Here is a 288,358-nt window from a genome sequence, read left to right as displayed (position 1 = left end):
TATAAATTAGGTGACTAAGTCAAATTAAAAAATAATTATAGTTATAATTTTTATTAATTTTTGTTGTATAATTCACATAAATTTCACTCGGTCAAGTTACCAACGGTGTTGTTTTCTGTTTTAGTGGGTAATCTTTTAAAAATTGCTATAATAATTTTTTCCATATCATATATTTAAATATGAAAATTATATCATATTAACTTTAAATTTTATTTAGCTTTGAATGGAGTGGCCAACATGACACAAGGGGGGAATGGGACATAGTTGCCCCACTTGGAAAACATGTGAGGGGACGTGGCGCTAGCCCCCTGAGATGTGTAATGACGAGTATGCATGATCTAAGGACTGTGTTTGTTTGTTGTTTACAGATAATGGTAATGGATATTATTATGTGGATTATGAATGGAGAGTACATTCATTACCCTCCTGTGGAATTGAAGAATAGAATTATGGAGACCATTAGGTTATATCACAGGAAAAGGAGGGAGATGAATCGTCTGCGAGAAATTTGAAATTCATGGAGAAGGTTAGAACCCTACTAGCAGTAAAAAGTATATATTCTTGGGAGCTGGGAAGGATGGAGACCTCCATAGTGTTGGTGGATTTATTTTCATTGCCTTAGACTGTTCACAGATGTAGAATAGTGTTCTGGAAGAAGGGGACTATAAGGTTCACGTAAATTTGAAGTTGAAGATTTCTAGAACAAATTTTTCTCCTAAGTTTTAGGAGATGAACCAATTGGTGGGAAATTCTCCTGTACGCTTAGTTAATGGTCTTAGAATATTTCCTCCCCCATTTCGCAAGTTCGTTAGAATTATTCAAACGAGGGGATGTTTCATGGTCTTGGTATGGAGCAGTGAATCAAGTGGTTAGAGGTTGTGTGGAATCTACATTGTTCCCATGAATCGATTTGGGCACCTACAAGGTTGTTTCTCCTTCTTTGTTTATATTTCCTTTTTGTTTTATGTTGAGGGAAACTTTGACCCCCTGGAACTAGGTGGGCCTGGCATGGTGTATTTTGAACGTAAGTAGTGGTATGGGAATGATGGGAAATATTAGGGGTGATGAGTTTGACTTGTGTTGTCTCGTTTCATGAATGATTAGTGTATGTTTGTAAGAGTGGGGGGTACATTGTTTTTGGTCTTAATATCTTTCAATATTTTAATAGCAGAGGAATGGATTCTGCTCCAATATGTTGTAATTTAACTAAATTTTACAAGCTCAGTTTCTATTTGCATGCTATTGGATTAAATTTGACTGCATTGACCTTGGGTAGATGGGAGGTTAACTCTGTACAGGTTAAATCTTGTGGCCATATAACTAGTAAGAAAGAAAGGAAATAATCCCTTCTTTGGGGTGAGAAAAACAAGTTTTATGTTTTGATGATATGGCCTGGGATTTTGGGTAATTGTTCTAACTGTTTAGACAAAGTCTCAGGAGATGGGGGAGGTCTCAATTCTAGCCCATTTGGTTTAAAATGGATTTACGTGGAAGCCGAAACCCAAGTTACATGATTGATGTAATTTTTTGTTAGCGGACATGACTGTCATTTGGAAATCCCTCTCCCCTACAATGTCTTACCTTGTATAAGTGGCATAGGAAACTCTCATAACTGACTCACTATCATTGTGGGATACTTTTGTCTCTTAGGTTTGTCTTATTGGATGAGCACAGAGGTGCCATTTATTTAGGAGCAGTAAGCGAGCTGGAATCACAGAATCCCCCTGCTAAGTTGGCAGAGGGAGGTTGTAATATGATCTATGGAGCCTTATGTTATGAAACCAACTCACAAAATAGAAGAAGTGATAGATCAACGACTTCAAAATAAGCGTCTTTGAGGGGGAAACCTCCTTTTGTTGGAAATAATACTAAGAGGGGGGGTGAACCAGTATTATCAACTTACTAACTTTTTATTTTCATAATCAAATTTATATACGCTACTTCAGTGAATGGAACTCGTGTGTGCACACAATTGCTCTTAAGGAAACCAGCGTATGTCCAGTGAACTTATGATTTAGTTAATTCATCATATGTTGATCTTTAATCAATGCATCATTACTTAATTAACCATTTAAATAGTGACCATGTGCAGTAATAGCAGAATAAGAAATCACACATGAAAACCAAGATTTAAGGTGGAAACCCAATGCGGGAGAAAAAACACCTGCTGTTGTTGTCTTTGTATTCTTTTAATATAAGAAAAACCAATTTACAATCTTGTACTGGTGCAGACTCATACTAGTACACAAGCACCCACCTACAGAAGGCTACAATTTTCTCTCGTTCTCCAGCTTCTACTGGGAGGGAGTTACAACCCCCTAGCTCTTGTACTAGCCGATATGTTTACTAGTATGTAGGCATCGGCCTACATAAGGCTCCAACCTTCACTCCTTTTCCAGCTGCTACTGGAAGGGAGCTCCAACCCCCTAGCTCTTGTACTGGCCAATATGTTTACTAGTACGTAGGTGTTGACCTACAGAAGGCTATGACCTTCTCTCTTTCTCCAAGGACCATGTTTCATTAACTTTCAGACTAGATACTCCTGGTACACAACAACACGATATGAAGGCCACGTTTCATCCAATTTTCATATTGGACCTATCAGCAACATTGAAGCTCAAAATCAATCACCACTGCAATACAACTAATCATTGAAAACCCATCATCACTGAAGAAAATCACAATCAATCAATCTAAACATTCAGAACACTGTCACTAGAACACAGTCACCAGAACACATAGCAGAACCTAGAACTATGCATCAACAACCAGAACCAACTACAACTTCAGACATCATATATCATAATGTATACGCTACTTTGAAGTACTGAACCAGCGTGTATACACGCCTTCACCAAGGCAAACTAGCGTATAGATCTACAAATACTAACTTAAAACTTCACAGCTATTCCAGACTTCAGTCATACCCAGATCATAACATTTACAGAATAAAACATGTGTTAGCAATCAGATCTAGCCCAACCAATATCAAATCATTCAATGAAAAGTCATTTCAGGTCTCATGATCCTGATCCAACATTGAATTCAAGGTGCACAAAATATTTCAGATCATATCACAATCATAGCCCCTGCAACATAAAATATACTTCAGATAGAAGTATTCCTAAGAAACCCTTTCACTTGCACACTTGGCCCTTTGATCTTCTCCTCCTTATATAGTTTGATCCTTTTTCAATACTTTGGACCAAAACCTCGGACCAATACCTCGAACCAAAAACCTTGGACCAATACCTCAGACCAAAAACCTTGGACCAATACCTCGGACCAAAACCTTGGACCAATACCTCAGACAAAAACATTGATTTTCCATCCATACGCGCTTTTCTTTCTGTGAAAGTGCATGCATACGTATACGCTACTTTGGTTTTGTTAACTCGCATGTGTACGCTGCTTGGACAAAGTGAACAAGTGTATACTTCTTAAACCATTCTCTTTCTTCAATCTTTGGAGCCTAATCATTAATCCTTTGTTGTTAACCTGTTGCACCGTGAACTGTCACCTATGTGAGTTGCCATCAAGGATAACACCTGTATCATAATGTCAACAATCTCCCCCTTTGGACTTGATGGCAACCACAACTCCAATATGCTCTCCCCCTTTGACATCAAGGTCAAAGGGCGGACCAAGATATTCTCCCCCTTTGAGATACACTATGTTGTCTATGCTCCACCTGAGTACATGTAGAGTCTGCAGAGATATGTTTCAAAAGAATAACATGACTCTATAACTCAACTAAGTGAGTATGACCTCCCTAAGACCAATGACTCATACATACACCAATCACCCAACCAAGTGGGGATATACCAAGTGTTTATACATGACTGAAATAGAAATTATTACATCGTCCTTTCCATGCATAGTGGGGTTACAAATTAGGTCTTTACATGAACTTTACATCAAATGGTATACATGACATTTATAACAAGGACCAACGATCTAAACAAGACCATGATAGTCATTAGCAAATATCATACACCATATATGATATGTACCATAAGCATTTGTCAGCAACATCAACAACCTCTATATGTCCATCATCAAAAGAGTTATCTGAATCAAATAAACTATGTGAATCAAGCAGTATAAGTATCATCATGTATAATTCCAACAATGCATTATTAGAAGCATATTCTCCCCCTAAACCTATCCCGTCTGTTCACTGTCAAATCTAATCATTGCATTTGTCAGTAAGAATCATTAAGGCATCATCATCAACCAGTTATTCATCAAGTTATTAACAACTTATGAGGGCCAAAAGAACTTCTACATATCATCAACATAATATAATCATCATCAATCAGAACAGAGAAGATAATTGATAATTGACTGAACCATATCATACCTCTTTTCCTAAGTCTGGCCCACTACTTCTTCCTCAAAACACCATATACGTGACTATGCAGCGTCTAACTCACGCAAATGTGCGACTTATCTTCATAATAACTACGTATGAGAATTTTAATACTGAAGTTTTACACTTTTAGATCCCCCTGGGTTTGTTATGTCTGTATACTAAGCTATGCCATATCTTTCTGACAACAATTCCTTATTCTTCAATACCTTGGATTGTGATGATGTTTGCTCCTTTTGGTATATTGGCCAAAAATTTCTTCTGCATTCTTTTGCTATATGCCCAAACTTGTTACAAGCATAACATCTTATATGTTTCATATTCCCTCTATAGTAGTTAATGGCTTTTTGACCAAACATATTGTAAGAAAAACAATATCCCTTAAAGTACCTGGAAGTTGATGATCTTTCTATGTGACAGTCTTGAACCATTCTACTTCAGCATCTGGCTACAACATGTCCAAAATTATGACATATAAAACATTCAACCTAATTTTTCAAAGGAAAGAAGCGATTATCCCTTCCATAGTCAGGAAGAAGTGATTTTCTTTGAAGTCTTTTTTTCCTTAGTTGTTGATGGGGTTGACCTCTTATTTCCTTGTTGAGCATTTCATATTTTGTATTAAATTTCCTTACCTCATCTTGTGAGCTAGACTCACCTTCAACAGTTTCATGAAAACCAAGACCAGTCTTTATAAGAGGAGAATGTTGAACTTTGATAATTTCATCTAACATTTCCAATCCTTTAGCAAATCTAAGATTCAAAGTTTTTGTTTTCTCAAGTTCTTTTCTTAGACTTACTACTTCACATTCTAACACTTCATTGTGCTTTTCCTTTTCGGTGAGTTGATGTGTCATTGTGTCTATGATTGTATCCTTTTCTGCCAAACATATTTTGAGTTGAGCGATTTCTTTAAGGAAATATTTCTTTTCTAAGGTATCATTTTCATATGCCATGAGTAGTTTAATTTCTTGATCATCTTCATCACTATTAGACATGCCATCACTATCTTCATGAGTATAATAACTTTTATTACCTTCTGCATAACTCTTTCCTTTGTCATGAGGGAATTTAGCAGCATAATGACCAACTCTTCCACAAGAAAAACATTTGAAAGGAAGCTTACTTCTGAATATTCCGGAACCCCGCTGAAGTTTCTTCACAAATTTTACCTCTTCTTATTCTGATATATCTCCTGATTCTTTGAGATCTCCCTTTTCTTTTCCTTTTCTAAAAAAATTGAAAGCGGCTTCTCTGATGTCTGAAGGACATCCTTTCCTCATTTCAAAGGCAGTTAAAGTTTCATGAAGTTGAACAATAGTAACAGATTGTAGATCTTTCTTTTCTTCAATTGCAGATACTTTTGACTCAAATTTAGAAGACAAAGATCTCAAAATTTTCTTAACTATAGTAGCCTCCTTTATTTCTTTACCCAGATTTCTCATATGATTTACAATCTCATCTACTCGCAAGAAATAACTAGAAATACTTTCATCACTATGCATCTTGAGAGTTTCATACTGCATTCTAAGAGACTGGAGTTTAGCATGTTTTACCTGGGAGTCTCCTTCGTAGCTCTAAATGATTGTGTCCCATATTTCCTTGGATGTGTTGAACTGCATAATTCTGACGAATTCTGATTTAAATAGACTTCCCAATAAAGCTTTGATGGCTTTGGCATTGATTTCATATGATTTATTTTCTGCTGGATCCGTGGGGACTGCTACTGGATATTGGTATCCTTTTTATAGACTTCCCAATAAAGCTTTGATGGCTTTGGCATTGATTTCATATGATTTATTTTCTGCTGGATCCGTGGGGACTGCTATTGGATATTGGTATCCTTTTTCCACAATTGCACAAACATCAGCTCCAAGTGACTAAAGATAAGCTCTAGTTCATGTTTTCCAATATACCAAGTTGTTCCCATTGAAGATTGGTGGTATGATACAACCCACGCATTCATGATTGTTCATCTTTGAAAGATCTCCCTTCAAGCGATCAAGATTCTTATAAAGGACCTCCTCTGATACCAATTGTTGGAAATAATACTGAAAGGCGGGGTGAATCAGTATTATCAACTTACTAACTTTTAATTTTCATAATCAAATTTATATACGCTACTTCAGTGAATGGAACTCGCATGTGCACACAACTGTTCTTAAGGCAACCAGTGAATCCAGTGAACTTATGATTCAATTAATTCATCATATGTTGATCTTTAATCAGTGCATAAATACTTAATTAACCATTTAAATAGTGACCATGTGCAGTAATAACATAATAAGAAATCACACATAAGCAACACACATGAACACCAAGATTTAAGGTGGAAACCCAATGCGGGAGAAAAACCACTTCTTGTTGTCATTTTTGTCTTCTTTTAATATAAGAAAAACATATTTACAATATTGTACTCATGCAAACTCTACCAATATGCAAGCACCCACCTGCAGAAGGCTACAACCTTTTCTCATTCTACAGCTTCTAATGGAAGGGAGCTACAACCCCCTAGCCCTTGTACTAGTTGATATGTTTATTAGTACGTAGGTGTCGGCCTACAAAAGGCTCCAACATTCACTCATTTTCCAGATGCTACTAGAAGGGAGCTCCAACCACCTAGCTCTTGTACTGGCCAATATGTTTACCAGTATGTAGGCACCGACCTATAAAAGGCTACGACCTTCTCTCTTTCTCCAAGGACCACGTTTCATTAATTTTTAGACTGGATACTCCTGGTACACAACAACACGATATGAAGGCCACGTTTCATCCAATTTTCATACTAGACCCATCAGCAACATTGAAGATCAAAATCAACCACCAATGTAATACAACCAATCACTGAAAACCCATCATCACTGAAGAAAATCACAATCAATCAATTTGAACATTCAAAACACTTTCACTAGAACACAGTCACCAGAACACATAGCAAAACCTAGAACTCTGCATCAACAACCAAAACCAATTGCAACTTCAGACATCATATATCATAATGTATACGCTACTTTGAAGTATTAAACCAGCGCGTATATGCGCCTTCACCAAGGCGAACTAGCGTATAGATCTACAAATACTAACTTTAGACTTCACAGTTATTTCAGACTTCTATCATACCCAGATCATAACATTTACAGAATAAAACATGCGTGAGAAATCAGATCTAGCCCAACCAATATCATATCAATCATGACAATTCATTTCAGGTCTCATGATCCTGATCCAACATTGAATTCAAGGTGTACAAAATATTTTAGATCATATCACAATCATAACCCTTGCAACATAAAATATACTTCAGATAGAAGTATTCCTGAGAAACCCTTTCACTTGCACACTTGGCCCTTTGATTTTCTCCTCCTTATATAGTTTGATCCTTTGTCAATACCTCGGACTAAAACCTCAGACCAATATCTCGGACCAAAAACCTCGAACCAATACCTCGGACAAAAGACCTCAAACCAATACCTCGGACCAATACCTTGGACAAAAACCTTGATTTTCCATCCCATACGCGCTTTTCTTTCTATGAAAGTCTGTGCATATGTATACGCTACTTTTTTTATGTTAACCCGTGTGTCTACACTACTTGGACAAAGTGAACCGTAGGATACTTCTTAAACCATTCTCTTTCTTCAATCTCTGGAGTCTGATCTGTAATCCTTTGTTGTTAACTTGTTGCACTGTGAATTGTCACCTATGTGAGTTTCCATCAAGGACAACACCTGTATCATAATGCCAACACCTTTACATTACACAAATGTAAAATTCTTGGATGATAAAAATGACAAGACCTCCTTTCTATATATAGGAGTATAAGGGGTCACAATATAATTAGAGACAACATAACAATAATAATGTAAGGGCACAACAATAACAATAGTAGGCTTCTATGGGGCATAATAATAATAATATGGGGACTATATGAGCACAAAAATATAATAAGGGGGTTGCACTCATAAAAATAAGGGGCTACACTAGTAGTATAGGGACCTAACACCTTTTGTCCAAAATAGGACATTTTCGAAGGGATTTTAGGGGTTGGTTGCATCACTAAAAGTCATTTCCTCATATGTAGCAGAAACTTTGGGACCAATCTACTTTAGTCAAGATGCCATGTCACTGGGATAGAGTTCATAGAGGGGCTACTAACTATTAGGAGAGAGCTCAAAGGGGGAATATCTCAGGTACCAGTGGTTGTAGAACTTCGCAAGGCACTGTAGTGAGATTACTCCTAATCCTATTCAGAAAGAAATCACTAGAGATGAGAGTGAGGTCCCCTCACACAAGTCCTCCCTCTATAAAAATAGGAGTATTATTGGAATGGGCTGACCAAATCCCTCATATTGGGCACACCAGAAGAAGATTTAACCAATACATGTAAACAATTAATTTATACTAGCAGATGAAGTTTATTCTAGGGTGCACTCTAGTAGACAAACATGAATGTAGGGAAGATGCTCTTCACTCTTTGGAGTGCTTCCACAACCACATGAACACCATGGATCTCTGATTGGATCAAATATAACAACAACTTGGCTTACCAACAATGTAAACTTTGAAACAGGAACTAATACAATTACTCGTTTCATTGAGGTAGCAAAAAAGTCAACCGGTTTTGAAAAGTCGTGATGTAGAATACACCTTTTTTTTCGGAGCATATTTTTGACACTTTAAATTTTCTTATGTATCAAATATAAATATTTGTTTTTAAATGTAAGCGATTTTCATGATGCAACATCAACCTTTTTTTTAGAAGGCTTATTTTTTACACTTTAAATTTTCTAATGTATTAAGTGTGGATAATTTTTTAAATGTTACATTTTAGACACTTTAAATTTTTTTTATCTCCAATTGTTTTTTAAATCATGATTACTTAACAAATTTTCTGATTGTCTTATTTCTCTTTTTTTAAATGTTGATTACTTAAAAAACAAATATAAAAAAAAAAAAAGTAAAAAAAACATAAAAAATGTCAAAAAAAAAAATTGTAAACCATAAAAATTTGAAAAAAAAAAGCAAAACAAAAAACAAAATTTAAAAAAACTATAAAAAAAAAAGTAAATAAAAATACAAAAAATTTAAAAACGATTAAAAAAAAAAAAAAAATTAAAAACAAACTAAATTTAAAAAATAAACTAAAAAATTAACAAACAAACAAAAAAAACAAAAAATTAAAAACAAACAAAAAAAAACAAACAAACAAACATTACCATTATATATATATATATATATATATATATATATATATATATATATATATATATATATATATATAGCCCCAAGGGTTAGTTCAGTTGGTCAAAATCAGTGCCTCGCCATTGGGAGGTCACAGGGTCCATTCTCCCCGAAGCCCTTGGGGTTAGGCCTTGCTAGTGGGCCGCGGGGCTAGATTCCCTTCGGGGTCGATCAGCCCAGATTTTTCCATGGACGTAGCGCCACCCGTTGACCAGGGTGTCCGTGAACCACGAAATAATAATAAATAATAATAATAATAATAATAATAATGATATATATATATATATATATATATATATATATATATATATATATATATATATATATATATATATATATATATATATATATATATATATATATATATAGCCCCAAGAGTTAGCTCAGTTGGTCAAAATCAGTGCCTCGCCATTGGGAGGTCACAGGGTCCATTCTCCCCGAAGCCCTTGGGGTTAGGCCTTGCTAGTGGGCCGCGGGGATAGATTCCCTTCGGGGTCGATCTGCACAGATTTTTCCATGGACGTAGAGCCACCCGTTGACCAGGGTATCCGTGAACCACGAAATAATAATAATAATAATAATGATAATAATAATAAGATATATATATATATATATATATATATATATATATATATATATATATATATATGAACTTTTAAAAAAATAAACAAAATTGCGCCCCCACGGGCCATCGAGTGGCTAAAGGCCGATTCTGAGAATCAACCTTCAGCCACCCGACGGCCCGTGGGGGTGAATTTTTTTTTTTTTTTAAGTTTGGTTTTTTATTTATTTTTTAATGATAATGTTTGTTTTTTTTTTTTTTTTTTAATTTGAGCTTTTTTTAGGTTTATTATAATTTTTTATGTTTTTTTAAATGTTTTTAATTTAATTTTAGTAGATTTAAAAAAAAAAATTGTTTGTTTTTTAATTTTGTTTTTAGATTATTTAAAACATTTTTATTTTTTTTTGCTAATTTTCTAGTTTTTTTTTTTTAATCTAGTTTGTTTTTATTTTTTATTTTTATATTTTTAGTGTTTTGTTAATGGTTTTTTAAATTTTTTTTTTATTTACTTATAGTTTGTTCAAATTTTTATTTTTTTCCAAAAAATAATTTATCGTTTTATTTTTTTTACAATTTTTTTTTTGTTTTTTAAATATGTTTTTGTTACCATTTATTTCTTAATATTTTTTTAATTTTTTTTAGTTTTTTAATTCTTATCTTTTATAGGTTAATTTTGTTTTTCTTTTTTAGCATTTTTATGATTGATTTTTTTTTTTTTATTATTTATTTGTTTTTTTTTTGTCTTTTTATATATTTGATTTTTTTGTCTTTTTTTAATTTTATGTTTTGTTTTTAATATATATTTTTATTTGCGTTTTATTATTTTTTTTAACTTTTTTTTAGTTGTTTTTATTTTTAAATTTATGTTTTCATTATTCTTTTGAAATCATGTTTCTCATATTTGCATTCATATTTTATTACATTTGTATTTGATTTTATGTTGTTTGATATCAATATGTAATGTAATTCAGTCTATCTTTAAAATACTAATATCAATACTTTAACTAAATGGTTGCACATCGTGGATCATGTAAAAGTGTATCTTGACACAACTAAAAATATATACACTAAGCCACAAAGTTTGGCAAACAAACTCGATTAAATTTGAAGTTCACGGAATTTCATCATTGGGCAAATTTATTCAATGAGGTTTGCAAATATCAAGTTGAATATGAATAAGTCAAACATGGACATGAATAATTTCATGAAATTCGTGTAAAATTATATTGAAATTTATTTCAAGTTTTTTATTAAATCACAATAAATTCAAAGAGGTTCATAATAAAAAAAATAAAAATAAAACAATAAAACCATAAAATCTAAAACCTACTTTCTTTTAAAATGAAATTCCAAATTGTCGTCTTTGAATGTCAAACTTGACAACGAGAGAGAGACCAATATGGATTAAGTTAGCTTTGAGAGGATGTTGGGAGTCATGTTGTTAATTTATATATAACACAACTCTTTTTAATAATAATTTTCATTTATATTTTAATTGTGTGAGAGGCGCTCTCGAATACAATATGGAAAAGATGTTGTAATGGTACGTTATGTAAACATTTTAACTCGGTCAAATTACTAGCAATTTTGGAACTAATGGTTTTGATAACCCGTGTACACTAAAATAAAATTATAAATTATGTTATTAACAAATAGTTATAATTATAATTTTTATTAAATTTTGCTGTGTAGTTCAGGGAAATTTCACTCGGTCATGTTATCAACCGTGTTGTTTTGTGTTTTAGTGGGTAATATTTTAAAAATTGTTGTAATAATTTTTTCCATATCATATATTTAAATATGAAAATTATATCATATTAACTTTACATTTTATTTAGCTTTGAATGGAGTGGCCAACGTGACACAAGGGGGGAATGGGACATAGTTGCCCCACCTAGAAAACATGTGAGGGGATGTGGCGCTAGCCCCCAGGGAGGTGTAATGATGAGTATGCACAATCTAAGGACTGTGTTTTTGTGTGTTGTTTAAAGATAATGGTAATGGAGATTATTATGCAGACTATGAATGGAGAGTAGATTCATTACCCTCATGTGGAATTGAAGAATAGAATTATGGAGACCAGCAGGTTATATCACTGGAAAAGGAGGGAGATGGATCCATCTGCTGGAAATTCCAAATTCATGGAGAAGGTTACCACCCTTCTGCAGTAACAAGTCTAGATGCTTGGGAGCTGGGAAGGATGGAGACCTCCATGGTGTTGGTGGCTTCATGTTCATTGCCTTAGACTATGCATGGATGTAGAATAATGTTCCGGAAGAAGGGGACTATAAGCTTCAAGTAAATTTGAAGTTGAATATTTCTAGAACAAATTTTTCTCCTAAGTTTTAGGAGATGAACCAATTGGTGGGAAATTCTCCTATGCGCTTAGTTGATTTCCTTAGAATATTTCCTCCCCCATTTCACAAGTTCGTTAGAATTAGTCAAACGCGGAGATGTTTCATGGTCTTGGTATGGAGCAGTGAATCAAGTGGTTAGAGGTTGTGTGGAATCTACATTGTTACTATGAATCGAGTTGGGCACCTACAAGGTTGTTTCTCCTTCTTTGTTTATATTTCCTTTTTTTTATGTTGAGGGAAACTTTGACCCACTGGAAATAGGTGGGCCTGTCATGGCATATTTTGAAAGTAAGTAGTGGTATGGGAATGATGGGAAATATAAGGGGTGATGAGTTTGACTTGTGTTGTCTTGTTTCATGAATGTTTAGTGTATGTTTGTAAGAGTGGGGGGTACATTGTTTTTGGTCCTAATATCTTCCAATATTTTCATAGCAGAGGAATGGATTCTACTCTAATATGTTGTAATTTAATTCAATTTTACAAGCTCAGTTTCTATTTGCATGATATTGGATTAAATTTTACTGCATTGACCTTAGGTAGATGGGAGATTCACTCTGTACATGTTAAATCTTGTGGTCATATAACCAGTAAGAAAGAAAGGAAATAATCCCTTCTTTGGGGTGAGAAAAACAAGTTTTATGTTTTAATGATATGGTCTGGGATTTTGGGTAATTGTTCTAACTATTTAGACGAAGTCTCAGGACATGGGGGAGGTCTCAATTCTGGCCCATTTTATTTAATACGGCTTTAGGTGGAATTCGAAACCCAAGTTACACGACTGATACAGTTTTTTGTTAGCAGACCTGATTGTCATTTGGAAATTCCTCTCCCCTACAATGTCTTACCTTGTATAAGTGGCATAGGAAACTCTCATAACTGACTCACTATTATTGTGGGATACTTTTTTCTCCTAGGTTGCTCTTATTGGATGGGCACAAAGGTAGCATTATTATTCAGGAGCAGTAAGCGAAGAGATAGATCAACGACTTCAAAATAAGCCTCTTCGAGTGGGCAACCTCCTTTACATTACACAAATGAAAAATTCTTGGATGATACAAATGACAAGACCTCCTTTCTATATATAGGAGTCTAAGGGGTCACAATATAATTAGAGTCGACATAACAATAATAATGTAAGGGCACAACAATAACAATAGTAGGCTTCTATGGGGCATAATAATAACAATATGAGGACTACATGGGCACAACAATATAATAAGGGGGTTGCACTAATGACAATAAGGGGCTACACTAGTAGTATAGGGACCTAACACCTTTTGTCCAAAATAGGACATTATCGAAGGGATTTTAGGGTTTGGTTGCATCACTAAAAATGGGTTCTTCATACGTGGCAGAAACTTTGGGACCAATCTACTTTAGTCAAGATGCCACGTCATCGGGTTATAGCTCGTAGATGGGCTACTAACTATCAAGAGAGAGCCAAAAGGGGGAAATATCCCAAGTACCAATAGTTGCAGAACTTCACAAGGCACTGCAGTGAGATTACTCCTAATCCTATTCAGAAATAAATCACTAGAGATGAGAGTGAGATCCCATCGCACAAGTCCTCCCTCTATAAAACGGAGGTATTGTTGGAATGGGATGGCTAGATCCCTCATTTTGGGCACACCAGAAGAAGATTTAACCAATACATGTAAACAATTGATTTATACTAGCAGATGAAGTTTATTCTAGGGTGCACTCTAGTAGACAAACATGAGTGTAGGGAAGATGTTCTTCACTCTTTGGAGCACTTCCACAACCACATGAACACCATGGATATCTGATTGGATTGAATAGAACAACAACTTGTCTTACCAACAATGTAAACTTTGAAATGGGAACTCATACAATTATCTGTTTCGTTGAAATAGCAAAAAATGCAACCGATTTTGAAAAATGATGATGCAGAATACACTTTCTTTTTCAAAGCATATTTTTGATACTTTATATTTTCTTATGCATCAAATATAAATATTTTTTTTTAAATGTTAGTGATTTTCATGATGTAGCATCAACCATTTTCTTAGAAGGCTTATTTTTTACACTTGAAATTTTCTAATGTATTACGTGTTGATATTTTTTTTTAAATGTTACATTTTTTGACACTTCAAATTTTTTTATGTCCAATTGTTTTTTATATCATGATTACTTAACAAATTTTCTAGTTGTCTTATTTCTCTTTTTTTAAATGTTGATTACTTAAAGAAAAAAAAAAAGTACATAAATATATATATATAGACAACTAGAAAATTTGTTAAGTAATATATATATATATATATATATATATATATATATATATATATATATATATATATATATATATATATATATATATCTTGTAAACCATAAAAACTGAAAAAAATAAATAAATTAAAATAAATAAATAAATAAAACATAAACGAAAAAAAAATAAAATAATAATAATAATAATAATAATAATAAAAATATAATAATAATAATAATTATAATCATAATAATAATAATAATAACAAATTTTTAAAAAAACTATAAAAATAAGTAAATAAAAATAGAAAAAAAAAAATTAAAAACCATTAAAAAAAAATTAAACAAACTAAATCTAAAAAAAAAAAAACTAGAAAATTAACAAACAAAAAAACCAAAAGAATTAAAATGGTTAAAATAATTTAAAAACAAAATTAAAAAACAAACAAACAAAAATTAAAAAAATTACTAAAATTAAATTAAAACCATTTAAAAAACAAAAACAAAATAAATAAATAAATTATAATAAATTGTTAAAATTAAAAATAAAAACAACAAAACATTACCATTATATATATATATATATATATATATATATTTGAACTTGAAAAAAATTATTAAAAAAATGCGCCCCCACAGGTCGGCCCAAGGGAGCGAAATTTTTTTTTAGAGTTCAAATTTTTTTATTTTTTTAATTTGAGTTTTTTTTTAGGTTTTTTATAAAAAAAATTTATGCTTTTTTTAAATTTTTTAATTTAATTTTAGTAGTTTTTTAATTTTTTTTGTTTGTTTTTAATTTTGTTTAAAATTATTTAAAATGTTTTAATTTTTTTTTTTTTTTTTAATATTCTAGTTTTTCTTTTTTTTAAATCTAGTATGTTTTTAATTTTATTTTATTTTTTAGTTTTTTTTTGTTAATGATTTTTTAAATTTTTTTATTTTTATTTACTTAATTTTATAGTTTGTTTAATTTTTTTTATTTTTTCCAATTTTCTTTTATCGTTTATTTTTTTAACATCTTTTATGTTTTTTTAAATATGTTTTTGTTATTCTTTATTTCTTTATATTTTTTAATTTTATTTTTTTACTTTTTTAATTCTTATTTTTTATAGGTTAATTTTGTTTTTCTTTTTTAAGATTATTATCATTTATTTATTCTTTTTATGTTTGATTTTTTTTTTCTCTTTTTTATATATTTGATTTTTTTTGTCTTTTTTAATTTCATATTTTGTTTTATATATATATATATATATATATATATATATATATATACGTTTTGTTATTTTTTTTACCTTTTTTTTTTATTTTTTCCTTGTTTTAATTTTTAAATTTATGTTCTCATTATTCTTTTGAAACTTTAATGTTTTTCGAAGTAATGATAAAAACTTTTATACCATTATTTCAAAATGTTGAAAATTTATCCTATATATATATATATATATATATATATATCTTTCCGATTAATCACATCGTTGGGATTGGGTCGATGTTTTGAACCAACTAATGTGGTTCATCCTGAGGACAAGGTTCAAAACGCAGACCCAATCCCAACGATGTGATTAATTCAAAGGACTGATATATAAATTATGGATCACAAAAGTCTTAAATCTAACAATAATAATAATAATAATAATATACCCTAAAAAAACAAGTGTTATTCAAACATCAACACTTTTCATTTTGAGGGTTTTTTTTGCACAAAAAATTGGTTTTCACTGCCATTTTTAAATGTTAGTGATTTTCATGATGCACCATCAACCATTTTTTTAGAAGGCTTATTTTTGACACTTTAAATTTTCTAATGTATTAAATGTCAATATTTTTTTTTAAATGTTACACTTTTTGACACTTTAAAATTTTTTATGTCGAATTGTTTTTTAAATCATGATTACTTAACAAATTTTCTAGTTGTCCTAATTCTCTCTTTTTAAATGTTGATTACTCAAAAATATATTTAAAAAAAGATTAAAAAAAAACAGAAAACAAAAAAAAGTAAAAGAAATAAATAAATAAATATATCTTGTAAACCATAAAAAATTGAAAAAAAAAAAAACTATAAAAATAAGTAAATAAAAATAGAAAAAAAAAATTAAACAAATTAAATTTAAAAAAAAAAATCTAGAAAATTAACAAACAAAAAAACCAAAAGTATTAAATCATTTTTTTTATTTTTTAATTTGAGTTTTTTTTAGGTTTATTATAATCTTTTAATGTTTTTTTAAATGTTTTTAAATTAATTTTAGTAATTTTTTTTATTTGTTTTTTAATTTTGTTTATAAATTATTTAAAATATTTTAATTTTTTTGGTTTTTTTTTAATATTCTTATTTTTCTTTTTTTTTAATCTAGTATGTTTTTAATTTTTTATTTATTATTTTGGTTTTTTGTTAATATTTTTTAAATATTTGTATATAGTTTGTTTAATTTATTTTTTTTCCAATTTTTCTTTTATCGCAGATAATTTTATTTTTTTTACATCTTTTATGTTTTTTTTTAAATATATTTTTGTTATTCTTTATTTCTTTATATTTTTAAATTTTTTTTTAGTTTTTTAATTCTTATCTTTTATAGGTTAATTTTGTTTTTTCTTTTTTAACATTATTATCATTCATTTATTTTTTTATGTTTGATTTTTTTTTGTCTTTTTTATATTTGATTTTTTTGTCTTTTTTTAATTTTATGTTTTTTTTTAATATATATTTTTATTTACATTTTGTTAATTTTTTTTAACTTTTTTTTGTTTTTGTTTTGTTCATTGTTTTTATTTTTAAATTTATGTTTTCATTATTCTTTGGAAATTTTAATGTTTTTCAAAGTCATGATAAAAACTTTTACGCCAATATTTCAAATTGTTGAAAATTTATCCTCAAAAAAATAAAATTATATGCGACCCAATCCCAACGATGTTTATATATATATATATATATATATAGGTTCGAAACGTCGACCCAATCCCAACGATGTGATTAATCTGAAAGACTAACACTGATATATACATTATGGATCACGAAAGTCTTAGATCTAACAATAATAATAATAATATTAACAATAATTTACCCTAAAAAAACAAGTGTTATTCCAACATCAACACTTTTCGTTTTCAGGGTGTTTTTTGCACAAAAAATTGGTTTTCATTGCCATTTTTCAAACATGTTGAAAATTTACTCTAGAAAAAAAATTGTTATTCTAGCATCAACACTTTTCGTTTTTAGCACTGTTTTTCATGTTTTTTGGGCTAGAGTTCCCGTTTTGAGTTTATAGTTCCCGTTTCAAAGTGTACATTTTTTACCTCGCATGGGAAGCATTACTCAGGAGAACGAAAAAACACTTGTTCAAATTCTTGTTTCTAATTAAAAGCCTTCACCATAACTTCTCATGTATTTGATTTACATGTTTTCTTTTGTTACTCTTTTCAGCCAATTCATCTCAAGAGTGAACTCAGGATGTAAGGTGTTTTTTGTATCTTCTTTTTGTTCTTTGGCATCTCAATCCTCTCTTAGGAGGATGTTTTTTTGGTTATGGTCAGGACTCCCTAGCAAGAGATTGACATTAATTATTAATGTTATGATGTAATCTCCAGTTTTTCAGTTAATATAATATTCACCTTACAAAAAAAACTTTACATTTTATTTTTAGAAATTAAACCAGCCTAGCTCCATCTTAACTCTAGATATATCAAGCGTGAAGAGGGATCAAATCTCTCAAGGTGCAAATCTTTACTCAAGTTTTGCACTCAAAAAAAGAGGTTTGCAACTTGATAGATTTGACCCCTCTCAGTGCTTGATAGATCTGAGTGTAAGATGGACGTAAGTTGGTAATATTTTTCATTTCAATTTGTTTATCTTCATCTTTACAATTTTGATATGTTAGATTTTTATTTAAACCATACACAATTAAATTATATAAATTTATATATTTATAAATACAATATTTCAATAAAATGTAAAGGTTAAAATATAAAAGAAATATATGTAAATTAATATTCTAATCTTTAAGTCCCAGGAGGGCAACTCAATTGGTTAATTAGAGAAATGTGAAATTGTTGAAACTCGAAAAACTTGGGTTCAAATCCCCCCTGTTGTGACCTAGGCTACAGAGAGGAGGACATCTCATAACCCCCCAGAGGTTTACTGGTAATTACGTGTCAAGCGAATTTTAACATTCAGGTTTTTATAAAATTTTAAAGTCTTCGAGCTCAAACATGAACACAAACTATATATATATATATATATATATATATATATATATATATATAATGTTGATATTGAGATATTATATTAAATTATTTGATTTTCGCTCCACATGTTTTTTTTTGGTAACAGCCGACAACTATTTCATTTTTTATTTTGAATAAACAAGGTAGCATAGCTAGTGTTCCTTGCCACTTAGTTTAGCTAGTAATTTACTTTTTATTGTTGTGATGTAATTAGTTTTGGTTAAATGTAATTCGTCCAAAAATTGGTCAAAAGAATTATTTTTGTCATGTTGTTTCTTTTCCAAGATGTTATATAACAATTTCCCTTTTTCATTTAATGTGTCATCTACCGAACCAATTGGTTCAAGAAATTTCATGCTTCTCATTGGTGGTAGTGGGAAATTGTATCTAAAAAGTGAGCCTTTTGTCTATTCACAACTTTTTGTATGCTGGCGTTCATGTATTTTTGCAAGCTCTATAGCAAGATAGTTCATGATTGCATTATATTTGGCTAGGAAAAGATAATAAGCATTTCCTTTTGGATTATCTTATGCAAAGCTACATTAAATTTTAGTTTCAAAATATACGTTATAATTCGGACCTTTCTAATTTTGTTTTTCTCATCAAATCAGGATGATTAAGGAACATGGTTTTTTAAATATAGAAATAGAATTTGGAAAAAAAGAAGAAAAAAAGTCCTTACCAAACACATAAACTAAATTTAATTTAAACAAAAGTTAACCATCATCATTATCATCCTCATTAACATGATATATTATTACAAAGCAAACCCTGGGATGGTCAAGCAAACCCTACTCTCATCCAAGTTCAAAAACTTGAACCATGCAGTCAAATTTAGAAGGATAGGCATCTAGAAAAGCTAGAAAAAAATACCTCCAAGATGAGTGTTAAAGGAAAGCTGGAAAAATTACCTCTAAGATCAGTGTTAAAGGAGGAATTTCCTCTAATTTTGTAATAAAGGCCCTGGTTGCAGTGCAACAAGTGTTGACCTAGATTATGATTGATGTCAATATGGCAATATTCTGGATGAGTAAACAATGATGTGAAGCCAAGCAGAGTGGATCCATGAAGAAACAGGAGCAAGAATCCAAGGAGCAAAGCCATCAGGGAAGCCATCAGAAGAGGAACACATTAGAGGAGTATTACAGAATATCATAACAGAGAATATGAGAAGTCACAGGAGCTATCAAGAGAAGAATATCGGAAGATTTCAACGGAAACAGGTTATCGAAAGCCATCATGAAGCCAAAGCATAAGAGGAAGAGGTCATTGGAAGCAAAGAGGTCATTAGCTGTTGTGTGCAGGTAGAATTCGGCGAAACACAGAGAGGAGAAGAAGAGACAGAGGAATCATAATGGGTCTTTGAATCTGGTTGAAGAATCAGAGTGAAGCTCAGAGAGAATCAGCGATGTATGAATTCGCAGAAGGTAGGCTCAGAGAGAGTTGAGCAGCGGAAAAGTGAAAGGCCGAAACCCTGAAGAAAACCTGAAACCACAGGAAAAACATTGAAGAAATGAATCAAATTCAAAGTGAGGAGACAGATGAAGATTGAACGCACAGGAACCATTGGATCTTGGAGATCAATGGATGAGATTGTTTGTAATGAGCGGCCAGGATTAAGTCGCGTAGCATAAAGTCAAAGAAATGAATGACGGAGATTAATTTAAGTATTAGGGGATGAGGAAATCGGAGGATCCGTCACAGCCGTTGATGGTAGAAGGTCTACAGTCATCGGGTGCTAAATAGCTCGGGCGTTAGTCAAAGAGAAAGGTGGGTTTATAAGGGCTAATGGTTTATCGGGTTGAGAATAAGTGGTAACTGGTAATAGGAGGGAGTTACCCAATTCCATTAAGCAATTGACACGTTGCACGTCAGAGGAGAGAGGAAACCACTTTATCGGGCGGGTAATCCTCGTGCATGTAGCTCACCCGATATTGTTGTCGAGCGTTGGATCAAATGTGGTGTTGATCGACGGTGAAGGATCAACAGACGGTTTTTGGTTTGATCAGGTTAAGTTGGGACTGTTAGATCTGGAGAGAAGAGATCTATGGTGCAACAAGTTTCTAATGGATTGTGTTGATCAGACTGAGTGGTGATCGTCGGATCTAATACAGAAGATTGACGGTGCAGAACAAGGCGCAGATTAAAAAGTAAAAATTCAATGTGGGACCTCTATGTTGACAGAGGAAGCCATGGACAGGGAAGCCATGGACAGGGAAGCCGAAGAATCAAGCAAGCGTAGATGGACGAGTGAGCGTAGAGGAAGCTAAAGCGACTAGAGGAGGGAAGCCAAAAGATCGAGCAAGCGTTGAGGAAGCCGAAGGTCGAGTGAGCGTTGAGGAAACCCAAGCTCAAGCGAGCAAGGAGGAAGCCAAAGGTCAACATATCAGGCTTATATAACAGAGAAAAAAAAGTGGTCGTTGCTGGCGAACTGTAAGAAAAAAAGGAAGTCGAAGTTCTGGCAGAAGTGGAAGGAACAAGAGGATAGAAGTAAGTCATAGGTCCAACAAGGTTGGGAGCAGAGAATTACAACCAAACAGATCCAGACAGTTTACAGCAAAGGGTTGGAGCCTTGAGGTTTGTGCCTCGGAACTAAAAGGATTGGTGTCCTGGGAGTTGGTGCTCCTAAATTCAAGGTTGGTGCCTTGACAAGACAGAGTTGGTGCTCTGGAGGTTGGAGCCTCACAAAGAGTCCAAGTTGGTGCTTGGCAACTGATTGAAACCATATATATATATATATATATATATATATATATATATATATATATATATATATATATATATATATTGTACTTGATTTATTGCAAATATCACATTAATAAAAGCATCTATTCCTATTATCTATTTCTGTGTTCCAAATATAAATGTTTTTAACTGATAAAAATAATAATTGAAAAGAAATATTGATTCACCCCCCCTCTCAGTATTTCCAACAACAAGTTATAATTATAATTCATATTAACAATAATAACAAGAAAGAAGAAGTGAGGGGCTGATACCTTTCAAAGTTCATCATCCATCTTGTACTTGTGACTTCTTGGTGCTCGGCCTTCTCTTTATAGTCTTTTTCCTTCTTATATTTCTCTTCTCACTTCTTCTTAGAGTTACATTGGTATGTCCAAATTGTTTTCTCTTACATTTCTTGTATTGTTTTCAGAGATGTTTTAGCACTCCCACTGTGCACTTTGTCTAATATCTTATATTCAATGAATGGACATCCCATATGCAAGTTCCAAGTGCATTACAATTTACCTCATACTTTCATCCTCTAGATACTTCTGCTCACAAGTACAACAAGCGTCATGATCAAATTACCTTTTACCCAGTCATTAGGGAAGCACAAACTCAACACCACCCAACCAGTGACAATAGGAATCTCATCACTAGCTTCTTATTCGCCTTTGATATTAGGAGAGTTGCAGTATGAACATTCCTAGTTTAGGGATTTTTTTATGCTCATCATACATCTTGTACTTACAGCTTCTTAATGCTTGACCTTATCTCTTTACATCCCTTTTCCTTCCACTATTGCTCTTCCCACTTCTTAGAGTTACATTGGTATGCCCAACATGTTTCCTTTTACGTTTCCTGTATTGTTTTCAGAGTTGCTTTAGTACTCCCATTCTTCACTTTATCATATGAGTGGTCAATCTTACAAGAAATCACAGGGGTGACGATCACTTTTCCAAACCAACAGCATACCATAAAACTTCATAAAAATAAAATAATATTTTTTGAATCATGGATGTGGATCAATATATAACCTCTCATACATCAGTGAAATCTTCTTGACACATACTTTCTGAATGAATATGCTAAACCATGTTATAAATTACAATTAAGGTTTGTTCCATCTATACTATCCATTCGATGGTACATACATACAGCTTGCGCTTCCTCGCTTTCCATTATCCTTGCACACACCTCCTCCATTAGTGGAGTCAAAAATTAGTGAGGAAGGATGTGAAATCTTTAATGACCTAGACATTTGGGAGAACCACAACACTTGCAGAGATGAAAAATCTTTGTCTCTCTAAACAAAAGCCAAACTCCTCAATGCCACTGACAATACTTATGTAATTAAACTACAATGACAATTCTTATCCAAGGCCAAGAGATAATGAGACATGATGAGGCAACTGAAAAGAGGGTTTGGCTCTTCAAGCCATGATTTACTAGAATATCTTGTTCATTGATGCATATCAACGAATGTTGGACGCAAAACTTATCTAGGTCAAGCAAAGTTATATCTTTTACAGTCCCGCGGGATGGGTTTGGCCACTAGTGAAAATTGATATATAAATTAAATTATAACACTTTAATTTGCAAGATTCCACTTGTAACCATTAAACCAAGATGCCTTACCACAAAATAATCCAAATTTAGTAGCCTCATCCATAAAAATCACAACATGTGCTTAAAACACATATATATATATATATATATATATATATATATATATATATATATATATATATATACATATCTATATATATATATATATATACATATATATATATATATATATATATATATATATATATATATATATATATATATATATATATATATATACCCACCATCAGCGTAACTTTCACAAATATCGACATATATTTTTGCAATATTTTGGTCATTTTTTGGAGAGTAGATAATCCAAGCATAAATATTTTATGTTAGTTTGGCATTGTTCTAATTATTTTCTAGAGAGGAGATGCACTATGCACTCCCCATTGGCTATTAACACTGAAGGTACACTTGAATCCTATTAACTTGTCCTTGGTCCCTAGGGAATATTAGCATAGGTTCTTTATTTCAAATTTCAACTAGCAGACGAACTACTCAAACTAAAATGCTTACCTTCATGGTACCAACGGAGCCCTATGAATGAAATATCCTTGTATTCACAATGGAATTGTGTTGTGACAAGGAAGGAAAATCAACTTTTGAAGATGCAAAAGGTTCCATCCACGAATCGAAATTCTATGCAAATCCCACATCAATGTCGGAGGCTAAAAGAGTCTCCAACGAACCATCCTCCCTCCTTAAATTCCCCACCTTGTACTTGGAACACTAGACCCTTTTTATCATCATCACCCTGTATATCCAACTCACAGTTCCATGTGAACCTCCATTGATGGCATTGAAAGCAAGTACTAGCATCACCAAGGTTTTTTTACCAGCAATGTTAGCAATATGCTTCATTTCATTAAGGTCAATACCTCCCAATGAAATTAATATATGATCTTTCAATTAATAATGTACATAAGAATCATTAAATAAACACTATTAATTGGAAACGTACAAGAAACGCCATTAAATCCTTGTGAAACATCCTCCAGTTAAGGATATCTTTAAAGAAAATAACTCCCTCCAAAAATAATGGAACTACATAAAACTAATTTCAACTATAGCTTCAGAAATATTTCACATTTAATTTAGAAGATTAAAAATGCTAGAGGAAAAAGTAGTTGATAAAGAGGTATATTTTTAACATAAGCCCTTGGTTTACAAACTGCAAGATATATAGATAATATAGTATTTTATCCAAGCTAGTAAAATTCACAGACATCAAAATACTTAGGAAAATATTGTGCATGAACCTGATTTAAACAAAAAAATAAACAGTTTCAAAATATAATAGAAAAACAAAGTGGTGGACTTCTTTTGTTTGCACCAACCCCATTTATTTTGAGTTTCGTCCAGCTCCCATACCATCAAGTTATCGATTCCAGTCTGATCTATTGGTTCCTGCAAACATAAAAAAATTTACTTCCATTGAATAACAATACCAAGACAAAATCTAAAAATATGGCATAGCAACATAAAAGTGTCCTTCCATAGTTCCACAAACTCTGTCACAAATGGGAAGCCCGTGTATTAATTAATCAACTTCCTCTTATGTTTTGGTGTGTTGGAATGGTTTTCCCTATCACAATTATGACAAAAAGGACAATTTTTGGCTATTACAACTCAATGTCATGAGCTCGAAGTTTCATCCATCACATAGAAGGGTGCAAAGATGTCGTTTTGAGAGGGCATTGGCAGCATGGATCCACTCATCGCACGATAAACATAGAGAGGCAGCACTTTCTTTACAATACATTATTGATGTAATTTTGTCGTAAAAATCACACATTATCCCCATTTTTACCTCTGAACCTCAAATTCCCATGTCTCTAACCTTTATATACCATCCATAATCTGACACATTAAGAACATTCCAGGATATATGACTGAAAAATTATGTTTACCAATTAAAAAATAATCAATCTTTACCTTACTTGGACCAAAGCCAACCAAAAATGTATGAACATCCACCAAATATGAACCAAGAAACATCGACTACCACAAAACTGTGTCACTCTGGGACCGATTCAACAACAATAATGAATATAGAAGCTACTGAGAGTAGTAGAGATAGGGGAAGGATCTCGTCCCTATCATAATAAGCTTAACCCTCTTGCAACCTGCAAGAAAACAAACACTGTGTTGGATTAGGCAACCGAAGTAATGAAAAAAATATATATGGAAACAAACTTGAGGTGGAAATAAAAACCTGCATGAAAACCCTGTTATGCACCAGAGTAGGCTGAGTGGAACAAAAAATCCTTGATAGAAAGAAGCCACGTGTTTAGAAATGTTGAGGTAGAATTTGCACAACTGAAAAGCTAAAGGGGATGGGATTGAACCCTCACCCTCTTCCCTGCAGTAGAGCCTCTGTGGTACAAAATGACCCTAGTCCAAACACAAAATCCTCACAAAAAAATCTCATTCATTGAACCTAACAACCATGTGAAGATTATGTCTTGGCTCTTGGCAGGATTTCCATGTGGCTTTGATCACATGGACAAAGTACAGTTGTAATTGGAACAATGTAAACTTGGTATGTTGGGAATCAGATATTTATCATTAGTCATTTTTTTATTGTACAAATTCTCAGAGTTTTCAACCCAATCGGCGACCAAAATCATCATGGCACAGTAAGACTCAATGTTGATGAACGAACCACATTTTAAACAAATAAAATTAAAATATTTGAAAAAAATAAATAAATAAATTTATAATGTTTAACATTATAAATTGTTGTTTGATTTTTGTCAACTAGTCGATTAATTGATGGTTTAACCATGAATCAAATATGTTTATCCTCTCCCTGCGGCATGGATAATGAGAGTAGTTATTTTATAAAATATTTATAGTATAGTGTACATATATACAAGTAGTTCAATGAATCAATTAGCTTAAAGGTATTGTTTACCAATCTGTTATTCGGAATTAATTGACAAAAAGAAGTATTGAGGATGCATACTAACCTTAAAAAAATATCTTTTGGACCTACCCATAGAGGGAAACCAAGCCTTAATGTTTGAGGAACATAATAACAAAATATAAAAAGGGCCTACAATTAAGGATAACAATAGAGGTATCTAAATTTTTTATCAAATAATAAAAGTCAAGAAAGTAAACCATGCAAAACTAAAAGATTAAAAAGGGTGGTTGCAACTTGCTTCCTCTAAGGATTAACATAGTTCAATCGTGTGTTCCTTTGATGTTCCTAGAATATCTTGAACTTGAATCATGCCCACCATGTTTTTTCACCAAGAAAGAGACCAAAATGAGAAAAAGTTTATTCTTCTTCTTGGTCAACTCTACTTGGTCATGGAGGTCATTTCCAACCTTTTCTTGAGAAGAGGTTTCTTAGGCCACAAAATATTTATCTGTGCCAATAAAGCTCCATCACTTCATGGAAATTGGTTTGTCTTATGTGAGCCAAACCCGAGTCTATTAAAAAAAAATTAATTGTTGCCTTCATTTCCTATTTTGCAAACAAAGATAGAGAGTTTAACCTTTTATTCCACAACATATAACCATTTCCCCAAACTAGCCACTGTAGCCCAAAGATATGCAGAAGTCAATACCATTTTATCTGCTTCCACTATGGATTGACACATGAGAGCCTTTCCCTTAAGAATCAAGCGAAGGGCTGTGATTCCAAGGAGATAGAAAATAGATATATAATTCCTATAATGAAACTAAAAACACCAACACAAGTAGAAATACAGGAAAGCCAAAACATAGAAGGGAAATTTATCTTTTATTTTCCCCTTAAATCTGGTTTGATGTACATTATTATCCAATATTATCAAGGTGAGGGGTCGTGGAAGAAAGACTATTCCACACATGTTTCCAAATATATTTGGCATGTTTCATCATGATGCTCACCATGTTACCACCATTTCCCTTGTTGTGCCATGAATGCACTGGGATGACACCTTCTCTAACATCTATAAGGGTTGTAGTCTAGGTAACTTGTTTAAGCATGGACCCTTCAATACATTGCATGGAAGTCACTTCTGAGATTTCTTTGCAATGGCAGCGAGTAGTCGATGGTTGAGACCTCGCACCATTCCCAGGCCTCATAATGTCACCTCCAAGCACCCAACATTGGGGATATCTATGTTCAACATTAAATTAGTATTGATATTATTTTTAAATATCACATCTTAATTCCATGTTGAGTATGGAAATAATTACACATCTATCTCCTCCTAAATTATAAAGAATACCTCTCTACCTAATAAAAAACATAGTTCTCTCTCTCTCTCTCTCTCTCTCTCACACACACACACATACACATTGTCCCAGGGAGACATCTTAATTGGTGATCGAAGTAATGTGAGTCTGTGGGTAACTAAGAGATCCAAGATTCAAATCCCGCCAGTTGTGACCAAGTTTATAGAGAGGAGGATAGGTCATAGACCCCCAGAGGTTTTTTAGTATCCTCATGTCATGTGAGCTACCAAGTTCCTCTGGGTTACAAATACACACACACCCACACACACTAATTAAAAGTAAAAACATTTCTTATAATGTATTAATAACTAATAATTATTAATATTCTATAAGAAATTTTTTTACTTTCAATTAGTTTATATAGAGAAAGAGAGTTTATATTGAAGTATTAAATTAAAATATTTTATTTATAATTAATATTGAAATTTTTTATTTTATTTGTAAATTGATTGTATTGCCTGCAAAATTCAAGTTGCATATCTAATAACCAAAAGAAATATAATATTGGTCTTACTATGCCATGTTGGAAGCCAGAGCCAGAGATTGATACTAGGTAAAACTATGATACTACAAAATAGTAAACATGTAACAATAACAACTAAAAAAAGGAAACCATATATCCAAAATAGTTGCAACAAAAGCCACTACATGACATCCAAATTAGGAATTTGAAGAAGACACTATGGTTGGGTCTTTTATCATCGTATCATGAGGTTCATTAATCTTAAACTTGCAATGGATATGTTTTTCCATGTGGGATAATCAAGTGTCCAACTTGTCCAACCTATCCTGCATTTTTCCATTGGTTGCGTTGGAGGTCATTCAAGAAGGAAATTATGTAGTTTCTATCCTCATGTTTCTCCTGCAAGACTTGACCCAATAGTGCCTTGAGCCACCAATGGAGGGTGATTGACTACATGTACTGGTTACTTCTTCCCCTGGTACTTCTAGGGTTGGGAAGCCAATGAGCAACTTCTACTACCAATTCATAGTTTGAGTGTGCAAGGTGATATTTGGTGACATGAGTTTCCAGCTTCTAAATATCTTCATGAGTGCTATGAGGAGTCACAACATGAAAGTTTGTAGCCATCTCTTGTGCATGCACCTCATGGGAAGCTTCACTAAATGAACCTCTGACATAGCACATGTGTTTGTGGCATACTAAATAACACTCGTAATGTTGGGTGTGTGTTATATTCTTTCCACGATGAGCACCGCGCGATATATGTTGTGTCGAGTGCGGCAGGGGAGTCATAGGGGGGGCAGAAACCCCTCTTGTAGGGAGGCTTGCAGGGGGCAGTAGACCCTCTACATGGGGTCTAGGGCAGTGCCCTAGGGAAAAAAATTATGTGGACCTAATAATAGTTAGGAAGACCCAAGATGGGGGATAGACCCAAAGATGGTCAGCGGACCTACCCATGGGTTTGTGCATGGGTTTTGCACATGGCTTTCAGCATAATAGTTTTCTGCCCATGGTATTAGATCCAACAAAGGGAACTACGGTTATATTCTAATCCAGGGTTATGGATTGGGGTTTATGAATACTTTGGTATGTGTATATATATATATATATATATGTATTATAACATTGAAAGGAATATAATGAAAAATCAATTTGGTAGTCTTGGTTTTGGGATCCAAGGGAAAATCTCTATGTATATTTGTTTTATGTTCTTGCCATTGTTTATTTTTCTATTTTAAGAATTTGTTCGTAGGTAATTTTTGTACAAGGTTAAAACCTACATGTAATTTGACTACATATTGGAAAATACCTCTAAAAATCACTTTATTTAATTGCCTACCAATACAAACCCAATATACCTTCCCAATTTTAAAAATCCCTACTTTCACTAGATATTGTAAGTATCAATTTTTCATTAACATTTTTTATACCCCTTTATATTATTTCATTAACTTTGAGCTCTATTTTTTATACAAAACATATAAAAACCCTTGACCCCCTATTATATGCTCAATATAGTATGCCCTTTTTTCCTCAATATGTATCTCCCAATATGAACGCATGTGGTATGGTATTACTCCCCTAGTGAAGCCCCATGTGTTTCACCTCCACACGGGACCTTGTGAATTGACACCTACCCTTACTGTGTGCCACCCTCACATATGTTGACGAGGAATACTAGCTCTTGTGACCAGGAAGACAATATAAAAACAAGGAGACACCCACCCATTGTTCCATAGATTATAAAGAAACAAGCCCTTGTCTCCCATAAACAAATTTATTGACAACCATAGAGGCATTATTTCTTTTAAATCGAACATACAAAGAAACTATCTAGTTCCACACACAACCACCAGTATGAAATAAAACACCCCAAGAAAACAATCTACACTAGCCCAACTCACAGGCCCTCTATAAAGTAGAAATATGGCCTGGGCCTTAACAAGGTCTAGCTCCTAAAGACGTAGACAAAGAAAAACCACCAAAGGAATAACTAAAAACTTGCAGAATAAAATCACCACACCAAAGGGGGTGGCAGGAGTGTGAGGGATCATTTTTTGCCCTGGAAAAAAACAAAGATGTAGTTTTTTTAGGTGACTGCAGTTGCATCTAACAACCAGATGGAATACCTCACCCTGTGGAAAGGATTGGAATTGGCAATTGACCGGAAAATCAACACAATATCAATATTTTGAGACATTTTAATCACAATAAGGCAAGCAAAAAATGTTAAGAATGCATTGAGATCATACCACTCTCCAATCATCTAAAGAAAACCTTGTTATCTTGATAATTTGAAAAATTTGATTATTTTCATGCTTTATAGAATCTCAATGCCTAAGTATATTCTTTAGCAAATAAAGGCGCCACCTTGAGCCAAGATGTGTAAGAAATTGATTAGTGGACTTTAAATTCACATGTCATTCCATGATTAGGGACGACTGGGCATCTACATTATTTCATTGCCTTCGGTTTGAAGTAATTGGCTTTGTATTGGATGTGTCCCTTAAGGTGCATGATGATATTCATTTATATCATTGTAGAAGGAGTATGGCTAGTAAAACGAAGTGGGATGCAAATTTTCAAATGGAATTTGATGACAAGCTTGCCAAAATCAATAGTTTGATGGAAAAATTGTTTGATATGGTTGGGGGTGTGTTGCAGGCCTTGATGCAAAAGAGCATGACAGAGGAGAAAGTGAGGGCTTCCTTACAATTTCTTATGGAAACAAAGTTGGCAGTTCTCTTGAATAAATTGGAGGATCATCAAGTCGAAGTCCGCTCTGAGATTGTCATCATGTCTATGAATATTGGTTAACTAAGTCGTGGTGCCTCTAAACTCAATTCAGTCAATGGCATAATTGAAGATATTATATCAAAGGCTCTAGACAAACCTCGTATTGATTAAGGCATGTTTAGCTCACTATGAAATGTGGTTGCATTTTTGGACCATGTCATTTCTCCACTTTCTTTTAGTTTTCTATGTTATGTAAATATGGGTTATTTCTAGGGGTCTACTATAGAATCTATAGTAGGTTGGTTTTGAAGAAATGGGGAAATCTTATATCAGGCACAATGGATATAGCCTATGGGTTATAGGGAGCACTACCACCATGTCATATGTTAGAAAATGTAAGGGTTCTGGCCCCGTTTCAATATCTTTTCTATAATACAAATGTTATATGTTTATGTGAAAAAAATAAAAACCACCACACCATAATGCAAATAACTCTGGGTATAACCAAAAGCAGGTAATCCTGATTCACAAAGTCAATGAAGAAGTATTACTTAGTGATAGTAGGCCACATCAATTCAAACCACTCGAACTTGGGTGAAATACCTTGATGTTGTTGTTTTCAAACATCACCTACCCCCTAGGAATTCAATATTATGACCTATTTCAACCTTCTGAACTGTGGATTTAACATTTCCTTTACCTTTGGAGATGAATCCACCGCAAAAAAGCAAGGTAAAAGAATCCTTGTAAACTTCAGGAGAAATAGAGAGTGTAGTACACCATTTCACATCATGAAGCAATATATGCCCATTCCACGTAGAGAATCCCCCTACTAGCATCCCAACTATGAACAAACTCCACTGAGAGGAGGGAAGTATCCCCCTACAAAGTAAATAAAAAAGCAGTGCAATTAATCCCTGCTTATCCACTCACCCAAGCTCAATAAACTCTCTAAAACCAAAGATGTCATTAATTGAATTAGTATGGCCTCACACATTTGCATGCATGGGGTGGCAGGTCATGCCATCCCCACTTTATTGCCTTAGAGGTCGTTGGGGCGGCGGACACCCCAATCGTATTTGCTCGATGGTCCTCTTCCTCCACCCTATCGAGGAGATATTGAAATAATTTTTTATTATCAATATTATTTTTGAAATGTATATAAACCCCATATTATGGACAAAAGGAATTAATGATGTAAAACAATTGTATCAATACAATTAAGATGTCTTTTCTTTGTTTTTTTCCAATAATTATATTGACGTGAATATAAGCATTAGACTATACTTTCTATTTTTCCTCTATTTTAAAGTATGTCATGGCCTTCTATAGGATGTTAGGGTCATTTGAGAGAACACTAGTTAGAAAATAATTTTCGTTATATATTTCTATAAAAAAAAAAAAAAAAAAATGAGTAATCACTTATTGACTCTACGTAGTACTAACGTAATTTGGATAAAAGTATAGGTTTATCTAATTGTAAAAAAGAAATTGAAATAATAGAAATATTAAGAAGGTAACTGAAATACATTAATATAAATTTATTATTAAATCTATATTATTTTATTAAATGTATTTTTCTTTTCAATTTAAAAATACTTCACTACAAAAACTTTAATATCATTCTTCTCATCATATGATAAATTCATTGTTAAAATAAATCCATGATATATGTTTAGAACAAAATAAATTATACAACATCTATTTGTAAATTAAGGAAAATTTTATTCTTAATTACTTTATAAAATTTATTTTATTTAAAATTTAAATTTAAATATTGTATTTATATTAATATTAAAATATTTTAACAAAATTATTTTATTTAAATTATATATTTAAATATTCTATCTATAATTAATATTAAAAAAAAAAATATTGTTATTAATATTATATTTTAATGTGGCATATCAATTTTATGTTTTACATGAAAAAGGTTACCAATCTATTATATTAACACGGTAATTTATTATTATTGGATTTTTTAATTTACTTTTTATTAATAGTTTAACTTTTTATTAATTTTAATAAATTATTATAATAAATTTCAATTTATTATTAATTACATATTTTTTAATAAAAAAATAATGTTTTTAAATTTAAATTATAAATATTTTTATATAAAACAATTTATTTTAAGTCAATGGGTTATTTTGGGTGGTTAGTGGAATGGTTGTTATCTTTTGCACCTAAGTTTAGGTTCCTGATAGTGATATGATGAGCTATAATGCCTTGATAAATATTGTTGTAATGGTTTCATGCCTATGAATATTGTTACCTCACTCTAGCCATCTAAGAGTTGAGAGTGAGGTTGATTTCTTTTCTCTGGAAATAACCTAAGTGGGAAAAAACCCAAGCTCAAATCCCCACCACTGATATGATGAGCTATAATGCCTTGATAAATACTATTGTAATGGTTTTGTGCCTATGAATATTGTTGCATTGGTAACAACAACCTCACTCTAGCCCTCGAGGAGCTTACAGCAAGGTCGATTTCTTTTTTCAAGGAAAAAATTATAAAATAATATTTTTATTATTTTTATTATTCGATGTTTTTTCAAATACATATATGTTTTTAACATATACATTAATTTTTTTAATTATTTAATAATAATAATAATAATGATAATGATAACCCCACAACCCGTAGAGTAAACGATGACAGGGTGTTTTGTTAAGGTCTGTTAAGGCACTCCACGATGTAAAGGTCACTAGTTCCAAACTCCGTGGGCAAAAATATAGCCATGTTAAGGGTTGGTATGGTCCAAGCTCGATGTGATCCCCAAGTGATTTTGATAGCTTGACTACTTGGATGCTCCTAGATTGCAACTACTTATACCACAAATTAATCGTGACAATCATGTCAAGACTCACATAAACTAGCAAACAAATAGTAATAATAATATTATAATTTAGTTAGTTTTTATGAATTTTTAATTTGAGCAATATAAAATGTATTATGTAATAATTTTTTTATACTTATTATCAATTTATGTTTATAGACATTTACCATTTATTTAATTTATATAACTAAATAAATATATGTAAATAATATTCAATATTCTATAAATTTTATTAGTAAACTTATAATATAATTTTGCTAATACCCCGGATGCGGGTGGTTGTTAGCACTATAAGGCCCATGGCTTGTCAGCAGGGCAGGTGTCCGCCCGGACAAGCCACGTACACCCTAAGGACACGCCATAAACACTCGGGCATGCAGCATTCAAGGAGGGTCGTTAATACATGTTGCAGAGCCGTCCCCTCGACATTCATTGCCAGCTTTGAAACGCTAACCATGGCTCTTCAAAGCCTGACGCTCTCGGACATTCTCCCGCATTTCTCGCCTGCACCGGTTCTGATCTTGAAGGAAGTGGGGGAGGCTCAATGCTTCGGCTCACTGTCAGGCTCTGAGAGTGATTGCGACGATTCTGGTGCCATCGACCGGGGCAATTGGAAAGCTTCCCGGCATTTCAGTTGTGAACCGGGTCGTTTGGAGGTGTTGCATACCTTCCATCCGCAGTCATGTTGGGGAATTGGGAGTCTGGTGCAGGGGAATAATCTGTGTGTGCACGCCCGCCATCCGCTCTCCTTCAAAATGCAGCGTGAACGGCTTCGGGGTACCAGTCGGCGGGGCAGTTTCAGTGGAAGAGCCCCTTCTCCTTCCTCCTCCATTGAAGAGTCCTCTGAGCTTAGAAGACCAAGAGGAAGGCCTCCGGGCAGAAGAAGAGTTGCAGCCCCTCCAGAGAGAATTGAGTGCGGGCACACTGAGCATCCGATGGTTAGATATCGCCTCCCCTGCACTCTGGCCAATTCTACCTTCTTCGTCACAGTTTCGGTTGAGCATTGCCGAAATCCGTGGGGTGATGATGATGCTCCTCGTGCTAACCCTCCGCGGATTCCTGGGGTTGTCCCGACTGTGGAAATGGAATTTCCGGCCGTTGATATGTTGAGGCCTGTTCATGATCCTGGAGCTGGTCCAAGCGAGCCTGTGCAGCGCAATGAAGATGGTCCAAGCGAGACTGTGCAGCGCAATGTAGGTAAGGGAAAGGCTATTCTCCAGCCTCCCTGCTGCAAGATGGAGGATGAGCCACAGACTACGGATGAAGACTAGTTCGCGCTCCAGGTTTCTCTGCATGATTTTTCACTCTGTCAGCTCTCCTTGCGACCACATATATTTCTGTACTCAGTCTTTTTGTACTTCTGTTCATCTCTATGATGGTGTCGGTGTCTATGTGTTCCTTCTGTTATGGTGTCTATGTGTCCATCGTGTCCATGGTGTCCATGTGTTGATTATGTGTCTATGTTGTCTCAGTCCATGTGTCGGCTACATAAGCGCCACTCTGGTTCTTGCTTTTGTAACTCTGATATGAACAATCTGGTGTTTACAGTCGGTCCCAGGACCAGTTTTACAGGGCCGCGGCCCTGGTGTAATACTGAAAATGTAATTTGGCTCTCGCTGTAATATATTTTAGATCAGTCTTATTTAGAAAAAAAAAATATAATTTTGCTAATAAATATATATAAATAATATTAATACTCTATATAAATTTTATTAGTAAACCTCTTACAAAAAATTAATCAAGTTTCACCATTATTTTCTCAAACCCTTTTGTGTCATCTTTGGTTGGAAAATGCCTTATTCTCCAACCTTTTTTGTGTCATTTTTGGTTGAAATTTTCTTATAATGATTTATTATCTAAATGAGTGTAATATGTATAGATGATAGCCTGATGAAGGGATGATGATTTATTATCTAAATGGGTATAATATGTATAAATGATAGCCTTATGTATAGATGATGGCCTTATGAAAGGATGATGCTTTAATTTTAAAAATTAAGTGTGATATGTGTGCATAACAACCTTATGAAACCACTAATCTAAGTGTGGGATTATTTTTAAATTTTCAAATTTGGAAAATTCCTTATAATGATTTATTATCTAAATGGGTGTAATATGTGTAGATGATAGCCTTGTGAAATAATTCATGAATGTGGTATGATGTTTTAATTTTCAAACTTAAGTGCTCAAGAGATTATCTATAGTTAAATTATTTATAACTTATTAATGGATACAATCTTTTTGGTATAAACAGTTTATCTATTTGGGCGTGAATGTTCTTATTTGGGTGGTATTGGAAAACACGGTGCGGATTTGCGAAGGCAGAGCTAGGGTTCTGAACAGGGAGCTGGTAACAATGGAGGGGCCAAGAGGAGGGAGCTCCACTCCCTCCTACAGTCATGTAGTAGCGAAAAAAAACAAGGAGGTAGGTTCAAATCGATTCAAGAAACCAATGGGGGCTGAAACTGAGAAGACAAGAACCAAAAACCCGGAAAGCATCAAAACGCATGAACAGGGAGAGAATCACGAGGAAGTCAAACAGAGAAGAGAATAGGAGACAGTAGTCAAAGAAATGAACACAAGACTGCAATAGGACTCTGCAAACCCAGGTCAACCATTAAACACGGGTTATCTTAAATGATCCAGCGTTACAAGCACACAAGGATCACATGGCAGCTTACGCGGTCATATGCAAATTTATGGGAATATGGCCAACGGAGAAGGCATTGTACACATGGATAAGAAACCACTGGAAACCAAAGGGAGAAATAAACCTTCATCTTGGGTCATAGTGGTTTTCATGAACCTAGAGGATAAAGATAGAGTGTTTGAAGGAGGACCATATTTCTATGCTGCTGCAGGCCTCTACATGCGACCATGGGTGATGAATTTTGTCCCGGAGCGAGAAACATTCACATCGGTACCAATATGGATTAGACTCTACTCCTTACCTTTAGATTATTGGCTGCCTGAATCCTTAAAATCCATAGGTAATAAACTAGGTCATTTTTTAAAGATATCAGATGCGACTCTGCGAGGCAAATATACCTCCTTCGCCCGCATATGTGTAGAAATGGACCTATCGGGAGCACTTCCGAATGAAATTATTCTAGAAGTATATGATGAAGAATGGGTGCAGGTGGTGGACTATGAACATGTCCCATTCAGATGCCGTAAATGTCATGAACATGGGCACCTCTTCAGAGACTGCCCAATCAACAAACTGGAGGACAATATAAAAACCAACACAGGCAAAGATCTGGAAGGCTTTACCAAGGTGGGAGGCAAAGGAAAAGGAGGGGGAAAAAAGCACCAAAAGAAAACTAGCAAGGATAAGCAACAAAGTCATAACAGTTTCAAAATTTTAGAAGAAGAAGGTGGGAACAATGGAACGGGTAAGGCACCAGAGGATAATCCTACAGAAAAGGAAAAAGATGATAGCATGGAGGTCACACATGAGAACAACAAACTAAAGTAGGATATGCAGAGCACTATGGAACTTGGTAGGGACCATGAGATGACACCAAGTGAAATTGGCACGAAGGACCGAGAGCTATAGGAGATTCTTGAGAGGGAGAATCTTGATCTAGAAAAGTTCCTGGAGCAGGGATCCACCAAGGGTGTTGATTCTCTACCCCAAGAGGAGTTTGACAGAGTGCAATAGCTCTTCCTATGGATATCTCAAGCAAAGGCTGCTGGAGTCAAAAGAAACCATGACAGCCAGGAATATAGAGGGATAAAACCAATGCAAGTAACATCAGGACACTCGTTCAAGAACCCAGGCAGGAAAAGAGGAAGGAAGAGACAGAATGAGTTACTGACGGAGTGTGGGAAACTCATGCTTAACTCAGGTAAGATGAAAGATCTTACTAGTTACTCATTTACAAACCTTTCATAATGAAGCTCACAACCTGGAACATTAGGGGTCTAGGAAGTAAAAGAAAACAAAGAAATATTAGCAATAGAATAAAAGAAGAAAAACCAGATATGGTGTTTATACAGGAAACAAAATGTTCAATAGACAAAATCAGAGAGATACATAGAAAATGGCTTATTAAGTACGAGTATCTAGAAGTTAAAGCAAACAACAAAGCAGGAGGGATTCTCACTCTGTGGAATCCCTAGAAACTTGGAATCTTGGATGCTGAAGCATCCAGGAACTACCTTTCAATGGTTATCCAACCTTTGGGTGACAAGGAACTCTATATGATCACTAATGTCTATGGTCCTCAAAAACTTGAAGACAAACTCTGGCTTCTCAACTCATTGGAGAAGCTGAGAGAAAGACATCTTGCTATGCCCTGGATTCTAGGAGGGGACTTCAACATGATCCGATCTCTTACAGAGAAAAAAGGTGGGACCAAAACACTAGGCAGAGACTCCATTGCGTTCCAGAACTTCCTAAATGACATGAGGCTGATGGATAAAGAGACAATAAATGGCACCTTCACTTGGAATAATAAGAGGGGAGGGGCTTCTCAAGTTGCCTCTAAACTAAACAGATTCTTAATATCGAAGGACCTCTTTCTCAATGGCCTTAACTTGACTACTTTAATCCTTCCTTTTGGAGGCTCGGACCACTAGCCTATTCAGCTTGAAGCTTCTTTTATAGGCACTCTGAGGAACAAACCTTTCAAGTTTGAAAATGTCTGGCTCACTCACCCTGACTTCATCACTAATATTGGAAAGTGGTGGGTGGAAGACATGCCTGTTCAAGGCACGAAGATGTTCCTACTACAACAGAGACTGAAACACATCAAACTCAGGCTTAAAGAATGGAACAAAAATGAGTTTGGCAATATTTTCAAAGCCAAAAGAGAAGTGGAACAGAAACTATAGAAAATTAACCAAATCCTCATCATAGATGGCTTTACCGAGGAAAGGAAAATCCAAACTGACTCTCTTCAACAGGAATGGGACAACAAATGACAACAAGAAGAGATCTTCTGGAGACAAAAATTGAGAGTGCAATGGATTAGAGAAGGGGAAAGAAATACAAGGTTTTTCCACAAGTCAACCATGGATCACAGGGCACATAATAGGATTGTAAAACTCAGAGATCCTCAAGGGAAAGAGTGAAGTACCCACAAAGAAATGGAATCTGTTATGATACAACATTTCCAAAGCATAGTAGAGGAGCCTCTCTTAGACAGATCACAATTTATCAACAGCTTCACATAGTACATTCCTAAATTAGTAACCAGGGAAGACAATTACAATCTCAACAAGCCAGTGACTGAAGAGGAGGTCAATGAAGTCATCAAAGAGATTCAAAATGGGAAATCTCTAGGCCTAGATGGGTTCAATGTAAACTTCTAAAAAACATGTTGGGACATAGTCAAACAAGATATCCTTGATGTTGTGGAGGACTCGAGGAAATAAAAAATAGTTTTAAGGGCGCTCAATGCATCTTTCATAGTCTTAATTCCAAAGCAGGAAAAATCTATGACACCAAATAGATTCAGACCCATAGCCCTATGCAATGTGGTGTACAAAATTATTTCTAAAGTAATTGCAAACAGACTCAAACCCCTTCTTCCAACTCTTGTGTTTGAGGAGCAAACTGGTTATGTAGAGGGAAGGAAAATTCTCAATAACATCATTCAAGCTCATGAGGTGGTTCATTCTATCAAGAGCACTAGGCAAGCAGGTATGATAATACATCTTGACCTGGCGAAAGCTTATGATAAGCTAAGCTGGTCGTATATCAGAGATGTACTAAAAGTGTATGGCTTCGACCACAATTGTATAAGATGGGTGATGGCCCTTGTCACCACAACTAGTTTTTCAATCCTACTTAATGGCTCTCCATCCAAAAATTTCAGGCCTTCGAGAGGCCTCAGACAAGGAGATCCACCCTCCCCCTTCCTATTTATTCTCATGATGGAAGGATTAGGTAAAGTGATCATAGAAGCCAAAGCAGATGGAAGAATCCAGGGTCTCAAACTTACCCTGAATGGGGACACTTTGACTCACAAACAATTTGTGGATGACACCATGCTGTAGGGTACACCCATGGTCAAGGAACCTAAAGCCTTCAAACAAATCCTGAACTATTTTTCTATGGCTGCTGGGACAAAGGTAAGCCTCACAAAATCAAACATTTTCTTCTTCAATACTAACATTGCTATTCAGAGAAATCTCTCCAGAATTCTTGGCTCTCAAAGAGATCAACTATTGTCCAAATATTTGGGAATACCTCTAACCAACAAACCTCTGAGTAAGGAAGTTTGGAGCCAGTGACTAATAAAATGCAAGACAAAATTAGAAAATTGACTAGTAGATCTTTGAACTTAGCAGGACAGCTAGTGCTTATAAAGGTTGTCTTGCAAACCATACCCACCTTCATGTTTTCAGCTCTTCCTGCCCCAAAAGGAGTTTTTCAACACATCAGGAACATCCAAAGAGATTTTATTTGGGGCAAAGGAGAAGATAAAAGGAAATGGGCTCTGGTAGCTTGGGAAAAGATCTGCAAACCCAAGACCCATGGAGGTTTGGGACTTCATGACCCGGAAACCATAAGCAAAGTTTTGGGGGGGGAACTTTGGTGGAGATGGCTAAAGGAAACAAGAACCCCTGGGAAAAGCTCTGGAAACATAAGTATGCAAAGAACTGGCAAGATAGGGATCATATTCGAATGACAGGGATCATCAAGGGCTCCCACATTTGGAACAATGCTTAGGAGAATAGAGCTATTATTCAGAAGCACAATTTATGGGAGATCAGAGATGGAAACCTGGCCTGGTTTTGGGAGGATAATTGGCAGCAGGAGCCTAACTTCTGTAAGGAAATACTAGACATTTTCAAAAATGACACTGACAATAAAGGGTTTCTCAGGGTAAGTGACTTTTGGGATCATACAAGGAACAACGGAAAATGGAGGAAATGGAAAGACCTAGTATACAGTGAAGAAACCCCTTTGAAGGCCCAGGTTGAAGCTCTTGCAGTGATCCTGGAACAGAGAAATATTTTGACTTCAACTTCACCTGACCAACTAAGATGGGGAAGAAACAGCACAGGAAACTTCAACCTCAAACAAGCCAAAAGAATTGCCACTGGGTTTGAATTTCCTAACCCTGATATGATATGGAAGAACCTATGGAAGAAACCACACTGGATGAAAATCAAACTGTTCATATGGTTGGTACAGCATAAAAAAGTTTTGACTTGGGAAAATCTAAGAAAAAGAGGTTTAGCTGGTCCATCTAGACGCCAGTTATGTGGTCTACAAGAGGAAATGCTAGATCACGTGCTCAACCTCTACACTTTCACCTCTACCTTATGGAATTGGGTAGCCTAAATCTTTAGGCAAACAGACAGGGACAAAAATAGTATCATTGGAACTTTGATGAATTGGAGGAAAGACTTCTTAGATAATGAAACAGTCAACAAAGCCTAGACTCTAATACTAGGTTTTTTTATCTGGGATGTATGGAAAGAACGCAACAATAGGATTTTCAAGAACGGAACTAGCTCAACTCAGAGCATCATAGCTCAGATTTTAAGACAGCTCAAAGAAATTGTGAGCACCCTTCTGAATCAACTCCCCGAGAACCCTCCTCGAAACCAGGATGCTTAGATTCTTGTGCATTTGGGTCTCCAATCGAATGTCCCCCAGGGCATAAGCAAGATCGTAAGACATACAACAGAGGGGCAAGACTTCTGGCAACCACCCCCCCATGGATTTTTGAAATTTAATATAGATGGAGACTCTAAGGGAAACCCTAGGGTTGCTGGTTATGGAGGAGTCATAAGAGATGAGCAGGGAAACATAAAAGTAGTCTTTCATAGTCATTTGGGTAACGCCACAAATAACATGGCGGAACTCATGGCCTTAGAGAAATGCCTAGAAATCTTGATCGAACACAATTTAAACAATACCATCATAGAGGTAAACTCTGAACTGACAATTAATTCGGTCAAAAAGATAAGAAATGGCACAGCACCAAAAATAGTTTCAAACCACTAGCCGTTATTGCAGGTTTACCAATGCATACAATCCCATCTGAGAACCCTAAGGACACTCAGATTTGTTCATGTGCACAGAACTGCCAACAAATTAGTGGATCGTCTGGTGAATGAGGGTGTGCTCTGCACAAAAGATAACAGAAGCTAAGTTTGGGAGTTGATACCCTCAATAAATCTGCACGAGGATTGTCATAGACAGGCGATCGTAGATAGGGAGTATTTTCAATGGATGAAAGACAAGCAGCAAACGGACCAATGGATTCAGTAGGAAGCGAACCAAAGACAGGGAGGAAGCAAGGGGTAATCAATGAGCAGGTTGAAAGGCATATTACCATCGATGGCAGCGAGCGCCAGAATCTAACGGATTTCGGGCAGAAAGCTACACGATGGATACCCCATAAAACGAACCCAAAAATTTATAGAATGGTAGTTTAGGCCACCCATCGAGTCTGATTAGAATATTAGTGAATGTGTATGTGGCTAGCCCGAAATCGACTCTAAATCGTCGGATCGGTGAGAGCCAGATCGCATGGGAGTCAGGCCATGAAACTACTCAAGGGTTAATACTCAATTTGGACCCGAAATTTCATAGTAGGTTGTTTGAATTTCACATCGGGTCCGAAAAGATTTTAAGCAATGGGCTTGTTGGCTCACCCAAAATCTGTTTAAACCATCGGATCTCCGTAGGTTTTGTGGGCCTTTGGTTTATGTGAGCGCACATGTATGTGGGCCTTTGGTTTATGCGGGCCATTGGTTGATGTGGGCCCTTGTCACTAAGGGAAGTTCAAGGTTTAGCGAACCCGAAATAACCTTAGTTATTTTCATTTCTCTTTCAGGTTAGGAAGAAAGGCAGGTTTTCTAGTGCTTTGGTAATGTATGCATCTACCCTTTTGTGGTTTTTCTGAGTCAGGTTCGGGGTTGTGTCTAAGTCAAGTATGGGGCTTTTGGCTCCGTTCTGCAAAGTGTACATTATGTATTTTTTGTTTCTTGATTAATGGAAGGCTCTAATCTTATTGGATAAAAAAAAAGAATGTTCGTATTCGGGCATCTTGTTTGGGCTATTGGATTTATGCTCCTTATTTCCTGACATGGATATTAGCAAGAAATAATCGAAACTCTCGCATCGTCCCATGAACGCACACTTTTAGCTAATTGTTCAATGGGGAGGCAAGACATTAGCCCTTTCCATTTTTATTGCATGATAACCTTATGAAATAATTGATGTAAGTGTGGGATTAATTTTTAATTTTCAGATTTAATAGATTTGGGTATTGATTAAGATTATGATTGTTAGGGTCTAACCCTAACCTATTTTACTAATGTAATAAGCCCAAGGGGCCCCGTAAGATTTATGATTAGTTAGTGTAATAAATAAAGTTTGTAAGCATTGAAAATGGTCGATCAACATTATAAAAAAGGGGCCATGATTATTCATAACGGGCCATAGATAATAAATAAAGTGGTTAACCCGTATTAGGCAAGGGACCACGATTAGTTAGGGTTTTGGGTCTCATGAAACTATATATTGTCGTAGATAGTAAGGGAAGTATTATCTTGTGTTGTGTAATTGAGCTCTGCTCTACTAGAGGTTGCCCCCTTGAGAAGAGGAAAGTGAACATTATTGTTGCAAATCTTCATAAAATATTTCCATTTATTATCATCTCTTGTGTTATTTTTAGTGGTATCTCTGGCATATTTCGTACTTCTAATATTTTCTACAGGTCAAGCATATTACAAGTGGTATCGAAGCACTTTTCTAAGCCAATCGCACCACTAATTTTAGCAACAAAAAATTTAAGCTAGAGATGTGTTTCGACATCTTTAAACTATAGAGATTTGTCATTACGTGCATCAACCTACGGTTGGGGAGGCATACACGCAGGAACTACTAGAGGTGGCTACTCTATTGGACTCCCTTGTAACCCCTATTGGTACCCCTTTGAGTAATATCCAACAGACAACACCTACACAAAGATAAAATACCATGTACCTATGGTATATCAGAAGCCCCCCAAGGTTACCCTAAAACAAAACCCCAGATAAGTCATCGGTTATCTTGTTGCTATAGTATGCCATGAACGGCACTCGGGGTGATTACTTGCATATACCAAGGGTAGTCAGGTAGTACGGATAAGGGCATGGTCGGACCTCCTTAGTTAGTTCTCTGAAACATTGGGCCGAGTACTATTATTGGACCCCTAGCGTATATCACAATCTATAGCACTTGACACTCCTTTATTGCCATAGTTCCCTCATTTCCTACTAATTGGCTGCTAGATTTTGCAATTAGGGTTTTTGTCATTGCAGTGATTAGTTATGACAACCAATTCCCTATACATTTTGCAGTATTCAATAGTAACGTTGGTGTTTTTGTCGCTACAGTATTGATCATTTGGGACCACCAAATTCCTACACATTTTTCTGTATCAAGATCTTGGGATTTCAATCACCGCAGTATTGATCGGTTGGGAGTAAAACTCCTTTCAGACTTAAAAAATAAAAATAGAATATGGTGGTCCCAAAATTCCACTTGCAAGAGAACTATCCCACATGATTCAAGACACTGAGTTGATCTCAATGATACAATCCACTAATAAGCGCTTTTTTTCTTTTTGTGTGGTCCCAATTTTTTCTAAAGGGCCTCCAAGTGACCTACATCAATAAACTCATTGTCTCACACCCATCAAAACAGTATAAATTTTAAGTAACCAAAAAAAAGTTCTTGAGCCACTACATGGTTGGTACGAGGGCTCAAACTATGGATAGAAAAATGTGGAAGACCTAGAAACAAGCCTCACCACCAAACTTGACATCATAATTGCAACGACCCTGGGACCCATATAATGCTTCTTCAAGGCTAAAGACCACACTTCAGAGTGGAACCATGTTGGTTCCAACATGGAAGGAGAATCTAGCCACCATTGATATGAGGGGTATCATCATTTCTACAGGGGTCACCAATATTCTAACAATAATACACCCAAGATTCACATGCACAAATTTGATGGTTCTAACCCAGAAGTGTGGGTGTTACAAATGGATCAATATTTTCAACTCAAAAATATCTGAGATGATGAAACCAAACTACATGTGGGGTCCCTTTACTTGGACCAAGAATGTTGGAAATGGTGGCAATGGCATCAGAAATGCTACGCAAGAAATCCAACTTGTAATATGTTCTCTAAAGCCATTTGTGCCCATTTTGATAAGGACTCACATTTTTTGGGTCACCTTACAAAGCTGAAACAAATTGGTACAGTACGATACCACATCACAGCATTTGAACAATTGGCCATCCAGACTGAGGGCCTAGGGGACGCCTTCTTATGGAATTTTTCATCGATGGCCTCCAAGAAGCCATCCAGGCATGTTAGAATGCATCAACCAGTTACTTGGTTGGAAGTTTGCCACAAGGCTTTAGATGCAAAAATTGTTATTAATGCATAATCCAGTCCTCATTCATTCACATCAAAGGTATGTCCCACACCTTAAAATAGCCCCACCCAAACCCTGAAGGTGCAAAAGGTGTTTCCGACGGAAATGGTTGAAAGGAGAAGATAACAATTATGTTATTATTATGATGACAAATATTCTCTAGGACACAAATGCAAGGAACCAAAGTTCTTTTAGATAGATGCAACTAAAAATAACATAGATGATGAGGCCCAGACCGCTGAAGTATCTAGGGAAGACACAACAGAACCCCAAGATGTTACAACAGACACTAGAACAACACTTAATGGACCCATGATCTCACTCCATGCATTAGCAAGTATTACTTCTCCATGAACACTTAAAATCAAAGGATTTATTAGGCATCGGCCAGTAGTGGTGTTGATTGAGAATGATAGCATGCATAATTTTGTCCATAAACGGGTTGTTTAGGTAGTGCATTATTTTCTGAGGGTAGTATCCAAATTTCAAGTCCTTATAGCTAATGGGGGGATCATGAAATTCTAATGGCGTTGTGAGAACATAAAGCTCTAGATGGGGGACTATCACCTTAAAGCACACATGTTTTCAATTGAAATGGGAGGTTGTGACATATTCCTTGGGGCAGAATGGATTCAAACATTAGACCCCATCAGCATGGACTTCTAGGAACTATATATGAGTTTCAAACATAATGGACACACTCATATGCTTCAAGGGCTCTATGTGGGTGCTCCTACTATCATAAGAATGCATACAATGGAGAAGTTTTTAAAAAAGGAACATGAAGGGATAGTTGCTCAATTTAACGCAATCCAAGCCATTGAATCAAGCTCTGCCAACAATCATCAAGATATGCAAAAGGTGTTGAGTCGCCACCAATAGGTGTTTAACAAACCTAAGGTTCTACCCCTTTCTCGGGGTGAACATGATCATAGCATTCCATTGATTCCAGGTAGTCAGTTGCCAAATATTTTCCCTTATAGGTATCCATTCACACAAAAGAATGAAATTGAAAATATTATTAAGGAGTTGCTAGAGGTAGGTGTTATTTGTCCCAACACTAGCCCTTATTCGTCCCCAGTGGTCATGGTCTTAAATAAATATGGTGGGTGGCACATGTGTCCTGAATTTAGGGACCTCAACAAGATCATCATCAATGATAAGTTACCCATTCTAGTAGTAGATGATCTCCTTAATGAACTCCATGGTGCCAAATTTTTTACCAAGTTGGACCTTCGTACAGGATATCACCAAATCAGAATGAAAGTATTAGATAATCCTAAGAGAGCTTTAGAACCCACGAAGGTCTCTATGAAATTTTGGTTATTCCCTTTAGTCTTTATAATGCCCTGTCCACCTTTCAAAATCTCATGAATCGCCTTCTCAAACAATATATTAGAAAGTTTTTCCTAATATTTCTTGATGATATCCTCATCTATAGAAAATCATGGGAAATACATCTTCACCATGTTGACCAATTATTGCAACTTTTGAAGTATAATAAAGTATTTGTCAAATTGTCCAAGTGGTATTTTGGCATGGGATAGGTGGAGTACTTAGGACGTATTGTTGGCCATGAATTTGTACAGGTGGATCCAAAAAAAGTTTAGTTAATGCAATATTAGCCACAACCTCAGAGCTTTAAAAGCCTATGGATATTTTTGGGCCTCACAAGATACTATCGCAAATTTATCAGAAATTATGGATGCATTATGAGACCCCTAATGAATATTCTCAAGAAAAATGCATTCCTCTGGACTAAAGAAGCTCAACGGGCCTTCCTAGATCTCAAACAGACCATGTGTTCCCACAAGGGCTTCACTGGTGGAGCAATATCATACCACATGCATTCATATTAGGGGATATTTATTGAGGAAAAAATGACAAAATATATTGAGCATATAACAGGGGGTAAAGGGTTTTTATATTAGCAAGTATAAAAAATGGAGCTCAAATTTATTGAAAAAATATAAAGGGGTATAAAAAATGTTAATGAAAAAATGGATACCTATAATATCTAGTGAATGTAGGGATTTTTTAAATTAGGAAGGTGTCTTGTGTTCATATTGGTAGGGGGTTAAATAATGTGAATTTTAGAGTTATTTCCAATATGTATTCAAATTAAGGGTAATGTTTAGTATTCCATGAACACACATAATATGTCATAGGTTCATTGAGTAAATCCCCCTGTGTGTGTTCCACCCCATAGATGACCCTCCCAGATTTTACAAAACCCTTGGTGATCAAAATTGATGCCTCTGAGATTAGCATTGGAGCAATCTTAGCGCAAGAAGATCAACCAATAGCCTTCACAAGCCAGCAATTAAGTGGCAAGAATTTGAGGCAATCTACATATGAGAAGGAAATGATGGCCATCCTACATGTAGTTGACACTTGGTGACCATACTTGTTTGAATGACATTTCTAGATCCGAACTAACCATCATAGTCTAGAGCAGCACTTATCTTCTCTGCAAAAAACCAAATGGCTTACTAAAATGTTGGGATATGACAATGAGATAATCTATAAGAAGGCTCAATATAATGTTATGGTTGACTCTTTTTCACAACAATTTGAGGACAACACCTTATTATCCCTATCCTTGCCCATACTGTCTTAGATTGAGAAGGCGCACAAAGAATGGTTTTCCCATCCATCTCTTTCCCAACTCATCCAAAGGTTACAAGTGGATCCTAACCCCCCAGTGAGTGACACTTGGCAGAAATATATTCTTCAATATAAGGATCGTGTGGTTCTCTACCCTAACTCTACTCTCAAACCACACATCCTAGTGAAGTTTAATTCCTCACCCATTGTAGGACATTCAGGGTTTCAGAAAACTTATGCTCGTGCACACCATTCTTTCTTTTGGGAAGGGATGAAGTAGGACATCCTTACATTTGTAGTTGAATGTGATGTTTATCGGCGCAACAAAATGGAAACCTTACAACCATTGTCGATACATGCTTCTATATGGATGTATGTCTCCATGGAATTCATTACCGATCTCCCTAAATCAGGAAACAAGTCAAACATCATGGTGGTAGTGGATCAACTCTCCAAATACACCCATTTTTGTGCCTTACCGCACCCATTCACTCCATCTTTGGTGGTCCAATTCTTCATGGATCAAATTTTGAAATTGCATGGCATGCCTACTTCGATTGTGTTTGATCATGATCCCACCTTCACTAGCAATTTTTGTAAATATTTTTTCAAACTACATGGTACACAACTCAAAATTAGTTCATCATATCACCCCTAGACAAATGGTCGAACCAAAGTGGTAAACAAATTTTTGGAGACCTACCTGTGGTGTTTTTCTTTGGACAGACAACATCAATGGTTGCAATGATGACCTTTGGCCAGATGGTGGTATAATATTAATTATCATGAAGCAATCAAGATGACACTGTATGAGGTAGTGTATGGCCAACTCCCACCTTTGCCAACTTCTTATTTCCCAGGATCATTCAAAGTGAAAGTAGTTAATAAGTTGCTTCAAAATCGAGTAGGCATTCTCTCTCTTGAAGGATAATATCCATCAAGCACAAAACTGGATGAGTGACAAGATGACCAACATCACTCAAAAAGGTCTTTTCAAGAGGGTGACCATTTTTTTCTTCGACTCCAACACTATAAGAAAATGTCTCTTAAAGAAAAAGGCTTCCAAAAGTTATCTCCAAAATTTTATGGGTATTATCAAGTGATTCAGTATGGCTCCATCGCATAAAAATGGGCCCTACCAGCCACTTCCAAAATCCACCTCATCTTTCATGTATCTTGCCTTAAGAAAGTAGTCGAGCACAATTGCAAGGTCCAAACCATGCAACCTAAATTGGACGAGGAAGGTTCTATTTGGCTCCAACCAGAACGGATCCTAGATTCAAGAGAACAACATCTTCGCGACCGCATTATCAAGGAAGTCATCATCCAGTGGAAAGACACCTTACCAGAAGATGTGACATGGAAATCAACCACTATCCTCTAGAAATTTTTGCAGCTCCAGCCTTGAGGACAAGTTTGTTTCTGAAGGGGGAGTGCATGTTAGGGTCTGACTATAACCTATTTTATTAATCTAATAATCCTAAGGGACCCCATAATATTCATGATTAGTTAGTGTAATAAATAAAGCCCATAAGCATTGTAAGTGGTTGACCCACATTACAAAAAAGGGACCATAATTAGTTATAGTGGGCCATAGCTAATAAATAAAGTGGTTAACCTGAATTTGGCAAGGGACCACGAGTAATTAGGGTTTTGGTCTCATGAAGCTATATATTGTCGTAGATAGTAAGGGAAGTCTTGTCTTATGTTGTGTAATTGAGCTCTGCTCTACTAGAGCTTGCCCCCTCGAAGAGGCAAATGAACATTATTGTTGAAAAACTTAATAAAATATTTCCATTTCTTATCATCTCTTGCGTTATTTTCAATGGTATCTATAGCATATTTTGCACTTATAATATTTTATGCAAGTCAAACATATTACAATGATATAGTGTTATATTAAATATTATTCTAATTTTCAATATTTGTGTGTAATATGTGTGGATGACAACTTTATGAAAAAATTAATTTAAATGTTAAATGATGTTGTAATTTTCGAACTTAAGGAAATTGGGTATTGATTAAAATTATGTTGCAGTGTTATACTTAATGTTAATTTTGACGTGTTCATGGGGTCCTCGATAGACACAAATCGGTGTGTTTTTAAGGCACTCCTAAATGTTAATTCATTAGTTCAATTCTCCGCCTTATTCGGCTGTTATTCTTGGACATGACCATCATGTAGCCTCACTAATGCCAAACTTACAAAAAAAAATGTTAAGTTTGGTATACTTATATATATATATATATATATATATATATATATATATATATATATATATATATATATATATATATATATATATATATATATATATATATATAATTATAATTATAATTATAATTATAATTATAATTATAATTAATTGTTAAAAATTGCTGTAATTTTTTTTATATAATATCAAGATATAAATATTTTTAAGATTTATCAATTATTCAAAAATAATAAATGACAACAAAATTTAAAAATTATAATACGTTTTAATATGTGTGTGTGTGTGTGTGCGCGCGCGCGTGCATGTGTTTCTTCTAGCTATTTACCTTTTATATATTATTGACATATAAACTTTTTAATTTTTTTTAATGTTGTTAGGGTTTGTTTTGTTGCAAGGGAATGACAGCAGAGGGGAGGTCGTACGCAATGTTGATTGCTACACCTAGAGGTAGTTGTCAGAACACGAAGAGCAGCTAGTGGGTAGCTATCACCAAGTCTAGTTGCATTAGGAACAGTGATGATGGTAAATAGGGGTATAGGGAGCAAGGAAGATGGTGGTTGTTTTTATTTTACTATTTCATTTGCTCTATGTTGCTGATGGTAAGCGACTGAATGCACACGTAGAAGGAGAAAACACTTACCATTTCCTAGGGATAATCCAAATAGTAAACTAAGGGAGAAACCATGGTCAACCAATGGGACTCTGTTGATCTGGATCCTGAACCTGGAGACATTCTATCGGTGTGGGAATTGGAAGTCACGGAGTAGAATATAGAGAAATACATTACCCCCACTGGACTACCAGGTGAGAAGAGGCGAGGTTCGGGGGAGGGATGGAGACAAGGAAGAGATTTAAGGCTTCTAGAGGAAATCTTATGCATGTCAAAACATGAGATTTTGGGAACAGTGAGGAAGCCAGAGGGGAGTCAAGAACATTTATGTTCTTTGACAAGTTGCACAGTGGTAGAAGCAGGCAGGAACCAAGTAAGTAATTTGTCATCTAATTTCATCACAGAACAAGTTTTATTTTTGGGTGGGCTAGAAGATATAGTCATTAGCTATGGGATCAAGGGACAAGAGGGGTTGAAATCCTTTCTGGTGGAAGATTTGGGGCCAGCGAAATCCATAAAGGGGAAACGGTTGGAGATTACCACTACATGTAGGAGTCCTCTACATTTGCAAAGAGGAGAGGCTTTCCACCAAGAGGGAATTCCCTTCCTGGAATTTTTAGGGGAAACCGGACGAGTGGAGGTTTCGATTAGCTTTCAGAAGCTCTCATAGGTTGGGGTGGGGTCAAACTATGACAAACAAGGAGGATTTTTCGTTTCTTTCTTTTTGGTAGACCGGGAAGGGTATACTCAGGCAAAACGATATTGGGAAGCAGGGGAGATACCTCACCCTATGGGAGAGGAGGGTCAGACAAGGGAAGGATCGTTAACCGACAACCGAATCAACTAGGCGGAGGGGCATATAGAGCTGCTACCAGTATTAGATACCAATGTGGAGAAGAATTTACCATGGTTTGGGGAAGGGGGGAGGCATAGGAATACAGAGGAGAAGCGGAAGAAAAATAAGTTGATAAACAAAAAAGAGATTACCCCAAATCTAGTTCTAGGAGTTGATCAACAGATTGACAAAACAATGGAGGTGGAAAAATTTACATTGGTCGAGAGACAAAAAGGTAAAAAATATTCAACAAATTGCATTAAGGAATGGACTGATAAAATTAGAATGAGGCACTTGACCAATCCTTTGAGGTATCAACCCTAGCAAGGGGATGGTTCATGATTAAATTCACCAAGGGTGAAACCCTTCAATGGGTTTTGGAAAGGAATTGAAGCTTTTGGAAAAGTCCAATATTATTTAAAATATGGAATCCTTTATTTGATGCTCAAAGAGAGAAGGTGTAAGAGATTCCGGTATGGGTGAATATTTTTGGATTACCTCCACACTTCTGGATAGAGTTGGTCTTCAGAGCAATTGGGAATACTTTGGGACAGTTCTAGGAAGCTGACATGTCTTTCCTGCATACAAGGGATAAAGGATTAGTAAGAATCCTAGTAATTTTAAACCCAAGGTAAGGGGTGGAAGAGAAAATCCACCTCAAATATAAGGATTTAACCTATACTCAGATGATTTATTATGAACAGTTTCCTTTTCATTGTTACCAATGCCACAAATATGGTCATCTTGCTAGAGAATTCCCTCTAGGTTTCAGAAGAATAAGAAGGCAAAGAAGTGAGGTGGGAATGGCAGAAATACATTTGGAGGAGGAGAAGGGGAAGGAAAATCCAGAGGAGAAGGGGGATAGGAAGGAAGAGGACAAGATGCAGATGGAAGTCAATGAATCAGAGGATATGCAGATCAAGGAGAGACTTGTTCATGAGAAATATCTTTAGGGGGAGACAGCTCGGGTAGAGACAATGGAAGGTGAAGAAGTGGTTTCTGTGAATCATCTAGAGGGTACAGATCTGGAACCGATCCCTTCTTTTAATTTATCCTTTATGTCTATTCTCAATTCATTATCAAGGCCTGGTCCTTCCAGGCTGCTAAACTCGGAAAATATTCATGTTGATTCTGTAAATGAAGCCCTTGATAGCATTATCATTTATATCTCTGAGATTCAACTCAACCATACTCCAGTGTTGAGCCTTGAGACTCCTACTCTACCCTGTGTTCCTATAGAGAAGCCTCACTATAACCTCAGGCCTCGAGAAAAGAAAATTCTTCCATGGGAAGTCATTGGGGGGTTGGGGGTTCACCCAATTTCGGTTGGCCCTCAAAAATCCAGGGGAAGGAAGTCAAACATTTCAAAGGCTTAGTTAAGAGAAAATTCGATATTTCTAATAAGAAACAATTATCTCTTTTAGGGGTTCTTAGAGCAGTGAAAAACCCCTCCCTTGGTCTTAAATTATTATAATGTCTTTTAATTGTAAATGGTTTGCTAGTGCCACCATAAAACTAGCCTTAAAGGATTTAATAAAATCCTATGATCCTGATGTGATAATGTTGCAAGAAACCCTAGGATCTGGAGAGGATATTAGTAAGGATTTAAACAAATTATTGCCAGGTTAGACCTTTTAGTATTTGGATGCAAAAGGAAGCTCTGGGGGGTTGGCGACAGGAGTTAAAGAAGGAAGACTGAAGGTCCTAAACAATTAGGGACTAGATCAATATTTGGGAGTAGAAGTTTACTCGTTGGAGCTATGCACAAACCTATTAATTCTAAATATATATGGGCCCTGTTAGGACAGGGATCTTTTATGGGGTAACCTTTTTTCTAAATCTTTTCTGGAGAACCCGAACCTGTTATTAGGTGGGGACCTGAACTTCTCGTTGGGTCTCTCAGAAACCTGGGGACCTTCAACTCATGTTGACCCTCTGACTGACTTCTTCATCAACCAGATCAGTACCAGGAAGCTTGTAGACATCAATCTGATCAAGTCCAGGCCAACTTGGAGAAATAGAGGAATAGGGGAAGCTAGGGTGGAAAAGAGGATGGATCACTTCCTTCATAGATAAGAAGTGGTGGCTAGACTTTCAGTCTTTAGACATTGTGTGGGGGAAGGAGGAGACTCAAACCATCTCCCCATATTGCTAGAGATGAAAGGCCCAAATAAAAATCTTGGCACCTCGTTCAAGTTCAATCCATCATGGCTCAAAGATGAATCTTTCAATAACATGTTCAAAACCACTTGGAGGATAAGGGCTGAAGATCAAGGGAGGGACAAAGCTTATTTGTTCATGGAGAATCTAAAACATATGAAAAAGGAAACCATTGAATGGGCTAAAATCAAGAAATACAAAGAAGAAGTTGATCTAAAAAAGATAGGAGAGGATTTAGACTTGCTGGAGAGCCCGGAAGCAGATGGATATGAGTCAGTAGAGAAGAGGGATAGGATCAAGCAGGTAGAAACTAATCAAAGGAAAATTCTCACAAATAGGGAAGAGAAGTGGAGACTAAAATGAAAAGCTATTTGGTTGTTAGTCGGGGACGAAAATTCAAAATTCTTCCAGAGTTATTCCAAAGGCTAGATAAATATATACACTATCTGGGGTCTAAAATCAGAGGAAGGCATTCCGGCTAAGTCTTTTGAGGATTTGTCCCTCCTTGGAAGGAACCATTTCAAAAAACTCTTTAAAGCCCCAACTGAGGTGTCAATCGCTGAGGTGATTAGGATTGCTCAAAACTTCCCAAGGTATATAGAGGAGGAGGAGAATGATGTTATCATGGGGGCAGTGAAAAAAGGGGAGGTCGTAGGGATTTGAAGGTCAATGCAGAAGGATAAGAACTCGGGCCCGGATGGATGGACTGTGGAGTTTCTTCAACATTTTTTTGAGTCCATTGGGGATGAAATTACGGGGTGGTTGAGGAATCTTGGGTAAAAGGAACGATATATGAACCTTTCAATGTTGCCTTTTTGGCCTTAATTCCTAAGATAGAGGATCCTTAATCCTTTGAGGACTTTAGACCTATATCCCTATGTAATTATATCTACAAAATTATTGCAAAAGTAATAGCAGTCAGATTGAAACCTATTCTCTCAAGGAACATATCAAAAGAGAAATTCGGGTTTCTAGATGGTAGACAGATCCATGAAGAAGTGTGGGTAGCACAGGAGACCTTACATAGCCTCAAAAAGAGTCGAAGAAAAGGATCAATTGTTAAAATCGATCTCTCCAAAGCATACGATAGAATTAGATGGCTTTACATTAGAATGCTACTAACTCACTTGGGTTTTAATATTGGATTCATAAACTGGGTGATGGGATGTATGGAAAACATCAGCTTTTCAGTCTTAATCAATGGGGCGGCCACATATTTTTTTTATAGCTAGAGTGGCCTTCATCAAGGATTCCACGTCTCTCCTCTACTCTTTCTCCTAGCAACAGAGGGAGTCAGTCAAATGATCTTAGAAGCAAGGAGAAGAGGCGATATAAAAGGCATTGAAGTGGTTGCTAACCTTCATATATCTCACTTGTTTTTTGTCGATGACATATTTCTCTTTAGTGATGGAAGCAGGAGTGAAACCCGTCAGTTAAAAATAATCCTTAATCTATTTTTAAAAGCCACTAGAATTTGCATTAATATAAAAAAACATCTTTGATACTTGAAGGTTTCTCAAGGACAGAGATTAGAAGGATATCAAAGGACCTTCCCTATGAGGCAAAGAGGTTGTCGAATAGTTTCAAATATCTGGGGTTCCATTTAATTCCATATAATTACAGGATACATGATTGGTATTGGTTGGTGGTGAAAATTGAGAACAGTGTAAAACACTAGAGCTACAAATGGTTTTTGAGAGCGGGAAGGTTGGATGATTAAGTCAGTGCTCATGGCGATCCTAGTTTACTGGAATGCCTTAACATGGGTTCCCAAAGGAATTCTTGCGAGGGTAAGGAAAGTGTGTAGCAGATGCTTGTGGGTTGGTTCAAAAGAGGACTCAGTTCTCCCATGGGTAGCTTGGGAGAAAGTGGCAAGACCAAAGGAATGGGGGGGGTGGGTATAAAATACCTCTTAGATTTTGCCCCATCTTTAGCAGCAAAACTAGGATGGAGGCTTATATCGATGGAAAATATATGGACGTCGGTGGTCAAAAGGAAATATATTGATCTTATCCCAATGGATGAGTGGCTTAGAAAGTCGGATAAGAGATACCCCCAAGCCTCTATTATGTGCAAAGAAACACTAGATTCGATCAAGATCATTGAACAAGGGATCTCTTGGCATGTTGGGAATGGAGAGAAAATAAGGGTGGGACAAGATCCATGGGTGGGATGAAATTAAGGATATGCCTTATCTTAGGAGATCATTGACCATTTGAAATCGATAGGGGTTTATAACCTGTTCCAAAGAGAGAAGGTAGGTCAATCAAAAATCTGGCATCAAGCCTGGCTTACAGGTTGGGATCTGCATCTAGAGCCAAAATGGTTTGAGGAATGGCATAAATTTATCAAGGAACTTTAGAGATCGAATTTACACCTCAGAAATCATCTAGACAAGATGAGATAGGTTCATGCACCCACAAGAAAATACTCACCAAAGTATGGATACAACTATCTAATGTGAAAGAAAGGATGGGCAAGTCGAAGTGGTGGTATAGATCCATTTGGAAATTAAAATTCTCAGATAAAGCAAGACTATTCTTTTGGTGTATTCTAAGGAATAAAGTGCCAACGTGGGATAATATTCAGAAAAGAAATACGATGGGAACAGGCTGGTGCTCGTTGTGTAGGAAAGAAGAGGAATCAGTGCAACATTTGTTCCTAAAGTGTCCTTTCAAAAAAAGATTATGGGATGAAATTTTGAGGTTGATAGAGAAACCTATAAGTGTGGGAGAGAAATTATTAGAGAAGTGTGGCAAAAATGGTGGAATGATACATCCAGGAGGAAAATATGAAAAAATTTCCCTTAATAATATCATGGGGCACTTTGTTGGCCTGGAACAGGAGTATATTATAGGACCTGGAACCATCACATGAGCACATTGCAATTGAATGTGATCCAATTTATGAGAGCATCCCCTTACCAAATCCAAAAACAAAAAAGAGGGGGAATAGGGAGGAACAAATCAGGGGAGATATACCTTGGGCATATTTTCATGGTGCCTCTGATCATCAGAATATATGTGGGGCAGGAATAGTAATCCATACAAATGCAAAAAAAAAACTTAAAATCCTTGGTGGGCCTTGGAGCAGGAACCAACAATTATGTTGAACTCCAAACCTTAAAACTTTTACTATGCTGGCTTATACATCTGGGCTTGAGATCGGTTTAGATTTTCGGTGACTCTCAAAATGTTATCAAATGGTTTAATGGAGAACTCAGATGTCAAAACTATATGTTGAGTCCCTTCTTAGAAGAAGTGTTAAATTTGAAACAACATTTTAATTCTATTACTGTGTGCCATATTTATAGGGAACGCTAATTATCACAAACCTCCTATCTAAGGAGGGTTTACAACAAGTTGTGGACGTCGGGAGCATAAAAGAAACAGAACTAGATATGATCCGTGTGTCAGATTAGCCAGTGTTTTTCCTTTGAAGCTTATTTTCTAGTTTCTTTTTTTTTGTATATGGTCCTCCGTATGAAACTATACTCTGTTTTTTTTATCGAGATGTAAACAAGGAGTTTTAAAGAAAAAGTTAAAACCCTTGTGCTTTACTAGGCCTTTTTAAACTTTTGCAACATGACAGTAACTGATTTGTTTCCTATTTGGGTTGTTTTTCTCACATATGAGGAGGCTCGGGAAATTGAATCAGCGTTTTTTTTACATATAATAGGGTGGGAGAAATATTTTTATTTTGCTTACCAGCCCAGCTTTACACTCTATGTTTTGTGATGAACATACAGTATATCAAATGCTTCAATGCATATGCTATGTAACTTTTTATTGCCTTAATAGAAAGTTCGATTTTTTCTATGGAAAATTGAAATATAAAATTTTATTATAATTATTTATAAATGTATAAATTTATATACTTTAAATGTGCATGGTATAAATAAAAAATTAACATATATCTTCGAAAACAATAAATAAATAAATAAAAACTAAATATTACAAAATATATATATATATATATATATATATATATATATAACTTTTATATTTTATTAATATTGTATTTCTATTCCCCGGATGCGGGTGATTAAAGGCAGAGAGAATGACACGGGCCATCACGTGGCCGGGTGTCACGACCACACTCAAAGGTGGTACCACGCGTTAAGGAGGTTTAATGAAGTTAAGAGCGGAGATGAGACGGCATTAATGCCTGTCCTCTCGGCTCGAGGGAGGCAGATGGGCAGTAGAGCGATGGAGAAGTTTAAGCGGGGGAGGATGGCTGGTTTGAGGGAGTATGGTGAGTCTGGTGGAGAGTCCCTCCTTTGTGCAAGCCGCAAGGTGAATGCAGAGTCGAGGGGGGAAACGGAAGACTGTGAGATTGCTCCACATCGTTGGAAGGTGAACTGGAGTTATATGCTGAATGTCCTATTGCTAATTCTTGCTGTTCGAGAGGTGAATTTGCTCGGTCATTGGGTTCGTGTGGTGAATTTGCTCTGTCATTGGGCTCGAGGGGCGAATTCAGGAAATTGGGGAGGGTTCTGGAAGTGGGCTCTGGAAGCCTGTTCTTGGAGCTGGCCCTCAAGTCTAGTTCTTGACGCTAATTACTATCTGGTTCTTGGCGCTAATTCTTGGAGCTCAGGCGCGTTAAGGTATTGGACTCCTGAGGCCAGAGACCGAGAGTGGTGGTGGAATTCGCTCTGGCTACTGGGAGTTGCGTTAATCCTGGTGAATGTTCACAGCATTGACTTTGAAAGGCATTTAAGTATGCCGAGGGATAGGCCACGAATGGGTAGCCGGAGGGGAGGAATTCAAGGTCGAGCTCCGCCGAGAGAAGACCATCACTCCCCTTCTTCTTCAATAGAAGTCACCTCTCAGCCTTGTTGGTTTCAGGATAGCAATGACGAAGTTGGTGGGCAGAAGGAAAGCAGCCCAATTGAAGGAGATAGCCAGAGAGAGCTCCCCATGCTCAGGTATCGTCTCCCCTGTCCGCATGTCAACTCCTCTCTGATCGTGACAATTGCTGTGGAACCCGGCATTGAGCCTCAGCTGCATAGGCAGCATCCCAGTGGGGATGACTCCCCTGTTGCTTGCCTTCCCGTGGGTGAAGAAAGTGGATGGGCTCAGCCCGAGCTCGTTCCAGGGATGGGTTGGTCGGTTCCGTGCCACGCGGGTGGGCGGAAATTGGAACGCCCTGGCCTCAATCTGGACCCAGAAGCTGGCCCCTCGGTACGCGCAGTCACTCATCCGCCTGGTTCGAGTAAGGGCAAGCAGAAAATGGAAGACTCCGACCCCAATTTGGATCCTGTAGCTGGTCCCTTGGTGCGTGCAGCTAATCCCTTGCCCGGTCCGAGGGAACTTTCCCGAAAGGACAGGCCTCATAAGATCATTCAGCTCTCGGATTCGGAGAATACGCTCCACTTCGGATGCAGAATTGCAGAGGAGCTCCAGTCTACTGATGAAGAATGAATTTGTCATGGTAATTTCTGTTTTGTATGGGATTTTCAGGGGCAATTCAGTCATATTGTCCATATGTCGGCTTTTTAGTCCAAATGTCGCTTGTAAATGTCCAAGTGTCCAGTGTTTCTGTTCAGTGGTCTGTGTCTTTGTCCGTGTCAAATGTGTTTATGTGCATCAAATGTTCAGTCCAGCAATGGACAGTCTATCAGTGTTATGTAATAGAGTCAGCAGGGGTACAGCGAACCACCCAATTTTGAACACACTCAAGTTGGGTGCTGCAATATGGGCAAGGCCAGGGAGCCTGAGAAAATCCACTTAAACCTTGCCCTCTGTAATCTTTTTGTATATTTGTTTTGTAAAGATAATAGAAGTAGTCATATTCAGAAAAAAAAAAAAAATATTGTATTTCTATTATAACTATTTATAAATATATAGTATCAATAAAAATGTACATATATATATATATATATATATATTCAAAAACAAATGATGGCAAATAATATATATAGATATATATATAGACATATATATAGACATATATATATATATATATATATATATATATATATATATATATATATATATATATATATATATATATATATATATATATATATATATATATATATATTCAAAAACAAATAATGACAAATTTAAAGATTAAATTATATTTTTTATCAATCAAAACGCTTTCATTAATTCTACAAAAATTTACATCTTTCGGTCCAAAAACCCTCTACTCTTCTGGCTTCACTCCAGTTAGATTTGTTAGCCAAGAGAGTAGTGCAAAATTGTCACAGGTAAAACTATTTGTCACAAAAATGCCAGAGACAAGCTAATGAGATTTTCTAAAATTTTGACAGAAGAACACAACCAACAGTAACCACTTTACGGAGGGGGGTGTGGAGCTTGAGCTACTTCTGGGACCACAGGAGGTCCATGGCCTTCATGCTCATGATAATCAATATGGTCTAGCCTTTCCTCGATCTCATTAAGCTACTTGTCAGATATATATTGGCTACAACAGGACCGAAGCAAGTCATTCCAAGAACTCTCCTTGAGTATACTGGACATCATTAATATAGGCAATAGTTTCATTCTTATCATCATACCTTTGTTGGCGAATTATGTCGATACTCACATAAATTTCTTGCAATTGCGCTACCATAGAAGACAGTGTTGGAGGTTGTAGCACACAACCTCGTGAATGGGCTTCGGGGTGAGCCTCCTCCTCCACGATCGTTTCCTGTTCATTAACTCGCTTGTCCACACGTCCAACCCATTCACCAACCTAACCTCAAGGGCCAATGCCATGATGATCATGCTCACCCACATTTTTGTTGCATGACTCCTTGGAACTCTTCACACTAGAATCCTCTGCCCAGGGAAAGGCCCCACTCCCCTCAGCCTTTCTAGTTGACCTCACCCTGGAAAGGGACCATGACCACCCCACCACTACAACATGCATAGAATTTCGTAATGAGCCAGCTAGTGTGGTTCATAAACATTAAGCTAGACACTTTAATAATGCAATATAAAACTTAATACAATAAATATAGGAATATTAAATAAAGTAACATGAAGATTGACACTTTAATTTTTCTAGAAGCTTCTTCATCAATCATACTATATTGACTTCATATTATATTGATCTTGCATATATATATATAATTGTATCACTTTGTTATCACATGGTGTACTTGTCAAAACTAGTTTCCCCTAATTTGTGTCATCCTAACTTATTTTATTTGTTGTGGTGTAAATTTTGAATCATAAATAATAAAGTTGGTGTGAATGTTCAACTATAACTATTAAAAAAAATCCCTCCCTTTTGATTGATTTGTTTTAATTTTAGTCTCATTTAATTATTATTTTTGTTATAGGATATTGACTCATTAATCAGGTCTTGTCTCCTCTTTATATATATATATCACTTTGTTCCCTATCTTTGATTGACTTTGATTGTTTGTTGCTTATTGATGGCCACGTTTTTCATTCTTTCTTTTATATATATATATATATATATATATATATATATATATATATATATATATATATATATAATTATTATTATTTATTATTATTTTTTTTTTTAATAGTTATTATAAATTATAATATTATTATATTATTATTCTTAAACTAAAATTATAGGAATATTATTTGATCTTAATCATCATTATTAAAATATTATTTTTCACAAACTAGTCGATATATATATATATATATATATAATTTTACCCTCCCTTTTGATTGCTTTGTTTTAAGTTTAGTCTCCTTTAATTATTATTTTTGTTATAGGATATTGACTCATTAATCAGGGCTGACTCCTATTTATTTATTTATTTATTTATTTATTTATTTTTACTTTGTTCTTGTATTTGGTTGACTTGGATTCTTTGTTTCTTATTAATGTTTAATTTTGTTTTTCTTAATTATTACTATAAATTATAGTATTATTATTCTTAAACTAGTCGTTATAGGAATATTATTTGATCTTAATAATCATTATTAAAATATCAATTTTCATAAACTAGTTGTTATATGATCTTTTGGTCTCTACATCGCCCTATACTTAAGGATGTGCCATGATCTACATCTTCATTTGGTGATGAACCACAAGGGTTGGCAAAATTTTCTCCTATGTGATTTCTACCATTTTTATTATTTTTATTGTTACATATTTCTTAAATGTATATATATTTGACTTGTATATTAATTTTAATAATAATTTATTATTACTATTTTAATTTTAATTTGTTTAGTTTTTCTTATTTTTTAATTTTAATTTATATTACTTTTAATAATAGTAATTTATTATTAGTATTATTTTAATTTTAATTTTAGTGTTTAGCTTTTAAGATTTTTTAATTTTAACAAGGTAAGATGTATTATATAATAAGTATTTTGATGCTTATTTAATAAGGTATTTTGATGTTTATTATAAATTGATGTGTAATAAGTATATATAAACATGCTACATAGTAGCAAGTCCGTGCAGCCTAATTTAAATATAGCTAAATTAATGTAAAATACTACGAAAATTTGGCAAAATAGAAGCCTATATAAATACATGCAGAAACAGAAACTTGAAGAAAAATAAAATAAAACTGGAAAAAAAAAAAACAAACAAACAAACTTACAATCATGTGTTTAATACAATATAAAAGAAAATACCATGAATATAGAAAATCTTAAATAAAATAACATTAAGCTAGACACTTTAATAATGCAATATAAAACTTAATACTATAAACATAGGAAATATTAAATAAAGTAACATGAAGCTTGACACTTTAATTGTCCTAGAAGCTTCTTCATCAATCTTATTATATTGAATTAATATTATATAATTATCACTTTGTTATCAAAATTATTTTCCCCTAATTTGTGTCATCCTAACTTATTTTATTTGTTGCAGTGTAAATATTCAATCATAAATAATAAAGTCGATGTGAATGTTCAATTATAACTAGTAAAGTCATTTATAATTTTTAATAAAATCAACTTTTTGTATATAAGATTTTGTTTTATTAGACCACTTTGTCTTGTCATCAAAGTATAGTTGCCTCGAAGAATACATTTCTAAATGGTAGTTGTTTACTGAATGTGTTTGTATGTTAATGGATGGTTGAGATTTTTGTATCATACGATGACAATGGTGGGTTGATTATAAAATTGTGTTGTAAATATATTCATGATGCATTTGATGACATCATGGTACCATCCATGTTATTTGTATTTTTTAACATTTTTATTGTCAAAAAAAAATAGCACATTAAGATTTATTTCAAAAAGAATGTATTTTTTATTATTTTATTATAGACGGTACACTTTAAAAGTTTCAAATTGAATGTAGTTTTTATTATTTTATTATGGATGGTACACTTTAAAAGTACTTAGTGTTGTATTTTATATTTTAGTGAATTTACATAACAATAATAGTAAAAAAAAATAAAAATTTATAAATTTAGGTAAAATGTAAATTTAAAAACATTTAAAAAATACAATTTTCATCAAATTTTTGCTTCACAATGAATGTGAATTTGGAATTGGAATCTGAATTTAGAGAAGTGCTTGAGATATGAATTTGAAATTCAAGTCGTGCTTGGCCTGTGAATTTGAAATTCCATGTGTGTTTGAGGTGCTTTTGTTGGAAAATTATCATACTGATAGTGACGCTCATATGAGGTGCTTTTGTTCAAAAATTATCATACTGATACTGATTTTGACGATTATTTGATATTTGCACGTCATAGTTTGAGAGATTTTTGATGATTATTTGATATTTGCACGTCATAGTCAATGTGATTTTTAAATTCCAGTTTTGTTAGGTTTGGTTCACTTAGAAAATTATGTTGCTAATAATTACACCCAAGAAAAAATTGTGGAAATTTTCCAAGCAGAAAAAGACCGAGTGTATCGCATGTGAATGGAGTGCAAGAAATATACGCAAGCCCTAAAATCAGTTCTGTTGGAGATCTTGAATTCAAATATTTGTTGTTTCCATCAAGCCATTCATTGTACATTCTATGTATAAAACCATACACTTTTCATTTCGCGGGTTTTGAGATAATAGTGTCTACCATGTATTCATCATAAATGGAAAGATTCAATTAAAAATTAAATTACAGCACTACATCATATTTTCTTTTCTCTTTGTCCGACGTACGGTCACTTAAAAATGTGGGGATCCATGAATTGGAGGACATAATTCGACAACATAATTCGCCGAACCATGATCGATGATTGAAGTGCCTAAATTCATTTTGACGCATTTGTTAACTTCTGTCAATGTTTTTATGTGGCGGACTTTAAGTGGGGAGATATTTTTATAATTTTAACATCATTAAAGGTATTTTTATTAATTTTTATTGAGAGATTTTAGTTTTTATAAATAAATTAATAACCAAAATTTTAAAATATTTGATAGATGTGAAATTATTTACTCTAATAATAATAATAATAATAAAATTAACAACCACCTCCAAAAATAATAGTGAGCTATGTTTATACACACGGTTCATGTCCGTTAAATGACCATCCCCAATAATAATTAATGCTTAAATTAGGTAAAAATAAAAAATATATATAAAGAGTCAATTAATTTTCCTATAAATAGTTTTGTTTAAATAATAATGTTAATGTAACCCAAATTCATATATAGATATATAGAGCTCAACTCATTTTCCTATAAATAGTTTTGTTTAAATAATAATGTTAATGTAACCCAAATTTAGAGATAGTAGCGAGTCATGATTATTCACATTAAGAATCATTAACCAGAGATGACCATTTCACTTGGTTTACTCAAAAACTCATTTTATGAGAAAGATAAATATATTATTTTTACTACCTAGAAAAAATACAGAACTTTAACCCCAAGATAGGTGACAGGGGTGGTGGGATTGAGTGTAGCAGTGAAAATCTTCTTCCACCAAAATTAATGGCATACGGTAAGAGGTGGATAAGGATGACTGGTCATGTGGATAAAGCTTTCGCAATGGGTCATTTGAAAGATGCATGTAATATGTTTGGCTATCACGTTTTTCATATTTCTTTACTGTACATGGACTACTCTTCCATTTACAGATAGAATATAGAACCAAATTTGAGTGTGAAGATATTAAACTGTGAAGATAAATTAGTGGAGGTTATGGGATTATATTATAATTTTTTTCTGCTTTAGATTTTGATGTAGAAAAGATGGATGTGAAGACAATATTTTTTCATAGGGAGTTGGCAGAATAGATCTACATGAAGCAACCTGAAGGCTTTGCGGTGAGGGAAAGAAATAACTAGTATGCAGGTTAAAAATGTCTTTGTATGGGTTAAAACAGTCACCAAGGATGTGATATCAGAAATTTGATGCATATATGTGGGGACTTGTCTTCACCAGAAGAAAAATGGATCACGGTGTTTATTTTAAATTAATTGGTGAATGTGTTATTTATTTGGTCTTGTATGTGGATGATATGTTGTTGATTGGAAATAAAAAAGAAATTATCCAGGATTTGAACACATAATTGTCCTCCAAATTCGACATGAAGGATCTTGGTGCTGAAAACTATATTTTGGGCATGGAAATTAAATGATATTGGGCAAAGAGGAAGCTCTGGTTAAACTAGAGTAATTATGTTGAGACAATACTACAGAGGTTTAATATGCAGGATAGTAAACCAATGAAGGTTCCTATTCTTGTAGGTGAAGTTATATGTTGAACAGTGTCTCAAGACACAAGAAGAGGAAGAGGACATGTCTCGTGTTCCATACGCAAGTGTAGTCAGTAACCTGATGTATGAAATGGTATGTACTAGACCAAACATTGCACATGCAATGGGAGTATTGCACAGGTTTATGTAAAAACCAGAGAATGAGCATTGGACAACAATGAAGCAGGTTTTTAGGTATTTGTGTGGCACTAGTGATAATGGTCTATGCTACCAAGGAAGACTAGGATTGGATAGAGTTTTTAACATCCATGGATTTGTTGATGCAGACTACGCTGGAGACTTGGATCATAGAAGATCTACAAGTGGGTATGTATTTAACCTATTTGGAGGTGTAGTCATTTGGATGAGCAAGAGACAGTCCGTAGTGTCACTTTCAACTACAGAGGAAGAATACATGGTAGCCACTCTTGCAAGCAAGGAAATAGTTTGTTTGTAGAGATTGTGTTCAAGTATGGGGTTAGTACAACGAGCTATAAGGATAGATTGTGACAGCCAAAGTGCAATTTTCTTAGTAAAGAACCCTGCTTATCATTCAAAGACAAAGCACATTGATGTTCAGTATCACATTGTGAGTGATATGGTTGAGGACAAAAAGGTGTTATTGGTAAAGGTAGACACTTTGAAGAATGTTGCAGATGCTTTGACGAAGTTTCTGAGCACTGATAAGTTTTTTTGGTGTAGAGAAACAATGGGCATTGTAGGGCTGCACCAATGACTAAGCTATCTTGTGACCTCCTATGTGGAAAATGAAACAACAAGTGGGAGAATGTTGTGTGTTTGTTATATTCTTTGCATGAATAGTCGCACGCACAGGTGGGGGGGCAACAAACCCCCTGTTGATATACGGGGTCTGGGGCAACACCTCGATAAAAAAAAATTGGGCTCTATATTAGGTGGGCAGACCTACCTATGTTTTTTTGCATGGGTTTTGCACATGGTTTTAGGCATGATGGTTTTTTGCATATGGTATTTTGTAGATCCGGCCAAGGGAAATATGTTTATGTTATAACCCAGGGTTAATGGATTAGGGTTTATGAATGCTTTGACATATATATAAATGTATTGTAACATTGAAAGGAAAATAATGAAAAATCAATCTGGTAGTCCCGATTTTGGGATCTAAGGGAAATTTATGTGTATTTGTTTTATATTCTTGTCATTGTTTATTTTTCTGTTTTTAGAATTCGTATGCGGGTAATTTCTCTATAGGGTTAAAATCTACAACCACCTCACCCTCCTTAATAAAAATCAGGCTTTACCACAATCCACAACGGGTCACTGGGCCAAAACAATAAACATGTAATAACAACCTTTACCATGATCTCCACCAGATCACTAGGCCAAAACAAGCATGGATGCCACCAGATTTTTCCACCTACACCATGAAGAATTTTCCTGTCTCCTAGTCTCTAAGCTTTACCGCAATCCACACCGGATCATCAGGCCCTAACCGAGACTCCACTCTCTAAGCTTTACTTTATATCCCATCCCGGGGTTACTAGGCCTAATGGAGAGAACCCACCTCTAGGATTTATTATATATCACTCCATTCATCGATCAAGGATTCCTAGGCCCACCGAGGCAACACAAAATATGGCTTTACCACAACCCATAGTCTGGTTCAGGGGTTACTCGACCATGTGTTCTTTTATTCAGAGATCCACCTCACTTCACTTCAAATCCATTTGACAATTCAGCTCAACCAAAACATGAGAACCCCATCACACCATGATTATCTGGAAATGGCAAGGTTAGGCTGAAAGACATTATCACACCTGGAAAAACCCATGTCAATGACAAAAAGAGAACCAAGAGCACACATGCAACACCATGCATGCCAAATATAGCAAGGAAACCACACATGCAAATCAATACCTGCAAGAATCTTGTTGTAGCTACTTGATCTTTCTCTTCCTTGCTCGATCTCTACTTCCTCTTTGCCTCCTTTGCCTTTCTTGATCCAATGATTGACCAAGCCTGAGCAAAATCTTGCCAACTGATCCTCGGAACCCTTTTTGTCAATGAGGCCTCCATTTTTTTTTCAATTTTCATTATTTTCCTCCTCACATGCAACCTGTGACCTTTCACCTTCATTTTCTCCTAATTTCCATTATTTTCATAAATAAATGTGCCAAAAATTCCATTTTTCTTTCCAAAGCCTTTGCCATCGCCTTTGTCAATTTCCTTAGCCATAATAAACTTAATGAAGAACCACTAAGGTGTTTTTCCCACCATTCAACTTGGAATACGTGTCCCATGACCTCGGTCTTATTTTTTCCTTTATTAAATTTTACGTGGAATTTTGACCAGGGTTGTTACAAGAAAAATGTGCACCACCACATAGTACTTGCAAATATAAAAATGTGCACCACCAATTAACGACATTCTTCCTTAGAAGATAACCACCAAACTCAACCTGCCATGTCATATAATAGCAAAACACCATCTAGAGATAACCCCTAGACCAACATGCACGTGAGAAATGCGAGCTAAGGCCGACCCTTATCCACCATGAAAGAACATAGAGCCGCTAATTAATGCAACATAGAACCCTGCACACTCCCAATAAGACCCAGGATTGATATGAAATTGATGACCTGTGATGATAAAAAATCCTTTCCATAGAGTGCAAAACAAACTACAACTACACTGAGATTGACAAAAAGAAAAACTCAATGCCATAGTAGTCAATTGTGATATGAAGAATCGATAGTGTCATCAGGGCTAGTAACATCCATGGGGAGAGTCAGATCTATGGGTGGGTCTATTAAATCACTAGACAAACTAAAAAAGGAAGCTACCCTCCACATGACCCAAATGAGCAACAATGTTGTTGAGACTGAAGTGATGGTTCCTCAAAATATGCTTAATATTTTTTATACTAGAGAAACGTTATATTTATTAACCCACTTATCCTTAAAAATGAACTTAAGCATGGTATCCATCTATTGATGCAAAGAGAGGGAGTAAAGAAAAATGATTTTCTTCCCTTGAGAATGACCCCAATTGGGAAAAAATTTGAGTCCATTGCCATCAATTTCTGAATTGGAAGAATACCCACGTTCGATATTTTCCCACGCCTCTAAAACGAGCAATTCCCAATGAACCTCGAGGGGAAAAAAATTAAACCGTGTGGCCATAGAGTCCTAGTTGAACAATCATTCACGTTTTATACTAGTATTCCCTAAACCACCATGACGAGGAGCCATGCATTGGCGGGGATGCACAATTGAGGCAAAAATCTGACACAACACACAGTATGAAGCCAAACCCCAGAAAAAATAACTATCAAAAGGGAAGATAAGCGCCCCCTCGAGACCAAACCGTAATACCAAGAAGTCATCCCCCACCCGCCAAAGCAAAAGGGTCAAATTCAAGAAGATTATGCAGTTCGAGACAACAAAGAGACATAAAAACTTAAAAAAGGCCTGAAATGAGATCAAAACAACCAATTTACAATACCCAATCAGCGTAAAATTCCCAACTAGCAAAGTGCAAAGAGTGCAACCCAGTCAACCAACCACATATAAATTTGTTATACACCAGTAGCTCTAATGAACATAGAGGAATTCCCCAAGCCCTGAACAGAAAATGGTATTTAAAAAGCAAAAATAACCACTAGTAAATGAAACAAATGACCACCTCCACCAAGCTAGAACCAAACTGAAAAATACCCTGAATACCAACAACCTAAGACCAAGACAGGACAAGGGTAGGAAATACCTTGACAACCAGTGTCTCGAGAAGGAGACTGCGAGAAAACAACCACAAGCTCGAATTCCCACCCAAACTGAGAATTGTGGAGATATAATACGAAGAACTTTGGTTCAGAGAACTCACTTCGCCCATGAGTAGAAAAATCCATAAAGACAATAAACCAACGTCAACCACCAGAATACCATACCCATCTGAGAGACGACTCGCAACATTGGAAATTAAAGTGACAAAAGTGAAGAGGGGAGCCTCGCCTCCATTATGCTCGATGCTCGTACATGTTACAATTTATGAGACAGAAGGTGCATTTAAACTAATGAAACGTCAAATGAACACTCCAAACTTTCATGTCCAAATAACGCCACAAAACTCAAACCATGAGACAAATATGTGTCTGAGACACTATCCAAAACAACTAACTCCTGAGTCATGGACACACCCATATACTAAAAATAAATATATAAATACTACCCACTTTTCTAAAAATACTTAATTATCGGACTTTTAAATATAAAGCTCGAGTTTCTTTTCGGATAAACAGTTAATACAAGGTCATTGTAATAGATTATTTATTTTCGAGAATATAGATTAATTAATATATATATGTTTAATCTTTTTATCATGTTGATAAATATGTTTATTTTAAAATAAGATTTTTAGAATTTTAATTTAATTACTAAAAATTATTAGCATTTTTATAAAATATTTTTAGTAATATATATTTAGTAAAAGATGAGATTTATTTTCAAAATAGTTATGTCATTTTTCCCTTTTAATTAAAATTATCAATTAAAAAAAATGTCATATGAACAAGTGTCATATCAAATGAGTTATGGTTTTTTGGGAATTGTGAATGTTTTTTATGTATTTTTCATCATTTACAGTCTTCCTTTGCAAAAAATAGCTTAATCAAACTATCGTCTTTTGATTTGAAAGTGTCGCAAGTGTCATTTTTAGTCAAAGAAAAGAGTGTCGTAAAGTCTTCTTCTTTTAGATAGTCGATTACACTTTTGCCCTTGTATTTGATTTGAATCATCAATTCTTTGAAGTGTCGAAAGCAATTTTCAAGTCAAAATTGAAAGTGTCGTCTTAGTCTTCCTTTCGTTTTGAAAAGAAATGGCTGAAGTGTCGCTTTGAGGAAAGATAGTTTAGATCTATACTTAGTTTTCTTTTTGTCATTCACACATTAAGGAAACTGAAAAACAAATACATGCATGTGCATTTGCATTTAGACTGCATGCAGAAATTGATTTAGGAAAAGTGAATTTAGTGTGTGCTCTCTGCTCTATGTTGAAAAAATTTTACTTCTCTTTCCTTAGTAGCTAGGATTTTCATTGCTGAAAGAAAGTAAACGACTGTTTATCATCTTAGATTGCATATTTAGGAATTATATATCCACATCACGCGGTGAACCTTAAAGGAAAACTTCTTAAGAAAGATCAACAGTAAAATAAACCTCAATGAACATAAAAATTCTTTGGAACCTAACGCACAACATCTAGAAGTCTAGGCTAGAGACATATTCCGGTGTCGTAAAGCCTGGTAACTATCGTCTTCATCGTAGGTTGGGTGATTCCTCCTCTTTGATACAACAAGTGTCAGTACAGACTTGTGCTCCCACGTATTTTCGAGTATATATTGGGAGACCACAATAGGCTATATCCTTTATCCTTAGGAAGCCGTGTCTGCCACCCTATCGATCGCAATGCACTGAACACAGCATTCGGCAAGATTGACTGTCGTACGTAAAAAGTATTCTGCAGTTTTGCGATTGGTTTGGTAATCCCTATGTCTAGATTTCTAGAGTAGTCACTTTCATTCCTTTTCAGACTCCTTAAAATAAAAGGTCCATCTGAGCACTTGTCACTTCAGGCTCATTAAAAATCAAAGGCGACTAGAGTCATCTTTAGCTTTTTCTCGACTCTTAAAAATTGAAAAAGCAAGTTGTGTCAAAGCGTCATAAAATTTATTTTAATTGGAATAACATCATTGTTCCCTCATTGGTCTTAGGTTGAGAAAATGGAGTCCACCAATCAAGGATTTCCCCTTGGGGGGAATCCTAGTCCTTTCTCTTCTTGGGGAGATGTTGGTGCTCCACACATGGCTACATTGTCCCTTCCAGGACTCACAATTGGCCTTCCAGTATGGCTTTTCTCGACCTCTGTCATTAAAAACACCGTAATTCCTCAACAATCAAATTAGCAACCAAATGATACTGAAGTCGCTCCCCCACCTTCTACTTCGTTTATTTCTCCCTCTCCTTTTTCCTCTTCGCTTGGTGAAGCTAGTAACGTTAAAAGCCAAGTAACTGAGAAGAAGAAGAAAGGGAAGGAGAAGAATAAGAAGAAGCCAATGGCAAAAGGGGGCAACCATGCATCGTCTGGTGAAAATCCACACACTGCACCATCCAAACCTAAATCTCCATGTGTCATTTGCAAAGGAGACCACTATCATCGAGATTTTCCTTGTATCCCATGAATCTTAAGGAACTGGTCTCCCCGCTTGCACAACCCAGTGCCTTCAACCTCTGACGATCATGTTGACCGTTGTCCCTTCTTGGACGAAGCTAAAAGAGTCTTGGACAACTATCCTGCTTCACCGCAGCGACTTCCTCCTGGATACAAGAAAATCTTGCCAAGTCCATCGCTAGTTGAAAATCTGACTAACACGCCTCCGTTGTCGGTCGAAACATCTATCATTGAAGATAAACCTTCTGAGTCCACACCGGACCAAAGTCAACATGTCGAGATGGTAGTCAACCCAGTCTTGTCTTCAGAATGTCCATCTTCAGATGATACAGTCTCCAAAGAGAATGAGAACGACACCATTCAAATTATTTTTGTTAATACAGAATCCGATGAAGAAGGGGGCAATCTACCCGTTCCTTTACTGTAGGAACGAATTTCGTCAAAGATTCATCCAGCCATTTATTCGGTCCCTCCTCCAAGCAATCTAGTCATTTCCTTTGATTGGAATCTACTAGGGAGACCCCGCCTACCATCTAATGTACCATTCCAAATCATAGTACGAGCTTACAGAATGATCATGGCTAGTACTATCATAGATGAAGGGGCTTCCTTGAGTATCCTTTCCTCAACTACTTGGAAAGTGCTTGGTTCGCCATCGCTTCTGCTTGAGATTCGAAATCTGTCAGGCTTCAACAAAGGAACCAGTTGATCGTTAGGGATCCTTCCAAATTTTCCTATAACTTTGAGAAGGAAAACCTTTATCTGAACATGATGGTATTCCAAGGGCCATTAGATTACAATCTACTCCTTGGGCGTGACTACATTTATAGCATGGGAGTTATTGTTTCCTCACTCTTTCGAGTGATGTTTTTCCCGCATGAAGGCGGAATGGTCAAGTTCGTAGACCAGCTTTCATTCCCCAGTTCAAACACGGCTGCTAGTCAAATTCCATCCCTAACTGGTCTTTTTGCACAAGGAATGTCTCATCAACCTCCAGTCAATCCACCTGATGAGCGCGAGTGATTCGGTGAATGTGACTAAAACCAGGGGGCATGCGCCCTGGTCTACTTCGGCAGGAAAACCCCAGATATAAAGTAGGTTTCCGCGTAGGATATATGACTAGTCTGACACACCCGTCCATTTAGGAAAATGGGATTAGACTGGAAAAGGATTCCCTCGTCAAAGGTTATGTGATTGGAAGTGGATTCAGCCCTTTCACCTTTGTCTATTTCGATGGGCAAAGCCAAGGAAGTGTTTTGTCTACAAATGCGAATGAAACAACCTTGCTTTAATGCAAGAACTTCCATATGGTAACCTGGAAACTCTACTTTTCTTTATACCTGGGGGCATGCAAAACTTTTTCTTGCAAGTGAAAATCGACCTTTTATTTCCTTAGTTTGTAGGCTTATTTTCTTAGTTTGTAGGCTCTCAGCCTTTTAAACTCGTAGGTCGGTTGTTTCTAGCTTGCACACAAAAGGCTCCAGAGAAAAGTTGTACATGGGGAAATCTCCCTAAAAAATGAACCTACTAATGAGAGACATCCTTATTATACGACTAGCACGAGTAGGTTTACGTGAACTTCAAGCTCGTTAAAAATAAACCTAGCAATGAGCATATGTTCCCCCGGAGTTTAAGCTCATTAAAAAATGAACCCATCTTTTGGTAAATAACCCTTGTGATCGCATCGCTATCAGCTTTTGAGCCTTGGTCATGTTCTTACCATCACCTCCACTTTTTAGCTGATCATACACCTCCACTTGATTGTTTACCCTTTTGAGGAACAGCTGCGATAAGTGATTTTGTTAGCCAACTTCTTTACTCTGTCGTGATTGAAAAGTTCCAAACCTTACCTAGAACCAACTACTACCCAAAAATATCACTCCTTCCTCAAAGACGAGTCTCTTTTAAGCTCTTTTTAGACTCGTAAAATATAAAAAGATTGTCGAGCAATTGGCCTCTCCAGCTCATTAAAGTGATTGGAAGTGCCATCCCTCCTCTAGATTTTAATCTTTTTGGACCTGAGGGATCATTACACAAAAATATCAAGCGCTTGTCTTTTTCGGCTCATTAAAGTGATCAGAAAAGTCATCCCTTTCATATTATTTTATACTTTTTCAGACTTAAGGGATTATACTACGAAAAAGGATTACTGGATTTTCCTTTCCATCTCTTTTCAAACTCTCTAAAACTGAAAAGGACTGAGTTATCTTTGTCGTTAAACTCATTAAAAAAATAGCGACAAACTTGTCCATTACAGACAAGAGCGAGTTTCACTGTCGCTAGGCTCGCTAAAACATAGCGACAGGTTTGCCCGAAGGGAAAATTATAGAACAAGCATATGTTATCCTCCTCAAGCTTGAAAAAAATAAAGAAGTACTGGTCAACAATGACTGGGGAAAAAGGGAAGAAAACTTGAATAACTTCATTGGTAGCAGGTCACTCTTGAACATGACACTTTCACTCCATCACCATGATTGAGTCAGGTTGGGTTATTTCGTTCACCGGTCATATCACCATTGGTCCTCCGTACCATCCATTTTTGGGGTTAACGCTATCAATCCATTTCAGTGTCACCAATATGTTCAAGAGAAGTCGCTCAGAGAATTCACCAACCCAGCTAACATCTCATCCGGTGCAATACCTTCACGCTTCATTCTTTCATGACCGCCACCTTGAACCTTGTATCATCAGATCGTTTTCACCTCCACAAAATCATTTGCTCTATTTCGTGTCGTAGATGTGGGATTCATTAAGGCCCTTCTATGACGAGTCACTTCTCATCGACATCAGCTCATTATCCAAGAAGTTGACTTAGGAACAACCCTTTCAGTGCTTTGAAGCTTGCATGCCTCAATGGCAAGTTTCTCACTTCCGGTGACAAGTTTACATCAATGGCCTTTGACCGAAAGATTTTGCGTGGTGTTCAACATTGACTCATGTATTCACACGACGTGAATTTTACTGCAGTACCTTGAGGGTCATTATCATTATCAGTGACTCCTCTCACACCTGTTAACAGCTTACATCATTGGCTCGTAATCAGGTGATGTCTTTCCATGTTCAACACCAGAACATCTTTTCACATGGATCGACTTGTACGTCGGGCGAAGATTGAACAAGTTTGAAGACCCCGGATCTAGTTTCATCCATCCGGGCTTCAATATATTTAGGAAAATAAAGACATCGAATGTACATCGTAGCTGCACAAATAATCATCCAAGCCAAGGGATGATGGCTCTACTAGAATCATTAATCTGCCACACAGACGGTTGTCTGTCCTATGCACATGAAAATGAATTTATAAAGCTGAGCATGGGAATGCCCGCCTCAGCTAGATCATGAAAATATTATGAAGATAATGTATTGTATTGTATCTTATTACTGGTCACCTTCCAGTTCGAAAAACCTCGGATCCTCATGATAAAGAATTTCACACGACATCAGAAGATTTATGACCTCATGCTTTAGGGGGCAACTGTTATAGAAATATTTGGGCACTACAACCCCAATCACATATGTCCATAAACCAAGGGCTTCTAAACCCCTAAAAGTGTTGTTTCATACCCTAAAAGAACAAGGTCAGCTGATTACATCATTTCTCATAAGTTCTCCCTGAAAAACTACTCAGAATTGGTCAAAACTGGACCATACAAACTGCTCCATGCTAAGGGTGCGATGCATCTCACTTGCAGCACACAAAGGGTGCAATGCATACTAAAAAGCCCTTCTATAGGGTGCGATGAGTGAGAATAGACAAATGGCAAAGGCAGTTTGCTAAGTGGAAACCCAGGGAATCTTCCAGAAACTTCCCCTGTGACACTTGCCTCGCTGAATTCGCCCAGGGATGAGTAAGAGATCATGAAATATCCAAGTGGAACCAAGAACTATTAGTTAAATGACACTAATCAAAATCCTAGAGGCTAACTCACCCACCTACAAATATATATATATATGGATCCCTCATCCTAGAGATCCAAAGGCTGGAATTTTGTATTTTGTAAGGAAGTGTTGTTGGTTTCTCTGTGCAACATTGTATTGTTGGGTGATCTAGCTTTTCATGAGGTGAAGAGGGCTTTCATGCTGGGAGGATGGCGCTGGATCAGACAGCTTGGTTGTAATCCTCTCTTCTACTACTTATATTAATAAAGCTATTTGAGTTTTCCTCCATATGCTTATATATCTCTGAATCTTGTATTTGTGAATGCATTTGTATGGTTAATATATATCTGATCCTATATTGTTTATAGTTATAGATCTCTATGCTTTGATGGTATTTTGTTGCTTTGACTCTATAGGTGTTCTTTGACACAGGACAAGTGAGGAAGAAGTAGCGAAATCTCTATCAAGGGAGAGAGGAAACAAGCAAGGAGCCAAGCAAAAGACTGAGGTTGGTACTCTCTACTTCTCTCTCATCTATCTCCCATAAAGGAAAACACAAGTGACTTTAAATGGTTTGTTTCTAAGATAGATACCCGTCTTAGTGGAACTAGCAGCTCTTAATGGACACTAGTTTTCTCGATAACACAATGCCACAGACTAGATTATTGACCAGGGAAATCTATCAAAATGGGAATAAGGTGGACTGAAGCTTTCATCCCCTCTAGGTACCATCAGGCTTACTTGCTAACCACCAACCTAGGGACCTAGGTGTGTATCCATTTTCAGAGCTCTACGACACACGCCACCCTCCCTACTTTGGGACCTATACATCAAAGTATCGGCCAGATTTCCTCCCAGGCAATGCTTCACTCGCAAAGCGTCAACAAATCTCTTCCATTTCCTTATCATCAATACAATCATAAATGTCTACCTAACCTAGCAGGTTCCTCAGATACTCAAACGTCTTATTTGGAAGAGTCTTTGTTAGTATGTCTGCTATATGTTCATCTGTCGAGACATACTCCAACTCACGATCCCATCCTACACTAGGTTCCTTATAAAGTGGAACTTATTACTGATATGCCTCATTCTCGAATGAAACACAGGATATCCAAACACTGTGATACAACTTTGATTGTCACAATTAATCATAGTAGGACGTAAAGACTTCTTGAACAAATCTGCGAGAAGCTTCCTTAACCAAGCAACCTCCTTTCCTACTTCACATGCAGCCACATATTCTACCTTGGCACTACTCAATGCAAAAGGATCTTGCTTCCTACTCATCCATGAGATCATAGTAGCTCCCAAACTAAAACATCCTCTAGTAGTACTCCTTCCACCAGTCTCACTACCACCTCAATCAGAGCCTGTGAAGCTAGTTAGCTTGACTTCCTTACTATCATACTTTAGGCAATGATATATAGTTCCGCGAAGATAGCTTAGTATATGTTTAGAAGCTATCTAATGATTGTGATGAGGCTCCATCTTAAAATGACTAAGAATTTTTACTACAAAACATATATTTGACCTAGTCTTTACCAGATACATTAGGGAACCCACCAACTATCGATAGGAGGTAGGATCCACGAGACTAGAATCAGAGTCCCTCAACCTCTTGAGATTGGTGATCATAAGAGTAGTCATATGCTTGGAATCCATCATCCCAAATGTTTGCAACAACTTGATGATGTACTTTCCTTGCCAAAAATATATCTCCCCAGGTCTACGTTGTACTTCTAGACCTAGGTAATAGTGCATCAGCGCTAGATCATTCAATTCAAATTATGTTGCCAACTGTTATAGATATATTTGGGCACATCAACCCCAACTTACATGTCGATGATATTAGGGTCCATCAACCCCTAAAATAGTTATTTTATGCCCTAAAGGAACCTAGTCATCTGAATTCCTCATTCCCCAAAAGTTCCATCTCAAAAATCATCCAAAAAGTGCCTAAAATGAATCATTGTTGAAATCCCTATGTTAGGGTGCTATGCATAGTAGGTACCACACTGTCAAAGTGTTATGCATTGCATTTTGGCCCTCTAGAAGGTGCGATGGGTAGGTAGGACAAAATTCCAAGAGAGTTTGAGAGTTAGTTGCTCATGGAAACTTCTAGAAACTTCTCCTGTGCCACCTACCCCTCTAAGTTCGCCAAAGGATTACTAAAGGAATTAGGAAACCACCTCCAATTCCCCTCTTTCATGGAACCAATTCCTAAAAATAGAAGGGCATTCATCATCCCCATTGATGACTCAAACTCCTGCAATCATTTATTAAAGGACCTCTCATCCAAGAGATCAGGAGGCTAAATTATTCTGAGTTGTAAGGAAGTGATGCTAGTTTCAGTATTGAGGTGAGAGCATTGTATTATTGTTGGTATGTTCTTTTTTATTCATGAGGTGAAGAAGGCTTGAAGCTGGGAGGATGGCTCTAGATTAGAATTCTTATGGGTTGTAATTCTCCTTGTTATCAATAAGGTTCTTCAAGATTTTTCCCAATTGATTGTGTTAACAGTAAATGCATTCATTTGTTTATCATATTTCTGATTCTATCATGTTTATGCTATGATGGATCATTATGCTTTGACAGGTCTTTGTTTCTGTAGCTGTGCATGTACTCTCCAAGTGTGTTAAGTATGAGGAGGAGCTACAGGATCAGCCAAAGGAGAGGGAGATCAAGCGAGGATTCAAGCGAAAGTTACAGGTTGGTCTTTCATAATCTCCCTCTTATCTATTACTCATAGGAAAGATAGTGAATTTCTTTGACTATTGTTTCTAGGTTAGCTACCAAACCTAGAGGGCTAGCATTTCCTAGAAATACTAGTTTTCCCATAAACAAATTGGCGACCATACTAGGGAAAATGGGGAAAAATCTTGAAAACTTATGGTAGCAAGTCGCTCTCGAACATGACACTTTCACTTCATCTCCGTGATTGAGTTGGGTTGGGTTATTCCGTTTGCTGGTCATCATACCATTGGTCTATCACACCATCCATCTTTCTGAGTTAACACTACCAATTCATCTCAGTGTCGCTAATATGTTCAAGAGAAGTCATCCAGTTAAAGTCTCATCTGTTACAATACTACAAACCTTCATTTTCATGACCGCCATTCCTTAACGTTGTGTCATCAGTTCGTTTTCATCTCCAAAAATCATTTTCTCTGTTTCATGTTGTAGATGTGGGATACATCAAGGCCCTCCTACAACGAGTTGCTTCTTGTCGACATCAGCTCATTATCCAAGAAGTTGACTTAGAAACACCCTTTTAGTGCTTTGAAGCTTGCATACATCAATGGCAAGTTTCTCTCTTCCAGCGACAGGTTGACATCAATGGCCTTCGACCGAAAGATTTTGCATGGTGTTCGACATCGAATCCTCTATTCACACCACGTGAAATGTATTGTTGTACCTTGAGGATCATCTTCATTATTAGTGATCCCTCTCGCGTCTGTTAACAGCTTACATCATTGGCTAGTAATCAGACGATGTCTCTCCATGTTTGACCACAGAACATCTTTTCACATGGTTTGACTTGTACATTGAGTGAAGATTGAACAAGTTTGAAGACCCCGAATCTAGTTTCATCCATCCAGGCTGCGACATATTCGGGAATACAAAAGCATCAAATGTACACAGGCTTTACAAAGATGGTCATCCTAATCATGGATTACAAGTCTATATCTGCAGACGACTGTCTAATCTATGTACATGTAATGAAAGTTTATAAAGCTGAGCATAGGGATGCCTCCCTCAGCTAGTTCATGAAAAGTCATATTATCATGTATTGTATTGTAATTGATGCAGGTCACCTTCCATTTCAAAACCTTCGATCCTCATGATAAAGCATTTTACCCAACATGAACATTTACAAACTCATGCTTTAGGGGGCAACTATTATAGATATATTTGGGCACATCAACCCCAACTTACATGTCAATGATATTAGGGTCCATCAACCCCTAAAATAGTTGTTTTATGCCCTAAAGGAACCTAGTCATCTGAATGCCTCATTCCCCAAAAGTTCCATCTCAAAAATCATCCAGAAAGTGCCTAAAATGAATCATTGTTGAAAGCCCTGTGTTAGGGTGCTATGCATAGCAGGTACCACACTATCAAAGTGCTATGCATTGTAGTTTGGCCCTCTAGAAGGTGTGATGGGTGAGGTAGGACAAAATTCCAGGAGAGTTTGAGAGTTAGTTGCTCATGGAAACTTCTAGAAACTTCTCCTGTGCCACTTGCCCCTCTAAGTTCACCCAAGGATGACTAAAGGAATTAGGAAACCATCTCCAATTCCCCTCTTTCATGGAACCAATTCATAAAAATAGAAAGGCATTCATCATCCCCATTGATGACTCAACCTCCTGCAATCATCTATAGAAGGACCTCTCATCCAAGAGATCAGGAGGTTGAATTATTCTGAGTTGTAAGGAAGCGCTACTAGTTTCAGTATTGAGGTGAGAGCATTGTGTCATTTTTGGTATGTTCTTGTTGATTCATGAGGTGAAGAAGGCTTGAAGCTGGTAGGATGGTGTTGGATCGGACTTCTTATGGGTTGTAATTCTCCTTGTTATCAATAAATTTCTTCAATATTTTTCCCAATTGATTGTGTTAACAGTAAATGCATTCATTTGTTTATCATATTTATGATTCTATGATGTTTATGATGTGATGGATCATTATGCTTTGACAGGTCTTTGTTTCTGTAGCTGTGCAGGTACCTCCAAGCGTGTTAAGTATGAGGAGGAGTTACGGGATCGGCTAAGGGAGAGGGAGATCAAGCAAGGATTCAAGCGAAAGTTACAGGTTGGTCTTTCATAATCCCCTCTTATCTATTACTCATAGGAAAGATAGTGAATTGCTTTGACTGTTGTTTCTAGGTTAGCTACCAAACCTAGAAGGCTAGCATTTCCTATAAATACTAGTTTTCCTAGAAACACCAACATCTTCTTACATTCTTGAATTCTTCACTACACACCTATGATGAATAAATCATCCACATATGGAAGAATAATGATGGTCTCATCCTTCACAATCTTGATGTAGAGATTTGGATCAGCATAACTATTCATGAACCCAATTCTAAGTAGATATTCATCCATCCTTGCATACCATGCCATAGGTGCTTGCTTCAAACCATATAGGGCCTTCTAAATTTTTCAAACATGAGAGTCCCTTCTATTAACTTCAAAGCCTTTGGGTTGTTTGATGTACACTTCCTCATCAATGGTCCCATTCAAAAATTCGGTCTTCACATCCATTTGATGGATATTCCACCCCATTGTAGCTGCCAATGAAACCAACGATCTAATGGTAGTGTACCTTGTTGTATGTGAAACGGTTTCTTCATAATCAATACCTTCCTTTTGAGGGAAACCCCTTGTAACAAATATTTCTTTATACTTATCTATACTTCCATCAACTGCATGTTTGATCTTATAGATTCATATAGATGTGATAATTGATTTTTCACTAGGTCTAGAAATGATTTCCCAAACCCCATTCTAGAAGGATGGATTGATATTATTCCTGCATTTCTTTCTTCCAAACCTCTTGATGCATAGATTCCTTGAATGTAGATGGTTCAGCTTCAACCAATTTTGTCATATATGCAGCATAACCAGAATATCTCTTTGGTCTCTTTCTTTCCTTGAAGGTTCCTTTCACAGCTTCATGTCCTTTAGCATCTTCTAATGTAGCTTTCAACAAATTTTTCCTTTTCCTTGTGGTTGGGATGACGACCGATTGAATAGCATCACTTGGTCCTCCTTCTTAGATATTTGTAGTAGAGTTTTAATTAACTTCTTCTTCTTCAAATATGGGAACTTCTTCATCATCAGAATCAATAGGTATATCCTTTGATTTCTTGTATGCTTGATTTTCATCAAATATGACATCCTTGCTTACTTCAGTATATCTTCCTTCCTTGATGTATATTCTATATGCTTTTGAAGAGAGACTATAACCAACGAATATTCCCTTGTTACTTGTAGAGTCAAACTTCTTTCGCTTGTCTTTCGAAACATGGATATATGTTAGACTTCCCAAGATATAGAGGTGATCCACACTTGGATTCTTTCCTATGAATACTTCTTCGAGTGTTGTATTATCAAGACTCTTATGAGGACTTCTATTTTAAATGTATACGGTTTTCATCAGTGCTTCTCCCCATAAGAAATTTGGTAGATCTTGATCAAGGATCATACTTCGAATGCCTTCTTCAATTGACATATTCTTCCTTTCAACCAATCCATTTTGTTCGAGATAATAGGTAACGATGAGATCCCTTGTAATGCCTGCTTCCTTACAATATGCAATCAATTCCTTAGAAGTGTATTCCCCACCATTTTCAGACCTCAAAGTGTTTATCTTTGTTTCGGTTAGGGTTTCCACTTCAACCCTAAACTCCTTGAACTTATCAAATACTTCATCTTTTGTTTTGAGGAGGTAGAGTGATGTCTTTATAGAATGGTAATCAATAAATGACACATAGTAGAGATAACCTCCAAGTGATTTGTCAGACATGGGCCCACACACCTTGGAATGGATAAGGTCTAATGTCTCTTTAGACCTAGTTTCACTATTATGAAATGACTGTCTTGTATGTTTTCCCAAAGAGAATCCCTTGCACACACCTTCATGATCCAAATTCATATTAATAATACCATGAACCATTTGACTAAGAGTAGGGATGCCCTCATAATGTAGATGACCATACCTCCTATGCCATAGTTCAATGTTACTTATTTCCATATGAACCAAATATTGAGGAGGTGGTGTAATGACTCTATAAAGACTTCCTTCACAAACTCCAATAACCCTAGCTTTATCAATGCTAGAGTATTTTCCCCAAACTAATACTTTTCCATAAACAAAATCAATTCTTTCCCATTTATCTTCTAAGAAGGAAATAGAAATCAATTTTTTTTCAACCTGGAACGTATAGAATGTTGTTGAGATGCAGCTCTGATCCATTATCCAGCTTCAACGATATTGATCCTAGGCCTCTAACAGCATATCTTTTATTGTCACCCAATTCTAATGCATGAGAATATGGCTCCTTTAATAGTGTATGAAGTTGTTTACTTTCTCCTGCCATGTGTCTCGATGGTCCACTATCAATGATCCATTCATTGTCATCATTAAGAGAACCTGTAAGAGCAAGCAAGAATCCTCGATTTTTGATATCGTTGAATAAGTATAGATGACATTCTTGATCCTACTTCTAGCAGTGTTGATACCCATTCTTATGTAATTCATCAAAGAGGGAGAATCCATTCCAAAAAAGTGATCTTCGACTCTTCCTAACCTTAGCTCTAATACCATGTTGGAAAATCAAAGTAGTTATATTAGGGTTTGAGTCTCATTTCTTTATAATTACTTGTGAGTGTGTTGGCTTCTTTTACTTCTTTATTATCTTATCTTTCATCAAGAAATTACCATATTATGTGTGTATGAAGATCACAAAACAAGAGACACAAGATGTAGGCACTATGCCAATGCAAAACACCCCTCGAGGGGAAAACATAGTCAATATAATTCTTCCTTTCAATAGTATTCTTTGAGACACTTCACCCTATACAAAGATCACACCTTCCCTCCACACCAAGTCAGCCTCCCAGATATTCGACCCCTCTCTAGCAACTTTGACTAGGCAGCATCGTCTAGCATCATGCATTTTCCGGCAACAATGAAACTTGGAAGACATCGATCTCCCAATCTAGGGCACGAAACAGAGAGAGAGAGAGAGGCACCAAAAGTTTGATTTTATTCTTCTCCTTAGACTTCCCCAAACTCGCACTTCCTTTTTTCCCTAGCAACAGACTTTGCACTTCCCCATCTACTCTTGAGATATCGAACTAGCTTGAGATGTGATGCTCCAAATGACTTCGACTAGCTTGTATTTATAGGCTCCATGTGAAGTCGAATAAGTGTCCTTAAGCTGACTTGATCTCTTCTAGGTCAGCTTGGTGTGGAGGATACATATATCATATTTGACTCAATAATAAACCTTTTTACATGATTCAAAAGCCCAAGAAGGGTCTCTTTGAATATACAATGACTCTATAAACTCAATATTAATCCTAAGAGTCTACAATAGGAACTTTGACTAATATAATGATGACTAGAGCATGAAACCCATGCTTTAATAAGTCATTGTTACAATAATAAAAATTTGTTTCTTTATTCTTTTGAAAAGTACATTTCATGATGACTCAAATACATTAAAAGAAGACTGAACCTAGTTACAATTTCCAACATCTTCTACCTCAATTACATACAAATTCCCAGCCAGAACCCTGATCTGATTCACCTGTCCCATGGCTATGTGTCTCAAGAATTCCTTTCCTTTTTTGAAGATCGCATCGTAACCATGGTATTCCAACACTGCTACAGAGATGATATTTTCTTTTAGTCCTAGAACGAACATGACATCATTGAGTATAAGAGGGGAGCTCGACTCCCTCTGAAACATGATTGTACCAATCCCAGTCACGATGTACCTTCCATTATCTCCAAAATCAATGTGATCTAGAGATATTTCTCCTCAAATTCATTGAAAAACTCTTTATTCCCCATCATATGTAACGATGCACCATTGTCAAAGTACCACATGATCCCCATCACTATGTTGGCCATGCATGCAACGAGAGTAAATTGAAGATCGAACTGTGAAGACAAAGCATAACATTTTGTTGGTACTGTAGGATCCTTCTTGCGTGCTTTATTATATGGACACTTCATGGCATAGTGTCTGAATTCATGACAGCCAAAGCACTTCATTTTGGATAATTGTTTCTTCTTTCCCTCTTGGATGGAATTAGCCTCACCTTGGGACTTCTTCCCCTTAACCTTCATTACTTTGCTGAGAAACGCAAAGTCCTCTTCCTCTTATTTGGATTAGGTCCCATATCTAGTATTCCACCTTATTTCCTCTTGCACCAAGTCGAACCATAGGCACTCCTAATTTGGTAGATTCTCCCTCCCATTCTCTGAATATTGATAATTATGCCAGCTCTTAGGAAGGCCCAGAAGGGCTAGAGTTACGAAGTCTTCTTCAGGGACATTAACACCGACCCTTCCAAGTTCATCATGACACTCTGCAAACTTGCTCAAATACTGTGAAATTTTTTCATTCTTTTGCATCTTGATACTTCGAATTTTGTCCTTGAGTGCCAGCTTCCTATGGTCACTACTATTCTGGAACAAATCTATCAATGTTTTCCACATTGCATACGGTGTCTCTTTCCCATGGCTATTGAGACAATATGTTCTTGTACTCACTCCAATATGATTCTCCTCGACTACACACTTCTTCCATTCTTCTAGATCCCAAGCATCACTTGTTTCCAATGGTTTCGAGATATCATTATCAAATAATTCCTTCAACCCATTATCTTTGAACACTACCTCCATGCAGTTCTTCCAAGCAACATAATTCGAGCTTCTCTCAAGGGCATACTCGAGTTTAGGGATCTGTTCTACTTTCAAGGGAAGCATTTGACCAGATATTTCTTTTGCCTGAATGCAAGAATAATTTCCTACATTTATTCTAGGACATACATAATGTTTTTAAGTTTATCTTTTGCATACATGAACTTGAGAGATATTTAAAATATCTATGTCTCTATAATTATGTGATGACTATTATTTTGTAAAATTATTATGTAAAGCACTATATAAACAGTATATGAATATGTAAACAAAGTTGGTTTTTATTGGAAAAACACTTGTAGTCCAAATATATTTGAGCAATCCTTAATGTATTCACGGTTTTTAATGAGAAGTTAGTAGGAAATTCATGTGTTACTTCTCCCTATCGGTATTTCTCTATTATATAATTGTTTTATTCCATGTCTGGTAATGTTATTTTATGAGATTGGATTTCATTGATACTCCTCTCTTAAATTATCAGTAATTAATATGTGTTATTATAGCCATCTATAAGCTTTATTTTTCCTTCAGACATATTTCTTCTAAATCTCCCAAACAGTCAAAGAGCTTGTGACATTTCATGCTTTGTACAACCTACTCATTGGAGTTATGATATCATTTGTTTAATAGTTGGACTCCATGCCTAATGGTTTTGAAGATCACCCAATCAATTCATCCATAGACCTAAATATGGCCACCTGAACTCAATTGCACAAAACCTTCTACTACAGTGACCATAGAGTAGTTGAGTTTTATGGAGAAATCCTCTCCAAGTTGAAGGGTCGGCTTCAACCTAAAAGAGGTTCTAAAGTTACCTTGGGGTTTTTCCCTGTAGCCATGGCTTTCCCTGACTGGTAGTATTTTGGCATTGTTGTCACGAAATGAAAAGAATATTTTTCCCCTAATGATTTTATTGTGGAAGATCAGATCTCTGAGGGCAAACAGAGAATTATGTTCCAGTTTGGTTGCAATATGTTTGCTCTGGTGACTCCACACTATGATATGAATGGTTCTTATTGATGGAGTTCTAGCTCATACGGGTGTTCACACTCAGAGGAACCTGGAACCAGATACACCTCATATTTTTTCAAACCCAAAAAAATTGTTCAGGAAAAAGACTCCCAAGGAAACAAGTACAGTCGATTAAGAAAGATCTTTCTCTCTACCTATAAAACATGAAACTTTTGAAGACTTAGTGCTAGATATTCAATTTGAAAGTAACTTGCTCAGATCTAAGTTCAAGATTAATTTGTCATAAACTATTTTAGACCCAACAGGTCTTAAGACCTTTACCCCTAGGCCCTCTATCCTGGAACTATAACTTTTACCCCAAGATTTTGAGATTTGTGGTCACTTTCATAAATTGGAACAAAAATTCAAGGAACTTCAAGAAGTTTCTACTAAATCTCCGACTTATCCTTATTTCATTCCATCTTTGTTTACCCCAACTTCTCAGTTTTCATCTAGAGGTTTTCAAAATCCTATTCCATAAATTTCCATTCCAACAATATCAGAACATGTAACTTTTGTTGTCTTTACTATTGTTGTTAGTACAAGTTCACATCGTAGACCTATGGCTAGCCAATATGCCCCTTTGAATCTTCCATCACAATTACATGATCTCCCATAGAATTATGGACAATGTATTATTCATTTTCAAGGGATTGGATATTATATTTCTCAGTAGCATCTAGACAAACTCAACGATTTCATAGATCTAGAAGAAGTTGACCATGATGATGTAAAATTGAAGCTTTTTGCACAGAGTCTATCCGGTGAGGTAAAGAAATGGTTCAGATATTTTCCTGCAGCCAGTATTAATAACTTCCAGGAGTTTGAATAGTTGTTTCTCACCATATGGGAAGTGAATAAAAACCCATTGCAGATTTTAGCCAAGTATAAGGCACTCAAAAGAAACCGTGGAGAATTTGTACAATAATTCACTGTCATATTTAATAAGATTTATAATTATATTTTAGATGAAACCAAAGCTCCTCCTCCTTTAGCTTTGTTACATTATCCTGACTGCTTTGATGCTGGGTTGTCTTATCAACTCCGTTAAATAAACCCTACTACTTTGGAGAAAATGCAGAGTAATGCAATTGGAGTGGAGACCAATTTTTTGGTAAAGAAGGAAAAAATGAAGGTTGAAAGAAGAGTAGGTTTCAAAGAAGATTCATATTCATCACCTAACTTGAAATTTCATGTAATGCTGAAAATTATGGAGAAACTGGTGGATAATTTGACTCCTCCCTGAGGTGAGAAGAAACCTCAAGTCAGAAATCCGAATTTCAGGAGATCTCGGGCTACTCAAAATCATCCCAGAGAGCATAAAGCTCCTGAAGAACAACAACCCATTGTTTGGCCTCCTTTTCCAGAATCATTTGTGGATGAGGATACTAATGAAGAAAAAGGCCATTAGATTGGGTGCTTTGATGATGAGGAGACCCAATTTTTTGCCACCAAAGAAGAACATGACCTTTATGTTGGATGCTCAGAAGAAAAAGACAGTGATCATCTCTACGATTCAGTTGTTTATCAGCAGGGGTACAACAATGCAGTGGAATATTTTCAAAGAAAGTACAACCTCATAAACCATAATTTTCCTATTAAAGCTCTGCCACAAAAGACAACAGTTGAACAACAAGTTGAACCCAGAAAAGAGATATTGAAGAGGCCAGAGGATCCAAAGAAGGACAATCTGAAAGAAGCAAGAAAGGATACCAAAGATGCAAAAGAATTATATTCAGCTTTTAATTTGGAGTCTGAAATCAATAAGTTGAAAGTATCCATTCCTTTTGCTAAACTTTTAAGAAATGCGCAATATAGGAAAATAATTTCTACTATCATTAAAAATTCAGAGATTGATCAAGTCCACATAGTTTCACAAGATTCTTTGAACTTAGATGATGATGCTCTCAAATTTGTATTTGGCCCACAAGTCACAAGTGAAAAAGATGACGTGCCCCCATTTTATGTAATTCTAAATGTACATGATATGATTCTTCATAACGCAATGTTAGAATCCGTAGCCTCACATAAGCTCATGCCCAAATCAGTCATGGACCATCTAGGACTTCAAATTACTAGACCCTATAAAGATTTTTTTCTCCTTTGATTCCAAAAAAGTAAAATGCTTAGGGTTGACTAAGTATTTAGTTGTCACCTTAGGTCAGATTCCCGCTAAAAGTGTTTTGATGGATATAGTAGTAGCAGGCATTCCTACTAGATTTGGCATGTTGTTATCCCAACCTTGTTAAGGGATAAATTCCCCTAGGGTCTTGGGTTGATACCCTCGTAGATCAGAGGTTATTTACAGAAATAAACACACATTCCATACAGCCATGATGCTAATATAAAAAAACTATACGAAGAGGGGTGCACCTGGGGGTCCTTCATTTGAGAAGATCCAGTTAGGGTCCAAACCCTCTTGGAGTTCAACCTGCAAAACAAACAATTCCATAAAGTGCAGCAGTATATTGACCAAGCATCATAAAGAAATCATCTTCATAACATAAGGAAAGGTAGTCATTTATACAATTAGAAACAACCATTCACATATGACTTATAAAATTGATATCATAAACATGAAGAAGATTTATATCAGGAACAAGACAAGTGTTTCTTTTAATATAAATAACTAAAGTACAGAAAGGAATAATTTCACCTGAGTCTTCCTTTCGCAGGCTCCAAGCATAACCGTCCTCCGGATTCGTCCAGTCTCAAGCCTTCAACAAACTCCTTCCATGACTTACTCCAAGATATCTCAAGTAGTGGAAAGAAATCATAACACAAGGAAACAAGGGTTTCCTGTAAATGGGGGAAGTGTTGGAAGCACAAGGATCTTCAGACTTGGTCAGGGAAAATCTCAGCAGAGTGATCTTTCTCTCTCCTCTCTCCCCCCTTAGGCCTTCCCATTGAAGCCTTTTATACTTCTCCCAAAATAGTTTTTTAGTTGGGAATTCGTTGGGAACAGTTGGGCCACGAGCACTAATAGGTAATCAGCAGGTAAAACCCGCGATCTCCGCCCGAAATTAAGGATTTTTAATTTTTTTAAGTGTTTTAAGACATATACGTGGGTTGGGTATACACAGACCCGCATACACATGCATTTAGCTCAGGGAAATGTCGCGTATAGGGAGTAAAACATTGTTTTCTGAATATTTGGACCAGGTCTAGAAGGAGGGGTTGCCCTAGGCCATGAGTGCAGCATCACAAACATCAAGAGTGAGATTTGGAGATATAACAAAGCTTGCGCGGTAAGATCGGGAGGAACTTTACATATGGACATGACTTATGCTTCTATACCAATGTTTGGTGAAATGAAAAGGCTATACCGAGAAGTTCAAATGGCCTATATGGTGAACAGAAAAATTCATCCAGATAATCATCCAATATATTAAGTAGACACAGCGTTCAGATCACAAATCTTTTTCAATGATTGTTGTTTTCAATGAGAAACATGAGCAGCAAATGAAACTGATATTCAGTAAGAACAAGTTTAGATTTCTTCAGGGGAGGTCTGGAAATTATGATTTGATGGATCCACATGTGACAAGGGTTCGGGAGAAGATATGTTGATTTATCCACCAGATTGTATAAGTCAATTTCATTCTTTTAAACTTATGTTCGAGTGTACAAATAACATAGCAGAGTATGAAGCTCTCATTACTGAATTAAATCTATTACGAGAGAAAAAGGCATAGAAAGTTTACATTTTTGGAGATTTGGAGCTGGTTGTGAACCAAGTTAAATTTGTCTATCAAATTAGGCATCCAAGAATGAGAGCTTACAGAAATGAAGTTTGGGATTTGTTTTCTAACTTCTTTGTTGAACATGAAATCTCATTTATACCAAGAGAGAAAAATGGAATTGTAGATGCTCTAGCAAAGGCTGCTAGTACATTCAGAGCTCTGTTGTATTCAAATGAAAAATATGAGATAAATGTTAAACATTGGCCTTCAATTCCAAATAATACAAAGAATTGGCAGGTTTTTGTAGACGATGAGCAGATCAGAAGATTTCTGGAGAGAACAGATGAATTCCTCAACACTCTGATAGAAAGGCATGAAGATGAAATTGCATATGAAAATTTTGAAATAGAAATCTATTTGAATTTTGTAGTAGGAAAGGAAATCATTCAGCTTAGTAATAATTTGATTCATAGAGGCTTGGTACCTTTAGAAAGATTATTTGATTCTAATGATGTAGCATTGAAGCCAATAATTCTGCCAATTGAGGGGGAGATGGAGGATTACAATTTGGAAACTGAAAGTGACCCAAAAGTTTTCAAAGTTTCCAACAATTTGAAGAGAAGAAAACACACTATGCAGAATTATTGAAGGAATTCGTTGATATATTTTCCTGGAGGTATGAAGATTTGAAAATTTATGATCAATCCATTGTCCAACATACTATACCACTTAAGGAAAATGAGAAATTATTCAAACGAAAGTTAAGAAGGAAAAATCTTAAAATACTACCATTGATTTAGAAAGAAGTAAAGAGGTTGTTGGCTGCAAAAATTATCATTCCACTCAGATTTTCTAATTTAGTAGAAAACTTGGTGCCAGTAAGAAAGAAAAGTGGGGAAATTTTCTTGTGTGTGGATTTCACCAATTTAAATAAAGTCTTAATGAAGGATAATTATCCTTTACCGAAAATTTATCACATTCTCCAAAAGATGGTTGGTTCAGAAAGGATTTCCATGCTAGATGGGTTTTTAGGATACAATCAGATCCTGGTCGACCCAAAAGATTAGGAGAAGACTGCCTTCACCACAACATGAGGTACATTCATGTATTCTAAGATGCCATTCAGACTCATTAATGCAAGGGCCACTTTTCAACGCGCAATGGACATCAGCTTTGCTGACAAAAGAGATAAGTTTGTAGTGATTTATCTAGATGATATTAATTTTTTCTCAAAGTCTGAATTTTCCCATCTAAAACATCATAGAAAAAATTTTAGTAAGTGCAGGAAATTTGGAATTTCTCTTAATCCGAAGAAATCCTATTTTTCCATGAGAGAAGGCAAGTTGTTGGGAAATATAGTATCAAAGGACGGCATCAAGATAGACCCTAGCAGAGTGACATAAATCCAAAAGATTGAACAGCCAATAAGTAAAAAGGAAGTGCAATCTTTCTTAGGTAAAGTAAATTGTTTGTTGCGTTTTATTCTGAATTTTGTAGAAATCTTCAAAGTAATAACAAGAATGTTTAAGAAAGGGAGAAAAATTAATTGGATTGAACAAGAGATTAATTATTTTAATGATATCAAGAGACACTTAGGCCAAGAGCCTCTACTCATTAGTCCATATTTTTCAAAAGATTTCATAATTGTTTCTTTTTCTTCCAAACACACTATCTCTAGTGTGTTTCTTCAGAAGAATGATGTAGGACAAGAACAACCCATCTCTGTTTTCAGCAGGGCAGTGAGGGATGTTGAACTAAAGTACAATATTCTAAACAAACATGCACATGCATTGATCAAAGCACTAAATATTTTAGAGTGTTTATTTTGCATTCTCATGTAATCATGTATGTACTAGATGTTGCAATAAAGAGTATTTTAGTACAGCCAAGCAGTGATGGCAGAAGAGGGACATTGATTGCTAAAATGATGGAGTAAAACATGGAAATCAAACCTACCAAGACTATTAAATGATAAGGTCTAGCTAGACTATGACTGAATCAAATCTTGATGTTGTTGGTATAAATTCTATTTTTGAATTATCAGATCTTTCAAATGAAGAATCAGTGGTTGAAGCTAAAGATTTTATTAAACAATGTTTTTGGTATACTAATGTTGTTTACATTTTGAAAAAATTACAAGTACCACCAGGAATAGATAAGGGACGACTAGATTTTTGAGATTGAAATATGTTAAGTATTGTCTTTTGAATGGTTATCGATACTGGAAAGGTCCTCATGGTATTTTATCGAAATTCCTGTTAGAATGCGAAACTAAGAAAATGAATAAAGAGTTCCATGAAGGAGCATGTGGAGGGCATCATTATTGGAAGGCCACGGCTGATAAAATCTTAAGAGATAGTTTTTACTATCCTACTTTATTTTGTGATGTTAGAAAATAAGTATCATATTGTCACAAATGTCAGTTGTTTGAGAGTAAGTCAAAACTAATGGCTTTACCTTTGAAACCTATCTCTGAAGAGGCACCTTTCTAGTGATGGGGCCTCGAAGGTATAGGTGAAATTCATCTAGCATCATTAGCACAACATCAATGGATCTTGACAGGGACAAATTATTTTACAAAATGGATTGAGTCACTTCCACGCACGCAAGCTATTGATCTTTTAGTTATTAAATTCTTAGAAAATATTATTTCTAGGTTTGGTTGCCAAAAGAGGATAATTATTGATAATGCATAGTGTTTCAAATCTAAGAAGTTAGTAAAATTCTGTGAATACTAACCTATCATACTCAGCCATTCCACAACCTATTACCCTCAAGGTAATGGACTTGCAAAATCCTCCAATAAGAGTTTATTCAAAATTATTAACAAGTTTTTAGAAGATAACAAAAAGGCTTGGCACACAAAGCTTAAATTTTCCATATGGGCGGATAGAGTTAGCACTAAAAGTTCAATCAACACTTCTCCTTTCCAGTTGGTGTATGGTGTTGATGCATTGTTTCATGTTTCAATGGGAATGTATGTTATGAAATATTGGCAAGAGTTGGGAGAAGAACGAAATCAGCTACAGCTAGGATAAATCAACTAATTGAAGTAGAGGAAACCATAGAAAGGGTGTATGAAAAATCTCAGGAAATACAAGATCAAATAAAAAAGGTTTTTGATGGAGAAACCAAAGAGGATGACTTCAAATTCCAAGACTTGGTTCTAAAATGGGATGCTCACATTGAGGATAAAGGTAAACTTGGGAAGTTTGATAAAATTTGGAAATGGTCATATAGAATTGCAGCTTTCTGAGGAAAAAATAGTTTCATCTTAGAAGGTCCACATGGAGAATCTTTACCAGGAGTTCTAGTTAATGGACGTTTCCTGAAGCATTATATTTCTTAAACACATGATGATTTTCAAGTTTCATTGTACATATACATATATTTTGAAAAGTATTTTGCAGGTGTGGATGAATTTTATAAAGGAATTGAAGCCCGAAGTGAAGGCCCTAAGGTTATATTAATATTCATCAGAAAAATAAGAAGTCTTTTAGAAACAGTTGTATTTTCTAATTTCAAGTTCAGAGTCTGTAAATCATCTCTTAAAATGATGAAGTTCTATTTCTCAGTCAGTTTTACTTTTAGCCAAATTTTGTAATGGATGAGGCAATTGGTCTATGGAGGGTTCTTGTTTCCATCATTGATCGACAGCATCCCCGTGGAGCCAGTTGTTATCACAATAAAATTTTCTCATTTTCAAATCTTTTTTGGAAAATGTTGATAGTTGTAGTGTCAGTATTTCAAATTGTAATAAACAGGGAAGATTTCTTGAGCGGCAAGGTTGTCAACATTTTTTGGAAATATTAGTAACTAAGCAGAGAAGTTTGTGGTCATTTTCCAGGTAGTAGAAGGACTCAAAGCCTACATCGAACCCTCTCCATTGGAAATTTCCATGAACAAGTTTTCCAATGGTATGTGGAAGTCCAAAAATGGACTCCTAGATCAAAAGATATGGTCTGTTGAAGTTTAAGGGTTTGAAATCCTTTGAAAGGAAGGAATATCAGAGATCCAGGAAATATCGCATATCGGAGGTCCATGGAAAATCGACGATGAGGACATCGGAAGGTCCTGTATATCGGCGATCGCATATCCATGGCATATGGCATATCGTCAATCGGTGATCAGCGATAGGAGGTCCAGGGCATATCGCATATCGGAGAATCGGAAAATCAGAGTATGTGAAAACTTTAAAAAGTTGTGATATGCGAATTTGCGATATGAAAATATGTCCATAGTGTTAAAACTGTTAGGAAAGCGTCAATAGTGTTAAACCGTCAGGGAACACTGAAATGTATTAACAAAGAAATTCATCGCAAAACCAAAGAAGGACATGCTCTTTTCTCTCTCCTCTAGAGGGACACGTGGCAGAATATGATTGGTTCCGATAAATCTACGTGGAATCTGGCGTCGGCATGATGTGGTAGTACGGAAGGACATGTGGCAGGCAGTTTTTGCGTTTTGAGGGGTTCTAAGGGGGAAATTAGTGTGACATGTGTCACCACTCATGAGGTGCCATGTGGTAATGATCACGTCATATCGGAGGTTGAGGATATCAAATATTTGTAACACTTTCCACTTAAAAATGTTTCGATCAGAGGGGGCTTCAATAATGGGGCTGGTGTGCGGTCATTAAGACTAAAAGAACTAAGAGCTTAAAGCATTTAACAAAGGAAAATAACCCTTGGCAACAAACAAAAATCCTTAGCACCTCAAGGCTAGGCAATATGGTCACATCCCTCGGTCTTATAGCAAAGAAATGCGGGAAAGGGCTAAACAAAAGGGGCCAAGGGAACATCAGAAATCTATTTTCGTAACATTTTAAGAATAAAGTCACAATGAGTTGCAGCTCCAACATATTGGGCTCTGATAGTATAACACAGAAGTGTTAACAGATATATGGGTCAACAACTATTGAATCGCAGGAAAAGAGGGATGGTAGTTTGGAATGGACAATCAACATGCTTGTGTGAAAAAAACTACATCCACTCAAATTTTAAGATACAAGATTAGCATTAATAAAAAAATTTCCAGTTTTAAAGGCTAAAGATTTTCCAGCAGAATTGAAGAAGAGTGAAGGAGTATTTTTGATGAATTGTTGCGAAGGAACCTATTGTGATGTCCCCGAAAAATTGTAATTATTTATTTACTGTAGTAAAACAAAAATTGGATATTATTATTATTTAAATTTATACATTTAAGATTGTATAAGTTATGAATGAAACCAATAATGGAGTGTTAACAAATCTTGTAACTCTCACATGTCAAGAAGTTAGGATAGGTAGTTACCTAACCCTAACTACGTCCCTGAATATGAATTCTCCAAGAAGGGATCAAGAGGGTAATTTCTGGTACCTGAGATAATTGAGGAGAAAAGTAAAAAGAAAGGAAGGGAATGTTTCCATTCTAATATGTCAAACGGTTCAAGATCTAAGTCTGATGGTGACCAGATAGTTGTCGATGCCATGATTGATAAGTATTACAAGAGAGCATCTATCTTGTGAGCAAGAGCTCAGGGGGAGACTTTGGCCTGAAAGCAAGTCTCAAGGTTGGGAGGAAAATTGTCAACGAATAATTGATTCTAGTTCAGGGGAACAATGGTAAAAGAAATCTTCAGGATCCAGATAAGTATTAAACTCTGAAATATGAAATGCATTGTTAAGAATAGGACTCTATATTTCTGTAGGAATTGGTGGTTGGAATGTTACAGTAGGGTTATATTTAGAATTTTGTACTTAAACTAAATATTTTTCCAAACAACCAGAGAATGGATTTCTGTTGAAAGTAAGGAAAGGGGGCACTACTGTAGAAATTTAAGTCAGAATTTAGACATTTTTGCTTACTAATAACTGTTGAATGAAGTGGGTGTAATTATCATAGCAAAAGAATACAAGGGAAAACCGAAAAAGGGCTAGTAATTCATTAAGAATTAAACTTTAACAAGCATGAAACTCTCTAGGAATATGAACACTGAAGAAAAGAAACTTCTGCTGAAATAAATGAAATTTTCAGGAAAGAACATCGTCATGAGCTTAAACAGTTTCTTCTCATCAAAAGTAATAACCCCATAGGGATCAAAACTTCCATTGTCTAGATATGAGTAAAAGAGATAGAAATGACCACATACGAGTCTGTTGTATTACTAATTTTGCAAAACTCGAAATAAAACTACCATTCGAAAGTTGGTAAATTAACAACTAGCCACTTCGCAAGCCCATGTGAATATAACCACAGAAGAACCAAGTTACGATGCATAAATGGAAACAAGTTTCGAACAATAGAATACATATAATTCCATAAACACAATTGGGAAACAGAAAATTGCCACAAAATGCCAAAGTATCAACTCTAGTAAAGAAATGAAAACACATGAAGTTGAAATGTTAAATCTGGGTGAACCCCCAATTTCCTAACAGCATAACAGTAAACTATAAATGAACGGAACTATTCATCTAGATGGAGCATGCATAGCATATCATTGAAATCAACGCCTTAAACATTGAGAGCATCATGTAAGAATTCTCATTAAAATTAATCAAACAAAACCCTGAAGAGAGATAATGTATAGAGGCCATAGAATGGCGTATATTGCTATCAAATAATTACACAGGACTCAGAACCTCCAAACCATAAACCCATCCAACTAAGGAAATTATCAAAAAATACATCTTGAAATGTCTTAGAAAAACAGAACCCTTCATGGGTATGCAACCAGCACGTTACTTAACAAATATCGATAGTGTCAGATCTAAACCAAAGGAATAAATACTAGTGCCATGAAGGTCAAAACTCTATGCAGACTTCAAGCAAGAGCACTACGAACAGAACTCTTATAAATATCCGTAACAAGTGATGAAAGTATATGAACTCATAAATCAGAACTTAGCAAATCCGAATATACATTCATCTTACCCTGTAAGAGGAAGCGGCTTTGAGATGGAAAATGTGCTGACCAACCTTGCTTGGGGAGGTTTAGACTGGGAAGGTTCTTCGTGCCCTAGTCGCAACCCTTAGAAAACAATAGAAAATAGAAAACTATGTTAGAAAAATTCAAAGCCTGAAGCTAGTAAAAAAGAAGAACTGAAGCGAGAAGAGGGTTACATAAACCGGTAAATAGCTAGATACTTGTGTAAGGGAGCCATGTGAAAACCCTTCAGGGACTGTCAACAGCACCTTCTAAAGAAATATGCAAGAAGTTAGAAGCCGCGAAGGTCCATAAGCCATATGAGGGAGATGAGCCATTAATTAGCCGATACATGAGCGAACCAAAAGGGGACCCCAAAGTCGAAGCCGAGACAGAGCTTAGCTGCTGAACATAATGAGGAAGGCCACAATTACCGAGGAGTACATCGTTCACTAGAGACAAGGAAGAATCCTATGACCATCTGATGGGGTAGGCCAAGGAGAGCCGTTGATGGGGCACACCTTTCCGTGAAATGGCAGACAGCTAGAGATCAACCTGAAACCTTTGGTAGAAAGCTCCCGCCAACACTTGGATTGGGAATCCAAGATATGAGTTAGACTTAATTACAAAATAATTCGAAGCAAGTACATTATGAATTATAATAAATGTGATTGTAGTTAAACAGTAATAGGGTAAGGATGTAATAAATAATATCCTCCATGAAGTACAGTGGTATTATTAAATCAATGAATGAACGATTAAATAAAAATAAAAAAAAGATTTGTCATAATGTGAATTTATGTTGTGGTAAAATTTAAGTAATTTTATTTATGTTTTAGTTTGTTTTATGGAGACTTGTGACAAGTGGTATCAGAGAACTCAGGTTACAAATCTGAGGCCGCTGGAAATAAATGATTAACAGTGTTTTTGATTTACACATTGGAAGAAGGAAAAGCATCTAGCATGAGGAGGACTGGCAACACACCTCATAGATCCATGACAGGTTTAGGCCCTGCATCTTTTCAAGAAACCAACCATGAGGTATGGGTAAAATTGGGGAAATAACTACGCAACACCAACACTGCAATCCTGAAAATTGTGCAACAATTAAAGGATGAGATGGCCCGGTTGCGGGCAGATAAGGAAAGGTTGGTGCGGGAACAGGAGAAGATTATGAAGAGTTTGTCTAATAGACAAAATCAGCGACAGCTAATTCCCAGCCCAGAACAAGGGCAGATGACTGGTGAGCAAGAATTTTGAACAAAATATTTATGGAAGGAAGGAGGAAAAGAAGATCAAGAAGAAAAATCCGATAATGCATCAAAACACAAAACGCAGAAAATAAAAAGGATAGAACTGCAAGGAGAATTTCGGAAAATAAAACCGCCCTTCATTGATGGTGAGCAGGAAGAGGAAGTCGAAGCCTGGCTTATTAATATGAATAAGTACTTTCAGTTGTATGAATACGACCATAACTTAAAATATCTCTTGGCCATTTTCTAGTTGCAAGGAAAAGCCACCCTGTGGTGGGAAGAAGTAAAGATTGTGCATGGAGTGAGCGAGCAGAGCATAACGTGGGAAAATTTTCAAAGGTATTTTAAGGAAAGATATTTAACTAAATGATTTTATGATGAAAAGGCAAAAGAGTTTCACGATCTATGATTGGGACAGCTAACTATGGATGAGTTCATTACAAAATTCACATCCTTACTTTGATATGTTCCCTATATACGGGAGGAAAAGGCGAAGGTGCAGCGATTTATCAATAGTCTGTCATTGTTCATGAAGGAGCATCTTGAATTCGATAACCCAAAAACCATGGATGAGGTTATACAAAAAGCTCGGATATGCTATCAACAAAACAGACAAAAGGGAGATGTGGGGAAAAGATGGACTGATAAAAAGGGAATTAAGTTTCCTGTTGGCAGCAAGGGAAACAAAGCTATAATCAATAAAGGACCCCACAAAGGAAAAGTAAATAGAAATCTGAATAGAAACCAATCCAGATTTAGACTTCCCAATGAATCCAAAACCAATGAGCAGTCAGGCAGAACTGAAGTTGAAATAGCAGCAAGGCCCCCAGTACAGTGTTGGGGATGTGGAGGACCACATTACGTCAAAAATTGTCCCAACCGCAAGGGAACTTATCAGATTGCACAGATTCAGGAAGCATCAACCGTAGGAGAAGTGGCCAGAAGCATCCCAAAAATCAATGCTGCCCTTGAAGACCATCATGTGGAATACCAGCCAACCATGGTGGAATTCAAAGGTAAAATTCTTTACCAAACTATATCTATTTTAATTGACCCAGAAGCTACTTTGAGTTACGTTAGCCCTAAGATAGTATAATAGTGTTGTTTGCAAGTTGTTAAGTTTAAAAATCCATGGTTAGTATAGCTAGCCACAGAGGCAAAACCACGAGTGTTGGCCAAGGTCAGCAACTACCCCTTGAAAATAGCAGGTGAGTCCCTAGTGGCAAATCTGAATGTATTTCCCCTAGGGTCGTATGACATTCTAATAGGCATGGACTGGTTGGAAAAGCATTGGTCCCTCATAAACTGTAAAACCAAAGCTATTTGCTACATGGATGAGGAGGGAAAGAGGCAGGAAATTCAAGGCATATTAAGGCCTCTAAAATTAAGACCAGTAACTACCTCTCAGTTAGCAAAGTGTATCAGAAAAGGATGCCAAATCTATGTAATTTAGGTAGGATATGCCAACACAAAAGAAAAATATTCTTCCTTAGAAAGTATACCTGTAATACAAAATTTTTCGAACGTATTCCCTGAATAAATTTCGGGACTTCCTCCAAAAAGAGATATAGACTTCACCATTGAATTGGTACCGAGAGCTGTTCCAGTATCCCGAGCTCCTTATCGCATGAGTATACTAGAGTTGAAAGAATTAAAAATGCAGTTACAAGAACTGCTGGATAAAAAATACATCTGCCCAACTGTATCGCCCTGGGGAGCCCCAGTACTTTTTGTTAAAAAGAAGGATGGAACCCTGCATATGTGCATGGATTACTGCTAGCTAAATAAACTGGCCATTAAAAATAAATACCATTTACCTTAGGCGAGTTGTTTGATCAGGTGATGGGTGCAGTAGTATTTTCAAAGATTGAACTACGTTCAGGATACCATCAAATCATAATTAAGGAAGAAGAGATAGCTAAAACATCCTTTAGAACTCGTTATGGACATTACGTGTTCATTGTGTTGCCCTTCGGGCTAACTAATGCTCCCGCGACCTTCATGTGTCTCATGAACAGTATATTCCATTAGTATTTGGATAAGTTTGTGTTGATTTTTATTGATCGTGTACTAATTTATTCTCGGAATATAGAAGAACATAAAGAACATCTCATAATTGTTTTGAAACCCTCTAGGAACATCAACTGTATGTTAAGTACAACAAATGTGATTTCTTTAAAGAGCAGATTCAGTATCTAGGGCATATCATTACCAAGGATGGAATTGTTGTGGACCCAAAGAAGATAAAAACTATAATGGAGTGGCCAGTTCCAAAGGACGTGGCAGATATAAGATCATTCATGGGTCTAGTCGGATACTACAGGTGATTTGTTGAAGGATTTTCTAGGGTAGAATACCCCATTACCTCCCTACAAAAGAAAGGAAAAACCTTTAAGTGGGCTATAGAGTGCCAAAAGAGCTTTGACCAGCTTAAGAATTTATAAACCACCGCGCCTATCTTGAGCATCACAAACCCAAATAAGGACTATGTGGTTTGTACAGATGCCAGCAAGGAAGGAGTTGATGGCATCTTAATGCAAGAAGGCAAATTGATTGCCTATGAATCTAGCAAACTTAAGGAGCATGAGCAGAAATATTCAACCTATGACTTAGAGCTAACAACTATTATTCATGCATTAAATATGTGACGACATTATCTGATGGGCAAGAAAATTATCTTAATGACTGATCATCATAGCTTAACTAACTATTTTAAGTAGCCCACTTTAAATGCTAGGAAAGACCGTTGGGTAGACTTTTTAAGTGGTTTTGACTTTGAAATTAATCACTTTAAAGGTAAGGAGAAGCGGGTCACGGATGCTTTGAGTCAGAAGGTACATTGTATTTATGAAGTCTCTTTCAGTGAGGTGCGGACTACCTTCAATGAGCTGATCAAAGAGGTAGCCAAGCGTGATCCATAACATCAATTTTTATGGCAGCAATCTAAAGTTTCAAACAGCCACGAATAGCAACTGGGATACAAAATAAACCATGAAGGTGTGTTGATTTATAAAGGAAGAATGTATGTAACTAACCATAAAAAATATTAAAGGCTTGATTATGGATGAATATCATAAGATTCTGTATGCAGGCCACCCTAGATACCAGAAGCTAATTACCGCGCTTAGAAAAGAATATTTCTTGCCTAGTATGAAGAAGGAAGTAGCCAAATATTTGACTCGTTGTCTGGAACGTCAGCAAGTGAAAATGGAACATTGACATCCAGCCAGATTACTACATCCGCTACTAATTCCGGAATGGAAATGGGAGACCATTTCCATTTATTTTATTACAGGACTACCTAAGTCCAAAAAGAAAAATGATTCGATAATGGTGGTAGTGGATAAGTTGAGAAAATCTACTCATTTCATACTGGTGCAATCAACCTACAAGGTTGTACAGATTGCTAACATATTCATGCAAAATATTTTCAGATTACATGGATTACTGAAAGTCATAATTTATGATCGTGATGTAAAATTTACATTAGCTTTTTGGAAATCTTTATTTGAGGGATTAGGCACACAGCTGCATTTCAGCACTGCTTACCACCCTCAAACAGATGGGTAGACCAAGCGAGTAAATCATGTAGTGTAGGACATGTTGCGAACTTACATAATGCAGCAGTCATCCAAATGGGAGGATTACCTACATTTGGTAGAATTTGCTTATAACAACAGCTCTCATACGTCATTACAAATGAGCCCGTTTGAAGTTTTGTATGGGTACAAGTGCAAAAAACCTTTGAGATGGGGAGGCCTAGAGGATAAGTTGATGCTAGGACCCGAGATGTTAAAAGAAATGGAGGATATAGTCAAGAAGTTTCATTCCAATTTAAAGGCCGCTCAAGATCACAAAAGAACTTTGCTGATTGAAAAAGGAATTTCCGAGAATTTCAAATTGGAGATCACATCTATGTGCGGGTATGAGCCAAGAAGAGTACATTACAATGGAGCGGATGTGCTAATTTGGCACCCTGATTTTGTGGCCCTTTCCAGATCCTAGTGCGAATTGGGCCAGTAGCCTACTAGCTCGCCTTGCCTAGCCACATTTGTGTGCACAACGTTTTCCATGTTTCTGTGTTAAAAAAGATATGTTTATGATCCTAAGCATATAATCAATTGGAAATATATTCAGGTAAAATAATTTTAATAAATCTGTCAAAGCAAAGTACTAATGGAAAAAGGGACTGAGGAAAAAAAAATAAAAAAAAATAAAATAAAATTGTAGGTCGAACCGGAAGGCGGGTTCTCGGTCGTACCTCTGTTTATACTCAATCAGAGAGAAGTAATGTTGTGGAAACGAGTTATCACCTAGGTTAAAGTACAATGGTAGCACTTTGAGCTGGATGAGGCCACCCGGAAGGATGAGCAGGTTATGAGCGAGACTTTTGCATATCTGTTTGCAGCAGAAAAACATTGGGACGATGTTTAATCTTATGGGGGGGGAGATGTGATGTCCCCAAAAAATTGTAATTATTTACTGTGGTAAAACAAAAACCAGATATTATTATTATTTAAATTTATGCATTTGAGATTTTATAAGTTATGAATGAAACAAATAATGGAGTGTTAACAAATCTTGTAACTCTCACATGTCAAGAAGTTAGGATAGGTAGTTACCTAACCCTAACTACTTCCCTAAATATGAATTCTCCAAGAAGGGATCGAGAGGGTAATTTCTGGTACCTAAGATAACAAAGGAGAAAAGGAAAAAGAAAGGAAGGGAATGTTTTTGTGTTGATATGTCAGACGATTTAGGAGCTAAGTCTAGTGGTGACCAGATAGTTGTATATGTTGTGACTAATAAGTCTTACAAAAGAGCATCTATCTTATGAGCAAGAGCTCAGGGGGAGACTTTGGCCTGAAAGCAAGTCTCAAGGTTGGGAGGAAAATTGTCAATGAATAATTGATTCTAGTTCAGGGGAACCACGGTAAAAGAAATATTCAAAATCCAGATAAGTATTAAACTCTGAAAATGAAATGCACTGTTAAGAATAGGACTCTATATTTCTGTAGGAATTGGTGGTTGGAATTTTACCGTAGGGTTATATTTAGAATTTTGTACTTAAACTAAATATTATGTCAAACAACCAGATAATGGATTTCTGTTGAAAGTAAGGAAAGAGGGCACTACTGTAGAAAGTTAAGTCAGAATTTAGACATTTTTTTCTTACTAATAACTGCTGAATGAAGTGGGTGTAATTCTCCTAGAAAAATAATAGAAGGGAAAACTGAAAAAGGGCCAGTAATTCATTACGAATTAAACTTTAACAAGCATGAAACTCTCTGGGAATATGAACACTGAAGAAAAGAAACTTCTGCTGAAATAAATGAAACTTTCAAGAAAGAACATCGACATGAGCTTAAATAGTTTCTTCTCATCAAAAGTAATAACCTCGTAAGGATTAAAACTTCCATTGTATAGCTATGAGTAAAAGAGACAAAAGTGACCTCATACAAGTCTATTGTATTACCAATGTTGCAGAAGTCGAAATAAAACTACCATTTGGAAGTTAGTAAATTAACAAATAGCCGCTTCACAAGCCCATGCGAATATAACCACATAAGAACCAAGTTATGATGCATAAATGGAAACAAGTTTCGAATAATAGAATACATATACTTCCATAAACACAGTTGGGAAATGGAAAACTACCATGAAATGCCAAAGTATCAACTCTAGTAAAGAAACGAAAACACATGAAGTTGAAATGTTAAATCTGGGTAAACCCCCAATTTCCTAACAGCATTAGAGTAAACTATAAATGAACGGAACTATTCATCTAGATGGAGCATGCGTAGCATATCATTTAAATCAATGCCTTTAACACTGAGATCATCATGCAAGAATTCTCATTAAAATTAATCAAACAGGACCATGAAGAGGGATAATGTATAGAGGCCGCAGAACGATGTATATTGCTATCAAATAATTACACAAGACTCAGAACCTCCGAACCATAAACCCACCCGACCAAGGAAATTATCAAAAACTACATCTTAAATTGCCTTAGAAAAATATAACCCTTCATGGGTAGGCAACCAGCACGTTACTTAACAAATATCGAGAGTGTCGGATCCGAACCAAAGGAATAAATACTAGCTCCATAAAAGTCAAAACTCTGTGCAGACTTCAAGCAAGAGCATTATGAACAGAACTCTTAGAAATATCTATAACAGGCAATGAAAGCCTATGAACTCGTAAATCAGAACTCAGCAAATTCGAATATACATTCATCTTACCCGGTAAGAGGAAGCGGCTTTGAGATGGAAAATATGTTGACTGGCCTTGCTTGGGGAGGTTTAGACTGGGAAGGTTCTCCGTGCCCTCATCGCAACCCTCGGCAAAGAATAGAAAATAGAAAGCTCTGTTAGAAAAATTCAAAGCCTGAAGCTAGTAAAAAAAAAGAATTGAAGCAAGAAGAGGGTTACATAAACCGGTAAATAGCCAGATATGTGTCTAAGGGAGACATGTGAAAACCCTCAAGGGAGTATCAACACCTACTAAAGAACTATGTAACCAGTTAGAAGCCACGAAGGTCTAGAGGCCATATAAGGGAGATGAGCCATCAATGGGCTGAGACATGAGCGAACTAGAAGGGGACCCCAAAGTCGGAGCCGAGACAGAGATTAGCTAGTGAACAAAATGAGGAAGGTCGCAATTGTCGAGGAGTACATCATTCACCAGAGACAAGGTAGAAGCCTGTGACCATCCGATGGGGAGGCCAAGGAGAGCCATCGATGGGGCACACCTTTCCATGAAATGGCAGACAGCTAGAGAGCAACCCGAAACCTCCAGTAGAAAGCTCCCACCAACACTTGGATTGGGAATCCAAGACATGAGTTAGACTTAATTACGAATAATTCGAACCAAGTAGATTATGTATTATAATAAATGTGATTGCAGTTAAACAGTAATAGGGTAAGGATGCAATAAATAATATCCTCCACAAAGTACATTGGTATTATTACATTAATGAATAAACGATTAAATAAAAAAAAAAAAAAAAGATTTGTCATAATGTGAATTTATGCTGTGGTAAAATATAAGTAATTTTTTTTATGTTTTAGTTTGTTTTATGGAGATTTGTGACACTTGTTATGTTAGCATAAATGCTAAAACTATAGTTTAGGGATTAAAGGGAAGCAATTGACTAGATATTTCTTTCGCCTAATGTAAGCATATTTTCCTATAGTTATTCTAGGACATACAGAATATTTTTAAGTTTATCTTTTGCATACATGAACTTGAGAGATATTTAAAATATCTTTGTTTCTGTAATTATGTGATGACTATTATTTTGTAAAATTTTTATGTAAAGCACTATATCAACAGTTTATGAATATGTAAACAAGTTTGGATTTTATTAGAAAAACACTTGTAGTCCAAATATATTTGAGCAATATTGAATGTATTCACAGTGTTTAATGAGAAGTTAGTAGGAAATTCATGTGTTATTTCTACCTGTCATTATTTCTTTGTTATGTAATTGTTTTCTTCCATGTCTGAGAATATTAGTTTAAGGGATTAGATTTCATTGATGCTCCTCTCTTAAATTATCAGTGATTAATATGTGTTATTCTATCCATGTATAAGCTTTGTTTTTCCATTAGTCATATTTCTTCTAAATCTCCCAAATAGTCAAAGGACTTGTGACTTTTCATGATTTGTACAACCTGCTCATTGGAGTTGTGATCTAATTTGATTAATAGCTGTACTCCATGCCGAATGGTTTTGAGGATCACCCAACCAATTCATCCATAGATCTAAATATGGCCACTTGAACTCAATTGCACAAAACCTTCTACTACAGTGACCATAGGGTAGTTGAGTTTTACGGAGAGAACCCTCTTCGGGTTGAAGGGCCAACTTCAACCTAAAAGAGGTTTTGAGGTTACCTTGGGGTTTTTCCCTGCAACTAGGTTTTCCCTGAGTGATAACACAACTGATAAAACATTGCCTTGGAATCTCCATTTTAGTTGGGTAACTCGAATTCTCTTAATTCATGAGATAATCTAGGTTGGATAATTAATTATCTAGATTATCACTGAGTGCAACTAGAGTTACACTTACACAACTTGACCTTCCACTAGTTCCTCCTATAGTTAGAACTAGTTTAACTTACCATAACTCAATTTAACTGAATTAAATTGCTACAACTGAAATTAACTCAACCTAGGCTCCTAAAATTTAGGAATCATTGTCCAAAACGTAACATCATGCCCCTAACTCGAATTAATTGAGCTAGACTTCTATTTTTTAGGAATCAACTCAAGTAAACTGAACTTCAACTCATCAACTCAAATTGAGTGTTCCTGTTAAACACACATGGGCAACAAGAATAATCTGAAGGATAAAACATGAGAGTACGATTTTTATTAACAAGTGATATACATTTATAGTACATATTGTGACCATTGGGTTCCACATCCCAAGGTCTCTTGGAATCCTTTTGTCTATTCGGCTTCCACACTAACCCATTGAGGAGTAGGTGTCCAACATTCCCCCCCTTAATCCGAAGGGTTATGTATGAGTCTAAGAAGAGAGCTGTAATACAAAATGTGCAAAAATGCATGGTAGCACTAGGCTGAATGTGCTCTCTGAAATTTTGGTATAAAGGGCGGTGGTTTAAGGATGACCACCAACACTGGAACGCTTAGTGCAGTTCCCAGAAATCTTCCAAAACTGGCAAGAAGCTGAAGTCTTCTGCTAGAGGAAGTGCTCCTATTGTTTTGAAGAGGGAAATCTTCAACCATGAAAGGGAGGTCTCACCCCGCATAAAAGGGAGAACTTCAACCTGAAAAGGGAAGTCTCAACCTGTGATGGTTTAAGGATGACCAACAACTCTGGAATGCTTAATGCAATTCCTGGAACTCTTCCAAATCTGGCAAGAAGATGAAGTCTTCTGCTAGAGGAAGTGTCGTCAATTTCGTTTGTGGAATACTTCCGAAACTGGCAAGAAGCTGAAGTCTTCCGCTAGAGGAAGTGTCCCAGATTACCAACTGAAGGCATGCTCAGGGGCATATTTGTCTCTGGCTACAACTCTGAATCCGGTGTGACAGGTTGTGGCTCAGGCTCACTTGATGTGGCTTTGAAGCTTGTAGATGACCATCATTTCCCCCCTTGTCAGATACAAGGTGATATGATGGAGAAAACTCAACTGCAAGATTGTTCAATACTCTGGAACAAGTTCTGACATGTGTTTGGAATATCTTCTTGGCTGTTGATGCCCATTGCCAAGAATCGATCCATCCAAGATGAATCTTTGTTCTTGCAGGACATTTGTTTCTGAAGCATCTATTTTAAGAATGATTGGTTCATGACAGTGCTTACATGGATGAAGATCAAAACAGTGATCTTTCAAATGGCCAACTCGGTCACAGTGTTGGCATTTCACAATCTGTTGTTGTTGTTGCTGTTGTGGAAGAGGGGTAGAATCTGGAACAGCTGGAGGTGAACTGTCATGAAGGAATCCAGCACTCTGAAAATGAATGGGCTTTGAGTAGTCTGGAATATGAAAGGACAAGTCCTTGTCATATCCAAGACCAGTTCTGTGCTTGTTGTGGACAAGATATTCCCAAGGTCTGATGATGGGCTTGTGAAGTGCAAACTGAGTTTCTGCATCTGCATGTACAACTGCTACTTTATGGGAGTCTGTTTCAATCTTCTGAATAGAAATAGGTTCAGAATGATGACTCCTCTGTTTTAATTCTTCTTGATGTAGCTGAGTTTCGAGCTGCAAAAATTCTATCTTCGCTTGTGCATTTTGCAGACAAATTCTAATGTCAACTAGAGAGGATTTGTTGATTTTTACTGTGTCATTAGTAGTAGACGGTATCAGAATTTTCAAAAAATCTAATACTTCATAAGCTTTTCCCATTTTCTCCAGTTCAAGAGTGCCAAGAAAAATGCAAAATAATAACAACAATTTTAAGCACTTGAATTCTATAGAAAGAAATACGTAGACACTTCCAACACGGTCGATATAAAACAATCTTGTCCCCTTTGAAATAATTCCCTTTCTCAATTTAATGGCTTCATATTTTGAGTATTTGAAGGAAATTGAAAGCACTTCAAGTTAGCACACACTAGAATGTATACATGTGTTTGTCCTTTACCATATTGCGATGCTGAAAACAACAAGTAAAACACTCATAAATCTGAATTGTTGTTTCAAATAAATAGCAGACAAATTGGTGCATATAACACTGATATCACCCCAAAAATTAAAGCAAGGTTCTCATTAGAATCTGTTGAGAAAAAAAAAATTGTTTGTTTTTCAGCGCCTCAGTATCATCTACACCAAGTTAATAAACACGTCCCTTGACTCTGCGAAACTCAGCTCACAAGGGGTAAATGAACCAGCAGTAAGTCACACTTCCCACAGTCAACAAATAGTCTATAGCGGATCAAACCTCAATGATTATATATATGCATCCGCGGTCCTCAAAAAATCGCTAATGCACAGTCATGTCTATCCTTAATTCATCAATGGCACAAGCTTCCAATCCGGCTTCCCCAATGACCTTACTGCACATTATTGGCTTACCTCCTCATGGGGTAACTGATCCAGCAACAAGTATAAATCAATCTCTAGTTAAGGGTTCTCGTTAAGAGGTACCCTTAGTTTCACATGAATAGCCAGTGTTATGATCACAAGAGTCAAAGTACACCTCATGGATGCTTTTAGTTATGTGACTAAAAATAGTACATCTAATCTGATGGAAAAATCAGAGATATCAAAAGGAAGTTTGAAATTCTTATCAGAGGGAGGTAGCTCAAAAATGTCATCAGGGGCAGAGATTTCTCAAGTAGCAGAAGAAAATAGCTCTGAAAAATCACCTTTTCAAAAAGCTTCTAGAGCAGACGAAGGTATTTTGAATAAACAATTTAATGGAGCAACTAATCTAGCGACATATAATACACCTTTCCTGGCAAAAGACTTACAGGCAGCAAGTGCAATTCATGAAGTTGAAGCAACTTCTATGAAACATTCATCAAGGGAAGCAGGCATTTCACGTGCACCTGAAGCTGGCACATCAAGAACAGTCACATTGAAACAAGCTTTATGAGAGTTGACCCTTTCTCAGGCTTCAGAATTTGATACTGACTCGATAAGCTACATAGGAAACAAATGTAGCCACACCAGACACACCAAGTGGCATAGGCCACCAATCAACGTGCATATACCAAACAACCTTAAAAAATAATTTAACACACAAGATACACACAGTATGAAAAAGTTGTTCTTCTCATGTGAAATTCTGGAGCAGAGCTCCTGAATAGCAGCGTACGACTTTGGCAAAGCGGACTGGATAACGTCGAGGATAAAGCGTAGTTGAAGAGTGCCCTCACATGCCTTTTCAAGAATGAACTTCTTCACTCCCTCCGGAGTTCTGCAGCACTCAATAACTATTTGTCGGACATCAAAACTTCTATCCACGGGTTGTTGATCAATTCCCTTGTTTGCCAAATCATCTGCAACTAAATTCTCCTTGCGAGGCACATGCAGCACCTCAAAATCCTCAAACTTGCCAAGGAGCTGCCACACAGTGTTGTAATACCTCGCGAGCTTCTGGTTCGTCCTGTACCGCCCATTTACCTGTCTGTAAATGAGCTCACTATCTCCATACGGTTTAATGTTGGTGATACCATGGTCGAGAGCGTGTTGTAGTTCGGCAATGAGGGCCTTGTATTCGGCTACGTTATTCGTCAACTTGTAGCCTAGAAGATGGCAGGATCTCTCAATCACCTCGCCATTACTATCTATGAGCAGAAAGCCAATGCCTGCAATGTCAGGATTGCCTCTAAAGGCTCCATCGAAATGCAGTCCACAATTTTCACATTAAAACACACGCACAACACTATCGTTACTTTTTTTTATCATCAGGAAAAAACATATGTGAGTGTCGATAACTAGGAATAAGATTGAATGTACGACCACAAGACGACAGGTCTGACAAACTCAACAGAGTAAAAGTTTGGCAGATTTCTGTGCAGGACCTATTGCTTTTGAATGAATAAATTTCAATCAATTAGGGATCTGACAGAACATAAAATCCAGAATCATGGTATCAAAAGAAAAGTCGTTTAATATTCTCCAGCAACATTCATTTGTATGCTCTCTATGCATATATAATAGTAGGCATTGTCACTAAAATGGAAACCTTATAGTAAAGGAAATTATTCTGAGTGCTCCAAAATTAGGCCTGCGGAATTGCAATAAATCAATCAATGGTTGATGGTTTGACTAGTCCACAACGTTAGGAGTCTCATGTCGTTTAAATCCAGGGCTGTGCCAGGGATTGTTATTTGCACTAGATGCGAAGGAATTAAGTCTCAATTAAGGGGAGCATAAGGAACATTTCATTGAGTAACAGTACTGAACGCAGGAATTGTGGAGGCGTTTTGGCCTGAGTGATTGTATTGACACCAAAAATAACGTATGCAGATTTTTTTTTTTGCAGAGAAATATTTCAGTTACTCCTAAAGGGATAGATGCAGAGGTTAGATATGTCAGGCTGCAGAAATGCAAAATATGGGCAGAAAATCACCACTACAATATAGCTGACAGGATTCACTGTGAGGTAAATGTAATATTTCTGCAAGAAGGACAGTGCAAAACACAGAGATGACAACTAAAATAGTGCACAATAGCAGAGCACCAAGTTTGAAGAAGACCACTCAACTAATGGTGGGAGAAGGCCACACATCATGGCTATGATACCATGTTAAACACACATGGGCAACAAGAATAATCTGAAGGATAAAACATGAGAGTACGATTTTTATTAACAAGTGATATACATTTATAGTACATATTGTGACCGTTGGGTTCCACATCCCAAGGTCTCATGGACTCCTTTTTTCTATTCGGCTTCCACACTAACCCATTGAGGAGTAGGTGTCCAACAGTTCCTAACTGATTGACAAGAGCCATGTCACCTGAGTTAACTCCTCCAAGTTGTCTACTGATGTGGAATTTCAAATTTCCTCAATTTTATTAAGGAAAAAATCAAAATTGAGACTTTCTTGTTTCATTTTCAACACCCTCTCAACTACTCTACTCTTTTACGGAACAAATGCACTTCAAAAGAATGGAACCCCTTTTCCTCTTAGTGGCTTGGTTATAACACAACTCGATAGCATACTACTGGTTAGGTTTGACTCCCTCAACTCTTAACTAGAGTTACAATATGGAATATTCTAGAGTCTTATTCATCATTATGATGTGGATATCCCATTTTCCAATAATAACGGGAGCTAACATGGCATCCTCCCAAATTATGGTGGGGAAAACATGAAGCTAAAATTTCGATTGTCATAAATTTTACTTACGGACTCCGATTAAGGTGATTTTTGCATCAATGGAAATGTATATATGTCTATAATATGACAAAAATGAGAAGCACTAAAGTAGAAAATTTTTACCCCCAAAATATCATTTAGTTCCTCAAAATTCTCCCAGAAGGTTTCAAACCCCACTTTGACAAATTGGGTCCCACTGGTAAAAATGGTCTTGTGAGCTGGTTCCTCCACTTTTTCCAATATAGAAGCATAAATATGGATGAAAATTAATATAATGATCCAATTTAGATCACACCTCCAAGTTTTGGGATGATTTTGGTCCCCAAAAACCTTCTACTTAATGAGGTGAGGAAATTTTTCTTCCACCTTCTCTCAAATGTACCACTTAGACTTGCCTGCAAGTTGTTCTTTTAACCCAATATTCCAAAGGTCATGTTACCTATGTCTTATATTTATGGACCTGTTCTACAAAATTGTATCCTATTTCAACTCTGCCTAAGCATCTCATGCCAAATCCTCTACAAAAGGTAAGACTCGTTCATCTCCCTGATCTAGCATGGAAGGCTCATAAAGTTTTAGATTCTCTACACAACTGAGTAAATGTGCATTTAAGGGGGTATATTAAGTATATAGATGTTATATCCCACCCTTTCTAGTATCTCAAAGAAACCATACCAAAGAGCCTTGACTTTCTTACCAAGACCATATAGCCTCTCCTTGTTCAACTGTAACCATACTTTCTCTCCCACCTTGAACGAATTACTTGTTTTGTGTTGATCATACTTTTGCAATGTCCCATGTACCTATATATGGATTTCCATGATCTTATCCACAAATTTTTCATCCCTCAAGGAATCACTTGTAAGATTCTCCTTCATTCTTCCTTGTTGCCCATATGGAATATTCAAAGTTGAAGGTGCCAAATATTTAAGACAAGTTTAAAATGGGGAGTTACCATTAGAATTGTGGACTAGTTTGTTATAAAAGTGTTGTATATATACTATATTTCATCCTAGGTCTTCGAATACTTTTGATTGTAACCCCTCAAAAGTTGGACCAAAGTCTTGTTGACTACTTCTATCTACCCATCTATTTGAGGATGGAATTTTGTAGACCTCTTTAACTTTGAATCCATCTTCTCCAAAATTTTAGTCCATAATCCACTAATAAATATTGTTTCCATGTCTAAAATGGTCCTCCTCAATATCCCAAAGTGAACCTAGACCTGTCCAAAGAACATTTTTTTTCTTCTTACCCATTGATGGACTTTTGACAAGGCATCAGAACATGCATATTGATGAACCTTTCAACTACCATGAATAGGTATTCATGTCCCTTCTTTGTTGTTGGTAAACCTTCCACAAATTCCATGGAAATTCTCTCCCATGGATGAGCGGGTATAGGTAAGGGATGGTATAGACCTTGTTTTCTATTACTAGGCTTGCTTGTACAACAAAGCATGCATCCTCATATAAACCTAGCTATGTGTTCTCGCATCTTGAGCCAATACACATACCTCTATAAGTTGGCCACTGTCTTCCCTACAACAAAGTTCCCCACAACCTTGGAGGTGTGAGCCTCTATAATCAACTAGAATTGCTCATAATTAGGAACACATAGCTTATCCATCATGTAGATTAACATGTCTTGGAGATTCTAGTCAACAATTTTTTCTCCATTGTGCACATGACTCTGACTCTGAAACTCTGAAACACCTCCCTGAATTCCTCATCCTACAAATATGCCTATATATATTCATCATGGGTGAATGGCTCTATATGCATCATAGTTCCCAAATCTATAATATTCAATGTGGGTGGCCTTGAAAGCATGCTATCCAACTTATTTTTGTTTCCCTTCTTGTATTTGATAACTAAATTAAATTGATGTATAAACCACATCCACTTTCAATGCTTGGTCTGTTGTTGCTTACATTGGGCCTACAAGTATTGTAGTGGCTGGGAATTTGTATGGATTATTGTTTCCTTCCCCATTCAGATATTGCTTCCACTTATTCACAGCTTGCACTAGGGCATAGAGCTCCTTGTCAAAGGAAGGGTAGTTTAGAACTACCCCATGAAATAATTTATAATGATAGCATATATGCCTTCCTCCCTGCATCAATACCATTGCCATAGCATACCCACTCACATTTTCCTCCACTTCGAAGGGCTACTGCAAGTTCGATAATGATAGAATTGGTGCTTCATTGATCTTGTTCTTTAGCTCCTTAAAAGACTTATGTTGACCCGATCCCCACTGCAAGTTATTTCCACTGGTTGTTTTGGCGTGGAATGGTGTTGCTACCGTTGAAAATGAAGATGTGAATTTCCTCAAGTAATGTGTCACCCCAAAAAAAACTCCAAACCTCAGAAACAGTAATAGGCATCATCCATTTCATGATGGCCTCCATATTGGCAAGATCTATCTTCATCTCTCCTCCACCTATCACATTCCCCAAATACACCAAATATTGTTGTACAAACTCACACTTCTTGATATTTGCTAGCAGTTGTTGCTTCTTTAATGGCTCTAACAACTATGTAAAATGAGAGATGTTCTCCTCCCAAGTAGCATTGTATACTAGTATATCATCCAAATAGACAATAACAAATGAATCTATAAAGGGGCACAGTATATCATTCATGAACCTCATAAATGCAGTTGTTGCATTGCATAGACCAAATGGCATGACTAACCACTCATACAAACCTTGCTTTGTTTTGAAGGAAAGTTTCCGTGTAATTTTCCGTGTATCTTCTTCTCTAAATCGAACTTGGTGATAGCCAGACTTTAATTCCAACTTGATGAATTTTTTTCTTGCTGTAACTAATCCAGTAGATCATCTATCCCAGGTAGGGGTACCAGTTCTTAAGCATGAATTTTTTCAATTCCATGTGATTTATACACATTCACCAAGTTCCATCTTTCTTTGGCACAATGATGATGGGTGACCCACATGGTGATGTACTCGAACAAATGACACCTTGTTCCAGTAGTTTTTGTAACTATTTTTTCACCTCACTTGATTCTATAACATATTGTCTTTACAGCCCATTGTTTATCAATTGGGATTCTAACAATAGTTGGATCTCATGTTCCACTTCGCTCTTGGGTGTTAACCCTTTAGGCTCCCAAAAAACATCCTTATATGCATATAACAACTCTTCTAGTTGTTGTTTTTTTTCTTAGTACACCCCTCCAAGGATACCTTTTCTCTTATTGACTCTTCTACAGATTTATTCTCTCTTAAAACAATGCAACGAACTTCTTACTAGAACTGAACAATTTCTTGTCTTGGTTGGCACTTGCCAGCATAATTTTAAACTTCCCTTTGTGTGTATTGATGGTGAAAATTTTTCCATCCTTGATGAGCCAGTGTTGGTTGTCTCTCTGCATGAATATTTCATCTTGCATGTACATGTAGGGACTTTCAAACACCACTCAACATACATCAAGGGGAACTACATCTAGTTCTATTTCATCAATAAAATCAACATTGATAGCAAATCTAATTTTGCACTATTCTTTACCTTTATCTCAGCATCCTTATTTACCCATCCCAATGGATATGGGCTTCAATAATAACAAACTTCCAATCCCAATTTGTTCATTAGATCTACTACAATAATATTTTCCTACAATTCTAAGTCAAACAGAGCATCAATATTTGTCTTCTTTACTTGTATCTTGATGTGGAATATTTTGGTAATTTCTTTCTCTTCCTATTGCTAAAGGCTACTCAGATTCACCTCCTTCTACACTTATGTACATACGATCTTCTCATCCATGTACGAGTTGATTTAAAACTAGTTACTCAAATTTGTGTCCATGAGATTATTTCTTTTTTTTCTTTGATTTGAGCTATGGATGCAACTTCCAACACTTCTCCTTTGTATGGACGTCAATGTTACATTGGTTGTAGTGGTTGTTGTGATTCTTGCAATGGCGTGTTGTGGCTATCGTCTTTTTATCTTTCCCCCTTTCCTCTTCTTCTTCCCCTCCTTAGAAGCATCTTGTATCTCCCTCTGCTTTGATCCACTTGATTGCCCTTTCTTTAGGCCTATGTTGTCTAAGTTTTGTGCTTGTACACATGCCTCTTCTACCAATTTGGTCTTGAAAAACATCACTTGCTTCTCCAGATGGCTATGTAGACCACCTAGATACTTAAGGATTACATCTGGGTTCTTTGGGAATATATCTAGCATTATGGAAATCTTTCTAAATTGTGTGGTGTACTCTTGTACCATCTATCCATGTTTCTGCCAAAAGTAGTGACCAAATCCACTAGTCCTCTACATACCCAATATGGTAAAGTTTTTAATTTATGATGGTTTAATTCCTCCCAATTAGTCACTAGAGGATCTCCCTCCAACCTCAATGTCTCCTTATGGCTTTCCCACCAGGTCAGAGCTTGGCCCTCTACTTTCAACTGCACAAATGAAATATTTATTCTCCTCCTCTATATGATGAACACTAAAATAAAACTATAATTGCTACAACCAGTGCTTTAGCTTTAGAGCATCGATCTCATCTTAGTATGGCTTGAGATCAACCTTCGATTCCATTTTGAGTAGGAATTATGAATGGTTCACGACGCTCAAGCTAACTTGATCTATTTTGGGCCCTTTCCTCTGCTCATTCTCTATTTCTTCTCAATCTCCTGATATCCTCTCTTTTGGATCCTTTGTGTTAGAACCCCCATCTATTTTAAATAGACCAAGATTTTTTCTAAGGCTAACATGAGGAGATTCACATGACGGCTTATATGTGCAACTTGTGCTTCCAGCTGTGAAAACCTCTCCTCTATAGGATCAGGGTGGTTATTCACAAATTCGTTGGCCATGAATAAGGTTTTATGACTTTTGGTTTGGTTGATCTAGATTCCCAGTAAATCTCCACAATATACCCGAAGAAACTTTCTTTGATACCAATATGATCTGTAAATTGTTGTGGATATTCCATTGGACAGTCCATTACACAGATCTAAAAAATTATACTTACAAAAATAAAAAATAAAAAATTGAAATCTACACTACAAGGGTTTATTTCTCTTTAGATTTATGGATTTTTAGATTATTGTTTATTGTGTGTGCATGCAAATTATAGTTATGCAAAAAATAGAGAACGAAAAAATAAAAAATCACAAATCACAATTTGACACAATATATAAGATGGGAAATCCTCTCGAGAGGAAACCCAATTGGAAGGTGAGGTCGCTCTTCTCTCTTTCTCTAAATAGAAAATGGTTGTAAGTGAAAAGAAGTATGGTATTTGGCCTGTGGGCTACTACAATGCACAAATCCTCTCCATGTGCTCTCTCCCTATCCCTCTCAGCTACTATGCTTGTCTATGGAACAAATGAATTCAAATAGAATGGAACCCTTTTTCCTCTTAGTGGTCCAGTTATAACACAGCCTGAGAGCCTACTAGTGGTTAAGTTTGACTCCCTCAAATCTTAACCAAAGTTACAATATGGACTCTTCTAGATTCTTCTTCATCATGATCACATGGCTAGCCCATTTTCCATGAATAATGGGGGATGATGTAGCATCCTCCTTAATTATGGTGATGAAAACATGAAGTTCAACTTCTGAGTGGCATCATCTTTGCATACAGACTCTGATTGAGACAATTTTTTCACTATTGGAAAGGTCTTTATGTGTAGAAAATGAAAAAACAAAAGATGCAATGCCAAAGTGGCAAAGTTTTACCCCTAAGAAAATGTTATTTACTGCCTCAAAATGCTCCTAGAAGGTTTCAAACCCCAATTTTCGAAACTGGGTCCCACCAGTAAAAATGGTCTTGTGACATAATTCCTCCACTTTTTCCATTCTGAAACCATCAAGATGGATGACAAATAATATAATGATCCAATTCAAATTAGTTTATTTTTTTATACAAATAGTAATAACAATACTAAAATGTATATAGATAGATTTTTAAGAATTTGAAGTGATACATTTTTATTTATTATATTTTTATTTTATACATAATATTTCATTATTGAAAGTGAAGTTTGTACCTGTATCTCCATAGACATCATAACCTTAAGAAAGTAAGTGGTAAAATATATTTTTATTTCTGGTAGCATCGGATTTTCTCTAAGTCTCAAAATTTTCAGGGAGGCTTAAACACATGCATTCTCCAATACCCAGAAATCATTTTGGGAAATTTCACCTGGAGACGGTTTTATTAAAATAATTAATTATTTTTAATGGGTGCCTAAGTCTAAACTTAAGAAAATTAAAATAATTAAAGGGTATTAATCTAACTGTGGGTGAAACTTCTAGAAGAAGACAGAGATCGAGTCCAAATGATCTAAGCCATTTATTAGAATCTAATCTGGGTTGTTGGTTCTCAACTCAAGGATTATAAGAAGGACATCGATGGGCACTTGGAGAATATACAGAGTGGAGTTCAGAAGATCGAATTTCTGAAGCAAAGCAGTTGTCGGAGAGAAATTCGAAGTGAGCTTTTGTAGAAGAGGGAAGTTTTCTTGGACCGGAGAGTACAAGGCAGAGAGGGTAGAATGAAGTCTAGAGAGAGGCTGACATTGGCCCACGCAGAGCTGACACAATGGCAGCACAAATCCTAGACGGAGATCAAATTCCTGCTAAGGAAATCGAGTTTTAGAAGCCAAGAGCCGGGGTGTGAGACCGGGATGCTGGAAATCAAAGTTTGTGGACAGCAAAGGATCTGGAAGAGGAGCAGTGCAGTCCCAGCAAAGGTGACACAGAAACTATGTAGGGTTGATGCAAATCTGCGCAGAGGCCGATGCAGAAGTGATTCAGAGCCTCCTTCTAGGGAGATCAGGGTTTGATTTTTCCAATGACAGGGTGATATCATCTCACTATTTGTTTTGTCCAGTTTCTCTCTATATAAGATAGCTAGTTGTGCTTCCAACAAATTGTACTCAGATTTACTACTGCATAATAATAAAACCCTTAGAGTTGTTGCACCATTTTTCCCGCATTGGGTTTTTCTGGGGACATTTGTTCAAAAATAACTATGTCATTGTGTTGTATCGTTTTCCTGTTCAGTTTCTTGTTTTGGCATATTATTTTAAACAATGAATGTTGCAATTGTATTTACTTTGATATTTATCGTAGAACACAGTAAATAACTTATATGGATTAACAAGTAGGAGAAGTAACATCAGTTTATTGCAGTAGGGATTCCAGGTTTAGGAATTAGCAGTGCGGGTGAGAAAGAAGAACAGTGCCAGAGAACCAAGTGCTGAGCAGAAAATGAGATTGAAATAGCTGCAGGAGGTAGCAGTTCGAATCCCCATAGGGTTTTGCGTAGTCCAAGCCAGGAGGGATGAATTTTCAAGGTAGTCTCTCTCTGATTGAGTCGATAGAGAGGAAGAGATTCCATATCAAAAAAATTTCGTGGCAGAGGGAGCAGTGTTGAGCCTCAGCATGAGGAAGAGCTAGTGGGATGCAATTTTTTTGCAGGTCGTTTTGCTGGGAAGAAAGATGTCAGAAGAGAGAAGAGAAGCATAGTGAGGGAATTTTTCCTCAGAAGACTTTTCGCCAAGAATTTTGTTTTCTTATTGGTTGAGCAACAATAGTAAGAGAATATAGGAGCAGTTTGACATTTTTCGTGGCAGAGATGGCAACCAGTGGGCTGAGAGATCAGGTTAGGTTGGATGAGGTATCCAACTACGTCATCTAGAAGGAAAGAATGTCATTCCTTCTAGATGATAATTCTCTCAAGACCTATGTCGACAGCATGGTGGTTGTGCTTGCAGATCAAGATCCATTGAATAAGTACATAGTAGAAATGGTGAAGGCCAAGAGGATGATCCTAGATGGAGTAAAGTATCATGTGGTTTTTCACATCGCTAGCAGAGGGACTACTAACGAGATGTGGGATGCCTTGGCAATGCTATATCAAGGATCTTCCAAGCAGCAAAAGATGTACTTAGAGTAGAAATTGAGATCTACACAGATGCAGAAGGGGGAACGCATATATTCATTTCTCACAAAGCTTCAGGGGACCCAGGACGAGTTAGCAGTTGTGGGGTCTACACCTCAAGGGTCTGATTTGGTTAGACTAGCCCTCAATTCAGTCTCAGATGAGTGGCAAGTCTTTGTCCAGAGTACCCTGGGCAGGGCGACTTTTCCAAATTGGGATGAGATGTGGGCATCTCTTAAGCAAGAGGAGATGAGAAGAGACTTGTTCAAGTGTAAGCTTGACGGAAGAAGCAGCAGTGGGTCAAAGCCCAAGGAGGAGGAAGAGAATGCAGCCCTTGCATCCAAGGGGTAGCAGGAGCAATGGAGGCAGAAGAAGGATGTCTCGAAGATCAAATGTTTCAGGTGTGGTGAAATGGGTCACTACGCAACACAGTGTCCTCTTAGGAAGAAGGAAAAAGATGAGAAGCATGATCTGAAGGTTGCACCTAAGAATATCAAGGAGGAGGAGTTCACCATGACAAACGAGATACCTCTAGGAGGGATGTGGTTGATTTGGAGTTGTAGTTCGAAAGAGCTACAGATGGGCAGTATCCTTGAGGAGCCCACCTCTCAGATCAATTCCTTGCTATGGGAGCCTAGATCAGGTATAGCAGGATGGACCTGTGTCATTTGGTGCAAAGGTGTGTCAGAGAGACATTTGTATAGGCTAGTAGCACTAGAAACTTAGCAGCGCAGCGCAGAGTTGGAAATAGTGTAGATGGCACAGAGCAGGGGTCAGCAGCAGCACAGAGGCTTCATAGGGTCAGTGAAGAGACTAGTAGCAGTCAGACTCTAGCAATGAGATGCATCATACTGAACACTAGTTCAGTAATTTGGGATGATTTTCCGTTGTTGATGCAGTAGCAGTAGCAGTTGGAGAAAGTTGCAGTGTAGATGCAGTTGGCAGTGTCAGTGCCAGCAGTAGTACGGATGCAGAATTGAGCGAGAATTGCAGTATGGATGCAGTGTTGACAGTTGCAGGGTCGGAAACAGTATAGATGCATCATTTGCGTAGTAGTTGATGGACAGGATGTCAGACATCAGCAGCGCAGAAGGAGATGTTACTGAACAGAGTGATGCTTCAGTAGGATGCATTACTAGAGCACATTCCTCGCTAAGAGGGAGTGTTTATTTTTGGTAGCATCGAATGTGATCTGAGTATAAAAATTTGCAAGTAGGCTTAGACACGTGCATTATCCAATACCCAGAAATAGTTTTAGGAAATTCCACTCGGAGATAGTTTTATTAAAATAATTAATTATTTTTAATGGGTGCCTAAGTCTAAACTTAGGAAAATTAAAACACTTAAAGGGTATTAATCTAACTGTGGGTGAAACTTCTAGAAGAAGATGGAGTTCAATTCCAAATGATCTGATCCATTGATTAGAATCTAATCTGGGTTGTGGTTCTCAAATGGAGGATTATAAGAAGGACATCGATGGGCACTTGAGAATGTATAGAGTGGAGTTCAGAAGATCAAATATCTGAAGTAGAGTAGCTGTCGGAGAGAAATTCAAAGTGAGATTTTGCAGTGAGGGGAAGAGATAGTATTCGAAAGAGGGAAGTTTTCCTAGGTCGGAGAGTACAAGGCAGAGAGGGCAGAACGATTTCTAGATAGAGGTTGACGCTGGCCCACACAGATCTGACGTAGTGGCAGCATAGAGCCTAAAGGGAGACCGAATTCTTGCTGAGGAGATCGAGTTTCAGAAGCCGGGAGTCAGGGTGTGAGACCGGGAGGCTAGAAATCGAAGTTTCTGGGCAGCAGAGGATCCAGAAGAGGAGCAATGCAGTCCTCAGTAGAGGTGACACGGAAATTTCATAGGGTTGACTCGTATCTGTGCAAAGGATGATGTAGAAGGGACGCAGAGCCTCCTTCCAATGAGTTCAGGGTCTGATTTTTCCAGTGGCAGGGTGAGATCATCTCACTATTGGGTTTTTCTGCGGACAGTTGTCCAAAAATAATTGTTTCATTGTGTTGTATCTTTTTCCTATTTAGTTTGTTGTCTTGGCATATTATTTTAAATAGTGAATGTTGCGGTTTTATTTACTTTGATATTTACCATAGAACACAATAAATAACCTATATGGATTAACAAGTAGGAGAAGTAACATCAATTTGTTGCAGTAGGGATTTTGAGTTTAGAAATTTTCACAATATCTTCACCTATACAAATAAATTCCTTATATCATGATATTGCATTCTTTGAAATGAAATTGATACATGTGCATGCATACATATTTGAAGAACATAGGTGGAGCAAGCCCTCACCTCTAGGAAGTTAGGAAGAACTTTGCTTGACAAATTAAGTACTTTTAGAAACCAATTGTAGGGAGATACACCATTTCAAAATTTGAAAAGTTTAAAAATATTCACAAAATATTATTATAAATTTCTAGGTTTTTACATGCATTATAGTTTCAATAAATGAAATCAATTGTAGGTTATCACACAAACCTAAAATTGATCGCAAATATGATTATAAATTTCCATTTACTTAATGCAATATTATTGTTAGAAATTAACTATTTTTTTGTAACAAACATATATCCAACTTAACCTTGAATTTATTAAGCTTTATGTGATTTAAAATAATTATGTACAAAGTTCTTTGAACGTAAAATATTTGGGATTAGGACATATCTATACTTAATTTGTTGTCTCTTTTTATTTGAAATCAAAAGCCCCATTGTAATATTTTTTCATTTATTTTATTACCATCTCCACATATACCATAAAACAATTATTCAGGGTGACATGAATACTTAAAGTTTTCACAAACTAACTAAATACATTATTATTGAAATAAATTTGCTATTGTGTTTTCTCCAACTAGCATAGATCCATCTTAACCTGCGATATATTATGGACATTTTGATATATCTTGGTGAAAAATTCTCTAATATGGGGAATATGGTGCAACAATGCATAAGATACATTAAAAATGAAGTAACAACAGTACAAGTCAGTGCATTGTTGGGAAGCATTGGCTAACTATACATCAATGTTGTAGATTTGATTTTCTATTATATACATATTTATAGCTTTGTACAAGAGAGAAGATAGTGGTAAATTTTGAGAATCTCTATAAAGATTAACGAACCATAGTTTGCAACAAAATTATCAAAGGTCTTGTTAGTTAATCATTGGTGGTCAAATATGCTTAATTGTTGGTGGTTAAATATGTTCACTGGACATGCTAAGGACTCCTAGATTGGATGTGTTTCTCAAGGCTAATATCTTCTCAAGATGGGCACATGATGCAAGTTTAGACTCACATTCAAGGTAGGCATAACTTTTAAATAATGCACTTCTCATGGGGTGCCTTGGTAGAAGGTATCATTTCCTCCCTACTTAAGTGAGAATATCCCCACTATTTTTGCATGCCAAATGAAGTTGTGTAAAGATTCTTCATATATCAATGAAGTAAATGAAACTAATTGGCCTTCTCCACCCATGAGATATTGAGAGTATTGCATATAGAAAATATGTTTGATGCATTGATTCGGTTATGTATCTTGTGGAAATCATTAATAAAAATTTGGAATGGTGATGTGTAGGATGGGAGAGATAAATTTATTCTTCCAAATGAGATGCCTCTTATGGTTCACATTATGAAACATTGATGACATCATGAATGCCCAACTATGCTAGTAGTTCAAAATTGAAGGAACTTTATAAGAATATCACTAGAATTTTATAAGAAGATCAAGCTTGGAAGCCATAGCAAAATTAAAACTAAGAATAACTAATGGAGGAATGGATGGCATAGTTACAACTATCGTGGATGATACAAAGATAGGTGTCCCAATATTTGTTACAGTTTAACTAGGTGTGAAGGGCATAAATTGTGGTAAGGTTATTGGCTGCAAATTCATCGTCAGTTTTGGGATGGAACATTGTGGAATAGAAACATTGATAGTATGTCAATTTCTAGAGACTTTTCCAAAAGTTGTTGAGAAAGTGGGAGTCCTAGTCAAAATCACATGGAGAGGGGGAGGCCAAAATATGTCCAAAGATGTTGGAAAAATAAGCCAACATGAGAAGCATTAGTAGTTTTGGTGTAAGGGATTAAGATGGTCATCATGAAAACATGACAAATAACTACAAGGATGCAATGATTTTAATGGAGTGTGAGAAGAAGGCCACTAATAAAATTCATAGAAATGGATTCGCAAGGATGAAAAAGAAATAGGAGAGGTTGATAGATGTGGAGCTGGAAATTGGCAAGTAGCATGAAAATAAATTAATTCATCTACACATTTGTGCATGAATTTCCAATCAAAGCGATGATGTAAGTGGAGGGTTTTTTTTAGTGCCAAAATTCCAACCGTAGATGAGGAACAAGATTTCTCAAGGAGGATCAAACAATTTTGAGAATGGGGAACACAGTTAATTTGTAGAGTCAGCAATCACGAAGATGGTATTCTACAAGGCATGAAGCATTGAGTTGAAGAAAATATCAAAATGGTACAAGCTTCCAATTTCCATAAGTTGCATGACAATATTTAGAATATGAAAGATCAAGCTAGGAAGCCACTAAGAAAACAATCCATTTTATTCACACTTTGTTTCTTGTATTTAATGAGCAAATGAAAAAATTGGATATGTCAATCCCATTTGAGATGATGTTGTTCTTGTTATTTACGTTACAAGTTTAAGAAAATAAAATCATGATGATCAATATGTAAGATGGTTTCCTTACCTTCCCTGCAGAAATATTCTTAGAATGATGGCAAGAGAATATCCTCCCTATTTGAGAACTCCACCCAAGGAAAATTGAGATACATTGATTTCAATCTCAAAGAACTATTGCAAAATCCAAAAAGCTAAGAACCAATTCTACACATATTCTACCTTGATTTCCTCAAATATATGTTTACTTGTCGATGTCCAACTAAAATATTTCACATTAGAACATTGGTGCAGAGGATGAGAAATGCGAGAGAAGTGCCAAATGAATTCCCTGTAGACATTGAACCCATTAATGAAATTTTTAAGGATTTTCATGGAAGTGGTTGTGGGCCACTAAGTGAGGTTAGTTACTCATGACGAATTGACATGAAGCACACAATAATCAAGAAGAAACCCCAAGTATGAGATAGAAAATATCAAAAATAGATTTATTACACTTGACTTGTAACATAAGTGCGAAGAATTCCAACCATGATATGCACATGTTGAAGATATTCCTCGTGTCTCATTGACAATAATAATTTCATCAAGATAAATCACAATAAAGTTGCCCAAATGTGGGTAGAAAATAACATTGATAATATGCATGAATGTGGTTAGAACAATGGTGAGAGTAACTAGCATATCCAATTATTCAAAGTAGTGAAATTTAGTCTTGAACGCCATTTTCCATACATCAAATGGCTCCATACAAACTTGATGATACCCATAAGTCAGCTCCATTTTGGTGAAATACCTTGCACCCTTAAACTAGTCTAAGAGATCCTCATTATAGGGTGGAGGGTATCTATTTTTTAATGTAATTATGTTGAGAGCATGATAAATTGTGATAAGATATCATTTCTCTTTTCTTTCTTATGAATACTAAACACTAGTGAGACATAAGGAGAGGTACTTAACTAAATGTGACCTTCATGGATGCACTGTTGTAATCATTTTCCCATATCAACGTGTTGGACCAAGGAAATAGTATGGTGAATGGGAATGGTGGAGACAAGCTATGAGGTTCAATGAAAACATCCCCATAGGTATCCAAAATAGCTTGGAGGTTAGGTGGAGAAATCTTGTACGAATTATCTTCCTTTTTGGTAAATAATACAAACATTAAGGAAACATATGAGGGAAGTTTCCCAAAAAAAGATTGTCCCATAAAGAAGTCGAATTTGGTAGTAGAGGAGGTAGGGACATAGCAGAATAGACACCAATGACCTTATAGTTTGATGGTGTATATTATGTATTACATCATGAAAGGCAATGCATTCAATCTTTTGGGGACATCCAAAGATCATGTTGATCGCTGGAGACATTAAATTGTCATCCAAAGGTCATGTTGATCACTATAGACATTAAATTATCATTTTGTTTATAAAATCAAGCCCAAATAATTTGAAAGAGGAAATTTGAGAAAGTTCCTATTGTTGTTAGAAAGATAGTTGAAGGTTTGGTGTGAGCCTTAAACTTCATAAAAGAGTTTTAAGATCCATGTTTTTCCTTTGAAGAAAACATTTGGTCATATACGAATGTACCCTCAATATGCAATGTGGTATGAAAACAAAGGAAAAGCTCTCATTGAAAAGAGAATAGCTGGAGTGCTAAGAGATAGTTGTATCAAGAATAATAAAAAGATCATTTTTTGTGGCAGTTGCATTCTAGACCTATCCTGGAATTGGAATAAGGGGGTCATAGGTGCACCAAGAGTGCTTTTGTGTAATGATTGATGATTTCTTTTGAATGCTTGATGGTGAATATCATGTGTCTATTTTTGACACTTAAATCCACAATTGCAACTTATCAGTCCATCATAAATACATGGCCTAGAAAGGCCTAAAACTTGATCATTTAGTAAAGAAAAACGTCAAAGCATTGTGTAATTTCATATAACAAGAGGCTTAATTGTCAATCATTCATCTACACTTGAAGAAACATTGTCAAAAATTCAAAGGCAAAAGATATGGTGATAATAGCATAACTCTTATGGCCTTGAGGGCATGATAGTGATCCATTGAAGGAGAGATGATAAAAAAACTCCACGGTAGTGATCCGCGAGAGAATAGTGATGTTGTCTACACCAAAACAATTACAGATCTACATTCATTTGAGAGAATAAAAGTAAAAAATGTTCTTTGTTATCTTGATTTTTGTTGCAAGCAGTTCTTTCAAAGAGATTATTGAAATGTCATATCATATTAGAATAAGTAGATTCGGCTCTAAAATATGAGTTTTTGGACTATGATTTATGCTCTTGTTACTTAGGGATACTTTTTTTTGGATAGAATTTCTCCTAACCCTTGTTCATGGAGCTTCATTGTTAAAGTGGAAAATTCCAAACTTGTTGGGCCATATCCTCAATAAGCACTTCACATTACTTAATACTTCATTTCTCCATAAACTATGGAAATCCAAAACAATCTAATTCCTTGACACTACATTTCTATTTGCAAATAATGTATTCAAAGTAAATAAGGTCAAAGTGTGGAGTTGGGTTACACTTTTTGGCAAGGGAGGGTGTGTTTAGGTGAAAAAAAGAGTGCTCGATCAAGCTCCTTGAGCGCTAAAAAATAGCTCAATTGAGGGTTTAAAACAAACCCTTGATCAAGCCCTTATTTTCTATTAAAACACGCAGATGCAGTCTCGATCAAGCCCCTGGTTAACCATGTAAATCGCTCAATCAAGGGTTTAGGAAACCCTCGATCAAGATATTTGAATTTAAATTCAAGCGCTCGATCGAGTGTTTTAAGTGCTTGATCGAGCTTCTGAGGTCCTAAAAACCACAATTTTAGCACCCCTTCTGCAAATTTTTCTACAACGGCATTTTGTACCCTAGCGAACTTAGGGAGAAATTTGTCCTTAGGTGGCGGAGTTGACCATGTTATATTAATGAAGGAATCCTCTTTCCAATTGCATATGATTTTGACATTTTCAAATTTGTATGATATTTTTCATCTAATTTCTTTTAAACATAATGTTTGAAATTCTTTTGGACAGTTTTAAAGACGTTGAATAAAAAATCAATAACATAAAATATACACAATGCAAAAAATTCAAAAAACACCACTATCTTCGTTTATGAGTCTTCTTCGAAAAGGTACTCTTCATTTTTCAATTTATTTGAATAGTTGAAAAAAAAAACCTTACACGAACACATGTCTACAAAATGCAATTGAAATATTACTTCGCCAACTTTGAAAAATAATAAAAAAATATAATTTTGCATAAAAAATAAAAATAAAAATACTAATATGAAAAACTTAGTTCTCTCCGTGTATATCATGCTTGTGTGTGTGTGTGTGTGTTATTCTACGTGAACACATGCATACCCCTTAAGATGTGTGAAAATTTGCAAGGACAAGTATTGCATTTAATGGAAGATTGAGAGATTATACGACACTAAAAAAAATTTCAAAAAATATCATTATCACAACATAATTATCCACATATTGTCTTTTTACTCTGAATTAAAATTCACAATGCGTATATGAATTTTGAGGGCTTCAATTCAATAAAAGAGGAAAATTTTGAAATTTCATTGCCACATTTGGCCCAAAGTGTAACCCATCTTCATGCATTCACCCCATAATGCATGGGACTCTTTACCATCCAACCTTTCATTTGAAAGATAGGATACACTTGAGAAAACGCGGTACAAGCATTGACCTTTAGTTTGTTGATTTTTTGTTAGGCTCCTTCCAACTCTATAAAGAATTGTCTTGACTACCATTCAATTGCCTAATATCGTTGCCTTTCAATTCCCTAAAAAACCTCTTGCATATATCTATTGTATTTTCATCATTCAACATGTATTATATACCTATTGTATGGATCTATTTATTATAGATCTGTTACTACAAGTGTGATCTCTCCTCAATGCAAATTTACTTCAACAACTTCTTCCCAACAACTCATTACTATGTACCCATCACTCCTACTCAATGATTTGCAACATCAATCTTGCCTCAACCATTTGCACCCATCTAAATGAACCAATATTGAAATATGGGGTCTAAGAAGCTATAATGAAACAATCCTTCAACCAGAGATAGTAACACAAAAGTTGTTGATAAAATGGCAAAAAAGTCATCCAACAATCCCAAGCAACCTATAGATTGCTAATTTTATAGAAAGTATACATACTTGATCAAGATAACCATTACGAAGTTCCGAGAATCTTCCAACACACCTTACAATTGCATATTGAGATGGATCAAGAATCATTACATTAAAATATTGTAGATTGTCCTTAGACAGGGAAGAAATTATATTAGGTGATGGTTCACTAAGAAAGAGTTGACCTTCCTTTATGATTATGTGAGGCAAACCACTCTTCAACATAGTTGCACAACAAACAAACAAAGAGACCTACTTATACAAGTGGATTCACAAGCAATTAGATTGTGACCACTTTTTATTCCCAACGATCTAAAACAATAGAGCCAGAGAGACCCCTCTTCTACTAGAAAGTGTCCACTACATGGAGGTAACACAACTTTTTACTCGGCTCTCTTCTACTAGAAAGTGTCCATTAAGTGGAAGTAACGCAACCTTTTATTTGACTTACAATAAAACAAAAAACAAAATAACTAAAATTTTAAAGATAATAATAATAATAAGATTAGTTTCCATCGATTATGAAATTGACTTATTTTTCCCATCCATCCAAGATATTTCATGCATTTCACTTCATAATAATAAAATTCCAAATCCCTACCAAAAACACATAGTTTCACATATGCAAAGAGCATATTGTATTATTGTATTTTCAATTATAATAATAAATGGTTTTCATAAAGTTGGAAAAGTGGGTGTAGCTTAAAAAGGATTGTATAATGATGATTTATATATCACTAAACTCTATGGCATGGCAAGGGAACTATTTACTATAAAACACAAGGTATAAAATTAAAATTTGGATTATGTAATTGGTCAAACATTCATTTGTCAAGCTAAACTATTTTGCCAATAAAAGTGGAGGAATAGGTTGTAACAAAGCTTATAACATGTTTTGTTATGTGAGGGTGTAAAGATAATTGGTAGAAATTTGATAAGTCATGTAACAACTGTATTTATCAAATATCGTAGTTATTGGATAAAAATTAAAGATATCATAAGAAAATCAAATTTTTATTCTATTCTTTATCTTAGATTTATTCTAAAACCAGAATAAAGGATCTAAGATATTTGTACTTGTATGAAATTATGAATGATGTATGCTCATAATTTTGATAAGAAAAACAAATTTAGATTTATGTTAACTCATGTAACAAGAGAGCTATGGCGATCGGTGGCAATGGCGATAACCTAACCCTAGTTTCGACTCTAGTTCATTCCCTATTCCCCATGGCGGTTTTCAGACCGGGTTCATGGATCACGGGTCTCTGACCTGCGCGGGCCCTTCGTGCGTACAACTATCCCCGGATTCCTGGCTCCTGGTTTACCCTAGGGTTTTCTACCTTCCCGGCGAACATTCACGAGCTGGTTTACCCTTCCTACTTGCTGTCGGTTCCCTGGTCGGCAGTTTTGGGCTTCACTATATTGTCAAGACCCCATGCCAGATCAGGATATTTGGGCATATAATAACCGACCAACCATGGAACTCTAGGGCAGAGAACAAGCATCAGCGACAGTTGCCTCTAACCTACAACCCCACCCACTGCGCTCAGGGAAGAAGAATTATACGGATGTCAACCTGACGGACCTTCCGGTTCTTGAATGCCCGCCTCTCTCGTCGGCCACGCTCCATCTTCTGGGTTCCTACCTGCAGACTTCTCCATCTTTCGATTCACCTCTCCAGACCGCTGCTCAACTTACCCTGCCGTCACCTTCGCCTCCCATTCAACCCTCGAACCCATCATCCATTTCACTGACGCCGGCTAACCCCCAAGGCCCTCAACGCCCCTCCCATCCCACTTTTCACCCCGGATCTAGCAGTTTGAACCCCCGCTCCCCTATCCGCTCGGGATGCTTCAGCTCCCCGCTGCTACCTGCTCGTTCGGTTGGGTCTGCATAGCATAGTACTTCTGACCCGTGCCGCAAGCTCCTCAAGGATTTCTCCATAAGAAAGCGCTCAGAAAAACAGAAAAAAGGGAGGTGCCTTCGAGCCATTGACTCAGATATCAACCTAACTTTCGGAGAGGACGTTCAGATGGCGGATGCAATTGACATTGCCCGTAAGGTTCTGGTCGGCCGGGTTCGTGGTCGAACATATTCTGTGGAAAGATTAAAGCAATGGACGGAGGAGATTTGGGGATCCTTGCTAAAGGAATTACCAGCTATCAGAGTCCTAGCAAGGGGATGGTTTGCCTTACACTTTCACAGACCTGAATACACCCAATGGATTCTATCCCAATTCTGGCATATAGAATTGGCTCCTGTTCTGCTGAAGCACTGGGATCCACTGTTTGACCCGGAGCGAGAACAATTGGGCGCCAGGCCTATTTGGGTTCGACTACCAGGCTTGTCCATGCAATTCTAGACGCCTCAAGTTTTCAAGCGCATAGGAGATGCGCTGGGCACCTATCTTGAGCATGATAAATCCTATGAGAAAATTGGAATTATGACCATGGCTAGAATCCTTGTTCATCTCAACACCAGGGCTGGGCTGGAGGAGAAAATCACCCTGCATCACAGACACTTTTCGCGCAAGCAGCTGCTGGATTATGAAGGTTTTCCATTTCGATGTCGTAGATGTCACAAAGTCGGCCATCTGTACAAGGACTGCCCTCTTCTTTCTGGAGTGACCTCGGAAAATACTAAAGGTGCTAGACAATAGCCATCTGTGGAACAAAACAGAGGTGATATCAATCAGGGAGAAGGTGATCTGACACATAATGAGGCCCCTGCGAATGTGGAACTTGAAGGCACCAAGAAGACGAACAACAGAAGGAAGGCTTCATCGACTCCTGCACCACCTCGCACCCGGTCCAAGACAGCGGAGGCTGCATCATCTACCCCGGGTACTGAATCTCTCCCCATGACCTCTGCTATTTTATCAGAAGTTATGTTTTTTGTTATGCACTCCACATTGCAGTCATCACCTATTGAACTGGGCCCGTTTCCCTCTATTCTCTGCACCATTGCCCCCCCTCCCCCTACCTTCTCCACCACTCCCTCCTCTCATAGGATGGACACTGCCCTCCCCAACCCCTCTTCCTCCCCCACCGGCTCTGGATCGCACCCCTACCACCTTAGACCTCTGGTCCGAACCAAACTCCTGGGACTTGGTTCTTCCCCTGGCCGCTACTCTAACCATAAACCCAAAAGAAGTCGTCCATCTAAGATCAACTCGGCCATACAAAATGCAGTGGCAGATGTTGCCCAGGGGCGACAATGCACAATCGAACGGGCACTTAGAGCAATTGAGCCCTTGGCCACTGGTTCCCCATGATTTGGCTCTCTTTCAACTGTAGGGGATTAGCCAACCCCAAAAAGAGATTGGCTCTCAAGAGACTGATCCATGAATCCAGATGTGACATCCTATTTCTTTAGGAGACCCTTTGCACCTCGGATTCGGCTGTGAGAACCCTACAAGCCCTTCTACCAGGATGGATATTTCAGGGTATGGACGCATATGGTCGCTCTGGTGGTCTCGCCATTGGCATAAACCCTAGAAAGGTCAAGCTCTTATACTCTTGGGGTGGAAGAGGATTTATGGGTATGGACATCTTCATGGGAGAGATTGGTTTGCCTATTCGCATTATCAACATATATGGCCCAAATCAGAATCGCTTGGCCTTCTGGCAAAATTTTTTGGGAAGCAACCTCATCACTAGAGCCACCATATGGGCAGTGACTTTAATTTCTCCCTGGGAGTCGGGGAATCCTGGGGACACCATGCTCAGCTTGATCCCATCTTAGAACATATGAGCATGTTATTAGACTCTCACAGGCTTGTTGATTTTCCAATGAACAAGAAAGTCCCCACCTGGCACAACAGGAGAAGAGGGGAGGCAGCTTTGGGAAGGTGATTAGACAGATTCCTGGTGCATGAAGACCTGATACAAAAACTTCCCCTATACAGACAATGGGTTAGCTCGGGTGGCCTATCTGATCATCTTCCCATCCTCCTACAAGTCAGTGGTGCAATAAAAAAACCCCAATCCCCATTCAATTTTTTGCTAGATACTTACAAGACCTGGATTTTATTAATATGGTCACGGAATACTGGAGATCACAACCACCTCTGAGGGCACAGAGAAAGGCAGCGGATTTTTGTGACAGACTCAATGAACTTAAGAAATTGACTGAGACCTGGGCAAAGAGGAAACGACTGAGAGATGAACAGCTTCTTTTGGATACAGAGACACAGATTGCACAATTGACGGATGAAAGGGGGACTGGTTACTTATCTGAGGAATCAAAATCCCTATTGAACAATTTGGAAGTGCAAAAAATCAAGATCCTGCAAGAAAAGGAGGAACTGTGGAGGTTAAAAAGTAGAGCCATTTGGCTTAAAGTGGGGGATTGCAATACCAAATATTTCCACAACCTCACAAATGGCAGAAAGGCCTCAAACACTATCTAGAAGTTGCCTTGTGAACCGGATGGATGGGCTACAACACACCAACAACTTGCCAGATTGGGTGTATCACATTTCAAAAGGCAATTCACTGCCCCGACTGCAATGAATCTACCAGATATCATCAACCTTGCTGGTCACTTTCCTAGATTTGTTGAACAGGAGGATCTTGAGGATCTTACACAACCAGTCACAATGCAGGAATTGGAAAGTACTCTCAAATGGTTCAAAAAAGATAAGAGCCCGGGTCCGGATGGGTGGCCAGTGGAGTTCTATTTGGCCTTTTATGAACTGTTGGGGGAGGATCTGTTGGAAGTCATTGAAGAAAGCAGGATCCCCGGGCACATTCACCCCCCTATGAACTACACCTTCATAGCCCTGATCCCTAAATCAGATGCCCCATCGTCTTTTAATGACTTCCGCCCTATTTCTTTATGCAACTGCCTCTACAAAATCATATCCAAGATTATTGCTAACCGTATCAAACCCATCCTATCTACTCACATCTCTGCAGAACAATTTGCTTTCCTCCATCACCGCCACATTCAAGAGGCCATTGGCACCGCCCAGGAAGCTCTACACTCCATAAAGTATAATAACCTCAAAGGTATATCCCTCAAGATTGATTTAGCAAAGGCTTTTCATAAAGTAAATTAGCTCTACTTGAAGATGATCCTCACTCACTTGGGCTTCCCCCTTGAACTTATCGACTAGATTATGGGATGTATCTCTTCCGTCTCCTTCGCCATACTCATCAATGGCTCGGCCTCATCACCATTCAACATCAACAGAGGAATCAGACAAGGATGTCCTTTATACCCACTCCTCTTCCTCATTGTTATGGAAGGGCTGAGCAGGCTCATTGCATCTGCCAAAAGGAGTGGGGTTATCAGTGGACTCAAAATCATGGAGCACTATTTCCTCACTCATCTTCTTTTTGTAGATGATATCCTTATATTCATTAATGGGAGTGTCCGGATTCCACTGCACTCAATGAAATTCTACAGCTTTTCTGTAGTGCTATGGGCATGGAGATTAACAGAGGGAAATCAACTATATCCCTCTCGGGGTGTACAAATCAGGAAACTCAGCTTGCAAACCAGAAATTCCCCTTCCAGGAAACAAACCTGTTGGAAGGCATCAAATATCTGGGTTTTAGACTAAAACCAGATGGATACAAGATTGAGAACTGGACTTGGCTCATCACTAAAATTGAAAAGAGGATCAACTGCTGGCACCATCGGCTCCTATCTAAAGCAGGCAGGCTTATGCTTATAAAAATAGTCCTCGAAGCCACTCCAGTATACTGGATGTCTCTATCCTGGATTCCCAGAGGAATCCTTAATAGAATACAACAAACATGTAACAGATTTCTATGGAATGGCAACAAAAAAGGAAAGATCTTTGCCTGGGCAAGATGGTCCAAGATTACTACTCCAAAAAAGTGGGGGGGGTGGGGCCTAAAATCACTCTCGGAATTTTCACAAGCATTGGCAGCCAAACAGGGATGGTTATTACTAAAACGGAATAGTCTTTGGGCGGAAGTCATCCACCACAAGTATATCTGACCTTTGACCATCATAGACTGGGTCTGGCGGCCAAATTGGAATAGACAGGGTATATCGGCGATTTTGAAGGCCACTCTGAATGCCATGCCTCTAATCAGAGATAGCCTCTTATGGCGCATTAGAAATGGCTCATATGTCCGCATTAGTATTGACCCATGGCCAAGTACAGGGAATGCCCACAACTTACCAGAAGGGTTGGTTCTCCATCTAAACAATAGAGGCATAAAATATCTCTCTCAGATTGGCGACCAGCAGCACTCCACTATATACTCGCAAGCATGGTTAACCGATCGGCAATGGAATCTGCCATATGAGTGGAACGAAGACTGGAAATCATACATACATGCCTTAATCGAGTCCCATATTAGATTAAGGGAGGAGGAGGATGAGCTCATCTGGGCCATATCTAAAACTGGACAATACTCGCCGAAGCTAGGATACAACAAATTGATCGAAGCAAAAAATCTGGACAGTCACAAACGTTGGTGGTCCGCTATCTGGCAACTGCAGGCCCAGCCAAGAACCAGACTACTTATGTCGAATATACTAGCGAACAAAATCCCCACGGGATCCAATCTTATGAAAAGGACCTTCGCAGGCCCATCCTGGTGTGTATTATGTAGGAAAGAGGAAGAAACAACCCTCCATTTATTCCTTACCTGTTCGACCACCAGAGATATTTGGGCACAGGTCATTCAGACTCTAAACATCAACACGAACTGGCAGGGGGTGGACATTCAATCGGCGTGGGATCAGTGGTGGACATCAGTGGCGTCAGAAAAACCCCGGAATCTACCCCTCTTGGTGGCCTGGCATATTTGGAACAGGAGGAATGCGATCACATTTGAGAACTGTACAGTAAATTGGAACCTCCTCCCCCCCATCATTTGTGCGGCATATGCAGAATTACCAAATGTGACCAAACAGATACAGTCCAAGAACATCACCCCAGAACACATAAACAAAGATGTGTCGTGGGCATACTTTGACGGGGCAGCCCAGCGGCAAGGATGTGGTGGTGGCATCCTTCTTCATCTAACAAACTCACATTACATCCAGATATGCTTGGGACTTGGACCCGGAACAAACAACCATGCTGAACTTATGACCCTGCGTCATCTAATATATTTTTCCATGACCAAAAACTGTCAAAAAATACAAATATTTGGAGACTCAAAGACTGTGGTTGATTGGTTTAACAACAAGTCCATTTGTCATGCATATTCTTTGAAACATATCTTGGAAGAAATTGTTTTTTTCAAAACATATTTTGACCAGATAACTGTTTCTCATATCTACATGGAAAGAAACGCAATTGCTGACCGGCTTTCGAAAGAAGCGGTGGATCGTCCTCTAGGAGATTGGTTGATCGAGGAATTCACTCCCACAGGGACGCACAAATTTTATCACAGACCATATATAGATGGACCACTACAGTGAGGCAATGGCCTCAATCTGAAAATTTTGATGAACTTTATTTTGCTTATACTCTTGTATATACCTCATTATATTTCAGTATGATCTTATGTACAGCATCTATGCACCTATTATGATGGACACAGTACCTATCTCAGTATCCCAATGGGAACCTTATGTATTTATTTTTGCTTTTTGAACAGTGGCGACAAACCACATTAGAGCATATGCCTATGGGCATCAACAACATGTAATTTCTTATCAATATAAATTATGAATTTTCTTCTTCGGAAAAAAACTCATGTAACAAGAGAGGTAGGAGTTTCTAAATATTTAATTTATTCATATAAAAATCAATAGTCGTTTAAACCATTAAATTGGTTATTGAATTGAACAAATTGAAGTACAATTGAAAGAAAAGAGTCATTGAATTGTAAAAGGGTGGAGTTTCAAATCCTTTGAAAGTCAATTTTGAAAAATTGCCAATTCGAACCTACCCAAAATTGAATGAGCTCATTTTCAATGTCGAAATCATTAAGGATTTAAAATAAATTGAAATAAAAAATAAACACACGTTTGGATGCATAACCAATAAAACCCAACATCCCAAGGTTGACAATTAGGAAACAAACGACATAAAAGAAACAAGGGAGTGCATACATATGGGCATAAAAAGTGCAAAATATAAAATGGATAAAAAAGAAACACATTTGCAAAACACCAATCAACAAGTCAAAGAAAAATAAGACTCCTTACATGATTTAGATTATTGTGTTTTGATCTTCACAAGAAAAATAATCTAAAGGACAAATTGATTGAAGCATTTCAACTAAAACTAATAAAAATTGAACAACAAATTTCACACATGGTTGATGTGGCATATGCAACAAATGACCTCATACAAATCTTTCATGCCACTTGTGACAGGAACAACCTAATTTAGATTGTTGATGTTACTTGTGATACACATGACCTAATGTTTGATACAAATACAATCAAAGATAGTGGTTGATAATTCCTTAACAAATTATGAAAAGGAATTGTACCTTGAATTGATGAATGAATGTTTTGAGTCATAAGAAGAAACACAACGTGATAACGGCATCATAAATGTGAATTTGAAGTCATAAAAGAAAACATTTATGAAGAAAATAAAGTACAAAATAATCTTTCCAACATGGTTTTCAAACCTTGGGAGGAATTGCAATTCAACAAGAATCAACGTAAATTATGACTAAGGCAACAACGTTCATATCCCAAATTACTCTGAACCAGTTCAGTTAGTGAGTACAAGGTTTATGGATTAAAAATTGAAGGTTTGAGAAATTAACAACAAAAAATAAAAATAAAAATGTTGATGATACCACTGAGGATAAAAACATTGAGAAAATTCATAATAAATGTCAACATTATTATAGAGTTGACTATATGGCAACATTGTGTTTTTTTATCTCCATCATTGTCTTCATCATGGAAAGAAAAATCATATTTCAGATAAATGCTTGAAAGAAAAAAAGGTTATGAAAATAACTCATTACGATTTGATGAAAGTTGCATAATTCATAGAGTGTAATGTAGACAAAGGTAAAGACACATTTCTATAGATATCACAAAAAATAAGGTTTTCAAATAATTGTTCCAGATGTTAATATTGGGCATGATTGGATTCTAGGTCTACATGTCTTTTAAGTTGAAACATGAATCAAAGATAGTACTCTTACACTCAAGGGATAGGGTTTACACTAATGAAGACAAATTGAACTCTTTTTCATATAAAAGGAGCAACTATATTATGAAAATCGTTAGTGGTTAGAAAAACTACCACAAAAATAACGAAATTTGTTAGTGGTCAATCAACAAAACCACCAAAGATTGTGATGAACCATTGAAGAACAAAAGAATCGAAAGGCTCAAATTTGGATCTCTTCAACAATCTTCTCACTTAGTGCTTGATAAGGGGGATATCAACAATGATAATCAAGGTTCAAGTTTTGAAGTCCTCTCAATCAAAATTCAATCAACATTTGGAAATTCCAACATGACAACTAGTCTCCTCAATAGGCTATCTACAGTGAAATCAATTATTCATCAAGATGTTGTTCAACACCTAATTGTGTGTATATTTAAAGAGAATTTTGATGACCCCATTTATTCACTAATTCCAAAATGGTGACCTTATTTGTTCACTAATTACCAAGGGAATGTTTAAAAAATGATAGTTGTTCACTTCCAAAGTTTTTGCGCTCTTAAAATTTTATTTGAAATCAACCATTCAATGTCCATATTAGCAATTTTTCAAGAATATCTTTATCAAAGCTCAATGAAAAAAATTTAGAATAAAGATTGACAATAATACTAATTTATGCATGAGTTCATGTTACTTCACTAGTATAATTATTTAGACTTGTGATTGATTGAGAAGAGAAACATCAGATTGTGAGTCACTGTAATCACAATGTCCAAGATCACCTTCTCATGAGTTGCCATCTTTATCCACAAAGAGTTATCAATGAGATCTAGATCTAGAGGTGGTCAAATGCATGCATTAAAAATTAATATCATTGAATGGATACATGTGTTGAAAATCCTTAAGCATTTTTTTTCATTGTTATCTCTTCAAAATTCATTTCAAATGAACCATTCAACATCCATATTAACAATTTTTAGGCATCTCTTTATCAAAGCCCAGTTCAAAAATTTATATTGAAGATAATACTAGTATATGCACAAGTTTATGTTACCTTACGAGTCTAATCATTCAGAGTTGTGATTGTGAGTTGTAATGTTAGATTGTGAATCCATAAACAATCATGTTTAAGATCACTTTTTTATTACTTGCCATCCTTATCCATTGATGAGGTGTTGTCATTATCCAATGATGAGTTGTCAATGTAGAGGTGATCAACTACATGTACTATAAATTGATACCATGGAATGAATACATGTGTTGAGAATTGATTAGAGCCTTTTCCACCAAGTTCTTGTCTCTCGTTCTATTTCTTAACAAAAACCAAAGGGCTTGCAAAAGCTACTAGAGTGAGTGTTTGGATTCATTTTTCTTTTCTACCACAAGAGCACATTCAAAAGTCTCCTTAAGAAAGACGCTAGAAAAACAACAATACATCATAATGTAATGAAGGTAGCAAACTTGAATTAAATTTGATAGTAAATACCTTTTCATCCAAAAAACTTATTGTTAAGACCAAAGCTTGGAGAAGAGTTTGATAAAGTGATAGACTCTCTACTTAAAGAATTGTCCCAATTGCAATGAACATGCAAAGAGATTTTTGCAATATCTAGGAGCGTAGAAACAACCACAAAAAAAAACTATGAAATCATTCTAAACACTAGAGAAGTCCTCATTTAATTCGACCATCAAAATGAGCTCAATTGAGGAGTGCATTTCAATAGGGATACCTTGATCTCATCAATGCAGTGCAAAACCCTCCAAATGTTGCATAACATTAGCTACTTTCTCATCATCGAACTGTGTTCGATAGGCCTAGAAATAGATCTTAAAGTTGTGAATCCAATAGTCAACCTTCTCCCCATACATAATGTCATTAAAATGGAGGGGGTGTGTGCACAAAATGGAGGGGGGGTGTGCACATCATGTTGAAGCATTAAGCATGTTTGTTGCTTGGTAAGGAGATAAAAGAAGATATGTTGGCTATCATCTTAGCTCTCCTAAGTGAGGAACAAGTGCTTAGGAAACTATGAAGCAATATCACATTCTTTATCATGATGAATGAGAATGTAGCTAACACACAGGAGTGTGATGTAAGTTTATTTGTGTTGTTGGTGCACAAAATAAAAACCTACGTAGGTGTGTCATTGGCGCATAGAGGATCTAGGAGGTAATAATGAATCTCCAAGCCATATATGTCAAGGAGGCAATGTGATTTTAAGAAATAGAGCAAGCAAGGCATGGATCAAGAACTCGGCAAAAAGAGATTTAAGCTCTCTCAACACATGTATTCATCTCATGAAGTCAATTTATTTTCCAAGGATGTGAACACCTTGTAAACTAAAGAATGAAAACACACTTACACCTCACCAAGAATAAGAATGATAGCTTATAAAGAAGTGATCTTGGACTTTGTGATCATCTAAGAACTTGCAATCTAAAATACCCCCCAATCACAGGTCCTAATAATTATACAACTAGGGCAATGATAACTAGGGCATAGATAGGTATCCTTTGAATCATCAATTTGAAACTTCTAAATTAAGTACCGATACAAATATGTTGAAAAACTATCAAATCCAAATTTTGAATAATCATATGAAATGGAATTTGAAAGAGAGAAATTTCTAAAAGTGAACAACTACCATGTTTGAACATGTCTTGGTTACTTGATCATTTGCCAAATAATTTGGCTACAAGAAAATAGCATCGTCTAACCATTTGGTGAAAAATAGGATAATCATTCTTCTATTGGTGAACAACTAGACTCACCAAATTTCTCTCTAAATTTAAACACAACTAGGTGACATAACATCCCAATGAATAACTAAAAAACAATAAGAGGGCTCTAGATTACATGATAATCATCTGAAATATGTTGATTAGAAAGGATTCATCAATTGAATTGTAGATGTCTTGATGAGGAGAACAACTGCAAGGCTAGAATTCTCAAATGTTTTTTTAATTTTGAATAATAAATTTCTTAACTTGAAGCCTAATTACCACCATTGATATAGAAATGGGCACTCAAAATTCAATGCTCACTGAAAATTCATTCTAGCTACTTCCTTGCTATGTAAATAAAGCGAGTCATAACACTAACTTTATTCATGACCATTCAAGTTGGAACTTTCACCATTCACATCATTTATTCCAATAGCATGACCTCCCTTACATGTATCTACAATATTAAACATCTTGGGGAAAACTACCATGGATTCACATTTAACTCGACAATCTCCATCTTACAAATCCACGAGTCTTATGTTTCTATAGAGCAAATCTATGTCATATGGCAGTAGATCTATGAACTAATATGTAAATAAAAAATAAAATATTACTCTTCCCTCTATATCTCATATTCTAGACGCAAATAAATATTCTTCAAAATACATAGTTAAACAATTGCATATTAAACCAACAAGGAAAAGAATGGTGATTGTCTTTATCTTTGCCATTACATAAGAGATCTACATATTTGCTTCCACCATGGGGTGCACTCTCATGGATAACTACCATGAGGCATTACAATACCTCGCATTCCATTAATCACTATCATTGAGTTAACAGCCCCCTTAAGACTAAAGCAACTTTAACAGCATGGTGAGAAATAGAACAAGCAAAACACAAGACAAGAACTTGCCAGAAAAAAATTTAAGCCATATTCATCCCATGGTAGCAATTTATAGTAGAAGGATGTGACCACCTTGTAAACCAGAGAGTGCCAACATATCAACACCCCATCAAGGATAATGATGACCACTTATAAATAATTGATCTTACACTTCATGATTGTCTAAAGACTCCCTCTAAAAAGATTATCAAAGTAAACATCAAGGATAATGATGACCACTTATAAATAACTGATCTTAGACTTCATGACTGTCTAAAGACTCCCTCTAAAAGGATCATCAAAGTAAACATGGGAATGTAACTCTAAAATGCTATTAAATCCTACAAATATCACTCAGAGATATTTAAATATTAAAATAAAATAAATAAATAAATTGACATGAACTTCATGCTCTAAAACCAAATGATATAGGTAAGGTGTGCAACAATGCATAAAATGATTAAAAGAATGCAAAATGCTACAATACAGAAGATTGTGTAATTGTACATTAACGATGTACACCTTATTTTCTATTATACATATTTACAGTTTAGTAGAACACCTTATTTTCTATTATACATATTTACAGTTTAGTAGACAAATAAAGCCTCTTTTATTGGGATTTTTATTTAAATTTGATAGGAATTTTCCAAAAAGAATAACTTCACTTTATTGATAAAAACATTGACCATATATTTTTATTAAAAAAAAATTTCAAATCTAATAGAATTGAATTGAATGGCTTCATGGCTTCATCTTATTAATAGCAACTTTGATTATGGAATTTTGCCCGTAAGGGTTTTTGACCTATTTTAAGATGACCCAATGAATCAGAATTTTGAAAACATTAGTAAATCAAAATAAATTTGTTTCATCGAATTAAAAAATAAATAAACAAATATCCTCTTTTAAGGTTGTGTTTATCTACTTATTAATTCACACATTATGATTTGGTTAAAAAAATGGATGGCGGTGATGATAGTGGTCTAGTCTTACCAATGCGCTGATAAAGAATTATATTTTACAAAAGATGTGTGTAAGTCTTTATTATTTATTTACAACTGAAGCAGGTTAATCTCTGGTGGTTAAATCTGCTAGTGTGTGTCAAGCACTCCCCAAGACTAGATGAATTTTTGAAGATGGAATCAGCAAAGTTCCGGCTGTCTTCCAAGCTGGGCATGATTCTAAGCAGTCTATCACTGCAACCCCTCGTAGGATGAGATGTCTTTGTCAATAACAGTGCATTCCTTTCCTGCCATTCCAATTTCGATAAGATAGATCACGTCTAAGCAGTCTATGACTTGCAACCCCTCGTAGGATGAGATGTCTTTGTCAATAACATACTGCATTATTTTCCTGTCATTCCAATTTTGATAAACTGACTATACAAAACTTGAGAATGCGTGTGCACACAAAGGATTTGTCCCACTGTGCATGCACAATGAAAATTGGACCCTGAACCTCCATTTCTGATATCCATTTGAGAATATGCAGGTGATGATTGTAACCAGTGTATTGGCATGAGTCATCACTTAAAGCATAATAAACACTTATTATAGTATCAAAACATGCTACAACTTGAAGAGGACCAAAAACAGAAATCAGAATTTTGATTAAGTGTCTATTCAACGAAAAATAATTGATGCTCATAGACTGTTGAAACTCAGCTTATTTCAAAAAGAACGCAGTTTGAACATTAGTTTAACATGTATCCAGTCACCACAATTGAAGGTAACATTAGAATGTTTCTTATGAACACACCAAGGCTTACAGACCTGCTCTAAAGAAGTTCAAAGCAAGTTATTCTCAACCAAGCAAGCATTGAAGGTGCAGTATTTTTTCAATTTTATATAAATACAAACATCAATTCCACAAGTAGACAAAGGTAAAAAAAGAAAAAGCATGGCTTTAACCTCCAACTGGACATAGAAGCATTTGACTCGCAACTGTGGATGCAGGAATAGCAGAAATTCAAAATTAATCAATGTTCCACCAAGACTCTGGGACGGGGAGACGCGGGTGCGGGGAGACACACAGGGGATCCTGTGAAAGTACCCTCAAATTTTAGAGAAATTTAGGGGGGTGGGGAGACGTGGAGGTATATAATTTTTTTAATATTCTATATATATATATATATATATATATATATATATATAATTCAAATTCATATTCAATAATGAAATCATAAATATATTGATCGATACATAATTGAATTAAATAATGAAATACACTAGTCCATTTTCATCGTTCATACTAGTACATAAATCATTCATACTCATCATTCATCCATACACCACGAGATTCAATAATGAAATACATTGATCCATATTCATCATTCATCATTCTAGAATTTACATTGATTTAAAAATTAATCTTGTCATTCATAATTCTAGAATGCAAAATTGATTTAAAATTTAAATTCATCACTCATCATTCTATAATCTAATTAATACTAAACAAAATAGATTATAGTAGATAACAATGTTATCAAAATCGAACCGGTAATCAAATCAGAAAACCCTCTGAAATGAGAACCGGTCGAAACTGGCCTAGTACTGGTTTTTTCCAAAAAACCAATCGACCAAAACCACCTAAAATATTCAAATTTTAGAGAAAAACATATATATTCATGTGCATCCATATGAATCCAAACCATTTATACACAAATAAGAAAAATTTCTCATTTATATAGCATGTAAGGGTGCACATAACCAAAATAACACTGAGTGCAATCCATCTTTGAACCGAAAATGCATCAACAAAGAATCTCTAGATGGCCTTTAGCATCTAAAAAGTCATGCTTCATCAAATACCTACATATCATCAAAGTCATTACCTATATTGTGATCTTTGTCATCAGTATCACCCTCAAAGCATTAAAATGAGATAGAGAGAATGTAGCATGCTGCATGTCAAGTCAAGATTTTGTTTGAGTGATGGGTACATTTTTAGTAGGAGTCATGATAGAGAAGTTTGACAACCAATGCCACTAACATCAAGGTACATAGAGAGCTTGGTGCTCTTGATTAAATACTACTTCCATACCCTTGTAGATGACAAAATCCAATGGAAACATTGCAATCCCCCTGATCCTTAAATCCTAAAAAAATGTGAAGTCTGTTGGATTCTGACTAAGATCTAAAATTCTACTTTCTCCATATGAAATCCAACAAGGTCAGAACCACTCTCAAACATCCTCAGTCATTTCATGGTAATGTTAAAAATTTAAGTAAACCTTTATCTTTCATTTTCATCCTTTTACTTTAAGAATTTAACATTACCATGAATTACATAGAAATAATAGGGCCATGGGCTTCAATACTAGATTTCCCCACACAAAAGTTCTTGAAACTCAAAAGGGGTGCTTCTAGGCATCCCCCCTCAAAAGGGGTGCTTCTAGACATCCCCCTTTTGAGGATGTGCACCCAGAAGCACCCCTTTTGAGGAGGCGCGTCACCCACACGAGGGAAACATTTCCCCCTACGTCTCCCCATGTCTCCCCAAAAGGGGGGCATGGGGAAACCTTTCCCCAGGCGTCCCCCCATCCCGGGTGCGATGGAAGCGTGGGGTGCGTGCACCCCACCCTAAGGGATGCGTCCCTATGGAACACTGGAGTTAATTAGCAATGTGACCAATATCCCAAACAATGATTGTATGTATGAGAAGAAAATTTGAAGGAATAATTGATTGCCCTACCTAACAAATGGTTATAGAGAACTGAAATGCCTATCTGGAATTGTACGTCTACTTACCATGAATTTCAACATATACTGGAATTATGAAGATTAATTTCTTTATGCGGAAACAAATACAACTTTCATACAATAAAGCCTTGTAATAAAATATTGATAGATGATATATACAGTAATATGAACTCTTTAACACCAAGAAATGAACACAGGAAAAGACTTAGTGTTTATCAAACAAATAGCAGAAAATAACTGAGAACATAAAAGTCATTATTCAACAAACTAATGTTGTATGTTAAAACTTTGAATTAGCAACAGAATGCATCCCACAACAGACGTACTGAAGATACATTCTATTATAATGGATAGTACTCCAATTTCAAGACAGAAAGACTTTTAACTTGTTTAATAACTATTTTTATTTCGTCTTGTTGAGACTCTGCATTAAAAGCAAGCAAGCCCACATTTGTTAGGAGTTCAAATTCCATCATGTTTCTGGGGATATACACTGAATTTCGACATCCTACAAGTTGGGTCTCGCTGGCACAAATGGCACACTGAATCCAGTTCCAATGAAACACCTCCAAACATTCATGCATGGTACATGCAAGTAAAACACCACTAGCCAAATCAATATGGTCCGAAATAGGTTGTTTGAGATGGACTAACCTCCAATGAAAAGCTAAAAATAAATGGAACATATGATGCAACGGACGAGCTTGACTGTTGTTTACCTATTAATATCATCTGCCCTATCATCGGCCTTGTAACTAACACTAATACCAGTTGATTGAAATTTTGAAAGGAGGAAAAATGGGAACGACATATGCTATGGTTTTGATATTTTTCTGTGATGCAGATGGCGCCGCCTCGAAGCCATGCCTCGTGTTTTGATATTTTCTGTGATGCAGATGGCACCGCCTCGAAGCTATGGCTTGCCTCTGGTGCTCTTGGCATCCTTCACTCTAGGATTCATATGCTTCGATAGGTGTTAATAGAGGGACAAGAGCGCTTTGGTATAGGTTTGGCGAGCTCTCAGCTTAATCAAGACCATCTTAATTTAAAGATGCACCACCAAATCAGTCTCTGTAGTTTTTTCAATATTCAAAGATTCAAATCTGTTTTTTGCCATCCTACAGATATCGCTGTGAGTTTAGCCGTGGGGTATATAGGGAGTGTGGAATTTTCCTAATCAGAGGCATCTTCTGCAAAAATCAAATCCGGATATGGAGGAATCTTATCAAATCTTTGTGAAACCCTAAATGGGAAATCGCTCCTCTTTGGGATTCGGCTCTCTAATCTAGTGATAAATCTGAAAAAGAAGGTCCAGTATAATTTGGGGATACTGGCAAATCTACAAATTCTTATCCATGAAGACAGATCGTTACAAGATGTCATCCAACTGAAAGATTACGGTATAGATCGCAATGCCACAATTATCATAAACCTGAGGTTGCAAGGTGGAGCTCCAAGAATGAGTAACCCATATGGATCAACTTCATCTTCCAGAAACCCTAAGGGTCCAGCCTCGTTCAAGGATGTCGTGAAAGGTAAAACTGCTACAACATACAGACAATCCCCAAACCTATCAATTCTAGCTCCTTATCTAGTTGAACAAATGGAAAAAGCACCAGATATGTCAGTAAATTTGTCAGAAGTAAGAAGTCTTTTCATAGCTCTTCAAACCACAACTCTTATTTGTAGATTTAATGGTTTCTGGCCCAAGTCCAAAGATCTACATTAGTGGATCTTCACCAATTGGACCAATAAATGTGATATCTACCTGTGCTCAAAGCGGTTTTTTGTGGTTCAATTCAATAAACAAGAGGATTTGGACTTTGTTTTAAAGAAGGGACCATGGTTTTGGGGAAGGGTGAGTCTCTTCATAACTCCATGGTTCCAGAATTTAATGCTACAACAATGGTGGTTATGAAGATGTCGGAATGGATGAGACTACACAACCTCCCTCTCCCTTTCTGGCACCACCAAGTTTTAGAAGGTATTGGAAACACGTTGGGGAATTTCTCAAAATGGATCAAGACAAAATGCAAAAAGGTATCTTTACTTTTGCTAGGATCTGTGTTGAGAAAGACCTTAGTAAAGGCCTACTAGATCGCATCCATGATCCATCTGGTCCATAAAGATTTTAAGTGGACCCAATTTTTAGGTTTTGAAAATACGGCTTTCAAATGCCGAATTTGTCATCAGATAGGGCACTTGTAGAATACATGCCCCCAAGCAAAAAAAGGGGCAAAGAAAAGATCGCAAAATCCAAAGGGATGGCAATATCTAGATCTGTTTTCTTTAGAAGATGAAGGCAAAGAAATGGATGAGAATCATCAACAATCAAAATAACAGAACCAACAAGGTCCTCAAGTGAAGGAGGACAAAAAGAAGCAGAATAATCTTGAAAGTCATGCCAAGAAAGCCAATGATTTAGCAGTGATCCAGGTTCCAGGAAAACAGCATGAGGATATATGCAACAACCAAGGAGGAGCCAGAACAAAGCAAACTCATCCGTCTGAGAGTTGAGACTCAGACAAAGAAGAGCCAATAAAATCAGCAAGAGAAGAAATGGCAATTGTAATTGCCGATCCAAATTTTGGGGGTTGGAAAAAAGTTAAAAGGGGAAAAGTAAAAAAGAGAAACTCAGTTTATCTGGGTAAATGTAATTCTTCTTTTTGTGCATTTTTTGCATGTTATGAGTACAGGTAGCTAGGCTACCATGAGTGCATTAAGCACATGCAAAATGTGATTTTATTTTTTTAAATAATTACAAGTTTTTTCTTCGGAAACAAAAAAAAAACACTACTACTAGTATAGTGCCAAGTGGCATAACAGTAACCACATAATCAAATAGCTGAGAGGCTAAATCATAGAAAAAAAATAGATTTGGTCAAAAGATGGATAGCCAATAGCATATCTAGCTTCTTGCCAGAACAAGGATTCAAAAAGAGCTAATATAAAGAAAAAATTAAATTGTATAAATATTAAAAACAATGTGAGACAGAAACGTCCATGCAGAAAACAATACCAAAAAGATATTTCCTTCCTTAGACAAGCGATCCTACAGAGGTCAGAATCAGACCCAAAGAACAAATCAGTCCATATCTAAAAACTATATGCATACCTTGACAAAGAAATAGACTGAATAACTGAACACTAGTAAAAGCAGAACTAGGTCACACAACTTGTAAATTTGTAATTTGAGACACGAGGACCAATTGCTCTGAAATGTCCCTACCAAATCAGATTGTGACTTCTTACATGAGTGCAAGATAAATACCAACCTACTCTACTTGTCCTACAACCTTTCACAATGTTCGATGAAAGGTTTTTTTTGTGGTTCAGTTCGATAAACAAGAGGATTTGGAATTTGTTTTAAAGAAGTAACCATGGTTTTGGGGAAGGGCAAGTCTCTTTGTAACTCCATGGTTCCTACGTTTGATGCTACAAAAATGGTGGTTATGAAGATACCGGAATAGGTGAGACTACATAACCTCCATCTCCCTTTCTGGCACCACCAAGTTTTAAAAGGTATTGGAAACACGTTGGGGAATTTCTCAAAATGGATCAAGACAAAATGCAAAAAGGTATCTTTACTTTTGCTAGGATCTGTGTTGAGAAAGACCTTAGTAAAGGCCTACTATATCACATCCATCTGGTCCATAAAGATTTTAAGTGGACCCAATTGTTAGAATTTGAAAATATGGCTTTCAAATGCCGAATTTGTCATCAAATAGGGCACTTGCAGAATACATGCACCCAAGCAAAAAAAGGGGCAAAGAAAAGATTGCAAAAGCCAAAGGGATGGCAATATCTAGATCTGCTTTCTTTGGAAGATGAAGGCGAAGAAATGGACGAGAATCTGAGTCACTTGACACAGGGATTCGGGACACGTAGGATTTGAGATTCGTGGTGTCGGATTCGGACACGCTGACCCCCCGGAACAGGACATGTTAGGACACGTTATATATTATATTTATTATATATATATATATATATATATATATATATATATATTAAAAATTAGATATTATCATATTTCTTACACAAATTTTAATTAATGATATAAATTTATTGATTTCAAACATAGATCTTCATCTATAGCTATTAGCATGCATAGTCCATACAAAATTCAAATAAATGTCAGTGGTACTGGTCACATAAATGATAAATCTATTAAAAATTTAAATCATGATTCATAATTCATAACTGAAAGACAACTTACAACTACAAGATAGTAAGGCAAACACACTGACAACTGTATTTTTCTCATTAAGTCATCAAATCAAAATGTGTTACATAGGTAGTGTTGGTGCAATGTGTTGTGGGGAAAAATGCCTATGTAGGACGATCCTATCCACCTAAGGTGTGACAGTGCCTTAGCAACAAACAGAGACAGCTATTCTGGTTTCTTCCTTTATGAAATGTGAAAGAAGAGAGATCAATAGACTTACCGGTGTCTTCCGTTTGTCCCTCGATCCGGTCTCTCTTCTCTTTGGGAGTTCACAGCTACTTGCCTTCTCACTCGCCCAGCTTCAACGGGTTCCTGTAAGATCACAAGAGAACAGCTACTTGTGACAAGAGAACAGCTACTTGCGACAAGAGAAGAACACTACACAAAGACAGATATTCACACTCATAACTAGTTTAGGATTAGAAATAAACTAAACATACTAATGCATTCATACATCAAAAATACATTAGCATATAGGAGAAACCAAGATAGATTTATTGATGAATAACAAGGTTCAGGAAGAGATACAACCCAGAGAGCTCCAATCCAGCATCTCCTTCCCAGCAAATGGAATTCCTATCTTCACCCCCTTCAAAGCATTAAGCACCCAATGATTCCAATCTCAAACCAACAGCAATTCTTTGCAATAACAAAATTCCAGCCTCTAGATCTCATGGAGGAGAGATCCATATATAGATGTTTGGAGAGAGGATGAGTCAGCTTGAGATCTGACTAGTGTCTTCTCCCTCTGTCAGTTCTTGAGTCCACTTGGAGGTTCTTGCTTCCACTTGGAGATTTGGAACCTCTTACTCATCACCAGTCGAATTCCCTGAGGCAAGTGTCATTTTGGAAGCTTCCTAGGTTTTGACACCTTGAGAAATGAGCCTGCCACTTGTCCATTCTCGTTCAGCGCAGGTAGCCAGTGTTCCATTTGACATTCAACGCAGGTAGCCAGTGTTGGCTTTGACATTCAGCGCAAACAGCTAGTGTAGCCACTGAAATGATCCTGAATTGACTTTTTTTTTAGCAGTTTCTGGTGGAGAACTTCTGTGAATTGTTGTGGTTTGTTAGCCTTGTTCCTCTAGGGGTAGGAACAACATGTTTAGGGACTTTGGATCCCTTAGATTATGGACATTTCATGCTCAATGTTGTAAGGCACAAAAATGTCTATAACAGTTGCCCCCTAAAGTATGAGGCTGTTTATCGGGTGAAATGCTTTATCAGGGGGATCCGAAGTTCATCCAATGCTGAGAGGAGACCTGTAATAAGATACAATACAATACATTATTTTTCATACTACTTTCATGATCTAGCTGAGGCGGGCATTCCCATGCTCAGCTTTATAAATTCATTTTTCTGTACATAGAACAGATAATCGTCTGGTGGTAGACTGATAATTTTGATGAAATTATCATCCTTTGAGTAGGATGATTATCTGCTGCAATGATGTACATGTCAATGTCTTTATCTTTCCTGAATATATATCGCAGCCCAAATGGATGAAACTAGATCCGGGGTCTTCAAAACTCGTTCAATCTTCACTCTAAGTACAAGTCGATCCATGTGAGAAATGTTCTGAAGTCGAACATGGAAAGACATCGCTTGATTACCGGTCAATGATGTAAACCGTTAACAAGCGCGAGAGGAATCACCGATAATGATAATGACCCTCAAGGTACTGCATTACAATTCACGTGGTGTGAATAAAGGACTCGGCGTCGAACACCACAAAAAATCCTTCGGTCGAAGGTCATTGATGTATACATGTCGCCGAAAGTGAGAAACTTGCCATTGAGGCATGCAAGCTTCAAAGTACTGAAGGGGTTGTTCCTAGATCAACTTCTTGGATAATGAGCTGATGTCGACAAGAAGCGATCCGTCAAAGGAGGGCCTTAATGAATCCCACATCAGTGACACGGAACGGAGCTAATGATTTTAATGGAGGTGAAAATGATCTGTGACATATGATTCAGGGTGGCGGTCATGAAAGGATGAAGGATAATGTATGGCAGTGGATGGGACACGGTTGACTTTTCTGAACGACTGCTCTTGAACATATGGTGACACTGATGCGATGGATTGGTAGCATTACCCCAAATATGGATGGTATGGCGAGACCATGGATGTGACCGGTGAATGAAACAACCCAACCCGATTGTGGTACGGAGGAAAAGTGTCATGTTCAAGAGCGACTTGCTACCATCAAAGTTTTCTTTAGTTTCTCCCAATTTTTCCCCAGTCATTGCTGACCAGTACCTCTTTATTTTTGTCAAGCTTGAGGAGGATAACATATGCTTGTTCTATAACCTGCCCTTCGGGCAAGCCCATCACTATGTTTTAACGAGCCTAGCGATAGTGAAACTCGTTCTCGTCTAAAGACAAGTTTGTCGCTATTTAATGATTTTAACGAGTCTAACGACAAGGATAACTCGGTCCTTTTCATTTTTAGAGAGTATGAAAAGGTACATAAAGTTAACTCCAAAAGTCCTTTTTCGTCATCTAATCCCTTAAGTCCGAAAAAAGTATAAAACAATACAGAAGGGATGAGTTTTCGATAGTTTTAACGAGCCGAACAAAACAAGCGCTCGATCTTTTTGTGCAATAATCCCTCAGGTCCAAAAAGATTAAAATCTAGAGGAGGGATAGCTCTTCCTGTCCTTTTAACGAGCTGGAAGGCCAAAGACTCGGCAATCTTTTCATATTTTACGAGTCAGTTGAAAAGAGCTTAAAGGAGACTCGTCTTTTGAGGAACGAGTGATAAACAGGGTTAGCAGCTGATTCCAGGTACAGGTTGGAATTTTCCAATCACGGCAGTGTCACAAGGATGGCTAGGTGAAATCACTCTTCGCAGCTGTTCCTCAAAATGGGTAAACAATTATATGGAGGTGAACGATCGGCCAAAGGGAAAGTGGAGGTGACGGTGCAAACACGACCAAGGTTTTAATGGCTGATGATATTACATTCACAGTGGTTATTTACCGGGATAGTTCATTTTTTAACGAGCTTAAACGCGGGTGGAAACATTTGCTCGATCTTGTGTTTATTTTTTAACGAGCATGAACTATGTGTTAAAACTGCTCGGATCTTGCATTTATTTTTTAACGAGCATGAACTTTGTGCTAAAACTACTCGAATACCCAGTCATATGATAAGAGTGTCTCATTGAGATTCTATTTTTTATGGAGCTTCATCTCACAAAGCTATGCCCCGCATCCTTTCTTTATGCAAGTTAGGAAACGGCTAACCCAAAAAACAGATAAATAACCGCTCTTTGCTTGCACTCCAAAAGGTTTGCATGCCCCCACAAGGTTACCTCTACTTCTTTTCCTTCAAAACAAATTGTTTTAAAGAGAGAGGCTTACCTCTTTCAGGTTACCCAAAGATTGTCTCGTTAATCTTTCAAACAAAACACTTCCTCGACAATGTCTACCGAAATAGACAAAGGTGAGTGACGATGCCCGCCAACTTACATAACTTTGACAAAAGAATCTTATTCTAGAATAACCCCTCTTCCTCTACGGACGGGGTACAGACTAGTCATATTCTCCCGCGGAAACCTACTCTATGCCCAAAGTTTCCCTGCCGAAGCAGACCAGGACGCATGCCCTTGGGTTCCAGTCATATCCTCCTGGATTACTCGCGCTCATCAGGAGGACGGACCATGGGTTGAGACACTTCTTGCGTGAATAGACCATTTAGGGATGGTACATGACTATTTTCGATGCGTGATCCGGGAAACGAAAGTTGGTCTACGAGCTTGACCATTCTTCCTTCATGCGGAAAACACATTACTCTAAAGAGTGAGGAGACTATAGCTCCCATGCAATATATATAGTCTCGTCCAAGGAGTAGGTTATAATCCAAGGGTCCTTGAACGACCATCACATTCATTTGAACGGACTTCCCTTTCAATGTTATGGGCACATTGGGGAGGATCCCTAAAGGTCGACTGGTTCCTTTATCAAGGCCTAATAGATTTCTCATTTCAGGCAAAAGCGCTGGCGAACCAAGCGCTTTCCAAGCAATAGAGGAAAGGATACTCACAGATGCCCCCTCATCAATGATAGTGCCAGCCATTACCATTCTGTATATTTGAACGATAATTCTGAACGGTATGCTTGCTGGCAACTGGAGCTTGCCTAGTTGGTTCCAGTCAAAGGATACAACCAGGTTGCTTGGTGGTGGGACCGAATAGACGGCCGGATATGACTCTGACGAAGTTCCTTCCTGCGATAAAGGAATGGGCAAATTTCCCCCTTGTTCATCGGAGTCTGTGTTGATGAAGAGAATTTGGATGGTGTCGTTTTTATTCTCCTCTGTGATGGTATCATTCGAAGATAGAGCCTCTGAAGGAAAAATCGGGTCAACTTCCGTCTCAACCTTTTGACTTTCGTCAGGCATGGATCTAGACGGTTCATCTTCAATGATAGGTGCTTCGGCTGACCACCTGGGCGGGCCAGCCGGGTTCTCAACTAGTGAAGGACTTGGCAGGAGTTTTTGATATCTAGGAGGAAGTTGCGCTCGTAAAATCAGGTGATCTTCCAGAACTCTTTTAGCCTCGTCTAAGAAGGGACAACGGTGGATGGCATGATCGCCTTCACATAGTTTGCAGGGAAATCTAGCTTTCCCTCTCTGTCCTGGGACTTCACTTTCACTAGTCGACGGTCAGCAGTCAACATGGCTATCAGAGGTTGATGCTACCGAATTGTGCAAACGGGGAGACCAGTCCCTTAGTATCCGAGGGATGCAGGGACAATCTCTGTGGAAGTGGTCTCCCTTGCATATGACACATGGCGATTTAGGCCTGGTCAGTGTTGTGTGTGGATTTTTGTCAGACGACACTCGTTTGCCCCCAGTCGCTTTTGGCTCCTTCTTCTTCTTCTCTTTCTTCTTCTTTTCCTTCTTCTCCTTAGGAACTTGGTTTTTTGTTTTACCAGTTCCGTCAAGCGAAGAGGAAGGAGGAGAGGAAGAGTTAGATGAGGTAGAAGGCTGGTTGGCAACTCTGGTCTGGTCTAACCGTTGACTCGACTGTTCAGGAATGGTGGTGTTCTGAACGACATTGGTTGAAAAGAGCCAGACTGGCAGGCCAATTGTCAGTCCTGGAAGCGACAATGTGGTCATGTGGGGCGCACCAACATCTCCCCAAGAGGAGAAGGGACTAGGATTTCCACCAAGGGGAATTCCTTGGTTGGTGTGCTCAATTTTTTCAACTTAAAGATCAACGCAGGAATAGGGGTGATTGTTCCGTTTAAAATAAATTTTAACGATGCTTTAGACACAACTTGCTTTTTCAATTTTAAAGAGTCGAGAAAAAGCTAAAGATGACTCTAGTCTCCTACGATGTTTTAACGAGCCCGAAGTGAAAAATGCTCGGATGGACTTTTTCCGTTATAGAGTCTGAAAAAGGCCAAAAGGAACTGCTCTGGAGTTCTAGGCAGAGGGTGTGCCAAACTTTTCGCAAAACTGCAGAATACTTTTTAGGGTATGGGCGGTCGATCTTCCTGAATGCTGTGTTCAGTGCATTGCGATCAGTAGGGCAGCCGACACAGCTTCCTAAGGATAAAGGTTTTATGCCTATAGGGGTCTCCCAATATATACGCGACGGTACGTGGGAGCACAATCCGTACTGGCGTTATCGTCCCTCAGGAGGAATCACCCACCATCCACGAGATCAACAGTCACCAGGATTAACGACGCTGGAACACGTCTCTAGCCTAGACCTCTATGTTGTGCGTTATGTTGCAAAGCATTGTTAAGTTCATTCAATTTATTTTAGGTTGATCTTTTTAGAAGTTTGCCTTTCAAGGTTCACCACGAGATGTATAATACAATTCCTAAATGCAGTCTAAAGATGATAAGCAAGCTTTATATCTTTTCAACTTTGAAAATCCTAGCTACTAAGGGAAAAGAAAGACACCATCTTTTCTCAAAGAGCAATCAGCACACTCTAATGCACTTTTCCTAAATCCAACATGCAAACTATCAAATGCAAATGCACAATGCAGGTGTTTGTTTTCCGCTTTCTTAGTATTGATGCCTACAAAGAAAGCTTTTTGTACAACTTTGAATTTGCTTTTAAATGACAAATACAAACAAGTTTACTTTTTCGAAATCAGAGAGGGTAGAAGAGATTACAACACTTAACGATTTTCGAAATGAATACTTGTTTCGACACTTAAAATAGACAAATTCAAACCAATAAGCAAGAGTAAATGTATAATCAATCTGCAAACAGCCAATGAACTCTCTTCTAAGATCACAATCAACAAATCTGAATCAAGGGCTACATGATGACTATTTCACTCATGCAAAGGAAAACTGTAAATGACGCCACAAACACATAAAAACACTCACAGTGTTTTTGTACAAAAGGAGGCGGAATCTAAGCAGAGAAAAGGAGTTATCAGACTGGTACCTATGCTAGTTACAGGCTGCAAAAATCAGAGATCAAAACAAGGCAAAACAGAGCAGAGAACCCCAGCTGCACAAGGGCAAACTGGTTCAGCGCAACCTCAACACAGGGGTTTTGACATTCAGCGCAGGTAGCCTTCACGGGGCCTGCGTTGAAATGTAGAATCCCTTCACTGGGTCTACGCTGAAGGAGAAACTCTCATTTCCCTCAGGTTCTGGGTCACGGATTGCTACTCAATCAACTGTTTCAGGCCAAATAAAAGCAACAAGCAAGGTGTAATCAAAGGGATGCTTTGAGGGGGTACTAAGATCTATCACAAAGGATCATCAAATCATTTGTGAGTCCATTTTTCAGATCATAGACAAGTCCAGTGATTGGATCAAAGCAGCAACTGTCTACTTTGCATCCAGGAAAAGCAGATGCAGTTCGATTGTTGCTGTCAAGTCTATGAAATAAACAATGATAGAAACACAAATAAAATGACTAAACAAATTTCCCCAGCGGAGTCGCCAATTTGTTGTGGGGAAAAATGCCTATGCAGGACGATCCTATCCACCTAAGGTGTGACAATGCCTTAGCAACAAATAGAGACAGCTATTCTGGTTTCTTCCTTTATTAAATGTGAAAGAAGAGAGATCAATAGACTTACCGGTGTCTTCCGTTTGTCCCTCGATCCGGTCTCTCTTCTCTTTGGGAGTTCACAGCTACTTGCCTTCTCACTCGCCCAGCTTCAACGGGTTCCTGTAAGATCACAAGAGAACAGCTACTTGCGACAAGAGAAGAACACTACACAAAGACAGATATTCACACTCATAACTAGTTTAGGATTAGAAATAAACTAAACATACTAATGCATTCATACATCAAAAATACATCAGCATATAGGAGAAACCAAGATAGCTTTATTGATGAATAACAAGGTTCAGGAATAGATACAACCCAGAGAGCTCTAATCCAGCATCTCCTTCCCAGCAAATGGAATTCCTATCTTCACCCCCTTCAAAGCATTAAGCACCCAATGATTCCAATCTCAAACCAACAGCAATTCTTTGCAATAACAAAATTCCAACCTCTAGATCTCATGGAGGAGAGATCCATATATAGATGTTTGGAGAGAGGATGAGTCAGCTTGAGATCTGACTAGTGTCCTCTCCCTCTGTCAGTTCTTGAGTCCACTTGGAGGTTCTTGCTTCCACTTGGAGATTTGGAACCTCTTACTCATCACCAGTCGAATTCCCTGAGGCAAGTGTCATTTTGGAAGCTTCCTGGGTTTTGACACCTTGAGAAATGAGCCTGCCACTTGTCCATTCTCGTTCAGCGCAGGTAGCCAGTGTTCCATTTGACATTCAACGCAGGTAGCCATTGTTGGCTTTGACATTCAGCGCAAACAGCTAGTGTAGCCACTGAAATGATCCTGAATTGACTTGTTTTTGAGCAGTTTCTGGTGGAGAACTTCTGTGAATTGTTGTGGTTTGTTAGCCTTCTTCCTCTAGGGGTAGGAACAACATGTTTAGGGACTTTGGATCCCTTAGATTATGGACATTTCATGCTCAATGCTGTAAGGCACAAAAATGTCTATAACACAATGGCAATGGTAAATAGAAATAGAAAATATAAAACAACTACAGGTATACAAGCCTCAAGGAATCAATCAGCATCAGAATCAGCATCACTGTCCCCATCATCATGGTCCCCACTGCTCTCCTCTGCATCCTCCTCCTCCCCTGTGTTATCACCTAGAACTGCAGTCACATGTATATAAGTCGAGTCCAAAGTTTCATTGTTAAAGATGGATGTCAAATGGTTGTTATCCTATGTTTACCACTTAGGGGTCATGTTTTTCAATGATATTGATGAGAATCATTTTCAAAACCGTTAGTCATCCTCCATCATGATTGATTAAGACATGTCTTATCTCGTATATGTCATTTGTCCTTTTCGCATTTTCGCAGCGCAGTTTGATTGGTTGATTTTGAAGCGCAATGATGTTTTAGCCTTTTTGTAGCGCCAGCCATTTCGCAGCACATGTCGCTAAGTTATAACTGTCTGCGCTACGAAATCGCGGATTCGGGGATTTTGCAGCGCAGATACTTAAAATGTCATGTCCGGGGATGAGTCATTGTGTCCGGTCAGTTGTTGTCAGTTGGTGTACCTTCCAAGCACTTACGAGCCATCATTCCACCAATAGGTTCATAGTCATGCACATTAAGTTCATTCAAATGTTTTTGTCATGCATAGTTGTGTCATGATGTCCTGTTAATATTACATGAAGTGGTCAGCTTATATGTTAAGACATTTGAATTGGAATGAACCCGAGTTTCTTCTTCAAGAGAGCCGCATTGCAAGCGAGCCTGCGTTCCAAAATTTGAATTTTCTTTTCGAGTTAAGGCTGCCAGTGTGTCTCTGTGCAAAAGATTTCAAAGCGTAATGGAGAAGAAGGAGCATCGGTTTGGAAGGTGTCAAAGGGCAGAGCCTGAAGGATTGGACCTGGCATTGAGGGATGAAGGTGTTAAAAAGGCCTTCAAAGACGCTGGTTGCTGGAGTTTCTGTGAAAAGCTGAAGGGAGGCCACACTAAGGTAACAAAAGAGTTTGCCTTGAATTTTACAGGCTTAAATTCCAAGGTATCTATGTTAGAATTCCCAGTATCTCCAGAAGCTATTGCTAGTGTAACTGAGATTCCCAGAGGGGGGCAGGAGTGGTTTAAAAATTTCAAATTTGATATGAGCCCCTGTAAAGAATTCTTGAAGGAAGCCTATGTGAATGAAGATTTAACCAAGGCTGTCCCTAGAAGTTATGTTAAGGAGAGTTATGCTATGCTTCTTACTTGTATTCAAAAGTATTTAACTTGTGAGGGCAGATATAACAAAGTTTATTCCTATCATTTCAAGTTGTTGCTGCATTTTACGGGTAAAGCATCTATAGACCTCCCATTTTACTTGTTTCGTAGCCTCAGTAAGATGTGTGACAAAGTTCAATTGAAGAAGGATGATTGTGAGACATCATTGTTTCACCATGGTCTAGTCAAATTGTTAGTGCTGGATGCTCTTCAAAAAATTGGCAGGGATTGGAATTCTTTCATATATATGGCCAGTTTCCAGAGTAAGACAGGCCTCACCCCACAGCCGGTTAGAGAAAGAGAAGAATCAATGGCAGAACTTACCATAGCTGAGCTTAGGAAGGAGGCTAGGGAGGAAAAGAAGGTTAAATCTCAGTTGAAAAAACCAGTCAAGCCCTTGGTTATTAAAGAGCCACCTCAGCCACCTCAATCATCATCAAAGGAAAAGGTCACGCACAAGAGAGGTGTACCTGGATCAGCTGGGTCTGAAAGTGTATCAAGAGTTAAAACAAGAGGTCAATTAAGCAAAGAGAAGGGCAAATCAGTAGCTGTGGAGGAAAGTCCATCAAAGGCCAGCTTAAGTGATTTACTTGAGGTTATTGAATTTGAGCAGGAAGAACCGGTGCATCTTGAACCCATGCATATTGATCTAACTCAATCATCCCCTGAGAGCACTAAGAAATCAAAAGCTTCAAAGAGACTAAGGTTTGATAAACCTAGTGAGGAGTTTATTTTCAAGCCAAGAAGGCCAGTTACAAGGAAACAAATTAGAGAAGCTGAGAAAGTGCATAAAGGAGAAGAAGCTGTAAAGGAGAAAGTGCATAAAGGAGAGGAAGCTGTAAAGTCACCCAGAACAGAGGTAATTGAAGTATTAACCAAAACAGTGAAGGCAGTCAAACATAAAGACAAGAACAGAAAAGTTATCAGTACCCAAGGAGGAAACGTGATAGCCATAAAGAATCAAGTGGGAGCAGCCAAAGAGGAAATTGTCAAAGCAAAAAATGTGATTAAGGAGCGTGCAGTTAAGTATGCCGACTATAGAAGAGCTGTGTTAAAGGGTAGCAGAAGCCTAGTGAGTCATGTAGATTCAGTGGCTGATGTATATACATGGACGGTTCCAGCCCTCAAACAAGCTAAACATATCAAGAAAATGAACATGACCCTGAGAGCTAAAAACAAAGCTTTGAAGAAGGAGATTGCAAATTTGAAGACACAGCTAGGTCAACTAGCTCACTGATTTGAGGAAAAGGTGATATTCTTAGTTTTGGTCAATTTTGTTTAAGTTCCACTATTTTGAGGTCACATAAGTCTTTGACACCTGTAGAAGAAGTTTGAAGAGTCATAAGTTCAAACAAAAGACGCTTTAGTGCAAATGTACTCTGTTTTAGCAAAAACAGCAGTTTCGTAGCGTAGGTGCTGTTTTATAAGAAAAACAAAGAGTTTAATGATGAGGTCAGCAAATTTTTGAGGGAAATGCCTCGAGAACATAAGGGAGACCATAAAAGACTCTCTTAGCTATTCAGAGAATGACAGGTGTGCATTTTGGAAAAGGTGAAATATTTTGTTTTTTTGCTAAAGCTTCGTTAAAGGTACTTTATGACCGAATTGTTAGGGTTCTGGTTAAGGTTACCGGAGATTTTGGTTTGTACACCTGTTCAGTCCACAAGGTTTCCAGCTCATTGGGGAATATGGTGATATTCATTGTTTTTGAAGAATTAAAGAGTTGGGAACATGTTCTTTAAGTAGTGAAGAATGATGGGAGACAAGGACCGTGAAAACAGGGCACTTATCTTGATTGATTAATGAGCCATCTACGCAGCCAGTATCCAAAGCCAGCTTGTTCAGTGTATTCTCCTCCAAGATATCTCGACCAAAACAGAAAGAAGACATGTGTCAAGAGTCAGGAAGGAATCATGCTACGAGGAGGACAGATTTTGAGTTTTGAATAAATTAGGACCCTTTGTAATTACAGTTCAGCAATTATGTAATTAATGAATTAGTTACACAGTAGATAGGGATAGTTAATAGCAGCCTTCGATGCTCCCCTCATGCTGGAGGAGGAAGCTCGAGGTGGTTAAGCATGTATTCCTATATATGGATCAGACTTGGATGTAATGGGGGTTGGATGTTTTGATAGAGAACAAGTCTATTTTGGTTTATGTAAAGCAGATTTCAGTAATGCAAATGACTGTTGTTTTTTTCTCAGGATTCTCAATAGATCTTATTGTTCAAATGTATGGTGGTTTATTCTCTTAGTGTTCTTTTACAGTCTTGTCATTGCATAATCACTCAGAACTCATGTATCATGCTCTGACTTCCTGTATGTTTTGGCAAACTGTGTTTTATGTAAGTTGTGTTTGAACATTAGATGTAAAGAGCCCTGATTTCTATGAAAAGATGGTGTTTTTGTTTGCTGAGATGTGTGAGACTCCATAAGTCCAATGGGAATTAATTTGATATTTGTCCAGCTAGCATATTTTCTTCATGTGTCTTATAAGAGTTAGCCATCTTTCCTTGTCATTAGTCATAGTCTGTGAGAGAGCCCTCTCTGACTAAGGAGGCTAAGCCTTAGTCTAAAGCCTGGTTTGAAATAGTTACATAGAATCTTGCTGATTGACAGCCTTCAGTACCTGATTTTGTGATAACATTTTTGGTGCGTCTGCCGGGAGTCTGAAGATTACTCATTCCCGTAGTGATATGATTGAATTTCTGAAGGTAGCAGGAGTTCAAAAAAGGTTTTCGAGGCTGCATTCTACCTTGGTGACTCCATGAATTTTAAAGTTTGAAAGGTGGCTTCGAGAGGAAGGTATACAAGGAGTAATCCTGACCCAAACCCACCTAGTCCTGTGGAAAATCCTAATATCATCTCAAGGAGTAAACAAAGATTTTCTGACATACCAGGTACTTCAAATATTTCAAAGTCTTTGTTTCCTGAGTTTTCTAGAAGTCCTGAAAATAAAAGTGTTGATGATAAAGTCCAAGAAGTGTTGTTGAGGTCTGAAAACGAAGAGGAGCTTATTGGTATTATTTTGGATCTACAAAAGAAAGGTATTGATACTTCATCTCTAGTGTCACAAAGAGATAAAGAAGAGTTTTGGGAAATTGTCACCTCTGAATTGTTATTAGAGGAAGAGGATTTGAAACAGCTTAAAGAGCTTGACCCTTTTGAAGTTTTGCTTAAATCAAAAACTGGTTTACCTCTCCCAAATTGGAGTTCTTTTGTCAGTGGCTTACAAAGTCCCAATAGCCCTTTCTGTACTCATACTTTATCTTCTGCCTCTGCTAGTCCAAATACTCCTCAGTCAACATCTCATACTAGTTCTGGTCCTCCTAGTCACACAGTACCTGTTATCCCTGCTCCTCTTTTCATTATGGCTGTGCCTGCTAGGTATGCTCCTCTAGCCCTCCCTGCTGTTTTGCATGATCTTCCTAGTAAGTATGCTGCTAGGATTCCAACACGGGGAGGAGATGATGAAATTTCAGCTGAGGAACATGTGGATAGATTCAATGACTTTGTTGATAGGGAAGAAGTAGATGATGAAGATGTAAAGTTAAGACTGTTTGCTCAAACCTTTATTGGGGAAGTCCGAAAATGGTTTAAAGCCCTTGGAGCTGGTAGCATTCATAGTTGGCTTGAATTTGAAGATAGTTTTCTGAGAAAATGGGGAAATAGGACCAATCCTGTTCAAGCCCTCAACGAATATAATAGTCTAAGAAGAGCTCCAGATGAAACTGTCCAAAATTTTTCTAAGAGGTTTAATAAAGTATATAATTCCATTCCAGCACATTTGAAGCCTCCTGGAGCCTTGGCACAGTTAAGATATGCTGAGTCTTTTGATTCAGATTTCTCTCTTTTACTCAGAGAAAGAGAGTCTGCTACTCTTGCTGACATGCAGAATGATGTAGTTAAGGTAGAGGGGAATATACTAGCTGCTAAGAAGTCAAAGATGGCAAAGACTAAGATAAAAGAAGAGGAGAAACCTTCTTCCTCTGCTCAAGAAGACAAGTTTGAAACCATGATGAAAACCATGGAGAAATTGATGGATCAATTAGCACTTGGGAATGCTGCTGCTCCTCAAGCTCAACAAGAACCTCGGTTTAGGAACCCTCAATTTAGAAGGCCTCAAAATCAGCAAAGGCCAAGGGAAAATAGAAATCAGCAAGCAGATGCTCTAGTGAGACCTCCTTTCCAACAAAACATGGTAGATGAAGAGGAAGATCCTGAGGTACCTGAGGAATCTATTCATTGCTTTGGTGAAGAAGACTCAGAAATTTTCTTAACAAAAGAGGAACATGATGAGTCTAGTTTGGTAAAGGTAGAAGAGGAACCTTCTGATTTCTTAAAAGGTTATCAGCATGCTATATTTGAAATTCAGAAGCAGTATAATCTCAGAAACCGAGATGTCCCTATTACAGCAAATAAAGCACAGCCCAAGAAAAATGTTTCAAAACCAGTTGAAGACAAAAAGGAAAAGTCAAAGCAGACTGATGGTAAAGGTGATACTTCTATTGATAAGAAAGATATTCAAAACCCTGCAGTTCTTAAGGAGATTGAAAAGTCTACTTCTGTTTTTAATATAGAAAATGAGATTGCTAAGATTAAAATATCAGTCCCATTTAATGAAATTCTGAAAGTAGACAAATATAGAAGCAAGATTGTGGAAATGCTTAATTCTCCACCAGGAGGGGCTGACATTTTAAGTGTGCAAGAGGATAATCCTATTATCTGTTTAGGACCAAGACTTGAAGATAAGCAAAGTGATGAGTTTCCTCCTTTTTATATCAGCATCAATATCCATGATATGACTCTACATAATGCTATGCTAGATTCAGGGGCGTCACATAATCTCATGCCCAAGGTAATCATGGAAAGGATGGGATTAGAAGTAACTAGACCATACAAGGACTTATTTTCTTTTGATTCAAAAAGAGTTCATTGCATTGGGTTGATAAAAGATGTTGTTGTGGCTCTAACACAAATCCCAGCAAAAACAACTGTCATGGACATTGTTGTTGCAGACATTCCACCTAAGTTTGGGATGCTCCTTTCAAGATCATGGGCTGCAAAGATCAAGGGTACCATGCAAATGGATCTGACATATGCTACTATTCCAGTATTTGGCGAACAAAGGAGGTTGTATCGTGAAACAAGGATGGCATACATGGTAAGCAGCAAGGACAAGCCTCAAAATTTTCCTATTTACTCATGTGATACAGGCCTGGGGTCAGCTATCTTGTTTCATGAGTCAGTTGGTAAAGAATCACAAGATGAGCATGCAGAAAATCAGTGTCAGGAGGAGCAGCAAGGAAATGAAAGGAATATCAATGGTTGTTGGACCTTATATTTTGATGGAGCAGCAGGAAAAGATGGCGCAGGAGCTGGAATTTGGATTATTAGCCCAACAGAAGAAAGTAAGTTTCTATCATACAAACTTAACTTTGATTGTACCAATAACATGGCTGAGTACGAGTCTCTGGTGTTAGGCTTAGAAACCTTGATAGAGTTGAAGGCAAAGAACATTCTTGTTTGTGGAGATTCTGAATTAATTATTAAGCAAGTACAAGGTATATATCAAACAAAGGATGCTAGGATGAGAGCCTACAGAAATTTAGTGTTGGAGCTGTTGGAAAAGTTCCAATCCTATTCTTTCAGTATTAAAACCAGAGATCAAAATTCCATGGCAGATTCTCTTGCTGTTGCAGCCAGTCTTTTTATTATTCCTAAGCATTCTCCTGATAGCTATGAAGTGAAGGTTCGCCATAGACTAGTCATCCCAGATAATATCATAAATTGGCAAGTATTTGAAGATGATCAGTAGGTAAGAAATTTTCTTGAGTTGAAAGAGGAGTTTGAACATAATCAAATAGATCAGCAAAATATGTTGGCTGAGACAAAGGAAAAGTCTGAAGTGTTGCAGTTGCAAAATAACTTAATCCCTAAAGGCCTCATTCCTCTTGAAAAGTTATTTGATCAGAATGATGTGTTCAAAGCACCAAGGTTGCAAGCTAATGAAGAGGAAATAGAGAGCTGTAATTTAGGTGACTCAGTTGTGCCTAAATTAATCAAAATTTCAAAGTCCTTATCAGCTGATATGAAGGTCAAATATGTTGAAATGATGAAGAAGTTTATTGATGTTTTTGCTTGGAGTTATGCTGATTTGAAGCAGTATGATTCTTCAATCATACAACACACCATCCCAATTAAGCCAAATGAGAAGCCTTTTAAGCAGAAATTAAGGACAATTAATCCCCTTCTGATGCCACTGATTGAAAAGGAGGTGAAAAAGATTTTTGATGCAAAAATTATTGTTCCAATTAGATTCTCAAATTGGCTTGCTAACCTGGTACCAGTTAGGAAAAAGAATGGGGAAATTAGAATTTGCATAGATTTCAGGAACCTAAACAAGGCTTCACTGAAAGATAATTACCCTCTTCCTAAAATGGATCTTATTTTGCAAAATATTGTTGGTTCCCAAAGAATGTCTATGCTGGATGGTTTCTCAGGGTATAATCAGATCCTTGTTCATCCAGAGGATCAGGAGAAGACAGCTTTCACTACACCATGGGGCACATTTATGTATGCAAAAATGCCCTTTGGTCTCATGAATGCAGAGGCGACCTTCCATAGGGCTATGGATATTTCTTTTGCTGAGGAAAAGGATAAATCAGTGGTGGTATATCTTGATGATATTACAGTGTTTTCAAAGAGGGAAGAAGACCATCTAAAGCACCTAGAAAGGATATTGTTAAAGTGTAGGAGATTTGGTATTTCCTTAAACCCAACCAAAAGTATCTTTGCTTTAACCTCTGGTAAGTTATTTGGGCATATTATTTCTGAAGAGGGTATTAGGATTGATCCTAATAGAGTTAGTGCTATTCAAAGGCTAGATTTGCCAAGGAGCAAGAAAGAAGTTCAATCTTTTCTTGGAAAGGTTAATTTTGTTAGAAGATTCATTCCTAACTTTGTTGAAGTGGTCAAACATATAACCAAGATGTTAAGGAAAGGATTAGATTTCAAGTGGACAGCTGAAGCAAGGAAGTCATTTGAAGAAATTAAAAAGGCCCTCACTCAAGCACCAGTCCTCATCAGCCCGGATTTTACCAAGGAATTCATGATTTTCACATTTGCTTCTGAAGATACAATTGCTGGAGTTTTACTGCAGAAAGGAAGTCAAGGTACTGAACAGCCCATTTCTTTCTTTAGCAAGACATTGGCTAATGCTGAGTTAAAATACAATATTTTAGAGAAGCAAGCATATGCATTGGTAAAGGCAATTAAGGATTTCATAATTTATGTGTTGCATTCTCATATTGTTGCATACGTGCCAAGTGATGTTATAAAAGATATTCTTACACAAGCAGACCCGGATGGGAAAAGAGGAAAGTGGATAGCCAAGCTATTAGAATATGACATTGAGATTAGGCCCACCAAGTTGGTGAAGGGTCAAGGCTTGGCAAAGTTGCTAACTCAGTCAAATCTGGACTGCATTAGTATCAATTTTAGCACAGAAATATCAGAAATTTCTGAGAATGAAGAAGAGTTGGTCCAAATCAATGAAAAATTCTTGACATCAGAATGGTATAAGGATGTGGCATTTGTATTGCAGCACAATAGAGCCCCGGATAACCTTTCCAAATCTAAAGCTCGCTTCACCAAGCTAAAATCCCTTAGATATTTTGTGTATGAGCAGAATTTATTTTGGAAGGATGCTGGAGGGATTTTATTAAATTGTCTCATTGAAGAAGAGGCTGATAAGGTAATTGATGAATTTCATAAGGGAGATTGTGGAGGCCATCATTATTGGAAAGCCACTGCAAATAAAGTTTTGAGAGCTGGATATTTTTGGCCAACTATGTTCAGAGACATTTACAAGAAGATAGCAGCATGTCATGAATGTCAAGTATTTGAAGGAAGGAGAAAGCTCATGCCATTACCATTGGTTCCTATCTATGTTGAAGCACCCTTCCAACAGTGGGGATTAGATTTTATAGGTGAAATCCATCCTCCTTCATCAGGACAGCATCGCTGGATCCTCACAGCCACTGATTATTTTACGAAGTGGATAGAGGCGATACCTACCAGGCAGGCCAATGACTCAGTGATAATATCTTTTCTAGAAAATAATATTTTATCAAGGTTTGGTTGTCCAATCAAGATTATCACAGACAATGCCCAGGCTTTCAAGTCTAAAAGGCTAATAAATTTTTGTCATCAATATCACATTTCCCTTGGTCATTCCACTGCTTATTACCCACAGGGAAATGGCTTGGCTGAAAGTTCAAACAAGAGTCTTGTGAGGATTATTAAGAAGCTGTTGCAGGATAATAAGAAGGCTTGGCATTTGAAACTGAAGTATGCCTTGTGGGCTGACCGAATTTGCACAAAGAGGTCCATTGGAACATCACCATATGAACTTGTGTATGGAGCAGAAGCAATTTTCCCTACATCTCTTGGGGTACCGGTTATGAAGCTAATTCAGGGATTAGAAGAGGAGCCAAATGCTATACAGCGAAGAATTAATTAGTTGATAGCTTTGCAGGAGAAAAGGAATGAGGTGTTTGAAGATCATCAACAAAATCAGAATAGAGTCAAGAGGGCATTTGACAAAAAGATCAAAGAGGTCACATTTCAAATTAATGATAAAGTCCTAAAATGGGAAGCCAGAATTGAAGAGAAAGGTAAACATGGCAAATTTGAGAATTTATGGAAAGGGCCATATCAGATTTCTGCTTTCCATGGAAAAAACACTTACATTCTGCAGGAAGTTGATGGAACACCATATGCTGGAGGGCCTGTTAATGGCAGGTTCTTAAAGCATTACAATCAGTGAAAGTCTGCCAAATGTCTCATGAGAATTGTATATAACCGTTTTATGAACTTTCTTGTTAAGAATAAATGACAAGCTGAACAGAAAAGCTTTAGCCCGAGGAGAAGGCCCACAAAGCTTGAAAGGGATGCTTGCCAGTTGTGTGTGTGTTTTTTAAATGGACAAGGCACTGGTTCTACGAGTTCTTAGTGTACTACAGGAGCACACTATCCCAAGTGGAGCCACTGTTATCACCTAGAACTGCAGTCACATGTATATAAGTCGAGTCCAAAGTTTCATTGTTAAAGATGGATGTCAAATGGTTGTTATCCTATGTTTACCACTTAGGGGTCATGTTTTTCAATGATATTGATGAGAATCATTTTCAAAACCGTTAGTCATCCTCCATCATGATTGATTAATACATGTCTTATCTCGTATATGTCATTTGTCCTTTTCGCATTTTCGCAGCGCGGTTTGATTGGTTGATTTTGAAGCGCAATGATGTTTTAGCCTTTTCGTAGCGCCAGCCATTTCACAGCACATGTCGCTAAGATATAACTGTCTGCGCTACGAAATCGCGGATTCGGGGATTTTGCAGCGCAGATCCTTAAAATGTCATGAAATGTCATGTCCGGGGATGAGTCATTGTGTCCGGTCGGTTGTTGTCAGTTGGTGTACCTTCCAAGCACTTACGAGCCATCATTCCACCAATAGGTTCATAGTCATGCACATTAAGTTCATTCAAATGTTTTTGTCATGCATAGTTGTGTCATGATGTCCTGTTAATATTACATGAAGTGGTCAGCTTATATGTTAAGACATTTGAATTGGAATGAACCCGAGTTTCTTCTTCAAGAGAGCCGCATTGCAAGCGAGCCTGCGTTCCAAAATTTGAATTTGCTTTTCGAGTTAAGGCTGCCAGTGTGTCTCTGTGCAAAAGATTGCAAAGCGTAATGGAGAAGAAGGAGCATCGGTTTGGAAGGTGTCAAAGGGCAGAGCCTGAAGGATTGGACCTGGCATTGAGGGATGAAGGTGTTAAAAAGGCCTTCAAAGACACTGGTTGCTGGAGTTTCTGTGAAAAGCTGAAGGGAGGCCACACTCAGGTAACAAAAGAGTTTGCCTTGAATTTTACAGGCTTAAATTCCGAGGTATCTATGTTAGAATTCCCAGTATCTCCAGAAGCTATTGCTAGTGTAACTGAGATTCCCAGAGGGGGGCAGGAGTGGTTTAAAAATTTCAAATTTGATATGAGCCCCTGTAAAGAATTCTTGAAGGAAGCCTATGTGAATGAAGATTTAACCAAGGCTGTCCCTAGAAGTTATGTTAAGGAGAGTTATGCTATGCTTCTTACTTGTATTCAAAAGTATTTAACTTGTGAGGGCAGATATAACAAAGTTTATTCCTATCATTTCAAGTTGTTGCTGCATTTTACGGGTAAAGCATCTATAGACCTCCCATTTTACTTGTTTTGTAGCCTCAGTAAGATGTGTGACAAAGTTCAATTGAAGAAGGATGATTGTGAGACATCATTGTTTCACCATGGTCTAGTCAAATTGTTAGTGCTGGATGCTCTTCAAAAAATTGGCAGGGATTGGAATTCTTTCATATATATGGTCGGTTTCCAGAGTAAGACAGGCCTCACCCCACAGCCGGTTAGAGAAAGAAAAGAATCAATGGCAGAACTTACCATAGCTGAGCTTAGGAAGGAGGCTAGGGAGGAAAAGAAGGTTAAATCTCAGTTGAACAAACCAGTCAAGCCCTTGGTTATTAAAGAGCCACCTCAGCCACCTCAATCATCATCAAAGGAAAAGGTCAAGCACAAGAGAGGTGTACCTGGATCAGCTGGGTCTGAAAGTGTATCAAGAGTTAAAACAAGAGGTCAATTAAGCAAAGAGAAGGGCAAATCAGTAGCTGTGGAGGAAAGTCCATCAAAGGCCAGCTTAAGTGATTTACTTGAGGCTATTGAATTTGAGCAGGAAGAACCGGTGCATCTTGAACCCATGCATATTGATCTAACTCAATCATCCCCTGAGAGCACTAAGAAATCAAAAGCTTCAAAGAGACTAAGGTTTGATGAACCTAGTGAGGAGTTTATTTTCAAGCCAAGAAGGCCAATTACAAGGAAACAAATTAGAGAAGCTGAGAAAGTGCATAAAGGAGAAGAAGCTGTAAAGGAGAAAGTGCATAAAGGAGAGGAAGCTGTAAAGTCACCCAGAACAGAGGTAATTGAAGTATTAACCAAAACAGTGGAGGCAGTCAAACATAAAGACAAGAACAGAAAAGTTATCATTACCCAAGGAGGAAACGTGATAGCCATAAAGAATCAAGTGGGAGCAGCCAAAGAGGAAATTGTCAAAGCAAAAAATGTGATTAAGGAGCATGCAGTTAGGTATGCCGACTATAGAAGAGCTGTGTTAAAGGGTAGCAGAAGCCTAGTGAGTCATGTAGATTCAGTGGCTGATGTATATACATGGACGGTTCCAGCCCTCAAACAAGCTAAACATATCAGGAAAATGAACATGACCCTGAGAGCTAAAAACAAAGCTTTGAAGAAGGAGATTGCAAATTTGAAGACACAGCTAGGTCAACTAGCTCACTGATTTGAGGAAAAGGTGATATTCTTAGTTTTGGTCAATTTTGTTTAAGTTCCACTATTTTGAGGTCACATAAGTCTTTGACACCTGTAGAAGAAGTTTGAAGAGTCATAAGTTCAAACAAAAGACGCTTTAGTGCAAATGTACTCTGTTTTAGCAAAAACAGCAATTTCGTAGCGCGCTACGAAACTGCTGTAGGTGTTGTTTTATAAGAAAAACAAAGAGTTTAATGATGAGGTCAGCAAATTTTTGAGGGAAATGCCTCGAGAACATAAGGGAGACCACAAAAGACTCTCTTAGCTATTCAGAGAATGACAGGTGTGCATTTTGGAAAAGGTGAAATATTTTGTTTTTTTGCCAAAGCTTCGTTAAAGGTACTTTATGACCGAATTGTTAGGGTTCTGGTTAAGGTTACCGGAGATTTTGGTTTGTACACCTGTTCAGTCCACAAGGTTTCCAGCTCATTGGGGAATATGGTGATATTCATTGTTTTTGAAGAATTAAAGAGCTGGGAACATGTTCTTTAAGTAGTGAAGAATGATGGGAGACAAGGACCGTGAAAACAGGGCACTTATCTTGATTGATTAATGAGCCATCTACGCAGCCAGTATCCAAAGCCAGCTTGTTCAGTGTATTCTCCTCCAAGATATCTCGACCAAAACAGAAAGAAGACATGTGTCAAGAGTCAGGAAGGAATCATGCTATGAGGAGGACAGATTTTGAGTTTTGAATAAATTAGGACCCTTTGTAATTACAGTTCAGCAATTATGTAATTAATGAATCAGTTACACAGTAGATAGGGATAGTTAATAGCAGCCTTCGATGCTCCCCTCATGCTGGAGGAGGAAGCTCGAGGTGGTTAAGCATGTATTCCTATATATGGATCAGACTTGGATGTAATGGGGGTTGGATGTTTTGATAGAGAACAAGTCTATTTTGGTTTATGTAAAGCAGATTTCACTAATGCAAATGACTGTTGTTTTTTTCTCAGGATTCTCAATAGATCTTATTGTTCAAATGTATGGTGGTTTATTCTCTTAGTGTTCTTTTACAGTCTTGTCATTGCATAATCACTCAGAACTCATGTATCATGCTCTGACTTCCTGTATGTTTTGGCAAACTGTGTTTTATGTAAGTTGTGTTTGAACATTAGATGTAAAGAGCCCTGATTTCTATGAAAAGATGGTGTTTTTGTTTGCTGAGATGTGTGAGAATCCATAAGCCCAATGGGAATTAATTTGATATTTGTCCAGCTAGCATATTTTCTTCATGTGTCTTATAAGAGTTAGCCATCTTTCCTTGTCATTAGTCAATATTCATAGTCTGTGAGAGAGTCCTCTCTGACTAAGGAGGCTAAGCCTTAGTCTAAAGCCTGGTTTGAAATAGTTACATAGAATCTTGCTGATTGGCAGCCTTCAGTACCTGATTTTGTGATAACACCATGTATCCATAGTCGCCTCTGCATCTGCTAGTATGGAGGTTGACCCCTCTAGTCATCAAATCTAACAGGCTCTAGCACTGGATCACTGAGATCCATGTTGACCAATGCCAACTCAACAGTGGTGTCTAGACCCATACCATCAGGAAAGACATCCCACATCTTTGTCTTTCCCCTCAACCACTCTTCCCTCTGCATTTAAATAAGACAAAGGTTGTTGTGCACATACACCATTTTCCCTGCCCTAGACTACTCAAGCCTGCTCTTCTTCACACTACACAAATTCCCATATGTGCTCCAATTCCTCTCACAACAAGAGGATGAAGTCACCTGAGAGAGGAGCCTCATGGCTAATTGCTGAAGAGGAGGGCTTGTTGCCCCATGATTTGCCCACCAAGAATAAGGCTTCTTAGCCCCCATGTCTCTAATCACATCATAACCTCCAAATCGACCACTGCTAGTGGAAAACTCTACAAAGGCATCCTCCACCTCAGCAAGCAATGCACTATCCTGATAAAATGATATGAAACTAGCTCAAGAAAAGATAGAAAACACAGATCAACGCCTTAGAATTCAGCCTCTCCGAGGGGGCAACCTCCTTTACATTACATAAGTGAACAATTCTTGGATCATACAAATGACAAAACCTCCTTTCTATATATAGGAGTCTAAGGAGTCACAATATAATACAGCCGACCTAACAATAATAATATAAAGCCACAAAAATAACAATAGAGGGATTCTATGGGGCACAGAAATAACAACATGGGGGTAATAGGGGCACAACAATATAAATAAGGGGTATAACTACAATAGTAATGGGGTAATCACTAACATTATAGGGACCCAACATGCCCCTCTCCTTCAAAAAAGTGTTGTCCTCAACGCTTGAGTAGTTCTGGATACTTCTGCATAAAATTCTCATCCTCCCATGTGGAATCTTTAGCGGATAAGTTCTTCCATTTGATAAGATACTCTGAAATCGATCGATTTCGTAGCTGTCGAGTTCTTGTTTCTGTGACTGCTTCCGGTTCTAATATAATTTTTCCTTCCTCGTCAAGTTCTGGCAATATTGTTTGAACTGGGAGCTTGTCGCCTATAACATTCTTTAAACATGAAACATGGAAAACTGGGTGCAATCGAGAAGCTGAAGGAAGCTCCAATTTGTATGCCATAGTACCAATCTTTTGCAACACCTTGTACGGACCATAATACTTTGGTGATAATTTATTATCCTTCTTAGCTTGCTTTAGGGACATTTGCTTATATGGTTGTAGCCGTAGGAATACCCAATCACCTACATCAAAACTTCTTTCACTGCGATGTTGATCTGCCTGTTGTTTCATTCTATTTTGTGCCAACACAAGGTTATCCTTTAAGATTTGGAGGACTTGTTGTTGATGTTCGATGTGATGTTCCACTGCCTAAACCTTAGAATTTTCTCTTAAATATGATGTGATGGATGGTGGTTGATACCCATAAAGTGCCATAAATGGGGTCATTTTTGTTGTTGTATGGAAGGAAGTGTTATACCACCATTCAGCCAGAGGCAACCATTTGACCCATTGTGTCTGTTTATCAGATACAAAGCAACGAAGATATCCTTCCAAACATTTGTTTACTATCTCAGTTTGCCCATCAGATTGAGGATGATAAGATGAGTTATGAGCTAACTGAGTACCAAGACAAGAAAATAATTATGTCCAAAAATTTCCAGTGAAAATGGGATCTCTGTCACTTACAATAATCTTTGGGCTTCCATGTAGCTTTTGAATTGTTTCCATAAATGCAGTAAAAACTGTACTGGCTTTAAATGGATGTGATAATGCACAAAAGTGTGCATACTTGGTAAGTTTGTAAACTACCACCATGATGACACTCTTTCTCTCAGACTTGGGTAAACCTGTGATAAAATCCATTGAAACCTCCTCCCAACGTTGGCTTGGAATGGATAAAGGTTGTAATAGACCCAGTGTCTTAATTGTTTCAACTTTATTTTGTTGGCAAGCCAAACATTCCGCCACAAACTTTTGAATATCTGATTTAAGGCCATCCCAAAAAAATTCCTTCTTAACCCTGTGGTAAGTTTTTAAAAATCCTGAGTGCCCTCCTAAGGGAGAAGTGTGCAATTCCATAAGAATCTTTTGTTTTAGCTGGGAATTCTTACAGAGGTATAAGCGATCTTTGTACCATAATGAATCATTTTGCCAGCTAAATGTATCAGACATACTGGAATCTTGTTGTGGCTTTCGAATAAGTGCCCACACTTCTTCATCATTCTTCCATTCCTCCCTTGCTTCGTTTATCCAATCTGGTTGGATAATAGAAATGGCGCACAACAATGCTTCCACATCCTCATCCTTTCTTGAGAGTGCATTTGCCACCACATTTTGCTTCCCTTTTTTGTAGATGATTTCAAAGTCATAACCCAACATCTTTGTGACCCACTTTTGTTGCTCTTCAGAGGATAATCTTTGTTCTAAAAATTATTTAAGGCTATCATGATCCATTTTTACCTTAAAGTGTCTGCCCATTAGGTAGGGTCGCCATTTCTTAAGTGCATGGAGTATTGCCAACATTTCCTTTTCATAAATAGCTTTGCTTAAAAACTTTCCCTTGATTGGACGACTTTCAAAAGCAATGGGTCTTTCATCTTGCATTAGAACAACACCAATTCCATTTCCTGAAGCATCACATTCCACAATAAAGGTTTTTGTGAAGTCCGGTGTAGCTAAGACCAGTGCTTGGCACATTGCCTCTTTAAGATGTTCAAAGGCCTTTGTTGCTTCCCGAGTCCATGAAAATGCATCTTTCTTCAATAATGTTGTTAGAGGTGCTGCTATTCTCCCATAATTCTTAACAAACTTGCGATAATACCCTGTCAACCCAAGAAATCCTCGTAGATGCTTTATGGATGTGGGAATTTTCCATTCCTTAATGGCTTTAATTTTGCTAGGGTGTACCTTAACTCCTTCATGAGATACAATATGACCCAAATATTCCACCTCCTGGACTCCAAAGAAACATTTGGATCTTTTTGCATATAATTGTTTCTCCTCCAATAGTTGTAGCACCTTGTCAACATGTTCAACATGATCCTTCCAAGACTTTCTGTAGATTAGTATATCATCAAAAAATACTAACACAAATTTTCTAAGGAATGGTTTGAAAATTGAATTCATCAAACCTTGAAATGTTGAAGGTGCATTAGTAAGGCCAAAAGGCATGACCAAAAATTCATAATGACCCTCGTGAGTTCTAAATGTCGTTTTCGGAATGTCTTCAGTCTTCATTCTGATTTGATGATATCCCGAACGAAGATCCAACTTGGTGAAGTAAATTGATCCATGCAATTCATCCAGTAATTCATCAATGACAAGAATGGGGAACTTATCTTTAATAGTGAGCTTGTTGAGCTCCCTATAATCTAGACACATGCGCCATGATCCATCCTTCTTGTGCACCAATACTACTGGAGTAGAGAAAGAACTTTGACTTGGTTGAATTATACCAGCCTCTAGCATTTCCGCAACCATACGTTCAATTTCACTTTTTTGGACATAGGGATATCTGTACGGCCTGATGTTTGGAAGAACACTTCCTGAAATAAGATGAATAGCATGATCATGATCACGCATAGGTGGGAGACCTTTGGGAGTCTCAAATACCTTAGAATATTGTCCAGGACTTTTTGGAGATCTGGAGAAATAGGTGATTCCAATGTGGAAACATCTAGCGAACATAATTTTGCAATTACACCTCTTTGTTCCTTTTTTAGAAGCTTTGTCATACCATTAGAGCTGATTATCTTTCCTAGTTTCCCTGCAATACCCCTTAATTCAACTTCCTTTCCTTTCGTAGAAAATTTGATGAAAAGTTCTTGAAAATTAAAAGCTATTGTACCCAAGGATTATAGCCATTGGACTCCTAGTACAATATCAGCACCTCCCATTGGAATGGAAAGCATTGGGCTAGTCAATACATATTCTCCCATGGATAGCTTGATATTATGGCACCTTCCAGAGCAATTTATTGTTCCTCCATTTGCAATCATCATTTAACACTCTGGTGCTGGATATAGGAAGCAATTCAATTCTTTTGCTACCGTACAATGAATAAAATTGTGGGTGCTTCCTGAATCAATCAACACTATTACCTTTTTCTTCTTGATTTGTCCTTCTATCTTGATGGTTTAAGGAGTGGTAATTCCCGCCAATGCATTACAAGATATGGTCGGATTTATTTTTTCTTCATCTAGGCTTTGTTCCTGGAGTATATCTTCTTCTTTTGACCTTTATTGCTCCTTTTCTTCTTCCTCTTCACAATCTATGTAGAATAATTTCTTCTCAGCACACTTATGACCTTTACTGTATTTGCTATCACAACTGTAACCAAGCCCTTTTGCTCTTTTTTCTTCCAATTGTTGTGGTGTCAACCTTATAGGTTGTGGAAGACTAGGAGCAACAACACTTCTGTCTTTATAGTTGTGAGTGGTATGCTTCCTGGTTGCCATAATTTTGCTTTCCATTTTTCTTGCTAACCTGAATGCCTTCTCTAATGAATCAGGTTCCCAAAGGCGAACATCATATTGGATATTATCCTTTAAAGACCCTATGAAAACATCAATCCTATGCTCCTCTGGAATATCTTTTACCCTTATGTTCAATTTTTGGAACTCCTCAATGTGCTCCATTAATGAACCCTTTTGTTTGAGACTTATCAATTGGCTAAAAAAAGTGTTGCTTTTTGTATCTTCATAATGTGCTATCAATTCTTCCGTAAAAATTGCCCAAGTGATAAATTTTTACGAGAGCAAAGCCATTGATACCATACAAACTGATTTGGTTCCAAATACACAATTGCCATACGTACCTTTTGTGTGTTTTGCACATTATTGAGATCGAAGAACTGCTCCATCTGTAATATCCATGTGGCAAGATCCTTGCCATCAAACTTCCTCATATCGATTTTTGGAATATGGTGGGTCTTCGATCCAACATTAGAGTCTATGGAATCATGATTAACATTACTTTTGTTCACATCATGAGTTTCCTTTACAACCTTTTCACCATTAGTAAGTATTTCTTGTAGAAAATTTGTCAAATCTGTCATGTCTATCTTCAAATCTGTCTTCAAATTTGCCATGTCTCTCTTCAAATTTGTCTTCAAATCTATCTTCAAATCGTCCATCTTAGCTTCCATTCCATTTATCTTAGATTCCACGCCATTTATCTTAGCTTCTGTTAGCTTTTGTGAGCGTGACATTTGTCGCACTTGTTCTTGTAATTTTGATATATCATGTAGCATTTCTTCCTCTTCTTCATGAGTCATGCTAGAGCTTTCAGGTTCCTTACTAGGTGTTTGCATTTTCTTTCCTCCAGGCATCAGTTACATATAATAATGCTTTACTATGCCCTTTTAATTTTGTTAAACCAAGCTTACACAAAAATTTAAAAAAAAAAACTACACACCTTTTTTCACTTTATAGAAGCCTGATATTGAATGTGATGTATCTCTGTAATTTTGGATCATCCAATTCTGAAATTGCGACCTATAGTATCCTTCTGTGTCCTCTTTCCAATGCCACAAGTCTAACCCAAATTGGATTCTCCAAGGAAGAGTTATGTGAAATCTCCCACAGTGACTTGCTTTTAGACTAGTTCAGTAGAGCGAACTTGTACGACGTGCCACGAGTCACTGTTTAAACCTTTGGATCTGAAACGTGCATAAAAGAAACTACAGTCCGTCCTCTTTCTGTACCTTCTTACGAAATTTCAATCCAATCCCGGAGAGAAAGTTATGATGATTTTCCCCAGGTCACCTGTTTTGAATGTAATTCAGGAGTCTACAAAAAGACCAACTTCCTCAAATCATATCTCCGCAAATATCGTGCAAAAAGCTCTGAAATTCGGACCCAAGGTTCAGCGCGATTTCTTCTCAAATGGGTTTTTTTTGCGACTTCTGAAACGTCACAGAAAAAAGTTATAGTGAAAATGCCACGATGACCTGTTTGGAGCAGCGAAACCCTAGAATCCAAAGCTCTAATACCAAATGTTATGAAACCAGCTCAAGAAAAGATAGAAAAGATAGATCAACGCCTTAGAATTCAGCCTCTTCGAGGGGGCAACCTCCTTTACATTACATAAATGAACAATTCTTGGATCATACAAATGACAAAACCTCATTTCTATATATAGGAGTCTAAGGAGTCACAATATAATCCAGCCGACCTAACAATAATAATATAAAGCCACAAAAATAACAATAGAGGGATTCTATGGGGCACAGAAATAACAACATGGGGGTAATAGGGGCATAATAATATAAATGAGGGGTATAACTACAATAGTAATGGCGTAATCACTAGCATTATAGGGACCCAACATAAATCCGCCCGAATGCCTCTTTCCTCCCCTGTGAGATTTCACCATCCATGTGAGGAGGGAATCTGCGGGAAGGCCCACCATTCAGCCACTCATGGCTGTAGTATTTGGGGTTCAATGAGTGAGCCAAACAATGTAAAGGTGTACAATTCTTGTCCCATCTGTTGACAAGAATATCATGTATGGTATCACAGAAGGCAGAGGCTGATGTCTCATACTCGGGGCACTCACTCTGTAGAATAATGCTCCTCACAGACTCAATCATGGAATCCCATCCCTCATAAACCTCTCCTAGGATGGGTTTGTCTGTATCTGCAACTCGAAGCAAAGAAATGATAGGGTCCATGATCCAAATAATTATATCTACCCTCTCCCACCAAGCATCATCTAGCACTGTGTCCTTCACTCTTTTAGAGGCTTCCTAATCTGTCTTTCTCCAAAAAGACCAAAACTCAGAAATAACCATGGACCCAAGAGCGGTCTTGACCCCCCTCAACCTCTTCAACATCATGAATGAAGATACAAACCGTGTATCAGAAATCTTCAACAATGATAGATTGTTGTACTCCTTGTAGATAGTGAGGGCATTTGTATGATTTTTCACAAAGTTACGGATATATCTTGCATCCTCAATAATGCTTCCAATCCAAAGCACATCAGAAGCAATGGATTTCAGTCCTAAGTTCAATGAATGGACAATGCAAGGTGTCCAAAACACTTGTGGATATTTAGCTTCCACAATCATGCCAACAGCATTGCAAACAGGTGCATTATCTGTAATGATATGCACACAAGAATCAACACCTACATCTTCAACAACTATAATAAATAACTCACCCATAAATTGTGCATCCTTGTATTCGCCAAGTGTATCCACTGCTTTCATGAAAATTGGACCATTCAAGGAAGACACCATGAAGTTGATGATTGGGTGTTGTGTTGGATCTGTCCATCCATCAGAAACAATGCTAACCCTAGATGTTGGCCATGTTGCCACAATAGGCTCAAGCATTTTTTGCACCTCTTTTTTTACCTTCGTCAACAATGTGGTTCTCAGCTTCTCTGACCCAGGAGGCACATACCCTGCTGGAGCCCCTTGAGTTAGAGCTCGGCACATCTCAACAAATAAATGTGAACGTGCAGCATTAAATGATATGAAGTTTTGATAGAAGAAGAAGGCAATGATGAGATCAAGATCTTCCCATCTCTCTTTTTGGAAAATCTTGTCCATTGGACCAAGTGCTCTTCTTTTTGATGCTTGTCCCCCAGTAGAAGTAGAACTCTCAAATGGAAATTTGGTGTTGGCTTTCCTCAAAAATGGAAGGGGGTCTTCATTCTTGGGTATTTTTTATTTTTAAGCCAGTGCCACATGTTCCATACCAACATTGGCCTCCTTTTGCAATTCTTTTCTCTTTTGTGAAGTAATAGCTCTACAAGATCCAATCCCACAACCAGGTAAAGCCAACAAATGTGATTTCACACGGTAATATGTGCTTTTGAAAGAAATGTTACAAAAATTGCATTTCCATTGCACATTACCTCCTCCCTTTCCCTTGTTGTCTGGCCCATCCTCTCTTGTGACATATTTCCACAATGGATATTTATCATTGTCTTTAAGTTCTCTTCCCTCAACATTACTTGCAGCAGACTCTGATGATATTGGGGGAGGAAGGGCATCTCTACCCATGACATTATTGCCCTTCCTTTGCCCCATAACTGCTGCCTTTGATTGAGCCATGAACACTGTTACATGTAAAAAAAATGAACAAACTTACAAAGCATGCACAAATTTGTAAATAAAAAATGAAAATCATATACAAACTGCTGTAAAAAATGAAAAAAAATGGAGGTGAAATGCCAGTCTTAGAATAGAGAAGTTTTATCCTGTCGTTTGGAAATTCAAGGTTGCAAAAGACATGCCAAGCTCGTACAGGATTTCAATGTATTTGGGCAGCCAATTTTTCTCCAAGATCGCAGTTTGATCCTGTGGAAGGAGAGGCCGAGGATGAGTGTGACTGACTAATACAGTGACTAGTAATTTAGTTGTAGACTGTAGTATGAATTATTGACAGACTTTGGGTTAAATCCATATATAAGGACATGGTTTCATGTTTACCAAATATGAATAGAAATGCAATTTCCTTGTGTACTACTGCTCCTAATTGCCAAATTCTATAACTGTATTAGGAATTAAAACTGTGAGAAATATAAATTAAGGGATTCTGTTGATGTTATTTATCTGCCTATTACTGTATCTTTATGGTCATTAAAGATAGTTGAAAAAGTGTTGGAATTTTGGTGCAATATTCTCTTATTTTCTTAAACCCTAAGGGAAAAAATCCCCTCAGGACATTACACCACCTAACACAATGTTAATCTGGTCATTGACTGTGCATTAATCAATTTTAAGTATCACATGCTCACATCATTCAAGATTTGAAACATCGATTCTCTGTGATCAAAATGTTTACAATGCCAAGGTTTCCATCAATCCAACAACAATCATACCACAAAGGATATACCAAATGGCAAACAGAAATGCCTCAGTGACAGAAAAGCAATTGTGATATGCGGTTATGCCAATAAATAAGATTTTCCCACTATCTTAAGATCAGAAAACTATGTTCTGAATACGCAAATCCAAGGAAGTTTCGTTATAAGTTATAAGTTATAAGTTTATAACCCTTCTTTGCTGCGATTGGAGTGGTTGACCGTTGAATAATAGTGTGATTGGAGTGGTTTCGTTATCCAAGTAAGTTGAGGCCCTTGTAGATGGAGACTGAGGATTGTCAAAGGGCTTGACTGGTAATGGAGCTGCTCAACGTAAACTATAAACACTGAAGTTTGAACAGTGAGATTAGAACTTACCTAGTGAACCGGTGGTCGATTCTCCTTGTTGAATGCTTTACGCCTTGCTGCAACAGCACAAATCACTTGCCAAATGAAAATATTAATGAGCAAACATGCCCTTTTCATTCCCGCGCTGAGCTTAGCGAGTCCTGGAAACCTGACACGTGTCCCAAAATCGCAACACGCTTTTGAAAATCGCGACACGACCTCGGATTCAATGTGTCATGTGATTTGGACATGAATCCGAACCGAATCATGTCGGATTCACTGGATTCGGGATTCGTAGGGGGTTTAGGACGAATCCAGTGACTTAGCATAAAATCCTCTAATCTTTGGGTGCAGTCAAGCTTTTCATTTTGAAGAATCTGGCCTTTGAAATCATGATAAGAAGGGATTTTGTACCTTGGGCCAACAGTTGCAATAACATCAATAGCAGGTTGGAAAAATGGATTATTCCTTACAATGTTGAAAGGAATATCACTCCAGAGGAGAAATTTTGCCAGCAACTTGTCAGCTTGTTCTTTCTTAGTTCTTTTTAGCATTGAACTGATAGATGGTTGTGAACCAGGTGTGTTTCGAGGAACAAAAAATGATGTGGCAGCTACTGGATTGGTTGATGCTGCAGTAGAACCAGTGCCACTTGCTTCAGCTGACTTTTTTAGTTGCCTCTTCACTTCTTCTTTGGCCTCTCTATTCTGGTCTAAAACTTCCAATGCTTTCATGGCTCTTCGGATGATTTCAGGATTTGTTTTTGTGCAAGTTCCTACGTCAAATCCAGGGATTTTTGCAAGGTGATACTTTAATCTGTACACCCCCCCAGACATATGGAACCCACACAACTTGCAAGTCAAGTGTAGTCTATCATTCAGACCATCAGGTTGACCAAACTCCCAGAAAGGGTCCAATTTCCTTGGCATTTTGGTTTTTGAACTTTGAAGTTGAAAACTTGAATGGTGTTTCGGTGAAGTTGTGAACCTATGGGAAAATAAGGATTACAATTTAGTATTTACAAGTTACAAACTTACAATTTAGTATTTTAATTTTTCCATTGTACAAAAACTAAAAAAAATTACATACATTTTAAGAAACCCCATTCCAAACCCAACCAAAAAAACTAAAAAAACAATACATCAAAAACCCCATTCCAAACCCAACAAAAAAAAAATAAAAAATAAAAATTACATTGGGCAAATTTCATAAACCCATTCCAAACCCAAGTTACCCAACCAAAAACAATGAAAAAAAACATAAACAAAGTTTCAAAACAATGAAAACAAAAAAAAAAATTGGTGCCCATACTGTTTCTATGGAGATAATTGGTCTCCTCCTCTTGATTTTCTCCTCCACGCACGTGTAATAGCTCCAATCCTCTCCAAACAAAATCTCCAAGCCCTCTGCAACACTCCACTGCCCTCTGTGCGCCTAATTGTGCAAATGAAATGAAAAAAATCCACTTTTTCCTTATAAAACCGCGCTACCCCAACCCTCGGCGATAAATTAGGAAAAAATCGTGTAAAAAAAAACGTGAGTATTACTCGCGATAATATCAGCTTCGGGAAAATATCGCGATATTATCGCGATTTTAACAACACTGCCTTGAACACATATGGTGGGTCCGCTTGCCTTTTCATTTTTAACTCCTCAATTTACCTCTATCAATGAACACAACTCCTTTAGGTCATTGATCTTTGGCTCAACATGATCTGCCCTCTAGTTGTTCTTTTTTCATTCAAAGAGTCCAACTCATAGGGTCTTCAACACTCTGCCCACTTTTTCCATTCTTGCTGCTCTAATGATGGGTCAAACTTAGGGCTTGGAGGCTGCCCTCTTACCAGTGAAGTTTCCCTCCTATAACTCACTGATCTAGGGTGTAGAATGTAGCCCACTTGGTTGCCTTATCTTCCTTCAAGAATCAGTGCTTAGGGCTTCAAAGCATCTGCCCTCTAATAGTCGTGTTATCCTTCACATGGGATTGTACTTACGACTTGAAGCAAACCACTACATTCCTCCAACCTTCTTCACTTTGGTTGCTCCATAAATTTGTCCAACCACAGTCAATTTCCTTGACAGATCTAGGACCCACAGAATTGCCCCCATCTAGAGCTTGGAAGACTGCCCTTTCTTTTGCAATTTGCTCCTCAAATTGCCTAGAACTAAGGCTCTTCCAGATTTGCTATTCAAACCCTATGAACAAACTTCAACCTTTCCACATTACTTCATTTCAAATCATTTGGCCTACACATCACTTTGTCCACTCCTGGAGACATTTATTGCGGCCCTCTCTAGACTCCTTTACTAACACTGAGCACTGAGATATACTGCCATATCAATAGTGATAGGACAACCTTATTGTCACACTCATCATTTTCTTAGCCTCTCTCAATATAGCTTAGAATCAAGGTGGACTACTATAACTCCTTGGACAATCATTTTAGAATAGAACTATGGGACTGAACAACCCTAAACTAGGGCATATAACTTCTGTCCTAAATTCTTTAGGACAACCCTCCATCACTTAGCATTGAATCAATTGGGAGCCAAGTCAAACATACACTTTTCTAAGATGTCTTGCTGCACTATCTTAAGGTCTTTGTGCTGTGCATTTTCTGATTTTTCCGACCTCTTTTAGGGCACCCAAGTCAACGACAGCATGGCCCTAAACTTCAACCTGTTCTGTTCCTCTGTAACATCCCCTCATATAGACCTTATACACATGCGCTGGTCCATTAAGGAGTGTGACCCTCCTTCCTACAAGAGATTAGGCCTTATGATCCTCTAATCCTTCATTCATAGGGGTCTCAACCAATATTAATGGAACCAAATCAGTCATCGAACCAAAAAACCTTGTGGACCGGGAACCAGTCAGAATCGGAAAAAAACCGGAGAAAAAAAAAAAAACCAGTTTACCCAAAATATATAAAATATTCATATTTTAAAGAAAAAACATATATATTCATGTACATCCATATGAATACAAACCATTTATACACAAATATGCAAAAGTTCTCATTTATATAGCAAGCAATAGTACATATAACCAAAATAGCACTTAGTGCAAAACATCGTTGAACCATAAATGTTACAAACATCAAGAAGCAGGCTCTAAAAGGCCTTTATAGTCCAAAATAGCATGCTAGATCATAGTATTATACTACATCCTACAATGCTACAAGCTACAACTATAGCAAATCAATGATGAAATCATCAATCATCATCAGAATCATCATCCTCCTCATCCTCCAATTGCAAAAACCACTCAAGAAAACCCAAAAATCTCTAGGAAAAAATAAATCTTCGAAGTAGCTCAAAAATATTCCAACCCAATAGCTCTCCAAGACTCCAATCAGCTCTTCAAATCTGTAAAAAATGTCTTGTAGAACAACCCTGCAAAAAACTCTCCAAATTATCCTCACCGAACTTAGCTCAAGAAATGCAAGAGATTTGAATGAATAGTGTGAGTAGAATAGAGGGGTGGGGGTGTTTAAACAAAAAAAAATGAAAAAAATTCATTTTCTTGGCCTACGCGGCTGTGGGGCCTATGGGTTGGCAGAACCGGTTTGGAACCGATCGAAACCGATCTGGACCGGTTCGGAGGGTCGGTTCGGACCGGTTTTGCCTCCAAACCGGTCGCGACAGACCGGTTTTGCCGGAACCGGTTCAGTTCCGACAACACTGGTCTCAACTCTATCTTTCACACTTGTGCTTCTGCCAGATCCGTGAGGGTTTTTCACCATCATATGCACACAATTTCACTTCCAAACTTAGCCAAAAAATCTCCTATCTCGGCCAGGTCAGATCTTAGAAGAAGAGCTCCAACCTCGACCTCCTTCACCTTCCATCTGACTCCACTAGGTCTGCGGCCCCTCATACTTGGACTCCTCTTGTTCAAATGCTCTTGATGGATAAACTCAACCTTACTATGCAGCCCTACAAGGCCTCTCCTTGGGCTACATCTCAACCAACCTCTTTGATCAAATGAGCTCCCTCTCACTTAATTGCCTAGCCTTGATCCTTAGGCCTCCTTAAATAACCTTTTCTTTTAGTCTCTAGGAACCCTCTAGATCTAGTGTTTTATTCCTCTTAGACCTTAGAAAATAATAATTTTCTTTTTAGATTTAAACACCACTCTTGGGTTCAAAACTCCATCGCTTGGGTTCTTTGCCCACAAAGCCTTTCGTGATCAAACTCCTCACAACCCAACTCCTAGGGTTGTAGAGTACCTCCCAAGCTACACAAATCAACACTCCTTCTTAGTGAGGGAGGTACTTCCACTGCTTGGAAGTATCTTTCATCATCACCGACAACAAGCCCATTTGACATCACTACTACAACATATTCTGTAGAATGGATCACACTATCTTTGCAACGTCTCCGCCTCATCAAAACCTGAAGATCTCAAGCTTCCATAGGGTTGCTCCCTCTAAAGCTAGACTCCCTCTAATACACGATCTCCACTGGCTCAACCTGATTTCACTGCGAACACTCTGATCCACTGGCCCTTCAAAGTAGCTCTGATACCTTGTTGATTTTCCATGGCACTCAAAAATCTGGTTTGGGTCTTAAAATCCCTAACACAAACACAATAAAATGCCACAACACTTCTACTTTGCACAACATAATAACAAACATCAGTGAATCAACTAGTGCACATGACAATTTTTAATTTTGTATACCCACTACTTGTTATATAAAAATCTAGAATACAACAGTCTTAGGGCTCTCGTACAAGGGATCTTGGCCCTTACATATAACCCTGATATAAGGAGACAACTAGGGCTTGGTGTCAGTCACTTTGACCACCAAGCTACCCTGAACAAAGTACACTTGACCTACTTGCTGATGGTGGCCACATACAACCCTTTCAGTCCATGTACCTTGAACACATCTGGCAGGTCTTCTTGCCTTCCCATTTGTAGCTCCTCAATCTGTCTCTATCAACGAACACAACTCCTTTAGGTCACTGATCTTTGGCTCAACATGATCTGCCCTCTAGCTGCTCTTTTTCCTTCAAAGAGTCTAGCTCATAGGGTCTTCATCACTCTACCCACTTCTACCATTCTTGTTGCTCCAATGATGGTTAGACTTAGGGCTTGGAGGTTGCTCTCTTACTAGTAAAGTTGCCCTCATGTAACTCACTGATCTAGGGCTTACAATCTAGCCAACTCGGTTGCCCTATATTCCTTCAAGGATCAACCCTTGGGCTTCAAAGCATTCACCCTCTAATAGTCTTGCTATCCTTCACATGGGATTGTACTTAGGGCCTGAAGCAAGCCACTATAGTCCTCCAACCTTTTTCACTTTGGCTGGTTCACAAATATGTCCAACCACAGTCAACTTCTTTGATAAATCTAGGACCCACAGAACTGCCCTCATCTAGAGCTTGGAACACTGCCATTTCTTCTCCAATTTTCTCCTTAAATTTCCCAGAGCTAGGGCTCTTCCAGATCTGTTGTTCAAAACCTATGAACAAACTTCAACCTTTCCACATTACTTCATTCAAACTTAGTTGTCTTTCACATCACTTTGTCCACTTCTGGAGACATATATTGTGACCCTCTCTAGACTCCTTTACTAGTGTTGATCACTGAGATATACAACCATATCAATAGTGACAATACAACCTTCTTGTCACACTCATCAAGTTCTCTACCTCTCTCAATCTATCTTAGAATAAAGGCAAATTATTATAGCTCCTTGAACAGTCCTTTTAGAACATAACTATGAGACTAAACAACCCTAAACTAGGGCATATAAATTCTATCCTAAATTCTTCAGGACAACCCTCCATCACTTATCATCGAATCAACATTGGAGCCAAGTCAAACATACCCTTTTCTAAGACGTTTTGTTGCATTGTCTTAAGGTCTTTGTGTTGTGCATTTTTTTGAGTTTTCCAACCTCTTTTAAGGCACCCAAGTTAGCTACAGGATGTTCCTAAACTTAGACCTGTTATGTTCCTTTGTAACATCCCCTCATATAGACCTTAGACACTTGTGTCGGTCCACTAAGGAGTACGACCCTCCTTCCTGCAAGAGATTTGGCCTTACGACCCTCTAATCCTTCATTCACAAGGGCCTTTGCCCCATATTTCACACTTGTACTTATGTAGCCAGATCCGTGAGGGTTTTGCACCATCATATGCACACAATTGCACTTCCAAACTTAGCCAACAGATCTTTTATCTTGGCCAGATTAGATCTTAGAAGAAGAGCTCCAACCTCGGCCTCATTCACCTTCCATCTAACTCCTCTAGGTTTGTAGCCCCTCATACTTGGACTCCTCCTCTTGATCGAATGGCATTGATGGATAAACTCGACATTACTATGAAACCCTACTCGACGTCCTAGCTCGACCTCTCCTTGGGCTACATCTCGACCAACCTCTTTGATCAAATGTGCTCCCTCTCACTTGCTTGCCTAGCATTGATTCTTAGGCCTCCTTAAATAACCTTTTCTTTTAGTCTTTAATAACCCTCTAGATTTAGGGTTTTAGTCCTCTTAGACCTTAGTATATAATAATTTTCTTTTTAATTTCTTTTTAGATTTAAAACCCCATTCTTGGGTTCAAAACGGCACCGCTTGGGTTCTTTGCCCACAAAACCTTCTGTGATCAAACTCCTCACAAACCCAACTCCTAGGGTTGTGGAGGACATCCCAAGCTACACAAATCAATAATCCTCACAACTATGGTTTGTAAATTACTATATATAAGTTTGAATCCTAGCAATGGTTCCCTAATTTTCTAGGATATGCAAGTGCACTAGTTTAATTACTCTTGCAAATTGTAGATGATTTGGAATCTCTAAAGCCACAAATGCAATTAGGGCTCAAAAATGTTGATTTTGTAGCTTAAAGAGGGCTTATGCAGAGGCTTGTGTCTAGCATGCAGGAGGAGTCCTCTTTAAGTGGTAGTTCAAGAGAAGGAACTAATATGGTTTTTTTCCCATGTCTAACTTAGGAAAAACACATTAATTAATTTAGTTGATTAATGTTGGCTAATTAAGAAAATTTCTAAGGATAAATATGTGACTTAGATCTAATCTTAACCATTAATCTAAGTGGTTTAGGATTTAATCCTAGTCGTCTATCACGTTGGAGATTGAGGGCTATGGATTTTTCTCAGTTTGAAATTATAAAGAGAACCTATAAGGGAGAGGATGAAGACACACATTTGCATTGTCAAGGAAGTGATTTTCTCATGAGTGAGAGGCTCGAGTGGCTGAGGAGAAAGAGGAGGTGTACAACTGAATTTTGGAAGGAGAATTTGAGAGAGGGCCGAGATCCTAGAAGGGTTTTGAGATTTAAAGGAGAGAGGCTAAGTTTTTGGAGCAGGTCAAGACTGTGAGGAGAAGCCAAAATTTCCAACTAGTGCCATGTGAGGAAGGGAGCCTAAATTTTCCCTAGGTGCATCCGTTCAAGTGGAAGCTGAGAAATTTCTGGGGTTGAATTATCTTCCAGAGCAACCATTTTCAGGGGAGTTGAATTATTCCTTGGGCCAAAAATCCTAGGGTTTGTTCCGAGTTCTAATATTGCTATATTTTCTATGTAATTTCTTTGTGGGTCTTTCTAGATTTCAACATAAAGTGAAGGGAGATTTATTGGGTTGAATATTTGTTGCCTTCTGATTTCCTACTTATTTTTTTCCGCTGCAAATTTACTGTTTAAAATTTGAGAACACCAACATTTTATTTTCATAGTTTCAGATTTTAATTTGGGGCAAATTATTTTCTGGGTATAAATAATCATGAGAAAAATAAATAAGATCTGGTATTAAAATGTCAACAAAAAAAAACCTTCAGTGGATCATTTCACAATTGCTTATTTCTAAACCAATGTGGAAGAGTTCGCATCATTCTATATATTCCCTAGGATATAATGATATTGCATGTGATGACATTTATTGTTCGTATAAGCAAAAATTGGGAACCTCATCAATTGGTAAAACACACTTTTCAATGTTATATAAAGAAACTTGCCAATTGGATACTAGATATTGGCTCGTACTCGTGTGAGATGTGGTCAATTTTGACCACTACTACTACAACCTCTAGGTGAAACCATGTGCCCCAACACATGGCTCACGGACTAAATTGAAGGGATTTGAACCTTGGATCACATACTTTACATAATACTTTATAGCATAGCCATCACTAATTGAGCTGGCCCCCCGGGGACAACTTGTATATTTATTTTTATAAACCATAAGCCCTTTGAACAATTTTGAAATACATTTGTAAAACTACTTGTAAACCTGTGTAGGATTTTGGTTTTCTTCAATAACAATTACACATCTTAACCTAAAATCTAAAACAAGATATAATTTCGAAATTCCAGCTACCAAACATTGAAGAAGTTGGTAAATTTCAATTATCTCTCGGTGCTAAGCTACACTTGTTCATTGTCTCTTTGAATCAAGATTTTTACTCTTGGATACTTCCTCCCACACTCTTGCAACCTCATGCTTTGATTATTGGACATTTCCTCTTCTATGTCCTTACTTGAATGCTAGTGGTTTTAGATGACTTGAATGCTAGTTGTTTTAGCCACATGGATTGCAGATTTAGATATTATGCTTTTCCTTGTAGAATTTTATATGGAGTTGGAAATGTTTTCAAAAGTTGTTTTTAAAATTCTCCCCATTGCTAGAGGAGCTTGATGGATTAAGTGATTTGTTTCATTTTTTCTTTGTGCATTGATAGTTTCTTTTACAATGCATTATGGGGGAGATCTTGTCACATGGGAAATGCTGAGTTGTTTTTAAAATTATCCCCATTGCTAGAGGAGTTTGATGGATTAAGTGATTTGTTTCATTTTTTTCTTTGTGCATTGATAGGTTCTTTGACAATGCATTATGGGGGAGATCTGGTCACACGGGTAATGCTGACATCATCATATGTTGGCTTTAGGTAAAATTATAATACTGTATAATAAACAATAATAGTAATACTATATGATAGAGAAACATAGATACAAATAGAAATAAAAATATATTTACATATATAGAATAGAGAGATACTATATGTACACATAACATACAAATTGGTATATAAAGAGATAACATAATATAAAAACTGCTATATAAAGGAGATAGAAAGAAAGATACCAAATTTACACATAACTAGAAATATTATATATATGATATTTACATGTAAATATTGCTACATTGCAAATATAAATATCTTAGCAATAACCAAAATTGTATCAAAATACATATATCTTCATAAATTGTGGGTTATGAGTTATATGGAGTTGAGTGAAACTACAACCAATGTAGTGTTGAGAAATGTAACTAGTATCGGTCTTCATAATTATTGTCTAGCTCATAGTATAATCCTGATGTATTTGTCAAAAAGAAAGAAAAAGAAAAATTATTGTAAAGATCAAAATAATTTTTTTTTTTATAAGCATGGGTTTCATGCTCAATTTATTTTGTTTCTAGGTCTAAGCACCCATCGTGTGCTTCTAGGGTTTGTTTCTTGAGTCATATTCCTTGTCATCTTGTATTAGACCCTTCTTGGGCTTATTGTATCAAAGGAGAAATTTATTTTGTGTCAAAAATGTATGTTGTGCCTCCTCCACCAAGTCGGCCTCAAGTGCAATCAAGCCGACCTCATTGAAGGGATTCGACCACCTTGAAGAGACTATAAATGAGTTGGGCATTTGACCTATTGTAGCATCCATCTAAGTGAAATTCGATCTACAATCAAAGGGAAGTGTGAAGGCCTAAAGAAGGAGCAAAAAATACTTGAAGAAGGAGAAACCCTAGCGAATAGGGGTGATTTTAGGGGCGAATGTTCGCCCTTTGGCGAAATTAAGGGGTTTTAAATTTTTAGTGGGCGAATATTTTGTATCATAGTACATTTTTACAAATCACCTCAAATAGCCCACCTTATTTTAAGGGAGAGGGTAAAAAAGGTAAATTTAGCCCTTGAAATTAGGAGTTACAACCTTCCATTCGCCCATTTTCAAGAATAGGTTTTATTTAAGTGAATCCATTCGCCCATTTTCAAGAATAGGTTTTATTTAAGTGAATCCTATGGGCCAAAGGCCCAAATACCATATTTATAAAAGAGGTATGGTAAATTAATAAAAATATAAATAAATGAGAGGTATGGTAAATAAATAAAGCATTTTTTATATTTACTCCATAAGTCACCTTATATACATGCAAGGGTGTAAACAAATAAAAATATAAGTAAAGTGGAGGTATGGTAAATAAATAAAACGTCTTTTTATACTTACTCAAAAGGTATGGTAAATAAATAAAAATATAAATAAACTAGACGCATGGTAAATAAATAAAACCTCTTTTTATATTTAGTCCATAACCCTCGTTCTATTTATGAAGGCTCAAGAAAGAGGTTTTATTTAAGTGAATCCTATGGGCCAAATACCATATTTGTAAAAGAGGTATGGTAAATTAATAAAAATATAAATAAGTGAGAGGTATGGTAAACAAATAAAACATTTTTTTATATTTACTCCATAAGTCACCTTGTATTTATGAATGGTATGGTAAATTAATAAAAATATAAATAAACGAGAGGTATGGTAAACAAATAAAACATTTTTTTATATTTACTCCATAAGTCACCTTATATTTATACTATGGGACAAATACCATGGACTAGATTGTTATTAATACCATGCAAAAAAACATTATTAACCCTAATATTAGTATTAATAAAAATAAAAATGGCACATGGTATTGACCCATGGTATTCACCAAAATTGCACATGGTATTGACCCATAGTATTCACTTGGAATGTAGCCTATTTAAATGGGGGAATTAAACCAGCATAGATCCATCTTTACTCTGGATCTACTAACCCCCGAGAAGTATCAAATATCGTGATATGCAAACTAGCATAGAGTGAAAAAATATTTGATCCGATCAAGAGTAAAAATGGATGTTGTAATTTAATGTATGTTAAACATTTTAGCTTGGTTAAAATAAAAATAAAACAAAAATCAACTATTAATTTTGTTAATTTTTATAAATTACTAATAGTAATTTTTAAGCTCCAGGTTTATGATAACCCATGGTATTGACCCATGGTATTCATGTGAGCATAGACTATTTAAAGGGGAAATTCTATCTTAGATCCATCTTAATTCTGGGTCTACCAAGTGCTCAGAGGGATAAATAGATTTCATCCCCCTAAGAGTGGTAGATGTGGAGTTAAGATGGATATAGGTTGGTTTTTATGATAATGAAGATATTAAATAGACTTAGGAAATTATACTGTAAAAACATCTTAAGGTGAATAGTTAAAGCATAGACATTGGACAAGTATATTTGTATACTTATGTTTTAAACTGAAACAAATCGAGGGCTAAAAGGAATGGATTGATTGCACTAGTCATCCTTATAAATTTCCAACATATGATGGAGTAAACAAATTGTAATTTGGGTAATTTTTCTAATAGCAAACGGGAACATACTTGTGTATTGGCAGGGTGGTTACGAGGTCCCTAGAAGTGGAGTAAATAGATTGTAATTTAGGTGATTTTTCTAATTGCAAACACGAACATACTTGTGTATTGGCAGGGTGGTTACGAGGTCCCTAGAAGTGATGAATTTGAATTTTTCTTGGTTTTATATATAGTATTAGGTTTTTTCTCATGCTTTCTGTGGATGGCACGGGTGAATTTTATCCAACACCCACTAGGTTATCGATATGTAATTTGGTAATTTTGATTTCAAAAGATATTTTAAAGAAATGCAATGATTTCATTTGTGTATTCAATAAACACAAGATTTTATAATTGAGTAAAATATTCGCCATGCCTGGTGAGAGATTCGCCAAAAAAGTATATACATATCATATTATTGATAAAATCGCCTTCCATTTTTCCTATATACCATGGAGATTCGCCCATTTATTATACATGTAAATTTAGGGGGGGTTCTTAAAATTTTCCCTGCTAGCGAAGGAAATGAGCTCATTTTCTCTTGTTCCTGGTTCACACATGCGAGATTTCGGGTTGCAGTTAGGGGCTAAAATTATAGGTTTGCAGTAGAGGCCGAAATCTTGATGCAGGAGGCTGAAATCTGTGATTGATGCAGTATTGATGAAGGTTGACTCTTGTTGACTAGAAGTTGATATTTTGTCATCTTGGACGGACTATCTTGGGACGCTGACTTGGTGGATCAGAGGAGGTCTTTATCTTGGTCAAAGGGTATTGGTCATCTCATCTGATTTGGTTCTAAAGAAGAGGAGAATTTTGGGTTTTCCCCTAGAAGAGGGGCTTTTCCCTCGTTGAGAGCCTACATCCTGTCTCCTTGTTGTTCTGATCTTCATGCATGTATGTTTTGGTAGTTGCTTGATTGTAAGAAGACATAAAATAAGTTAATAAGATTGCAAAGAAATCACAAGTAATTATTAATATAAGAAAATCTTTTTGCCTTTCTGATTTTCTAACATGGTATTAAAGCTTAAGGTGATGTAGAAGAATAAAAAAGTAACTTGAAGATCAATAACTCTAATCATCTTAAGGAAGGATTCAAGAGAAGTTTCCATGGTAGATCATAAGGAGAAGAGAAGTCTTACTTTTTGGAACTTTGAAGATCTGTTGAAAAAAACCATTTGATAGAAGGAAGGAAGCCTTGAAAGGTAATATAGAAGCTTTGGTTCCCTATAAGGTAGCTTGAAGAAGAAAAGCTATTGAAGGCTACAAAGGTATCTTGATTTCATCAAGTGTGACATTAACAAGTATACCGATGGCATCATCAATGAAATCTGAGAACAAACTTCAAGGAGAATCCAACTCTAGAGGATGGAAGACAAGGATGGACCTCATCCTTGCAAGGAATAAAGTATTGGAACTAGTACAAGGAAAAGTCAAAGAACCAACTGATGATGTTGGAAAGGAGAAGTACAAAGGAAATGGCAGTATAGCCATGAACCTAATTGTGGATCGAGTTAAAGACAACTTCATTCCCTACATATCCACTCTATATACCTCAAAGAAAATGTACGATGCTCTCTCCAAGTTATTTACTATCAAGAATATCGGACAAATGGCAAGTCTAAAGAATGAGCTTCGAACTGTCAAAATGACCAAAGATGATACAATGTCCTCTTTGTAAGACTTGCCTATATAATAGATGAACTACAAGCAGTTGATGGAATAGTTACTGATAAGGACTTGTGATTGCTTCCCTTCTAGGACTACCAAAGTCTTGGAATGCCTTTGCAGCTGGAATTAGTAGTTGGTAAGATTCTCCCTCCTTCAAAGAAATGTGGTTTGCTTATATTCAAGAAGAAGCTCGTCTTTCCTTGATAGGAGGTAAGCAAGAAGATGGAGAAAATACCTCAAATGCCTACTCCACTCATTTCAAGAAGAAAGGAGGAAATAATAAACTTAAAGGGTCCAAGAAAAATCACAGGAAGATTGACCTTTCTAAGATAAAATGCTATCATTGTCACAAGATGGGACACTATAAAAAACAATGCCTTGATAATCCTAAGAACAAGAAGAGAGAAAGAGACCAAGCAATAATTTCCATTGATGATAATCTTCCAAAGAAGGCCAAAACTGAGGTTTCTGAAGTCAAAGACTTGTTCTATTAAGTCCTTATGGATATTATCCCTTGTATGTCATTCACTTATAGTATAGGTTATTGTTTTTAGGTCTTGTAAAGTTTCTCTTATGTTTGACTCTAGGATCAATCTTTCTTTTTTATTTCTAGGGTTTATAAATCTAATATGTTTTGTTAGAAAATTCTTGAGTTGTTTTGATAAGTTGGAGAAATCCCTCACAAAACTAGATTGATGCAAGATCAAGAGGGAGCTTCCATCTTTTCACGAAAGATAAGTATTCCTTATTCCTTTAAATTATTTTGTTAATTCCCTCTATATATTTAGCTTTATTTTTGCTGCTTGATTGTAATCCTTTCCTTGTGTTTTCTTTGGAAGAAGGTTTGTAGGTATATTCTAAAGAAGAAAGGATTATGCTTAGATTCAGAGGGAGCCTCCAAAAGGAAGACTTAGGAAACTTTGTTGCAAAGAAAGCCCTTCAAGGTTTGTAAAAATGACAACTTTAGGTATGTTTAAAATCATAAGTTTTGTAGCAAGTCCTTATCATAAAAGTAGGTACGATCATTTTGTCTTTAAAAATTTTCTTTGTATTAATAACTCTCTCATGTCTAGGGTTTTGCTATAGAATCATAAATATTCTTTTGTTAAGATGTTTAGATTAAATCAAGCTTTGTAATAACTATCTTTTGCTATTTGTTCATTTTTTGTGAAACCCTAGCCTTTTGATTTTTTAGGGTTTGTTAGGGCATACGATAAAAACCCAAGTTTTTAAGGGTTTGATGATATTATCTTAGGGTTTATGATAAAAACCCTAGTAAAAGTTGAAATAAGATTCTAGGACTTGAAAGAGAAACCCTAGATGCGTTTGTTATGGTTGAAACCCTAACATGATCTAATTATTGGACATCTAAGTTTTGGAAAAACCCTAGCAAAGCTTGTTGTAAGAGTCTAGGGCATAAAAGTGTAACCCTAGGTGTAAATTCTTCTGTACAATTGAAACCATAACAAGGTTTAGGTTTTGAATATCCAAGGTTTATTTTCTTGTTTGAAGTTTTTTACTTTTGATAACCTTAGATGCTATCATTGATAAAGTTATTGTCATTCTCTTGTATATTTGTGCTTAGTCGTACTTGATAAGATTTGCAGGTACAAGTTTGCAAGAGGTTGTGAAGAGGTGTGCCTAACTCATACTTGATGATGACCTTATGATGATATTGAGCATGATGGAAAGAGGGCGTTGTAAGAACCCTGTTAACATTGAAGATTACATTGATGTTTGAAAGATAACCTTGTCGCCATATGAAGAAAAAGAATGAAGTTTTGGAAAATTTAAGTTCTTTGATGATATGATGATGCAAAAGAAAAGGCTTGTGTAGTTGGAAGAATAAATTTGTTGGTAAAATTACCCCCTAGTTAAGAAAGAGCTTGGATGAAGGAAAGTGTATATCCTCCATAATTGGGAGGGAGGACATGATGTGTTAGTAATACGTATAAGAAAATGAGATCGGAGAATAACTAAGGCACTACTTTTATTGATGTGTTGAGAATAAGATACAGTTGTTTTGAGATGTGCTGAGGTTGAGTTTGGTATTGTGAGAGAGGTTGGAGAAAGGAAGCTTTCGTAAAGATTTGTTGGATATTATAATGAATTAAGCAACATCAAAATGAGGACCCCAGAGATTGTGCTAGCATATCGATAATAAGAACCAATATATTGGAAGTGATTGGGGTTGTGAAGCTACAATATGTTCTTGTGGATGAACAAGTAGTTGATGTGTTGATCTCTCCCTGAGAAGTTTGAATATTTGATAAGCATGCTTGGATTGGTGGATATCTCAGATTTGGTTGAGAGGGAGAGATAAGTACCATAAGCTACCCGTATGATGGTACATGGGAGGACATCTTGGCCTGGTTGGTGTTGCGATCTCAGTTATAATTTGGCCTTAATGATGTCTAGATCTCGGTGTGGGAGGGTATCTTGGTCTTATGGAGCTTCGTTTTAGTGTTTGACCTTGGTGATACCTAGATCCTTGTGAGGGTTGGTGTCTTGGCATGGAGTCGTAGATGGTATCTATATCCAGTTGGATTAATACCAAGGCTGTAGCTTGGTACCTATAGTGGCAAGTTGCCTTGATGACACCTTAGTCCCTGTTGGGAGGATACCTTGGCAGTTTTGGTATCCCTAACATTGCATATGTTGTTGTACTCTTCTTGGAACATTTCAAAATGAGGTCAACCTTGTACCAGTTGAACAATTATGAATACCTCCCTAGTTAAGAGGGAGTGTTGAGAAATGGAACTAGTATCAGTCTTCATAATTATCGTCTAGCTCATAATATAATTCTTATGTATTTGTCAAAAAGAAAGAAAAAAAAAACTATTGTAAAGATCAAAAGAAAATTATTTTTATAAGCATGGGTTTCATGCTCAATTTATTTTCAATGTTTCACCAAGTTTATGGGATGTGGGGGTGAGGGAGCGGGAATACGTAGGAGCGGCCTATGCAAAAGCTCCCCACCATTTTTTAGGAAACGTGGGGGGACATCACAGTCTTAAAAATTTATAAATATAAAAATATATGATATATCATTGAAATTTTAATATTTATAATCTAACTGCCTTTATTATTATATAATATATAACACTTACATCATGAAGGATAAATGATAAATCGATGAATCATATAACTGAAGTCTGAAACAAATTTAAAACGAAAAGCATGATATCATATAATCATATATCATACATATAAGTTTGTAACTGTACAATGTAACTACTAATAATGTACAATGAAAATAAATGTTTAAAGTTTTAAAGTTTAAACATATTGAAGTTCCAACTATGAATACTGAATATTGAAATAAAAGTCAAGTCTGATACATCAAGAGTCAAATTTTTATAGAGTCAAGACTCAAGTCTAATATATCACATATCAAGATTCAAAATAAACTGAAGTCTGAAACAAAAAAGAAAATAAGTTATTAACATAAGAACATATCAAATGATGAATCATAAATTTGCATAATTGCTCAAGGTAATGCCCCGCTAGTCTCTGCACCCAACTGTTGCATGAATAAATCAGAACCAACCATGTCACCATCTGAATCAGAATTACATGCATTCTCAAACATGCTAAGTGGCACACCAATCAACCCCATTTGTGTCTCATTAAGCCTCTCCTCCATATCTGCCTGTGCGTCATCCTCTGGATCAACATCCCATCGTGTTCCCGGTTCATAAAACTTAGGATTATTTTGTTTCATTAAATTTTTTTGTGAATTTTGTCTTAGGGAAATGACCCCTCACGAACCCACATGACCCCCTTCACCTAGGAAACGACCCCATTTGGAGGATTCAACCCCGAAAATCGAGGAACCACCCTCTTACAAGTTTCCGCACGTACCTTTCTTTTTGGGAGTGTGGGGAAACAACCCCCAATCGTCCCCAAGTCCCCAGAGCGCGAGGGAGCTAGGAAACTCAACCCCCAGGTGGGGGGATGCAACCAGGTGGAACACTGTTTATTTTGTTTCTAGGTCTAAGCACCCATTGTGTGCTTCTAGAGTTTGTGTCATGAATCATAGTCCTTGTCATCTTGTATTAGACCCTTTTTGGGATTATTGTATCAAAGAATAAATTTATTGTGTCAAAAAATGTATGTTGTGCCTCCTCAAGAATCATGGGAGGAGAGTGTAGTCATCATCATGTTGAGTTGATCCTCTCAGTTATGTTGTATCATCATTTGTGTGGGCTCATATCATTATACATCCTGGGCACACACTTCCAAAACCACATAATAAACGTGTCATGTCAAATACAAGGGTCATTAGGTTAGATCACACCAAGAATCCTGATCAAACTTCATAGTAGCTCAATATTCAATACAATTTACCATTTCTAAATATGTATAGCCATCACCTACTCTTATCACATGCAACAAACTCAAGGAAGGAAATAGGTCCTAGAAAGCCCATCAAGGGATATGTGAAGTGTAAGATGAGTATGGTAAAGGGGAAATCGAATGGGTCCATTGATTGTCTTGCACATTCAAGTAAGGTTAATAATTTTTCATCCCATGAGAACTTTTGCGAATGATTTCATTGATGCTTTGAGTTACCCTTTCCTCAACATTATCTCTTTCCACCATGTTACTTTGCCTTTTAACTTTCCTCACACTTCCTCAATGTTTGATCGAGCATCTTGCTTTTCGTTTGATAATGATTGTGTATAAATATACATTTATAGTCTGGTTTGTGGGTTCCACTATTTATATGTAGTTTATTGCATGGGACATCGGGATACTTCATTAGTCCTTTTTTGGTAGATGCATAATACCGGGGGTGATGGCCTCGCATGAGGGGGCATTTCTCAATTTGCCTTGGCTTTTGTGGCATTTGTTGAAATATGTAACTAGTTTCGGCATTCATAATGTCTTATGTAATCTTTATTTTTGTCTTTGATGTAAAAGAGATAAAATTTATTATTATTATTTATAGCACAGGTTTTATGCTCTAAGTAAAATTGTTTATAGGTCAGGCACCCATTGTGTTATTCTAGGGCTTTGTCATATAGTCAAAGAAGTCAAGGAGTCATTGTCATATGTAAAAGACCCTATTGGGCATTTTGTATCATGCAAAAAGAGTTTATTGTAAGTCAAAGAGTCTCCCTCCAAGAGCAAGTCGACCTACAAGAAGAAATGTCGGCCTACTATGATGAAGTCGGCCTAATTATGGCTCCTTAGAACCCTATATATAAGATGAAACTAAACCTCATTTGAACACATCCAAGGCATTCGATCAAGCAAAGGAAGAAGTTCGATCTCAAGGGAAAGGAAGTTAGAGGAGTAAGCAAAGGTCAAAGAAGAGAAACAGAGCTTTTGAAGACTCTTGTTGGGTCTCTATCTCCACACGTACGAAAGAATTAGGGCATTTTTGTTGTAGCAAAAACCAAATTGCAACCACCCCAAGAAGTCGAAGTTTGGAGTCAAGTAGATCAATTTTGGAAGCCAAATATCTGAGGAAGAATCCATCCAAGTGAAGGAGAGAGAAGGTCAATTTCACCATATTTTCCCACACGTGCGAGTTAGGCTTTCTTCAATAGAGGCCAAAAATGATAGACCTAAAGCAATTGCTTAAAATCTGAAATAAGGGCCAAAATTTGAAGTGTTGAAGCAGTTTGACTTGGGTTGACTTTGTGAAGGACAAGCACATCAAAGGAGAGGTTGATTTGGTCTTGGAGGGTTCTTTGTCTTGGGTCTTAGGTCTTGAAATTCATTATTTGAAGATTCTATAAATTCTTGTACATTTTCCTTTCAAAGGAGAGGTTTTGGCACTCGCTAGCAGCTTATATCTTGTGTCCTCTTGCTCTGTTGATCTTCATAGTTTGGTAGTTGTTTGATGATAAGAACACCATAATAATCAATAAAAGAAGAAGCTAACTACAAGTACATCAAGTTAAGTAAAAGAACATCACAAACAATTATCAAAGAAAGAGAAATCACCCTAATCTAGCTGCCATTGATTTCTCAACATGGTATCAAAGCTAAGGTGACAACAAGAAGAGGCAGCTTGAAGATCACTCAATAAAAGAAGGATACATAAGGGCCGAGCAAAAGAAGAGCATCAAGGAAATCAAATTATCAAGGAGAACGAAAAGGCATCAAGGAGGACTACTCAACACATCTCAAAGATCATATCATCTAGAAGGAAGATCACTTGGAAAAAGAAAGGCCTCAAGGACCCTACGCTACACATTTGAAGTATTTTGGGAAGTCTCCACATTCTACATCATCATCTAAAAGGAAGCAAGAAGATCACTTCATCATCATCAAAAGAAATCAAAGTGATCTCCCTCTCATTGAAGGAAGAGGAACATCTCTCCTTATATTGAAGCAGGAGCATTGTCATTCTTGATGAAGGAAAACATCATCAAGGAAGCAACTAGTGGAAGACACCATCAAGGAGGTATCTTCATTTGACAAGTAAGTATTTTGTATTTTATGTCTCAACCTACAAACCAAATGACTTCTTTTAGGAAGGAGAACAACAAACTTGTTGGGACATCAAACTACCTTGCATGGAAGAAGAGAATAGATTTAATTCTCATGGAGAATGAAGTTATTGAACATGTGAAGGGCTCAATCACCAAACCTCCACAAGAGCAAACCCAAGCAAGATCAAAATACTTGAAAGGAGAAATAAGGGCTCAAAGCATCCTCATTGAATCAATCAAGGATTCTCTCATCCCCTATGTAGTAAAGTTAAAGACATTGAAAGAGATCTATCACAAGTAGGTGGATTTGTTTTCTGTAAGCACTGCAGGGGAAATCATATATTTAAGAACCGAACTATACAAGATGAAAGTTTCAAGGGAAGAAGGGGTAGCCTTATATCTCATGAACGTGTCTCAAATAAAAGATCAACTACAAGAGTTAGGAGAAACTATGTCAAATCCAAAGATGACCACTCTAGTACTCAACGCATTACCACATGAATGGGGCAACTTTGTATCAAGCATCTATGGAAAGAAGGAAGCCACTCGATTCAATGGTCTATGGTCATTATGTAAGATTGAAGAAAATAGATTAAAAGTTAAGAATGGTGTTGGATCAAATGAGCAAACACATGCATATGCAATTATGACAAGGAAGAAAGGGAAGTTTGGAATGTTTGAGCCTCGTCAGAAATTTGAAAAGAAAATTGACGTGTCTAAGATTCAATGCTATGAATGTAATGAATATGGGCACTTCAAGAGGAATTGTCTTAAACTCAAGAAGGGAAACAAGAAAAGAAAAGAAATAAGTGAAGCCCGTGTGACCGAAGAAGTAGAAGAATCGGAAGATAAAAAGTCAAAGAAGGAAGAGGTGAAAGAACTCTACTATTAAAAGGCCTTTCACATACATTTAGTTTATTTTTCAATATATAGAAGTTAGCAAGTCATGGTAGGAAGCATTACAAGATGCATTATAGCATAATTGAGATGACATCATTCTAGAAGGATGAAAAGGATATGGTTGAAGTAGGCATCTTACATGAAGTAGCTCATGACATCATCATTAGAATCATAGAAGGATAATCAAAGTAGCAGACTGTATGGTTGAAGCAAGTCATCTAGCATGAATGGAATTTATCACATCTCATCATCATTAGAAAGAAGCATTTGCAAAATAAGGATCACCAAGATCCTTCATTGGAATCTTTGTTAGAAGGTTCACCTCTACTTAGAGGAAGCAAGTGTCACACAGATAGTCTACATTCCACCTAGTGTGGATCCACACTTTAGAAGGATGAAGGTGTTGTGATATAGAAGTGCAACATGTCAAGCTAGTTGAAGAATTTTCATCTTCAAGCAAGGAAAGGGAAGCTACTGAAGGAAGCCTAAATGATCACTTGAAGGAAGAGGTATACATATATTTGTTAACTTTGATAGATGGATAAAGCCTATGTCACAATATTCATCGAACTTCAACCTTGAGGTTCGAATTTTGGTTAACCTTGAAAAGATTTTGAGCTTCGACAAACCTCATCGAACCTCATGGCCATTAAACAAGTCCATAGATCAAAACTCATAACCTCATGTCACAACTCAAGCTTGTAATATATCCTTCCAGTTTCCATGTTCGTGATAGCATTCTTTTTTATTGCTGTTGATTTCTAACAATTTTATCCCATATTTCATTTTCAAGTTAATATATCTATACATATAGAAACTGTATATAGATGAACCTAATGGCTAACCTTATCTGAACCCCATCAAAAAATTAGAACTCAAACCAAACCTAATCATTTTTGAACCCAAATTCGAACCCGAACCATGTGACATTAGATAAATCCATGTCATCACTTATTTATAGGTAGAATGGTTGGAATGCTCCATCTCATAAGCATGATTGAAGATGAAAGGGACTCTTCCTTATGAATGATACATGAAGGCATGAATACAATGTGCCTTGAACTCTTCTATAAGATGGATGACATGATAGAATCAACATTACATGACCTCATGGAAAATATGAGGTAGTTGACAGCCGTTGTTCCTATGATGAAGGAATTATGTATTGAGATCTTGAGGAAGCAGTGTATGAAGAAACTAGAAGAAGAGTTCTTGAAGATGTACTTATAGTCACTTGAGAAAAGATGAGTAATCAACATCTAATGACGATCAGAAGGATTAGCTATGACATCTCCATGGAAAAGGTATGAAGACCTTGATAAGTATGAAGGAGGAGAACCTTGATAGTAAAATGTCTTGGAGATGGGTTCGAAGAGTATGCAGGATGTTGATGTTGCAGAAGTTGATATTATGACGAAAGACCATCATGAAGAGGTAATTATATTTTTGAAAATTCACTTTTTGATTTTGAAAGAAAGCATCTGGTTGGGTTGGAATAGCACTATCGGAAGAGGGTTGTAGAGATTCTCCTACAACTAGAGCACATAGACTTGGATGGAAAATCCTGGAAGGAACATGACTTGGAAGAGGTAGTAGTATGAAGGATAGCCAGATGATGATGAAGAAGGTCACTTCTCGATGAATAAAAGGATGACATGACTATTGGTTCAACACTGTTTCGTTGAAGGGAAGCGATGTGGAAGATGGACAAAGCCCTTCGAAGAAATTATGAAGAAGTTGGCTCATTGAAGGATGAGTCGAAATTCATCCATGACGTGATGATGCAGAAAGGAGGAGCCCTAAAAGCAACTAATAGAACCATGATCTCCACTGAAGAGCAGATAGTTGTTGTTAGAAACAACTCCCTAGTTAAGAGGGAGCTTGGGTATATTCCTTTTATAGGAATGAATAGATCCTCCTTAGTTGAGAGGGAGAGATAGACACATCATTCTTGTCTTCACATTATGAAGAAAGAATGGAGGATTGGGTAAGAATCTAAAATTGATTCCAATACTCTTTGAGGATGAGGTAGGGCATCCAATAGATAAGAATAGTTGAAGAGGAAATTCCTTGAGGATGAGGTAGGGCATCCAATAGATAAGAGTATTTGAAGAGGAAATTCCTTGAGGATGTGGAAATCCAAGACAAGAATGGTCTTAAAAGGACATGTTGTGAACATCCGGATGTGGTATGTGCCTTGAGAGACAATGACGAGGGTGTCTGTAAATCATTTGTCTCCCTAGCATTGTGCTCTAATATAGTGGAGAGATATAGTTGTTAGTCAAGGCCTTGCTATATGACAATGCTAGTTGATATGATGAGATGCACTGATATAAGCTAAGAAGATAGGTTATGTGATGGCTTACCAATCCGACTCTTCTTATGAGAATTCTTCAGTATGAGAATGTCCATGTACCATGTATGTATTATGAATACCTCCCTAGTTAAGAGGGAATGTTGAAATATGTAACTAGGTTTGGTCTTCATAATGTCTTATGTAATCTTGATTTTTGTATTTGATGTAAAAGAGAAAGAAAATTTATTACTATTATTATTTATAGCATGGGTTTCATGCTCTATGTCAAATTGTTTTTAGGTAAAGCACCCATTGTGTGCTTCTAGGGCTTTGTCATATAGTCAAAGAAGTCAAAGAGTCATTTCCATATGTAAAAGAGCCTATTGGGCATTTTGTATCATGTAAAAAGAATTTATGTAAGTGAAAGAGTCATAAAGTCACCCCCCAAGACCAAATCAACTGCAAGAAGAAATGTCAGCCTACTATGATGAAGTCGGCCTAATCAGGGCTCCCTAGAAGCCTATATATACAATGAAACTTGACCTCATTTGAACACATCAAAGGCATTCGATCAAGCAAAGGAAGAAGTTCGATCTCAAGGGAAAAGAAGTCAAAAGAGGAAGCAAAGGTCAAAGAAGAGAAGTCAAACTTTTGAAGGCTGTTTTTGGGTCTCTATGTCCCACATGTGCGAAAGAATTAGGGCATTTTTGTTGCATCAAAAACCAAATTGCAGCCACCCCAAGAAGCCAAAGTTTGGAGTCAAGTAGATCAAATTTGGAAGCCAAATTTCTGAGGAAGAAGCCATCCAAGTGAGGGAGAGAGAAGGTCATTTTCACCATCTTTTCCCACACGTGAGAGTTAGGGTTTTTGCAGTAGATTTCAGACTTGAAGCAGTGGCTGAAAATCTGAAGTAAGGGTCAAAATCTGAAGTGTTGAAGCAATTTGAATTGGGTTGAATTTGTGAAGGACGAGCACCTCAAGGGAGAGGTTTACTTGGTCTTGGAGGGGTCTTTGTCTTGGGTTTTAGGGCTTGGAATTCATTATTTGAAGATTCTAGAAGAAGAGAAGAATTCTTATGGGTTTTCCTCTCAAAGGAGAGGGTTGGCCCTGGCTAGCAACCTATATCTCGTGTCCTCTTGTTCTGTTGATCTTCATAGTTTGGTTGCTCTTTGATGATAAGAACACCATAATAATCAACTAAAGAAGAAGCTAACTACAAGTACATCAAGTAAAAGAACATCACAAGTAGTTATCAAAGGAAGAGAAATCACCCTAATCTAGCCGCTATTGATTTCTTAACAACATTATGTATCCCTTTATTATTGTTTTTCATTTTGACATTTTATAGTTGCTCTCAACTCTATTTTTCATTAGCATTAGCTTATGGTTTATTAGCCCCTTCTTCTCATGGGTTTACTAAAAGGTGGACCTTTAATGGAAAACAAGTAAAATTTAACCATGAACGCAAGAATGAGGGATTTGAGAAAGATGAGAATTGTTATGTATGGTGGGGATATGGACATGATACCCCTTTTCAATAACTCCCTAGTAGTACAACCAACCCCAAGAACTGCAACACTTTACTAAAATAGGGTGATGACCTCCCATTGAAAATAAAAAAAGAAGGTAAAAAGCACAAATAAAATTTGTCTTGATCTATTCAACAAATCTCCCATTGAGAACTGGGATGACCCCTATATATCAAAAGAGCACCCATTATGAGGAATGGAAATAATGTACCTCGTAAGTATGTGGCACCATAATCATTTGACTTTAATGAGAGTTGAGCAAGGCATTGGAGGCATCAATAATGATATTTATTGTGGAGAAGTGAAGAATAGGTGTGGATATTGGCTTGAAATATGCACCATGGGAGAAATTTTTTCTCTTGTGATTACCCATGCGTGTGAACAGGTAATAGTGGCCACCAAGTGCAATGGAGAAAATTTGTAATTTGAGACACACAAATCGTAAATTTGTAATTTGAGACACGAGGACTAATAGTTCTGAAATGTCCCTAACAAATCAGATTGTGACTTCTTACGTGAGTGCAAGATAAATACCAACCTACTCTATGTGTCCTACAACCTTCCACAATGTTCGATGATTTTTATCATTGAAATTTTAAAATTGGCAAGTTTTTTTAAATACCAGTTAAACTCCATTATGTTAAGCAATTTTGTTCAGGACAATTCAATATTTGTTAATAAAAATTAATGAAATTCAATATAATTTGTCTTCAATAAATTGAAAATAAATAATTAAAAATTAAATCTAACAAACTTCATATACAATATACGTTATATTTACCAACATTAGATCCATCTTAACTATGGATTTATTAAGCATTGAGCAAGATCCAAAAAATAGATGTGAATCTCTTGGTGCTTAAAAGATCCTCAGTTAAGATGGATCCCCACACTATTTTAAAATTGGGATGACCTTACATGAGATGAGTGTTACATCAGACATATGTTACAATCTCTTCAAACTGAGTTGTAGAATGCACCAAGATTCTCTTGGTGCAATAGAATATTAACTTTATAAGTTATGCTTAATAAGATAACAGTGTAGATTCATCTTAAATATGTATCTATTAAGCACCAAAAAGGATCCAAAAAACAATTGATATGTGAATCTTTCAGTGCTTTAAAGATCCTGAGTCAAGATGGATCTAAGCTGGTGTGCTTTACACACACACACACTACTTTATTATATTAGTTTTGAATAAATTTTAAAATTAGGCTGACCTTACATGGGAACAAATAAACGCGATGGGTGTTACAAATTACAATCTCTTCAACATTGGTCTGTAGAATGCACCTTGCTTTTCTTGGTACAGTAACATATATGTTTTATAAATTGATCAATTTGTTTGATAATAATGATGAAGACCAAAGCTTGAGATTACAAGTAAAAAGGAATAAGGTTGATGGCTACAATCTTTATAGCTCTTGACTAGTTGAATGAATTGTGCTCATTACTTTGGAAACAGTTTTGATTACACCGTCAATCAACAATCCATTCTATCAAGATGAAAAGGGTTTGATCATTGACTGTTGGCTTCTAGTTAATCTTGATGGTTGATACCTTAGCCTAGCTAATATTTACGCTTGAAATAATTCTGGGATGCATGCAATATTTTGGCGCTGGCATATGGATTGGAGTATAAAATGCACCATGGCTTATTTGTAGTGATTTCAATATGTTGGAATGTCCACAAGACAAGGAAGGGGCATTGTCTGCTCACCTTCCAGCTAGGGAAAATGCAATTCAGTATGCTTTCCAAGCCTGCCATGGGCTCTAGAGCCTAAAAGAAAGCGACGGAAAGACTCCACTAACCTACGGTATACTTGGAAAAATTTCAAAAAAAGGAATAAGAAAATTTACCAACAATCCAACCACGCCCTTTTGTCTTGGAAAACCTCTTTCTTCTTTGATTCAAATAGTACCAAACCCATCCAAGTTCACAGCACTACCACACTCTCAACCCATCAGTATCTAATTCTCCATCTATTAAAGGGTTCATAGAATGAGGCATCCTAGAACCCACCATATTATGAATGTGTCCAAGCTCAAAAGTTCGAATTATTTAGCTTACATTCAAATCATTTGGAATTTAATCCCTCGGCCACGTGGTGACTTAGGTGAGCTCATTTGGTGGGAAGATTCTATCTCCAAAACAACAGCATTTCTTTGGAATATGGGCATTAGATTGACAAGATTTGACAGGGTCATATTAGAGCAATCCAAAATGAACTACAAGAAGTCATGTGAGGCTAGCATTGGGCCCCCCATGATGAAGAAAAATAGGTATGTGTAACCAAGTTGAGGCATCCCCTTCAGGAGAATGAGATTCATCATGCCAAAGGCAATCAATCACACACATATCTTCTCTAGTTAACGCATGTGACCAACCCACCCAAGCTTTCTCTAAAACCCTTGCTACTAAAGAGGTCAGTGAATATATATTAACCCTCAAGACCAGTGAAGGAAAGAGCAACGAAAAAATTGAAAAATAATTTGTGGGGCACTACTAAATGATTTTTCAAATGCAAGGCCTCACTAATGAAAGGAGGGAAGCCACCAAAAAAATTTGGAGCTCATTCCCTATAAGGTTTCTAAACAATAACATCAAGTACCCCAGATCATTCCTTGGATGAGAAAGCAAAAACCCTCTTTGAAATAGCAGATGGCAAGGCACTTGGTCTTGATGACTTCCCTTGTGACTTTCACAAGGTCACATGGAAATTTGTTAAGTTAAATCTACTACAAGTGTATCAAGAAGCTCTCACAAATGATTTCTTGGGGAAAGTTGGGGATTAGGATGAATTGGGGCCTTACTAATATATTCTAAAGGCAAGAACCCTATAACTTATCACTAGTTGGAGACCCATTACTTTGGTCAAAATGTCTTATAAATTTCTAGCCAGTGCATTGACTCTACACAACAAGCATATTCTTTTTAAAATCATCTACCCAAAGCAAACTAGATTTCTCCACTAGAGGTTCATTCTAGACAATGTAACAGTTGTATGGGATGGAATGGAATGGCCCAAACCACTAGACTTGATACCCTCCTCAACCAAATTGACTTTGAGAAGGCCTACAACCAAGTGGAGAGGCCTTTCCTCCTAGGTGGAGATGGCTTGGGCCTAGGTTCATACACTCTGTTGAAACCCTTTTTGTGGATGCCTCAACATGTTTATTCATTACCAAAAGCAAATCTAAGCATGTGTATCTCTTTTTGTCAATCCACCAAGGTTTCCCATTGGCTTCAGCCTCATTTGCATTACCCATTGAAGCCCTTCAAAATCTAATCAATGTTAAAGTAAGAAAGAGCCTAACTCATGGGATCTCTTTGCTTTAACCAAATGTCAAACAATGGTCAACAACCATTTTGCAGATGAATTCTTCCTTAGATCCTAAAGAAACAACTCTTGTGGGAGCACGAGATGAAGTGTTTGCATACTCTATATGGGGCTTTTGGCTCCAACTTCAAATGCATCTAAGACATAACGCTATGAGAAAAACCAACAACCAATACCTAGTTAGTTGGCTTCTCAAAATTGATCTTAAATTCAACCTAAAGAAATCTTTAAGTTTCTCGGTATACCCTTTACCTTCCAAGCCTCTCTTTTAGATGTTTGCAATGACATTGTTGAGACATGGGAAAAGAAAATTCACAAGTGAATCACCAATTCCAAAGTTGGATAAAGCACTCAGAAATTCTCTAATCCAAAATTGAGATAAGATAGTGGTTCCATAAAATCAATAGGCTTTCTATTGTATGCCCCAAGAATTGGAGACCTAGTTCTTATCTGAAAGTTATTGCAAGCCCAATCCGTGTGCGCTAAATGGGTCATTCATGTTGTAGAAGAAAAGAAGACATAGAAGGTCTTGTTGCAATTCCAAGTCAAACAAAGCCCTCTTGCTTGGGAAGCAAACCTAATCAAGAGTTTATTTCCAAACACTGCTTCCCACACCTTCTCATGTTAAAATCTCAAGCTTATTTGTTCTCCAAAGCATTAGGAAGGCCTAGAAGGTTGTGAAGCACTTTATTTCCCGATTAAAATAAAATAAAATAAAAAATAGAAATAAAAAACAAAAAATCCATTCAAATTAAACTTTCCTTCAATAAGCATTGCACTTGGTGGCCACTATTACCCGTTCACACGCATGGGTAATCACAAGAGAAAAAAATTCTCCCATGGTGCATATTTCAAGCCAATATCCACACCTATTCTTCACTTCTCCACAATAAATATCATTATTGATGCCTCCAATGCCTTGCTCAACTCTCATTAAAATCAAATGATTATGGTGCCACATACTTACGAGGTACATTATTTCCATTCTTCATAATGGGTGCACTTTTGATATATAGGGGTCATCCCAGTGATCAATGGGATATTTGTTGAATAGATCAAGACAACTTTTATTTGTGCTTTTTACCTTCTTTTTTTATTTTCAGTGGGAGGTCATCTCCCTATTTTAGTAAAGTGTTGCAATTCTTGGGGTTGGTTGTACTACTAGGGAGTTCTTGAAAAGGGGTATCATGTCCATATCCCCACCATACATAACAATTCCCATCTTTCTCAAATGCCTCATTCTTGCGTTCATGGTTAAATTTTACATGTTTTCCATTAAAGGTCCACCTTTCAGTAAACCCGTGAGAAGAAGGGGCTAATACACCAGAAGCTAATGCTAATGAAACATAGAGTTGAGAGCAACTATAAAATGTCAAAATGCAAAACAATAATAAAGGGATACATAATGTTGTTGAGAAATCAATAGCAGCTAGATTAGGGTGATTTCTCTTCCTTTGATAACTACTTGTGATGTTATTTTACTTGATGTACTTATAGTTAGCTTCTTCTTTAGTTGATTATTATGGTGTTATTATCATCAAAGAGTGACCAAACTATGAAGATCAACGGAACAAGAGGACACGAGATATAGGTTGCTAGCTAGGGCCAACCCTCTCCTTTGAGAGGAAAACCCATAAGAATTCTTCTCTTCTTCTAGAATCTTCAAATAATGAATTCTAAGACCTAAAAGCCAATACAAAGACCCCTCCAACACCAAGTCAACCTCTCCTTTGAGGTGCTTGCCCTTCACAAAGTCAACCCAAGTCAAACTACTTCAACACTTCATATTTCGGCCCTTACTTCAAATTTTCAGCCACTGCTTCAAGTCTGAAATCTACTGCAAAAACCCTAACTCTCACGTGTGGGAAAAGATGGTGAAAATGACCTTCTCTCTCCCTCGCTTGGATGGATTCTTCCTCAGAAATTTGGCTTCCAAAATTGATCTACTTGACTCCAAACTTTGGCTTCTTGGGGTGGCTGCAATTTGGTTTTTGATGCAACAGAAATGCCATAATTCTTTCGCACATGTGGGACATAGAGACCCAAAAACAGTCTTCAAAATTTTGACTTCTCTTCTTTGACCTTTGCTTACTCTTTTGACTTCTTTTCCCTCGAGATCGAACTTCTTCCTTTGCTTGATCGAATGCCTTTGATGTGTTCAAATGAGGTTGAGTTTCATCGTATATATAGGCTTCTAGGGAGCCCGGATTAGGCCGACTTCATCATAGTAGGCTGACATTTCTTCTTGCAGGTTGACTTGGTCTTGGGGGGTGACTTTATGACTCTTTCACTTACGTAGATTCATTTTACATGATAAAAAATGCCCAATAGGGTCTTTTACATATGGCAATGACTCTTTGACTTCTTTGACTATATGACAAAGCCCTAGAAGCACACAATGGGTGCTTGACCTAAAAACAATTTAACATAGAGCATGAAACCCATGCTATAAATAATAATAATAATAAATTTTCTTTCTCTTTTACATCAAATACAAAAATCAAGATTACATAAGACATTATGAAGACCAAACCTAGTTACCTATTTCAGCACTCCCTCTTAACTAGGGAGGTATTCATAATACATACATGGTACATGGACATTCTCATACTGAAGAATTCTCATAAGAAGAGTCGGATTGGTAAGACATCACATAACCTATCTTCTCAGCTTATATCAGTGCATCTCATCATATCAACCAGCATTGTCATATAGCAAGGCCTTGACTAACAACTCTATCTCTCCACTAGATTAGAGCACAATGCTAGGGAGACAAATGATTTATAAACACCCTCGTCATTGTCTCTCAAGGCACATACCACATCCGGATGTTCACAGTATGTCCTTTTAAGACCATTCTTGTCTTGGATTTCCACATCCTCAAGGAATTTCCTCTTCAACTACTCTTATCTATTGGATGCCCTACCTCATCCTCAAAAAGTATCGAAATCAATTTCAGATTCTTACCCAATCCTCCATTCTTTCTTCATAATGTGAATACAAGAATGATGTGTCTATCTCTCCCTCTCAACTAAGGAGGATCTATTCATTCCTATAAAAGGAATATACCCAAGCTCCCTCTTAACTACGGACTTGTTTCTAATAACAGCAACTATCTACTCTTCAGTGGAGATCATGGTACTATTAGTTGCTTGTAGGGCTCCTCCTTTCTGCATCATCACGTCATGGATGAATTTCGACTCATCCTTCATGGAGCCAACTTCTTCATAATTTCTTCGAAGGGCTTCGGCCATCTTCCACATCACTTCCCTTCAACGAAACAGTGTTGAACCAATAGTCATGTCATCCTTTTCTTCATCGAGAAGTGACCTTCTTCATCATCATCTGGGTATCCTTCATACTACTACCTCTTCCAAGTCATGTTCCTTCCAGGATTTTCCATCCAAGTCTATGTGTTCTAGTTGTAGGAGAATCTCTACAACCCTCTTCCAATAGCGCTATTCCAACCCAACCAGATGCTTTCTTTCAAAATCAAAAAGTGAATTTTAAAAAATATAATTACCTCTTCATGATGGTCTTTCGTCATAATATCAACTTCTGCAACATCAACATCCTGCATACTCTTCGAACCCATCTCCAAAACATTTTACTATCAAGGTTCTCCTCCTTCATACTTATCAAGGTCTTCATACCTTTTCCATGGAGACGTCATAGCTAATCCTTCTGATCGTCATTAGATGTTGATTACTCATCTTATCTCAAGTGACTATAAGTACATCTTCATGAAATCTTCTTCTAGTTTCTTCATATACTGCTTCCTCAAGATCTCAATACATAATTCCTTCATCATAGGAACAACGGTTGTCTACCACCTCATATTTTCATGACGTCATGTAATGTTGATTCTATCATGTCATCCATCATATAGAAGAGTTCAAGGCACATTTTATTCATGCCTTCATGTATCATTCATAAGGAAGAGTCCCTTTCATCTTCAATCATGCTTATGAGATGGAGCATTCCAACCATTCTACCTACAAATAAGTGATGACATGGCTTTATCCAATGTCACATGGTTCGGGTTCGAATTTGGGTTCAGCAATGATTAGGTTTGGTTCGAGTTCGAATTTTTTGATGGAGTTCAGATAAGGTTAGCCATTAGGTTCATCTGTATACATTTTCTATATGTAAAATATATTAACTTGAAAATGAAATATGGTATAAAATTGTTAGAAATCAACAGCAATAAAAAAAATGCTATCACGAACATGGAAACTGGAAGGATATATTACAAGCTTGAGTTGTGAAATGAGGTTATGAGTTTTGATCTATGGACTTGTTTAATGGCCATGAGGTTCGATGAGGTTCGTCGAAGCTCAAAATCTTTTCAAGGTTCACCAAAATTCGAACCTCAAGGTTGAAGTTCGATGAATATTGTGACATAGGCTTTATCCATCTATCAAAGTTAACAAATATATGTATACCTCTTCCTTCAAGTGATCATTTAGGCTTCCTTCAGTAGCTTCCCTTTCCTTGCTTGAAGATGAAAATGCTTCAACTAGCTTGGCATGTTGCACTTCTATATCACAACACCTTCATCCTTCTAAAGTGTGGATCCACACTAGGTGGAATGTAGACTATCTGTGTGACACTTGCTTCCTCTAAGTAGAGGTGAACCTTCTAACAAAGATTCCAATGAAGGATCTTGATGATCCTTATTTTGCAAATGCTTCTTTCTAATGATGATGAGATGTGATAAATTCCATTCATGCTAGATGACTTGCTTCAACCATACAGACTGCTACTTTGATTATCCTTCTATGATTCTAATGATGATGTCATGAGCTACTTCATGTAAGATGCCTATTTCAACCATATCCTTTTCATCCTTCTAGAATGATGTCATCTCAATTATGCTATAATGCATCTTGTAATGCTTCCTACCATAACTTGCTAACTTCTATATATTGAAAAATAAACTAAATGTATGTGAAAGGCCTTTTAATAGTAGAGTTCTTTCACCTCTTCCTTCTTTGACTTTTTCTCTTCCGGTTCTTCTACTTCTTCGGTCACACGGGCTTCACTTATTTCTTTTCTTTTCTTGTTTCCCTTCTTGAGTTTAGGACAATTCCTCTTGAAGTGCCCATATTCATTACATTCATAGCATTGAATCTTAGACACATCAATTTTCTTTTCAAATATCTGACGAGGCTCAAACTTTCCAAACTTCCCTTTCTTCCTTGTCATAATTGCATATGCATGTGTTTGCTCATTTGATCCAACGCCATTCTTAACTTTTAATCTGGTTTCTTCAATCTTACATAAAGACCATATATAATTGAATCGAGTGGCTTCCTTCTTTCCATAGATGCTTGATACAAAGTTGCCCCATTCATCTGGTAATGCATTGAGTACTAGAGTGGTCATCTTTGGATCTGACATAGTTTCTCCTAACTCTTGTAGTTGATCTTTTATTTGAGATACCTTCATGAGATATAAGGCTACCCCTTCTTCCCTTGAAATTTTCATCTTGTATAGTTCGGTTCTTAAATATATGATTTCCGCTGCAGTGCTTACAGAAAACAAATCCACCTACTTGTGATAGATCTCTTTCAATGTATTTAACTTTACTACATAGGGGATGAGAGAATCCTTGATCGATTCAATGAGGATGCTTTGAGCCCTTATTTCTCCTTTCAAGTATTTTGATCTTTCTTGGGTTTGCTCTTGTGGAGATTTGGTGATTGAGCCCTTCACATATTCAATAACCTCATTCTCCATGAGAATAAAATTTATTCTCTTCTTCCATGCAAGGTAGTTTGATGTCCCAACAAGTTTGTTGTTCTCCTTCCTAAAAGAATTCATTTGGTTTGTAGGTTGAGACACAAAATAAAAAATACTTACTTGTCAAATGAAGATACCTCCTTGATGGTGTCTTCCACTAGTTGCTTCCTTGATGATGTTTTCCTTCATCAAGAATGACAATGCTCCTGCTTCAATATAAGGAGAGATGTTCCTCTTCCTTCAATGAGAGGGAGATCACTTTGATTTCTTTTGATGATGATGAAGTGCTCTTCTTGCTTCCTTTTAGATGATGATGTAGAATGTGGAGACTTCCCAAAATACTTCAAATGTGTAGAGTAGGGTCCTTGAGGCCTTTCTTTTTCCAAGTGATCTTCCTTCTAGATGATATGATCTTTGAGATGTGTTGAGTAGTCCTCCTTGATGCCTTTTCGTTCTCCTTGATAATTTGATTTCCTTGATGCTCTTCTTTTGTTCGGCCCTTATGTATCCTTCTTTTATTGAGTGATCTTCAAGCTGCCTCTTCTTGTTGTCACCTTAGCTTTGATACCATGTTAAGAAATCAATGGCAGCTAGATTAGGGTGATTTCTCTTTCTTTGATAATTGCTTGTGATGTTCTTTTACTTAACTTGATGTACTTGTAGTTAGCTTCTTCTTTAGTTGATTATTATGGTGTTCTTATCATCAAACAGCTACCAAACTATGAAGATCAACAAAGCAAGAGGACACAAGATATAGGCTGCTAGCCAGGGCCAAAACCTCTCCTTTGAGAGGAAAATGTACAAGAATTTATAGAATCTTCAAATGATGAATTCCAAGACCTAAGACCCAAGACAAAGAACTCTCCAAGCCCAATTCAACCTCTCCTTTGATGTGCTTGTCCTTCACAAAGTCAACCCAAGTCAAACTGCTTCAACACTTCAAATTTTGGCCCTTACTTCAGATTTTCAGCATTGCTTCAGGTCTACCATTTTTGGCCTCTATTGAAGAAACCCTAACTCGCACGTGTGGGAAAATATGGTGAAATTGACCTTCTCTCTCCTTCGCTTGGATGGCTTCTTCCTCAGATATTTGGCTTCCAAAATTGATCTACTTGACTCCAAACTTCGGCTTCTTGGGGTGGTTGCAATTTGGTTTTTGCTACAACAAAAATGCCCTAATTCTTTCATACGTGTGGAGATAGAGACCCAAAAACAGTCTTCAAAAGCTCTATTTCTCTTCTTTGACCTTTGCTTACTCCTCTAACTTTTTTTCCCTTGAGATCGAACTTCTTCCTTTGCTTGATCGAATGCCTTGGATGTGTTCAAATGAGGTTGAGTTTCATCTTATATATAGGGTTCTAAGGAGCCATAATTAGGCCGACTTCATCACCGTAGGCCGACATTTCTTCTTGTAGGTCGACTTGTTGTTGGAGGGAGACGTTGTGACTCTTTGACTTACAATAAACTCTTTTTGCATGATACAAAATGCCCAATAGGGTCTTTTACATATGAAAATGACTCCTTGACTTCTTTGACTATATGACAAATCCCTAGAATAACACAATGAGTGCTTGACCTAAAAACAATTTTACTTGGAGCATGAAACCCGTGCTATAAATAATAATAATAAATTTTATCTCTTCTACATCAAAGACAAAAATCAAGATTACATAAGACATTATGAATGTCGAACCTAGTTACATATTTCAACAAATGCCACAAAAGCCAAGGCAAATTGAGAAATGCACCCTCATGCGAGGCCATCACCCCCGTTATTATGCATCTACCAAAAAAGGACTAATGAAGTATCCTAATGTCCCATGCAATAAACTACATATAAATAGTGGAACCCACAAACCAGACTATAAATGTATATTTATACACAATCATTATCAAACGAAAAGCAAGATGCTCGATCAAACATTAAGGAAGTGTGAGGAAAGTTAAAAGGCAAAGTAACATGGTGGAAAGAGATAATATTGAGGAAAGGGCAACTCAAAGCATCAATGAAATCATTCGCAAAAGTTCTCATGGGATGAAAAATTATTAACCTTACTTGAATGTGCAAGACAATCAATAGACCCCTTCGATTTCCCCTTTACCATACTCATCTTACACTTCACATATCCCTTGATGGGCTTTCTAGGACCTATTTCCTTCCTTGAGTTTTGTTGCATGTGATAAGAGTAGGTGATGGCTATACATATTTAGAAATGGTAAATTGTATTGAATATTGAGCTACTATGAAGTTTGATCAGGATTCTTGGTGTGATCTAACCTAATGACCCTTTTATTTGACATGACACGTTTATTACGTGGTTTTGGAAGTGTGTGCCCAAGATGTATAATGATATGAGCCCACACAAATGATGATACAACATAACTGAGAGGATCGACTCAACATGATGATGACTACACTCTCCTCCCATGATTCTTGAGGAGGCACAACATACATTTTTTGACACAATAAATTTATTCTTCGATACAATAATCCCAAAAAGGGTCTAATACAAGATCACAAGGACTATGACTCATGACACAAACTCTAGAAGCACACAATGGGTGCTTAGACCTAGAAACAAAATAAACAGTGTTCCACCGGGTCGCTATTGGTCACTTTAATTGCTTATTGATTCAAGCAACAAAGGGATACATTAATTGTCAACCCAGGTAAGTCTTGTTATTTCAAAGGCAACTGCGTACTATATGCACTCAATTTTAAAATCAACTACAGTTGTAGTACAAACAAATCACGCCTTAAATTAAAAAATTGAAGCTCCACTCTGCATTACAGCAATTACACTCTGTTGCAGATAGCTATCAGAAAATGCTTAATTTCACTCAGAGAAGCGGATAATGGAAAGAATCAATCTGCAAAAGAAAACAATGGTTGTGCTGTAACAGAGAGTCAGGACCCTATCCCCAGAGCGAGATTCTCCAACACCTGCCTCTGATTAACTAGCTTGCCAATTCACTCTGTAACTTAATCACCGGTGAAACACTCATACATCAATCAATTGAGAAAGAAACAGAGTTTCAGCAAAGGTATTATAAACAATGTTCAGCAAATAGTACTTGTTAACAAGGCATGAATAAAAGACACACTTAACACACTGCAGAAATGTAATGGGTGAATCTTGTGATGAAGGTGAGCCATGTCCTTCTCACAAGATTCCCCAGGAAACAAGAACTAGAAAAAGATGTTCAAAACAAAATTTTATTCATCCATCAATATGTCATATTACAAAAAGAATTCCAATCATGTTCCTTCAGCTAGCCTTTTTCCACAGTCTGTTCATTCCCCTCTAATGTAGATGTCTCATCTTTATAAAGAGGAGACATCTATTACAAAATATTTACATTATAAATTCTATTTCAATTTCCCGTCAACAAAATGTTGTTACAGTAATATTATCTTTAGATTATGGATGTTACATCCGGTGTAACAGCTTCCTCGGTGATCAGTCTAGTTCCTCTGTTGCTGTCGAATTTAGAATGCAAATCTCAACTGTTTCAGCTTCGAGATTTGCGTGTCGTTCTTACTGTTTCAGCAACTGCAAAAATAGTCTTGCAAACTCCAGGCAGTTTCAGCAACGCGGACTGCACATCATTCTTTAACTATTCAGCAACTTAACAATTTAAAGATTAACTATGAAGATATCGTGATTATATGCTAAATAATTAAACGTATAGTGATGAGAAGAATCCTTGTATACCTTTGGGATAATTGAGTTAAAACACTAACAAGGACTTCTAAATATAAGTTGAAAAGGATGATATCATGGAAAAATATATGGTCAAAAAGGGACAATATGAGGACCTAACAGTCGCGTCCCCCCACCTGGGGGTTGAGTTTCCTAGCTCCCTCGCGCTCTGGGGACTTGGGGACGACTGGGGGTCGTTTCCCCACACTCCCAAAAAGCAAGGTACGTGCGGAAACTTGTAAGAGGGTGGTTCCTCGATTTTCAGAGTCGAATCCTCCAAATGGGGTCGTTTCCTAGGTGAAGGGGGTCATGTGGGGTCGTGAGGGGTCAATTCCCTAAGACAAAATTCACAAAAAAAATTAATGAAACAAAATAATCCTAATTTTTATGAACCGGGAACACGATGGGATGTTGATCCAGAGGATGATGCACAAGCAGATATGGAGGAGAGACTTAATGAGACACAAATGGGGTTGATTGGTGTGCCACTTAGCATGTTTGAGAATGCAAGTAATTCTGATTCAGATGGTGACATGGTTGGTTCTGATTTATTCATGCAACAGTTGGATGCAGAGACTAGCGGGGCATTACCTTGAGCAATTATGCAAATTTATGATTTATCATTTGATATGTTATTATGTTAATAACTTATTTGGTTTTTTGTTTCAGACTTCAGTTGTAGACTTCATTTTATTTTGAATCTTGATATATGATATATTAGACTTGAGTCTTGACTCTATAAAAATTTGACTCTTGATGTATCAGACTTGACTTTTATTTCAATATTCAGTATTCATAGTTGGAACTTCAATATGTTTAAACTTTAAAACTTTAAACATTTATTTTCATTGTACATTATTAGTAGTTACATTGTACAGTTACAAACTTATATGTATGATATATGATTATATGATATCATGCTTTTCGTTTTAAATTTATTTCAGACTTCAGTTATATGATTCATTGATTTATCATTTATCCTTCATGATGTAAGTGTTATATATTATATAATGATAAAGGCAGTTAGATTATAAATATTAAAATTTCAATGATATATCATATATTTTTATATTTATAAGTTTTTAAGACTGTGATGTCCCCCCACGTTTCCTAAAAAAAGGTGGGGAGATTTTGCATAGGCCGCTCCTACGTATCCCCGCTCCCTCGCCCCCACATCCCAGAAACTTGGTGAAACATTGAAAATAAATTGAGCATGAAACCCATGCTTATAAAAATAATTTTCTTTTGATCTTTACAATAGTTTTTATTTTTCTTTCTTTTTGACAAATACATAAGAATTATATTATGAGCTAGACGACAATTATGAAGACCGATACTAGTTCCATTTCTCAACACTCCCTCTTAACTAGGGAGGTATTCATAATTGTTCAACTGGTACAAGGTTGACCTCAATTTGAAATGTTCCAAGAAGATTACAACAACATATGCAATGTTAGGGATACCAAAATTGCCAAGGTATCCTCCCAACAGGGACTAAGGTGTCATCAAGGCAACTTCCCACTATAGGTCCCAGGCTACAGCCTTGGTATTAATCCAACTGGATATAGATACCATCTACAACTCCATGCCAAGACACCAACCCTCACAAGGATCTAGGTATCACCAAGGTCAAACACTAAAACGAAGCTCCATAAGACCAAGATACCCTCCCACATCGAGATCTAGACATCATTAGGCCAAATTATAACTGAGATCGCAACACCAACCAGGACAAGATGTCCTCCCATGTACCATCATACAGATAGCTTATGGTACTTATCTCTCCCTCTCAACCAAATCTGAGATATCCACCAATCCAAGCATGCTTATCAAATATTCAAACTTCTCAGGGAGAGATCAACACATCAACTACTTGTTCATCCACAAGAACATATTGTAGCTTCACAACCCCAATCACTTCCAATATATTGGTTCTTATTATCGATATGCTAGCACAATCTCTGGGGTCCTCATTTTGATGTTGCTTAATTCATTATAATATCCAACAAATCTTTACGAAAGCTTCCTTTCTCCAACCTCTCTCGCAGCACCAAACTCAACCTCAGCACATCTCAAAACAACTGTATCTTATTCTCAACACATCAATAGCAGCAGTGCCTTAGTTATTCTCCGATCTCATTTTCTTATAGGTATCACTAACACATCATGTCCTCCCTCCCAATTATGGAGGATATACACTTTCCTTCATCCAAGCTCTTTCTTAACTAGGGGGGTAATTTTATCAACAACTTTATTCTTCCAACTACACAAGCCTTTTATTTTGCATCATCATATCATCAAAGAACTTCAACCTTCCAAAACTTCATTCTTTATCTTCATATGGCGACAAGGTTATCTTTCAAACATCAATGTAATCTTCAATGTTAACAGGTTTCTTACAGCGCCCTCTTTCCATCATGCTCAATATCATCATAAGATCATCATCAAGTATGAGTTAGGCACACCTCTTTACAACCTATTGCAAACTTGTACCTGCAAATCTTATCAAGTACGACTAAGTACAAATATACAAGAGATGATAGTAACTTTATCAATGATAGCATCTAAGGTTATCAAAAATAAAAAACTTCAAACAAGAAAATAAACCTTGGATATTCAAAACCTAAACCTTGTTATGGTTTCAATTGTACAGAAGCATTTACACCTAGGGTTACATTTTTATGCCCTAGACTCTTACAACAAGCTTTGCTAGGGTTTTTCCAAAACTTAGATGTCCAATAATTAGATCATGTTAGGGTTTCAACCATAACAAACGCATCTAGGGTTTCTCTTTCAAGTCCTAGAATCTTATTTCAACTTTTACTAGGGTTTTTATCATAAACCCTAAGATAATATCATCAAACCCTTAAAAACTTGGGTTTTTATCGTATGCCCTAACAAACCCTAAAAAAATCAAAAGGCTAGGGTTTCACCAAAAATGAACAAATAGAAAATATAGTTATTACAAAGGTTGATTTAATCTAAACATCTTAACAAAAGAATATTTATGATTCTATAGCAAAACCCTAGACATGAGAGAGTTATTAATACAAAGCAATTTTTTAAAGACAAAATGATCATACCTACTTTTATGATAAGGACTTGCTACAAAACTTATGATTTTAAACATACCTAGAGTTGTCATTTTTACAAACCTTGAAGGGCTTTCTTTGCAACAAAGTTTCCTAAGTCTTCTTTTTGGAGGCTCCCTCTGAATCTAAGCATAATCCTTTCTTCTTTAGAATATACCTACAAACCTTCTTCCAAAGAAAACACAAGGAAAGGATTACAATCAAGCAGCAAAAATAAAGCTAAATATATAGAGGGAATTAACAAAATAATTTAAAGGAATAAGGAATACTTATCTTTCGTGAAAAGATGGAAGCTCCCTCTTGATCTTGCATCAATCTAGTTTTGTGAGGGATTTCTCCAACTTATCAAAACAACTCAAGAATTTTCTAACAAAACATATTAGATTTATAAACCCTAGAAATAAAAAAGAAAGATTGATCCTAGAGTCAAACATAAGAGAAACTTTACAAGACCTAAAAACAATAACCTATACTATAAGCGAATGACATACAAGGGATAATATCCATAAAGACTTAATAGAACAAGTCTTTGACTTCAGAAACCTTAGTTTTGGCCTTGTTTGGAAGATTATCATCAGTGGCAATTATTGCTTGGTCTCTTTCTCTCTTCTTGTTCTTAGGATTATCAAGGCATTAGTTTTTATAGTGTCCCATCTTGTGACAATGATAGCATTTTATCTTAGAAAGGTCAATCTTCCCATGATTTTTCTTTGACCCATTAAGTTTCTTATTTCCTCCTTTCTTCTTGAAATGAGTGGAGTAGGCATTTGAGGTATTTTCTTCATCTTCTTGCTTACCTCCTATCAAGGAAAGACGAGCGTCTTCTTGAATACAAGCAAACCACATTTCTTTGAAGGAGGGAGAATCTTACCAACTACTAATTCCAGCTGCAAAGGCATTCCAAGACTTTGGTAGTCCTAGAAGGGAAGCAATCACAAGTCCTTATCAGTAACTATTCCATCAACTGCTTGTAGTTCATCTATTATATAGGCAAGTCTTACAAAGAGGACATTGTATCATCTTTGGTCATTTTGACAGTTCGAAGCTCATTCTTTAGACTTGCCACTTGTCCGATATTCTTGATAGTAAATAACTTGGAGAGAGCATCGTACATTTTCTTTGAGGTATCTAGAGTGGATATGTAGGGAATGAAGTTGTCTTTAACTAGATCCACAATTAGGTTCATGGCTATACTTCCATTTCCTTTGTACTTCTCCTTTCCAGCATCATCAGTTGGTTCTTTGACTTTTCCTTGTACTAGTTCCAATACTTTATTCCTTGCAAGGATGAGGTCCATCCTTGTCTTCCATCCTCTAGAGTTAGATGCTCCTTGAAGTTTGTTCTCAGATTTCATTGATGATGCCATCGGTATACTTGTTAATGTCACACTTGATGAAATCAAGATATCTTTGTAGCCTTCAATAGCTTTTCTTCTTCAAACTACCTTATAGGGAACCAAAGCTTCTATATTACCTTTCAAGGCTTCCTTCCTTCTATCAAATGGTGTTTTTCAACAGATCTTCAAAGGTCCAAAAAGTAAGACTTCTCTTCTCCTTATGATCTACCATGGAAACTTCTCTAGAATCCTTCCTTAATATGATTAGAGTTATTGATCTTCAAGCTACGTTTTTATTCTTCTACATCACCTTAAGCTTTGATACCATGTTAGAAAATCAGAAAGGCAGAAAGATTTTCTTATCTTAATAATTACTTGTGATTTCTTTGCGATCTTATTAACTTATTTTATGTCTTCTTACAATCAAGCAACTACCAAAACATACATGCATGAAGATCAAAACAACAAGGAGACAGGATGTAGGCTCTCAACAAAGGAAAAGCCCCTCTTCTAGGGGAAAACCCAAAATTTTCCTCTTCTTTAGAACCAAAACAGATGAGATGATCAAGACCCTTTGACCAAGATAAAGACCTCCTCTGATCCACCAAGTCAGCGTCCCAAGATAGTCTGTCCAAGATGACAAACATCAACTTCTAGTCAACAAGTGTCAACCTTCTTCAATACTGCATCAATCACAAATTTCAGCCTCCTGCATCAAGATTTCAGCCTCTACTGCAAACCTGCAATTTTAGCCCCTAACTGCAACCCGAAATCTCGCATGTGTGAACCATGAACAAGAGAAAATGAGCTCATTTCCTTCGCTAGGGTTTCTCCTTCTTCAAGTCTTTTTTGCTCCTTCTTTAGGCCTTCACACTTCCCTTTGATTGTAGATCGAATTTCACTTAGATGGATGCTACAATAGGTCAAATGCTCAACTTATTTATAGTCTCTTCAAGGTGGTCGAATCCCTTCAATGAGGTCGGCTTGACTGCACTTGAGGCTGACTTGGTGGAGGAGGCACAACATACATTTTTGACACAAAATAAATTTCTCCTTTGATACAATAAGCCCAAGAAGGGTCTAATACAAGATACAAGGAATATGACTCAGGAAACAAACCCTAGAAGCACACAATGGGTGCTTAGACCTAGAAAGAAAATAAATTGAGCATGAAACCCATGCTTATAAAATAAAAATTATTTTGATCTTTACAATAATTTTTCTTTTTCTTTCTTTTTGACAAATACATCAGGATTATACTATGAGCTAGACAATAATTATGAAGACCGATACTAGTTACATTTCTCAACACTACATTGGTTGTAGTTTCACTCAACTCCATAGAACTCAGAACCCACAATTTATGAAGATATATGTATTTTGATAGAATTTTGGTTATTGCTAAGATATTTATATTTGCAATGTAGCAATATTTACATGTAAATATCATATATATAATATTTCTAGTTATGTGTAAATTTGGTATCTTTCTTTCTATCTCCTTTATATAGCAGTTTTTATATTATGTTATCTCTTTATATACCAATTTGTATGTTATGTGTACATATCGTATCTCTCTCTTCTATATATGTAAAGATATTTTTATTTCTATTTGTATCTATATTTCTCTATCATATAGTATTGCTATTATTGTTTATTATACAGTATTATAATTTTACCTAAAGCCAACATATGATGATGTCAGCATTACCCGTGTGACAAGATCTCCCCCATAATGCATTGTAAAAGAACCTATCAATGCACAAAGAAAAAAATGAAACAAATCACTTAATCCATCAAGCTCCTCTAGCAATGGGGAGAATTTTAAAAACAACTCAGCATTTCCCGTGTGACAAGATCTCCCCCATAATGCATTGTAAAAGAACCTATCAATGCACAAAGAAAAAAATGAAACAAATCACTTAATCCATCAAGCTCCTCTAGCAATGGGTAGAATTTTAAAAACAACTTTTGAAAACATTTCCAACTCCATATAAAATTCTACAAGGAAAAGCATAATATCTAAATTTGCAATCCATGTGGCTAAAACAACTAGCATTCAAGTCATCTAAAACCACTAGCATTCAAGTAAGGACATAGAAGAGGAAATTTCCAATAATCAAAAGCATGAGGTTGCAAGAGTGTGGGAGGAAGTATCCAAGAGTAAAAAGCTTGATTCAAAGAGACAATGAACAAGTGTAACTTAGAACTGAGAGATAATTGAAATTTACCAACTTCTTCAATGTTTGGTAATTGGCATTTCGAAATTGTATCTTGTTTTAGATTTTAGGTTAAGATGTGTAATTGTTATTGAAGAAAAACAAAATCCTACACAGGTTTACAAGTAGTTTTACAAATGTATTTCAAAATTGTTTAAAGGGCTTATGGTTTATAAAAATAAATATACAAGTTGTCCCCGGGGGGGTGCAGCTCAATTAGTGATGGCTATGCTATAAAGTATTATGTAAAGTATGTGATCCAAGGTTCAAATCCCTTCAATTTAGCCCGTGAGCCATGTGTTGGGGCACATGGTTTCACCTAGAGGTTATAGTAGTAGTGGTCAAAATTGACCACATCTCACACGAGTACGAGCCAATATCTAGTATCCAATTGGCAAGTTTCTTTATATAACATTGAAAAGTGTGTTTTACCAATTGATGAGGTTCCCAATTGTTGCTTATACGAACAATAAATGTCATCACATGCAATATCATTATATCCTAGGGAATATATAGAAGTTGATGCGAACTCTTCCACATTGGTTTAAAAATAAGCAATTGTGAAATGATCCACTGAAGTTTTTTTTTGTTGACATTTTAATACCAGATCTTATTTATTTTTCTCACAATTATTTATACCCGGAAAATAATTTGCCCCAAATTAAAATCTGAAACTGTGAAAATAAATATGTTGGTGTTCTCAAATTTTAAACAGTAAATTTGCAGCGGAAAAAAATAAGTAGGAAATTAGAAGGCAACAAATATTCAACCCAATAAATCTCCCTTCACTTTATGTTGAAATCTAGAAAGACCCACAAAGAAATTACACAGAAAATACAACAATATTAGAACCCGGAACAAACCCTAGGATTTTTGGCCCAAGGAATAATTCAACTCCCCTAAAAATGGTTGCTCTGGAAGATAATTCAACCCTAGAAATTTCTCAGCTTCCACTTGTACGGATGCACTCAGGGAAAATTTAGGCTCCCTTCCTCACATGGCACTAGTTGGAAATTTTGGCTTCTCCTCACAGTCTTGACCTGCTCCAAAAACTCAGCCTCTCTCCTTTAAATCTCAAAACCCTTCTAGGATCTCGGCCCTCTCTCAAATTCTCCTTCCAAAATTCAGTTGTACACCTCCTCTTTCTCCTCAGCCACTCGAGCCTCTCACTCATGAGAAAATCACTTCCTTGACAATGCAAATGTGTATCTTCATCCTCTCCCTTATAGGTTCTCTTTATAATTTCAAACTAAGCAAAATCCCTAACCCTCAACCTCCAACGTGATAGACGACTAGGATTAAATCCTAATCCACTTAGATTAATGGTTAAGATTAGATCTAAGTCAAATATTTATCCTTAGAAATTTGCTTAATTAGCCAACATTAACCAACTAAATTAATTAATGTGTTTTTCCTAAGTTAGACATGGCAAACAAACCATATTAGTTCCTTCTCTCGAACTACCACTTAAATAGGACTCCTCCTGCATGCTAGACACAAGCCTCTGCAGAGGCCCTCTTTAAGCTACAAAATCAACATTTTTGAGCCCTAATTGCATTTGTGGCTTTAGAGATTCCAACTCATCTACAATTTGCAAGAGTAATTAAACTAGTGCACTTGCATATCCTAGACAACTAGGGAACCATTGCTAGGATTCAAACTTATATATAGTAATTTACAAACCATAGTTGTGAGGATTATTGATTTGTGTAGCTTTGGATGTCCTCCACAACCCTAGGAGTTGGGTTTGTGAGGAGTTTGATCACAGAAGGCTTTGTGGGCAAAGAACCCAAGCAGTGTCGTTTTGAACCCAAGAATGGGGTTTTAAATCTAAAAAGAAATTAAAAAGAAAATTATTATATACTAAGGTCTAAGAGGACTAAAACCCTAAATCTAGAGGGTTATTAAAGACTAAAAGAAAAGGTTATTTATGGAGGCCTAAGGATCAATGCTAGGAAATCAAGTGAGAGGGAGCACATTTGATCAAAGAGGTTGGTCGAGATGTAGCCCAAGGAGAGGTCGAGCTAGGACGTCGAGTAGGGTTTCATAGTAATGCCGAGTTTATCCATCAATGGCATTCGATCAAGAGGAGGAGTCCAAGTATGAGGGGCTACAAACCTAGAGGAGTCAGATGGAAGGTGAATGAGGCCGAGGTTGGAGCTCTTCTTCTAAGATCTAATCTGGTCGAGATAAAAGATCTGTTGGCTAAGTTTGGAAGTGCAATTATGTGCATATGATGTGCAAAACCCTCACGAATCTGGCTACATAAGTACAAGTGTGAAATATAGGGCAAAGGCCCTTGTGAATGAAGGATTAGAGGGTCGTAAGGCGAAATCTCTTGCAGGAAGGAGGGTCGTACTCCTTAGTGGACCAACACAAGTGTCTAAGGTCTGTATGAGGGGATGTTACAAAGGAACATAACAGGTCGAAGTTTAGGAACATCCTGTAGCTAACTTGGGTGCCCTAAAAGAGGTCGGAAAAATCAAAAAATGCACAGCACAAAGACCTTAAGACAATGCAACAAAACGTCTTAGAAAAGGGTATGTTTGACTTGGCTCCGATGTTGATTCGATGATTAGTGATGGAGGTTTGTCCTGAAGAATTTAGGACAAAATTTATATGCCCTAGTTTAGGGTTGTTCAGTCTCATAGTTATGTCCTAATAGGACTGTTCAAGGAGCTACAATAATTTGCCTTTATTCTAAGCTAGATTGAGAGAGGTAGAGAACTTGATGAGTGTGACAAGAAGGTTGTATTGTCACTATTGATATGGTTGTATATCTCAATGATCAGCACTAGTAAAGGAGTCTAGAGAGGGTCGCAATATATGTCTCCAATATATGTCTCCAGGAGTGGACAAAGTGATGTGAAAGATAGATGAGTTTGAATGAAGTAATGTGGAAAGGTTGAAGTTTGTTCATAGGTTTTGAACAACAAATCTGGAAGAGCCCTAGCTCTGGAAATTTAAGGAGCAAATTGCAGAAGAAAGGGCAGTGTTCCAAGCTCTAGATGAGGGCAGTTCTGTGGGTCCTAGATTTATCAAAGAAGTTGACTGTGGTTGGACATATTTGTGGACCAGCCAAAGTGAAAAAGGTTGGAGGACTGTAGTGGCTTGCTTCAAGCCCTAAGTACAATCCCGTGTGAAGGATAGCAAGACTGTTAGAGGGTGAATGCTTTGAAGCCCAAGGGTTGATCCTTGAAGGAATATAGGGCAACCAAGTTGGCTAGATTCTAAGCCCTGGATCAGTGAGTTACAGGAGGGCAACTTTACTAGTAAGAGAGCAACCTCCAAGCCCTAAGTCTGACCATCATTGGAGCAACAAGAATGGTAGAAGTGGGCGGAGTGATGAAGACCCTATGAGCTAGACTCTTTGAAGGAAAAAGAGCAGCTAGAGGGCAGATCATGTTGAGCCAAAGATCAGTGACCTAAAGGAGTTGTGTTCGTTGAGAGAGACAGATTGAGGAGCTACAAATGGGAAGGCAAGAGGACCCGCCATATGTGTTCAAGGTACGTGGACTGAAAGGGTTGTATGTGGCCACCATCAGCAAGTAGGTCAAGTGTACTTTTTTCAGGGTAGCTTGGTGGTCGAAGTGACTGACACCAAGCCCTAGTTGTCTTCTTATATCAGGGTTGTATGTAAGGGCCAAGATCCCTAGTACGAGAGCCCTAAGATTGTTGTATTCTAGATTTTTATATAACAAGTAGTGGGTATAAAAAGTTAAAAATTGTCATGTGCACTAGTTGATTCACTGATGTTTGTTATTCTGTTGTGCAAAGTAGAAGTGTTGTGGCATTTTATTGTGTTTGTGGTAGGGATTTTAAGACCCAAACAAGATTTTTGAGTGCCATGGAAAATCAACAAGGTATCAGAGCTACTTTGAAGGGCCAGTGGATCAGAGTGTTCGCAGTGAAATCAGGTTGAGCCAGTGGAGATCGTGTATTAGAGGGAGTCTAGCTTTAGAGGGAGCAACCCTATGGAAGCTTGAGATCTTCATGTTCTGATGAGGCGGAGACATTGCAAAGACAGTGTGATCCATTCTACAGAATATGTGGCAGTAGTGATGTCAAATGGGCTTGTTGTCGGTGATGATGACAGATACTTCCAAGCAGTGGAAGTAACTCCCTCACTAAGAGGGAGTATTGATTTGTGTAGCTTGGGAGGTATTCCACAACCCTAGGAGTTGGGTTGTGAGGAGTTTGATCACGAAAGGCTTTGTGGGCAAAGAACCCAAGAGATGAACCCAAGAGTGGTGTTTAAAATCTAAAAATAAAATTATTATTTTCCAAGGTCTAAGAGGAATAAAACATAGATCTAGAGGGTTCCTAAAGACTAAAAGAAAAGGTTATTTAAGGAGGCCTAAAGATCAAGGCTAGGCAATTAAGTGAGAGGGAGCTCATTTGATCAAAGAGGTTGGTTGAGATGTAGCCCAAGGAGAGGCCTTGTAGGGTTGCATAGTAAGGTTGAGTTTATCCATCAAGAGCATTCGAATAAGAGGAGTCCAAGTATGAGGGGCCACAGAGATAGTGGAGTCAGATGGAAGGTGAAGGAGGTCGAGGTTGGAGCTCTTCTTCCAAGATTTGATCTGGTCAAGATAGGAGATTTGTGGTCTAAGTTTGGAAGTGCAATTGTGTGCATATGATGGTGAAAAACCCTCACGGATCTGGCAAAAGTACAAGTGTGAAAGATAAAGTTGAGACCAGTGTTATCAGAATTGAACCAGTTCCGGCAAAACCGGTCGGTCGCGACCAGTTTGGAGGCAAAACCAGTCCGAACTGGTCCAGATCGGTTACGACCGGTTCCAAACCGGTTCTGCCAGCCCGCGGGCCCCACAGCCGCGTAGGCCAAAAAAATGAATTTTTTTCATATTTTTCTTTTGGTTTAAACACCCCCACCCCTCTATTCTACTCACACTATTCATTCAAATCTCTTGCATTTCTTGAACTAAGTTCTGTGAGGAGAATTTGGAGAGTTTTTTGCAGGGTTGTTCTAAAGGACATTTTTTGCAGATTTGAAGAGCTGATTGGAGTCTTGGAGAGCTATTGGGTTGGAATATTTTTGAGCTACTTCGAAGATTTATTTTTTCCCAGATATTTTTGGGTTTTCTTCATTGGTTTTTGCAATTGGAGGATGAGGAGGATGATGATTGATGATTTCATCATTGATTTGCTATAGTTGTAGCTTGTAGCATTGTAGGATGTAGTATAATACTATGATCTAGCATGTTATTTTGGACTATAAAGGCCTTTTAGAGCTTGCTTCTTGATGTTTGTAACATTTATGGTTCAGCGATGTTTTGCACTAAGTGCTATTTTGGTTATATGTACTATTGCTTGCTATATAAATGAGAACTTTTGCATATTTGTGTATAAATGGTTTGGATTCATATGGATGTACATGAATATATCTGTTTTTTCTTTAAAATATGAATATTTTATGTATTTTGGGTAAACCGGTTTTTTTCCGATTTTTTCCGATTCTGACTGGTTCCTGGTCCACAAGGTTTTTTGGTTCGATGACCGGTTCGGTTCCAATAATATTGGTTGAGACCCCTGTGAATGAAGGATTAGAGGATCGTAAGGCCTAATCTCTTGCAGGAAGGAGGGTCGCACTCCTTAATGGACCAGCGCATGTGTATAAGGTCTATATGAGGGGATGTTACGGAGGAACAGAACAGGTTGAAGTTTAGGGCCATCGTGTCGTTGACTTGGGTGCCCTAAAAGAGGTCGGAAAACTCAAAAATTGCACAGCACAAAGACCTTAAGATAGTGCAGCAAAACATCTTAGAAAAGTGTATGTTTGACTTGGCTCCCAATTGATTCAATGCTAAGTGATGGAGGGTTGTCCTAAAGAATTTAGGACAGAAGTTATATGCCCTAGTTTAGGGTTGTTCAGTCCCATAGTTCTATTCTAAAATGATTGTCCAAGGAGTTATAGTAGTCCACCTTGATTCTAAGCTATATTGAGAGAGGCTAAGAACTTGATGAGTGTGACAATAAGGTTGTCCTATCACTATTGATATCGCAGTATATCTCAGTGCTCAGTGTTAGTAAAGGAGTCTAGAGAGGGCCGCAATAAATGTCTCCAGGAGTGGACAAAGTGATGTGTAGGCCAAATGAGTTGAAATGAAGTAATGTCGAAAGGTTGAAGTTTGTTCATAGGGTTTGAATAGGAAATCTAGAAGAGCCTTAGTTCTAGGCAATGTGAGGATCAAATTGCAAAAGAAAGGGCAGTCTTCCAAGCACTAGATGAGGGCAATTCTGTGGGTCCTAGATCTATCAAGGAAATTGACTGTGGTTGGACAAATTTATGGAGCAACCAAAGTGAAGAACGCTGGAGGATTGTAGTGGTTTGCTTCAAGTCGTAAGTAAAATCCCATGTGAAGTATAACACAACTATTAGAGGGCAGATGCTTTGAAGCCCTAAGGGTTGATCCTTGAAGGAAGATAAGGCAACCAAGTGGGCTACATTCTACACCCTAGATCAGTGAGTTACAGGAGGGCAATTTCACTAGTAAGAGAGCAGCCTCCAAGCCCTAAGTTTGACCCATCATTAGAGCAGCAAGAATGGAAAAAGTGGGCAGAGTGATGAAGACCCTATGAGTTGGACTCTTTGAATGAAAAAAGAATAGTTAGAGGGCAGATCGTATTGAGCCAAAGGTCAATGACCTAAAGGAGTTGTGTTCATTGATAGAGGTAAATTGAGGAGCTACAGATGAAAAGGCAAGCGGACACACCATATGTGTTCAAGGAAGTGTTGTTAAAATCGCGATATTATTGATTTATCGCGATTTTTTCCTGAAACCGATATTATCGCGAGTAATAATCGTGTTTTTTTTTTACATGATTTTTTCCTAATTTATTGCCGAGGGTCACGATCGCGCGGTTTTATAAGGCAAAAGTCGATTTTTTTCATTTCATTTGCACAGTTAAGCACGCGGAGGGCAGTGGAGTGTTGGAGAGGGCTTGGAGATTTTGTTTGGAGAGGATTGGAGCTATTTCAAGTGCGTGGAGGAGAAAATCAAGAGGAGGAGACCAATTATCTCCATAGAAACGGTATGGGCACCAATTTTTTTTTTTTTGTTTTCATTGTTTTGAAACTTTGTTTATGTTCTTTTTCATTGTTTTTGGTTGGGTAACTTGGGTTTGGAATGGGGTTTATGAAATTTGCCCAATGTAAATTTTTTTTAATTTTTTTGGTTGGGTTTGGAATGGGGTTTTTGATGTATTGTTTTTTTAGTTTTTTTGGTTGGGTTTGGAATGGGGTTTCTTAAAATGTATGTAATTTTTTTTAGTTTTTGTACAATGTAAAAATTAAAATACTAAATTGTAAGTTTGTAACTTGTAAATATTAAATTGTAATCCTTATTTTCCCATAGGTTCACAACTTCACCGAAACACCATTCAAGTTTTCAACTTCAAAGTTCAAAAACAAACATGCCAAGGAAATTGGACCCTTTCTGGGAGTTTGGTCAACCTGATGGTCCGAATGATAGACTACACTTGACTTGCAAGTTGTGTGGGTTCCATATGTCCAGGGGGGTGTACAGATTGAAGTATCACCTTGTAAAAATCCCTAGATTTGACGTAGGACCTTGCACAAAAACAAATCCTGAACTCATCCGAAGAGCCATGAAAGCATTGGAAGTTTTAGACCAGAATAGAGAGGCAAAAGAAGAAGTGAAGAGGCAACTAAAAAAGTCGGTTGAAGCAAGTGGCACTGGTTCTACTGCAGCATCAACCAATCCAGTAGCTGCCACATCATTTTTTGTTCCTCGAACCACACCTAGTTCACAGCCATCTATCAGTTCAATGCTAAAAAGAACTGAGAAAGAACAAGCTGACAAGTTGCTGGCAAAATTTCTCCTCTGGAGTGATATTCCTTTCAGCATTGTAAGGAATAATCCATTTTTCCAACCTGCTATTGATGTCATTGCAACTGTTGGCCGGGGTACAAAATCCCTTCGTATCATGATTTCAGAGGCCGGATTCTTCAAAATGAAAAGCTTGACTGCACGCAAAGATTAGAGGATTTTAGGGCATCATGGGCACAAACAGAATGCACTGTTATGTCAGATGGTTGGACTGACCAAAAGGGGAGAACCCTTATAAACTTCTTGGTTAGTTGTCCCAAGGGGACTATGTTTATCAAATCTGTTGATGCATCTACACAAATCAAAGATGCAAGAACTTTATGTGATTTGCTAGATGTGTTTATTTTGGAGGTGGGTGCAGAAAAATGTTGTCCAAGTCATAACGGACAATGCTGCAAATTATGTCGCTACTGGCAGGATGCTTATGGACAGGCATCCTACTTTATTTTGGACACCTTATGCTGCACATTGTATTGATTTGATGTTGGAGGACATATGGAAAATTACCTTTGTCAAAGATATTATTGATTCATCCAAAAGCAATACAAAATCTATATATAACCATACATCTGTGCTTAGCTTGATGAGAAGATTCACCAACAACAAAGAGTTGGTGCGCCCCGCCATTACACGGTTTGCCACCAGTTTCATATCTCTTCAATCCCTCTTGAATTCTATGTGGGATGTGAAGAGAATGTTTCTTTCAGAGGAGTGGCGTGCTTTGCCAATGAGCCGCAAACCAGAGGGAGAAGCCGTATGCAGACTAGTTTCATGCCAGGAAGACTTTTGGGCGAGAATGCAGGAGGTGTGCGTTTTTACTGAACCTTTGGTAAAGGTTCTTCGGTTGGTTGATGGTGAGAAGCCCGCAATGGGCTATTTGTATGAGGCCATGGACAAGGCAAAAGAAGCCATTCGGGCCTACTATGATGATAAGGGAGATAATGGGTTTTAGAGACAACTCCTCCTATGGGGAGTGATTGATGAGTGATGGAACAACACACTCCATCATCCCATTCATGTTGTTGGGCTTTTCGTGAACCCCGCATTTTCTTACGCATGTGGGTTTGTATTTGATGCTGAGATCATGGATGGATTATTATCCTGTGTCCAGAAGATGGTGCGATCTCCAGCAGAACGTATAGAGATCTCTAACGAAATTGAGACATATAGGATGGCAGGTAGCACATTTGGCTTTAACATGGTTGTCACTGATAGGACGATTAAAATGCCAGGTACTTTTTAGTTTGTAACTTTGTTTCAAATTTCATTGTCTCTTCAAATTACATTTTTTTCTTATGTTTATTTAAAATTTTATTTGTAATTTTGTTGTAGATGCATGGTGGAGAATGTATGGTGGCAGGGTACCCCTTCTACAAAAGCTTTCCATTCGCATCCTCAGCCAAACATGTAGCTTCTCAGGATGTGAGCGCAACTGGAGTGTATTTGAAAAAATAAACAACAAGAAGCGCAACAGGTTAACACTTAAACATTTAAAATATTGCAAATTTCCAAATAGATTTTTGAATTCATTAAACAATATTTTTTTATAATTATTAATTATTATTTCATGATCTTTCATGATCTTTGTACAGGTTGGAGTCCCAGCGACTTAATGACATGGTCTACGTCTACTACAATATTCGATTGTGGGTTAGGCAACTTGAGAGGACCCCTGATGTGGAGGCCATCTCATTGGATGGAATTGACACGACTGTTGCATGGAGGGTTGAGGCCGAGAGGCCTCTCATGGAGTCTACTGATGATTGGTTAGTGCAGGATGTAGTGGAGGGGGAGCAGAAGCAGGAGCAGGAGCAGGAGGAGGAGGAACAGGAGGAGGAAGTGACACCACCTGCCCAGGCTACCCCTGCCACCAGTAGAGGACGTGGTCTACCTCCTATAGCTCCTACTTCTAGTTCTTCAGCTTCTAGAGCATAGCAGACTCCACTGCCAACTCCACCAGCACCAGCATCTAATCTAGAGGGAAAGGGAACGCTGTGCCATTTTCTCGCAAGAAGGGCGAAGGAAATAAATAGGATTAGACTTTAGTTGTTTTCTTCATTTATTGTATATGACATTATGACATGATGAGATACATTATTATATTTTTTGTTGATATTTTGAGGCTGAGTTGGGACTCAGGAGTCAAGACTTACTATTCAGGACATGATTCAATGTTATGTGTGATTTTAGCACTAGAAATGATATTAAACATCTTATATATTAGTTCTTTTATCATATTTATGTGTCAATGTATTTATTTTATGTTGTAGATGGTTTAGATATTAAAAAAATTGAAAAAAAATGAATATTTTTCTACCAAACGATTTTTCCCGATTATTTCTCGATAATTACGATTTTTTCCGATTTTTTCCTCATGCCGATATTATCCCGATAACAATTAATGCAACATTGGTTCAAGGTACGTGGATTGGAAGGGTTGTGTGTGACCACATTAGCAAGTAGGTCAACTGTACTTTGTTCAGGGTAGATTGGTGGTCAAAGTCATTGACACCAAGCCCCAGTTGTGTCCTTGTATTAGGGTTGTATGTAAGGGCCAAGATCCCTGGTACAAGAGCCCTAACACTGTTGTATTCTAGATTGTAATATAACAAGAAGTGGGTTTAAAAAGTTAAAAATTGTCATCTGCACTAGTTGATTCATTGATGTATGTTATTCCGTTGTGCAAAGTACAAGTGTTGTGGCGTTTGAGTGTGTTTATGTCAGAGATTTTAAGACCTAAACCAGATTCTTGAGTGTCATGGAAAATCAACAAGGACAAAATTGAGTGTCCCATACAACTCTTTTTAATTCTAGAAGCTTGTGAAGTCTACCATTTTCCTATATAGATTGAATTCACAATAGCCATGTTCAACAAAAACAAAAGATTGAACAAGTAAAAAAGTAGAATTGGACATCAGTTGAAAAAAGTCTGGATTCTAGAAATATTTGGTCTAGAAATATCAATATTGAAATTACAAATATCACACTACAAACAAGAGGTTACTCTTGTTGTGTTTTTCCCAAGCCCATCGATGGAGACATTTGTCCTTGAAGGAGGTCCTTAAATGACAGTGTTACCTCCCAAACCTACATTTGAAGTGGTGAAGTTCTAAAATACAAGGTCTATCCTAGAGGAACTCAAGAAGGCTACCCATTGCCACGACATCATCTCTTCCCCTCGCTTTAGGCAGGTTCTCCTCCAACACATGGGGGGCTTACCTAAATTAGGATTACTAAAATTACCACAACACAGTAAAACAATGGTTGTGTCATAAAAATGGGATGATGGAGTACCAAGACTAGTGCCTATCCAATATTTGACCAATGAAGTCAGAAGGTCAAACCAAGAGAGCAATTTTATAAATGGTTCAAAATAAATAAAGCTAGTAAATATGTCATAATCATGCTTAACTTCTTATTAAATAGTGCAAAAATATAGAATGGCCCTAGAGGCGCCACTCTCAAACTACGCTATAAAGGTGAGTCCTATAATGAAGTATTTATTTAACAACAACTCTTAACAAGATGATAGATGAATGAGAATACATTCACAAATAAGACATTCAAAGATAATACATTCACAGGTAAGACATCAAAGGAGATTGAGAGAACTCTCACATTAAACCCTTCCAACTTGGTAAATATAGCCTTCCTTATGGCCTCTCATAACAAGTTCTTTGCGGGAAATATCTAGCATTCACCAACAACACTTGGAAATAAAAACAAGCTTCGCATATGATGAAAAATAACCATTGCACATCTCACTAAGCCGTCAAAAACATATTCAAAAAGCTCCAAGAGGAGAACTACTTGCAAATCCAACCATCCATTGCAAATGGCGAGTGATACTCTTTAAATAGAGTCAACTCCGACTCCCTTTATAATAAAATATTAATTGTTTTCCTAGATCCACAACTCTCTCCAAAAATAAATGATAAAATAGACTTGGATTTACCTAGTTGCACCCTTATCTCCAAGGAAAACAATATAATAATGCTCTCACATAACCAACTCATTGGGACAAATTAAATAATTATAAAATAATGAGGTTAGTTATACCATGTAATAACCTCCGACAAGATAAGCTCAAGAAAGGTGCAACACCTCCCAAAATGTTTAGTTGACAATGTCAAATGCTCCATGAAATAATAAATGGAATTTTGTTTAAGGCATTTCCAATTTTATAATAAAATAACTCCCTCAAGTAAACGCTCCTCCAAAATGATGATAAATCATGTCCAAGAATAGAAAAAAAAATTGGGGTTTTGACCAAGTGAAAAAACCTCAACTAACACATCCTATCAAACAATAAATATGCATCAATAATACGTGGGGACCCATGGTGAAATGTCCCATTAATATATGTGAATGGTTTTGAAATAAAAGCTCCACCAAGCTAGACATCTAGGATTTGAAACCTCCTAGGTCTAGAAAACACTCTCAAAATTGGAAATAATCCTTCTCCAATCTATACCCAACTCATCATTCAACTCATATTCAAGGTGTTTGCCCATGTCAAAACCTCCAACCAAAAATAAATTAAAATCCAAGATGGTTATAATTCTTCAAATAGTGTGCAAATAGTTATGTCCCAAGAGTGATGAATCAACAACCCATATAATAACATCCTCCGCATGCAATATATCCATGGTGCTAACTCATAATATAGCCCAACAAACTCAATAAAGAGGGGGCTACCCCATCATCCAACAATAAAATAATAATAAAAAGGTGTAACATGCCTCAACATGTGTGCCAACAAGGTGACGGCTCCACTTAAATCGATAATACACCTCATAATAACCACTCAGAGTATGACCATAATCCAAATAAACAAGGGTGCTCAAACTAGGAGCCTAAGCCAAGTTCAAATGCCACCAAATAAACCACATAAATTCACGGAACCATGTGACACAGGGTGAGTAAGCAAAGCACTCTCCAAGAGTAAGTTGCCACCATGCTATGACATAACCCTTAAACAAAACAAACCCATAGGGTGTTAGGACACACAACATATACCACTACAAACATATAAACCCCACCCACCATAGTCATGTTATGATTAGAGCAACTTAACAAAATGGAACCATGTGGAACATTGTCCCTAGTAACAAACAAACATAACACTGCCATGCACTAGAGATATGCCATGTCACTATCAATCTATCAATAATCACTAGGTTTCTCCACACAAAAGCCATTTCACTACCTCACACCATCATTATCCAACCCCTTTGGGGGCTAGAACCATCATACATGAGCAAAGGTGTAGCACCTTCTAAAGGAGCAGACTAACCATTAGACATTTTTACCATTTCAACCAGAATCCAATGTTAAAAATATTTGTGAGATTGTGAATTTTCATTATTTAAACTGCATTTTTGAATGCATGAATGGATTTAGCGCCCTTAAAAACCCCTAAGGCGTTGAAATTGTGTAGATTACAAAGCTCAAAATTACCATTCCAAGAAATCCCCATTGGATTTCAGACAAAATCGGCCAGAAAATTTGCCCAAGAAAGGTCAAAAATGTAACGTCCCTAGGGAATTTTACCCTTAGGGTTACAAGATCACAAGATAAATTGTACTAATTTTTTCAATTTCAAACAGGTATAGAAATCAACACAATATAAATACACAGCAGTTTCATAATATATAATCAGTTCTAATTTGACAGCTACTCCTAAGGCAATCTCTCCAACACAAAGAACTGGCAATATGTGATTGTAACTCTAATCACAACCTTGACCCAACAAAAACTTACAAGACTGCTTACAAAACAACTTGACTTTTAACAATTTTGTTACTCAAGTGATAACCTAACTGGGTTGATTGTCCTGTTGTCGTACTGCACAACCAACCTCCAAGTCTTACTTGAAAACGCTTCCTAGTTCATCCTCTACAGCCTCGGTAGTCCTATGTCACTCAACTCAAACTTATAGCTATAAGTTGCAGCGTCCCTAACCTCTTCCACATTTACGGTTACTAGTGTCCTCGTTTAATCTTTCCGCATCTACAGTCTGCTACAAGGTCCTCACCTTATCTATGTTACAACTTCAAAATGTCACAGGAATCCATGTTGCCACCAGGACTATCTTGTTGTCCAATCTTGCTTTACATTCACATATGGCTATTTGTAACAGAGCAAACACTAAACCTTTACTAGTCCGCAGCTACGCGAAGTAATTCGCTGGTTGGGATTGAGGGTAGACCCTCACCCCTGTGGTCGACTCCACACTTCAACACAGTTACAAGGTAATCCCGGATTGCCCTATCAAAACCATAGTAGTGTCCTTTTTCAAACTCTCGTTTGCAGCAAACAAATAATATGCCTCAGATAGCCTCCTTAAGTTAATTAATCCACAAAACTCTTCTTGCTTTCCACAACTAGATGAAGAAAATGTTGCAACGAATTACACCAAACAGTTTTTAGAGAAAGAGGGAAGATTAGCTAGGGTGGGATCATCACCACAGAAACCAATCAAAAGGGAAAAGGGGTCTCAAAACCCTCAGAGCCTCGGCTCACAAACAGAAATATCAAATCCACAATGATGATGAAATGATTTCATCTCTCTTATTTATAGATTCCTTATGGGGTCTGTTCTCCTTATTTTAGTGTGACGGGTTACAAATTTCCCTCCACATAGCCCCAATTTTGGCTTCTTCCACAAGTTTTGCCCCAATTACCACAAATTTACCCAATGTTGCCACCAAAACATTGGATAATGAGTTTCCCCCATTATCATTGACTACAGCCTACAAGGTTGGATAGTCTACTTCATCCTCCCTTGTGCAATTAATTAATAGGTGAACGTTACAGTCCCCCTTCCCAAGATTGCTTTCCCTCAAGCAATTGCAAGCTCTGGTGTTGTCAACCTCATTCTCCTCCCTTGATGTTAGAAATCAGACCATGTAGATGTTCAACCCTTTTGATGGTTCCTTCTAATTTGCACTCATAACCATATTGACCATAGGTTTTCCAATGTTCTTTAGCAATGTCTGCAACAAATACTAGCTTTCCATATTTCTCAAGAATGTGATCAAAACTAGTCACTAAGTTGCCGTCTTCACATATTGACAGTTTCCCCGCATCCATGAGATTGCCAAAAAATCTAGCAGCTCCAATTTCTGGTGCATTTATACTATGTATAATATTCAGCAACTCCTTAGCAAGCGTTAGGTTGGGATATGGATTCTCATTCCCAAAATCCTCTAAAGGAATTATATTAAATCTAGAGTCTGCATTTGCCCCAAGTTTATTCACAAAGATGAGTTGAGTGAAATCACCAGTTATGGCATGCATTGCATCTAATTTGAACCTAAGAGCCAATTGTGTTATGAAGACCTTTATGAGTTTAAAAACAAAGACATTGTCTAGCAACTCCATGTGCTCAGAAATAGGATTAGCAACTTCTACAGTAAAACTGCTAAACTTGGTAATCCCCAATCTAGATAAATATAGATTTGAATTATTTTCCATTTGGATTTCTGAGATACACTAAATGTTGCCATAAATCTTGTCAATAATAGATTCAGGGGCAGGCTATCCACTATTGTAATTAAAATTGATACCCCGGTCAATTTCTAGTCCTCCAAGATTGTGGCTTGCGCTCATAATAAAACCCCCATTAGACTTATATATTGCAAGTGTTGACGTTAGTCCATCCCAGGTGATCAATGGTGGCTCATATTCCTGCGTTTTTGGAGCCTTTGATGTTTCTTGTCATATAAAGTTTACACCATTCCACTGATCCCTCAATTGCCTTAAACCAAAGTTGAAGGCACCAAATTCTTTCTTAATGGCATGCACATCCTTCTTTACTTGAAAGATCTGCTTTTTCAGGGAATCCAATCCTTGATCCAAAATTTTACTACATTCTTGAATTTTATCGATGTGGCCAAATATCCCTTTCATATCCTACAACAATTGTTTTTCTTCCTATAAAAGCATACTCTCGTGCTTAATTCTATTTTGCATTTGGTATGTCTTCTCATCAAATTTTGTTTGACCTTTGTCTATATCTAACATTATTCACAAAATAGGGAGTTAAGTTCTCCCTCATTAAAGAATTACCCAGGTTAATGAGACTTGCCCTGAGAGATGGGTTGGATTTCCACTTGACAACAAACTTCAGTATATTAGACGTTATCTAGAGTTGTCCTAGTAATCTCTTTAACCGGTACTTGAACACATCATATCCTAACTTTCTTTTATGCAACCATGAATCTTCAACATAAATCTTTTCAGAAAAATTAGTATTGTCCTTGATTAATCCAGAAGGCTGTGAGGAACTTGCACAATCAATCTTGAAAAAGAAATAATTCACACCATCTGATCTACCCCCTCTTCACCATCAATCATATAAGCATCGCAGCTTCTTTCACGATGCTAACAAGAACATGACAATGTTTTCTCTTGAGAGTTTTCATGTTTATCCCCTACACAAGTTTTTGTTTCACTCGAATTAGTCTCCAAGCAAATAAGAAGTGATTGACACTCCTACTTCTTTGCTTCATTGTATTCCTTATCACTCACACAATGCAAAAATGATGTGCATGCATCAGAAGTGGAGCTCTCACTTTTCTCTGCCCAATCACCGAACCTAATGTCAGAACATTCCACACGATAGTTTAGTGTGCCCTTGGCTCCCTAAACTCAATTTTTCATACTACATGTATCAGCTTCAATAAAATTGTTAAAGAAATTATCGTTTCTGTAATATTGTTCCCAGCGATACCAACATCTTGTAGAGAGTTGTTATCTGACAATGTTTAAATGATTTTACGAATTCGAATCTTCTTGAGATAACATTTGTTTATCATCAATATCTTCAAATAACATCATGATTTTTCAAGGAAGTGCCAAATTACATTCGCACCCCTCCTACTCAAGTTGGTTCCCACTCAAATTTAATTGAACAAGGGCATGCAAACTTAATTTTTGACAAAGCATGGTCAATGTTGTTCTTCATGTTGTCAAACGCCCACTTAATTTCAAAGCTCCAAATAATCCAATGCCTGTGTCTCCAATTTCCACTGTTGAAATACTTGATGATGACTGAAGAAAATTGCAAAGACTTTTGTTGATATTATATCCAGTTTCGCATCTGTTATGGCAAGTTCTAAAAAGTTTTTCAACATTGAAAGCTTATTCAACAACTTACCCATGGTATTCTCATAAATGGGGTTGTCTTTTCCCATTGATAATTTCACAAGTCTAAACTCTAAGTTCAATGCATTACCAATCTTCTTGATTGTTGCACCAGTAAGAAAACAACTTTGCAAATTCATGATTACCAATGCTTTGCATTCTAAAATAATTGTAGCGAGAATGCGACCACAATGATCTTTCAGGAAATTCCCAAATAGATTCATTGTTTAAATTCGAGACAAATATGCAGGCCATTTTGAAATCTAAAGGAAATAACTTGACCCCAGTGACTTATTATGTAGATTCAATGTCAAACCAAGATCTTTTATTTTCGACATTGCAACCGTTTCTTATATATTGCGTACAGCATAAAAATTTAGATCATTGTGAAATAAATCCAAGGCTAAGAATATTCAATCTTCACCAATTTCTTTAAGCAAAGGCAACACAGACCACCCATATAACTTACAGTAAGATGCCTCACTTACACCATCTGGAAACTTCATGTTGTATAATTTATTCAAGAGCTTTGGATTAAGGGTTTGATTGCATCCTTTGCAAAAATATAAATATCATTCTATCAATGATATTGGAATCCATCCTAATTCAAGCTCATTATCATCATTTAAGTGAGAATGAGATTGAACCAAGATAGATTCCAATCACAGTGGCAAAACGATATTTAATTTTTTGCAAGAGATGCAATCAAACCCCTAATCCAAAGCTCTTGAGCAAATTATACAGCATGAAATTTCCATAATGTGCAATTGAGGCATCTGAATATGAGTTGGATGGGTCGTCTATGTTGTCTTTACTTAAAAACAATTAGTGAAGATTGAATATTCTCAGTCTTGGATTTATCTCACAAAGATTTGGATTTTTAAGATGTATGCAATTTACAAGAACGAATACAACATCAAAAATAAAAGATCTTGGTTTGACATTGGATTTGCATAATAATCGACTGGGGTCAAGCTGTCTCCTTTAGATTTTGAAATGTTTTGTGTCTTTGTCTCAGCGTAAAGCAATGAATCTATCTGGGAATCTCTTGAAAAATCATTGTGGTCACATTCTAACTACAATTATTGAAGAATGTAAAGCATTGGCAATCTTGAATTTGCAGAGTTGTTCTTTTACTCGCGCAAAAATCAAGAAAAATGGTGATGCATCGCACTTGGAGTTTAGACTTTTGAAATTATCAAGGGGAAAAAACAACCATATTTATGGGAATACCAAGACTAAGTTGAGAAACTTTCCATGTTGTAAAGATTTTCATAACTTACCATAACAAATGTGAGATTGGACATAATATCAACAGTCTTTGTGATCTTCTTCAATCATCGTCAAGTATCTTAGTAGTGGCAATTGAAGGCACGGACATTAGATTATTTAGATATTTGAAATTAAGTAGTGGCCTCACAACACAAAGAACAGCATTGACCACATTTGATATGTCTTTTTGTGATATCGATCCCCATTAAGGATCAAAGTTTTGTTAAGAATTAATTTTGCATGGTCTTGTTCAATTAAATTTGAGTGGGAACCAACTCAACGTGAGGGGTGCAAATGTATTTGGGCACCTCCTTGCAAAATCGTGTTGTCATTTGAAGATACTGATGATAAACAAATGTGCTCTTGAGAATATTGGAATTCTTAAAATCATTCAAACATTGATAGACTACAGCTCTCTACAAGATGTTGGTCTTGCTAGAAACAATATTACAGAAAACAATAGTTTCTTTAACATTGTTACTAGAGTTGATACGTGCAGCATGGAACGTTGTGTTCAAGGAACCATGGGCACACTACACTCTCATGTGGAATGTTCTAACAACAAGGTTAGTGATTGGTCAAAGCAACATGAGAGTCCCACTTATGATGTGCGCACATCATTTTTGCATTGTGTGTGAGATAAGGAATCCAATGATGGAGAAAAAGAGCGAGAGTGTCAATCACTTCCTAATTGTTTGAAGACTAATCCAGTGAAACAAAAACTTGTGTAGGGGATAAAAGTGAAAACTCTCAGAGAAAACATTATCATGCTCTTATCAGTAGCGTGAAAGAAGTTGTGATGATTATATGGCTAATGGTGAAGAGGGGGGCAGATCAAATTGTGTAAAATGTTCCTCTCTCAAAGTTGATTTTGCAAGTTCCTCACAACCTTTTGAATTGATCAAAGACAATACTAATTTTCTGGAAAGATTTATGTTGAAGATTCATGGTTGCATAAAAGGAAGTTAGAATGTGACATGTTCACTCTAATGTTGTGATCCCACTATAATGTCCCTAAGGAATTTTGCGCTTAGGATTACAAAATTACCAGATAAATTGTACTATTTTTTTCAATTTCAGACAGGGATAGGAATCACAACAATATAACTATGCAACAAGTTCATAATATATAATCAATTCTAATTTAACAACTATAGGGAAGTCTCCCGAATACTAAGAACAGGCAATTATGTGATTGAAACTACCATCAAAACTCTAATCACAATCTTGACCCAACAAACACACTTATAGGACTGCTTACGAAACAGCGTGACTTTTAACAATTTCGTTACTCAAGTGATACCCTGACTAGGTTGACTGTCTTATTATCGTATTACATAGGTAACTCCTTCAAGTTTGACTTGATACCACATCCCAGCTCAACCTCTACGACCTTAGTAGTCATCCTTCACTCAACACAAGCTTAGAGGTATAAGTTGTGGCCTTCCTGAGCTCTCCCACATTTACGGTTACTAGTGTCCTCGTTTAATCTTTCCACGACTATAGTCTGTTACAGGGTCCTTGCCTTATCTCTTCTGCAGCTTCAAATTGTCACAAGAACCTACGCTGCCACCAGGACTATCTCGCTGTCCAATATTACTTTACATCAACGTAGGGTTGTTTGTAACAAACCTATTGCCTACACTTTATTGGTCTGCAGCTTGGTAATAATAATTCGTTGGTTGGGAATGAGGGTAGACCCTCGCTCCTCCTGTGGTGGAATCCACACTTCAACACAGTGACAAGGTAATCTGAGATTGCGCTATTAGAGCCACAGTAGTGTCTTTTTCCAAACCCTCATCTGCCGCAAACAAATAATATGCCTCAAACAACCTCCTCAAGTTAATTAATCCCCAAAACTCTTCTTGCTTGCCACAACCAAATGAAGAAAATGCCTCAAAAAATTATGCCAAATAGTTTTTAGAGAAAGAGAGAAGATTTGCTAGGGTGGGATCATCACCACCGAAACCAATCAAAAGGGAAAAGGGTCTTAAAACCCTCAAAGCCTCAGGTCACAAACAAAAATATTCAATCCAAAATGATGATGAAATGGTTTCATCTCTCTCTTATTTATAGATTCCTTATGGGGTCTCTTCTCTTTATGTTAGTGTGAGGGGTTACAATTTTCCCTCCACATAGCCCCAATTTTGGCTTCTTCCACAAGTTTTGCCCCAATTACCCCAAATTTACCCAATGTTGTCAAAAACATTGGATAATGGGTTTCCCCCTTTATCATTGACTATAGCCTATAGGGTTGGATAGGCTACTTTGTCCTCCCTTGGGCAATTAATCAATAGGGAACATTACAAAAATTTCTAGTAGTTAGGCTACAAACTTTTTAAATATGATGAACAAGATACCAAGAAAAACACCATGATGCCAAACATGTAAGGTAGCTAGCATCCATGACACATATCAAACAAGTAATCAATCAATCAAAGGCATGCAACATGAGAAATACCAATAGATGAGCCATGACCATGACAATCCACGAAGGAAAAATGTGAGTTTCCCCCATTAAAACAAAAGTAGCACCTCCAACCATATGAGTGTAAGGAAAACTATTATGAATGGAGGAAACTATATGAAGGAGTGTACCCCAAATCTATCCATTGATCCATATATATCATCCTAAAACTCTTGTTATCTGATGAAAATCACATGTTTGCCCCTCAAGGCTCATACAATACTAGGAATGGCAAATGGGAAGAGCCAAGACTATTTAATGAGGCATCCCCTTAAAATACTTTGCTTCTTTAACCCCCAATGTGGGTAAGACTTACAACTTTGCCCTTGGAATTTTGATATGCATCAAAATTTTAACAAGTTGCAATAGCTTGGGCTCCTCCCTTATGAACATTTACCAGCTTTGATCAAACTCCAGATTGGCAGACTCTAACTTATTCTTGAGAGAATTCTCTCAATGACAAGAATATTTCCTTCAAGTGTAGAAACAGTTTCAAATATGGACACCTTGCTCATTCTTTTCCCAATGATAGCTAGTCATCGACTCATTGCAGTTTAGATTTCTTTGGAGAAGCAACTTCCTAAAGACCCTACTTCTCCAAACAAAAAAGGCAGAACAAAATCTTCTACCTGTGGCCATGTTCTCTTAACCAAAAGACCAAACTCGGTGCTTTATCAAGGTACCAACATCATTGGTTTTTTATTCCAATGACAACAGCTCTTTATAGCATAGGAACATCAAAACCAAAGCGTGGAAAACAACATCCAAAATATCCTCGGTGTCTTCAAAAAAGAGAAACAGTCCATAGGTCTTGTGTAGATAACTTCAATCCTTAGTCACCCACATCTGGTGATTTATTTCAAAAAGAATGAATTTCACTGAATCTCAACCAATAGTGAATTTACTCAAGATAATAAATTTTAAAAGAAATCTTTAAGATTCATTTTTTGTTACTTGAAAAATTTAAAAGCAAAACCAAATCATCCAATCAGGATTTTTCAATAATATTTACAAAAATCTTGAGCTTCCTCTTTTTGTTGAACTTATAAAAAGATAAAAACAAAATCCATGTAGATAGGTAGATAGATCGATAAGCTCAATGAATTGGGTCGATCAGTTTGAAGTTTGAACAGACTGTTTCAAGGCAGAGTTTGTCAGGGGGTCTCCAATTCTCGTCCAGCTGAGGTTTGAGTCCCAATGAAAATGCCAGGTTACCAGCTACGGTTGTCAATGGCAGTTAAAGCACCCTCCATCCAGATATTTGGGGGAAAATCTGCCACATTTTGCTTAGAGGAAAAAGATAGATAAATAAGATATAGACATGAAGTTATAATGAAACTAAAAATCCACTTAATTCATTTGGCCAATGTAATGGTGAATTATATCATATACTTTTACACTGGCACATACTGTCAAATTCTGTTGTTCCCAAGTTTGAATATAAACCAGGTGACTTAAGCCCAGACCAACACAAAACCCACAGATAAGAAAACAAACACCAACTCTCTTCAGCAACTTCTAACGACCGATACATTTGAGAAAGTAGAAGCATAAGAGATTGCAATATAGGGCCTAACTTCAATGTTAGGCTACAATACTAGTCCCACAGACCACCTTGATCTAAGTAAAAATTCATAAAATTAATATATTGTCGATGGGTATTTGTTAACTGGTGAGGTTGGAGAAGTGTTAGAATGTAAACAGGTGTTTCGTTCTCTCTGTGGCATGCCTCACCCATGCCGCATGGGTAACAAAAGCATAAGGCCCGGCGGACACACCAAGTGAGTTTGTTGGAATGGCTACCACTCAGACCTTGCACCTGAGGGGAAGGAATTGTTCTTAAGATCAAGCCCTTAAGAAATTTTATAAATCCACATCTAGTTTCAGGAGCAATTTATTCAATGAGCTAAGAATTGTGTTCACCATCTGATACGCAATAGAGAAGGCTGGGCAGTTTTCTCTCTGGCTCTACATCTATCGAAGGAAGGCAACCATAAAAACAAGCTGTGAGACTTCCGATTCAATACATTCCACTCTTGCTATTAAATAATGATGCAGGAGCATTTCCCATCAAAAATCCACTCTTTTGTATAAGACCTATGGGGGTCTTGAAATTACTAAAGGGAGTGGTTTCCATTAATGGATTTAATTATATTTTCCTAAATTTGTAATTAGTTTTAGAAAGATAGAGTCACTAAGAAGATAGGTATTTGTTTTCCCTAATTTATTGTGTAAATGGCTTATTAGTTAGATGAGTATGACACAGGATATAATGAAAGATATTGTGTAATTAGTTATAGGGAGTTAGAAATCAGTTGGGGATTCTAGCACTAACCTTCCAAGTTTAAAATGTAAGCCTGGGGGGCACAATAGAAAGACGGCCAAAGGAAGATTAGTCAGGCCATGGAGTGAAGATTTGAACCCAAGGTGTTTCTAAGGATATGTATGTACAGTTTTTTAATGAAAGAAAGTGTTTTCATTATGTTAATAGTCTCTGTGAATATTTAATTGGCTAGTTCCAGTTTGTGTGCACATTTGGAATCCATGATGGATTAACCAAAAGGATTTTCATTTGTGATTGTCTCTATGTGTGTATTAGTCTAATATGAATATGCCAATTCAGAACAGCTGATGAACAAGAGGGTAAAATCCATCACAGAAGAGGAGTAAATCATATGCTGAGAATTCGCAACAGTGGGGGGAGGACAACTCTGTGTATGCTAACTTTGTTTACAGGACAAGCAGAAAGGAAATCTATGTGCAAGACAAAACTGGAATCGAATTAAATTTGAGAATTCGAGGAGGTTTTATGTAAAAATTTACCCTGGAGAAACGAGGTTGAACTCGTTAGGAGAATGATGTCTGGAGGAACGAGGTTGAACTCGTTAAGAGAATGATGTCTGTATGTGAGATAGGCGAACTTCATTTGAGGACTGAGTGAAATCAATCTACCCTGTGTTGAGAATGTCTAGCGTAGAAGTGAAGATTGGGTAATCCCCATTCGTCCAAACAAGGGAATGAAGGATACAGGTCTGTTGTTTATTTCCATCGCTGGGAATCAAATCGTTCTTCCGAGGAGTTGAGGTCTACTCTTATTGGAAAGAGGCATCGAACTGATGAAAGTTGTGTTGAATGCGTTGGTGTAGTGGGGTTATAACATAGATTGCAAACTGAAACGTGCAAGGCAGGGAATTGCCGATTTGGAAGAGTGTATCGAAAGTAAGCAGTTATCCCTTCTATTTGTTCCAGGTAATTTGTCAAGACTCAAGAGGATTCGATTCTCCAAGAGTGAAAGGCTGCCTGAGCTAAGATGACAATTGTTGCCATGATGACCAGGAAGAGGTTTTATACTGCGATGTGTATTGCTCTATCCAAGAATCTTTTTTACTAAAGCCTGGTACTGCCAGTTTTGTTGAAACAGCAAGGGTATTTGGAAGAATCATTTATAGCAGGAGTGCTAACATCATGGACTAACAGAAAAATGACTGATTTAGTACTAAAGCAGCAAGATTGATAGTAATCAAAAGGACAACTTGGTACAAAAATTGAAAATCCTAGACCTATATTCAACATTATAGCTCTTGATTGAGGTACTAAAGACTGCTGATCACCATTGATTGCCTTTAGCTTCAAGGATTATATCAGAGGACACGCAGATAACGTTTGTGGATTATATCTTCTACTTGCTGCATGTTGTAATCTATGTAGTGAAGGAAATTTTCATCAGCTAATGGTTCATCTGAGGACCTAAATGTGTAGATTACAGAGGGCTTGTTTAGGCCTGCCTCTGAGGGAAGCCTGAGGATCTCTTATGATATTTGGAGAAAAGACCAACAATTGACACAAAGTCAAACTCTTGTTCACTATCTATGCAACAAATTCCAGGTGATCAATGAGAGGTTTGAAATGATATGATGGCATCCAATATTGACTACAGCAGGATAAATTTGCACATGTCAAGTCTGATGAAATTTTGGGCTTCGGGTTTGTAAGCCCTAGAAGACCTGAAGCAAATCCTGAGTTAATTCTAAATTCTGTGGCATTATTGAAGCCGTGGCATAAAATCGAATATTTTGAAACAAAACCTGAGCCCCATTCTAAATTGATCTTTAGACTTTTGTTGTAGCGAGTTTTTGCTTGTTGCTGTTCAAGGGTTCATTAATAAACTGATGTTTAACTTGCCATGGCTATGTTGAGCTCATAATGATGATGCCATGAAATATAGTAAGATTGTTGGCTGTGTCATGATTAATGTACTTAAGTATGCTGAGTGAAAGGCTGCCTGAGCTAAGATGACAATTGTTGCCATGATGACCAGGAAGAGGTTTTATACTGCGATGTGTATTTCTCTATCCAAGAATCTTTTTTACTAAAGCCTGGTACTGCCAGTTTTTTTGAAACAGGAAGGGTATTTGGAAGAATCATTTATAGCAGGAGTGCTAACATTATGGCCTAACAGAAAAATGACTGATTTAGTACTAAAGCAGCAAGATTGATAGTAATCAAAAGGACAACTTGGTACAAAAATTGAAAATCCTAGACCTATATTCAACATTATAGGTCTTGATTGAGGTACTAAAGACTGCTGATCACCATTGATTGCCTTTAGCTTCAAGGATTATATCAGAGGACACGCAGATAACATTTGTGGATTATATCTTCTACTTGCTGCATGTTGTAATCTATGTACTGAAGGAATTTTTCATAAGCTAATGGTTCATCTGAGGATCTAAACGTGTAGATTACAGAGGGCTTGTTTAGGCCTGCCTCTGAGGGAAGCCTGAGGATCTCTTATGATATTTGGAGAAAAGACCAACAATTGACACAAAGTCCAACTTTTGTTCACTATCTATGCAACAAATTCCATGTGATCAATGAGAGGTTTGAAATGATATGATGGCATCCAATATTGACTACAGCAGGATAAATTTGCACATGTCAAGTCTGATGAAATTTTTGGCTTCGGGTTTGTAAACCCTAGAAGACCTGAAGCAAATCTTGAGTTAATTCTAAATTCTGTGGCATTATTGAAGCCGTGGCATAAAATAAAATATTTTGAAACAAAACCCGAGCCCCATTCTAAATTGATCTTTAGACTTTTGTTGTAGCGAGTTTGTGCTTGTTGCTGTTCAAGGGTTCATTAATAAACTGATGTTTAACTTGCCATGGCTATGTTGAGCTCATAATGATGCCATTGACTATAGTAAGATTGTTGGCTGTGAAAGGCTGCCTTAGCTAAGATGACAATTGTTGCCATGATGACCAGGAAGAGGTTTTATACTGCGATGTGTATTGCTCTATCCAAGAATCTTTTTTACTAAAGCCTGGTACTGCCAGTTTTGTTGAAACAGCAAGGGTATTTGGAAGAATCATTTATAGCAGGAGTGCTAACATCATGGACTAACAGAAAAATGACTGATTTAGTACTAAAGCAGCAAGATTGATAGTAATCAAAAGGACAACTTGGTACAAAAATTGAAAATCCTAGACCTATATTCAACATTATAGCTCTTGATTGAGGTACTAAAGACTGCTGATCACCATTGATTGCCTTTAGCTTCAAGGATTATATCAGAGGGCATGCAGATAACGTTTGTGGATTATATCTTCTACTTGCTGCATGTTGTAATCTATGTACTGAAGGAAATTTTCATAAGCTAATGGTTCATCTGAGGACCTAAATGTGTAGATTACAGAGGGCTTGTTTAGGCCTGCCTCTGAGGGAAGCCTGAGGATCTCTTATGATATTTGGAGAAAAGACCAACAATTGACACAAAGTCAAACTCTTGTTCACTATCTATGCAACAAATTCCAGGTGATCAATGAGAGGTTTGAAATGATATGATGGCATCCAATATTGACTACAGCAGGATAAATTTGCACATGTCAAGTCTGATGAAATTTTGGGCTTCGGGTTCGTAAGCCCTAGAAGACCTGATGCAAATCCTGAGTTAATTCTAAATTCTGTGGCATTATTGAAGCCATGGCATAAAATCGAATATTTTTAAACAAAACCCGAGCCCCATTCTAAATTGATCTTTAGACTTTTGTTGTAGCGAGTTTTTGCTTGTTGCTGTTCAAGGGTTCATTAATAAACTGATGTTTAACTTGCCATGGCTATGTTGAGCTCATAATGATGATGCCATGAAATATAGTAAGATTGTTGGCTGTGTCATGATTAATGTACTTGAGTATGCTGAGTGAAAGGCTGCCTGAGCTAAGATGACAATTGTTGCCATGATGACCAGGAAGAGGTTTTATACTGCGATGTGTATTGCTCTATCCAAGAATCTTTTTTACTAAAGCCTGGTACTGCCAGTTTTGTTGAAACAGGAAGGGTATTTGGAAGAATCATTTATAGCAGGAGTGCTAACATTATGGCCTAACAGAAAAATGACTGATTTAGTACTAAAGCAGCAAGATTGATAGTAATCAAAAGGACAACTTGGTACAAAAATTGAAAATCCTAGACCTATATTCAACATTATAGGTCTTGATTGAGGTACTAAAGACTGCTGACCACCATTGATTGCCTTTAGCTTCAAGGATTATATCAGAGGACACGCAGATAACATTTGTGGATTATATCTTCTACTTGCTGCATGTTGTAATCTATGTACTGAAGGAATTTTTCATAAGCTAATGGTTCATCTGAGGATCTAAACGTGTAGATTACAGAGGGCTTGTTTAGGCCTGCCTCTGAGGGAAGCCTGAGGATCTCTTATGATATTTGGAGAAAAGACCAACAATTGACACAAAGTCAAACTCTTGTTCACTATCTATGCAACAAATTCCAGGTGATCAATGAGAGGTTTGCAATGATATGATGGCATCCAATATTGACTACAGCAGGATAAATTTGCACATGTCAAGTCTGATGAAATTTTCGGCTTCGGGTTTGTAAGCCCTAGAAGACCTGAAGCAAATCTTGAGTTAATTCTAAATTCTGTGGCATTATTGAAGCCGTGGCATGAAATCGAATATTTTGAAACAAAACCCGAGCCCCATTCTAAATTGATCTTTAGACTTTTGTTGTAGCGAGTTTGTGCTTGTTGCTGTTCAAGGGTTCATTAATAAACTGATGTTTAACTTGCCATGGCTATGTTGAGCTCATAATGATGCCATTGACTATAGTAAGATTGTTGGCTGTGAAAGGCTGCCTTAGCTAAGATGACAATTGTTGCCATGATGACCAGGAAGAGGTTTTATACTGCGATGTGTATTGCTCTATGCAAGAATCTTTTTTACTAAAGCCTGGTACTGCCATTTTTGTTGAAACAGGAAGGGTATTTGGAAGAATCATTTATAGCAGGAGTGCTAACATCATGGACTAACAGAAAAATGACTGATTTAGTACTAAAGCAGCAAGATTGATGGTAATCAAAAGGACAACTTGGTACAAAAATTGAAAATCCTAAACCTATATTCAACATTATAGGTCTTGATTGAGGCACTAAAGACTGCTGATCACCATTGATTGCCTTTAGCTTCAAGGATTATATCAGAGGACACGCAGATAACGTTTGTGGATTATATCTTCTACTTGCTGCATGTTGTAATCTATGTACTGAAGGAATTTTTCATAAGCTAATGGTTCATCTGGGGACCTAAATGATTACAGAGGGCTTGTTTAGGCCTGCCTCTGAGGGAAGCCTGAGGATCTCTTATGATATTTGGAGAAAAGACCAACAATTGACACAAAGTCAAACTCTTGTTCACTATCTACGCAACAAATTCCAGTTGATCAATGAGAGGTTTGAAATGATATGACGGCATCCAATATTGACTACAGCAGGATAAATTTGCACATGTCATGTCTGATGAAATTTTGGGCTTCGGGTTTGTAAGCCCTAGAAAACCTGAAGCAAATCCTGAGTTAATTCTAAATTCTGTGGCATTATTGAAGCCGTGGCATAAAATCGAATATTTTGAAACAAAACCCGAGCCCCATTCTAAATTGATCTTTAGACTTTTGTTGTAGCGAGTTTGTGCTTGTTGCTGTTCAAGGGTTCATTAATAAACTGATGTTTAACTTGCCAAGGAACAATAGCCTAACCGGCCTCTCACCTAAATATTACATTTTCTCAACCGACATCTAGGTCTAAGAATCAAAAAAAGAATTTGCGTCCGGAAACGGAACCTCGAGAAGAATTAGACAATGGTGACCTTGGCACCAACTTCCTCCAGCTTTTTCTTGGCCTCCTCGGCCTCTTCCTTACCGGCGCCCTCCTTGAACTTCTTGGGGAGACCCTCGATCAAATCTTTGGCCTCTTTCAAGGCCAAACTGGTGAGCGAGCGGATGACTTTGATGACGGCAATTCGAGCATTGCTAGGAACTTCGTCAATAACGACGTCGAATTCAGTCTTCTCTTCGACTACAGGAGCAGCTTCAGCGGCCCCAGCGGCAGGAGCAGCGCCCACAGCAGGAGCGAAGGCGGCGGCGGAGACGCCGAGCTCCTCTTGGAGCCAATCGACCAGGGATCGAGCCTCCTCCAGCGTCAGCTGCTTCAATTCTGCGCCCAGCTTCTCCACCTTGGGGTTTGCGGCAACGGCGGCCCGGACGGGTGCCGGGCGTCTGGCTTGGAGGCGACCCGCGGCGGGTGTTCTCAGATTCAGTGGGGTGCCCAGGAAGACGATATTGGGTGGCGATGCGGTGGCGGAAATTGGGGAGTGTAGTGAAGAAGAGGAATGTGCAGAGGTGGTGGCGCAGGAAAGTAGGAACAGTCGTTGTGTGAGGGCCGCCATTTTAACTCTCTCCGTTTACAATTTTCTGCTCACTGGACGAGGAATGGAAGGCAATGGAGATATTTGCACAGGGATGATGGAGAGAAGAGTGGAAAGTGCGGAGGAGAAAGGTTTTGGATAAGGTTTTACCACCTCACTCCCCCGAATGGGTTAAGGTGATTAAGGCTTCAGTGAAGCTATTAGGAGTCGAGTCATACAATCATAGCATAAGCCAAAAGCCATGAGTGTATGGGGCCATGTAGAACTTACATAACTTACATTTTCCAATCACCATATCCTCAATTTAGCAAAGCAACTCACCATCCTTCCAATTAGTATTAAAATTTGTTCTATGTTCTTTCTCCATGTAATAATTTATTTTTTTAAATCAATCTAGATATATCTATTTTAACTTTTTAAATCAATCTAGATATATCTATTTTAACTTTTTAAATCAATCTAGATATATCTATTTTAACTTTTTAAATCAATCTAGATATATCTATTTTAACTTTAGATTTAATAATTTATTTTTTAAAATTAATTTAGATATGTTTTAATTTTAGATCTTAGAGGGATTTAATTATTTTTGAATTTTTTTTAAGTGAGAAGAGATTTGATCCTTTTATTTGGTAGATTCGGAATTAAGATGAATCTAGTCTAGTTTAATTATTAGTCTATAAATAAATCGTATTAAATAAAAAACCATGAATTAAACATGCCATAAACAAAAGCCAAGAACTTGAAAATTTTATATTTTTATTTTATTTTATTTTTACTAAATCAAAATGTTAAATATTACAATATTTCTACCATATTAAGTTAAATATTACAATATTTTTACCATATTAAGTTAGAGAACACTTCTTCACACACACTATATATATATATATATATATAATTTATCCAACAAATTTTTTTTTAATATATATATAAAAATAAAATGAGTTTTAATATAATTTATATAAAAAATAAAATGAGTTTTAATATAATTTTTTTATTTCACAGTGTTATTGAAGTATGTATTTTTCTATGTGGTTGTCTATATTCGAAATTTAGGGGTGCAAGAAACTCCAAAAAGGCTCACTTAAAGACAACTCATATTTCTATTTGATTGTTTTGTTAGTGGAAAAAATAAAATTAGAATATATATTTTATAAATTTTATTATTTTAAAATTTAAGTCTTGAAATTTTTAATATTTTATAACGTTTAATTTAAATTAATATATTTTTTTAATTTTAGTGTATTTTAAAATTAATTCTTTCAAATTTTATATAAATTTTATTGGAAAATATTTTTTGGTTAAATTTTATATGAATTTTACTGGAAAATAAAAAACATAAAATTTAAATATGTAATATTTTAATTTAAAATTATTAATATTAATATTGGAGTTAATTGTGCCCAGAGGCGTTCTACAGCCTAATATAAGGGTAGATGTGTAAGCGTAAATGTTTAACATTTATATGTCCTTAATTAAAAAATAACCAACCTAAGGGTAGATGTGTAGGGGTAAATGTTTAACATTTATATGTCCGCTTAATTAAAAAATAACCAACCTAAGGGTAGATGTGTAGGCGTAAATGTTTAACATTTATATATCGGCTTAATTAAAAAATAACGAGCCTAGCTCCATCTTAACCCTAAATCTATCAAGTGTCTAAAGGGATCACATCTCTTGAGATACAAACCTCTTTTAAAGTGGAAAGAGATTTGATCTCTCTAGACACTTGATAGATCCAGGGTTAAGATGGAGCTAGGCTAGTTTTTGTATACACACATACCATATCTAGGTTGGATCCATCTCTCCCTCTCTCTCTCTCTTCTCTCCCGCTCTACTCTCCCCCTCACTCTCTCTCCATCCCTCCCTTATCACCCTCTCTCTCTCCACCTTTCTCTCTATATGTATTTCTTCTTCTCTCCCTCTCTCTCCCCCTCCAAGTGCGTCTCTCTCTCCCTCCATCTCTCCTCTCTCTTTTCCTTCCTCTCTCTCTCCTTCCCATCACTCTCTCTCTCTCTCTCTCTCTCTCTCTCTCTCTCTCTCTCTCTATTTGCCTTCCATCTTTGTCAATATCTCCCTCCCTATGTCCTTCTCTCCCCCCTCCATCTTTGTGTCTCCCCCTCTCTCTCTCTCTCTTTCCCTTCTCTCCCTCTCTCTCCTCGCCTTCTCTCTTCCCTTCTCTCCTCTCTCACTCACTCTCTCTCTCCCTTATCATTCCCTTTCTCTCTACTCCTCTATCTCTCTATGTCTTTGTTCTTAACTCTCTCTCTCTCTCTCCCTCCCTCTCTCCTCTCTATCAATTCCTCTCTCTCTTCCTTCCTCTCTCTCCCTTTCTTTCCCACCTCCCTCTGTCTCCCCTCGCCATCTCCCTCTCTCTACCCTCCAACTTTGTCAATATTTCCCTCCCTCTCTCCTCCCTCTCTGCCTCTCTCCCCCATCTATCTCTTTGTCTCCCACTTTCTCTCCTCTCCTTCTCTCTATCTTCCCTCCTCTCCTCTCTCCCTCTCTACCCATCTCTTCAGTGTCACTCCCTCTCTCTCTACCTCTATCTCTCTATGTCTTTGTTCTTCCCTCCCTCTCTCTACCTATATCTCTCTATGTCTTTGTTCTTCCCTCCCTCTCGCTCCCCCTCCAACTCGGTCTCTCTCCCCCTCCCCTCCTCTCTCTCTTCATTCCTCTCACCCTCTCTATGTGATCCACCTCTCTCTCCATCTACATGATAGAGGACTTTCACTCTATGTAATTAATGTTATATGTGATGTCTAAATTATTTTACATTTTAATTTTTTATTGTGAAATGAGTTATAGTTTTTTGGTATGTGGTATTGATAGGTTATGGTATTGGCCCATGGTATTGTAACAAAACCTATTTACAAGTTAATAATATCCATAGTAAAGTGGGTGGATATCTATGTTAAACTTGTTATATTGTAAATTTATTGTAAAAAATATTTTTTTATGTGCTTCTTAATTAAATTTAAATATGATTATGGAATTATTATTAGTACCTACCAAGGCATGACTCTATTGATTTGTCTGTTGATCACTATTAGTTTAACATTGACCAATGCAAATTATAATGTTTAACTTTGAAAAATAAATATTTATTTTTCAATATTATTAAAAAAAAAAATTGAAACGTTTTATTGGACCATAACTTGAAGGTTGCAGCCTTTGCACACTATAATGTCATGTGGATAATTTCCTTACATATTTTATGCTATAATTTATGGATATAGTTGCACTATTCATGCATGATTTTAAGATATTTGTGTAGTCATTTTTCATTCTTAAACTTTGTAGGAAATCCATCCAAAAATAAAATACTTAAAAATAACTTATATTCAAGTAAATAACACATCTACCATTACTTCCCATCATAACTTAAGTAAGTCTTTGCATAAAAAATGGATATGAATAAGATGTAAATTTCCCACAATTATTTATGTTTTCTTTAGCACTTATGTAGGAGTAAAATTGTAAATGTGTAGACTTATTAGTGTTTACTACCCGCCAAAATCAATGGCTTAAATGTTTACACTACAACATCTCCAGGGTAGATCCATCTTAACCCTAGATCTATCAAATCTATTTTCAATCTCTTTTCACTTTAAAAGAGGCTCGTATCTCAAGAAATTTGATCCCTCTCCCGGTTTGACAAATTCGGGGTTAAGATGGATCTAGGCTGGTTATTTTGTATTTGAGCCAAATCACTTTTCACTTTAAAATAGGTTTGTATCTCAAGAAATTTGATCCCTTTCGGGGTTAAGATGGATCTAGGCGTTATTTTGTATTTGAGCTCACATATAAATGTTAACATTTACGCCTTCACGGTAATTGCGCTGATAGGTGCTCTCATGTTGTAATGTAATGTTTAACCATTTTGACTAAGTCAAACTACATAAAAATAAAGTTAAAAATAAATTAAATAAAAAGATTAATGTAATGTAATGTAAATATTTTAACTCGGTCAAAATAAAATAAAAATTAATCGTATAAAAATAATAATAAAAATAAAAATGGCCTATGGTATTGAGAATCCATGGTATTGTCCCATGGTATTCATCTTAACTATGATCCACCAAGCTCTAAGAGGGATCAAATCTTTTGATATGCAAACCTCTTGTAGAGTGAAAAGAGATTTGATCTCTCTTGGAGCTTGGTAGATCTCAAGTTAAAATGGATCTAGGTTGGTATAGAACCAAGTATGGTGGAGATGTCTTAGTGTAAATGTTTAAATATTAGTTCAATTAATAATAAAAAGTTAATAAAAAAATATTCAATTTGTTATATAGTAATTTTGTTTTGCAGGGCAACTTGGCCCATCCAACTCAAGTTAGAAGTTATGCTCAGGGAAAAAATGCATAAACAATTATAAGTTATATTGATCAATGCTAAATTAATAATGGTTGATAACCAAATCATCTTATAGTCTTACTTTGGTAGTAATGTAAAGAATTGTTTAAATTATGGTGGGAAGTAATTGATGGTAGATATGTTATTTACTTTACCATAAGTTATTTTAAACTTTTTTTTTTTGTGTAGTGAATACAAAATCACTACAGAAATATCTAAAAATCATGCATGAATATTGCAACCATGTCTTAAATGGCATAAAATATGTAAGGCACTTATCCACATGGCATTATATTGTGCAAAGGTTACAGTAAGGCCTTCAAGTTGTGGTCCAACCAAATGTTTGATTTTTTTTTAATAATTTTGAAAAATAAATAATTATTTTTCAAATTTAAACATTATAATTTGCATTGGTCAATACTAAATTAATAGTGATCAACAGACAAATCTGTCTTGGTAAGGACTAATAATGATTTCATAACCATATTTAAATTTAATTAATAAGCACATAAAACTTAATACTTACTATAAACTTACAATATGACAAGTCCCCTAACCATGGATATTATTAACTTACAATACCATGGGTTATCAATAGCACATGTTGAAAAAACATAACTCATTTCACAATATATAAAATAAATAAATAAATAAATTTAAATGTAAAATATTTTAGATATTACATATAACATTGATTATATAGAGTGAAAATTTATGAATTCAGGTTGTTTTAAGAAGATTTTCTGGTAAAATCTCATTCATAAATCTTTGGTCGACGTGTTTCGAACTACCTAATGTGGTTCATCATCAAGACTGAGATTCTCTATCATATGGATGGAGAGGGGGGGGGGGTGTAAGAGACAGGGAGGGACAGAGGGACAGAGATAGTGACAGAGTTGGAGGGAGGAGAGAAAGAGAGTGATGGGGAGGAAAGAGAGAGATAGAGGAGGGGAAGGAGAGGGGAGAGGGAGGAGAGAGAAATGCAGCTGGAGGAGGAGAGAGAGCGAGGGAAGAACAAAGACATTTAGAGATAGAGGTATAGACAGAGTGAGTGACAAGGTAGAGATGGAGAGAGAGGGAGAGAAGAGAGGAGGAAATACTAAGATAAGGAAAGTAGAGAGCGGGGGAGAGAAAGGGAAGAGGGGGAGGGAGACATGAGCTGGAGGGGAGAGAGAGGAGGAGATATGGAGGTAGATAGTGACAGAGTTGGAGGGTAGAGAGAGATATGGAGGGAGAGACAGAGGGAGGGAGAGGAACGAAGAGAGAGAGGAACTAAGAGAGAGAGAGAGAGAGGGAGAGAGTAGAGTAGGAGGGAAGAGAGAGAGGGGGGGAGAGATGGATCCAGCCTGGATATTGTTTGTGTGTGTATAAAAACTAACCTAGATCCATCTTAACCTCAGAACTATCAAGTGTCGAGAGGGATCAAATCTCTTTTTACTTTAAAAGAGGTTTGTATCTCAAGAGATTTGATCCCTCTCAATGCTTGATAGTCTGGGGTTAAGATGGATCTAGGCTGGCATTATTAATATTTAGGTTATGATTGATATTTAAGTTATGGTATTGAAATAAAAAAAATATATAATATTTAAAAATTTGGAGTCACAACATGATAATGAAAAATGAAATGCCCCCAGGGCATAGAGTAGATGGTGACAAGGTGTTTTGTTAAGGCATTTCGTGGTGTAAATGTCACCGATTCAAAACTTTGTGGGAAAAACTCCAGCCATGTTAAGGGCTAGTGTGGCCCATGCCGACTGCGATCCCCAGTTGATTTTGACATTGTGTCAGTCATCTCAAGACTCACATAACCTAGAAAACAAAAGACAAAAATTATTTAATATTGAAAAACTCGATGGAAAAATAAATGAAATATTTAATATTGAAAAGCTTGATTGAAAAATATAAAAACCCCGATGGGGGCGTAATGACAGATGGAACAGGGCCTAGGGAAAAGTGCCCACTATTAGAAACAATGGAAAATATGACACTACTGAGGGGGTGGTGAATTAGTAATGTGGCCAAATTATACAATTCTTCACAAAATACACTTTTCAATCACTTTAACAATATTCATGTATCAACAACACAACTCAATTATGTATAACATAACATCATAAATATCAAGCACATGAACAACATATACACAAGACACCAAACTTTTTTTTATTACAAGCTTCAACCTGATTACATCAATGTCCCACAAGCTACTACAGAAAGGAACTTCTATCCTTGCTTGTTTATTAGCTACCACTGAAAGGGATTGTTGCCCCTGCTTGTTTATTAGTACTCATTAGAAGTGTAATACCCTCATCCCATATCTACCCAAGTAACCGGCCAACCGAGGTAAATATGCAACGAAAGGCCACTATAATGGGACTCAACCTCCTAGGTGACCTTAAGGAAGTGGAATCGATGGAAACCCACAACACAAACCTTCTATACCTGCTACAGGACTCCCAGAAGCCTTCCTAGTCATCCCCATGACTAGTCCCTGGGTCCCACTGAGTTTTAGACCATTAAACCCATGGACGCTCCCTTGATATGGACAAGGGTGCATCTGGGAGGCTTTAGTCACTCCCATAGCAAGGCATGGGTGTGTCTGGGGACTTTTCTACTCAGTCATGTTCTTGTGACTCCAGGATTTGTGCCACTTTTTCAGGCCCAAAGCCCAGGTCACTTCCCAGAACTCCATGACACTTCATAACTGAAATATAACAATAGACGAATGATGCAAATGCAATTACTTGAACAAGGACTTGACTGGACCCCTACTAGCCATGACAGACATTTCGTCAAACATGTCACAAATATGTAATCTATAGGTTTAAACAACAAATATGAGCATAGGGGTCTCATACTTATCTGAGAATCGCTAAGAAGCATTGTTCCCTTATATCATTAGTTGCATTATCATCTATTAGGTCATAGATACATTGTTCATTCATTTACAAATCAAAACATGAGGAGATCCATACATCATCACTATCATAATACATGCTTATAACCAGCATAATAACAACAAAAATATCAAGGATACATCAGCCATAGAATCCACATATAAACCAGTACATTTACACATAAGATACCAAGGAAAGAACCTCTTATTAATGAATGCAAAATCCAACCCGGTATGGGACTACCACATTCCACCCGACCATAGATTGGCTGAGCCAAATCTCTCTTCATCCAATCACCCCCGTGCCATATTCCAAGCATGAATGTGGGACTCAAACCAAAAGAACCAACCAGGGCATTGTTGGGTCTAAAATGCGGATGCAAATTAGAGTTCCATTTACTATCAACCAGGGAAAGTAAAACTTTGAGGAACATCCATCGTATGTGGACTTAGAGACAAACTAAACTAAGCTAGGTGAAGAAATGCCAAAGCTCCCTTACAGGAGGTCTTTCATTGGGATCTCCAACACCTATTTAGTCATTTAACAAAATGAAATCAAAAGACATTGTGACAAGTGTAAGAAATATTAAAGCTCCCTTATAGGAGACTATTCATTAATATTTCTAATCATATTAATTTTACAAACAAACATAAAATGAAAGCTTACCAAAACAAAAGTGTACTTGCTAGACAATGGGGGCCCTTCCAAGGATTCACAAGCACATCAAAAGAGAAGTCAAATGTAAAAGATCAAATAAACTCCATTTTATTTATCATCAATTGCAAATTGCAATTACAAGTTCTACATTCCAAGAGGTTCTAAAATCTCCATTACAATGATTCTAAATTCTAACTTCTCATTACAAACTTATAAGATCATAAGGCTCTAAATTCTAACTTCTCAATTCTAAATTCTAAATTACAAATGAAGGAAATAACACTCCTATTTACACAAACGTTATGATGACAAACTCATAAATGTGGATCCACTATTCCCTCTTCAGATTCACATATCTCTCAACCAATGGTGACACATAACCCTATCCTACATGATCTTCTCCATGAGGTCCATGATCTTATCTATGAGGTCCATGATCTCCTCAAATTCAAATTTGAACATAGAGTGCCGCATAAGGGTGTCTTAGAAGCTTCCTTTGTACCTACACATGTCAACAAATTCATTCTAATTGTTAGGTATAAGTATATGGATATTATTTTCTAAAGTTTAACCACAATTCTCTTAAAAATACTAAGAATTAATAATATTTTGGAAAACACAATGGTAACCCATTTAATGACGAAAGTGAAGCTAATGTGGTGACATGGTGGTGGAATAGAGGTGAGAAAATGTGTGAATGGAGTGAAAGTGGATGTATTTTAAGGATAATTCTTAGGCCCAACATACCCCCAAACTGAAGATATTGCATGTCCTCATGCAATCTATTACATTACTTTTTGATACTTGAGCTTTGGCTTAAACTTTGCATGATATCATTTACTTAACTTTTGCAAAGTGTTTTTGATGAATTGCAACATGGTTGGTTCTTGTGTTTCAACCATATCTTGTTTGTTGCATTCAATTTTAATGTATGAACTTTGCATAATGATAATTTGATTTTTATTGCAAAGTATTTTGTTGGAATGCGTCATGGTTGGTTCTTGTGTAACAACCATGATTGTGTTGCATCCAATTAGCTTTTAAGTACTTTTTACAAAGCCATTTATATGCTCATGTAATAGTGAATATATTTTGAAGGTATGTGGGTTTTAGAATGTGATATATGAATATGGAAAAATATGAATGTGATAAAGTATGAATGTAAATGTATCACCCCCCAAACTGATGGTTTTGGAAATTTTATGAAATGAGGAAAGGAAGTTTTTTCCAAAAATTATCATTCTAGCTTTCAAGGAATTAAATGGTTAAAAGTTAGAAAATATCATACCTCAACTTACCCTTTCAAAAATGGATGAGAGTTGTGCATGTGTGGTTGCAAAATTATGATCATAGTCTTCTTTACTTGGTTGTGAAAATGGTGGATGAAGTTGAAAAAGTGAATCTTTTATTGTTGTTGCATTTGTTGCTAAATCTGTTGTTAGATCTTCTGTTGAATGTTCGGAATCTGCTGCTGAATGTGGCTGAAAATGTATAAGGCTTGGAAGGTATACAAAATTTAGAATTTACACTTCCCCCTCCAGCCTTATTTATTGATTTGTCCTCAAGTCATTTATATCAAAAACTGAAAAGTAATGAAAGTAAATCTATTTACTCTGCTACAAAATGTGTGGTCTTCAAGTCTTCAACGCTCATTGGCACAATTCTTGTCATGTGAATAATTGTTTCGGTGTCGAACAAACAAGAAATTGTTATCTTAGTGGTCATTGATGGATGCCACTAGTCAACATGGGAGCTCCCATCTTTGATGTGGATGAGAGTCATGATGCCACGAACACATCTTTCTAAGTATGAATGAATTTGTTGTTGTCGAATACTTAGAAGATTCGATGAACAAGGGACATTGATGTATTCCCTTTGTTTATCGGCATGATAGCTTGCCCTTAAGGCATGCAAGCTTCAAGGTGTTTTTAGAAAAATATTTAGACTCAAGGACTATGGACTCAATGGTGTATGGAAGCAAGGTTTTATTTGCAAGGGTAGGAAAAAGGAAACTGACAATGAATATGTAAAGTGGAACAAAAAGCTTGTAAATGAGCTTCGTTGCTTTTATTGGTGGGTTAGGATTGAAGAAAATGTAATGTAGTGTATGTGGGTAATGAGAAATGGATAATGACTCTTGCTGGGAAAAAGTGAATTATGGCATGCACAATCTCAAAAATAGCAAATCTGCTCATTAATTCTAGAATTTCTGCTAAAATAGCTGAGTTTGACCAGCATTGACCAGCCACCTGTAGACTTCGAATTCAAGAGTAGATAGGTATTTCACCATCCTCAGACATTTAGAAACAACCCCCAAATCTTCGAATTTTCTAATCTGTCATGCAACATGTCAAACCATTAAGCTATTACAAGAAGTTGCAAGAACTTGTAATTTTCTGGAAATTTCATTTATGATCATGGACTTGTTCTTTATAATTTCTCATGAAATTAGTCTTTTGAAGACCAATCGCTGACACAATTAATCTCTTTAATGATCAGTTGATCAACCAAAACCTGGGAAAAAAAAAACTTGGCATAAAGAACATAAGTGTGTTCAAGAAGAAATGGTCATTCCCTTCCTGATTCTTACGCAAAACTTGTATTCCAAAATGAAACAGATTAAGGAAAATCAAAAGCGTAATTTTAGTCCAATTCTTGATGTTGATAACAGTCCATTTTTAATAAATACCCATGAAAAATAATTTACTTCCTGTTTGTGTCAGATGGCTCATGGAATGTGCATGGCAAAAAGCTTGGCATTAGAGGTTTGTTGTGTCCTACTGATTAGTTCGTCACATAAAAGCTTACAACAAGAAAAGTTATAATTTTAATGCCGAATTTACGCTATCCAAGGTCTGTTTCCAAGTTTAATCTGCACTGAGTATACAGAATCCAAGCTTCCCTTTTTAAGGTGGTAAAAGGTGTAGGTACAAGTGATACACGTTTTGCTTTTTCTATTTTCATATTTTTATTTTTTTATTTTTTTATTTTTTTTTGCAAATGTTGAGCTTCCTTATGCAGGGAAGTGAAGGCATGCCAATAAATTAAACAGGTTGCTTCTCACACGATTTACTAGCAAACAGGCTATTACAAATATTCTTAACAAGTAAAATTTATAACTGCCTATGCTGAAAGTTCATTGTGAAGTGAGCAGTTCCAGTTTAAATTGAATGTGTTGAGAAAATTCATGGCGTATATTCTTGTAGTAGGAAGTATTATATCGAACGGGCCAATAAGTCAATCAAACAAAGTCGCACAAATTCACCCTCCACTTGAAGGAATGCCCACAATCGTCTATGAACGCTACACTTATTTTCCTTGTCGAAGAGTAGTAATAACCATCTCGGAACCATGAAGAGCTTCATTTAATCCTATGCAAATTCATGAGAACACGAATAAACTCGTCAAATGGTGATTTTCCTGCAACAAATATGGGGTTATTGCTAGAAAGAACAACGCAAAATGTTAACAACGCAGATCATAATGCAGTTCTCGCGTAGATCACTTACCTCGGCTGATTTTCTGGAACAGTCTTCTGGGCAGATCACTTACCTCACATTTTTTTCTGGAGATACCCCTTTGTCGTGTCAACCTCCTAGCATTGTTCATCGCATTTTTGACTCTCTGCACAACTTCCTTCCTCACATTACAATTTGTCATTTTAAATGAAATCGTGGAATGAATCAATGAATGAAGGGATGGAATGAAAGTTCTTTCACATAATAGCGAAACACACGTCCGAATCACGAAATGTGTGAGGCTTCTTCTGTTATCATTCACGGAGCGTGCCATCATGAGGGCATAAGAGAGCAGCATTTATCGCGCATGCATCAACGGCGGAGTTGAACGGGAGTATGAATTCCAATCCAACTTCGAGTTGGGAGAGACCAGAATTCCTCTCCGTACCAGTCGAGATTGAATCTGGCTCCCCATTCCAACTCCTGAGGTTGGGGCCTGACAGGTCAGGGAATACACCGATATCTGCATGCAATCGTTGAGAATTAGAAAATCGCTCAAATTAAGCCACAAAATCTGCATGCAAAATCGCTCAAATGGATTCATGCCAAATTGTTATTTTGGCATGTTAGGGTTGACCAATGACTCTTATGAAGGATTTAGCCATTTCTTTCCGTATGATACAAGTTTTTTCCAGTCCATCTAATCCAACTGGGGGTTCAAATGGCCTTTGTAGCAGTTTAACACTCATTTCTCTATGCCGGTTTAGCACATATTTGTCGATTGTAGTAATCATCGGTGTTGTTGCGAGGTTTCGAATCGCAAGCATGTAGTAGCACAGTATGGTTATAGCACATGTGGTTGCCTCATCGATTCAATCCGCGGTAGGAATCTTCCAAGTAGAGTTGTTGAGTTCATGATACCTTGAATGTGGAGTTCCCTCATAAGTCAATCTGGGTGTTTCCAATGAAATATAAATGCAACAAAACATAAATGCATCGAAGCATTACAAATTAGTTCAACACACTCAGTCATTCCATAAATTACAAGCCAACCTCTCTAAGTTCCATAAATTTCAAACCAACCCCACTGAAGGAACAGGTAAATAATATGCGACACTGCCACTCATGCCCATGCTTCGAATACCTTCTTTTCTTCTTGTTGCTGCAGCTGTACCTGAGACCCCATATACCCACAGATTAGAATAAATAGAAAATTCTGCAGTGACAAATTGGTTTTTTTTCTTTTCATTGGAAGACATGGGCTAGTGAGCCTAAAATTCGAAGGCTTTTTCAGGACAGAGTCTAAAGAAGAATTTTATGCAAATATCATTGTGGTTGCAGGGGTCAATGTTGTTGGAGCCGTTGCAAGAAATATTGTAGCTTCCACAATGAGTTCCATGCAGTTATATGCTAGTATTATTGCTGCTAGCACTAGTTGTTCTATGAGCGTCGTATATGTGGAGCAGTATTATTGAGTTTGGGTGCTTTGTTTATAAAGACTTGATTCTAAATGTTTTTAGAACTTTTTACAAACAACATTTATTTGCTGCTTGTCTGCTTCAATTTCTTTATAATTGTTTTCAGTTTTAACTTGAAATTGCGAGACAGAGGATAGAGTAATCGTGTAAAACCTCCCTTGTCATGAAATAATCGGTTTCAAAAATATTAAGAGCAAATATTTGTTTGCAATTAGATCAAGCCGAATGGATTTTTATTGCAGATTTCTTCCTTAAAGACTGACATTGAATTGTTTATATACAGATTTGGCTTGTTTGAAGAAATGATCCCAGCACATCAAAGCAGAATATAATGAATATTTTGTACATCATGGAGCTGCAAATTGTGTTCTGTTAGGAGTAAATAAACATATGCAGAGAGTTTTAACATATTGATCAAATCACTAAACTATAGATTTAATTTTTAAATTTGGAATAAAAAATAAATGAAAAAAAAATGATTTCAATTTCTTATAATGTTGTAGTTTTAATGATTTGTGTAAATTCCAAGTAAGAGATTTTTATTGATTTGTGAAAAATAAATCAATAGATTTTCTGATCTTTCCTGATCGCTCAAAGCGTAGGAAGAGAGCATACTAACCTATTGAAGTGTTTTTTTATTATTTTTGTAGGTTAGCGTGGATGAAATGTAAATTTATTCATGAGAAATGATGATGTTTTTTTTTCAAAGAAAAACAAGACTAAAAGTCTAGCGAGATCTCGTTTTATTTTTCTAATCTATTCTACCTTAACTTGCTTGAAAGATTTTTTTGTTTCCTAGGTAAAAGAATGCTTTTAGTGAAGCCACCTACAGACTAAGAATTCGAAAATGCTCACATCAAGATTTAAATTTTTTACCAGATTATTTGCAAGGATGTGAGTAACCTGTTTTATACTTGGATTTGGTGCAAGGTTCTTTTGAAACCAATCTTCAATATTGTTCTTGCTCTCCAAGAAGTACCTGTTTAACATCTTCAAATTTCTCATCCGTAGATGAATTAGTAAGAAATGGGGGTTTGATAAAAAAACTGAATTTAAAATCAAACTAAGTATGAAAAATCAAAAAGCTCAAACTTGAACACCTTTATGAAGATCCTGTTGTCACCAGGTTTCACAAGTTAGTCCATAAAAAGAAATTGCAATAAAAATAAATTCCTAAGTCTATCTCTAAATGATACTCCCGGACAACGACGCCAAAATGTTGGGTATAAAATGTGGATGCAAATTAGAGTTCCATATACTATCAACCCAGGAAAGTAAAACTTCGAGGAACATCCACCGTATGTGGACTTAGAGACAAACTAAACTAAGCTAGATGAAGAAATGCCAAAGCTCCCTTACAGGAGGTCTTTCATTGGGATCTCCAACACCTATTTAGTCATTTAGCAAAATGAAATCTAAAGACATTGTGACAAGTGTAAGAAATATTAAATCTCCCTTACAAGAGACTATTCATTAATATTTCTAATCATCTTAATTTTACAAACAAATATCAAATGAAAGCTTACCAAAACAAAAGTTTACTTGCTAATGGGGGACCTACCAAGGATTCACAATCACATCAAAAGAGAAGTCAAATGTAGAAGATCAAAGAAACTCCATTTTATTTATCATCAATTGCAAATTGCAATTACAAGTTCTACATTCCAAGAGGTTCTAAAATCTCCATTACAATGATTCTAAATTATAACTTCTCATTACAAACTTATAATATCCTAAGGTTCTAAATTCTAACTTCTCAATTCTAAATTCTAAATTCCAAAATTACAAATGAAGGAGATAACACTCCTATTTATACAAAAGTTATGATAACAAACTCATAAATGTGGATCCACTATTCCCTCTGCAGATTCACATATCTCTCAACCAATGGTGACACATAACCCTATCCTCCATGATCTTCTCCATGAGCTTATCTATGAGGTCCATGATCTCCTCAAATTCGAATTTGAACATAGAGTGCCAAATAAGGGTGCCTTAGAAGCTTCCTTTGTACCTACACATGTCAACAAACTCATTCTAATTGTTAGGTATAAGTATATGGATATTATTTTCTAAAGTTTAACCACAATTCTCTTAAAAATACTAAGAATTAATAATATTTTGGAAAACACAATGGTAACCCATTTAATGATGAAAGTGAAGCTGATGTGGTGACATGGTGGTGGAATAGAGGTGAGAAAATGTGTGAATGGAGTGAAAGTGGATGTATTTTAAGGATAATTCTTAGGCCCAACAGGGATCCCAAGGCTAAACCACCTCACCCTCATTAATTGAAACCAGACATTACCGCAATCCACATTGGATCACTAGGCCAAAACTTTAAACATGTAATAATAGGCTTTACCATGATCTCCACCAGATCACTAGGCCAAAACCAACATGGATGCCATCGGATTTCTCCACCTACACCATGAGGAATTTTCCTATCTCCTACTCTTTAGGCTTTACCACAACCACACCGGATCACTAGGCCCTAACCAAGACTCTACTCTCTAGGCTTTACCGTATATCTTGTCATTCATTGGTCAAGGATTCTTAGGCCCACCAAGGTAACACAAAATTTGGCTTTACCACAACCCGCGGTCTGATTCAGGGGTTACTAGGCCATGTGTTATTTTATTTAGAGATCCACCTCACTCAGCTTTGAATCCATCCAGCAGTCCAGCTCAACCAAAATATGAGAACCCCATCACACCATGGCTATTCGAAAATGGCAAGGTTAGGCTGAAAAACATTGTCACACCTAACAAAACCCATGCTAATGACAGAAAGAGAACCAAGAACACACATGCAACACCATGCATGTCAAATATAGCAAGGAAACCACACATGCAAATCGATACCTAGAAAGAATCTTATTGTAACTGCTTGATCTCGCTCTTCCTTGCTTGATCTTTGCTTCCTCTTTGCCTCCTTTGCCTTTCTTGATCTAATGTTGAAATGCTCCAAGAAACTCTAGGTGTCTAAGAGTGTGAGTGATTAGGTGCTCAAGTTTATGCTCAAAAATCAAAGTATCAGAATTTTTTCAAACTTAGCTTTAGAACAAAGAGCTCATCATTCTGAATCCAACAGTGTGAACGAAACTCAAATCCGATATTGTATGCAAAATTTAGAGCAAGTCAAAGTTCAAGTTTGATTTGTCTACATGGCATGATTGGATGACATGGCAAAGGTCCTAGTGAATGAGGAGGCGCCAAGTGGCAGGCCGCCATTGGCTCTCGCATATCGCAGGTTGCAAGTGGAACGGGTTAAGAATTAGCCCCGACACAGTGAGGGTTGTGATGCGATATATCGCAATTGCATATCACACCAGTACCCGCTGGTATATATATATATATATATATATATATATATATATATATATATATATATATATATATATATATATATATATATATATATATATATGAGTTCCGATAGCGATAAGACCCCGGCCATGATATTTTATATGTCACAATTTAAGCTCCCGTCGATTTCGTCGATATCACATCGCACAAAATTTCGTCGTTAACAAGAACCTCAACCCGCCAAACTTCACCGATTGCGAAATGTGATAGTTCCCGGATGCGATGCCACTATAGGTTGCGATTTAATATCCCATCGGGTCCACGATATCGCAATCGCAAATAACTCGTTTCTATTCACATACCATTTGAGGATGGAATATTGTAGACCTCTTTAACTTTGAATCCATCTTCTCCAAAATTTTAGTCCATAATCCACTAATAAATATTGTTTCCATGTCTAAAATGGTGCTCCTCAATATCCCAAAGTGAACTTAGACCTGTCCAAAGAACATTTTTTTCTTCTTACCCATTGATGGACTTTTGACAAGGCATCAGAAAATGCATATTGTTGAACCTATCAACTACCATGAATAGGTATTCATGTCTCTTCTTTGTTGTTGGTAAACCTTCCACAAATTCCATGGAAATTCTCTCCCATGGATGAGCGGGTATAAGTAAGGGATGGTATAGACCTTGTTTTCTATTACTAGGCTTGCTTGTACAACAAAGCATGCATCCTCATATAAACCTAGCTATGTGTTCTCGCATCTTGAGCCAATACACATACCTCTATAAGTTGGCCACTGTCTTCCCTAAACCAAAGTTCCCCACAACCTTGGAGGTGTAAGCCTCTATAATCAACTAGAATTGCTCATAATTAGGAACACATAGCTTATCCATCATGTAGATTAACATGTCTTGGAGATTCTAGTCAACAATTTTTTCTCCATTGTGCACATGACTCTGACTCTGAAACTCTGAAACACCTCCTTGAATTCCTCATCCTACGAATATGCCTATATATATGCATCATGGGTGAATGGCTCTATGTGCATCATAGTTCCCAAATCTATAATATTCAATGTGGGTGGCCTTGAAAGCATGCTATCCAACTTTTTTTTGTTTCCCTTCTTGTATTTGATAATTAAATTAAATTGATGTATAAACCACATCCACTTTCAATGCTTGGTCTGTTGTTGCTTACATTAGGCCTACAAGTACTGTAGTGGCTGGGAATTTGTATGGATTATTGTTTCCTTCCCCATCAGATATTGCTTCCACTTCTTCACAGCTTGCACTAGGGCATAGAGCTCCTTGTCAAAGGAAGGGTAGTTTAGAACTACCCCATGAAATAATTTATAATGATAGCATGTATGCCTTCCTCCTTGCATCAATACCATTGCCATAACATAACCACTCACATTTTCCTCCACTTCGAAGGGCTACTGCAAGTTCGATAATGATAGAATTGGTGCTTCATTGATCTTGTTCTTTAGCTTCTTAAAAGACTTATGTTGACCCGATCCCCACTGCAAGTTACTTCCACTGGTTGTTTTGGCGTGGAATGGTGTTGCTACTGTTGAAAATGAAGATGTGAATTTACTCAAGTAATGTGTCACCCCAAAAAAAACTCCAAACCTCAGAAACAGTAATAGGCATCGTCCATTTCATGATGGCCTCCATATTGGCAAGATCTATCTTCATCTCTCCTCCACCTATCACATTCCCCAAATACACCAAATATTGTTGTACAAACTCACGCTTCTTGAGATTTGCTAGCAGTTGTTGCATCTTTAATGGCTCTAAAAACTGTGTAAAATGTGAGATGTTCTCCTCCCAAGTAGCATTGTATACTAGTATATCATCCAAATAGACAATAACAAATGAATCTATAAAGGGGCACAGTATATCATTCATGAACCTCATAAATGCAGTTGTTGCATTGCATAGACCAAATGGCATGACTAACCACTCATACAAACCTTGCCTCGTTTTGAAGGAAAGTTTCCGTGTAATTTTCCATGTATCTTCTTCTCTAAATCGAACTTGGTGATAGCCAGACTTTAATTCCAACTTGATGAATTTTTTTTCTTGTTGTAACTAATCCAGTAGATCATCTATCCCAGGTAGGGGTACCAGTTCTTAAGCATGAATTTTTTCAATGCCATGTGATTTATACACATTCACCAAGTTCCATATTTCTTTGGCACAATGATGATGGGTGACCCACATGGTGATGTAGTCGGACAAATGACACCTTGTTCCAGTAGTTTTTGTAACTATTTTTTCACCTCACTTGATTCTATAACATATTGTCTTTACAGCCCAATGTTTAGCAATTGGGATTCTAACAATAGCTGGATCTCATGCTCCACTTCGCTCTTGGGCGGTAACCCTTTAGGCTCCCAAAAAACATCCTTATATGCATATAACAACTCTTCTATTTGTTGCTTTTTTTCTCAGTACACCCCTCCAAGGATGCCTTTTCTCTTATTGACTCTTCTACAGATTTATTCTCTCTTAAAACAATGCACCAAACTTCTTGCTAGAACCGATCAATTTCTTGTCTTGGTTGGCACTTGCCAGCATAATTTTCAACTTCCCTTTGTGCGTATTGATGGTGAAAATTTTTCCATCCTTGATGAGCCAGTATTGGTTGTCTCTCTACATGAATATTTCATCTTGCATGTACATGTAGGGACTTTCAAACACCACTCAACGTACATCAAGGGGAACTACATCTAGTTCTACTTCATCAATAAAATCAACATTGATAGCAAATCTAATTTTGCACTATTTTTTTACGTTTATCTCAGCATCCTTATTTACCCATCCCAATGATATGGGCTTCAATAATAACAAACTTCTAATCCCAATTTGTTCATTAGATCTACTACAATAATATTTTCCTGCAATTCTAAGTCAAACGGAGCATCAATATTTGTCTTCTTTACTTGTATCTTGATGTGGAATATTTTGGTAATTTATTTCTCTTCCTATTGCTAAAGGCTACTCAGATTCACCTCCTTCTGCACTTATGTACATACGATCTTCTCATCCATGTACGAGTTGATTTAAAACTAGTTACTCAAATTGGTGTCCATGAGATTCTTTTTTTTTCTTCAATTTGAGCTATGGATGCAACTTCCAACACTTCTCCTTTGTATGGATGTCAATGTTACATTGGTTGTAGTGGTTGTTGCGATTCTTGCAATGGCGTGTTGTGGCTATCGTCTTTTTATCTTTCCCCCTTTCCTCTTCTTCTTCCCCTCCTTAGAAGCGTATTGTATCTCCCTCTGCTTTGATCCACTTGATTGCCCTTTCTTTAGGCCTACGTTGTCTAAGTTTTGTGCTTGTACACATGCCTCGTCTACCAATTTGGTCTTGAAAAACATCACTTGCTTCTACAGATGGCTATGTAGACCACCTAGATACTTAAGGATTACATCTGGGTTCTTTGGGAATATATCTAGCATTATGGAAATCTTTCTAAATTGTGTGGTGTACTCTTGTACCCTTTATCCATGTTTCTGCCTAAAGTAGTGACCAAATCCACTAGTCCTCTACATACCCAATATGGTAAAGTTTTTAATTTATGATGGTTTTAAATTCCTCCCAATTAGTCACTAGAGGATCTCCCTCCAACCTCAATGTCTCCTCATGGCTTTCCCACCAGGTCAGAGCTTGGCCCTCTAATTTCAACTGCGCAAATGAAATATTTATTCTCCTCCTCTATATGATGAACACTAAAATAAAACTATAATTGCTACAACTAGTGATTTAGCTTTAGAGCATCGATCTCATCTTAGTATGGCTTGAGATCAACCTTCGATTCCATTTTGAGTAGGAATTATGAATGGTTCACGACGCTCAAGCTAACTTGATCTATTTCGGGTCCTTTCCTCTGCTCATTCTCTATTTCTTCTCAATCTCCTGATATCCCCTCTTTTCGATCCTTTGTGTTAGAACCCCCATCTATTTTAAATAGACCAAGATTTTTTCTAAGGCTAACATGAGGAGATTCACATGACGGCTTATATATGCAACTTGTGCTTCCAGCTGTGAAAACCTCTCCTCTATAGGATCAGGGTGGTTATTCACAAATTTGTTGGCCGTGAATAAGGTTTTATGACTTTTGGTTTGGTTGATCTAGTTTCCCAGTAAATCTCTATAATATACCTGAAGAAACTTTCTCTAATACCAATATGATCTGTAAATTGTTGTGGATATTCCATTGGACAGTCCATTACACATATCTAAAAAATTATACTTACAAAAATAAAAAATAAAAAAATTGAAATCTACACTACAAGGGTTTATTTCTCTTTAGATTTATGAATTTTTAGATTATTGTTTATTCATGCAAATTATAGTTATGCAAAAAATAGAGAAGGAAAAAATAAAAAATCACAAATCACAATTTGACACAATATATAAGATGGGAAATCCTCTCGAGAGGAAACCCAATTGGAAGGTGAGGTCGCTCTGCTCTCTTTCTCTAAATAGAAAATGGTTGTAAGTGAAAAGAAGTATGGTATTTGGCCTGTGGGCTACTACAATGCACAAATCCTCTCCATGTGCTCTCTCCCTATCCCTCTCAGCTACTATGCTTGTCTATGGAACAAATGAATTCAAATAGAATGGAACCCTTTTTCCTCTTAGTGGTCTAGTTATAACATAGCCTGATAGCCTACTAGTGGTTAGGTTTGACTCCCTCAAATCTTAACCAAAGTTACAATATGGACTCTTCTAGATTCTTCTTCATCATGATCACATGGCTAGCCCATTTTCCATGAATAATGGGGGATGATGTAGCATCCTCCTTAATTATGGTGATGAAAACATGAAGTTCAACTTCTGAGTGGCATCATCTTTGCATACAGACTCTGATTGAGACAATTTTTTCACTATTGGAAAGGTCTCTATGTGTAGAAAATGAAAAAAACAAAAGATGCAATGCCAAAGTGGCAAAGTTTTACCCCTAAGAAAATGTTATTTACTGCCTCAAAATGCTCCTAGAAGGTTTCAAACCCCAATTTTCGAAACTGGGTCCCATCAGTAAAAATGGTGTTGTGACATAATTCCTCCATTTTTTCCATTCTGAAACCATCGAGATGGATGACAAATAATATAATGATCCAATTCAAATTAGTTTATTTTTTTATACAAATAGTAATAACAATACTAAAATGTATATAGATAGATTTTTAAGAATTTGAAATGATACATTTTTATTTATTATATTTTTTATTTTATACATAATATTTCATTATTGAAAGTGAAGTTTGTATGTGTATCTCCATAGACATCATAACCTTAAGAAAGTAAGTGGTAAAATATATGTTTATTTCTGGTAGCATCGGATTTTCTCTAAGTTTCAAAATTTTCAGGGAGGCTTAGACACATGCATTCTCCAATATCCAGAAATCATTTTGGGAAATTTCACCCAGAGACGGTTTGATTAAAATAATTAATTATTTTTAATGGGTGCCTAAGTCTAAACTTAAGAAAATTAAAATAATTAAAGGGAATTAATCTAACTGTGGGTGAAACTTCTAGAAGAAGACAGAGATCGAGTCCAGATGATCTAAGCCATTGATTAGATTCTAATCTGGGTTGTTGGTTCTCAACTCAAGGATTATAAGAAGGACATCAATGGGAACTTGGAGAATATACAGAGTGGAGTTCAGAAGATCGCATTTCTGAAGCAAAGAAGTTGTCGTTCAAAGTGAGCTTTTGTAGTGAGGAGGAGAGATAGTATCCGGAAGAGGGAAGTTTTCTTGGGCCGGAGAGTACAAGGCAGAGAGGGTAGAACGACGTCTAGAGAGAGGTTGACACTAGCCCATGCAGAGCTGACACAATGGCAGCACAAATCCTAGAGGGAGATCAAATTCCTGCTGAGGAAATCGAGTTTCAGAAGCCAGGAGCCGTGGTGTGAGACCGGGAGGTTGGAAATCGAAGTTTCTGGGCAGCAGAGGATCTGGAAGAGGAGCAGTGCAGTCCCAGCAAAGGTGACACAGAAACTATGTAGGGTTGATGCAAATTTGCACAGAGGCCGACGTAGAAGGGATGTAGAGCCTCCTTCCAGGGAGATTAGGGTCTGATTTTTCCAATGATAGGGTGATATCATCTCACTATTTGTTTTGTCCATTTTCTCTCTGTATGAGATAGCAAGTTGGGCTTCCAACGAATTATACTCAAATTTACTACTGAATAATAATAAAACCCTTAGAGTTGTTGCACCAGTTTTCCCGCATTGGGTTTTTCTGGGGACATTTGTTCAAAAATAACTATGTCATTGTGTTGTATCGTTTTCCTGTTCAGTTTCTTGTTTCGGCATATTATTTTAAACAGTGAGTGTTGCAATTGTATTTACTTTGATATTTATCGTAGAACATAGTAAATAACTTATATGGATTAACAAGTAGGAGAAGTAACATCAGTTTATTGCAGTAGGGATTTCGGGTTTAGGAATTAGCAGTGCGGGTGAGAAAGAAGAACAGTGCCAGAGAACCGAGTGCTGAGCAGAAAATGAGATTGAAATAGCTGCAGGAGGTAGCAGTTCGAATCCCCATAGGGGTTTGCGTAGTCCAAGCCAGGAGGGATGAATTTTCGAGGTAGTCTCTCTCTGATTGAGTTGATAGAGAGGAAGGGATTCCATATCAAAATTTTGTCGTGGCAGAGGGAGCAGTGTTGAGCCTCAGCATGAGGAAGAGCTAGTGGGATGAAATTTTTCTGCAGGTCGTTTTGCTGGGAAGAAATATGTCAGAAGAGAGAAGAGAAGCATAGTGAGGGAATTTTTCCTCAGAAGACTTTTCACCAAGAATTTTGTTTTCTTATTGGTTGAGCAGCAACAGTAAGAACATAGAGGAGCAGTTTGACATTTTTCGTGGCAGAGATGGCAACCAGTGGGCTGTGAGATCAGGTTAGGTTGGATGAGGTATCCAATTACGTCATCTAGAAGGAAAGAATGTCATTCCTTCTAGATGAGAATTCTCTCAAGACCTATGTCGACAACGTGGTGGTTTTTCTTGCAGATCAAGATCCATTGAATAAGTACAGAGTAGAAATTGTGAAGGCCAAGAGGATGATCCTAGATGGAGTAAAGTATCATGTGGTTTTTCATATCGCTAGCAGAGGGACTACTAAGGAGATGTGGGATGCCTTGGCAATGCTATATCAAGGATCTTCCAAGCAGCAGAAGATGTACTTAGAGCAGAAATTGCGATCTGCACAGATGTAGAAGGGGGAACGCATATATTCATTTCTCACAAAGCTTCAGGAGACCCAGGACGAGTTAGCAGTTGTGGGGTCTACACCTCAAGGGTCTGATTTGGTTAGACTAGCCCTCAATTCAGTCTTAGATGAGTGGCAAGTCTTTGTCCAGAGTACCCTGGGCAGGGCGAATTTTCCAAATTGGGATGAGATGTGGGCATCTCTTAAGCAAGAGGAGATGAGAAGAGACTTGGTGAAGTGTAAGATTGATGGAAGAAGCAGCAGTGGGTCGAAGCCCGAGGAGGAGGAAGAGAATGCAGCCCTTGCATCCAAGGGGTAGCAGGAGCAACTGAGGCAGAAGAAGGACGTCTCAAAGATCAAATGTTTCAGGTGTGGTGAAATGGGTCACTACGCAACACAGTGTCCTCTTAGGAAGAAGGAAAAATATGAGAAGCATGATCTGAAGGTTGCACCTGAGAATATCAAGGAGGAGGAGTTCACCATGACAGACGAGATACCTCTAGGAGGGAGGTGGGTTGATTTGGAGTTGTAGTTCGAAAGAGCTACAGATGGGAAGTATCCTTGAGGAGCCCACCTCTCAGATCAATTCCTTGCTATGGGAGCCTAGATCAGTAATAGCAGGATGGACCTGTGTCATTTGGTGCAAAGGAGTGTCAGAGAGACATTTGTAGAGGCTAGTAGCACCAGAAACTTAGCAGCGCAGAGCAGAGTTGGAAATAATGCAGATGGCACAGAGTAGGGGTCAGCAGCAGCGTAGAGGCTTCACAGGGTCAGTGAAGAGACTAGTAGCAATCAGACTCCCGCAACGAGATGCATCATACTGAACACCAGTTCAGTAATTTGGGATGATTTTCCGTTGTTGATGCAGTAGCAGCAGCAGTTGGAGAAAGTTGCAGTGCAGATGCAGTTGGCAGTGTCAATGCCAGCAGCAGTATGGATGCAGAATTGAGAGGGAATTACAGTATGGATGCAATGTTGACAGTTGCAGGGTCGGCAACAGTACAGATGCATCATTTGCGAAGTAGTTGATGGATAGGATGTCAGACATCAGCAGCGCAGAAGGAGATGTTACAGAACAGAGTGATGCTTCAGTAGGATGCATTACTAGAGCACATTCCTCGCAAAGAGGGAGTGTTGATTTTTGGTAGCATCGAATGTGATCTAAGTATAAAAATTTGTAGGGAGGCTTAGACATGTGCATTCTCCAATACCCAAAAATAGTTTTAGGAAATTCCACCCAGAGATAGTTTTATTAAAATAATTAATTATTTTTAATGGGTGCCTAAGTCTAAACTTAGGAAAATTAAAACACTTAAAGGGTATTAATCTAACTGTGGGTGAAACTTCTAGAAGAAGATGGAGTTCAAGTCCAAATGATCTGAGCCATTGATTAGAATCTAATCTGGGTCGTTGGTTCTCAACTGGAGGATTATAAGAAGGACATCAATGGGCACTTGAGAATATACAGAGTGGAGTTCAGAAGATCGAATATTTGAAGTAGGGTAGCTGTTGGAGAGAAATTCAAAGTGAGATTTTACAGTGAGGGGAAGAGATAGTATTCGGAAGAGGGAAGTTTTCCTAGGTCGGAGAGTACAAGGCAGAGAGGGCAGAATGATGTCTAGATAGAGGTTGACGCTAGCCCACGCAGAGCTGACGTAGTGGCAGCGTAGAGACTAAAGGGAGATCGAATTCTTGCTGAGGAGATCGAGTTTTAGAAGCCGGGAGTTAGGGTGTGAGACCGGGAGGTTGGAAATCGAAGTTTCTGGGCAACAGAGGATCCAGAAGAGGAGCAATGCAGTCCCCAGTAGAGGTGACACAGAAATTGCATAGGGTTGACGCGTATTTCCGCAAAGGATGATGTAGAAGGGACGCAGAGCCTCCTTCCAACGAGTTCAGGGTCTGATTTTTCCAGTGGCAGGGTGAGATCATCTCACTATTGGGTTTTTCTGGGGACAATTGTCCAAAAATAATTGTCTCATTGTGTTGTATCTTTTTCCTGTTTAGTTTGTTGTTTTGGCATATTATTTTAAATAGTGAATGTTGCAATTGTATTTACTTTGATATTTACCATAGAACACAATAAATAACCAATATGGATTAACAAGTAGGAGAAGTAACATCAATTTGTTGCAGTCGGGATTCCGAGTTTAGGAATTTTCACAATATCTTCACCTATACAAATAAATTCCTTTAATCATGATATTGCATTCTTTGAAATGAAATTGATACATGTGCATGCATACATATTTGAAGAACATAGGTGGAGCAAGCCCTCACCTCTAGGAAGTTAGGAAGAACTTTGCTTGACAAATTAAGTACTTTTAGAAACCAATTGTAGGGAGATACACCATTTCAAAATTTGAAAGTTTAAAAATATTCACAAAATATTATTATAAATCTCCAGGTCTTTACATGCATTATAGTTTCAATAAATGAAATCAATTGTAGGTTATCACACAAACCTAAAATTGATCGCAAATATCATTATAAATTTCCATTTACTTAATGCACTATTATTGTTAGAAATTAACTATTTTTTTGTAACAAACATATATCCAACTTAACCTTGAATTTATTAAGCTTTATGTAATTTAAACTAATTAAGTACAAAGTTCTTTGAACGTAAAATATTTGGGATTAGGACATATCTATACTTAATTTGTTGTCTCTTTTTATTTGAAACCAAAAGCCCCATTGTAATATTTTTCCATTTATTTTATTACCATCTCCACATATACCATAACACAATTATTCAGGGTGAAATGAATACTTAAATTTTTCATAAACTAACTAAATACATTATTATTGAAATAAATTTGCTATTGTGTTTTACCCAACTAGCATAGATCCATCTTAAACCCGCGATATATTATGGACATTTTGATATATCTTGGTGCAAAATTCTCTAATATGGGGAATATGGTGCACCAATGCATAAAATAGATTAAAAAATGAAGTAACAATAGTACAAATGAGTGCATTGTTGGGAAGCATTGACTAACTATACATCAATGTTGTAGATTAGATTTTCTATTATATACATATTTATAGTTTTGTACAAGAGAGAAGATAGTGGTAAATTTTGAGAATCTCTATAAAGATTAACGAACCATAGTTTGCAACAAAGTATCAAAGGTCTTGTTAGTTAATCATTGGTGGTCAAATATGCTTAATTGTTGGCGGGTAAATATGTTCACTGGACATGCTAAGGACTCCTAGATTGGATGTGTTTCTCAAGGCTAATATCTTCTCAAGATGGCACATGATGCAAGTTTAGACTCACATTCAAGGTAGGCATAACTTTTAAATAATGCACTTCTCATGGGGTGCCTTGGTAGAAGGTATCATTTCCTCCCTACTTAAGTGAGAGTATCCCCACTATTTTTGCATGCCAAATGAAGTTGTGTAAAGATTCTTCATATATCAATGAAGTAAATGAAAGTAATTGGCCTTCTCCACCCATGAGATATTGAGAGTATTGCATATAGAAAATATGTTTGATGCATTGATTCGGTTATGTATCTTGTGGAAATCATTAATAAAAATTTGGAATGGTGATGTGTAGGATGGGAGAGATAAATTTCTTCTTCCAAATGAGATGCCTCTTATGATTCACATTATGAAACATTGATGACATTATGAATGCCCAACTATGCTAGTAGTTCAAAATTGAAGGAACTTTATAAGAAGATCACTATAATTTTATAAGAAGATCGAGCTTGGAAGCCATAGCAAAATTAAAACTAAGAATAACTAATGGAGGAATGGATGGCATAGTTACAACTATCGTGGATGATACAAAGATAGGTGTCCCAATATTTGTTACAGTTGAACTAGGTGTGAAGGGCATAAATTGTGGTAAGGTTACTGACTGCAAATTCATCGTCAGTTTTGGGATGGAACATTGTGGAATAGAAACATTGATAGTATGTCAATTTCTAGAGACTTTTCCAAAAGTTTTTGAGAAAGTGGGAGTCCTAGTGAAATCACATGGATAGGGGGAGGCCAAAATATGTCCAAAGATGTTGGAAAAATAAGCCAACATGGGAAGCATTAGTAGTTTTGGTGTAAGGGATTAAGATGGTCATCATGAAAACATGACAAATAACTACAAGGATGCAATGATGTTAATGGAGTGTGGGAGGAAGGCCACTAATAAAATTCATAGAAATGGATTCCCAAGGATGAAAAAGAAACAGGAGAGGTTGATAGATGTGGAGCTTGAAATTGGCAAGTAGCATGAAAATAAATTAATTCATCTACACATTTGTGCATGAATTTCCAATAAAAGCGATGATGTAAGTGGAGGGTTTTTTTTAGTGCCAAAATTCCAACCGTAGATGAGGAACAAGATTTCTCAAGGAGGATCAAGCAATTTGGAGAATGGGGAACACAGTTAATTTGTAGAGTCAACAATCACAAAGATGGTATTCTACAAGGCATGAAGCATTGAGTTGAAGAAAATATCAAAATGGTACAAGCTTCCAATTTCCATAAGTTGCATGACAATATTTAGAATATGAAAGATCAAGCTAGGAAGCCACTAAGAAAACAATCCATTTTATTCACACTTTGTTTCTTGTATTTAATGAGCAAATGAAAAAATTGGATATGTCAATCCCATTTGAGATGATGATGTTCTTGTTATTTACGTTACAAGTTTAAGAAAATAAAATCATGATGATCAATATGTAAGATGGTTTCCTTACCTTCCCTGCAAAAATATTCTTAGAATGATGGCAAGAGAATATCCTCCCTATTTGAGAACTCCACCCAAGGAAAATTGAGATACATTGATTTCAATCTCAAAGAACTATTGCAAAATCCAAAAAGCTAAGAACCAATTCTACACACATTCTACCTTGATTTCCTCAAATATATGTTTACTTGTTGATGTCCAACTAAAATATTTCACATTAGAACATTGGTGCAGAGGATGAGAAATGCGAGAGAAGTGCCAAATGAATTTCCTGTAGACATTGAACGCATTAATGAAATTTTTAAGGGTTTTCATGGAAGTGGTTGTGGGCCACTAAGTGAGGTTAGTTACTCATGACGAATTGACATGAAGCACACAATAATCAAGAAGAAACCCCAAGTATGAGATAGAAAATATCAAAAATAGATTTATTACACTTGACTTGTAACATAAGTGCGAAGAATTCCAACCATGATATGCACATGTTGAAGATATTCCTCGTGTCTCATTGACAATAATAATTTCATCAAGATAAATCACAAATTGCAGGTGATCTGAATGTCACTCTAGCCATTGATGAGAAAAAGGGGGGTTCCCCAGTAAGGGATCCAGCTAGAGAATGGGTGGAAGACATAATGCTAGATTGGGATCTTGAGGATATCAAGCCTTCTGCTGGGAAATATACCTGGACTAACAAAAGATTAGGGCCCAACCACATAACTGCTCGCCTGGACAGATTCCTTGTCCAATCCTCTTTCCTTACATGTGGTCTAACAGCCTCTTCTAAAATCCTTCCAAACTGCACTTCTGATCATAAACCTATTAGCCTTGAGCTCTCCCTTGATGGAAACCTTGGTCCAATACCTTTTAGATTCAGTCCTTTGTGGATTCAGCAAGATGGTTTCCATGAAGTGGTTTCTGAAGCTTGGCATTGGCAGATCATGGGATTCCCATTCTATGTGTGGGAAGAAAAATTGAGGGGCCTTAAAAGAAGACTCAAGGAGTGGGCTAAAACTCTAAAAACACCCACTGCCAAGAGAAAAGAATCCTTAGAAAACCTTGCTGCCCATCAATCTGCAATGGAGAATTCTGTTGTTTCTCAAAGTCTGCTTCAAAGAGAAGTTGAGTTGCAAAGACTTTCCATAGAGCCAGTAGGGATGAAGAGGAGTACTGGAGACAAAAATCTAGAAACTTATGGTTACAGGCCGGCGACAAGAATACCAGTTTTTTCCATAAGCAAGCCGAAGCTCGCAAGCAATTCAAATCTATTTCAGAAATTCGGTCCCATGATGCCGTGGTCAAAGATTCTGAAGGCATCAAAAGAGCTGCTTTCACCTTCTTCAAAGAGCTTTATACGGCTCCTGAAAACCCTCCTTTAGACTCCCAAGCCTACCCCTTTGATCTAATCCCTCATTGTGTTCACGATTCTGTTAATTCTATGCTTACCGCTCCGATCAGCATGGATGAGCTCAAGAAGGCTTTGGACTGCATGGAGCCAGATAAAGCTCCTGGGCCTGATGGGTTCAATGCCAAATTTTTTCAGACTTGCTGGCCTATAATTAATAAATATCTATTGAGAATGGTCAGGAAGTCGCAATCATGTTCCAAGATCGGAGGTAGCACCAACTCGGCCTTCCTTGCCCTGATTCCGAAAGATAAAGGAGCTTATGATTTTGGTAGATTTCGGCCCATTTCACTATGTAACACAAGTTATAAATTGATCACCAAAACAATAGCCAATCGTCTCAAGAATGTTTTTCCGGACATCATTCCGGAAAATCAAGGAGGTTTCATCAAAGGGAGAAAGATTCTGGACAATATTGTGTTGGTGCAAGAAGCGGTTCATTCAAGTTGCAACCGAAAAGAGAAAGGAATGGTGATAAAGCTTGATCTGGAAAATGCCTTTGACAGGGTGAAACATGATTTCCTCTATGTTGTTATGAAGAAACTGGGCTTCTCTATAACCTTCATTAATTGGGTGAAAGCCTACATTGCCTCCCCTTGGATTGCGCCGCTGGTTAATGGCCGATCAACAAAGTTCTTCAATGCCTCAAGGGGCTTAAGACAAGGTTGCCCGTTGTCCCCGCTCCTCTACGCTATTCAAGCCTTTGTGCTTAGCTTCCAACTTGACTGTTGTCAACAAATCCAATCTCTGCCAGGACTCAGAATGGTTCCCAATGTTAAAGACATTAACCATGCCCAATTTGCCGATGATACTCTGTTGCTTGGAGGAGCGAGCATAAATTCTGCAAGATCCTTTAAGAAGGAGTTGTACATCTACAAGGAGGTCTCGGGCAACAAGATAAACTATCTAAAAAGCACTATCTACGGCTAGAACTGCTTGGTCAAGGAACTGGTTGATATTGCCAGGCTCTTAGAGATGAAAGGAATTCAGACCTGGGAGTTTTTTAAATATCTGGGGATTCCAATCTTCAAATCCATTCCTAAAGTTTCCCACTGGATGCCCCTGCTTGACAAACTAGAACTTAGAATTCAAGCTTGGGGAGCCACTTGGCTGAACAATGCTAGGAAGGTTATCCTGATGAAATTTGTTCTCATAAGTATGCCTCTTTATCAACATTCCATTTTGCTTGCTCCCAAAACCTTTCTCAGTAAATTGGACAGTCTGCTGAGAAGATTCCTCTGAGAAGGGGGGAAAAATAATGAAAAAAGACTTCATTTAGTTAAATGGGGCACTATTAAAAAGCCAATTCTGGAAGGAGGTCTTCAATTAAGAGATCTGGGTGCCCAGAATCTCTCCCTGGGCTCCAAAATTCTATGGAATATTGTTGCTGGAAAGGCTAGCTGGAGTAAGAGAGTACTGTGGAAGAAATACTTCAATGGACAGTGGCTGAGGTGTTTGGACCAGCCCCCAAAAACCATTAAAGGCTCTCCGATTTTCAAACTCTGTCTTTCTGCTATGGAGCATTTCAGTCACAACCTTTACTGGATACCAGGTAATGGGAAAAAAATCAGAATTTGGGATGATCCAATCCTTGGTGAACAGCCTCTGAACCATGTTGAAGGCCTGACAAACATTAAAATCTGGCTACAGTCCAACAACCTGAATACCCTGTGGGACATCTCAACTTGGACGGATGATACTGGAAGACGATGGGCTAGTTGGTACCTGGGAGAGATTCCCCAAAGGCTGCAGGTTGAAGCATCGTTACTTTTAGATAAGCTCCAAGGAAAATCTCCAATCAAAGCAACAACTAAGGACAAAAGAGGGTGGGGCTCCCTCACTGGCAATTTCACAGTCTCTGAAGGTTACAAAAGTATGACAACGATTCCTAATGTCCCCCCTGACCCTACTCAATGGAGATTTATTTGGGCCTTCCCTTCGCTTCCCAAAATTGACTTCTTCTACTGGACGTTAGCTCATAACAGCATTCTCACTAGAGATATCCTGAGAAAACGTGGAATGGAAGGGCCTTCCAGATGTCCTCTGTGTGTGTCAGAGGAAGAGTCTGCTAACCATCTGTTATTGCTTTGCCCTTTTGCCCGTGATGTCTGGAGGGGGGTCCTGAGGTCAGGGGCTGACAAAGTTGAGCTTCCTGGTAATATTCCTAACCTGCTTCACAACTGGGCCAATTTATCTCCGTTCGATCTCTCTAAAAAATGCCTCCTCAAGACAGCCTGGATATGGATCCCTAAATTCACCTGTTGGAAGTTGTGGTTGGAGAGGAACAATAGGCTGTTTAGGGATGAAAAATGTACTCCTGGAAAAATTATCACTAAAATCCAAGCTTTATTGGGAGAGGCTTTGGATACCAAACCTGCAATAAGGAATGAAGCAGCTTTGGACAGTGAGGAGGAGCTATGGCTCAAAGATCTTGTTCCAAATTATGTTTTCAAGCCCTTGCCCCCTGCAATTCCCCAAGCGAATTGGGAAATCCGCCTGGAAGAACAGATGTTTATCAAATGGCGTTCTGCATTGGAGGAACACTGCCTCTTCTTCGACGGGGCCTCTAAAGGCAACCCCGGAGCTGCGGGTGGGGGTGGGGTTCTTCTGAATCCGGATGGATCAACTGAGTTTCGGTATCAATGGGGGCTGGGCATCGAATCTAATAACAGAGCTGAGGCTCTGGCTCTGTGGCAAGGGCTTAATCTGGCCATCAAAAGGAACTTTCTGACTCTGTCAGTCTTTGGAGACTCCAGGCTGATCATCCAAGCGTTGAACCTCAACTCAAATCCCTCGCAGATTCACTTAGTTTCCATTTTCAAGAAAATCAGGCTTACTCTGGCCCAGTTCCGAAAAATATCCTTTTTCCATATTCTGAGGCACCTGAACAATCAAGCTGACCTTGAAGCCAATCTGGGCTCTACCCGTTGCAGAAGATCCCTGTTAGTCAACTCTGATGAGTCTAATTGCATCATTCCTTAATCCCCTTTGGTCGACCTGTTCTCAAAATTGCTTTCAAAATCCAGACCTGTTCCATCTCATGCAGTCAATGATCCCGGTCTCTATCTGGTCGACAAGCCAACATCTATCTCGATAAGGGCAGTACGATTTCCAGATAATTTAATGGCTGAAGCAAATGAACTTGACGGTGATCATGTTACAGATCACTCAGATTCCCAAAGATTGCCTCACTGCCCAGAACAAGAAGATGAATGCACTATTTTTTCAGAACAGTCTGTTGGTCTTCATGTTCCTGAAAGCCCTTCATCGGATAGTCTGTCTTCTAGTAGAAAGAAGAGCATGGTGACCCCCAAAACTTAGTAGAAGAGATGAAGGATGCCTCAACTTTATCCCAGAATCCTCAAGATCAGCACCAACAGCATCATCCTCCTGCCAACCAGTGCTCAGACCCTCAGCTAAAAGAAGAAGACTTGGGGGAAATTATGGAAGAAGACATTGAAGATCCAAGAGCTGATGAAGAGGGAAGAACCCTGCAGAAGGCTGATGAAGAGGAAAAAACCCTGCAAAAGGTTGATGATGAGGGAAAAACCCTGCAAGAGGCTGATGATGCAGATAACTCACATTCCATTAAGAGCTTCAAATCAACTGTTGAAGAACAGGAAGCAATGAGACCCTTCAATGCAGAGGCCTTGGAGGAAAACTCAGGAAACAAGGCGATTCTTCCCAACAATCTAGACCTGATCTGCGATCTTCATCTTAGGCGATTCTTCTCAAAGACCAACACTAAAATCTGGCTATCGGTTGTTCTGTCCGCTGCTGCTCTGCTTGCCGCTCGGAAATTAATGCGCCGATTATAGATCTTAAATGCATGGGTTCCATTCTTTGCTGATTCTTTGGATTGCGCATTCACCACATGAATCTTTGTATGATTCTACTTCGTTCTTTTTTCTTTCAATTTCGCTGTGTTGAGTCTAGGCCTGGGTAGCTGAAGGACCTGTCCAGCCTCTTTATTGATGGAAGGAGGACCTGTGCAAGCATTAGGCGGACTCTGGTTATTCTGAAATGGAGGTTCGTCGTTATAACATGCCAGTGCAAGGAAGATGCAAAGGTTAAGCTGGACTAACAAGACCACCACTGCAAGCGCTGTGTAATACCAATTTTGATTTCAATTTTGATTTCAGACAATACGAGGACCGATTTCCACCGCGACCTCTGTAATTGTGTCAAAGAGCGGGATCCTCCACTGTGCAACAGGAATTTCAAATTCAGACTTTGTTGTAATGCTCCAGTCCGCAGCAGTTGGTTTTCCGCTCATTAATATCATTAACCGTTACAGTCTAAAAAATAATAATTTCATCAAGATAAATCACAATAAAGTTGCCCAAATGTGGGTAGAAAATAACATTGATAATATGCATGAATGTGGTTAGAACAACAATGAGAGTAAATAGCATATCCAATTATTCAAAGAAGTGAAATTTAGTCTTGAACGCCATTTTCCATACATCAAATGGCTCCATACAAACTTGATGATACCCATAAGTCAGCTCCATTTTGGTGAAATACCTTGCACCCTTAAACTAGTCTAAGAGATCCTCATTATAGGGTGGAGGGTATCTATTTTTTAATTTAATTATGTTGAGAGCATGATAAATTGTGATAAGATATCATTTCTCTTTTCTTTCTTATGAATACTAAACACTAGTGAGCCATAAGGAGAGGTACTTAACTAAATGTGACCTTCATGGATGCACTGTTGTAATCATTTTCCCATATCAACGTGTTGGACCAAGGAAATAGTATGGTGAATGGGAATGGTGGAGACAAGCTATGAGGTTCAATGAAAACATCCCCATAGGTATCCAAAATAGCTTGGAGGTTAGGTGGAGAAATCTTGTACGAATTATCTTCCTTTCTGGTAAATAATACAAACATTAAGGAAACATATGAGGGAAGTTTCACAAAAAAAGATTGTCCCATAAAGAAGTCGAATTTGGTAGTAGGGGAGGTATGGACATAGCAGAATCGACACCAATGACCTTAGAGTTTGATGGTGTATATTATGTATTCCATCATGAAAGGCAATGCATTCAATCTTTTGGGGACATCCAAAGATCATGTTGATTGCTGGAGACATTAAATTATCATCCAAAGGTCATGTTGATCGCTAGAGACATTAAATTATCATCTTGTTTATAAAATCAAGCCCAAATAATTTGAAAGAGGAAATTTGAGAAAGTTCCTATTGTTGTTAGAAAGATAGTTGAAGGTCTATTGTTGTTAGCAAGACAGTTGAAGGTTTGGTGTGAGCCTTAAACTTCATAAAAGAGTTTTAATATCCATGTTTTTCCTTTGAAGAAAAATTTTGGTCATATACGAATGTACCCTCAATATACAATGAGGTATGAAAACAAAGGAAAAACTCTCATTGAAAAGAGAATAGCTGGAGTGCTAAGAGCTAGTTGTGTCAAGAATAATAAAAAGATCATTTTTTGTGGCAGTTGCATTCTAGACCTATCCTGGAATTGGAATAAGGGGGTCATAGGTGCACCAAGAGTGCTTTTGTGTAATGGTTGATGATTTCTTTTGAATGCTTGATGGTGAATATCATGTGTCTATTTTTGACACTTAAATCCACAATTGAAACTTATCATTCCATCATAAATACATGGACTAGAAAGGCATTAAACTTGATCATTTAGTAAAGAAAAACGTCAAAGCATTGTGTAATTTCATATAACAAGAGGCTTAATAGTCAATCATTCATCTACACTTGAAGAAACATGTCAAAAATTCAAAGGCCAAAGATATGGTGATAATAGCATAGCTCTTATGGCCTTGAGGGCATGATAGTGATCCATTGAAGGAGAGATGATAAAAAAACTCCACGGTAGTGATCCACGAGAGAATAGTGATGTCGTCTACACCAAAACAATTACAGATCTACATTCATTTGAGAGAATAAAAGTAAAAAAGGTTCTTTGTTATCTTGATTTTTTTTTGCCAGTAGTTCTTTCAATGAGATTATTGAAATGTCATATCATATTAGAATAAGTAGATTCCGCTCTAAAATATGAGTTTTTGGACTATGATTTATGCTCTTGTTACTTAGGGATACCTTTTTTTGGATAGAATTTCTCCTAACCCTTGTTCATGGAGCTTCACTGTTAAAGTGGAAAATTCCAAACTTGTTGGGCCATATCCTCAATAAGCACTTCACATTACTTAATACTTCATTTCTCCATAAACTATGGAAATCCAAAACAATCTAATTCCTTGACACTACATTGCTA

At 36.9% G+C, this 288,358-nt stretch overlaps 1 protein-coding gene and 1 pseudogene across 1 annotated transcript; one reads left to right on the top strand and one right to left on the bottom strand.

Moving 5' to 3' along the window:
* Positions 1–141,397: 141,397 nt before the first annotated feature.
* On the bottom strand, positions 141,398–252,773 carry LOC149190468 (uncharacterized). The gene is made up of 2 exons (XM_089412184.1): positions 252,024–252,773; positions 141,398–141,531 (listed from the first exon to the last, which is right to left on the bottom strand). The coding sequence occupies exon 1, from the start codon at positions 252,626–252,628 to the stop codon at positions 252,035–252,037; it is 594 nt and encodes a 197-aa protein (XP_089268310.1). The 5' UTR covers positions 252,629–252,773; the 3' UTR covers positions 141,398–141,531; positions 252,024–252,034.
* Positions 241,172–242,655, top strand: LOC149190469 (uncharacterized; annotated as a pseudogene).
* Positions 252,774–288,358: the final 35,585 nt, after the last annotated feature.

The sequence above is a fragment of the Pinus tabuliformis genome, chromosome 3_1, assembly GCF_031772625.1.
Source record: "Pinus tabuliformis cultivar Carrire ecotype Pingquan chromosome 3_1, CPIR1, whole genome shotgun sequence".
NCBI lineage: Eukaryota > Viridiplantae > Streptophyta > Pinopsida > Pinales > Pinaceae > Pinus > Pinus tabuliformis.
Note: the sequence above shows the minus strand (reverse complement) of the source record. Positions and strands in the feature narration are given on the sequence as shown.

Excerpts from the sequence above, each read along its gene's own strand:
- LOC149190468 (XM_089412184.1), bottom strand. The coding sequence starts at position 252,628 with ATGGCGGCCCTCACACAACGACTGTTCCTACTTTCCTGCGCCACCACC.